Source organism: Ptychodera flava, chromosome 13 (assembly GCF_041260155.1).
Source record: "Ptychodera flava strain L36383 chromosome 13, AS_Pfla_20210202, whole genome shotgun sequence".
Classification (NCBI taxonomy): domain Eukaryota; kingdom Metazoa; phylum Hemichordata; class Enteropneusta; family Ptychoderidae; genus Ptychodera; species Ptychodera flava.
Genome location: NC_091940.1, coordinates 21619104 through 21907461, shown reverse-complemented (window position 1 = coordinate 21907461; position 288358 = coordinate 21619104). Strand labels below are relative to the sequence as shown.

At 38.0% G+C, this 288358-nt stretch overlaps 14 protein-coding genes across 19 annotated transcripts; 4 read left to right on the top strand and 10 right to left on the bottom strand.

Annotated features, from left to right (window-relative positions):
• Positions 1-68444: 68444 nt before the first annotated feature.
• On the bottom strand, positions 68445-68789 carry LOC139148503 (uncharacterized). Its single transcript, XM_070719993.1, has one exon. The coding sequence runs from the start codon at positions 68787-68789 to the stop codon at positions 68445-68447; it is 345 nt and encodes a 114-aa protein (XP_070576094.1).
• A 37204-nt stretch (positions 68790-105993) lies between these two features.
• On the bottom strand, positions 105994-139150 carry LOC139147824 (protein mono-ADP-ribosyltransferase PARP14-like). Of its 3 annotated transcripts, XM_070719033.1 has the most exons (21): positions 138687-139150; positions 137648-137751; positions 136302-136431; positions 135463-135714; positions 133539-135032; positions 133215-133306; positions 132749-132892; positions 132192-132293; positions 131872-131994; positions 131177-131353; positions 130602-130704; positions 130173-130283; positions 129966-130070; positions 129332-129475; positions 128919-129152; positions 127498-127704; positions 126868-127015; positions 124642-124850; positions 121370-121604; positions 116124-116218; positions 105994-107251 (listed from the first exon to the last, which is right to left on the bottom strand). In XM_070719033.1, exons 1-21 carry the CDS (start codon positions 138859-138861, stop codon positions 106965-106967), a joined length of 4671 nt encoding a protein of 1556 aa, XP_070575134.1. In that variant the 5' UTR covers positions 138862-139150; the 3' UTR covers positions 105994-106964. The 3 variants fall into 3 exon arrangements, with proteins under 3 accessions (XP_070575134.1, XP_070575135.1, XP_070575136.1); XM_070719034.1 differs by lacking the exon at positions 116124-116218; XM_070719035.1 differs by lacking the exons at positions 105994-107251; positions 116124-116218; positions 121370-121604; positions 124642-124850 and adding an exon at positions 125752-125962.
• Positions 139151-139431: 281 nt separating this feature from the next.
• Positions 139432-147918, top strand: LOC139147822 (uncharacterized). Of its 2 annotated transcripts, XM_070719031.1 has the most exons (7): positions 139432-139613; positions 141339-141537; positions 141780-141841; positions 142794-143376; positions 144264-144847; positions 145474-145691; positions 146383-147918. In XM_070719031.1, exons 2-7 carry the CDS (start codon positions 141369-141371, stop codon positions 146450-146452), a joined length of 1686 nt encoding a protein of 561 aa, XP_070575132.1. In that variant the 5' UTR covers positions 139432-139613; positions 141339-141368; the 3' UTR covers positions 146453-147918. The 2 variants fall into 2 exon arrangements, with proteins under 2 accessions (XP_070575132.1, XP_070575133.1); XM_070719032.1 differs by lacking the exons at positions 139432-139613; positions 141780-141841 and having other exon boundaries at positions 141401-141537.
• Positions 147919-154890: 6972 nt separating this feature from the next.
• LOC139148714 (histone H3) lies at positions 154891-155428 on the bottom strand. Its single transcript, XM_070720190.1, has one exon. It carries the CDS (start codon positions 155398-155400, stop codon positions 154990-154992), a length of 411 nt encoding a protein of 136 aa, XP_070576291.1. The 5' UTR covers positions 155401-155428; the 3' UTR covers positions 154891-154989.
• A 9101-nt stretch (positions 155429-164529) lies between these two features.
• On the bottom strand, positions 164530-168067 carry LOC139147821 (exosome complex component RRP41-like). The gene is made up of 3 exons (XM_070719030.1): positions 167835-168067; positions 165989-166195; positions 164530-164987 (listed from the first exon to the last, which is right to left on the bottom strand). Exons 1-3 carry the CDS (start codon positions 168003-168005, stop codon positions 164625-164627), a joined length of 741 nt encoding a protein of 246 aa, XP_070575131.1. The 5' UTR covers positions 168006-168067; the 3' UTR covers positions 164530-164624.
• Positions 168068-168263: 196 nt separating this feature from the next.
• Positions 168264-206468, top strand: LOC139147815 (5-oxoprolinase-like). Of its 2 annotated transcripts, none has more exons than XM_070719025.1 (30): positions 168264-168589; positions 171592-171783; positions 172887-173015; positions 173401-173507; positions 173655-173770; positions 174515-174647; positions 175705-175817; positions 176367-176455; positions 177345-177462; positions 180513-180655; positions 181097-181225; positions 184040-184152; positions 185288-185458; positions 185999-186142; positions 189239-189377; positions 190238-190417; positions 191351-191488; positions 192157-192267; positions 192803-192904; positions 193691-193865; positions 195856-195965; positions 196624-196698; positions 197743-197889; positions 199463-199597; positions 200331-200480; positions 201516-201590; positions 203188-203270; positions 203959-204119; positions 205410-205507; positions 205698-206468. In XM_070719025.1, the coding sequence occupies exons 1-30, from the start codon at positions 168401-168403 to the stop codon at positions 205866-205868; spliced, it is 3936 nt and encodes a 1311-aa protein (XP_070575126.1). In that variant the 5' UTR covers positions 168264-168400; the 3' UTR covers positions 205869-206468. The 2 variants fall into 2 exon arrangements, with proteins under 2 accessions (XP_070575126.1, XP_070575124.1); XM_070719023.1 differs by lacking the exon at positions 201516-201590 and adding an exon at positions 201381-201455.
• A 560-nt stretch (positions 206469-207028) lies between these two features.
• On the bottom strand, positions 207029-210936 carry LOC139147818 (cytosolic beta-glucosidase-like). Its single transcript, XM_070719027.1, has 2 exons — positions 209540-210936; positions 207029-207254 (listed from the first exon to the last, which is right to left on the bottom strand). The coding sequence occupies exons 1-2, from the start codon at positions 210867-210869 to the stop codon at positions 207034-207036; spliced, it is 1551 nt and encodes a 516-aa protein (XP_070575128.1). The 5' UTR covers positions 210870-210936; the 3' UTR covers positions 207029-207033.
• A 2651-nt stretch (positions 210937-213587) lies between these two features.
• Positions 213588-218603, bottom strand: LOC139147819 (cytosolic beta-glucosidase-like). The gene is made up of 3 exons (XM_070719028.1): positions 218488-218603; positions 216686-218038; positions 213588-213978 (listed from the first exon to the last, which is right to left on the bottom strand). The coding sequence occupies exons 2-3, from the start codon at positions 218019-218021 to the stop codon at positions 213764-213766; spliced, it is 1551 nt and encodes a 516-aa protein (XP_070575129.1). The 5' UTR covers positions 218022-218038; positions 218488-218603; the 3' UTR covers positions 213588-213763.
• Positions 218604-219049: 446 nt separating this feature from the next.
• LOC139147817 (uncharacterized) lies at positions 219050-237231 on the bottom strand. The gene is made up of 13 exons (XM_070719026.1): positions 237164-237231; positions 235451-235571; positions 234610-234725; positions 233111-233204; positions 231796-231929; positions 226303-226522; positions 225559-225631; positions 224830-224960; positions 224428-224500; positions 223631-223822; positions 222996-223423; positions 220395-222165; positions 219050-220317 (listed from the first exon to the last, which is right to left on the bottom strand). Exons 1-12 carry the CDS (start codon positions 237229-237231, stop codon positions 222046-222048), a joined length of 1770 nt encoding a protein of 589 aa, XP_070575127.1. The 3' UTR covers positions 219050-220317; positions 220395-222045.
• A 208-nt stretch (positions 237232-237439) lies between these two features.
• LOC139147820 (partitioning defective 6 homolog beta-like) lies at positions 237440-251935 on the top strand. Its single transcript, XM_070719029.1, has 3 exons — positions 237440-237636; positions 241290-241512; positions 247511-251935. The coding sequence occupies exons 1-3, from the start codon at positions 237568-237570 to the stop codon at positions 248173-248175; spliced, it is 957 nt and encodes a 318-aa protein (XP_070575130.1). The 5' UTR covers positions 237440-237567; the 3' UTR covers positions 248176-251935.
• Positions 251936-259337: 7402 nt separating this feature from the next.
• On the bottom strand, positions 259338-265258 carry LOC139147811 (ankyrin repeat domain-containing protein 35-like). Its single transcript, XM_070719019.1, has 5 exons — positions 264711-265258; positions 263847-263971; positions 261635-261800; positions 260737-261352; positions 259338-259823 (listed from the first exon to the last, which is right to left on the bottom strand). Exons 1-5 carry the CDS (start codon positions 264913-264915, stop codon positions 259475-259477), a joined length of 1461 nt encoding a protein of 486 aa, XP_070575120.1. The 5' UTR covers positions 264916-265258; the 3' UTR covers positions 259338-259474.
• A 213-nt stretch (positions 265259-265471) lies between these two features.
• LOC139147814 (NADH dehydrogenase [ubiquinone] flavoprotein 2, mitochondrial-like) lies at positions 265472-272234 on the top strand. Its single transcript, XM_070719022.1, has 7 exons — positions 265472-265613; positions 265880-265939; positions 267439-267501; positions 268327-268514; positions 270287-270384; positions 270690-270879; positions 271682-272234. Exons 1-7 carry the CDS (start codon positions 265575-265577, stop codon positions 271773-271775), a joined length of 732 nt encoding a protein of 243 aa, XP_070575123.1. The 5' UTR covers positions 265472-265574; the 3' UTR covers positions 271776-272234.
• Positions 272235-272570: 336 nt separating this feature from the next.
• LOC139147813 (beta-alanyl-dopamine/carcinine hydrolase-like) lies at positions 272571-278899 on the bottom strand. 2 transcript variants are annotated; one of them, XR_011555803.1, is made up of 10 exons: positions 278775-278899; positions 277858-277993; positions 276993-277190; positions 276530-276670; positions 276052-276271; positions 275506-275605; positions 274680-274835; positions 273626-273813; positions 273073-273247; positions 272571-273017 (listed from the first exon to the last, which is right to left on the bottom strand). XR_011555803.1 is itself a non-coding variant. In XM_070719021.1 (9 exons), exons 1-9 carry the CDS (start codon positions 278792-278794, stop codon positions 273150-273152), a joined length of 1257 nt encoding a protein of 418 aa, XP_070575122.1. In that variant the 5' UTR covers positions 278795-278899; the 3' UTR covers positions 273029-273149. The 2 variants fall into 2 exon arrangements, 1 of the variants encoding a protein (XP_070575122.1); XM_070719021.1 differs by lacking the exon at positions 272571-273017 and having other exon boundaries at positions 273029-273247.
• A 286-nt stretch (positions 278900-279185) lies between these two features.
• LOC139147812 (beta-alanyl-dopamine/carcinine hydrolase-like) lies at positions 279186-286091 on the bottom strand. Its single transcript, XM_070719020.1, has 9 exons — positions 285938-286091; positions 285112-285250; positions 284018-284215; positions 283461-283601; positions 282853-283072; positions 282298-282397; positions 281854-282009; positions 280667-280854; positions 279186-279972 (listed from the first exon to the last, which is right to left on the bottom strand). The coding sequence occupies exons 1-9, from the start codon at positions 285955-285957 to the stop codon at positions 279875-279877; spliced, it is 1260 nt and encodes a 419-aa protein (XP_070575121.1). The 5' UTR covers positions 285958-286091; the 3' UTR covers positions 279186-279874.
• Positions 286092-288358: the final 2267 nt, after the last annotated feature.

The window sequence follows — 288358 nt, the reverse complement described above, 5'->3', positions numbered from 1 at the left end:
TAGTTACGTGGAGAGCCTCTTTCACATTTATTACATCTCGCTATACTGTCTATGATTCTATAAATAAATTCATCTGCCACTTTTTCTGTATACGCGGTTTGGCAAAACTCATCTCTTCGATCGAAAGTCTGGTGATTCCATGGTTCTTTGGGGCACTTAAGTGTACGTCAAGCTTAGGGAATGTGGTTACTTTCGCGATGTTTTATTCGAAATTATTTATTTCTTCTAGGGCAAATGCACGTAATTCATGCTGTTGTAAATACTGGCCGCTCATAAACAAGACAATAAACTCAATATCTGTGCATCTTTACTTTTATTGTCAAAGTACCACCGACACCCACAAAAAACCAAATGGTTCAGTTCAGGTATTTGCAACTCTGCCATTCGACTGGTCAACAGGAAATCAACCATAGGTGTCTTTTGGCATGCGTATACGCCAGTCACCTAGGCGACAGTAATCTGCACCACTTATCACCATCGGGAAGGTACTCCTCCCCCTATACCACTGGCGATCCCACCCTCAAGGCACTGCGTCATTCGACCAAGCATTGTTATTGTAATTTCCTGCATAAAATTAACAGCGAGGTCAACCGGTCAAACTCTCTTGGCATTTTCTCTCATGGAAAATGACGTCATTTGAGATTAACGCTTTTTATTGTCAATTAATTCCTTCAATTGTTTGTTTTGATATTTATGTGCCCACAGACTTGAAGCAAGTCCATGTCTTCTGCTCAATTGAAAACTTCACAAAATTGAATCGCACAAAATTAAAGCTAATCAATCTGTCGCATTGAATGCATGCATGGATGCACATAGTTCTCCCCATCCTGCGATAGGCCTATCAATGTTGTGACGTGATGAAAAATTCTGGTTTAGATATTAACCAGTGACTGATGATGACAATGGCTTGAAAACAGGCCGATTAATTTCAAGTGCTTGAATGGTTTAAACTTAAACCATGCCCACAAAGTTGCCACTTGTGGCTGGCTTAAAGATGAGCCAATGAATTTGTAGGTATTTAAACAAACCAACGATGCCAGTGGCTCAAATTTAGACCAATAAATTATATTAATTAATAAATTATATTAAAAAGAAGTCATTCGGCTTAAATTTATACCATGACGGGCTTGATAATAAGCCACCAATATATTGGTATGAATACACGCCATTCATACTCTGTGCGGTGGCGTGCCTTCAAACCATAAAAATCTTAGTGGATTTCGGGCAAACCGAAATATTTCAAACATATACACACTGGTTCACCCACAAGCCACCTACAAACCAAGTGGTTATATTTCAAGCCAGAAGAATTTGCAGTGTACCAGATGAGTCAGCTAAAAATGGAGTTTCACTGGTTGTCTCTCGTACATAAAATTGACATAGCAGAGGCATGTATATTGTAAACTGCCATTTATCTCTGTTTATATACACAGAACACTACAAGATATTCATTGGTACAAATTTGAATAAGTGACATACGTAGAATACGAACTGCACTTTCAAAAGTTAGTTACAAAAAAAAATGCATTGCTTCTGCAAATGGAAATATAATTTGATGTAGGATTGGCATGAGAAAAATCGCCGACATAGTGGTAGAATAACTTGCTAACATACCCCATTCCTCCATTTCCGCCATAATAACATGAATATCCCCAACGAAACATTCATTCTAAGACCCCTCATTTGATTACTACAATTGTTTATCAAGTACAATTTCAAGAAGAAAGATATGACATAAATGCTCCAAGTATCGCGTGTATGCTATTAATAGGTTATTTTATCTCTCGCGGGTGTTAATTCACCTGCTGATCATCGATAGCATTGATTAAAACATTATTACCTTCATTGTGAGTTGATTTGCATACATCCGTTTAGCATGCTGTACATGCTTATATCATGAATGAACATGAAAATTTGAAGGGACTGTTTTGTAAAGTGTTACATTGCAGATGAAGAGCTACAGTATTTTTTATTATTGGATGATTTTTTAGCCTTAATAATATCTATTGTATGGTTGAGGCACTTCCTTAAGACATTGTTTAAAACCCTATGTGCGACACTATTAATCATGATGGAAAAGACGGGGCAGAAAGACTGACGGTTTTGCAAATACACACTCAGACATGAGTCACATAGGTGGAGCTGTGTCTTGGGCTACGGGGTCAACAAGCTTTTCTACTTAAAAGTAATGCAGTTGTAACGAACTTTTATGTCTTCTTGAAGCAAACATTTTTTCCTGACGAATCAGCATTCTGCCTCCCTCTCCGCAAGCAAAGACGACAAATCCCCGTGGAAACAACAACGATTGTTATAATGTAAATAAAGAGAATTGATGTATGATTTTTTTAATCATTAAAACTAAATTTTTGGCATCTTTCTTTTATCCAAGATACTTGTAGCTTCAGAAAAGCTTGACTGCGCCAACTATGCTAAAACAGACTACGTTACTAGTTCCTTTGACAATTTGAGTTTCTAAGCAGACTCAACTAAAAGGGACGGGTCATTTGACAAACCAAACTTGCACAGATGCGTTAGTGCTTAAGGCATGCTTTAGAAATCGTTCGAATGCTACAATGCTCATGCAAGTGACCCCACATTGATTTAACTTGGTGAATATTTTATTTACTGGCCATGCTTGTTCTATGTAACGCAGGATTTTACATTTGCGTCGATTGCAAAATAAAGCACAGCGGTTGCATCACTGGACAAAATTAAAGAAAATTGACCATTCCAAAGAATGGTGATTACGTGTGTTGATAAGCAGTCTCAGTATGGCTCTACACTTTAGATATTATAGTCAGTTTATGGTATAACTGTCAATTAAAGAAGGATTTCAAAGAATGTATTCGACGAAAGGAAGAGAGTAATACTTAGTTTTTGACAAATGAACTCACAGTTCACACCATCACGTCATTGTACACACATGAGCCTCTATTTCACTTTTTTGTCTTTGTATTCCTGTTGATCCTTAATTTGCATAGTAATGTTTGCTGTATTTATCGTATAAACTTTACAAGTTGGTCAATAAAACTGCAAAATGATATTGCGAATATTGAGCATTACCTTGATATTTTTCACAAACATATGCGTTTCTTGTTGCATAGGTATTGGCTCTTCCTCTATAATTGTCATAATGCACTAGCACAGCATAGTTGTAATAGTTGGAGAAGCCATGACCCCATACAATAGCACCCATCCGCCAAGGTTCGCCATTTGTCCATTTCCAGTTGTCGGTTCCGTAGTTCTTGTACCCACCTATCCAATAACTCTCTCCACTATCCAAGCTCTTCAGTAAGTCAGATATGTAATTGAATTCCTCTCGTGAAGACAACGCAACCAACCAATAACCTGATACCTTGCAACAGTCACTTGCATTAGAGAATGGCAGTCTCTCTGATCTAATACTGTAACGTGATCCTTCGAATGTATAGTTGCCTTCAGTGCATACTGTAAAGACATGCAATTCAGATATAGGGAAATGAAGGGCTTGTATTTCAGGAGTAGTTTTTGTTTGTTAAGGTGTCAAATACAATAAATGTTCGATCGGGTTCGAACTCACAACGTATCGAACTCAGTCACCTAGCAAAGGCGCCACAGTCATGTTTTAAGCGAATAGATTCTTTTGACAGGGTGATAATTCATGCCGACAGTGTAAAATAATTGGGTCCTTTCTAGCATGGGAGGTTGATGATGTAACAGAGGGCATAAACCGACGAAATGGGGACCTTCAAAAAGTCAAATTTTACAAAACGTGGATATTACTACACATAAGCGCAAACTTTGAAAGTATTGAATTGCTTTGCTATGAGATGTGGTATCCACTGCGTCAAACAAATCATGGTAATGGCCGATATTTACAATGTTCGATCCCAACTATGAGTTTTCGTCACTGACATTGAGTTTCCATATTCCTTTTCTCCTTTCAGATGTTCTATCTACGTCGGGAATCCATTTAAAAAGCACTGAATAAACACATATACTGATATTATGTATCGGGCAGGTTTACACCCAATTTTGGTGCCCTTCAATAAATGTAACTCTGGTAACAGCCGATGCTATATGACGCACAGTTTGCTCAGATCTCGTGTATAGTGTACCCGCCAGCAGGAGAGACTCTTGCCAAAATCCAGTTTTCGCTTGAGTAATTATGATGTCTACATTTTCTTAAATTAAAAAAGGCAAAGTTGGCCAAGTAGGCTTATAATTTAAGGCAATATCAAAATTACTTTGTTGCCCCGACAAATAATAGCTTAAAGCAATGATTAATTTCAACTCGTTTACTTTAAAGATGAAGGAATTTCGACAAAGTCATCAGTGAGTGAAATAACAAAAGCCTCGAAGTCATGAGTTGTATACGTTATATAAATGTGCGCTCTGTCTGCTCACGACAATGCATTTGGAACACAGATACAAAGTAGTGAAATAGATTTGTTAGTTTTACTTAGGTAATCTGATATAATTTAATGTAGCTTTAGAGTCTTTTGTAGAAACACTGTGACAATAATTATGGACTTACACTGTACAGATACATGTAACTGTAGTGTCGAATATAAGAACGTCACCTGAAAGAAAATAAATACACACAAAGTTATCGAATATTTGCGACATTTACCCATTGTAACTCTGAACAGGTCATCGAAATGGAGTAAAACATAACTACCAATATATTGTTAATATACACGTAATTGTCGTAAGGGTTGATTTGGTGATGTCGTCCTGGTTAGCCGGAAGTAATCTGGTACATACTGAAGCGCCAGTATTCACTTCACATAGAGTCTTTTAATATTGGAAATAATATTTTTAAGAAAAACTGATAAGGTGCAATTTATCTGCATTATCAGTCAGCGGAAGCTAAGTTTGCATAACGGCAGACATCCAAAATATTCCAAATATAGCCAAAATAATAAATGACCAGACAACTGATCGGACAAGTACTTCTTCCCAATTTGATTACAAAAGATACTATATTATTGCCTGATCAGCTGAATACATGGGTTTATGCGCCCGAGAGCAGGTGACAATTTGCCCGACGTCAGGAGGACAAATTGTCTCCTGCTGCGACGGCCATAATATTTTTATGACATGCCTCTTCAGAGTTAATGCTATATATTACATTTCTAAAGTTACATACAGGGCATTTTCAAACAATTTTACAATTATCGACCGACATCAAATAGATTTTAACGAAAATCAAAATAGAAGTGCGCGCATGGATATTTTACATCTAGCATTAAGTGTCTACTTTGACGTCGAAAATGTCGAAGGGCTTCACTGAACCAGGCAACCATGGAAACCGGTCAGTACATCGTTCGCCGGCCCGCTTACTCGCCAGATGTTCCTATTCAAATCAAACCATTTATTTGCACTCACAACGAGGCATGTAATTACTGAGCTATAATTTGGCATTTCTGAAGAGGAATTGAAAAAGAATAGTTAATACGAGCGATAGTGTTAACTCGTCAATGTAGAGTTTCATGTCAAAATATCGTAGACCCTGATATATTTGTGGCTTTTGTCAAAACTGGTATGTTTGCATTTACATTTTTTTACGCGGGAAGAGTAGTAGGTTACTTACGCTCGAAAGGGGATTTTGTGTATAGGTTTTCTGAACGGCGTTACTTGGTTGAAGACTTAGATCATCATTTCTGTGCACATGCACACTTTGGTAATATCATTTTCCCCTCAGTAATTTCTACCCTTTTCAACATATGAAGGAAATCAAAAGTACTACTATACAGGTGTTTAGCTTTCTTGGATCACCTACAGACTTCTTTGCCTTTGTTACTTATAAGACTGTCCTAGCATAAGCAAGTAAACTTAAATAAAACGTTAAAGAACAGAACACCCATTGCTTGCAATTTCAGTAACATTTCCTTAACGGGTTACAGCATTCCATGTTAACATACATATGACGGCATCCCCAAATGTTATATTTTTTAACAGAGCTGTGTAGATTTTCAGAAACACTATGTATTAATTTGCAAACCCATTGAATGTCACTGTATTAAGTAATTGAACAGACGTTGAACGCTTTCGCTTTCGAAAGGCTGTAACACCTCTACATACAAGACGCGTGCTCAACAAAATGTGTGTCAAAGACTAGAAAATATGTATAATTAATCGCACGAGTAGGTGTGCTGTCAGAGTTGTAATCACCACACTTATGGTCAGGAACTTGTAAACATCACGAGGCCGAAGGCCGTGTGATGTTTACAAAACACGATTGGAAATATTTTGGGTTTATAGGATTTTGAAAAGTTTGTCAAAAATTATTGAAAAACAAGGTACCAGACCATAATTTGTTGCTACAGACTAAGGTAAATTTCTTAATTTTGTTCAATCTACTTGGCAACAAAGTTAAGTTAACTGCTTTTTACTAAATCTAGTCAAATTTGCTTTTTTTGCAAATGTAAATACAGTGAAATAAACAAAAATTTTGCAAACTGTACTTATCATATAATTCTGCAGAATGTTTTGAATCTTACAAATTTTGATCCTTTACCTGTTTTTGATATATCACGGTTGTCAAATTGCGATTTTTCGAACAGTTTTAACCACTACTTTGTTTGACTGCTGATAGTACATTGTAAACTCTCCTATTTTGCTAAACTGTCATTTTCATTGTGTGGTAGATGTTCAGGAAACTAAGGTATTTCATGCTTTTGAAGTTAGTACCTCAATAAGGCAAAGTAAAATAGTTAAAATTGTATTTTTTTATTCTATCTACTTAAAAAATACAAGGAGTTCAAGTAGCTGGTGAAATATTTGTATTAAAAAGATATTTTGAAATTGAAAAGTTGAAAATGTCTAAAAATTGTTCATGACAACACTACCTTATATTTTCAAGGCCACCTTGAACATGACCCTCTATTTTTCAAGGCCACCTTGGACATGACCCTCTATTTTTCAGGGCCACCTTGGACATGACCCTCTATTTTTCAAGGCCACCTTGAACATGACCCTCTATTTTTCAAGGCCATCTTGGACATGACCCTCTATTTTTCAGGGCCACCTTTGACATGACCCTCTATTTTTCAAAACCACCTTGGACATGACCCTCTATTTTCTCAAATTACCAAAACTTGGGGAATGGACAAAACAATAATGACAATTTCAAAGAAAACAATAGGATCTGTCATTTTGAAATGGTAGAAATCTATTTATTGTGCAAATTTATCAAAAGTGTCGGGTACCCTATAGCTGAAAGTTACAATATTAGACATTACCCTTAAAAATATGTGAAAAACAGAAGAGTAGATGAGCTTAAATTTACTGAATAAACCAATATTACTACAATATCCTATTCTCCCAAAATATTTCCAATCGTGTTGTTCCTGACCATAAGAGTGGTGATAACAACTGTAACAGCTCACCTACAAGGTGCGATTAACGACTTATACCACGAAAAACAAGCCAATCTTCTCTAAAATTTGAAAATTACTACCAATAAATTGTCGACTTTTCATTTGAACACCCACAATTGAATGGAGCGACCCATTGTACGTGGAAAGATTCACAGAGGTCATTATGCACCTGGCATGCGAGTTTGGGAGAATGACCCATCCCACACAAGTAGGACAAGGGCTCTGGTCAACTGCAAATCTGCATTTGAATAAGGGCTACAGAGTGGTATAATGCACCTGTGTAGAAGGAAACTGTTTTAGTCTGATTGGTTAAATAAAATGGCTTGCCTTACTCTGTCGTATTGGCTATTGGCTAGGGAGAAGGCATTCAAACTGTAGATCCATGTGATTGCCTCGTGGATGCATCAGGCTTTCAATGCCATTTTGGTGTTTTTGACTGGTCAAGATGGATCTTGTCAACTTGTCTAATCTGATGACCCTAGAGACTTCCTAGAGGTCCATGGACGACCATGTAAAAACAACCAAAGTGAATTTTACACGGGCAAACTGCCCTATAAGAGCAGCCGCTACTACAGAGTTCATCCAATCCACGATGTGTAGTTCAACTTATAAAAAGAACTTGGCGATTATACCGCCGACAGGACCGTACTATCGACGACCCTTGCCAAGGCAAGGGGTAATCAAGTTCTCCTACCAGAAAGTAGGCGTCTTTACGTGAAGCAAATGTGCGAGATGGCCTGGATAGAAGGCCATCACACTGGGCATTCTTGCAAGGTAATTTATTCTTTTACTAATATATTTATACAAACATAAAACGAATTCTGTAAAGTTATAAAATTAAATTCATTGATCAAAATATTTTGTTGTGTGTGTGGCAATATCACAGAATTTCTTTCCTCTATTCCACAAACGTATTAAATAAAAAGGGTGTACTTATTTCCATGCTATTTGTGACATATGTTTTGTGTTTGATAATTTCAGGTGAATGTGGCAACATCTTTGTACCATCAGGGATTCGATGAGCAGCCTATCAAAGAACAAACAGGTCACAGATCAGATGACGGTTTACGCCTCTCAAATGTTTGTCGATCTCACTACAAAAGCATGTGTCAAATACATCTACCATTTTCATCTAGTCTTAAGTTGCTTCCAAACTACATAACAAAACAGACAGGATTGGTCCAACCCAAGAAGACGCCGAATCAAAAAATAGACAGATCTTCATCAACAAATCATGTTGCTTATATTGAGCATGATTCAAAGAAAGTTAAAATTGAATTATAGAATGTGATGTTATAACGTATCAGTTGAAAAATTGTCTTTATTGTGTTATTGAATGTGTGTGAATGCTTTAGGCATCTCGACTGGACCTATTGTTCTCATGCAAATTAGTAATCGTTCATACTTTTTTCATATTTAAATGAGTAATCACTACACTTTTATTGATATGATAATGATTTTCTTTCATTAAAGTGTGGTGATTACGTATTTACATATGAATAAAAGTGTGACTAATTACTAATTTGCATGAGAATAATAGGTGGCAGTCGTGATTTCAGGGATAAATGGATGGCAAGAACAATAGGTCACATGACCTGGAGTGGTATAAGCACACATATTGTATGTATACCATCACTTCACTTATCGATTTGGAGAAAAAAGGGGTGCTTACGCCGAGGAAAAACAAAAAAACCCACCGGTGTTCAATGGATGAGTTTGGTTTCGTAAAGAAAATATAATGCCTTGACTCAGGGCAAAATGGGCTTTGAAACGTTCAGTACAGCGCCCCCAGCCTGGTAGCGCTTTCGGCCGGTTGCTAGTGACGACAGCGAACATTATATTAATTTCCTTTCAATAAAATATCCATTGAAATCGGCTTGCGTGCCGCTCGTGTGTTCAGCCTGAACACACGAGCCGCACGCAAGCAGATGTATGATATCTGAAGTGCGTTGCTATATGTTACCATGCATTGCATTATACATGTAGGATGTTTAACTTCGTTTTGGTTCTCGGGCAGCATGGCCTAAAAATAATAAAGCACATGTATGGAGATTCAATTCTGAGCGTCCGCTAATTTATGGAGTAACAGTCCAGTCAAAATATGGTTCGACCCACCACAACTTGCAACATAATTTTTTTCTTCGAAATGCATTTTGGAGAGGTACCCAGAGCAACATATTAAAAGTTTACACGAATCTACCTTGGGGAAATATGTCCAATTTGCATAACTCAATTGGCCATATATCACATGTTAAACAAGCTATTTCACTGATTTTAAAATCGGACATTACTTATTTGGTACGGAAAATCATTTTTGGGAGATGACGTTTTACATAGGAACTTCGTTAATTTGAATAATTCCAATATGGCGGCCAACATTCCCTCAAAAGTAATTTTCTGTCATATACCACGTATTTTACAAGTTAATTCAGTGATTGTAAGTTTAAAGTATATTTCTTTGGCATGAACAAACAATTTTGCAGGTAAAATGTTGTACATAGGCACATTGTTAATTTGCAAGAATCCAATATGGCGGTCAACATACTTACAAAGGACTTACAACATACTTACAAAGGAAAATTTCGGTCATATAACATTTTTTAAACCAGCTATATCAGTGACTTTAAAGTTTTAAATATATTTCTTGGTCATCAAGAAACCCTTTTGACAGTTCATTGTTTTAAAAAGGCGCTTTGACAATTTGCATAAATTTAATATGGCTGCCAAATTAATATACCATCTTTTAATAGCTTTTAATATAAAAAGGTTCTGATATAGTTTTTAGCACTTGGAATCCATTAGGAAGAAAATGTTAAGTCCCTTCACATTTATTTTCTTTTAAATGTGAAAAATATGTTTAAAATTCATTTATAATAATGATCCATTAAAGGATAAAAGTTTACTTTAATAGCTGTCTGTGGTAGCCGAATGTGTTAAAATACTCCATAAATACACTGTTTTTGAAAAGAACCTTAAAGCGTATTTGTCAGACTTACATATATGACTTACAAACGGATTAGAATAAGTATATGTTGATGCGCTTGTACTATTGAGATGTAAGAAAGTCATGCGATTTTAATTATTTTGTGATTTTTATGTATATATATATCAAACCGTTGATGATTGTTTGTCGTCTGAATAATATATTTTCTTTCAGAACGTAACATTGGATTCATCGTTGTACGGCATAATTTGTAATTTGTATGGGTGTTCAATACTGTACAGTGTCTAAACATGTAAACTCTAGTGCTTACTGCTCAAATATAGACGTGAACAAAATCTTTAGTTTTTAATTTAGACTGAACCCTCTTCTTATAGACGAGTGCATCTTTATTAGATCCGCTAGATGATAGGCATGGAGTCATCAAATATAAAAGCAAAAAAAACAATAAACACAACAAAGCTAATAAAAATGCAGTTCTAAACAAAAAATAATAATATAAAACCAACAATACCAAAGGCCACAATACACACAATTTAAAACTTAGCGTTGTTGCATGTAATGTAAGACTCCTTAAAACCTTATCAACACACAAACTCACAATAAATGAAAACTGCATGCTTAGCAAAAGCTTAAAATTAATTCAAGAACCTAATCAGCCCAACAGAATCCAACTGTTACACGATACGAACTTGTACATTTTGAAAAAAGACACTTCGATATATTATTAGTTTTAAACAAACCATGAAACTCCCATTCATACTGACATCAAATTGGACCTAGCAGAACGATAGAAAACACATTTGGAAGCTAAGTAACTGGCCCTCATGGACATCCCTTTAAAAACTGGAAGAATCACATGATGCTTACAGAACGCAAGGCATTCAAAATCCTATCTAAATTAAGAAGATAGCCATTAAATGTTTGAAAGATATAGGGGAACAGCAGCTCTAGACACTGATGATAACATAAGGTAATGTCAGCAACAGCTGGGAGAGCAGGTCAACATGGAATTAAATCAGGAAACATTACCATATGATCATTCGATGGGAAAACTACAAATAAAATATATGCCAGCCGAATGCTAGAAATCAATTAGTATTCCAATCCACGGTCTTGGAGAGACAGAGACTATGAAATAAACTTTTTCTTGCTACCCGAGCAATCACAAAACGTGTCTTGATTTTCCACATTTTCGACACCATCGCTCGATCGTGTTTTTACTGTCGTGTATGCAGCTATTAAAGGAATCTGTTTTGGCGTACGCGGTTGTTGCTACATGTAACTGGTTTGCCAACGTGGGTTTCGCGTTAATTACACACTCTGTACAGGACAAACTGCCAAAGTAATTGCTTCAATTTCACGAGCACTTCACCAATGCGACCATCTAACGTTTTATTCATTCGAATCACTGTTTTATAAGTGCGCGGAGATTTAGCGACTCAAATTATGCGAGTCATATAAAACATGGCAGGAACAAAACATCGAATTACAAACACGATACCAGTCGAACATCCAGCGCGAGCTGGTGAACGCGAACCGAGCACACATCTCCTTGTAAAATAACATAAAATGATAACATTTAAAGTGGTAAGCTAGAAACGAGAGAGAGAGAGAGAGAGAGAGAGAGAGAGAGAGAGAGAGAGAGAGAGATGAACTGGTAACTCTATCGTATCTTTCTCACGTTGATTTACATACCACAAAGATACCACAAAAAAGCCGATGGACTTTTTCCGCTGGACACTGAAACGTTAACATTTAAACGAAATTACACAAACTCACTTTTATTTTTTGGAGCCTGCGGCAATCTATAAACCGGCATAAAGCAAAATCTGTATTGAGAAAAGCGGTATAGAGATATTTTCGTTCTAGCGAAAACATAAACTAGGAAACGGCAACGGCATAAATATCGCATGTGGCAGAAGTTATCGGAGTTATCTATTACTTTATTTGTAGTCCTGTAATCAGACGTGACACCTCACACTCTGAAAAAGCCATAAAATAACTTACCTGTTATATGTTCACAACATGTACTGCCCTCAAAGAAAGCTACGTAATACACTGTCATAGTCATATCGATCACGGCTAGCGCGTGACCATGTCAGCGTTGGATCAACTCTCTCCACCTGTTCTGTTCACCACAAGGCTGACTGTATGCCCTTGCGCACTTCATGTTGCACTGGATCTAGGGCTGGATCGTTTTGTACTATAAGGTGGGGTTTTGAATACTGTATAACTTTTTTTCTCTGTAGGACATTGCCACCGACGTAGTAGACAACCCTGGGACTATTCAAAAGTAGCCATGGCATAGGATTACATGTAGAAATGTCAGAAAACATACTTGGAATCTAGTCAGTTTCCTGAAACTTCCACAAATGTGTCATTGGAAGATGCTTTATTGAAAAAAATACCATCCCATAATGCTTTATTTTTAGAGAACGTGATGATAGTAGGTTTTCCTTTGAAAAGCCGCTGATGCAAAAATGCCGACTTAGTACTTTTTTCCACAAGTTTAGTTATATCAAATAGGTGGCATCTTTATTATTGAATCAGTAACTTCATATCTGTTGTTTATATCTGAAATACTACATGTAGTGATTAAATAACAATACTTTTATCCACCATGGTTATTTTTTTCTTAAGATTCAAATTTGCAAGAAAGTCGTGTTTGGTGTTTGGTACTCAAAATCATGGGGTAATTTGTGATTTAATGTAATTTATCTCAAAAAGCAGAATGACAACACCGATTATTCTGGTCATATATATAATTCTCACCCTTCCAGCTAAAACATATGTGATTTCTAGAAAAAATGACAATATTCTTGGAATTTGGCAGTCCTCAACCTAAAATCAATAATAAATAAAAGCGTTTTATGCCATTATTAGTTGTTTACTTGGGGCTATGGATAATTAAAACAAGCGTACGGCAAACGCAACTTCCACATTTAGGGGGAGAGGGTTTGGCTGGAGGACCGTTTCAGGGTAAAAGAGGATAGGACAAGCAACAAACTAATTTTGATATTGCCTTAAATTATGAGCCTACTCGGCCAACTTTGCCTTTTTTACATAGACTATGTTATTTCATTGAATAACTCTGAATTCAGTAAATATCTCGCTATGATTTATCCTCCAGAATTGGAGATTAAAGAAACTACAGAAACGGCCTCTTCTGCTTCATATCTGGACATTTAACTTGAATTTGACTCTAATGGTCACCTTTCTTCTAGGCTATATGACAAGAGAGATGATTTCAACTTTAATATAATAAATATTCCACACCTCATCAGTAATATTCCACTCTCACCTGCTTATGGGGTATACATTTCCCAGCTTATTCGATATGCAAGAGCATGCAGTTCATATGGTGATTTTGTAGAGAGACATGGCCATCTCTCTTAAAAACTGTTAAATCAAGGTTACCAGAGCAAGACTTGTCTCTACATTCAAACGCTTTTTTGGAAGGTATCGCAAGCTGGTAGATAAATACAATATCTCTCTTCGACAAATGATCACTGATGGCATCGGTGACATGAGGCCTTAGTTAGTGACCACTACCTATCTGACTTATAGATTGATATATGGCGGGTGCCACATGCGGGGCAGGATGCGCTTACTATTTTCAAAACACCTGTCATCACTTCTTGGTCTTTTGGAGAGAGGTCCATATATCTTTCTTTCATGAATTTGACTTTGTTTGTGTACCGTCTATTTACTGTCTGTTCTGTGCTGTTTTGTGTCTATGTTTACAACTTTTGTCTTACAAATTCTGACCTAGTGTTATTGAATTATGGATTGGTATGATTGCGATTATTATTCTAAGAGCGATTAAAAATGGATTTTCTATTTTATATCGGATTTTTGAAATTAGGTAACCGTGTGAATTATGCAAATAAGGGGTAAGGCCGTATTTGGCAATACCACATAGTCAATTTTTTTAAGTAGAGATAATAAGCTTTCAAATTAATGTATGATGTGGCTGTATGATGTGGTTGCTGTATGTGTTTACTTTTAAAATACCGTTAATTAAAATATGAAAATATTCTCTTTTGATATCAATTTTGTGTTTCACATGCAAATACCTTTAATTTGATGTATCACTTGAAAGTTTAAAAGTACGTTTTAGAGTTGTTAACAATAAATTGTCTAATTGTATATCGTATATCTGCAAATTAGGTACCGTGTGAATTATGCTAATTAGGAGGTTACTGCCCTGTTTGGCAGCTCCACATCGTCAAATTTCACACGTGTCACTGCGTCATTAGGTCAGAGATATGAATATGCCATTCGCGCTCCGAAATTACATGTAACTGAACCTTTCTATTACAAACTTGAATGGAAAGAGAACGGATATGTCATAATTTTCTGTGCACTTTTATAATAATTTATGTCATGCGTTTTTTAGCTCATGTATTCATACACTTGAGCTTATGTTGTACCGATACCTCTATCTATCTGTCTGTCTGTCTGTCTGTCTGTCTGTCTATTTGTATAATAATTCAAGAACGCCTGTCAGATTTGATAAACAGGTACCATATGCCAATTGCAAGTACTAATTAGATTTTGGTGGGTTGGGCTATATCAAGAAATACTGCTCAAATTTCACGAAACTTTTCGCTGATGACAATTTCAGAAAATTGTGATGATACTCTGAGTGTCACGTCAATTATCGGCTCATATGCATAGTAATGAACTTTTGTAATTAGTAAAATAACTCCAAAATTCCTACACCAAATATAATGATACCTGCTACAAATATTGATCTCATATATATGTCAAATTGTACTGAGAACATTGAGCAGTGTCAAGTTTTTAAACTGCTCTGTTGCATATTTGATGAAGTTTTGTAATTAGGCATATGACTCCAAAATAACTGGCTCAAATTCGATGAAATCTGCTCTAAAGACACACGTGACAATAAATCCGTTCCCTTTTGGAAGGTAGCACATATCGTGGGGCAAATTATTTCAATGAGGTCGGGAATAGGTAATATTACAATGCTTATGACTAGGCATCTGTACTTTGTGATCTGTCGCAAGGGATCATGGAATATTAAGGTCACAGTAACACAGGCTGCCAGGGACGAGTTAATGTTGTGCTGGTCTAACATAGGTAAGTTAAACGGCGTGCCACTGTGGAACTGTTCCAAGGCAGAATCTGTGATATACTCTGATGCCTTCCAGAACGCATATGGGGGTTACATTGTTGAAAATGACATCATAGCACATGGCAACTGGGATAGACATGAATCAGAACGGAGCTCGACTTGGCGAGAGTTAGAAGCAATGTATAAAGTGTTGCATTCTACAGCTAAATTTGTGTATGGTAAATCTGTCAAGTGGTTCACAGACAACCAGAATGTCGTCAGCATTGTGACTAAGGGGAGCATGAAACCTGAGTTACAGAAGATACCACAAGCAATATTTACAATTTGCATTGAATTTGCAATTTCAATAGAACCAGAGTGGTTTCCTCGATCGGTCAATGAGCGAGCAGACTATATAAGTAAGCTTGTGGACACATATGGTTGGTCCATAAATATGGGTTACTTAAAAAAGTTGAGTGAGCAATGGGGTCCATTCAGCATGGATAGATTTGCATCGTCTTATAATGCCAAGTGCATAACATTTAATTCACTTTTTTGGGCCCTAATTCAAGGGCTATGGATGCTTTTACCCAAGATTTGGGTTCAGTACGTGGCTAACTGGTTGTAACCACCTACGTATCTGATAGGGAGAACCATGAGACACATGCAATTTTGTGCGGCAAATGGAGCACTGGTACTTCCTTTGTGGAGATTTGCCTATTTCTGGCCCTTGATTTCTCCAGATTGGGTTCATCTAGCTACGTTTATACATCATTGGTTAAATTTGCCTAACTACGATGCACTGCTTTTCTTGCCGGGTAAGGGCAGACATTCAGTTTTTGGTGGGAGACCACTAAATTTTAGAGTCTTGGCATTATGGATAGACTTTAGTATTCCACATCGTAGGTCCAATGAGGACTTATGCACAGCGTACATATACATACGCTTGAATTATACCCTATAGTGGCAGGCTCTGGTGACCAAGTCTAAGAAGTGATGATCCAAAGACGCCTAGAATACGATTTTCTGTCTTGCCACATGCTTTGGCAAACATTTTAAGAAAAAATTATCATTGGCTTTCACAGCAGATGCTGAAATGTTTGAGGTCGGAATCTGGAAAGAGTTTGATGATTTCAAAAGTCCAGAGCTTCAACAACTGGTGAAACATCTTCCAAGCATCGCAATGATCAATATAAGAGGTAATTGTTTACATATTGCCAGGACAGGTAAAAGCACCTGCCAAGTTTCATATTTAGAGCGTTATTTAACAATTTCTGGCATTCCAATAGACTCTCAAGACTACATTTTCCGGCCTATGTTTTCTTCTAAAGGCATCATTTCACTTGTGCATACAGATAAACATCTTAGTTTTACCGGAGTAAGAGAGTTGGTTAATGAGAAACTGAAAGTAGCAGTTTCAAACGTTCACAGTCTTGGTACACACTCATTTCGTATCGGAGGGGCTACCACAGCAGCAAAAACTGGGGTGCCTTCACATCATTTCATGAGGCACGGTAGATGGCGTTCAGTTACAGCCAAAGATGGTTACATACAAGAGAGTATCTCTGACTTTCTATCATTGTCCACAAACTTAGGAGTTTAGAGTTGACTTGTTTTATCAACTGCTGTTAGATTTTACCAAGTCTTTTCCCCTTCTGTTTTTTAGTCTACTGTTGTATTAAAGCAGACGGTGGTAGCATAGCCACAGAGTAAATAAGTAGAATGGCTTAGTATTATTATAGTTAGATACTGATAGCAATTCGGAGAAGAACTAAAACATACTATTTCTCAAATTACAGCGTTTAAGGAGAAATAAATGTTTTGTTGTTTCGGGAGAGCGCTGTTTAGACATTTGTGAGTGATGTACAGGAAGTGAAAGGGTCTGTCTACGCGCTTGCACCAGACACGCAGGACACATTTCACTTTCCTCAAAATTTTCAGGATTTTGTTCGATTCAATGCATAGTTATCAATTAAAGTTGACTTCTAGCTTTTTCAGAGAAATTTTCCCTGTAAGAGGGTTTTTTAACTTATGTTTTTAGGGCGAAGTCTCAAACTGATCAGCGTTTAGCAGTCATGGAGAATCAGGCTCTCAATTTAAGTTGTGTACTTCTTTTTCCATTGTTGCATTAAAGCAAATGATGGTTAATCAGATGCTTTTGAAGGTAACATGAAAAGTCAGGTTTCAGATCTTACAAGCGTGCAATAGACCTATGTACTCCTACTGTTGTAATAAAGCAGATTGTGGTAGCGTAGCCATACAATGTTGTAATAAAGCAGACGGTGGTAGCGTAGCCTCACACAGTATATCTATAGTATGGCTTAGTATTGTTGTAGTTAGATACTGGTAGCAATTCGGAGAAGAAACAAAACATACTTGTTCAAAACATACTTGTTTAAAACTATCTGCTACAGACACAGAAAACGGGTCAAGAGTTCAAATCAAAAGAAAAAGTAATATTTTTTTGTAAATTTACATAAGAACAATAGTACTGGCTTTTTTGGTATACTTAAGATAGATTTGTGTCATTTTGTACCATATACGTTATTAGAGGTGTTAACAGTGAGGTTACAGGCGCTAATTTTGATGAATAATTTGGACGTTAATTGTGCCAGAAAATAAGCAGGTTTGAAAAAATCCAGATGTGGGATGACTGCGACTGTGATGAACAGTGCAGTGCAGAATGGGTTGCCCGATGCAGCTGGACGCTGGCATAGCTGTGGGTCCATAGCTGTGATGTTTTCGGACGGGATTTCTGCCTTTTACGGGTTGGTTTTGACTTTTACGTTTTTACCCCGTCACCACTGCTGTGGCGGCGGGGTCAAATACTAGCTTCATTTAAAGAGCGGTAGGATATATCGCGCCTGGTCACAGTATCGTTATTTTGCGGGTCGACGGGTCAAATTGCGGGTCAAAGCGCGGGTCGATTTGCGGGTCGATTTGCTGGTCGCCCGAAAACGATAGAAATGAGCCTTATCTTCGTGTACAATTGTTCTTCAAATAAAATGAACCATAAAAAACACCTAGTTCCTTTAAGGTCGTATTTCCTTTCGTGGATACCACGAAATGTACAATATCTTTGCCAATAATTATAATTCCGGGTTTCACCTATTGATCGAGGATGCAAGTCTGAGTGCGCCACCAACGACCTCATGCTTTCCCGCCATCCGCCATATCCAGTCAAGATGTCCGACATGAGGTAGGTACACAGGCGCACGACGTCTTTTAAAATCACTTGTCTGTAATTTAATGTTGAAACATGCATTTTATTAACATCTGTACACACGGAAATCGTGCGGGCAGCTATTGAGACATACAGTGAACTGAGTGCCCCGTGCACGGCTATTGCCCCCAGCTCTTTACTAACTTTATACAAATGGTGAATTTTAAAATCACTTGTCTACAATTTTAATGTTGCAACATGCATTTTATTGATAATTGTGCGAACGGAAATCATGCAGGCAGACATAATGGTACAGTGAGCAGCGCCCAGAACATGGCTGTGGCCGCTCGGCTGTTTTGTACTCATTACTTTAAAGGTACGAAAGTATTTGGAAAATAATTTTTAAATTAGACAAAATTAACGGTTATTGGCCATCCTTGAGGTTCAAACTTCAACTTAATCAAGGGTATACTTACAAAAATCGATCGATCGGCTTCCTAACTTGTAAAGTCAACATCGTCCTTATCTACTGCTGATGATTAGCGCAATGTTTTTTTACAGACAAGTCCCGTGCCAGCGCCATTTTCAAAGTGTGCAGCTTGGAGTTGACGCATGCGCATACTTTCCTTTTAAAGCAATACTTCATTGTTATTCGTACTGAGGAATAGCCTTCAAAATGGCGGTGTCACGGGAGTTGTCCGGAGGTAACATTTAGCGACTTACCAGCAATTACATGGCCCGTGCAGTTTTTGTGTTTCAAGAACCCAGTCGATCGATTTAGTAGCACGCATGCGACAACACTGAGAAGTTTGAATCCCCAGGGTTGCCAACAACGCTTTATTTTACGGATTCTATTTAAGTTATTTTCCCAATACTTTCGTACCTTTAGAGTAATGTGTACAAGACAGCCGAGCTGCCACAGCCGTGTTCTGGGCGCTGCTCACAGTATGTCTCAAAAGCTGTCCGCATGATTTTTGTTTGCACAGTTATTAATAAAAAGCATGTTTCACCATTCAATTACAGACAAGTGGTTTAAAAATTCGCCGAGTGTATAAGTAACAGCAGAGCTAAACGGCCACAGCCGAGCACTGCACTGTAGTGTATGTGTAGTGATGGGCACTGTTCACTGTATGCCTCAAAATCTGGCCGCACGATTTCCGTTTGCACATTTGTTAATATAATGCATGTTTCAACATTAAAAATTCAGATAATTGATTTTAAAATTCGTCGTGCGCCTGTGGTAGGTATGCTATCGAGCGATGCCATTCTTTACTAGTGTAGTTCATATGCAAAGTAGAACAATTGTTATTTAAAAAAGAATTGTTGTGATTGCATTTTTGACCCGAGCTGCGTGTCATGCACTCATCTAAACCTCAGACGCTCATGTAATATGTTCTAAGTGTAAGTACTGACTGTACTTGTACTGGTTTTTACATCATGTTTAAATTGTAGTGGTACATACCACATACGGTAGTACATGTAACCGACAGTACTCTCCAGGCTGTCGGCTGTCATAGTAGTGTTTAATACGTAGCACTAGCGCACGCAATGATAACAATGGAAATCGATATTGATTTTGTTATTATAGTAAATCTATCACGTGTAGATTTTTTTCGCTAAGCTGCCATCCATTGTTAAAATACCGGTACGCCGTTTCCCCATAGGTTAGTTGATTTTTCCTTAATTTGTTGACATATGAACTTTTATAATGGAGGTTTTGATTTTCATGTCTCCCACCAGCGTTTTGTAATTTTTTATTATCGGGTAATTCACAAAATACGGCCCTGTATGGATGAGGGCTTCGGCTCGTCCAATACGTCACTCACTGAGCCCGAGTCCATACAGGGCCGTATTTTGTGTATAACCCTATTATTAAACACCTCCCTCCATTAATCGTCCGTATAAACTAATTCTATGGTAAATTTTGAGGGATGCGGCACGCGCGATATGAGTGGAACGCGCGCGATTGTTGCATTGTTGGCACGAAGCCAATTAATTTCCAGTGCAGTAAAAGCAAACTTCGCTCAATGTTTTCAATTTAATTAGTTTTTTAAAATAAAAATCAATTGCATTTAGACTCAGTTTTGTGTTTAGCGTGTTTTAAACCTTATACTACGAATACATTTTGGTGGAAGTTGTTATTATGTCTATAACTCACCGTAATATAGTTTGTTTACATCCGATAATCGCTAGGTCAAAGGTCAAACAAGCGCGTCGCGCGTCTCCCGTATTCGGGACTACGCGTACTGTACAAAATACGGAAAGTTATTGGACGGTCAAAATCCCATAGGTTACGGCAGTAGGTGTATAATAAGTTATTTTATATTGTCAAGCAAAAAACAGAATTAAAAAAGGAGCAGTATATGAAAGCAGTAATAAAATGATGCAACTTATTGAAGTGGAAACACTGGTGAAATTTCAAATAAAAAGAGTGCTGTCTGTTACAATATCATATAATCATTTAATTGTCACAAGGGAGGCAGGATTACATTAATATGGCTTCTTGGAATTTTTTGTCAGCAGATTGTGCATGAGTGAAGGAACGATGCCATTACCACGAAAAATGGTCCCTGCCATATCACGTGATGAAAGCTCCGAGCTTGGCTCTTTTTTCCTATGAAGCAAGATCAATGAAGTTGATGAAGCCCTGGAATGTAACCTCTGGCATTATTTTCTGTCGTTTTTGTTAAACGTCGGGCGTGTTATAAATGCTGAAAGTGGCATATGTGTCTTGAATAAACGAGTCCAAAGCTAGCACATATGTAAAAATCAGCTTCGGGCAAACTTCTCCTTCAAAGATATTTATTATTTCTTGTTAGTGATAGTTATTGTTATCTTTGTTAATGATATTTATTGTTATTTTCCTGTTACTGTTAGTTGCTCAAATCAACTCAACCAGGACAGTGGAAAACAGTTATTTTTGAAATAAATATTTATATTCATTGTTTTTAAAAACTTGTTTTTATTTGTGTATAATACAGCGTGTGTTGTATACAGGATTTTTTTTTCAAAACATTGCTACGACATGTCATATTGACAGCAGGTCAGCAGCAGGTTGTGACAAAATTTGGGTGAAGAATTTGTTCCCATCGCAGCTATCCGCATTGCATCAAATATCACATCTATACTTTACAGGCTGAGATATTGAAAATATAAGTCGAAGATCATCCCAAAGGGAAACAGTATTCCCTATAGCTACTATATTCCTCCAATATCAGGTATTCATGATGTGCAAGCAATCCAACAATTACAAAAAGCAGCACCTGCAGTACATACTGACATTTTAAAGAAGAGGTTAAAGGCCATCCAACATTTTGAAAAAGAAAACTGGTCCTGTTGCATGTTGTAGTCCATATCTTTAAAACCAGTTCTGCTAGCCTTGCTGGTTAGCCCACAATTTATATTACATAACAGGAGCAAGCCTTTTGTTTTATAACTCACAGTACAGTATATTACCCACAATTTATCTTGATTTGCATGCTTGAATGTTTCCTGTGCCAAGCCTGTTTTCTCTTTAACACATTTGTAATATTTTAAACTAAATTATCAGTTTATTATTATTTGATAAAAGTGTACAGATGACATGCAACATTTCTGTTTGATTTCTGTTTGAATTACATCAGAACTCAAATTACAGAGGTGCTGAAAATACTCTGATTTTCGATGCAAAATAATCACTAACTGAAGTGGCCTACACCTGGTAACAGTCTAAAGTGAAAATATTTTTAAAAAACAAGAATAATATAACTTTTGATTGAGATATTAGATAAGGCATTTGAAAATATGTCAGAAATTATAAAAAAACTTAATGCAGTGGCAGCAACCAGCACTTTGCAACCTCCAGTACCCCAAAGCAACCTGAAAACCCGTAAGAAAATAATGGCCGACAGTGACCCACAACTTGTAAACTACCCACAACTTGTAAACTACTCAGAAAGTTGTGGCCCGCAGCGACCCGCAACCTAATTATAAAAATTGGCCAGAAAGGAGTGACCCGCACTTGTCCGCAGTGACCCGCAACCTAATTATAAAAATTGGCCAGAAAGGAGTGACCCGCACTTGCCCGCAGCAGCCACACTGGCCAGCAGCAACCTACACTGGCCAGCAGCAACCCGCACTGGCCCGCAGCAACCCGCAACCCGCAGTGACCCGCTGCCTGCATGACCCGCACAATAGTTACAATCGCCTGGTCTCGACTCACGCATGTAGAGAACGCAGAATCAAGCAAGTGCACGGTGTGCTGTCATGCAATAATTGTGTTTATTACATGCCTCGTATATCGAACGTCGCGCGCTCCATAGGATTCAATGGTAACTTGTCGATGACGCCGCTGGCCGCATAGTCATCATTGGACTGAAAGTGAACTGGAACTATTTTTAGCTTGACAACTTTTTATGTAAAAATGTCGAATTTCATGTTTTGCACATGAAATCCGGTTTTGGAAAATTTTGCAGAAAAAAATTGATAAACCGCATAACAGTAGTTTAAATATATCATTGCGCCATTCTATGATGAAAATCGTTCCATTTTCTAACGTATTTTCATCTAAGATGGAAATAAAGCTTTGGATTATCATTTGCCAATAAATCTAAATATTTTGAGTTACAGATGTGTAAGAGAGGCATGTAATAAAAACATTATAGCCCAAACATGGGACATGTACCCTCGGGGCAGGAGACCATTGACCTCCTTACGTCGGACAAATGGTCACCTGCCCTCGGGCACATAGTCCCATGTTTGGGCTATAATATATAACATCACACCCAAATATGCTGCTTCAGAGATGTCTTTTATCATCGATCCCAACTAATTTTCACCAAGAGGTGAGTTACAGACCCATATTACTTTATCTGTGTATCAAAATCCGGACTTCAGTCTTTGAAACAAAGTGGACTGTTTCGGGGTTTTTTTCATGTTTTTCTGAGCTTTGAATTTTTTCGACGGACTGATACCTAAGGTTTATCAAGGCTTTTAACTTTGATGTTTTTCATGTTCATCACGGTATTAACTATACGAATACTATGCTTTCAAATTCGAACATGGGTGACTACATTTCAAACACGTCTTTACGCATCCACCCTCCCCTGTCTTTACAGTTAAAGGTATGCAGTCACCTGTAATCTACATATACCCATATATGGTCAAAGAGACGTTCCTTTGTATTCAAAATGCCCATGTGAGGGCGCTGTTTTTAAAAAGCGGCCACCCGCTTAAAATCTGTGATTGGTTAGATTTTCTCTTTCAATAATAACTGTAGCAACATTGGAACAGGTGACAGTATACCTTTAAGCAGTATAGCATATTTTGTTTCTGACTTTTCCATTTAACACTTACATTTCCAACATACTAATTTTGTAAGCCTACAATACGGTATTTTGCTTTGCATTGTTGGCAATACGAGAACCTGACACACCGTCAGAATGCATGAGTTACTTGAAACATTGCCTGGAAAGAGTTCAGACGTAACATAACAGGTTTGGCTACACGTTTGACGTGAACGTGAACGTGTAACGTCACGAATTTCTGCGATGATGTCATCGACTTGTGCGTACGTTCTCCATGGAGTCGGCGTCGCGTATTTACGTGGAGACAGCTGTTTTCACGTAATTTGTAAACGTGTAAATTTATTCTCATCTTTATGTATCAAAACATAATATAAACTGTGAATCATTCATGCACGGCGTTAGTTGGATATATGATAGTGACATCCTCAAAGATATTAATGTACTTTCGTTATTTTTAATGTGAAATTTCTTCGTCGATTCGCGGCATACCGGATAACCATTTAGTTATTCCTGTGATGCGGAAACGGGGACCTAAGTCGAGCTGAATCATTTCTTGCGCGTGCCACACGAACGGGTCACGTAACGCGTAGCCAAACGGATTTTTGCACGTGAACGTGTACGCCAACGTCGATTCACGTAAAACGTGTAGCCAAACCTGTCTAATATCACCAGAGCTGTACAAATAATACTTGCACACAATGCATTCTGAGCGCGATACGAATTGATGTGTGGACTTCTTGTTTTACCTCCTATCAGACTATGGTCATGTTTTCAATTTCACAGAATTGAATTCTTTTTCATCGACCAATATTAATGTATGGACAATACTTACACCTGGCAGTGTCGGCAACTCTTCAAGTTAGACTGTACGTCTAGTTTCAGTATTGCCAACGGTTCAATGAAAACCACTGTATTTGACAGAAGTAAGCTTAATATCTTTGCACTTTATGTTCTTGGAAGGGCTAATTGACAATTTTTAAAACTTTTGCTAGTGTTATCCCTAGGTATTCGACATCCACAATGTTACAAATAGTGTATGACGCAATGAGTCATATGCGCACTTTAATAAAGATAAAACATCGAGATCATTTATAATTAATGCTTTTGCCACAAATAGTTCTCCCTGGGAACAAATGTAATAAATAGTTAAACAGCTATTTTTTACGTCTGGCAACACATTGTCATGGACTAAAGGCAAATGTTGACATATCAAGTAAACCAAAATTGAAATCTAAAAACAGTTGCTGTTATTATCATGCTTTTCCTGGGAGACAAAAATTCCTGTTATATAAGTGTGTTTTGTTTACTTTTGTTTATAATAGTCGCAAATGACATTTTCTAAGCTTTGATCTCTTTCAGCTTGGTTTCATTTTATTTTCAATGGGGTACTTCAAGCAACATTCGCCTAGACGTTATGGTCAATATTTGTCATGTACTAAACATTTTTTTTATTTTTTTTTAAATACTAGCCATAGAAAACCGTCCATATCCGGTTATTTCCCGATTTAATCCCTTTCATTTAATTTGTTCTACCGATCATCGGCGCCGAGGATCATCGCCCGGACTTACAAATACCTTATGAGCTACTTACACATTATTTGGTCGGGGGGGGGGGGTATGCCTCCGCTTTGGAGGTCGTAAGAACATGACAAATCAATCCAGGGTATTACTTTAAAATACTACACTTTCTATTAGAATAAGTGTGTTCATTAACACAAAGTGTCCCAGATAACCACTTAATCAAGATAAAACGTCGACATCAATTATGATTGATGCATTATAGACACAGGGTACACGGGCTTGTTGTTTATTTGTGTTTGTTTGTTTGTTTGTGTGTATGTTTGTGTTTGTTTATTTGTTATTTTAATAAAATAACAGCGAAAAGCTGTTTTGTTAATATTTGTCAATAAAGAGCAGTTTATTTGTTTATTTGTTTGTTTATTTATTTATTTATTTGTTTGCTTGTTTGTTGATACGTATTTCCGATGGTTAGGGTTAGGGTTAGGCTTAAGTTAGGGTTAGGGTTAGGGTTAGGGTTAGGCTTAAGTTAGGGTTAGGGTTAGGCTTAAGTTAGGGTTAGAGTTAGGGTTAGGCTTATTCACTCCCACTATATATGGAGACAAGGGGAGCAAGTGGGATTCCAACATCTGTATTTTCAAGTCAAGAAGAACACACCAAATAAATGCCGGACAATTGAAATATTGGGTTTGTGGCAGCATCATGTCCTGTACTTACCACACCTATCCTTTAATTCGATGGAAAGGGCAAAAATCGGCGATATTAGCATCTTTCTCCTTTGATTCGTACAGTTTGTACGACAAAACGTAAGTGTCACACTTTGGCGGGTTAGTACGTCAGAGAAATTCAAATCGGACCAATCAGGCAGCTTGTTAGACTCACAGCAGTATACGCGAACGCCAGTTCTCAAGCGACTATACCACAGCAAGATGCAGTCGTGCCTGTGACTAATACGTGTTCGCAGATATCGAGAATGCAACAAAAAAGTCGTTGATTCACTGTTCATGACAACGGATCATACTTTAACCATTAAAAGGTGAAAAACAATGGGAAACTCGAGTTCCCTTGACAGCAACGTAAGGAAAATGACACGTTTTCCAGTACTTTCTTGATTCTTTGACCCTGCTCACCCCGTCGTCTAAATAGAATAGTCTCACACACGTCTGCCATGGTTTATTTTCATTGACGACCACGATGTCTGTTTTTATGTGAACATGCAGTTGCTTTTGTTTGAAGCAATTAATTATCCTTTCATTTGTGAAGCTTTTTTTCCTGGTCACTATTACAATCACTGCTATGTTGTTGTTTTCACAAGATGTATACGGTTTGATACAGGAATATTGAGTTGCCTTTCCGTGTGGGCAGTATGCCATGCCAGTTCACTCAGATCAGCAGATCAGCAGCATACATGTACATGACGTCTTTGTTTCAAGTTTGGGGTTTTTTCGACGCTGAAATTTTACCAAATTTCACTTCTGTATTCAGAGATTGTGTAATCAATACCTTTGGATAAAGTTGATTTGGAAAGCGATAGACACATCCAGAGGAGTTGAAAAAATCGTGCATAAAATTAGCATAAGTTAAGCGACCGTGGTGGCGTGGCAGAAAAAAATGGGATACTCGAGCCCCTCCACAGGTTCAGTAGGCGTAATTTGTGATGATTTTTCCTATTATTATCATAAAAATAATTATGAATATTAATAAATTATTAATATGAATGTTACAGAATATTAAAACTTTTTTACACACAATGCCGTCTACTTTGTGTAAATGCTGTCTGGAAACTCCATTGTTGTGATAATTATGATTATGAATAAATTATGATTATGATTAATAAAGTCATATTTTACACATTGTAATGTGCTTATGTGAACAACCCTCTGGAAACCCTCATACAGTTTCACAATCTACGCCAAAATATACAAGTGACACCACTGCCCAGGTTCAGTCCACGGCGAGAGTTACCATTGCCCAGGTTCAGTCTACGGCGAGAGTTACTACACAGTGTATATAATGAGAAGGTAGCCAGCTCCACTCGACAGTAAACTGACATACCCATGAATTACCTCCGTTTTCTTCACTTCTGCATGTTGATTCTCAAAATTTCTCCCGGTGTTGGCAAGTCCATAAATCAGCCATCAAATCTACCCAGTTTTGGCCACTTGGACGGAAAATTTGTGAAGTTTGGGGCTGCGAGAAGGTATATATCGCCAATGAAATGATGCTGCCTTAGCGGAATCGACAGCATCCGGGATCTTTTATGGCCGTTTGCGAAATTTGAATGTAGCCGCCAAGCGGGGCCGAGGGCGGAGCCATGATTTAACGTTATTAGATATGCTGACATAATTGATCGTACGGCCAATGAACGCTCGTGACCTTTTTTACACATGAAAGTTACACTTACACTGTACGATTACTTCATGGTCTGTCCAAGGATGGAGGTGCCTCAAGTCAACGGTCCAAGCTATGTATGTGTGATTACAAATGGATGACGGGTTGCAGATGCGTTTGTTTATGATAGATACCCGGTTGACATTGTGAAAATATGTCAAGTTCAGCGACTTGGCGAGGAGACCTCAAAACAGCGTACGTACGTACAAACACGCAGTCACCTTCCAATTGAACTTGTGATTTTCAGAGATTTACAATGGAAATACAGGCAGCGTTGACTGTCGTCTATTTTGCTGCCCAACAAAATATTAAAAACGCAGTCACGGACGTGTTTTACAGACAAGCACAGACAATGTACCTTGAAATCGATATCTTTTTTATTGAAAAGGCGTACGCGTGCTGGCGTTACGAGGACCTGTTACTTTTTTATGAATATGTTAGACAAATATATCCATGTCTTGCAAAAAATACTGAGAAAAAGTGAAATTTTAATAATATTATCAATAGTTTTATTACAGAGCTTCCGTTAACGCAAAATCCTGCGTATTTCAAGCATGTTATTACTTTGAAGTACGCAAAGTAAAATGACGTCTGCGTAAAATGACGTCTGCGTAATCCGATACGCGCAGTCTCTGTAACAAAGACATGACACACGTAGTTTCCCTTCAATGTGAAGTTTATTCAGGACTAAAAATAAATTGTTTGCTGATAAAAATGTTCATAATTTAGCAATATTTTGTCCTACATCCTGTCAATCACGTTTTCCTTCAAGTCTGTACCAATAAAAAAGGAACAAGTTCAATAGAGTTCGTCGTTATTGCAAAAACATGTTTTTTTTCCGCTGCGCCCAATGCATACTTGTAAACCCTGAAGATCTCCTAGTCCAATATCAAGTTTAAGTTAATGCTACCTAGACTTAAAAATAATAGTTTTATGCCGGTCTGCAAACTTATTCCAGAATATTGCAAAATTGGCCATAATTGCAGCCGTGATTCCAGTCTCATCTGTCCCGTGTGTGCGCGTGGGTTCAGTACCCAAAACAGGATTACAAAATCGAAACGTAGCTGTCTAAGTGACTATGCCTGATCTAAATGATCTGATGGTGATAACCACGGAAGGCCCGAGACTAAGTGAATTTGACTTCAGAGCAGCGATGGATGATAGGTCAGGCAGCGAATAATTAGTAAGAAATGAAAATCGTCGACAGAAAATAGAACAGAACAAATTGTGAAACTAATATCAAAGAAAAAACATTGTCACTGATGTTGTTTATTGAACACTTTATTCATTGACTTTTGAACCGGTTTTCGATATCGCGTAGACAGCTGTTATATATAGGTACTTACATGTAGTCATGTTGTACGCATTTTTGGTACATTTTACGCAAATAGAAAAACAATTTGCGAACAGCCTTACGCAGATTTGGAAATCCTAACCGAAGCTCTGCTGTTTTATCACACTCAGAAACTGAAGCAAAGACTTTCTGTCTTCGGGAAAAACAATTGACGCTACACACGGATGCAGTAGGGTCTATGGAAAAAACACTAAAATTTTGAAACGAGAACGGGCAAGAAAATGTCAGCACGTTTGTAAGCCTGGAAGTGTTAGTCGTGTTCCTTGCTATTCAAGGTATTTGTGGGTACGATGTGCACATGGCGGAGGTTCTTCGGGAATAGGTGGATACCGTGGAAACCTAGCTGTGATATCGCAGCGGCGAACGCGTTCAAATCAAAGGTCACCGCCACGGTCAAATATCACAGCTAGTGGAAACATTTTAATTGCTACGGATTTGTCGCTGATGTGTTTGGCGGAGGAGGGGCAGAGGAGTCGGTCACAGTTGATGACGGTGTGCTCACTGTCGTCGGAATTTCATCTGGACGTTTGTAATGGACGTACGTGATGACGGTGTGATCAAATAATATGGATAAGGTGTATATAATGCTGGCAAACACGATCGCAGCAATCTATATTGAGCTGCCTACTGCGGTGTTTGTTCAGTTGATGCTGTCCCCGTTTCGCTGAAGCTACCACCTCCATTGATCGCATACCCAGTAAGCTGCTTTGGAGCAACCTTACAACTGCTATAAAGTTCGAAAAATACATCGTCCAACTAGAGAAATGAAACTCATTCCACGTTTTGATGTTGATCAGACACATGTACATTCGGGTCAACTGATGAGAGGTCTTATCAAAGGTCACGAGCGTTCATTGGCCGTACGATCAATTATGTCAGCATATCTAATAACGTTAAATCATGGCTCCGCCCTCGGCCCCGCTTGGCGGCTACATTCAAATTTCGCAAACGGCCATAAAAGATCCCGGATGCTGTCGATTCCGCTAAGGCAGCATCATTTCATTGGCGATATATACCTTCTCGCAGCCCCAAACTTCACAAATTTTCCGTCCAAGTGGCCAAAACTGGGTAGATTTGATGGCTGATTTATGGACTTGCCAACACCGGGAGAAATTTTGAGAATCAACATGCAGAAGTGAAGAAAACGGAGGTAATTCATGGGTATGTCAGTTTACTGTCGAGTGGAGCTGGCTACCTTCTCATTATATACACTGTGTAGTAACTCTCGCCGTAGACTGAACCTGGGCAATGGTAACTCTCGCCGTGGACTGAACCTGGTCAGTGGTGTCACTTGTATATTTTGGCGTAGATTGTGAAACTGTATGAGGGTTTCCAGAGGTTTGTTCACATAAGCACATCACAATGTGTAAAATATGACTTTATTAATCATAATCATAATTTATTCATAATCATAATTATCACAACAATGGAGTTTCCAGACAGCATTTACACAAAGTAGACGGCATTGTGTGTAAAAAAGTTTTAATATTCTGTAACATTCATATTAATAATTTATTAATATTCATAATTATTTTTATGATAATAATAGGAAAAAATCATCACAAATTACGCCTACTGAACCTGTGGCCCCTCCAGTTTTTACCACCGTTCACTGTTCAGTGTTGCCGAACCAGGGGCTTATAGTATACTCGGACGAGTACAGTATTGTTCGTAGTTGGAAGGTTACTGCCCGTAGTTTACTGTCGATAGCTAGAAAACTATTAGAATTGAACCAATACCAAGAACAACTTTTCCAGCCGCGGAAATTCAACCGTGGCGTGGCGACGGTCTCTCTGTATTTGTTTACTTCCGGGTTTACGCTCATGTTTTTGTCCATCTAGGCTCGCATATCTCACGAACTGATTGGAAATGAGTGCGTTTCGCACAGATGTATAGTTGAAGTACTCTAGTGGAACCTTCTTCTCATAAGACCAAAGTGAATGTTGCGGCATACAAAGTTGTCGACGATTCGTAAAGGGAAAATGAACATGGCAAAAAGCGCCAAAGTAAAATCATCCTGGTTCGAGCCCCACAACGGTAACGTCTCCAGTTCGGGCCAAGGCAGGGCTAACAAGCTATCTGATTGGTCCGATTGAATTTCACTGACGTACTAACCTGCCAAAGTGTGACACTTACGTTTTGCCGTACAAACTGTACGAATCAAAGGAGAAAGATGCTAAATATCGCCGATTTTTGCCCTTTCCATCGAATTAAAGGATAGGTGTGGTAAGTACAGGACATGATGCTGCCACAAACCCAATATTTCAATTGTCCGGCATTTATTTGGTGTGTTTTTCTTGACTTGAAAATACAGATGTTGGAATCCCACTTGCTCCCCTTGTCTCCATATATAGTGGGAGTGAATAAGCCTAACCCTAACCCTAACCCTAACCCTAACTTAACCCTAACCCTAACCCTAACCCTAACTTAAGCCTAACCCTAACCCTAACCATCGGAAATACGTATCAACAAACAAGCAAACAAATAAATAAATAAATAAATAAACAAATAAACAAATAAACTGCTCTTTATTGACAAATATTAACAAAACAGCTTTTCGCTGTTATTTATTAAAATAAATAAACAAACACAAACATACACACAAACAAACAAACACAAACAAACAACAAGCCCGTGTACCCTGTGTTATAGACTGATATTTTTGGCTACTAGTTTACATTGAAAGCGTTGCTTTTTAATATGATTAAAACTCAAGCGATATATCATAAAGATCTACGCTGAAAACAGACTAGTTTTCATGTTATTACCGAATTTTCGTGGATACCAACATTTCCGCTATCGTGTTTCGTCTATTTTCTATTTTCTCGAACCCTTTCACCATGTTTTCATCTTCTGAAACTGAACTGACTTCTAATTTATGCCGAAATCAAAACGTGAAGAAATTAGAAGAGCTCGACATGTTCGCTGATTGCGCTTTCATTTACTTGCAAAAGGTCTGAAAGTTTATTGAAATTCCTAAATTGATGGGACCTTCAAGTGCCAAATACCTTTGACAGCAGAGTTCACTTATATTGTAAAGTTAGTCTCTGCCAGCTGTCAACCCTGGCGCGCATAGGTCTAGACTAGCCTAACAAGCCAAAGCAAGTTTATAAGGTTTCCGTTCGGGCCCGCATTAACCTAAATCTCCGTTGATATTATGCTATAGTTTCGAAAAAGTCCCATAAATATAATATTTTCCCATCTTTCCTCATTCGATTACTGATAAATAACTTTACAAAATACACCGTTAAACCCCGTAAGTTATGTAACTAGTTCAAACGCTTATAGGATAATCTCAGGCACTGAGTAAGTAGTAAGCGTTATGTATATTTCTTCGTTTGTTGTGACAGCTCATTTTTCACTGCAATTGACTGAAAGTCATTCTTTCCACGACATTGTACATTTTGGGGTTTTTTTCACGAACCTACAATTCAAAGTCTACGCAGAAACAGTTATCTTGTTATTACCGGTATTTCTATAAATATCTGTATTTTTGTTATCGTCTTTTGTCTATTTTGTGTACAATAGTTGTAAACAGCATTTTCTTAAACTAATTTCACCATTTTTTGATGATCTTAGTTTTCTAATCCGGTTTCTAATTGATGTTAAAAATTGAAATAAGTGTAGAAATTACTGAAGTTCGACATGTACACTGCTGGAACTTTCAGTTTACTTGGAAAAGCTGAAAGTTTATTGAAATTCCTATGATTATCTGTAACGTCAAGTTCGGTTGGGACCTTCAAATCCCAAATACCTATCACATCAGAGTTTACTTATATTCTGAAGTTAGGAAGCCGTCTTTATTTACGGCCTGGGGTCGGAGGAAACCTTTCAAGTTGCACAATTTCACACATTAATTTCTCAAAATTTTCGATGCAAGAGACGCATTTGACGTAGTTGACGCATCTAACGAAGTAACTCAATGTAGGATTTGTGTTTATTTTTCCACTAGAACGGGCAGTTTTCTTTGCAGGTCGGATAATTCTGTTTCTTACCGTGGTGATAAGGCTACCGTAACGGAAGAGAACGTCGGAACGTAGCATAAACTACATTTTACAAACTACCCAGTAAACAGCACGCCTTTGGTTTGGCTACACGTTTTACGTAAAAATGAACGCGTAGAATTCACATTAGCGTTGGCGTGCACGTTCACGTTCAAAAATCCGTTTGCCTGCGCGTTACGTCACCCGTTCGCGTGGCACGCGCAAGAAATGATTCGGTTCGGCTTGGGTCCACGTAGTTTGTTTCCGCATCACAGGGATAGCTCAATGGTTATCCGGTATGCCGCGAATCGAAGAAGATATTTCACATAAAAATGACGAAAATACATAAATATCTTTGAGGATATAACTATCATATATCGGACTTACAATGTGCACGAATGATTCACAGTTTTTATTATGTTTTGTTACCTAAAGATGAGAATAAATTTACACGTTTACAAATTTACGTGGAAACAGCTGTCTCCACGTAAATACGCGACACCGGCTCCGTGAATATGAATGAAGAATGTACGCACAAGTCGATGACATCGATCATTGCAGAAATTCATGCGTTACGCGTTCACGTTCACGTAAAACGTGTAGCCAAACCTGTCTAATATTATCAACTTGTATCACTATATAGGGAAAGATCGAACATACTCTGTGTATAGACATAATCGAATCGTACCTCTATAGACATTCCAAACTGTTTCTTTTCCGTATTTCATTGTGGTAAAATCTAACAATTACTTGTTGTTATCATACTTAAATGAAATGTTCTGAGTGCGACTTTAACATTTAAGTCTGTAGGTGTGAAATCTCAGACATTGCTCTGATAATAGTGACAAAATCTCGTGTGGAAAAGATCACCGACACGCGGTTTTTAAGGTTCGTTTTATGAGGGTGATATTCAACTCATGAAATGATGGACTCGTCAAAATGATGTAATTTCCATGCACGTGTTTTTTATAAGATGATTGAATCGTAGTTGAACGAGAGATTGTGAAACCCGTTTTTTTAGTTGTAATAATGAAAATAATAATAATAATAAAAATGGTTATACCTTACAGATTTTTTTCCCACGGAATAAAAATAAATGTACTTGGGCTCAAGCCCAAGTACAATAATAATAATAATAATAATAATAATAATAATATGAAAATATAACTCTTATTCCATGTTTGTGTTTTATTCTAACTTGATGTTAGTCATATTCAACTGATTGGACGATCGAACCGCACATTTACTTTAATGCGGAGTTTTTGAAACCCGGCTTTTTCAGTTTTGACCTTATAAATTTGAATTTGTGTTCGACACAATACGATTGAATAAGCACTTGAATAAAACTTTCAGTAGCCCGCGATGGTTTTAAATTTATTTTACAGTCTTAAAATCCAAGATGTGAAAGGGAAGGGCATCAAATTGTGGCACTGCTTGAATGAGAAATGCGACTGTGACTGTCTTGACGTGACAGGGTATAGTTGTGTTTGATATCGTATCAGTGAGAACGATTGAAGATATCTTGCACATATACCATAACTGCTAGCAGTCAATAAACGATGACCAATGTAATGAAAAATTCGATGTGTCCATTTTCTTTCAGACAGCAAAATTTACCCAATTTTACTATCTGTAGACATCAGAAGTATTGATAAAAAAATGACGAAGTATCTGCAAATTTGTCCCGAGTAGTAAAGTAAAGGTGTATAACTGGGATAAATTTGTTTTTTATTCAACTACAGAAGGGGAAATTCCCTGCCCTTACGCGTTTTGCGCATGCGCGTAAGAGGGAATTCCCCCTGAGTCACTACTATTTACAGATGACCCATAACATGTCGCTACATGTCAGTACAGTAACCATAGCAACCCCTGTCGGTCACTGATGCTGGTAGTGATCCATGACATGTAGAAACTCGTTCTGTCTGACCTATTTATAAACACACAACATGTATAAACATGTACGGGAAATTCCATGGGAAATTCACCATCAAACTAGCCTATATAAAGGGACTTTTACCCGTGTTGTCAGTCAGTCGCGGAGTCTAGCTGATGTGAATTTTTTCCTACTGCATGACTGAGGTCTGAATTTCTGGTAGGTTTTTTGAACTCGGAGTTCCTATCGGTGCGAACTTGTTCATCCGATAGATAAAATTTTAGTAATTTCCTCTGAACTTAAAATATGTCGGAAGACCATTACTTCAAACAAAATGAGACGTTTCAGATGAATGGTACTGATATCTAAAGTGTTCACTCTTTTATCTCTACGTACAAATGTAGTTCCTAAGTCGTTCTCTACTCTATTCCCACCAACAAAACATTCAATACTCATTTCATTGCGATCTTTATCAATACTTATGATAATATCACAAGATGTTCTGTTATCTGTTTTCATAGCATAATATCCAACCAAATCGTCAAATTCATCTCCCGTAGCTAACTTTACACATCTAATGAGAACTGTACCATGTTGAAGTATTTTCATATTATCAGTCATCTGTTGATTTACTGTCTGTAAAGTGAGAACAGCTGCCTCATCACCGACACTTTTAAGACCCAGTTTCTTTAAAGTTGTGTCCCAAAATAATCTAACTGGAACTCCGCTAGCTGTATACGAGCAATAATTCTCCCCTCGTTTATCCACCTTCTTAGTGTATTATCTGCCTTCATTATTGTATTAAGAGGACTAATTTTAAGGTGAATCGGTTATACCAGAAGTGCAATGTATGGATTCGTAGGAGTAAGCCAACTACGAAAATCTAGCAACTTATATTTGTTAACATTGCTATCGAAATAAATAACATTTGGAGTCCCCGGCAGTTCATCAACTCCACCCGCAATTTCACTACCCAATATATCTAAGATGTTACGTGGTACGTTATAAGGTCTGAATTTCTGACTAACCGAATCCCACGTCAGAGCAAAAGGAGTTGGATCGTTTGAAGCCTTTGTAGCGTCAATTACGGTTTCATCAATGTCTGTAAGTTCGGAAAATTCTACAGCATGTTCGTGACTTTGTACCGCGGCAGAGGCTAAAACGAAATATTTTTCGCGGTCCTTGTAACGAAGGACGTAATCCTTATTATGATTAGCAGCCATCTTAGTATTATTGTTAACTTTAACATCACTCAGATCTTCAAGCTCAAGATTTTGCATACGAATTGTACCTAGACCGAAGCCACTTGGATCAGACATGATTATACTATATACAGTGAAAATTAAAATAATACCTTGTAATATACACAACCATGGCTTCAGCAATAGGAATGACAGTTCTCGGTGCTGTATTAAATGCAACGGCATTCACAGGAGGAAATATTATCGGACAAAAGCTTTCTGGGAATGGTGAGGCTCTTATTGAAGAGAAAGTCCGACATGATAAAGCATTAGAAAAATTTGAACATGATCGCAACGTCTGGTCAGAAAAAAGATTACTACAGGCTGACTGGGAAAGAGAAAATCAAGCAAAGGATGCGCACTGCTGCGGCAGAATTAAGAGAGATGCAGAAATCCTGGAAGAAGCAGAAGCGGTGCAAAGCAACTCTACGTCAAGTCCAGTTCAATTCTCAGATTATTATCAACCCAGTCCTGAGCAAAAGAAATATGAGATGATCTATATTGCTGGAGGATTGGTCGTGGGATGGTTTATGTTACACCGGTAGGGGCTCCTTCGGAACGACTACAGCAATTCAATACAAAAGCTAATTGGCCAGTTATTGAAATCGATCATGTTCCCATCCTGATCTGTTATCCAGATACGCATTGAATTCATGTAATCTCCCCCTTTTCTCAATGGCATAGAAATTGCTCCGTTTTTAAAATCGTAAGTAACCTTTTCACTTATTTCTCTCGTATCCCGGATGGGAAGTATTTGTAAACAGTTCGATACTTTCCCCTGTATGTATTCACCCGAACCAAATGAAACATAATTTCCAGTAACATCGACTACATCTGAATGAACTATATATTTAGTGACTGTTAAGAAATCCACTTTCTTCGGACTAATAGTACTTTTTATAACTGGGTTGTCCTCAGGTTTATCTGAAAAACCAACTACGTTGGCAAAGCTACCTGTAGCATTGAAATAAACTTTAACATCTTTAGCCAAAGTTAGAAGAACGTGGTTTGTCGGCAGATGTTTTTCAAAATTAATTTTTTGCTTCAACCCGATTGCTTTGTTTAACGTATCGATATTGTAGTTACCTGGACGTATTGATTTAGTCTTCTTTGGTTGGTCACCTTCTTGATATTTTAGTACATTATTTGTCGATGTTATGTTATGCCATGAATTATATAGTCCGCACTCTAGCAGTCTTATCTTCGTAAACTGTGTCGTGTCAATACAAGGGTAAAAATTAACAGTAACAGGTTCACCTGTTTTGCTTTCAATCCAAATGATCATTGTTGTGCGCTGTATATATTACTAAGTATAATTTTTTTTGATGAATAATATTCCGAAGGTGCCCATTACAAAGTATAAGGTTCTGCAGGAATAATATTTTTCTGTTCAAGGAGATCTTTGGTCGCAACCGCGGCAGCAGTCGCACCGCCTAATTTTGCCAATCGAGTCAAATTTGGTCGACTTGGATCGCCCATATCCATCTTCAAAAATTTGCTGGAGATCATAAGATATCCCATCGCAAGTCCTGCGATTACAATACCATCGTACATTGTGTTTACAACTGTTTTAGTATCCATGATTGCTGACTAGTATATAAAATAAAAAATAAAATAATTACGGAGTTAATCCATCTCATACAATGTAGAGGAGCTGGGTTCCCTACCCCCCGGAGCCGCTTTCTGAGGAGGATCTTTCCGGGGAGGACAAATATGCCGAGCACGCCCCCAATATAGCCCTAATGCAGTCAATGAAACTCCCACAATTCCTAAAACAAGATAACATTTATTATACCATTTATTATCGCGTGAGCTATCACACTGTTCTTTCATTGTAGGCGGTAGGTCTGCTTCAGTCGCTACCGCATCACTATCATTCCCCTCCATTGCTTTTAGTTTCTTCTCCCTGTTTTGCCTGTTCCATTCCGCTAATTTCTTGCCCGCAGCAACTCTCCCTGGATGCTTCGGCGGTAACGTCATTTTCTCTATGTTGCACTGTGTCGGAGGTGTCGGTGTTGGTGGTAGGATCGTCCCTGACGGAGTCGTTTCCGTTTGCTGAGTCGAAACCGTTTGTGAAGTTGAATCCATTTATTTCAGGTACTATATTAAACCCGATTTTTTTAAAATTTAAATGTTTACCCGTAATTAAACCGGTGGAAATTAGAGCAATCACAGGCCCCCACGTGTACGCTATCCGCCCTGATAATCGTTTTATTTCACTGTTTAGAATAAAATCCTTTTTAAGATCAGTGGCATAGTTATCTCGATCATCGATTGGAACTACCTGACTTATTGCACGGGCTCCTAGATCTATGAAACTTTGAGTGATGGTATCACTTATAAGAGAACTGTATTTCGCTTCATAGACTTTAAAGGCTCGTGTTATGAATTCATCGTTCCACCTTTCCACTTCTCTAACTGTAATCTCCTTACCAAAAAATAACTTACTTTGACCACTTGCGATGACACAGAGTATTTTTTCACGTTTTGTCTCTATTATGGATCGATTATTGTCCGACGCTGCGGTTGGCCCTTCGGAATGCGCTGTCGTATTTGCCGCTGCCGATGTCTTTATTAAATTCTCCATTGTTTGCAGTATGTTATCTATTCTTAGTAAAAAATAAAAAATTCGTTTAAACCTGAATCCGAAATAAAGTATTAACATAGTCTGGAATGTTAGTACCCTAACGAGATCGTTCCGACAGGGATTCCGGGAAAATTCTCCTCCATTTAAATCTATATGTATATAGAAACACGAATAATGAGTACAGACTTATTCCCAGTTGCTTTTCAATTGAATAAGACGAGCGTACCGACAGTACAGCATTCTGATATTCCTTCCAAACCGAATGGAGGAATAAAACCTATTCTCATGGACTTAGAAATATATGTAACGCCGACAGATAAATTTACTTTTCATCCACGGGATGTGTTCAAAGATAATGTAATCACTCATAGAACAGCAAAAGAAAGTAATGTCTGGCTGGGCAGCCCGCATATGAAATATTGGGACCAGCAACTGAATTTCGCTGTATGGTGTATCACTACTGGTTGTGGTATATCATTCGCCCATCTCTTTGATAAGAAATTTCCTCCGCAAATACGATCATTCTGCCGTTTCCATGTATATTTTACAATACGTCGTATTCTTCATGAAATGGGCGTTGCACTTCCAGACGATACCCCCACCTTCAAAGCGGGCGACAATCCGTACAATCTCGTCCAATATGAACTTCTATGTACAGAATTTGGAAATATAAGTCCAACGAAGTCCGACTTTCGATATCGAAAAGGTCAAAATAAAGGTCTTGGTTATGGATATGAATATTACACTAATCGTGGCCCTGTTCGACAGCCAAAAGCGATATACAACGGTCATGACTTTTTCCTCTCCGCCGACGGAGGCGTTTTCTATACACATACCATTTTTGGAAAGAAAAAACATGTACTGCCCGACAAAGACCGACCGCACTACTATTTCTTCCGAAATGATGGATCGGAGGGACAATACAATAGTTTCATTCCTCTGACAGGAGACTCGGGACTAACAAAGGCCGGTCTCGCTCGCCTCAATGAAAGCCTTGAAGCCTACGTATATTGCATACTCGGCGCACAAGCAAATATTCGCAGTACCATTGTGGGCGATACTGGCAGTGCACAGCAAGTCCGAAAAGAATTCGGCGTTCTCCTCGAAGATGAAATTCGCAATACCGACAAAGTAATTAGTTATAGGCGATACCAAGACACAATAATGAATACTGGTGTCAAACTTGATATGGCAGTTTCGCCCAATTTACTTCTCTTGCCGTCTGAGATGGTCATCCTTTCGGGCCCGGCAATCTCAGGTTATAATAATGAATTGCAATATGCAACTGAATCTATGTCCTTCGGGGTGAATAGTGATATAAACACGGAAGTTCGAGAAAGTGCTATACATGAGATGGAAGGAGGAGGGGAGGCGGATCCTGTGAAGTGGCAGGACGAGCCCGGAGAGTCACCTCACAATGACACGACTCTGGGATCCCCCTCCCCAGAACGGGCAGCATCTACGACCGGCGCAGACCCTATTCACGAATATGGTAAAATTGGTTTGTTATCTTTAGCAATATTCATTACTATTGTAGGTACTGGAATAAAGTCACTAAATATATAGATCCAGAGGAAATGTCAATATACGTAACCCCACCATTCAACATGATTATAACTGGACCGACATATTCTGGCAAAACAGAATTTATGTTGGACCTCCTCACCGGTCCGTACTTAAGGAAATTCGAATATGTGATATTCATTTGCCCAACATTCATGAATAATAAAGCGTATAATAGAAGATTCATTTTCACCGATGATAATGTGTTTATATTTCCAGTCGGACTCGATGCAGTGGATGATACATTAACCTACGTGCATAAAGAATGGGCTGGAACGAACACTTAATAATACTCGATGACTGCGCCTCGTCCAAAGATATGAAGAAGCGCAGTAACGTTTTAGTCCAACTTGGTTTCAGCGCAAGACATGACGGATTATCTGTCTGGGTTCTGACTCAACAATATACTAGTATTAGTAAACCATTTAGGGAAAACATACAGATGTTAGTACTATTTTACACACCGAACAAGATAGACAACAAAACTATTATAAAAGAATATGGAATGGAGGTGTCAGAACGGGAAGCCGTGGGCCTAATCAAGCAATTGAAAAGTAGGCCATTCAGTAAACTAGTATTTCGTTTACGGAATCCGTACGACATAAAATTATTCGTATAATATAGCAATTATGGAAGCTGAAGGCACTCTTAGAGAATTATATTACAACCCGAAAACTGGTTTTGGAGGTGTACAAAAATTGTATGACGCAGCACGCTCCAGCGGACTCCTGACAGTTACTAAGAAAGAGGTGCAGGAGTGGTTAAAAACTCAGCTTACTTATAACCTACATAAACCGGTACCTCGTACTCGCGGTGCCTTCCGGAGGGGGAGGCGCGTTTTTGTAACATCGATAGACTCACAGTGGCAAGCAGACCTTGTGGAATTCCCTGCAGCATTCGCAAAAGAGAATCATAACATTCGATACATGCTAACAGTAATCGATGTACTCAGTAAATATGCCTGGGCTAGGCCAATACAGTCAAAAACGGCCGATGACACTCTGAAGGCACTACAAGATGTGATTAAGAAATCTGGGAGGAAACCCGACAAACTTCAGACAGATGAGGGACGGGAATTTACTAATCAGAAAATGCAGGGGTGGCTCCAGGAGGCGGGAATTCATTGGTTTCACACCTACAGTGACAAAAAAGCTAGCGTCGTTGAACGTTTTAATCGAACCCTCAAGACGATGATGTGGAAATACTTTACATATAAACAGACACGTTCCTGGCTCCCCATTCTACCCCACCTTCTTGAGAATTACAATAACACCGTTCACGGAAGTATCAAAATGAAACCCAGGGACGTAACAGAGGAGAACGATTGGCAGGCATTTTATACACTATTCGGTCCTGAGTTGGCAGCCGGGGGAGTTAACCCTGAATTCAAGCCGGGAGAACGAGTCCGAATTACAAAATACAAGACCACTTTCAGGAAAGGATATTTACCAAAATAATCGCAATCATACCAATCCATAATCCAAATTGGACAGAGGAGATTTTCGTGGTTTCAAAAGTTGTGTACGCAGCTGGCTTGGGAACGCTACCAGTTTACAAAATAAAAGATCTGAATGGAGAGGAAATACTCGGCACTTTCTACTCCGATGAACTTCAGAGTGCCCTTTCGGAACGGGGAGCCGACGAGCTGTACAGAGTAGAACGAATTTTGAAGACGAAAAAAATTAGAGGAAAGAAATATTATCTGATAAAATGGAAAGGTTATCCAGAAAGTTTCAATAGTTGGGAGCCAGAGGAAAATGTTATTAGAACTACGTAACGTTCCTGTGCTGGTACTTGTCAAGTACTACGTAAGTACTACGTAAGTACTACGTAAGTACTAACGTAAGTATTTACGAAAGTTATTCAGTAAGTACCATGGACGAAGTCTTAATTTCTTGAAAGCTGAAAGTGTCAGTTTACCGTTATTCTTCCAACCACCTGGCCAATTATTTATCATGTACTGTCGTAAGTAATGTTCACTTACTGCATCTTTTTCGGCAGTATGTGGATGAGGTGGTACTCCGGAGGTTCCTGAACATATTAAGTTTGCAAGATCTTCAAAACGACTGTGCATGTTACCACAGTCCGTTCTTTCGAGTCCCCCTTTTTCAGCTTTATCTATAAGTTCTGGTTGAAGTATAATGTACACAACTGACATGAGCCATAGACAAGTAACTTCAAAGTCCCCCCTTTTCATCATATCAAGTGCCTGCAAGTCAAACGGAGCATTATAAGCGTGCACAGATTCACAAGCGTTAAGAAGTTTGTGTAGGTTCTTTAGTGACACTCGAGGTTGTTCTAGTTGTTCTTGACCAGGTGGGAAGTACGCTTTTTCAAGTTCCTCCTCCTTGAAACCGTCTATTAAAAATCCCTGGCTGCCGCCGCTCCATGCAATTCCAAAGTCAAAAGCTTGTGGATATTCTACTGGCCCGACTGTCTCAGTATCAATTGTTGGATTAAGTATATTCTTGAGAACGAGGGGGTAAGAGATTGATGAATTACCAAACATGGAAGCCTATAGTCGTGGCAAATTTCTAAGAAAGTCTGTTTGAACTTGTTGTGAATCTCTTCTAGTCTTCTAAGGCGCCTATTTCGTACGACCTGGCTCGAGTCAACACATTCCGCCTGCAATAATCCCAAGGCATATCTTTGAATATGATAATGAAACTGGGTAAATGGTCAAATGCTCTAGAAACAATCTTTTTTCTTCCGCTCTCACGCCCGGATTCGAGAAAAAGTCAGATGTTGAATTATGGAAGAGTCACAAATAATGTAGTGTTCTGAAGGGGTACACCCCTCCCACTCCTCCCTCACCCAAGCCTGATATTGTAAACTAAGAGTATGTTCTATAAACTGTTTCTGAAAATCGGCAATCGAAACGTGGCGCCCATTATAAAAGTCGGCAATGTTGCTAGAAAAACTAGTGTCAAATTCTGGCACGTGAGTCGCCGCCAAATTTATTGCATCGTAACTCTTACCACTTCCAGTTGGTCCATTTATGAATATGTATGACATTTTGGGGATACTATATCATAGAATTTTTTTTTTTAAATTTTTTATTAAGATATATACGATAAGACAATGACAATCCTTTCTATTTCAACTGCAATAAAAATACTTGAAACCGGAGAAGAGAATATTCAAATCAGTGACGGCAAACTCATATTTGGTGAATCTTTGGTAGATCCTATTATATATGTAGACAGTGAGCTAGAAGTGGTTTTCCCCATCGGACCTAAGTACGGTTCTAGAGATCCTGCTACATGCGATGGGGTGTGTGTCCGTTGGCAACCGAGTCTTCAAAAGTTTACTGATTTAATAATATTCCGTACCCTAGGTGAAAGTTTCGATGCAAGCACTGCTAAAAGTTATGCTGCAAGCCTGGCCGCTCACTCCAAGAATAATTCCTGTGGATTTTACAATCCATCTAAAGTGTATCAGAAGCGAGGGAGCGGGGCGCAGCCAGTTGCGTATTTTAAATTTCAGTTTAAAAGAGGAGCTCACGATTTCGCTACATGTATTGATATGGTTCAAGAAATTGACTGCTGTTTTAAAACAGTGAGCCCATTGCCAGTCCGAGAAAATCCTGCTATTGTACCTCGTAATATCAGGAAAGGTAGTAAGATAGAATTCTTAGCATTTAAACCGCGCTTAAATAAACGTGCTCTTTCTTTCACTGTTGAGAGGTTATTTTGTGCTGCGCCTAATAAACCAGAAATTCAAGATGCGGAAGAACTAGTCGACTTAGAAAGATTAGGTGAGATATATAAACAAATAAATGCTGACAAAAATATTATAGTGGATTTTGATGACCTATCATAGAATAATTATTTTTTCATTTTAAAAAAATTTAGGATAGTATATATCATAAAGATGGCCAGTTTACATACAGCATTCAAGGGAGCAGTTTTACAAAAAAAATTTCCTGAAGTCAAGCGAGTCAAGGATATCGGGGAGCTGGTGGATATTGAAGGTATGGTCAAAGAAAGCCATTCGGAACGAAAGATGTACTCTGTTTATACTGAAATGGAAGTCAAATTATCGGATCCGAAAACTGGTAATACACAAAATCGTACATTGCCTGTTAAATTAAAAGATACATACACAAAAGATGTAAGAGGGGCGGATGTGGGGCAACAATTAATAGATCGCTACGATCGTATGCTTGATACAATTGAAAATGTTGAGGGTTCTGGTCTCGTTCTCGAGGAGATACTTAATTTTGAAGTAATTCTAGTAGAAGTTTTACTCGGGGCTGGCCCGGAACGGATTCAACTTCCCGGATGGTTAAAAAATAAGCATTGTGTTAGCGATCTGGTGCTACCTTCGGGCAGCGAGAACTGTTTTCAATACGCCATCGTAGCAAGTTTAAAGTTGACCGACCCCGAGTTTCGTGAAAAGAGGGGTGGTCAGGTAAGGAGAAAATGGAATACGTTTTACAAATTTATTGCTGACTACTGTTGGGAAGGTATTCCCTTTCCTACGCCCGCCGATCTGACTGTATTCAGGCGCTTCGAGCAGCAAAATCCGAGCACGAAACTTCAAGTGTTTCAGATCCACGAGTCCGATCCCGCCCCGTCAGACATAACTGTGTTATATAGTGGTTCCGAAGGTGGAACGGATCAAATAGCCAATATATTACTGATAGTTGGTGAAGAGGGTGGGGGTCACTTCGTGCCAATTACTTCGTTAAATCGTCTTCTTAATTCTCATACTAATCGAAAGAATGAGCGCAGAAGGAAGTGTATTTGCCTGGTTTGTAAAAGAGGTTTTAAGTCAACAGAAGAATTAGAAATACATCAGGTGTACTGTGGAACAGACGACGCCCAGCCAGTTTTTCCTAAGGAAGTGTGTCAATTCGAAGGACATCGGAAGAAGGTCCCCGCCCCCTACGTCGTCTATGCAGATACTGAGGCAATTATTGAGAAGGGGACCGGTCGACATATTCCAATTTGTCTTTCGTATGTTATGGTGGAACGGTGGGTGGGTCCCTTCGGAACGAGGCCAAAAGTTTATGGTAAAAGAACATTCACAGGTCTCTCCTGTGTTACAGACTTTCTAAAGGATATGAAAGAACGGGCCGAGTATTATTCGAAAACGTATTATTGGAAAATAATACCGATGAAAGATAGATCTAATTACAATGATCCAGTCTGTATTGCATGTGGAGAGCCGGCAGGATACCAAGTAGTGAAGGAGGAGGCGACTTTTTATTGCGAGGGATGTCGCCCGTCGAGAACCATTCCTATCTACTTTCACAACCTCAAGGGATACGATGGTTCTTTTATTTTGAAAGAATTACATGAAATAGATGGAGGGTTCCGGACAAGAGCCAAATATAATAGCTAAGACGAGCAATGGTGGAATTATGGGCCTCTCGAAAACATTTATTTTTCACGCCTCAATTGTTGTTGATGGGAAGAGGGAGATAAAGAGACGTTTATTTTCTATAAAGTTTATGGACAGTGCTCAGTTGATGATGGGGTCATTGGCGAAGTTGGCAAAAACTGTGCCGGAGGATGGGTGGACGGCGGCCCCACTTTCGTACCCGGACATTCAAAGGGCGAAAGGTTTCTTCCCCTACGAATATTTAGACTCGGTTGACAGACTGGGAGAGGAGGAGCTCCCGGAGAGGGGGGAATATTATATAGCGAATTGACGGAAGAGGGGATTTCAGAGTCCGATTACGAACATGCATTAAGAGTATGGGACGAAGTTGGATGTAAGACGATTCGTGATTATATGGAATTCTATTGCGAGACTGACGTTCTCCTTCTTGCGAATATATTCGAAAATTTCCGTGACACATGTTTAGAAGCATATAAGTTAGATCCAGCCCACTATATGTCAGCGCCCGGCTTGACATGGGATGCTATGTTACTTTACACAGGTAATAAATTTGGGCTCATCCAAGATGCTGAGCAGATGAATTTCGTACAGAGGGGAATTCGAGGCGGTATCAGCCAGTGTAATATTCATTATTTACAGACAAATCATCCTGCTTACGTCGCCGAAGGGGAAGCTGGTGGGAATTACGATCCGGAGAAACCGGTGACCGAAATAAAATATCTCGATGCAAACAATCTCTACGGCTGGGCAATGAGTCAACCAATGCCTACGGGCGGACTTCATTGGATGACGATGGAAGAGTGGGAGGAATGGGGAGCGGGTTCCGGAGGGTGGGGACCTGGTTCCACCTTTCCACCAAGTTTTCTAGAAGTAGACTTAGAATATCCCCCCGAATTACATGAAGAACACAGCGATTTGCCATTAGCGCCGCATCACTATGAATTTCCGAGGCAGGGCGGTCGACTGATTACAAGTGTGATGGATAGAGAGAGATACGTCTTACACTACAAGTTGCTGGAATTCTATCTTCGGATGGGAATGAGATTGAAAAAGATTTATCGGGTGCTTGCTTTCGATGAGGCTCCATGTCTCGCGAAATATATTGACTTTAACACTAAAATGAGGACAAAGGGGAGGACAGATTTCGAAAAGAATTTCTATAAGCTGATGAATAATGCAATGTTCGGTAAGACAATAGAAGATGTTCGAAAGTACAGAGACTTTAAATTTGTTTCGGACTGGAACGGCACGGATAGTGGACGTAAAAAGATTCAGAAGTATAATCCAAAGATGAAACATATAACTTTCATAACTTCCGAAGAGGATGGCGATTCCTGCGACAGTGCCCTACTGGAACTGAAAACGGATGAGCATAGATATGTAAAACCAGTTTTCATCGGCGCCGCAGTACTGGAACTTTCTAAGCTGCTTATGTATGAGACGCATTACAATTACTTTCGGGTCAAGTTCCCTGGAATACGATTAGCCTACATGGATACTGACAGTTTTGTTTACAGTGTACCGATCCCGGACCCGGACGTAACTTTCAATGATATAGTCCGAGAAGATGTTGAAAAGAATGGTGAGAAGTCTATATATGATACTAGTGGGATGAGTGGGCCCAACTTTCCGAAGATTAATAAAAAAGTGATAGGTAAATTTAAAGATGAGTTGAATGGTGAACCTATTCTTGATTTTGTCGGCATACGCTCGAAAGTGTATGCTTTTCGAACTCCCGTTTCCGAGACGAAAAAAAATAAAGGGGTGAAAGATGTTTGTGTTAGAAAACATTTGAACTTTGAAGATTATAAAGATCTATTTGAAACTGGGAAGAAGCCCGAGCCGGCACAGTTTGTACAGTTTGTACGGAAAAAGGCTGGAGAAATCCGTAGTGAAAAGCGTAGTAAAATTATGATGGCGCCAAATGATATCAAACGTGTGCAGTTATACGATCTGGACACGGGCGAATGGTTGGCAGAAACATGGCCGATAGGAATGACGGGTCATGGTTAATATTGTAAAGACTTTAATCTACTATTTTCAACAGTGACCTGGGCATCGCTAATAACATAAACGTGGGCAAATATATTATCATCGCGAGCGTCGTCGGCACCCTTAACTGAGGTGTCTTTCTTCAGAATTTCAAGTTGAATTCCGTCCTTTGTGTTCATTACTCTAAGACCATTTCCATGAAATTCAATATCTTTAAAACTACGCAGATCGATAAACAGACAAAATTTATTCTTCAAATAATCGACCTCATCTATATCAATTTCACACCAATCTTTATCTTCAGCAAAATACCGTCGTGTTTCTTTCCAAAATTGTCTTGGTATCATCTTCTGAGCGTACACTTTATTTGCAATACCTTCGATTGATACAGACACAGATTCAATGGAGGGGTTAAAGAAAAGTTCACTGTTCAGTTCTGTCTGATTCTGATTTTTAGTGAAGAGTATAGCGATACCTCTAATGCTACGTCGTGGTACATTCACATTTTCATTGATAACCGTGTCCGATTCTTTGAATTGGATTATTCTAAAATAATGTATATGCTCGTAAAGGTAACTTTTTCCACCGTTGTAATAACCAGCAGTTGACCCCGCGAGTTTGGGGTCCGAAATTGTTTCGTATTCCATTTGAATGTTTTTTAATTTATAATTGGCTGTAACAACATTATTACTGACAAGTAATTGGGAGGTGGGTGCAAGCGTAATTTCCCATTCGATATGACTCCCTAACGCAAATGGATATGCAACCCCATGACCTGTTATGAGGGGGTGAGTGAGACGAATAGCATATTTTGTTTTATATGTGTCGAAAAGTAAAAGATCGTCCCATTTTGAAAGCCTGTCGGCATTTGCATCGGCCGCGCCACTTCTCAATTTTCTTAGATTTTCGTTCTGAATTCCGTACAGTGTCATGTTCGTTCTCTCCTTTTTATGTTTGAAGAGATCGCGATAACATTCAATAAGGTTATATTTATTCAAATCGAAAAGTGTCTGACCCTCAAATGTGAGTTTCATACGCTCCACCAAATTTTTTGCAACATTTTGTACTACTCGGTTATCTTCATGTCCCATTACTTCGAGATCAAAAACCAGGTTGAAAGTATCTGGAACTAGTACTACTCCGCTTTCTAACTTCGGACATCGTATGATAAGTGTCTGGCCTGGATCTGCCTCACTTGGATTATGAGCAACCACATGATGAGTTCTTTCTGACTTCGTTCCCTGCGGTATTCGGTTGGTGAAAGTCGGTAATAATGATCTATCGTACCCCATTTTTGTGTAATGTATATAGTAGAAGAAAAAAAGAAATTACAGTTGAAAAGAAAATTAATCACATCTTAAGTTTCACTTCGTGTATATAATGACTTAGAAGAAAAAATCACATCTTTACGTAAATATTTCCGTCTGCCTGAAAGATAAATCGATTGCCTGTGTCGCGAATCAATCGAAGGACCCAATATTCTTGTAAATGTTGGACTTCCATTTCATCATTGTCAATCTCCTGAAAGACGTTTATGAATTCTAGTCGCTTAAAGAAGTTAGTCTTTTGACATTCCTTCACGAAAGCTAATATGTTATGATACAGATTATCATCTTTGAGTCGGACACCTGGATTTGCTCGAAGGATATGTCGATTTACTCGTCGGAGTTTGCACCATTCCAATTCGACAGAGAAACCAAACAGGTCTTTATTTTTAGAAAGAAACTTTGCAATATTCTTTTCACCAAACATGTTGATGCCGTAGGGAGTGTGATATATTAATACATAATTTTATTTATAATGACTAATGTTAATCCAGTTAAAAATATCCATAGCTGTTCTCCAACAAATCCAACCACCGATCCTGCTGTTTTTAATAGAAAACTGACAAGGGAGCCGATTAAACCTGGTATTGCAGCAGCACTTTTTGCGGCCAATGTTTTTAACCATTCGCCAAATTGCTTTACAATTTCTTTCGCTTTTGTATATACTTTGGGCGGACCTGAACCTCCTGCGTTTGCTCCAGTTCCTGCTCCCGCTCCTCCTCCTCCTCCTCTAGTCACAGCCAGGGCAATCGTTGATATTGTCATTCCAAGGGCAGTCAGTATTGCAGCGATTGTTATACCATTTCGTTTAAATAATTCTGTCAGCTTCAGCTTGAGTGACAATTCTGGATCGGAAATTACATCACGAAGAGACCTAGTCGTAGCCAGACTTTCACGTGCCTCACTGATCTTACCATGTTCGTATTCAATTCGATCAACAATTTTAGCTTCTCTTGTTATAAGTTCAGCTAGTAGTTTCTTGGCTTTTTCTTTTCCTTGGGTGTGATCTTCAGGAATTTCCTTTAACTGTTTTTCAACTTCTCTTTTCTCTAGCCTTATTTTAACTTTTTCATTGTTAAGATCGCTAATACGCATATTTGCAATCCTTAATTCATCATTAATAGCTCTATATTCAGGGTTTAGATTGTTCCATTGTTCGATTTTATTTTCAAAAGCTTGTATTTTATCTGCATTACCAGAAGCATCTTGCCGTAACTCTGTCAGTTCATCTTTGTATACACCCATGTCTTCTGGCGTCATCTTCTCAGCTGGTATTTTATCATTTTCCACATCTTTAGAATGCAATGCACGTCCCACAAATTCGGGCTCTGCGCTGTCCTCCATCTTACTGTATACTTTACTTACAAATTCATTTCCTCCCGCTACTTTTTTTACTGTCTTGAGCGATCTAAATCCACGTCCTATATCTTTTGATAGCCTGAGTTCTTTATAATACAGATTTCCATCCCTAATCTTAGCATACAAAATTAATTCATTTCGTGCTGCTTCATCAGTAATATTATTCTCATCTAAGAATTCTTCAGCCAATGATTTTGTAATTCTTAATCTCTGGTTAATTAACGAATCACCTGGGGGTCTATCCCGGAAAGGATCGACTTCTGCAAGGGCATTATCATCGTCTATGAAGTATGTTTCAGCAGTAGCGTCATCATCATTTAAATTTGCATCATCGAAATCCTGGAGTGGTATATCTTCTCCTCCTTCTGCCATATTGTCTTTCTATATTACTACAATTATTTTTTATCATTCCTTACATATACAGTAAAAAATGCACATCTCAGTTGTTGAAAGCGTTGAACAGTTGGCTGATTACATAGAAAGAACAAGTGCTGCATATCGACGAAGTTATAAATTAATGGGTCGAATTGATATGGCTCTTAATATTACTAAGGGAATTCTTGTAAGCTCTGCTGTAATAGCAGCAATTCCAACAGTTCCGGTACTGTTAGCCTTAACTCCTATACCTGGCGTCGTTATTGATGTAATACAAGGAAAAACGGGAGTATCAAAAAGAAGAGAGAAGTATAAACATTATTACGTTCAATATAAACAGCTGCTTACACAAATACAAGAAAAAGGTGCAACAACAGAAAACGGGTCAGAACTTATTCAGAACATATTTCATCAGGCGCTAGAAATTCAAAAACAAGAAGGATTTAGTCCACCTCTGGAAAGATACCTAAGACATTATGGATTAAATGGATATGAAATTTAGTTAACTTCGTGTTCAACATCAGCTAGACTCCGCGACTGACTGACAACACGGATAAAAGTCCCTTTATATAGGCTAGTTTGATGGTGAATTTCCCATGGAATTTCCCGTACATGTTTATACATGTTGTGTGTTTATAAATAGGTCAGACAGAACGAGTTTCTACATGTCACGGATCACTACCAGCATCAGTGACCGACAGGGGTTGCTATGGTTACTGTACTGACATGTAGCGACATGTTATGGGTCATCTGTAAATAGTAGTGACTCAGGGGGAATTCCCTCTTACGCGCATGCGCAAAACGCGTAAGGGCAGGGAATTTCCCCTTCTGTAGTTGAATAAAAAACAAATTTATCCCAGTTATACACCTTTACTTTACTACTGTCCCGTATATCGTACATAAAAGTGATGGCTGTTTCATTAGTAAAGGCGCTTTAAATAAAATTATGTGTTTGCCGTCCGCGTGCTAGTAGCTTTTCAGAGGAAATTAGGAAAAAAAACACAATGTTAACACTATTACAAATAAAAAAGTTATCTCCAACCCCCCCCCCCCAAAAAAACAACAAATACAAATCGAGCTTATGTTAATAAACGTGGTGTTTTCTGTCTGTGTTGTTTTTACCCTGGTTGGCTGGTTGGTTTTTCGAAATTCCAAGGACTGCAAACAAAGAATTTTCTTTAAATTGCCTAAATTGACGCTTTATAAATGAGTTATTATTATTATCATATTGTTATTATTATTATTATTATTATTAGTAGTAGTAGTAGTAGTAGTAGTAGTAGTAGTAGTAGTAGTAGTAGTAGTAGTAGTAGTAGTAGTAGTAGTAGTAGTAGTAGTAGTAGTAGTAGTAGTAGTAGTAGTAGTAAGGTCACCTGCTTTACGAATTTACCGCTTCTGAATATAGGACAAATTGTCACGTCTCAGACATCTATAGTCAGACTGAAGCTGATAGGTAGTTTAGGCATCGAGGATCCGATTTAAGGCATTTGATAACGTGAAGAGTAATCATATAATGGTAAGCTTCAGACTTAATTCAATGACACTTTTCAGTCAAGGCTAGTTTCATTTAATTTAAATGTACGATCTTCTTTAGGAAATGTTATAATAGATTTACAATAGAACAACAAAAGCAATACATAGCGTCACAGTTTAAGCTTTAGACAGCTATTTGAAACTCTAAGGAGAGTTTTGTACCAAATACACATTTCAGTCCAGTTGTAGAAAGTCATTGATAGTTGTACAAATTCCAAAATGACATGAAAGCGATTTCAAATAACCATAAAACCACCCAAAGTCTCAACATCAAGCTTCATTAATAAAGCACAGTGAATTTGACGACGAAGTTTAAATATTTATAAGGTTGCAAGGAAGACAGGTTGTATGATGGAGATCACTAAGTGTGACGAAATAATCAGCCTGCTACCGATGTCAACCGAGTTCCATGCATATGATAAACACACAATGTCTTCATTTTGAACTTGAAATAGGAAGCTTGGTTGGCACCAAGCAATTATGTCAGATAATATATAAAATGTAAATACGCTTTTGGGACAGCATTTGGAACTCTTAAACATTTTATTATTTTGCTTTCTACTGCTTGCACGGGCTTATTTTGAAGCATAAACAGCAAAATACATTTTTACCGTATCTGTTTTTGTGAAAATATAACATTTAATTTTAAAGACAAAGTCAACACTTGATATAGCGGTCATCCTGAATTTTAATTACTGATAATTACCAGTATTTATTATAAAAAAACAACCACAAAATATGCATGGTGACACCTGATTATTATTCTTGATTATTGAATTACAATTGAGGATACACAACCTCACAAAAAATCACATAAGCCGGAAAACTTACATTACTAATTCAAACACCGATAAATTAAATGAAGAAACTCTCAAGGCATTGTTCATAAACGTCAAATATGTTTTATTTTGTTTGTTGTGATAGCTCATTCACTGAGGGAAAATTATCTCTCTATGAGACAGCATATTTTTAGTATCCTTATTTCTTGTTTTTATCCTACCAACAATAATTTTAAAGCCAACATGCTGGTCCAAGAACTTATCACAACAAGTTAAACACCTTCTAAACGTTTCTTGCAGTAGACAAGCTGATATTGATATTTGTATGTGTCCCATTTTGTACATGAACCACACGGAGCAGAACTTGTTTTCCTTTATCTATATAGTCTCAAAGCAATGCGGGATGACAGTATCATAAATTCTTTAAAACTTTACAATATTGCCTGTTTTTCAAATTATCTGAAGAGTCCTTTAATACCATTGACAACAGCAAAGTTTAGTTCTCAATGCCTGATAGTCGGCCTTGCCTTGGACTACTGTGATATGATTCCAGTAATTTCCTTAAGGAGAAGTGATTCATTGATTTGCACAACAACAAAAATTCCGTAAACACTCAAAACAAAAAAAAACATATTTGCGACTGTTCCACAAGCTTTATTAAATTTTACAACTGCCAATCAATGAATGTTCTGTACTTGAAATATATTTTGTAGGTGTAAAACTTGCATCTAAAAACCACGAATATCTGAAGAGTGTCTGGCACATTAATATCTTTCACACAAAGAATTAACAAATGCGCGCTCCAGGGACACTGCCGATCTCCGCTACCTTGCCTTCCGGCACAACGAAAAATACAAATTAAAATATCTGTAATCTATGAAATCGCAGTTATTTATACAGCTCTATTGTTAATACTGATTTAGATAACTGGACTGAGACTGGACTAGTATGTAAAAGGTAATTTTTTATATGATTTGTACTAGAATTCTATTTAACTGCTCGAAAATAAACGAAGATATTGATGTTATTTTCTATATCGAGTGTTTAATCAAGGTCTAAATTAAATTTGCGTATAATGTCTATGTATCGGTATGTATGCAGATTTCAGTCTACTATTATTGAATAACGTTAAACTTACTGCGATACAAACAAGGTTAATAAAACATTATATCTATTTTGTAGTTGGAAAGCATTCACGATACTTTAAGACAAAAATAAGCTTGTGTTCTTTCAGGTTCAGTGTCTGTCACAGTGACCCCGTGGCACTAGCTGTACCTGAAGGACAATAGAATGCCCTGTTCCAACTGCAAAGAAACATCAAGCAATAGATCACATAATCTAACAAATGAGATATTTTCAAAGTGATCAAAAATAAAATCAAATCAACTCGGAGTAATAATGAAAATTAAACCTTACCTGTCCTCCGTACTTGTTATCTCCATTTCTCATCCTGGTACAACTTTGAAATTATCATATTGCATTGAACAACGCATCCAGGAATTTTTTCGTCCAAACCATGCAATCTGCTTTAGTTTCCGGATAACATTGCACGGTACTTCTATTTTGTGACAAATTTTCCCTTTAAAAATATGCAAACCCTTTCCCTAAAGGGCTCCTATTTTTAGAATAAGAGCCAACAATGGCCCCTATTTTGCCATTTTAGATCAAATGCTGCAAATATTGAACATGCTCACTTACATTAACTAGTAAGTCTGCGAAAATTGGTTTGTTATTTCAATAGTTTATGCACCGAGTCTCTATGTATGTATGTACGAGTACTCCTACGACTGTATGTTGCAGACAAATGATAGAATGGTACCGATGTTTAAAGCCACACGCGAGGCAATTTAGTGCCCTTGTTTTATATCTGCATTACCCTCAGTTGAGTTATGCCCTGCCTGCCAAAACGCTCAATTTTGCTTCGTCAAATTATTTCTCAACCTTGCTTTTGTTAGGTTGGTCAGCTTATCTGTTCTTGGCGTATAACAATCGTTAGCACCTACCATGAAGTTCTTCATGCTTGATTCTTTCTTCGTTGAATTTCAAGCTTGAAAGCATTCGTAGTTGACGTGCCCTACTCGGTGTAGTCTGCGGATCTCCTCGAAATTACTCCTCTTTAACGGTATTCTTTCATTGGATAAAAATAAATTACACCCACCAGATCGACCGTCCATAACATGAAGTGCAATCAGGCAGTAAATTAAATGGTCACTCTACAACTCAGTCTGATTAATTGTGCGATTTCATGCACTCAAATTAAATTTGTTTGTACAAAGCGAACCTTTGGGACCGGTGAGTTTCTTCTGCCGGGGGTCGGGGCAGGTGAATCAATGGGGGAGGTCACCCTGGTTTTGACTTTGGTGACGGGGGGTTCATTTTGTTTTTGGAATGCTCAGAATGTTGGGTGAGTGTGTTTTTGAATTAAGACACGAAATGAACGGTACCAGCCACGAATTTGCATCACTCAGTTGCAATTTCCAGCGTGCCCTCAGGGCGCAAAACTTGAATACATCAGAGTTAAATGTCTGAGATATATAGATGTTTTCAAATTGTAAGTCTTTTGTTTTCTAAGCGCACCAATCACTATGAAACATGCTGCTCATATGCAAATCATGACGAAAACCATATCCTTGACCGTTTTCTATATGATAACTATGTAAGAGAAAGAAACATTCACTAATATTTCATATTCAAATGGTACAGTGACATATTTAAGGAAGAAAATGAACCGGATTTTCTCCTACCAGCATGCTACAGGGACATTCATGATCACCCCATTCAGTATACTTTGAACATAATCATGCAAGTTGTCACGAAACATTCAACGTGATAGCGGCCTCTACGGCCATATTTGTATTTTATATGTGCTGATCCATTTGCTTAAATCACAGACAAATAGAAAGGCAGACTAGCAACGCCACATGCCTTTTGTTTCATAGTCGTCTCGGTAGACTATGGCCTTTTCATATTAAAATGAGTTTCAAAGGTGTAAAATTTTTCGAAACTTTGTCTGTGGTTGATATTTGCCCGAGATTATGCGAAAAATACGACAAGATGCCATGCTGCCAGTCGCGCAGCAACCATAGGTACTTTGGGAGCTCTCGGGGCAAAAACACAGTTTCACGCCAATCAAAACATAACACGCCAGCAGTTTCATAAACACGTACAAAAACTTTCCCGTTTTGGCCAGCACGCCAATTCCGCTCAGCACCATACGACAACAACAACACAAACTTTACCGAACATACTTTCGCTTAAAAATTGGCGAAACCCCGAGGCGAGAGCTACCTGAGGCGAGGCGATTATGGAGGGCTTACGTAAGCACTTCACACCTTGAACAATGCCCGTTGCTAGTTAGTTCCAGAGACCAGCTCTGGAACTGTTAGTTTTTGCTCACTTTCCTTCTTTCTTTCTTTCTTTCTTTCTTACTTTCGAATTCTTTCTTTCTTTTTTTTTTTTTTTCTTTTTTCTTCTTTCTTTCTTTCTTTCTCTCGTATTACTACCATAGAACATGCTATATACAAATTTTACCTTCATTACCCAGAATGCATTGCGACAAGCTTATGACGTCACCGCTCAGCTCGGACGGGTTTTACGGGCATTTCTTGTTTGTTTATTTATTTATTTTTTATTTTGCATTGCACAAATATCAAACTGCGTTCAGCTATAAATAATTCTAGCTTTCTTTCGCTTTGTTCTTTGTTGCTTTTTGCTTTTAATTTTTCTCTAAATACTCGCCGTACGTGGCGCTATACTATTACGTTATACGCCTTCCTATGGTTTAGACTCGACCACGCGTGAGACTCGACGCTGGTTGTGGCCCGAGTGCTCATGGGTTGAATGAGATCAACAATGGTGGCGGATACGAACGCTTCCCTCGCATAGAGAGAGAAAAGTAGGCTTTGCGTAAGTTTACAAGTGCGGCTCGGCACATCGTGTACCTAGGCGAGGTGGGTGTGCTCGAAAACGAAGATCAATGCAAACTTTGGATTCAAAATCGGCTGTTTCGGCGGAGAAACTGCCCGCCGTATTTCTGAGGAGCCACCAGCGGTTTTTTCTATATCAGTCTGCAGGGCTGTGGTGGGAGGCCGTTCAACGCCGGTAACACACAGTCCTGCCATGCAGAGCTAGGCATTCATAGTGAACTATCTGTCACCGCACCGGCATGCGTTGGCTGCACGTAAAAGCAACTCAACTTTCCAAGATCAAACGGTCAGTATCTTGTGAAAACAGCGACATAGCAATGAAAATTGTTTTAGTCAGTGGTAAAAACTCTTAACAGATGAAGCGTTAATTGTTTTTAATCAAATGAAAATACATGTGGCCTCGGTTTTCAAGTTCAACGGCCTAGGTCAGATGTCTCCTCTCGTCTGATATACATTTCCGTGCGTTGTCGCCCCGTATGTATCTGTTGCGTTTTTACCGTACATGTAGGCATTTGTAATCTGTGTACTGTAATTCCCTGGACTGTCTTGCTTTTAGTTGTATTCTGTTGTTATATCAGCCCTCACTATAGGTACGTGATTGCATATTAAAATCCCAAGCACTCTTTCATTTAGCTGTGGGTCCATAGCTGTGGTGTTTTCAGACGGGATTCCTGCCTTTTACGGGCTGGTTTTGACTTTTGCGATTTTAACCCCGCCTGGTGAGTCCCTAATAACCAAGCTGTCGATGAGTGTTGGCAATTTGTAATTTGGATGGAAAAATTTTCGAAATATCGTCGAACAACCTTGCGCAAAGGGTGCTTGCGGCGGAACATGGACGCTAGTCTATTCAATATCCCATAGCTGTGGTGGCGGGGTTAAAATCGTAAAAGTCAAAACCAGCCCGTAAAAGGCAGGAATCCCGTCTGAAAACACCACAGCTATGGACCCACAGCTATCTTTCATTCTGCACCAATCTTCGTCACACATCTCTTTTCTTCCGCTGCTCTGGTCTCTGGAACTTCGCTTTTGCTTGCAAATGCTTTCTAGTTTGTCTTTATATTTGTTTGTCTGTGTTTAAATGAACGCAAAGCACCTTAAAGGCAGGGGGAGCCTATAAATACCCCCTATCTCCCTGGGGATTCATAATCCAACATGAGTGGCACATGGTAACAACGTCAACGAATGCTCCCGAAAATCTGGATCTTTCAACAACCATTGTGTAAATTAAAGCACTGTTCCAACATATTACGTTTTGTGAATACTTGTGGCATCACCCTGTTGGCGAAATTCTCTCACTTTTTCCATTTTAAGTTGATTTTCTATGCCAAAACTGCTTCGATGCTGTGTTCGAAGCGTCCAACAAACAATAGATGAAAGCATTCAAACAGCTGCCAATCACGAGGGGACGCGCAAAGGTGCAAACGATCAAACATTTGGTGTGTACATCGGATCGATTACGATGTCAACAATGAATAAACGATTCTTACTACTGAACGAAAAACTTGACCAACGGTTACTGAACACGCGCCTCAATGAATCAGACACAAACGGACTACTTCATGGTTTCAAGCAGATTGCCTCTCCCTTTTTGTTCGTTGATATGTGTACCTGTAGGCCTATGAATGGGTGATGTGTATATGTTGACCTGCAGTACGATATTTTACGATAGATCGCCTTTGGAAGTATGTTGTGGCATAGCCCTGCGTACGATGACGTGTATTCCCGGCGTTATACGGCCTCCCACCACAGCTCTGCTGATTACCATGGACAAAACCGGCAACATGCGGATCCAATTTGGACGGAGCACGAAAAACTACTTTCTAACTGTTTTCCGCCGAAATCAACTCGATTCCGATCTACATGTATGCAGCCTACCCAAACCACTCAACCGCTCACAGATTGCGAAAAAAAATGCTCTCGTGACGTCCAAAACCGTTGTTTGCTCGCGATGCACGGTTAGTCAATGGCTCATGCAGTGGACGGGCATTGGATACGTTTATGCCACGATTACATGTATACAGGTGCCCATGTATTTCCTGTCGGGTCGGGGCGATGAAACTAAATCGTGATTGATTCATCTCTGTCGGATTTGACCAAAAAGAGACACTTGACATAGATTATAGCATCAAATGTTGACCGTTCAGACTGAAACATGATAAAGATCTGAAGATCGCCGTGATCAGTGATGTCGTTCTTCTCTATACGTTTTTCTGAGCTAGTTTTTTACTAAATTGTTCGAGTATTAGCTGACGTTTTTTTGAAAACTAATCAACTTTTCTTTCCCAACCAGGGCACAACATTACCTTTTTACTTTCATGGTAACCTAGGATGAATTAAATCGCAGATTAATAGACTCTTATGTTCTTCCTCGATTGTCTGTGACTGATTTTGCTATCTCCATATCGATATTGCGTTCGCACTCGGGTGTCTTGAAACTTACGTCATTCACTGAATAGTTTTCGGACAAACTCAAGAAATTCGACAACTACTAACGAATAGTCGGCAAAATTTACAGAGACAAGCAATAATAATTATGGTCATTTTACCGTCTTTTTTACCATTTTTACTGTCTTTAGATAAGCGGACTCGTTTGACGGAAGCAGTATATAACGATCTGAGTTCCCATATTTTTACCCTACCGTGTGAGTGTAGTATTCGAATGAGTGAGATCATAATCTTACGCTGTTCCGAGTGGTCTGGAGATTTTTTACAATATACAATAAATTGACCTTATCAAAATTATTGTTTTACATTGCTTGGATATTGATATTTTTTCCGTACGTTTTGACTGTTGATTTGAAGTCTTTTGATTCTCCATTGGCAGCAGCACATGTACGGTTACAACCGTCATGTGATGACCAGAGTGTGATTGTAAAGTTGTCGGGAAGTTGTTCAGAAGAAAATCATTTTGTATTTAGAGGCTTCAGTTCGGGAATTTTCAAGATAAACAAATCATTATACATTTCCTACGTCTTTGAAACGGGGATTACGGTAATGTGATGAATGTGATGAAAATTTTGTGAACGTCTTTGCAATGTGTTCCCACGATGAGTGTCAACTGATTCTTTGTTAGTAAAATCGTCAGAAATGGTCCAGTGACCGTGATAAAATAAACACAGATGCAAAACCATTGCGAGGAAGATAGTAAGAAATTCACATTGCAATATTTGCTGTCGTATTTCTCAGCAGGAATAATCAATTTTTACACGTTGTGTATAAGATCAGCAAGCAGGTGTTCGGCGGTCAATTGCTTCTATCATAATGATCTTGATCGCAGCTATTTGGCGAGAAGACAGCGGGTACTTATAATCTCGCAAAATTATTGACATCATGTCTTTGTGTTGAAAATTTTCGATCGGAGGCAGCTTAAATCAACAGCCGTGATATATTCGGAATCGTGTTCTCACTGGACACCGAACTACCTGCTATCAACAGTAAGTTATGTACCATCGGCGGTAACACATTGGTCGTAATCTTGTCTAATTCTGCCCCGCCGTTTGTACCGTCCAGAAATTTCAAAGCTAGATTTTTTCACCCTGACATATAATACAGCGACCTTGCACACTAATGATCATTCAACTGTTTCTGTTGGGGTTTGTTGGTTTTTTAATTTGCTCCGTGGCCCCGGTAAGATTTTTTCAATACGATACAAAGTTTGAATTTTTTTCAAGGTAAATTTAGTATATTCCCAGTTTGTGGGGTAAAGTTTTCTGGAGTGAAAGTTTGAGTTGACGCTGATAGAGTAGACGTCGAGCCCGGCACAGTTGACTGGGACCCGGTCGGTTTGGGGTCGTTTAGTCCAGAAACCTGCAGCAGAGTTCTGTATGATCACCGTTCGGCATTTGGGTGATTTTTTGGTCAAAGTAATGCAGTAACAATGTACGCCAGATTTTTTGTGTTGTTTTTGTCACAACTGTCATGTGCGTATACGGACGGTTTTCGATTAAAAACGGTAGTAATATCCAGTGCTCGTAAATGCGTGCAAAATTTATTCAGTGACTGTTTACGCAGCAGTCGTAAATACGACTAGGATTTACCACTACGTAACAACTGTAAACACCGCATCAATAGTCCATACGAAAATTTTGTGCTGAATCGAGGGAGATAACAATTGCGGTAGAAAAGGTCAGTCCATCATCCGTCAAAGTTGTTGATCGAAAATATTCACTGAGCGCCAACTACATGAGTGGCTGTTATAGTTGTACACGTAGTTCTGTGGGCTTTCCGCTCTCACTTGTTACGAGCTATGTTCAAAGTGCGTCAAGCTACGAATATTTTCATGTACTGAGTTACAGACATCGGTGAAGTACCGGGTACATTGATTTTGTTCAAAACCACTGCCTGTTTGTTCCTCGTGTTGTTTTTTGTGTCCCTAACGTCGACTGGCTCTATGTGCGTACAAACATAGCAGTCGGGATTAAGATTTCCTGGATAAATAGATTTATTCCGCCTCTGACGCAAAGATACACACTGTTTTACATGTGCCACTCCTAGGCCCTGGGATCGATTTCCATACCTTTAAGGATGTGTCACTGCTATTATTTAAAGATAACAAGGACACATTATTTTGCCTATTTGACACATCTGAACTTTGGAACAGCATTTAAATCATATTTTAACACTGTATTGTTGCACATTGGCAAATTTATATTTATTTTGGAGTATGTCATTGACAATGAATTGTTTCATATGCTTCGAAAACCAAATTGTGAACACATGGTGTATCATAGCGGTGATATCTCGAGGTGACTATGAAAATTGGTAATTTGTATATCATTCAACTAACACTGGGTAATCTGAAATTTGTACAAGTGGTAAAGAGAAATCCTAAGAATCTGCATACATTTGCACTCATGTACATTTTCTTAACAGGATTGTCATCATCAAGGTGGGACTGAGATGAGATACAATACCTCCACATAGTAAAGTAAACGCCACATTCCACGTGCCCACCTAACTAAATGGACCAGCGTTTGACAGATATGAGTGTACTGTGTGTTTCCGGTAGCATAAATATGTTAGCTTTACTGTTTACCGATTTGAACACCATTCGTTTTTATTTCCACCGAGTTCCTTATCGTTCGATGAAAGAAGCTTAAGTTCAGACAATTTACTGTCATGAGTAGTGTTGTTGTTTTCGCTATTCCCCCGATTTCATAGGCCATAATCCCATTTTTGTACCTAACAGAAATAATTTGGCATCGCCTAAAAGGAAAGTTGAAGATTAACAACAAATGTAATGAACACTTTACTATCTAACCCTAGGAGGAAAACCGAAACGACTCATATCGCTAGGTCAACCTGATCACTGATGCCCAACTCGAATATATACGAAACAAAACATTCCATATGGACCCCAGCTCCTATCCTCTTAGTTTTCCGTAACACAGATTTGTGAGACAATAGGGTCATAAGACGCTATCAGTCATAGCAAGAGTGTAAGCAATTAATAAATATATGATTATGAATACTGTAAATAAAAATTAAATGTCATTATTCTATACAATAATGACAGAAGTATTTGATTTTTAAATCATGGTATTTGGAATGAGAAAATGTATTCAGACATATTTGTTCTAAACATTTACTTTCACGTATAGCCTAAATTCTTTTCCTCCTTTTGGGATTAGAGCGGTATTGTTTCCTCCTGATAAGATCTTCAGCAAGACAGAAACTCGGACGAACCATTCGACGATGCATTAAATTTAAATCAACGCTATTTTAGTCGACATGTTATCTCCCTTTTAGTAATGGAAGGGACTAGGACCTTAGGCTTTATAACAGGTAGGGATTTGACCTGATATTCTTTTAACACCTTGCTGCACTCTCATTGTCATCGGTAGGATGTGTTGACTTTTATAAAAAACTTAACGTTGATAGCTGAAGAGAATGTGAGCTTGAACTCACTAGTATGTCTTCTTAACCTGAAAGTGATTGAGAGATTAAGGGGAAGGGATTTGGACTAACAGTCGGAATAAAGAGAGCAGTTTAAAACAGTTCGACTGGGCCAAATCTACAATTCCCACTATCATTAGAACCTACTAACTTTTGTACACATCTTTGTATTAACATGTCAGAAATAAAAAGCCTGCAGATTTTGTTACAGCTTGAAAGCGTTATCATGTTGAAGAAATTCCCTTTATATAATCTTAGGTTTTTGAGCGAATTTAGGGTCCTAGAGCACGTCGAATACATGACGCAATAATTCGAGAGTCCTGACCTAGTTCCGTTAGCTTTCAAATTCATATCTTCAATCAGTTAGAAGGCTTTGGCGCGGCTGAGATAGTCAAATCACGTGGTTTTCGAATGCAAAACGGAGCCAAAACGAAGACAGTAATTCTTTTCATTTTGCACTGTTACACTATCAGACTATGGGAAACTTCAGTGTCGCTAGCACGTTACCGTACCAATATGTCAGAGAGTTCAATGTGGTGTTTGGTGCAAGTCCATCAGCTAAATAAGATTGTATATGCGATTTCAAAAATCATTTCATATATGATGTGGCATGTACGACCGCTTAAAACAGTTTCTGTTGGGTAAACGTGTTCTGAAATGCGCCATACAGCAAATTTATCAGAATTTCGAATACACGCGCGTGCTAAATGGCTGAGGAAAAGGCAACAAATGGAATTTTCCTCAGTTGATTTCTCACAGTGTACGGCAGGCTTTATTGTATGGTAGAATGCACCCCGCGGACAGGTATACAATCTTTGTAATACTGTTTTGGCCAACCACTTATGCAGATCCATTTTGTTGCCCATGGTGTAACTACCTTATAGTGAAAGCGAGAAAAATGTATGTTCTTACTAAAGAGTTTTGATACTTTTTTCCGACAATAGAAATTACGAAACGAGAACGGTTTAAAGTCACCTTACACAAAATTTGGCCAATTAGAAAGCTTTGTCTTTAAATTTTAAGGCGCGTACAAACTTGAGCCTGTCCCTTTTCTAACTAGCGTTTTCTAAACCCTTCGACAAGTGTCATCGTTTTGCAATTGAACGATAGACTAAAGAATACGTGCTGAGTTGAAAATGTTAAGATTTTCTTTTCAGTGCAAATAAGCAAGTTCGCCTATACGAAAGACAATATTTGCTTTACCTAGTAGTACGTCTATTATCTCATGCGTGTGTAAAGATTGATGGTCTTTGGTGGTCGTTGATTCAATACTGACGAAATACATAGGTGACTTCGACAAATTAAGTCCAGACGGTCAAATTATGAGTTGAAATTGACATATCTGCTTTTTCACTTATTTCAATAGGAATGAAGGAAGTCTCTTCCATTGATATAGTTTCCTGTTTGAAGTTTCCCAGTGATCAGAGCATGGACATACTATTGGGAGATGACTGAATAATAAACTGCGTTTGTACGGCCATGAATAATTGGTTTGATTTTTATGATGGGATAAATGCGTATTTCACGGTTAAAGCCACGTTCAACTTCGACGATAAGTTGACACGCGACACACAGACAGAAACAACAACAGCCGAAAATCTCACCAGAACACAGCAAGAAACAGGGAGGAACTGTATCTTGCGCGATGGCATTTGCAGGCTTCGTCCTTCTCCAGTAAAGACTATGTAGTTGTTATGGACGTTATTTCATCATGAAATCAATCGTAATACGGGAGATTCCCGGTTTCTCTCTGCAAAGCCGAGCAGAGTATCAGGTAAGTTGCATAACAATCCCCCCAAAACAATATCTAGATTAATTTGTGGTATAAGCAATGAAGTAGAGGTGAATATTTGAATGGACAACAGCTCTTTGGTCATCTAGAAAGCCAAAAAGTTCTTTATTTCCTCGCCAAGATGCCCATTGGAACGAATGTAGCTGTTGCCCCAAGGAAAACTACAGAGAGCCACCTATTCTTGCAAATAGCGCCCTCGCGGGACAGCAGTCAATGACTTTTTGTCATGTTCACGACTCGTCGGATAAACTTGATGCCAGTCCTCTTGCATGTATCACACGTTAAAAGACTTGAATAGTGTTTGCTAAGAAAGTGCAAAAGAACTCATTTTCCAAGCAGAAGAAAAATAACATAAATTGCATCAAAAATTACAGCTAATACGACACAATGACTGCGCATGCGCTGAGAAAGGAGCTACGATGCCATACATGGAATGACAGCGTTGCTTGTAGCTATGATTAGAGATTACGTGATGTATCACAGATATCAAAACGATTAACTAAAAGACTGACTGAATACCAATCGAAGCAGTGAGACTGGAAAAGATTCCCTCTCTGAAGCAAGCTTGTTAGTCCCCGCGGATGAAGTCTGAGACGGGGTTTTCCGGATTTGGTTTTGTACGTGCACGAGTCCGTTTCTCGATCATCATGACTGAACCTGTTTGTGTCAAACTTGCTATAAAGACAACACAACATGGTGTACTTATGCACGTCGATTTATTTTGTTACCGATCCAATATGGCTACCAGGCGGCCATTTTCACACATCTCGACAGATTTCATTAAAAGTTTGCACACAGAAAGTATAATATAACTTATACATGCATTTTAATTTCTTTTGCGATACGGTCAAGTATAGGCTTTTTATGGTAATTTTGTTTTACTATTTGTCGGTTTGGAGCCAGTACTATTCTGGCATGACTAAGCCGATTTCAATCTCGGAAGAAGGCATAATATCGTGACATTCGAAAGTACGTCAATTAATCTCGCAATACAATTTAATATGGCAGCCTTGCGGCCATTTGATTATTTTTTTTACACTTATCCTTCCAGGGCCACTATTCGTACATGACTGTTCGAATTTCATTGAAACTTGGTACAAGTGTACAGTACTATGGCATACAGCTGTACATCAACATCTTGCCTAATACAATCAGATATGTGTACATGGTGGCAATTTTGTTTTAATTTTTTCGGCCTAAAACCAGTTGCCAAGGCATGCCTAGGCAGATTTCATCTTTTGGTGCACTTGTACCTTGCGACTGTGAATCCAATTATCAGTCTGGATGGTATGCTTTCAGTAACTCAAGTTGACTCACACGTTGTCAGTTGTAGCTACTACTTTAGATATTTATCACGAAATGGCAGTGGCATGATGTTCTAGGTCTCGTACCTTTTGTACGCCCCCATACTTATATATATATATATATATATATATATATATATATATATATATATATATATATATATATATATATATATATATATATATATATATATATCAAAGCATACAGCTGTCCTCGTGGGTAATTACAGTGCTCGATGCTAAAGCAGAACGTTATAAATAATAACACAAAATTACTTCAAGTACAAAGTAATGATATCTGTTACTGAAGTTTCAGACATTCTGCAATCAGGTTGGAGACATCACTCTGACATACCGAGACCAATTTCAATAATAGCTGCAAGCAGCGTTGGTGGGGCCCAAGCGGTTGCCATGGTTTCAAGCTCTTGCACTGGTGATATTATGTGCAAAATTTGAGCTTGAAAAAGTGTTTTGGTTATTTTAGAGAAGAATTTAGACTATCATTTCATGGTAACTGTATGTTTCAGTGGTAATCGTATCTTTTACGCGAAATCCAATACAGCAGCCAATTCATGACCGATACAAATGTCTTCCGCAAACTAAAGAGTGCTCAAAATAAAGAGTAAAATTTCAGTTCAATCAGTGTGTTCGTTCTGGAGAAGAAGATTCTAAAAATCAAATTGCGATTTTCACAATATCCAATATGGCGGCCAAACCACGCACCTGATCCAAATGCCTCTCGCAAGCTTTAAAGTGCTCACGCTAAGGATAATACAAGTAAAATTTTAGCTCAATCGGTGTGTTGGTTCTGGAGAAGAAGATCTTTTACATCGCGATTTTCGCAAAATCCAATATGGCGGCTAAACCACTTGACAGATCCAAACACCTTTTGCAATCTCAAAAGAACTTGCATAAAGATGACACATGTAAAATTTCAGTTCAATCGGTATGCTGGTTCTGGAGAAGGAGATGTTTAACTATTAAATTGCGATTTTCGCAAAATCCAATATGGCTGCCACACCACGTGACTGATACGGAAGAAGAAGAAGAGAAGGAAGAAGAATATTGAACCCTAGTAAAAGCAATAGGGACTCCTAATTAAATTTGGCACAAAACAACATACCTTAACGTATACCTACGCTTACAAGTCACACATCATAATGCGTGAATCATTTTAATGTCAATTCAGCGATACCGAGTCATATAACCCGTGTCATTTACAATGACATACTTTTCAACTGGGTAAGGATTCCAAAACACAGAACAATGTGTGCTGAACCTTTTATGTAAAACATAGACATTCAAATTTATCTCCTACACTGGCTGTTACGGCATGAAAAAGAGACAAATATTTGGTGCAAGTGAATGAATTTTATTACTTTGTTGATAAAACAAAAAAATTGATGGAGTCGTTTACGGCAAGTAAACTCATTTCAAAATAACATATTGAAAATACTGTAATAGAGATTATAATAAAGTCGTTTTGAACAATATAACAGCCAAAAACAAAGTTAAATATATGTATGTATGTATGTATGTATGTATGTATGTATGTATGTATACATTCATACACACATAGGTATGTATGAATGTGTGGAGGAGTGTTTCATAGCACACACGTAAGAAACATACAAACAGAATTTTCCACCACTTTCAAGAAATCTATTTTTGTAAAATGAAAGTGGCTTCGTCCAACGAATATAATGATTTAAAAGAAGTGGAAAATAAACCCGAATATGAAATGTGTAATTCGGCATTTTGAAATCTATAACACGAAATTTTTATATGGAGTTGGTTTGTCTCTCTTTCTGCCTGTCTGTCTGTCTGTCTTTATGCATGTAGCTATGTATGCATCAATGTTTGTATGTCTCTGTGTATGCACCTATGTAACCAACTATGTGTATTTGCATACATTTCTGTATTCTTTTATGTATTTGCCTATCGACATATACTGTGAGGAGTGTTTAATAACACTAAAATAAGAAAAATACATACGGAATTTTGCACAATTTTCTTGAAATTTACTGTTTTGTAAAATGAAATTTGCATCTTACACACGAAAGTGCAATTTACAATAACAATTTAAGTAAACCGGAAAGTAATCCCGAATGAGAAATATACTGCTTATTAAAATCTATAGTACGAATTTGTAACATAGTGTCTGTATGTCAGTCAGTATGTCAGTCAGTATGTCAGTATGTATGTATGTATGTATGTATGTATGCATACACACACACATACGTATATATGAATGTGTGCGTGAATAGATGTCTGTGAACATATGTATTTGTGTATGTAGCAGTCTCTCGGGATACTAAATAATGACCGTTTAGTGAATCACATTGGCGTCTAGTTAACGCAGAACTTTACGTGCCTTTCTTGAATTATATTTTGATAAAATGTCTTTGTCTCGTAACACACAATTATAAATCTTATAACAATTGAAGAGAACGGTAGATAAAACCTGAGTTAGTGTCCGCGCGATGTGTCATCATTGATGACTTCACTGATAAATGCACGTGACACCTGGTCGATGATGATGTCGTTGTATTTTGCTCGTAGCGCTGGGCTCAGTCTTCGAATCATTGAGCGCGTTCTGACGTTGCAGATACCGTAGTTGGTAGGTAGCGGTGGGTGGTTATCGAGCCAAGGTAAACTTGCGGTGTACTTTCCTTTTTCCTTACTCAGATGAGAGTCTCGATATTTCTCAAATTCATCAGTCGTAGATGTGTCTGAGCTGACATCCCTGACGCCAATTGTTTCTAAGTCCCAATAACGTGACGTCAATTTGTCCTCCATGCGACTGTCAGTCATGACGTGTAGGATAGTGGCTTGAGTGGCATGAGCAGAAGATTCGTGTGCACGTGGGTGCCTAGGCCCGGACAACAAGTATCCAAACTTGGATGAAACGGCGGTGGGTCCAGGTCCCCTTATGATGTCATCACCAATTATTGACCAATAGTAATCAGAACCAATCAATCAACAACTTCCGTGTCAGCGTGGTTTGCTAATATTAGACTTTGTAGGTGGGGGAGATCGAGCACTGATTTATTGATGTGAGATTTCAGCGGTGTTGATATTTTCGGTACCATCAAAACTTGAATGGTTATGTTTGAGCCAGTGTTAGTTTCAAGTGTCACTTTGGCGTTTTCTATCGAGCGTATGCCATTTGATTTAGCTCCGAATGGTGCTAGGTTGATGAGCTCTTTGTGCTGAGCTTTCAGTTTCAACTGTTCGGTACAAGTCGTAGTGATGAATGATCTTTGAGCTCCTTCGTCGATGAGAACGTTAGCTTTCACCTTTGTTTTTCCGTTGATAGCTGTTACAACCGCTGTTTTCAGTAAAACTGGTCCAGGGTGTGCGAGTTTGGTGTGTACTGTTTCTATCTCAGTGTTCTTTTTTGGGTTTGCGGATTGACTTGTCTTCATCGACGGATCACAGAGCGCGGTATGATGTCTCCTATCGCACTTCTTGCAGCGATATTTTGACTTACAAGCTGATACCTTATGTCTACCGAGACAATTGAAGCAAAGATTGTTACGCTTTACCACTTTATTGAAATCTTTTGGCAGGATCAGCTACAATCTGGCACTCTGTCGGTGTGTGAGACACTGTTTTACAGAAAACACGGTTGCGCGGTCTCGGCTTTGGCTTCCCATCCTGTACAAAAAAAGGTTGCTGTGCTTTCTTTAGGCTCCGATGAAATTCCGTCAAACTGCTCGAAACTGTTTTCTGAGTTGTTGCCTGACTGCAGGACTTCTATTTCCTTTCGAAGTGCTTCGCGGAGTTCGCTGAGGTTCCACTCGTTGCTACCATACACTCTTGTTATTTGTTGTCGGGTGCTGGTGGGAATTTTGTCGAGAATTAGGGGTACCAGCAGTTCTCCGTAGCTGTCTTCCGCTTTCCCCAGTGCTTTCAGTCCCCGGATGTAGGACTCAAGTTTATCATAGAATGACCTGAGACTCTGCACATTCATGGTTGGTCGTTCTAGATCCCACAATGCCCTCATGTAAGCACTGATTACTTTTTTGGGCTTTCCGTAACGATTTGTCAAAAGTTCCAAAGTTCCATGGCTGGTGTGTAGTTTGAGTTCGACAATGAAAGGCCATCGATTGATTTGGCCGCTTCTCAGCTTGGGTAAATTCACATTTTTCTGAGTTGTAGGTATAGTTGGCGTTGCAACGGCGATCTGCTCTGTTCGTTTACCAAGTTTTTCAGAGAAGCGGTGTCAAATGACACTAACCTGTCTGTGATTCTGGTGTCGTAGTCGTCTGTTTCCCCAATATCGTTTTCAAGTTCGGCGACATCCATTGCGGCCATTATGTCGGCATCAAGTTTGTTGAGGTAGGCCTGTTTCTTGGTGGTATTTTCGATCGTCGAAATCAGGGTGTTTACCCCCTCTTCGGTAATCTCATTATGGCCTTGTCCTATAATTTCTGATGCTTTGTTGATGAGTTTCGTCATCTGACCGCGATGAGCTCTTCTGGACAACTTCAACCGTTGAATGTGATGAGTGGTGGTTTGTTCACCGCCTGCGCCGCTGGCTCCTCCTGTTTCGGGCATTTTTCGAAATTGTTTGTGATTCTTGCACCGTATGCGGGTAACTGAGCTTTAGTCACACAATCCTGGTCTTGGCACCAAAAATATGGCTGGGCACATTTAGAAGCAGGTTCTATATTGAGTGATGAGAAAGTTACGGTGCAGAGAGTGAGAACGACACTGTCTCTCCTTTGATGTGTAACAACGAACTAACTTTATTGCGTGAAAAGAGGCGCGAAAGTCACCTCAACCTGTCAATCAACCTGAACAACTTGCAACATTGTCTCAACTTAGAATGAGGTATTTTTGCGTCCCGACAAGGAATGTGAGAATCTTTTTTCAGCACTTGTACCGTTCATACACACGCCGCGGTGCGCTCATTCACCTAGGCTGCACCTGAATAATGGTGTTCCAGCCTGTTTTCCGTTAAACAATTTTGAGAATTATCCATGACAACTTTTCCCCACACAGACTTAGACGTGGTGGCTGTGACCAATCTGGCTGAAATTGGTCATAGCCACCACGTCTATTAAAATTCATGAGTTTACTTTTCTTGTTTACGTACATACTTATATCAGATGGAAATCTGAGGATTTGCGATTACATCAGGTTGACAACCCCCCACACAAGAGCAATGAAATTTAATTGATTAAAATTACTTTTTACAAAGCATGCGGACAAATTTGTTGGTTCCACACATGTCACTTACTCTTTACAAAGCATGACAAATTAGTTGGTTCCACACATGTCACTACAAATACAACACTAACCAGTCCGGGTCAGCTCCAAAATTGGAGCGCTATACCATAATATTTTCCCCCTCTCATTAGCCAATCAGCGGCCAGCGCGCCATCAGTAAAAATTGTATTTCCTGGCAACCTCCACATGCGTCCTTCGTTACGTACGCCATACTGTTTCGAACTAACGCGCCGTATTCTGTCATAATGTCGAACAGTTGTGTGGCCGCTCTGTCAAAACACAATTTCAAAATCTCGTACCAGTTTTATTCTGGCTAAGACAACCAAACCCCATATATCGCTGTGATTCCTAGACTCTGGCTTGAAGTTCTGCGAAATATAAATCGTGTACCTACACAGATCGTTCAGAATACCCCATTTGTGTCGGAGATGGCAGCGATACAAATTCTACCGTATGGGGAACAGTTGTGTGGCCACTCTGTCAACACATTTTCAAAATCGCGTACCATTTTTAGTCTGCGTTTGACAACTACAAAACAGGTATCGTTCTAAAGCTCTGACATTGCTCTTCTTTCTTGCAAAATGCTATACGCGTACCTACACAAATAACCTTTATAACAGTATTTCTAATAGAGATGACGAACATCCACAAAATGATTCTCGGTACTTGAGCGAAATCGATAAACTTGGGGTAGAAATGAATCGTCAATATTTCGAATATTTGTTCACTAATCGGACTCCTTGTTGGACATGACCTTCTGCAGAACACGTGGATTATGTTGACTGTCGAAATTCGTCGAAATTCACAAGACAGGGGCTTAATAAGCGGCCCAAAACTGCCGATCACACTTGGTGGGTAATTTGTGACACAGCGTGACCCGTACTTTATTAATGATGTAATCTGGTCGATGATTGGCTGAATACCGGAATACATTATCATAATAAGTCTCCAATTTTGGAGCTGACCCGGGCCGGACTGCTAACGTTCATTGGAAAGGGACAATTTACTACCCTTTTCAGTAATAGAGCGCGAAGCCACTGCAGTGAACTGCAATAAAACTGCTCACACTAATTAGTTTCAGCTGTAGCCAACTGGCAAGTCGACAACATTGTATGTCCCATGCAGACAGTTTGTCTGGGGAAGTTGAAATAAAAAAAGATTTATACATGGACCAGTGCATGGTAATGTTACATTGTATCTTAATCTTGAACACAGGGTGCCAATCGTAAACTCTCATTTACAACTCGAGCCTCAGACAGAGAGCTAGTTTTGCCTTTGTACAAGGAGACTTTTTGGTCTTTATCAAGTAGCCTTGTTCAACACCAAAGTGGCCACGTAAAGCTCGTGCCCGTGTTCAGTGATATGTTCGTCGGTAAAGCTGTGAATGAAACATGCACACAGCGGCCCACACAACATCGTAAGCTTACTATCGTGGTATTTGTACGTGCGTGGTACGTCCGTGATCGTATTTGAGTGCATAAGTTACCGCAGTCTACCACTACCAGTAACTCGCGGTTACTGGAAAAGCCGAGGGTAGCCTAAACTGAAATGGAAAGCGGCTGCACACATCACCTACACTATTTTTTCGTTCTCTGTGTTTGTGTTTGATTTTGTGTGTTTGGCTATTGGTGTAGATATAAGCCATGGCGAGACGTAGCCGTAATCTGGCTGTCGAATGACAGGGTGATCCTTTGACGCTACGTTTCGAAACCAGTGTGTGGTTTCTTCCTCAGTCGCTTTTCTTTGGAGAGGACTAACTACTATTTAAATATCTACGAATGCGTATTTGGTGCCTGGTAACGGTTTGCGAAATCGCAACATATCGTGTCGACATGCGGGGGTATACAAAACGAAGACCGAAGATCGAAGACCGAACACCGAAGATCGAAGACCGAACACCGAAGACCCCTGAATTTGGATTAAAGGCACGATGCACTCTAACCGGCAAGGACGGATCGAACGTTATAATATTTAGTACGCAGTAATTACGCTGTTTCAGACATAATACACGCCAAATTACCATCACATCGGAGTCAAACTGAAACACTCGCCTGCGCGACTTGATAACGATGGCGGCTAACATTTCAAACACAATACACGAAGTTCAACCGAAATTAAGCCAATACGGCAAAATATGGCCCTTAAATACCGGAGATATCACAGTTCTTTGATTAATGTACTTTTGACTTTGACAGATACGGCACTTGCCGCTAGTATTGGTTTCGGATTGTAATTCTCAAATAGGCGCAACTATTTTAAGTTTTAATGTTTCATATAGCCATTTTTGATATAATTGTGGATGAATAACTCTCACCTTGACCAATTGAAACAATCCCGACGAAATATGGACGATTATTACGAAAGATATGCCAGGGTCTTCGTTTTGTACATTTGGACTTGAAAAACGCCCAAAATTAGTAGGTTTTCTTAAATTACTCCAAAAATATACGTCCAAATTTTGTTTTTGGCACGGAATTGACTTCCTCCCACTATTCGTCACAAAATAAACCAATGCCGACAATGAATGATCCTTAAATACCGGAGATATCAAGGGTCTTCGTTTTGTACTTTTGACCTTACAGATACGGTAAGCCGATGGCATTCGTTTCTGATTCCGATTCTCAAATAAACGTAACTATTTTAGGTTTTAATGTTTCATATGGCCATTTCTGATATAGTTGTGGATGAATAACTCTCTCCTTGACCAATTGAAATAATCCCGACGAAAAATGGACGATTTTTAGGAGAGATATGCCAGGGTCTTCGTTTTGTACATTTGGACTTGAAAAACGCCCAAAATTAGTAGGTTTTTCTTAAATTACTCCAAAAATATACGTCCAAATTTTGTTTTTGGCACGGAATTGACTTCCTCCCACTATTCGTCACAAAATAAACCAATGCCGACAATGAATGATCCTTAAATACCGGAGATATCAAGGGTCTTCGTTTTGTACTTTTGACCTTACAGATACGGTAAGCCGATGGCATTCGTTTCTGATTCCGATTCTCAAATAAATACAACTATTTTAGGTTTTAATGTTTCATATGGCCACTTCTGATATAGTTGTGGATGAATAACTCCTCTTTAACCAATTGAAATAATCCCGACGAAAAATGGACGATTTTTAGGAGAGATATGCCAGGGTCTTCGTTTTGTACATTTGGACTTGAAAAACGCCCAAAATTAGTAGGTTTTTCTTAAATTACTCCAAAAATATACGTCCAAATTTTGTTTTTGGCACGGAATTGACTTCCTCCCACTATTCGTCACAAAATAAACCAATGCCGACAATGAATGATCCTTAAATACCGGAGATATCAAGGGTCTTCGTTTTGTACTTTTGACCTTACAGATACGGTAAGCCGATGGCATTCGTTTCTGATTCCGATTCTCAAATAAATACAGCTATTTTAGGTTTTAATGTTTCATATGGCCATTTCTGATATAGTTGTGGATGAATAACTCTCTCCTTGACCAACTGAAATAATCCCGACGAAAAATGGACGATTTTTAGGAGAGATATGCCAGGGTCTTCGTTTTGTACATTTGGACTTGAAAAACGCCCAAAATTAGTAGGTTTTTCTTAAATTACTCCAAAAATATACGTCCAAATTTTGTTTTTGGCACGGAATTGACTTCCTCGCACTATTCCTCACAAAATAAACCAATGCCGACAATGAATGGCCCTGAAATACCGGAGATATCAAGGGTCTTCGTTTTGTACTTTTGACTTTGACAGACTCGGATAAGCTTCTTGCCGCTGGCATTAGTTTCGGATTCCGATTTTCAAATAAATACAACTATTTTAGGTTTTAATGTTTCATATTGCAATTTTTGCTATAGTTGTGGATGAATAACTCTCTCCTTGACCAACTGAAATAATCCCGACGAAAAATGGACGATTTTTAGGAGAGATATGCCAGGGTCTTCGTTTTGTACATTTGGACTTGAAAAACGCCCAAAATTAGTAGGTTTTTCTTAAATTACTCCAAAAATATACGTCCAAATTTTGTTTTTGGCACGGAATTGACTTCCTCCCACTATTCGTTACAAAATAAACCAATACCGACAATGAATGGCCCTTAAATACCGGAGATATTAAGGGTCTTCGTTTTGTACTTTTGATGTTGACAGGTACGAAATCATGATCTAGCGTTGATTACAGATTACGAATCTAAAATTCACTGAATTATATTTGTTTTATTTGTTGTGAGGCATTTTTTACTACATTTATAATGATAAATGCATAAATGAATATCGAAGAGTTAAATAAATTATTTATTTATATTAATTAACATACATACATACATACATACATACATACATACATACATACATACATACATACATACATACATAAAGACATAAAGACAGATAGAGATAGATAGAGAGGTAAATAGATAGATAGATAGATTACGTATATATATATATATATATATATATATATATATATATATATATATATATATATATATATATATAACAAGCTTAATGCACTTTGAAAGTTTTTTTTATTAAAACAAAATGAACTGTCAACTTTACGCTGACCTTACATAGTCCTTTGTAATGGTAAAACATCAAATTTGTAGCAATTCGAACTTCAGATAACTACTGTATTGTGATCGGTATTATCGTACGAAGGAAAACAATTGCTTAGAACAATTAAAGTGAGGGTCATCGGTTTATGATACTGTTGAAACATTTTTACACAAGGTACATGTGTACATGTTGCTTAATAAGTAATAGCATGGGTAGTACGACAGACCCTAACTTGGTGATGTACATTTTAATAGCCATCCTGACATCGCCGTATAAGTAACTGTGATTCTCCTTATCGCTTATAACAAATGCCAATTTGATGCGTATTGAGACTGAGTAAAATAGTACGTTTTACATTGTAGTGCGAAACAATATACCTTTATCTGTGAGATGATTATCTACGTTCAATATTGAAGCTTACAAACACTTGCTTAGTCACTGAACTTCTCATTTGTAGCACTACAACCGTTATGAACGATTGTCCGGGTCTTGCACAGCGCCTGAAACATTTAGCACCAAAACAAGTGTCTGGATATCAAATTTTGGGTAACCCAACTGTCCCCAAAAAAATCGTCAGCCCAAAAATTTTGTCACTTTAAAATTCAGAGCAAATTTTACTAAATTTTATGTAATTTCAGCGTTGTATATCTTGTATAGGGTTTTACACACAAAATAAAATCAAACACGATTGGAACTAATTTGGTATAATTGGATGGTGAAGTAATGTCTATTTGATCTGTAAATGTAAGCTCATCTACTTTTTAGCTACGCTGTCAGCGACGCGGAGTTTATCAAATAGGTTTATTTTCCGTCGTCGTCCGTCATCCGTCAACAATTGCCTTCTCCTCGGAAACCGCAAGTCCGATTGCTTTGAAATTTTATATGCAGTTCACTTGGGGTTACTTCACTTAAGTTTGTTCAAATCGTAGTGAAATTTGCGTATTTGTATTTTAGGGGCATTTTTTCCTGTTTTTGGTAAAACAATCTTCTTCTCTGAAACCGCTTGTCCGATTGCTTTGCAATTTGATATGCAGTTTACTTAGGGTGACTCCAGTCAGATTTGTTCAAATCGTGGTGAAATTTGCATATTTGTATTTTAAGGCAATTTTTGTCGTTTTTGGTAAAAAAATATTTAAAAATCTTCTTCTTCAAAACTACCTGTCAGTTAGCTTTGCTATTTCCCTACGGATGATCTACTTCAGATTTGTTCAAATTGTGCAGAAATATTCAAATTTGCATTTTAAGGCAATTTTGCCATTTTAGGTAAAAAATTTTGTTTCTCAAAAAGTACTGGTTTGAAAATGAGAAATTTTCAAAAACGTCAATAACATTTCTCTAAACGCTGTAAGAATCCTCTGACGAATTAGATTTCTCAACTAGTTAATAATATAAACATAAACAAGTAGCATTGACAATTAATACACCGTGACGTAACTTTTACGTCTTTGGATTAATTTATGCTTTACTTTATACTTTATACTTTATTAGTCCAATATAAAAATCGAAATGCGTAATGGCGTATATAAAATAGATAACAAAAGTTGAAATGGATAAAACACTGACCAATCATATGTACATAGTTTAAAAAGCACAATCGCTGAAAACACCAAGCACAAAAAACTTCAAGTAGAACTGTACAATAAAAAACAATGTCACAATACGGTAACTATGTCCACAGTTAAGTATTTACCTGATGGACGATTGGTTAAGTATTCTCACTACTGAGGGTACAAAAGTATTTCTAAATCTATTTGTGCGACACCTTATTGATTGGTATCTATTTCCAGACCTCATGTTAGTGAAATTAGTGGATGAGTCTTGTCGGACAATATAGTTGCAGATTTGCTTTTACAGGTTTCACATACAGTCGTCAAAACTAGGCAATGTGCCTATAGTATATTCCTGGCAGCTTTAGTGACACGGTTTATTTGATTGCAATTTAACGAGGTGATACCACCACCACAACAGAAAATGCAAGAGCACATAACAAACTCGATCATTGCTCTGTAAAACATATTCAAACGTTTTCCTGATACATCAAATCTATGCATTTACGCAGAAAATACATTCTTTGTTGGCATTTATGGATTAACATTTTAATGTGTTCATCCCAGGAGACCGTATTTGTAAGAATCAATCCAACATATTTGTAGGTGTTCACTCTTTCAACCTTTTTACCCTTGATTTTTAACGCGGATGGAATTACTTTGTTTTTCCTGAAATCGATTAACATTTCTTTTGTTTCCTTTACATTCAAAATCAAGTTATGATTTTAAAAGAAAACAAAAGAAATGTTAATTGATTTTAGGAAAAACAAAGCAATTTGAATGACGAAATGAAATCACGTGTGATTTAAAACTTTTGTCCCAATCTCGCGGGGTTGAGGTCCTTAAATGTTCTGGGTCGGGGGAGTTATCAGAAACACAGAATTTTTTTCATTTGCCTTAATTATTTTCGAAGTTGTTGATTCATTTGGACAACAAGTGAGTTATCAATCCACAAAAAAAAACAAATCCCACACATAAAACAGTACGACATAAATGATTACGTCAATTTGAGAATCGCAATCAAAACCAATATTGGTTGCTTACTCTCGTACATTGTACTCCTAAAAGTACAAAACGAAGACCCTGCGATATCTCTGGTATTTAAGGACAATATATTTCGCTAGTAATCACTAAGTTTATGAAGAATAATGAGAGGAAGTCAATTCCGTGCCAAAAACAAAGTTTGGACGTATATTTTTGGAGTAATTAAAAAAAACCTACAAATTTTGGGCGTTTTTCAAGTCCAAATGTACAAAACGAAGACCCTGTCATATCTCTCATAATAATCGCCCATTTTTCGTCGGGATTATTTCAATTGGTCAAGGTGAGAGTTATTCATCCACAACTATAGCAAAAATGGCCATATGAAACATTAAAACCTAAAATAGTTGCGTTTATTCAAGAATCGGAGTCCGAAATGAACGCCAGCGGCTAACCGTATCTGTCAAAGTCAAAAGTACAAAACGAAGACCCTTGATATCTCCGGTATTTAAGGGCACTTCATTGTCGGTATTGGTTTATTTTGTGACGAATAGTGGGAGGAAGTCAATTCCGTGCCAAAAACAAAATTTGGACGTATATTTTTGGAGTAATTTAAGAAAAACCTACTAATTTTGGGCGTTTTTCAAGTCCAAATGTACAAAACGAAGACCCTGGCATATCTTTCGTAATAATCGTCCATATTTCGTCGGGATTGTTTCAATTGGTCAAGGTAAGAGTTATTCATCCACAATTATATCAAAAATGGCTATATGAAACATTAAAACTTAAAATAGTTGCGCCTATTTAAGAAATACAATCCGAAACCAATACTAGCGGCAAGTGCCGTATCTGTCAAAGTCAAAAGTACATTAATCAAAGAACTGTGATATCTCCGGTATTTAAGGGCCATATTTTGCCGTATTGGCTTAATTTCGGTTGAACTTCGTGTATTGTGTTTGAAATGTTAGCCGCCATCGTTATCAAGTCGCGCAGGCGAGTGTTTCAGTTTGACTCCGATGTGATGGTAATTTGGCGTGTATTATGTCTGAAACAGCGTAATTACTGCGTACTAAATATTATAACGTTCGATCCGTCCTTGCCGGTTAGAGTGCATCGTGCCTTTAATCTAAATTCAGGGGTCTTCGGTCTTCGGTCTTCGATCTTCGGTGTTCGGTCTTCGATCTTCGGTGTTCGGTCTTCGATCTTCGGTCTTCGTTTTGTATACCCCCGTCGACAATCCTAGCCTTCCCACCGGCAAGCGGTCATGAAAGTCTCTGCCCGCGCCCCGGGTCTCTGCTGACCGATTAAGCCTAGTTAAAAGGGAAGAAATCAGCCAAAAATGTCGGCCAAAAAAAACCCATTGTTTTGTCAGATCGAAAGCTGGAAGCAGAAAAAGAATGACAAGCGACTATTGCACTACGTCGAGGAAGCAGACTGTATCTACAGTTTCTCGCGAAAACACACGTCGCCACTGAGTATTATGCTTCCCCCGACCGAGCCACTGGCCGACTGCTCGAGGGTGAGTGCGAAAGCACGGGGATATTTTTAGATGCACTGACAGCAGCTGAAGCGGCTGCCGGCAGTCTGCGTTAATATAGGGCTCATCGAGGTTTTTAATCGAGTGGTACTTGCCAGAAGTGGAATCATAGACCCTCGAGAAAATGAATGTCTATTGAATCTGCCAGTGCAGTGTCACTAATGTCAGCATGGCTTGTTTGCTACCCCAGCGATTTCACCTCGTCTCAGTGTAGTCCCATTGATAACCTGAACCAGCATCTCGGGCATTAAATACGATATTGATGACAACTCAATCAAACGTTTTAAGTCCATTTCTGATCGGAGTTAGGAGACAAACTCAAACTTGATATGTGGCGAGTGCAGACGTAATTCAAAGTGGCGTATAGTGTGATGCTCTACTTCGCTAGCCAGCGGTGTTTCCTCGGGCAAGGACCCTAGGGGAGCGTCTAATTATTACTGGCTGGGGGTGGGCCAGCAAAATCCAGGGGGTCACCTTAAATTTGAAAATTGCAAAAGGGGGGGAGGGTTCATGTATTTTTTAAACAGCTCACGGGGGGTTCACTTAATTTTCATAAGTATCCGTCCCGTCAAAAGCAGTGTCAGTGTTCAGGAATATTCAAGTAATATTCCTATTACTTACATATTAGAGATATAGCAAGTTTTGTCAGGGAAATTATTTAACAGTTACCTGTAGACTACAAGTACCATGAAAAGTGAAATAATACTTTTAGGTGAAATTCCAAGACCAAAATTGTTGTCAACATCTGAACTTTCAAATACCCTATTTGAATGAAGTACATTTGTATCATTTGTCAAACACGTATAAAAGCACAAATTAATTTAGTTTAGCATGGTAAACAAAGTTTTCATAGTTTTCGCATTGACTCCAATGTATAGTGAATCAACATTTCGGTGAAATTCTAAAATCCAATTTCTTGCACACATAAGTTTATCCATTTGTAACCACAATAGTCTAATCAAGTACATTAATATTAATAATCGAGAGTACATAAATACACAGATTTACCTATATTTGTATTTGAAAACAAAAATTCATAGTTTCCTCATATACTATCATGTACAGTGAATCTAAATTTCGGTGAAATTCCAAAATCCAATATCTGGCGAACACATCCATTTGTTACCACCCTAGTCTAAACAAGTACATTAATATTAATAATCGAGAGTACATAAAATAAACAGATTTACCTATTTTTGTATTGGAAAAAATATTCAGTTTCGTCATAGAATCCCATGTACAGTGCATCTACATTTCAGTGAAATTCCAAAAATCCAATATTTGGCGAACACATCCATTTGTTAGCACCCTAGTCTAACCTAGTACATTAATATCAATAATCGAGAGGACACAAATACGTAGATTTACCTATTTTTGTATTGGAAAAAAATTATTCACAGTTTCCCTATAGACTCCAATGTATAGTAGATGAACATTTCCAATGAAGTTATAAAATCAAATTTCTTGTAAACATAATATTCACATAATAAATGTTGGATATTGGGCTGCCAATAGACTGCTGATCTCGGCGTATAAAGAAGTCCCCTGTTGCGTCGATTACCTTTCCAAGTAGCTTGGTAAAGGTTTTGGTGCATTCTGAGAGAAACGCCGATTCAATTTCAAGTACCTCTTTCTAACTCGGTATTTTTTCGATACCTTTTTTCGATATCTCTGGCACTCCCTAAAAGTATTTTCAAATCTTCTCCGGTCGATTCTCGCGCTCTCCAGATATATTTGTTAAAAGACTGTTATCAGCCTTCAAATGCACTGGTGTTAGTCGATAAGTTTTACCCGAGTGTAGTACACTGCAGACTGGTGGCATTACCATGAGTATTTTGAATCGATGTATAAATGTATGCAAATCATATAAGTGTCCTGTCCTTCAATATACTCTGTCAATACCTATTGGGCCGGTAATAATTGAAATAATTACTCACTTAGCTTACGTTGTGTCGACAGATGGACACATGTACAGCTGGCCATAAGCATCGTCTTGTGAGAGTGTTATGAAGGTTGTCACCATGAAAACACTACAGAAAAACCTATTAATATGACGTCAAAACAAATTTAATAATCCAAATCAAACAAGGTATTAAAATTACAAGGTCGTATGCACACAATATTTTTAATATGTTGAACCACGCATATAAGTAAGTAGTATGGTAATAATATTGATATTATTAATTGGTATCGCTCCTCTCATCTTCACTACACAATTTATATCCCAAAGTCACAATTTATTGCGAGGATCCCTCGTTTCCGTGAAAAAAATTAACGTTGTTTGTTTCTGTTTTTTCAATTTCGATTTCTTAATTTTGAAAAACGAATTTGGAAATTCGAAATTATAACCACAAAACCAAAGTCGAAATCAATTTCAAAACCAAATTCGAAATTCTGAATATTGAGTAAAAAAAATGCAGTATTTGAATTAAAACTAACGTCAAGAATTGACATTACGCCAAAAAGCTAATTCGTCCATTTTAGGAACTAGTAGATTGTACTCAGCCGTCAGCAGCTACGGACCCTTATCGTTCTGACGAAATAACACGTTAGTAGCTCATAATTAGGGCATGCTAAACGTTTCAATATTCTTGAAAAACCTATTTTCGATAAAAAAATTATATTTGTAAAAACGTATTCTCTATTCGTAACAACTTATTTTCTCGTTGTAAAACCATGTTTTCTCTTTGTAATAATTATTGGTTTATTTACCCGATTTGAAAAGGCAGTTACATAACACATGAAATCCAGAGAGTTACATAACACATGAAATCCAGAGAGAGAAAATAACAAAGTAGAGGGTAAATGGGGAGTCCGAAAATAGCTTACAGCTAGTTTGGCCCAAATCCCGTCATGATAACTTTGTCAGAAACTCGAAGTTATTCATGTTCTGTAAACCTATATTTGAATGCAATTATTTCTTTAAATATTACTGAATTAAATGGCAAAAAGACATAAATGGGAAAATATTTTGAAAAAGTGAAGGTCTGTCAATGCAATTTTGGATGTTCCATTTTTTCAGCTGTAAATTCTTGATCATTTATCGCATTCTGAGAAATTCCTTAGAATTATAACCTGGATTAGAGGGACAGAAAAATAATCTGAATTTCAAAGTAAAATGTACTGCTGTGTAAATGAGTAAGATAAAACCTCGATTATTTCCATGGCACAAGTTTACTTCATTTTGCAACCAGAAAATGATGTAAATCATTTTTCTTGTGGTACAAATAGAAGGAAGTGATTTGCAAATGCCTCATGCAGTTATTTTCTCAGAAATTTATGAAAATAAAGAGAATTTAAGTACCTTTTTACAATTTTTCTATGAAAATATCATGAAATTTAACTTTTTCGGAAATTTGGAAATGTTTTTCGTCGTGTTTTTACTAAAACCTATGTTTGCATTTGTTAAATTTACGTTCTTCTCCTCAAAACACATGTTAAACTTTTCAGATTAACGTTCTTTTTTCGTAAGGCCATGTTCGTTTTACTCAATTTTACGGTCTTCTCCCAAAACCTCATGTTTGTCTTACTCAATTTTTCCCCCGCGGGCCAATTTTTCTCCTACTCAACGTTACGTTCCTTTTCCATGTTTGTCTTACTCAATTGACTTTCTTGTCCTCACATGCATGTATGTTCCATATTTACGATTTCATTTGTAACCTCTAGATTCATGTGTATTACAGTAAAGTTTGTGCTTCTCCAACTCACGTTTCTCTTGAAAAATGTATAAATTATATTCGAAATATCTTCTTTTATGTTAATAAGATAATATAAGAAAGGTTTATGTTTATAAAACTTTCATGTTCGTAAATCTTATGCCTGTATTCAATTTCAAAGTTCAATTTTAAAGTTTATACACAGTATTTTGAATGAGCTGTAAATGTGGTTCACACTTTCTATGCAAAACTAGATGTCAAGAAGTAGTATAAAAGAGAGAAGAGCAGTAATAAATTAAAAAACTTCTGTAGGTAACTTGACTATTCCCAGCCATCATATTAGGTGTTTATGAACCCATGCTTGGCTCACTGAAAAATCTGTCTTTCCTCATTCATGGGCATAGCTTAACATATTGAAGGGACAGTTAGCTGTATCTTTTGATAATTTTTTATCATTTTAATTCTGTATATTAACGACAGAAATGCTTAGACTGTAATTTGTCGACATAACATACATTATATGTATAAAATAGACATATAGGTCAATGGTCAGTATTATTTGAGATAAATAAATTGCCAATAAATGGATTTTGGTCTGCACTGAACAAATTTCTCCTCTACCTTCAATATCATTTTGTTATTATTAATTCTGCCTAACCGTCAATGATCAGATTAGAAATTGTGAATGGTTTCAATAGCGATACGGATCATGAGAAATTATAAGTTCATAATTGTTCGAATGGTAATGGCGTTGGCCATTGTTAGGCGCTGTTAGGACGAACTTAAAATATAATGTATTCTTTTGCTTGTTTTGAGAACTCATTGTTCACCCCAATTAAGTATGGAAAATCATTCTTTCAATGACATGACATGCATATTTTCAGTACCTTAATTTCTTATTTCGATTCTTGCTACAATAATTTAATGCTCAATAACTGGTTCAAGACTTTATTCGTAATATTTCACACAAATAATATTTCTAGCAACTATGCAGTTCGATAATTGTTTTAAATGTCGCATTGTTTACAGGAATCACACAGAGGAGAACTTCCTTTCTTCTACTGATGTGATTTCAAAGCTATGGGAAATCTTAGCATCATAAGTTTAAAAACTTTACCATAATGCCAACACAGTTTGTTGAAATTTTACGGCTGTCAATCAAGGCATATTCTGTACACGTGATACTTTTTTGTTTGTGTGGTACTGGTATCTCAGTACCTTGAATATCTTAACAGTGTCTGACTACAGCTTATATATTTCCATACAAAAAATTAACAAATTGCGCTCTAGGGACATCATTGCCGGCCTCACTGCACCCCTCCCCCACACAAAGTAAAACAACATTAAGTAAGTAACCATGGTTATTTAAACAGCTCTTTTTAAACATTGATGTTGACAACTGAACTTAGGCTGGACTAGTATTTATCTTTCTAAGGTAATATTACATATACTTTAGAGTTTTTATGATCGTTCAGTGCTGAAACATATTTTAAACATGCGAGTGACACCTATAACTACGCTGCATGATGATTGTCCATACTCTGTGCTACATTTTTACCACATAAGGAGAGGCAGGCCAATGAAATATAAATATTTTATGATCCCATGGTCATAATTGTGGAATTGAACTTTTGCACTGCACACGGAGAATTTGCAGATATTGTATGTAAACACAGTGGCATACGTTATATATGAATGCTCATACCAAAGTCGCGTGTAAATACGTATTTATTGACTACATGTAAAATCCGTAAGATAGCTTGTTTACAGTCGTTTGTATTGAGCCGCTGGCAGTACGGGAACTAGACATACTGAAAACTGAGGAGTTGTCAACACTGTCAGGTGTAAGGATCGTCTGGACAGTAACATCGCCGGATGAATAACGAAGAAATCAATTCCGCGAAAGTTGAAACATTGTCTGGAAGGTGGTAACATGGTAGTCAAAACAACACCACACATCCGCATACATCCTAGAACGCATCATTTACAGGCGTTATTTGTGCGGATCTGGTAATTTTGTTTTTGGCTACGTCAGACCTCACCAGACAATGTTCAAAATCGCAGAGTTCATATCGTTTGATCGACTGATATTACAGCTAGACGATAGGTACACCTGACAGTGTTGGTAATTCCATAGACAGTATGTCGTGTTTCCGTATTGTAAACGGCTCAGCGCAAACCATTGTATTTAATTTGCACCCGTTTTGTATTTTACTGTGTGCAAGGAAATGAAGCTTTTTTCAGTATCGAGTGTTTTATTAACGTCCAAATTAAATTCGATCGTTAATAATATCTATGTATCAATTTGCATGCAGTATTCAGTCAATTTGATTGAATAACGTGGAAAAAACTGCGACGCAAACAAGGATAATAGAAATTATATTTATTGATTAATCTAAGCGGGAAGGTATTCACAATACTTTAGGACAAAAATAATCTTGTCTTCTTTAGGTTAAGATGCTTTCACGGTGGCACTAGCTTACCATTACGACAATGGAATGCTCTGTTATATCTGCAAAAGAACATCAAATAAAAGAAATAAAAAGCATGAAATCTCACAAAATAGGATTATCTGAACGCGAACGAACAGTAAATTTCGTATGGGGTAATAATTAAAATTAATTTAAGCATACCAGTCCTATCTCCAATCTACGACTTTGAAGTTCCCGTAGTGAAACAGTGCGTTCAGGAAATTAGTCATTACCGCATAACATTGCTCGATACGTCTACTGTCGACTAACTTGCCCTTTAAAAAAATGGAGCCCCTTTTCCATATTTTTAGATGAGGGGAGCCCACGATAGTCTCTGTATTTGCCATCTTTGTTCGAACACTGAAAATATTGAACATGTTCACTCACTTACATTAAAAAGTAACGTAGATAGAATATGATCAATTGACGACAACAGGAGTAGACATGTGTACACGAACCTAGAAACAGAGGCGCATAAACTTTTCAAATGACAAACATTTTTTCGCAAACTTTCTAATGATGTGAGGCAATTTAAAACCCTTGTTTAAGATCTGAATGTCCCTCATTTTAATACTATTTGTCTGCCATAAAGTTGTAGTCTGCTTCGCCAAATGATATCTCAGTCTTTCTTTTGTAAGGCTAGTGAGTTTTCTATAAGGCTATGTTTTATAATTTCAAGCACCTACCATGAAGTTCTTCATGCTCTTTTCTTTGTTGGTTGACTTTAAGTATTCGTAGTAGAAGTGTCCTTAACGGAAGAGTCTGTAGATCTCCGTGATATTACTGTACAATAACGTTGTCATTCCGTTTGATACAAACAAATTATACTCGTACGTCATGATATCAATTAAGTCGTGACTCAAGATATTGAATTAATTGCTAATGCGACAATACAGTCTGATTAATCGTGCATTTTCACGTATTTGCATTTGCATTATTAATCATTCGGTCGGTACATAACGACCCTTAAAATATTCATATGAATACGTACGGTAAATTCTATGCTGATAAAATTAAAAGCCATATAATTTTGTGTCGTGAAAAACATAACTATAAATCTATTTTTAAATGATGACGTGCACCTGTTCTGTTTGTAGAGATTTAGGCTTGGTCTTCGTAATGTGTATCCGAACACATATTATCCCTTCTCATATGGAGCAAATATATTCAGAACTTTGTTGGTCTGTCAACAGCAAACAATCAACCGGGAGCTATCAAAAACACAATTTTGAATTGAGCATTCAGATAAATTGATGTTGTCTCTTCTTGAAACGTATTAACATTCATGGGGATGTCGTCTAAGGATTTATCAGCCTGAACCAGGGATAATGGCAACTGCGGAAAGGGCTTTACCTTCGTCGCATTAGAATAATATACACGTAGTTCCTCAATCTGGTAAAATGGTCACTTTTCTTCAAGACTGTTTGACAAAATTTGCCATTTTTCTTCCAAGATTTTGAGAAATTTGATGATTTTGATTTCAAGATCAATAAATAATATAATATGATATAATATAATAAAGATAATACAATACAATACAATACAATACAATACAATACAATACAATACAATACAATACAATACAATATAACATATAATATAATATAATATAATATAATATAATATAATATAATATAATATAATATAATATAATATAATATAATATAATATATATAATTTAATATAATGTCATACCATACCATGCCATGCCATGCCATGCCATACCATATTATATTATATTATATTATATTATATTATATTATATTATATTATATTATATTATATTATATTATATTATTTTATATTATATTATATTATATTATATTATATTATATTATATTATATTGTATTGTATTATATTGTATTGTATTATTTTATGTTATTTTATATTATATTATATTATATTATATTATATTATATTATATTACATTATATTATATTATATGCTTATTATATTATATTATATTATATTATATTTTATTATACTATATTACATTATATAATATTATATTATATCATATTATTATATATTATATTATATTATATTATATTATATTATATTATATTATATATTATATTATATTACATTATATTTCATTATATTATATTATATGCTTATTATATTATATTATATCATATTTTATTATACTATATTACATTATATAATATTATATTATATCATATTATTACTACTAAATAGTAAATGTTCGGGGGCTGCCTACTGTCACCATAGATTTACTTGCTCGCCTTTCCAGACTACCAGAGCGCAGAAAGAAGCGGGTTTTTGCCCCACGTTCTTCGTACAGTCTAGAACACAACATTCCACCTTTTGGCCATACAAGTTTTGACGTGGGCACTATACGGTCAAGGCCCCGAGAACCGTATAGTGCCCACGTCTATGAATATTCAGCGTGAACGAGGGCGATAAAACTACAAAGTCTGCTTCGGATAAGGCTGGCAGGAACGCAAACAAATTATCTCCACTGAGTCCCGAATTCTACACTTGGCTCTTCTCAGTATTTCTCTGCATTCCCACCTGGCCAGTCCACAACGACTGGATTTTCGGTAGTTGAGAACGGCGACACCAAACGATGTGAGTTGAAACGGATACTAGCAAACTATTAAAAGTGCATTTTATGTTGTAAAATACCAAAGTCACCATTTTTGGTCGAAAATGAAAAGAAATGCGCTGCGACACACGATAATTTCGACAGTCCCTCAAACCACGGCCATACGTGAACGCGCTCGCTTATGTCCGTAAGCTCCGAGTGCTACGCTTGCGATCGTGTCGATCGGTACGACGGTATGACATGTATCAATGGTCCAGTTCAAGTGACTTGAATGACTACAAAACTGATGTTTTCTCCGTTGTTATGGACAAGGGTCCGGCATTCACAGACACAGAACATTTCGGCTAATGGGACATAACAATAAAACAAACTGACCAACTTCGCCTGTTTGTAAGCACTTGCATTCCCGGGGACAAGGATTCGCTCAGCCCTTATCCGGGCCAGTACCTCGATCCCTGCATGCTTTGTACTTAGCCTGCTTAGCTGGCGCATGGAGGTAGCCTACTACCTCCATGGCTGGCGGTTAACTGTTTTTATCTTTTATCTAATGTAAGCCTGGTATATCCATGTGAGATATATATATGGTCAAATTTTGATATACTGTAGTCTAATTTTGATATGCTGACTTATTCACAGACAAACTGAAAAAATGCTCACATGCCGGCTAGCCCTTGTAACGCCGGGAACACACGGAGGCTGCACGCAACTTACGGCTAACATTGCCGGCCGGCTAACTTCAAGAATCATGGCTCAATTTTTTTCCTTTCTCCTCCAATAAACCCGAGACAATTTTACTGACAGTATTACGCTATTAATAACCAGTCTTGTTATGAGAAACTGTGTATACACTAAAGTTTTCGATTTCATAAACCAGAATTCAGATCTCTCTGTTAAAGTGACGAAGTTTCTCTTAAAACTCAACCAACAAGACTCAAATTATGATGATCGTTCTTTCTCATATGTCGCCGTAGCAGCAGCCATAGCTAGCTCTTGTACGTTGCGACGGAAAAACTCTTTTTTTCCGTTGCACGACTCGGAGTTACCCTTTGCAATCCATATTCGTCCGAGAAAAACAAGAGCTACGACTACACAGATGAAAGCCGCTGCTTCCTTATGGAATAGACTTTCTAGTGATATTCCTTCAGCATCAAAGACCGGCTTCTTTGAGAAAGCATAGTCATGCAATACTGTGTAAAGCGCCAGTGAAAATTTTCTTTATGCTTTGTCTAGAAAACTTAGAAAATAGCGTTTAGGACCCGATAAACAAAATGTTACACTTGATGGGGGTGTTCGTGATAAGTGGAACGGCGTTTCTGTCCTGTCACTGGCCATGCTTGGTTTAGGTGTCAAATTTAAAATTCATTGTTATCAGTCAATACATATTGACACACACACCACTAACTCATTAAGCTGGCAAACGCTCTTGCAGAAATTTGTATGGCAAAAAGCTGTCATGAATGGTGCACAAATAAGATGCTAAAATTCACATTTTTACAAAAACGCGATTTTTTTCCGTTCACTAGCGAGATCTTGCAATTTCTCGCATTGTTAATCGCCTGTCCCCCAGGCAAATTCTAACGATGGGACCAGTTATCCAACAAAATAATATTTTCTGGGACAGAACTTGACATGCTTTCTTTGGAGAGTCGTAGAAGTAACATTGCTTATCTTCATTGGCTTATAACATTTCTATCTGGTAGCATTAATTCCGATTTCTATGTCCCCTCTGGACGATCTTGTCCGGCGCTGATGCTATTCCACCAAATACCTGATGTACGTGTCCCCGGCGCTAGATTCACCCCTATAAGGCGCTAATAAGGAAATTCGGCGACATGAAAATTACAAACGGCCGTATCTTTCGAGGGTCCAATGCACCTAGCCAATTTCATTTATCCATAATGCTAAGGCTGCGCTCACAAAAATCAGTTATGGGGCTGGAGGAATTCAGGGGGAATTCGAAAATTTTGGGGGTAGTAGAGGGGGACATAAAAATTTTGCTCTAACTATACCGGGACGTGACGATTTTTCGGTTCCCTTTTTAAAGAGGCACTCCCACTTGGTAACATTTTTAAAACACATTTTTTAATGCCAACGGTCGATATTTGACGTTGCGACTGCACGCGGATCGCGAGATATCGATAAAACATGTCATTTCCCAAGCGTATTTTTCACATCCCGAAGGTTTACGATCGTTTCTGATTTTGACCCGAAATCCCCCGAAGGTTTGTTGTTGTGCTGATTGACGATATTATAGGGAGTCTACAATAAGTTCGAACGACGCGATTAATTTACTTCCCACTGCAAAGACTTTGTATACAACATTATGCCTTTACCTCAGGTAAGTTTTTTAAAACTTCTCCTTAGTTTTTGTCGTTTTCATTGTTCTAAATCAGTTGTACTATATTTTTAACCAATACCACATAAACATCAGTTTTTACGTGTCAAATATTAGCCGCCTCTGATGACTACATTTTGTCGTCTGCCACACAGTACGCCGCGCGCTTGGTATGCGTCTATGCGAACCACTCGGCCGCCGCTATGTATCAACCGCACGTAACTGTGCTAGTCACCTATGCAAATTCTGGTGGAATCAAACTTTGTTTTCCGTTTTTTCTCAGAGTCAATAAGACTCGGCTTCCCCCGGGGAGCATGGCCGATCACCGACGCGAGTAGTACTGTGGCGTACAGGAGCGTTGGCGTAGACTCGTACTCCATAGCTTAGTTGACAATGGCCCCAGTGCCGAACGTTCGATGTTCGGAAGCTGAATTTAGGTGGGCCACCGGAATTCAAACTTTTACTTTTTTGAGGACATGTTTTTATCGATATCTCGTGATCCGCGCGCAGTCGCCACGTCAAATATCGACCGTTGGCATTAAAAAAATGTGGTCTAAAAATGTTACCAAGTGGGAGTGCCACTTTAAGGTCTGCTGGGTAATTCAATGAAATTTAATAACATTTTAATGTCATCCAATTTATTTAATGTTAGTAAAAATAATACAAGATCTAGACCCATTTTGTATCACTTCGTTGCTTTTTTTTGAATATAGGACTATTGGGTGTTAAGTGAATTAGAGACCAGACTGAAAGTCACTTGTCTTGATACAAATAAGGCTGAATACTGGACAGTTCAACACGCTTTAGGGAGTAGAACAAGAATGCAGTTGTATAAACTGAACAAAAATTATTGTCAAAAATATCAAAGTTAATATAGCTACTGCCCTGCTACTACCTACAGGCGGTGTCATTGTTACTGTATAGCAGTAGTGACAGAGATAGCCCTATGAAGTAGCTGAAGAAGAGTTCGGGTCATGTGGCGCTCATGAGAGTGAAACATACTTGTACACAAGATCAGGCCAGAAAGCAATACATGGAAGACCATGAGACTTGAAAGCTATCAGGGATTTTGAATTCTGGCATATGAGAATAATCAAATAGTGAAGAAAAAAAATTGGGGTCACATGCTTGACATTTTAAATTTTCATATTCTCATCGTAAAATAACACTAAAAGTAAAACTCTGTAAGGTAAAGACTATAATTTAAATGAAAAATGTGTGACTAGATGAAGTTATTTTCATTTTACCAAATGAAACATTATTACACCAAAACTTTCAGAGATTGAAAGTTTATTTGATGGAATATTTTAACTTCTAGTATTGTCAATTGTGTATAACTTATAAGTAGCATCTAATGTAGCAAGGAATTTACAATTTGCGTTGCGCTCTTCAGCAGGTGCCATTTGTTTGGCAAGATCGAGTTGGATTAACTCAAGTCAGCTTTGACTGATAAATCGAAAAAGTCCACTGATGTGATTAAAAATAAATCCATTTAAGAACTTGCCTTATGAATACAGCTCTGCAAACTGCTAATAACAGGAAGTGTTGAACATCTGAGAGCAGAACTGCCCAATACATGTTTACTTTATTTTTTTGCTTGCATCCCTAATACATATGCGGCTACATGATCAGTGTTATCCCCAGAGCAATATTGGCTGCCACTCTTGAAAAATAGAAACATTGCCATAACAATTACATTTATTGTTATGCAAATTGGCCGCCACTCTACCACAAAATCCTGGCAAGAACACTGATGATAATTGGGCGGGGGACTTAAATTTTGATCATATAGATGGGGGGACTTGAAACTTTTTGAGGGTATTGAGGGGTGTCTGAAAAAAATACGATTTTAAATCATGATTTCTCCAGCCCCCCCCCCCCCCAACCGTTATTTGTGAACGCAGCCCAATTGGTATATTAACTATGACATATGAAAAATCCTAAATATACATGAATCAGTGTAAACGCAGTCAACAGGGACCACGCTATCGTGACCCCCTAATGGCGTTCAATCCTTGCCAAATTTTTGGCTTTGCTTGATAAAAGACGACGTTTGTATGACAATCGGGTAAAAATTATTAAATCAATGATCCTTACGGCTTAAAAAATCGATTATACTGGTCAAAAATTATTATACTACAGTAATGCGAACGTGAAGTAGAGAAGAAATACCCTCGCTGCGACTTCCGTGTAGTAGTAGTAGTTTCCCTCCGATTTTTAAGTTCAAAGAACTTTCGCAATAGCGTGCGTATAACTCGCGCGTTGCTCGCCCCGCTGCGTCTGTACAGGGACCTTGATCTATCAAAGTAGTAACTAGTACGACTACAACATGTACGAAAGAGAGGAAAAAATGGTTTCCAAGAATTTTTTTTATTACATTTCTACAAATTCCTTTCAAGTATGCAAGCTAGCCCCCTGTACAAGACCCTTGGTCCGTGTTAATGTATGAACAGAAAGTTGTATCGGCGCTCTGACATATGTGACCACGGTCGCTTACCCTGTGCTGGACTAGTAGGTTTTGTCAGGGGTAATATTACACATAAGGCCAAGAAAAATAAAAGTTTGTTTCTCATCCTCTTGCGCGTCAATTCAGAGACGCCGCGTCAAACCTTTTATTCTTCTCATGACGAAATAAAATTAAAACCCGCAAAATACCCGACGATAGTGCGTAACACAGTGCTGTATAAAACAGAAACACTAACATTCATTCCATTCAGAACTGTACATATCACTGTTATGTTAAGCTGTCAAAACTGTGCATTACTGCACTAACAGTCAAACCACAGAACTGTTGGTATACATAAATACCAAATCAACACTGCTGTACATTTATCTCTGCGTGCATTTCTATGTCGTTTTCATGTTTTTGCGCGTTTGTGTTGGTTACAGAAAAAAAAAATCTTTGCAATATGTCTAAGATGAGAAATAAACTTTTAATTTTTCCTTGCATAATTTGAGTTTTTCTGATCGTTCAGTGCAGAAATGCATTTTTAACACACCCGTGACAATGCTGGATGATGATTGGCCATATAACGTGCTATCTTTTTTATGGCTAAAGTAGCGGGAGGTCATCGAAATATAAATTTCCACGCGGTTATGATCACGGTTGTGCAATTGAACATATTTTGAACAGCACACGGAGAACATTCAGATATTATATGTAAACACTGGCATACATGTACTTATATATATCAAACCAAAGTCGTGTGATCTTAATTTCTAATACGTTTTTAAGTGCCTCTATAAGTTCCGAAAGATATCGTTTGTTACTTGTTTTTCACCCGTTTTCTCTTTTACTGTGTGAAAAAAGATGAAGCTATTAATTTGTTTCAGTATCTAGTGTTTCATTTACGTCAAAATTAAATTCGATCATTAATATGTATCAGTTTGCATGCAATATTCTGTCATTTTGATTAAATGAAAAACTTCTGCCCAAACAACGATAATGAAGAACCACATTTATTGATTGGTCTAAGCAGAAAAGTATAGGACAAACATTCTCTTGTCTTCTTTAGATTAAGAGGTTGTCGAGGTGGCACTAGCTTACCATCACGACAATCGAATGCTCTGTTACATCTGCAAAGAGACAAGCAAAAGAAACAAAAAGCATGAAATCTCACAAAAAAAGATTATCTGAAAGCGGACGAAGAGTAAATTTCAAACGGACTAGGCTTAATAATTAAAACTGACGCTTACCTGTCCTACGTGGTTGTTTCTCCACTCACATCGTGGCACGACTTTGAAGTTCCCATATTGTTACAGCCCATACTGGAATTTCGTCATCAATCCATGCGATCTGCTTCAGTCTCCGGATATCATCGCTCGTACTTTTATTACAGACTAACTTGCCTTTTATAAAATATGGAGCCCCCTTTCTCTTGAGGACCCCTCTTTTTCAGATAGGGGGCACCCATGATAGTCTCAATATTTGCCACCTTTGATCGAACACTGAAAATATTGTACATGTTCACTCATTTACATTTAAAAGTAACATCGATGGAATATGATCAATTGTCGACAACAAGGAGCCGGAGTAGACACGTACATACGAACCGAGAAACACAAGCGCATAAACTCTTCAAATAACATGCAATTTTTGGCTAACTTTCTAATAATGATAGCAGCAATAGAAAAACCTGTTTTATGTTTGGATTGCCCTCAATTGTGTCCTGCTTTCTCTTCCAAAACGTTATAGTCTGCTTCGCCAAATGATATCCTAGTCTTTCTTTTGTAAGGCTGGTAAGCTTTTCTGTACACTGTGTTTAAAAGTTAAAGCACCTACCATGAATTTCTTCATGCTGTATTCTTTGTTGGTTGACTTCAAGCTTGAAATCATTCGTTGTCGAAGTGCCCTGGACGGAGGAGTCTGCGCAACTCCGTAAGACTACCGTATGTGTATGTTATCCTTTCATTTGATACAAACAAATTATACTCGTCATGGATTCACGTAGAGATGTTAAGCCACTGAATGCGTTGCTAACGCAACATACAGTCTGATTAATTTTGCATTTCGTATTTGCATTTGCATTATAATCATTCTGTCAGTATATAACGACCCTTAAAATATTCATATGAATACGTATGGTAAATTGTATGCAATTAAAACGAGAAGCCATATTAATTTGTGTAGTAAAGAACATAATTATGCATTTTTAGCTCTCGTGTTTACACGTGGGCTAATGTCAAAGCGATGTCTGTCTGTCTGTCCGTGTATGTGTGTGTGCTAGTGTGTGTGTGTGTCTGTCTGTCTGTCTGTCTGTCTGTCTGTCTGTTTACACGTAAAGATTCTGAAAAGATTCAAGTCAGATTTTGTATACATAGTCTAACAAGTACCATATGCTACTTGCAAGAACTGATTAGATTTTGGATAGTGTTGCTTGCATATTAATGAAGTTGTGCAATATCTTTTTTTCCGGACAATGGTTTCCCTATGGAGACGGTAATGACAGTGTAGGCATATATCAAGAAATACTGCACAAAATTTCATGAAACTTTTCACAGATGACAATCTCAGAACATAATGATGATACTGTGAGTGTCATGTCAATTATCTGCTCATTTGCATATTTAACGAACTTTTGTTATTAGTGACATTACTCTGTAATTCCTGCACCAAACTTGATAATATGTGTAACAAATATTGATCTAATATATATCTAATTATACTTACAAGCATTGGGCTGTGTCAAGTTAATATATACCTTATTTGCGTATTTTATGAAGTTTTATAATTAGTCATATAACTCTGATATAACTACGCCAAATTTGATGATTCTGCTGCAGATACTAATCCGATAGATATCTAATTGTGGTGTAAAGCATTTAGTTGTGTGGAGTTAATTAAGGGTTCATTTGCATATTTAACGAACTTTGCTATTAGAGATATTACTCCAAAATTAGTACAGCATTACATTTGATGATCTGATGAATATTCAATTTTTCTGAGAAGCATTCGGCGTGTCAAGTTAATAATTAGCTCATTTACATATTAAATAAAGTTTTGTAATTAGTGATTACTCTGACAGTACTGTGCGAAAGTTGATCAAACCTGCGACATATAATATATAATATAACAGACATCTGATGGTTCTTATTTCACCCCTCAAACGGGTGTTCATAATATTGGTATGAATTGGGTTTATTGACATATTGAAAACGTCCATAATACAATAAATCCTCGTCAGAGATAGTTACTCGGGCAGTAGACCGTATACACGTCTAGTCTTATCAGTAGTCTGTCTTCCACTCCGCGTCGTGTGCTCAATTGAACTGCTGTCAGAATATACACTGTCTGTCTTTGTTCTTTGTTTTGGTTAGTGATTAATCTGAGGTCTGCAAATGTTGCGTAAAAACTAACATCTCCTTGCTCGTCGTCGTTTGAGACAGGTCGAAGGTACAATTGTTTTACACAATTTCATAACAGTCAAAAAGTATGCAGTAATTCATGTCATACTGTATCATTTCATGCGTCCAGTAGTGTCTGATAAATGTCAATACATGTCAAGTCATCAGCAGTCAATTTCAATGCTCGATAACTAAATTTGTAATTTTGTCAACTCAAAATCTGTACAAGTAGTTCATATAACACGTCATTCCTTCAATTCAGGGGTCACGTTAGCACTCGTTGTTCTGTTGAGTAAATGCTAAAATTTTCTAGTCTGTTCACTGGATATCAACACGTGAGCACATTCAGTTCATATATTCTTCATTATCTGTACCACCAGCTTCTGTAACAGCTCTTTGATTTTCAGTTAAATTCAACTTTTTACATCCTGAAAATAATGCAACAATAGGTAATATGGCGAGATGAGACTTTAAATGAATGACAAGGGGCTGATTAGGTTAAGGAAAAGGGGAGACTTTCATATACAGTGCCTCTTTTCAATACTGTTACAAAATATTGACTTCTTCTTGTCATCAAGTTATTACAATAAAAAAGCCAAACTCTCATACGCTGAAACAATACATTGTATACTCTACGATAATTAATTGATGTTTACATGCGATTGTCTCTACTTAAAGACATATGTGTTAGCTGTGATTACGCAGCGGTACTATCCAAGGCGTATCGATCGCGCTCAGGTCAAGGGTTATCGCCACAGTTGTGTCGCGATGACCCTTGACCCGAGTGAGATCGATCGATAGGCCATGGCCAAAAGTACCACTGCATATTCACAGCTAGTTGTTGGTATACCAGCCACTGAAAAAAAGGGTTCTTCACATAGTTAAGCTATTTCAAAGTACAATACAGTTAATTTCGAAGGATAATGAGACAGATGCCTAAAAATCTAATACCTTTTACTATTTTGGAGAGAAAACTTACCCTTTCTGGTCTTGAATCCGCACGATCACGACTTCAGGGTGTGCTTACAAGAAAAATGTCGCAACTTCCGTTTTGATGCATCATGGGATAGGAAAAGACACCAAACTTGAACACCAAGTGTTTAGAAGTAGAACGCCTCTTGCACGCCAATGTTAAAATTAATACAATCATGGTGGTTTTCTGATTTTCTTTTCAAATTTTCAAAATTTCAACCCGTAATAAACGTGTAAAATTATTTGGTATACTTCCTTTTTCAGAAAAAACACGCTTTCAGCAATTGTAGACTGGAAATATTTTTCACTTAGTGTGAAATTCGTTACATCAAAATCCGTGTACGTTTGCCGGACAGCGAGGCAGTAGTAAATTTAAGATAGCCATTGTAAAGTTAAAAACACAAAAGACTGTTAATTGTTTCACAGTATTGTAAAAGTTCTGTGATGCTGAGTTTTTGAACACTTGAAGGAGATGGTTCTTAACACTACGTGTTAAGGTTTAGAACACCATTGTTAATAATATGAACACTAGTGTTAACAATATGAACACTAGCCGTTCAAATTTGAAAACCGACATGTACATTTTGAACGCGTAAAGACGCGTCTAGCGTCCACTATTTTTACAGTGTGGAACATGAATCTATTGCCATTGTTATCGGGCGGAGAGTAGTAATCCTTCATGGAATATCCGGATCGCACAGCAAAGTAGACACCATTTCCCTCCCGAGCACCGACTGACAATACAAATCAAAATAAGACTTAAAGTTGTAAAAGGTTATGGGCTAATAGAGTAAAGTTTAGTCTGATGCAATAATAATACAAATAAAATTAGGACTAAAATTTCTAAAAAGTTCATATAGTAAAGTGTATTCTGATGCAATAATGGCCAGAGTAAGTTAGTATGCGATTAAATAAATTTGTAAATTTGTATATCGTTTTAAGTATACGGAAGTCAATAGTTTCTAGGGGAACGAGCACAATTAGCGGCAGGGGCGGAAGAGAAAATGGGAGGGGGCATGGAAAAACTGGTTGTTATAGGGGAGGTTTTAAAAATTCCGGAGTACCATGGGATGGCTCCAGCTTTTCACTCAATGCAAAAATTACCGATAAATGACTCTGAATGAGGCAGAAAACAATTCTTTCATAAATCAGTTTTCTGAAGTTCATCAATTAAAACAAGCTGTCTTTCAATTACTAATAATCATTAATATTTTGTATGTGTGAACACTATCATGCTGACTGTCACAATGTGGGAATGAAAGATGACAGCAACACTTAAATATCGTGACGGTATTAAAAGGGCAGACACAGGGCAAATTAATTAATCCATCAATCAACTTAAATTATATACTGTAGCTAGTTTATAGTTAATTTTTGGTCATAGTTTGCCCAATAATCTAATGTGTATAACATATTGATATCTTTTGGCGAAATTCCAAATTTCTTGTACGCCTAGGCACTTCTTATTATCTTATTCTAGTCGATGAAGTCTACGGCAATTATCAAACATATACTAATTCTCTTATATAGGGATAGAGATTGTTCATATTTTGTGCAATCGTATTGTAAAGTGACACTTTCGGTCAAATTACAAAATGAAATTTCTCAGATATAAATGCCCTTCTCATCACTATATTTTAGTGAAGTATATTTACATCAATTCTTAAATCTATATGACAGCACAAATGTAGCTAGTTTTGTATAAAACTAAGGCTGCGCGTTCACTGTAGAACGGTTACAAGGGACCCCTTGGACGAGTGCCAGAACAAGTCTCGCGCGTGCTCTGTACGTACGTATGTGTGTAGTGCACACACTCCAAAACTTGCTTAAGCGCGTCTGAGGTAGCGTTCCACACTGGCGCGATAAAATCGGAAGAGAAATTGTTGACATTGCATGAAAACAGTCACTACTCCGACATTTTGATGCCCCGATCAGGAATGTAAGATGTATAATAATAAGGTTATTACGAAAATACCGCAAAGGATGCACTCGGACATTGGCGCCGCGCATCGCCCTCCGCTTCGCGTCGGGCGATACGCTGTGCCACAGTCCCTCAGTGGGCTATTCAGCTCGAGCTGAATAGCCCACCGAGGGACTGTGGGCTAACTTAGCTTTAAGTCCTCTAACGTTCCAAGTAATAAATGACAAATCGGCACGTTTTTTTGGCTTTGGCCGGTCTCCTGGCTGTGGCTATCGTAATGGCGGACCATGCATTCTTCTACTTGCCTGGTAGCTTCGTTCACTGTATAAATCTTCTTCCGACCTTTTTCATCTGTACAGACTAATTTGTCATATCGAACGCGAGCTTTCAGCTTACTGTTCTCTGCAATGAGGCATTTCCGATAGTCCAACAGTATAGAACGGATGATACGTACTCTTTTGGAGAAGTCCTCGCCGATGCTAATTGATACCTTTGAGTTTGGAAGCTTGGTCCAGAACATGGCTGCGATCTTTATGCTTTGAAAACATTGCTATGATTGGTTTGGATCCACGTACAGAGGGAGCATTTGTGATTCTATGGACTCGTTCGAACTCAATTTCTTCAGGAATTTCTAAATTTGTTTTAATCACCTCTCTCACATATCGTCTTGTGCAACCCCGTAGAAATTGAGATTGTTTCTTCTCGATCTATTCTCTAAATCGTCTTTCTCTTGTTTCAGTTTCCCATTTTCTTGTTAAAGTTGCATTACTGTTTTCTTCAGCTCTGTTTGTGTTTCTTCTATGTCATTTATTTTACTGTTATTTTCGTTGCTGTTCTCTTTTAGTTCATGCAGCTCATCCTCCATATTGTCCATTCTCGTCTGTAGTTGGTCCAGCTTGTTATTCATTTGTTTTGTGTCATTTATCAGAGTTTCTAGTTTCTGTAAGATATTTGTGACATCCTGTTTTGTTGCCAGTTGTTCCTCGGAACTTAGTAATCTTGGCGGCCCTGGAGTCTGTTCCACATCTCCACTCATGACGAGTAACAGAGCGAGAAAAAGTTTAACGGCAAGTGACACCTGGCCGGACAGCCACGCTGGCACAACAATGGACGCCATATTTCGCAGTTTCTTCTGACGATTCGGCAAAACCCCCAATTCTTGCTCTATGTTGGTCAATATCAATTCCCATGGTCACTAGAGGACGGTAGGGTAAATTTACCGAGCTGCTCAGTGCAATTAAAATGACTGGTCAAAAATACTCGACGAAAACATTGCTACTTTTTGGAGAGCGAAGTACTCTCCACTCTGCCAGTATGACTTCGCATCATGTGACAATCAACAGTAAGCTATGAAAAACAAAATTTTGCAATTTATTATTCTGGTACATTGATGTTGTAACATATTATGGGGATATCGTATGAGGATTAATCAACCTAAACCAGGAAAGGAAACTACAGAAACGGGTTGACTTTCGTCGTTTTCAGAATAATGTATATGTGTTTTCTGAATTTGACAAAATGATCACTTTTCTTCAAGACTGTTTGAAAAAATTTGTCAGCTTTCTCCCAAGATGTTCGAGAAAATTGATGATTTTGATTTCAAGATTAATAAATCCAATACACAAATAACAGCTACACCTTTCGCTGACATATGTTGTATACATTACCCAACTTTATTTCTGAGCAAGTGCATGCACTGTACTTTTTTAAAGAGCTCAAACGTTTTCTCTGCGCACTCTGTGATCAAGGTTACTGTAGGAGACAGCTCGTTCCTAAGTTCAACTGCGGTAATGCCAAGTGTCGTCGGCTGGTGAGTAAATATGGTTTTCATATACCTATGCCCTTATCGCTCCATGCTCGACGATCGTTACACTTGACAATTGGTAATTCCTCAATATAGACTATATGTCAAGTTTCCGGATCATGAACTGTTCAGCGCAAACCACTGTGCTTGATTTGCACCCGTTTTCGCTGTTACTGTGAGAAAAAAGATGAGGTTTTTAGTTTTTTTTAATATCGAGCAGTTTTTTTTCTCGAACGCGCTATTGCACAGATTGCGCATTTCAAACCAATGTCTGCTCCGGAACAGTTCCTGATAGGGCGGAAATCGCGCACAAAACAAAGCAAGCAAAGACGTCATCATATACGAGGGTGACGTAAGCGCAATATTATTGTAGCGACCTGTGAATTTGCTGTGTTGCTTTTTGTCACACTTCCTCGAAAAATTCAAAATATCGCCTGTCGTTCAGCTTTGGTGACATGCATGACGTGGAGTGCACGCATAAAAAAAAGAACAACCAATGATGTAGTTGCGGTTCAGTCTCTTGTATCAATGAGGGAATTATGGGAAAATTCCAGCTTTAGCGTTGTGTAGGTACGCTGCATTGACGATTGATCTCGATTGCAATTATGAAACTCAATCGTTTTATCGGTGCATGTTTTCATTAACTTAAACCCCCACATTTGGACCAAATCGTGCAAAAGGGAACAAATAAGTCAAACTGTAAGTCGGGAAAACCTATTGGTGACAAATTGACAGAAGATGGAGAGCAGCCGAGCACAAGCTGACAAACATCATGATGTCGATGTTAGTATGGTTGCTGCATGCGACATAGACGAAGAAACTGAACTGGGTGACGGTCGATATCGTAATGAGAATGAGAAGCATTTCCTAAGAAGGCAAAATCAACATCAACAGCAGTGACTGCCCCCAAAATGTCAAGTCTGCCCCCTAATTTTGATGAATGGGGCAGAAATTTCCCCTTTGGATGAAAATGAAGAGAAAACACTGATCGAGTGTTTTATTAACGTCCAAGTTTACTTCGAACATCAATAATAACATTCTATGTATCAGTTTGCATGTAATATTCAAACAGTTTGATTGAATAACGTCCGACAAACTGAGACGCAAAATAGGTTAATGAAAAATTATATTTATTCATTAGTCTAGTAAACAGGAAAGTATTCACAATACTTAAAGACAAAATAAACTTGTCTTCTTTAGGTTGAGGGGCAGTCGCCGCGGCACTAGATTACTATTACGACAATGGACTGCTTTGTTACATCTGCAACGGAAAATCAAGCAAAAGAAACAAAAAACACAAAATAAGATTATCTTACAAAATAAGATCATCTGAAAATTAACAAAGAGTAAATTTCATATGGGGTAATAATTGAAACTAAAGCTTACCTGTCTTACGTGGTTGTTATCTTCAATCCCGTCGCGGTACGACTTGGAAGTTCCCATATTGTAACAGCGCATTCAGGAAATTCTTCATCGATCTAAGTAATCTGCTTCAGTCGCAGCATAACATTGTTCGGTACTTCTATTGTCTACTAACTTGCTCTTTGATAATGAGCAGCCCCTTTCCCTCAAGGACCCCTAATTTTTAGTTGAGGGGAGCCAACGATAGTCTATATATAATCAACTTTAGATCGAAAACTGAAAATATTGAACATGTTCGCTCACTGACATTAAAAGTAATATCAATAGAATATGATCCATTGTCGACAGCAAGGACCCGGAGTAGACACGTGCGTATGAAAAAAGAAACAGAGGCGCATAAACTTTTCAAATGACAAACGTTTTTTTCGCTAATTTTCTAATGATGTATGGCAATTTAAACCTCTGTTTTATATCTGGATTACCCTTAATTGAATCATGCTTTGTCGCCAAAACGTTATAGTCTGCTTCGCCAAACCATGTCTCAGTCTTTCTTTTGTAAGGCTAGTAATGCTGTAAGCCTTTCTCTATACTACGTCTTAAAACATCGAAGCACCTACCATGAAGTTCTTCATGCTTTTTTCTTTTTTGGGTTGACTTCAAGCTCGAAAGTATTCGTTCTCGATGTGTCCCGAACGGAGGAGTCTGCTGATCTCCTTGAGTTTACCGTACGTTAATGTTTTCCCTCCACTTGATACAAACAAATTGCAGTCGTCGTGGATACCAGTCACGTCGTGATGTTAAGTTATTGAATTAATTAGTAACGCGATAACTTCGTGTAATAACCCCTTTATCATACATGCATGCTTTGGTTATGACTATTTTCCTACAGACACTCCGAAATTAGCGACGAAATCAACTTGAAATTGACCTTGCTTCCTCCAGGCTGTACTTATAACAAGTTGGTTGCTAAGGAGTGATGACAACCGTATCACTTCTTGATAGTATTCCGCTATTGGGCCATTCCACTTCCAAACAGGGTCTATGATGAAGCATGTTTAAAGCGAATGATTTAAATATTGCGAAGTCGACACAGGTTTCACAATTTGAAGAGGATTAATTTTAGTTTAAAATGACGGTGGATGTAAAACATAGGCGGGAGTTTGTAAAATGGGTGTGTTTTCGTGTTTTGATACATAACCTCATCCCTGCGTGAAAGTTATGAGGCCGCCAAAATCGGGTCAAAATACTCGCGCCACGCCAGCGTTCGATTTCAAACTCGATCGAGTATGAACAGCTGAGAGCATGGAGCAAGCAGCTCTGCGACATCTATGAATGCACAGTGGATATAATACCCGTACCAGTCAGTTTGTCTCGAAGAATTATACATGTCCCAAGACGTCAAATATGCCGAATTTACCATCTTAGTAAGCGGATTAGGGAAAACATGAAGTGAATACACTGTAAGCTGTACAGTGTCGTAACTCGTTCGTGATTGTGTTGCTCAGCTGTACGAATAAAACATTTCAAAGGTATTTCCGTCGTCTAATCACGTTATGTTTCGTTGTGTTCAATTACGTTATATAATATATTTAATATATACATGTTGTTTTGCCATGCCATGTTGTTCATAGTTCGTCATATATAATAATAATAATAATAATAATATATTATATTTTACCTTTTTAGCTTGGAGAACATGTTTATAGTGTGTACTTTGGCATATCATAATTAGCTGTGAATTCGGAGGCTTTGAAAAATCACGCTTTAGTTGGGTTTTGGATTAAAGATGTCCAATTAAATGAAAGAAGAGTTGTATCTTAAAATTGAATTATATAAAGTTTGGTGTAAAGTTAATGCGGACCAGATGTTTTCTGAAAAGCACGTTCGTGATCGACTGAAGTTACTCAGCGACCTCTATGAAATCAGGAGTTGATGCATCATATTTTTCACATTCTACTGCGGTTAATATGACTTAAGTCACTGTAGACATATTAGTATTTATTTTGGGGGGTCATAGAGGTGAAATACCCTAAGCGCTATTTCACAGGTTGTATTCTAAGATAAGAGGGTTGATAAGGCAAGACAAATCCATACTGACGAAAGTAGCTCATTTTGAATCAGCAGTCCGAAAGGTACATATTTCACGGAAACCCGTTCTTCTGAATTTTGAAACAGTAATGGAGTTTTTATGCAGTGCGTTAATCTCCTATTCCAACTCGTAAGTCAAATCAACTAAACATTCATTGCAGAAGCTGTGCACAAGAAGAATGTCATCTTAACGCCATGTATTAACATTACAAAAGAAATATAGCAAATCTACGTTAGAAGACTAATATATCGCAGCAATTATCTGTTTTTCAAGTTTCAGCGAAACCTGCAGGCGTTTTAATACTCGTCGTAAATATTCTCAAGCCGCAAGAAAATGTTTTTAAACAGACGTTCAGAGGTGATTGTGTTTAACATATGTACGCATTGCAAGTTTCAATCTACATCAACAGCATTTTAATGAGGCATACATTGTCTACATTTTAGAATCGTAAATATCCTTAAAGCGTCATCATTGTAGGTGGAAGAATTGTCTAACTTTTAATATTTAGGATGCTACATATTCGATACATTCACGAGAATCTCTCTTTGCGAACACACTGTAATTATTCATAAGAATCGTAAAGATAATATCGGCTACAGTGGGCTAGCGTCAGACTATAACTGGGTTGCAGGCACATGTTGAAATGTGATAATGTGCTTTCCACTCTTCAAGTAAAAGAAGTTTATGTGTATAAAACTACATGTTTTTAAAGTTGTCTGGCTATCAGATTTTCACAACAAAGAGTATTGTTTTCTTACCTTTGGAAAACATTTAGCACATTTTAGCACTTCAGTTTGTCAAAATTATAGAAATTTTTTCTCGCCGTGGATTTGAGGTCACGTCCTGTTATCTACGACTGGAGCAAAATCATTTTTGATAGAAGAATGCAGAGTGAATAAGTTAAGTTGTTAAGATCTGAATGAATTATTGGTATTGTTTTTCTGTGTTTGTTTCTGTGTTTGGACAGAAAAATCGCCTCTTTAAGTTATCAGCTACTATAGATTCCGTAGATCGTTACGTTTGTTGAGTTTAGACGCATGATCGTAGTTAAAGTTGAACATAAATCAATGTTAAGCTCTGTCCTTCAACTGCACTTTCACTTTGCTTCCAGGTATATAATGAAATACACACAGTTCACACGCCACACAAGGTTAAAAGACGGCTTCAAACAAGAAATGGCTAGTTTATTTCTACCATCAGCATCAACATGTGTAAATAATACAACGCCCATCATATTTCACTCAATCAGCCCCATTTTCTTCCGTACAGGTCCAAATGTCTTTCAGAAAACGTTGGATCGAAATAAACTATAGTGGTGAAAGGGTTTAACCACTATGCAACAAACAATGAGGATGCACAAAGTCACGTTCCTCACTAAGATACATGGGGAAATTGCTGTTTACTGATGTATTGCATTCTTAACATCGCACAATAAGCTCACGTTAGATTGGCGTAGAGTATTGATGTAATTTGTATAACGTCCCCTTAGCCTTAGAATGACTGTGTGGACTGAACTAATCGAGCAACCAATCCGATTTTTGTTGCCATTACTATGCCAGTAATGGTACGAAAAGTGAACTAATGGTTAATTTCACACGTCACAGGTTTGTTAACTTAGCAAAACACTTGCATTGTGCACGTACACTTATCTTCAAAACTATTAGCAGCCTAAATGTGGTATTGACCATTACACAAGATGTAACCTTCGGCTGTACAAAAGGAACTAGTACAGTTACCTGAGTACATAAAGATAACTCATCATTGTACAATGTTAATATTTTAAAGTACATAGGCCCGTATTAAAAATGCAATGCGGTGAACTCATTGGTCCATATGAGTAATTTACTACTTCATTCAGCAGATTTCTCCAATCGTTAGCTACCCTCCAAGATCGAATGACCTTTCCTGTTTACATTTTCCTAATCACAGGCATACTACGATAACATATAAAGTGCATGTTGTTTTTCCCATTAACGTAAGTACAACGCATCCTAATTGTTGAATCTGACAAAAGAGCTTAACTTGTATTGTAAATGAATTTCTGTGAGATATACTGAGTATAGTTTGTCGAGTTTCTATATTCCACCTCCTCTGAGCACTTAATATTGCGCTTCTTCACGTTCTATCTGAAGGTTATTAAGTATTCAGGATAAGCTTGCTCGTCATGAAATGTCACATACATATTCGGATTCTGAACATCGTCGGTGCTGGTGTCGTATCGATCTCCACTATTACCGGAGATGAAATCAGGTTCAATCATGTCAGCTCTCCCACGGCAGCTCTTACCGACCAACACCTTCACCTGGAATATAAATCTATTGCCACTGTTATCGGGCGGAGAGTAGTACGGTTTCATTGAATATCCGGATCGCACAGCGAAGTATACACCTTTTCCCTCCCGAGCACCGACTGCAAATACAAATACAAAAAAATGCCGTCAAGGACAGTGTGCTCACATTCAGTTTGAATTGGTCCATTCAAAATTTTTAAACTAGATAGAAAAACAAGAAAAACAAGAATGACAAAAGCAATTAAGGTCTGCAAGTAAGGTACTGGAATTAAAATTTAGGAGCATGAATGTCAACTTCTATAGCAATGGGACAAGCAGATTCTACATACATTTATAAGCAAATGTCCTAAAATAATCAGCCAGAGAAGGCTTGACATATAGAAAAGATGGGAGAGTGGGGAAAATATAATGAACAAAGGGTCAGGTAAAAATAATTCTACCTCATCAATCTTCAAGATCCCCCCATCAAAATATCAAATGTTCCACCCCTTGGTATTGACCATGTTTACCTAAGGGCTACGATGGCCAGATGGCAGGAAATGTTAAAATATGTGAACTACTTACAACCTTGGGGATTTTTTTAATTAATGCCATCAGTGCTATCATTTTAATGTAAATAGCACTTCAATTAGTTACAGATAGTGCAATGTCTTCCACTGTAGGGGTGATTATGACATCTGGAATTATCCTGGATCCAAATTTCTTATCAGTTCTTTTGTGTCTTACACGGAAAAGTTGCAAAAATTGGTCCAAAATGAAAAATTTACCCTCGGCTTTGTTTCTAGATCAAATTTTACCACAAATTGATATCAAATATGACAATATTGTGTTCACAGCTTTCAACATTGTCTCTTCATCTATACAAACCAACACGAAATATCCGCTCAAAAATCAAATTACTTCTTAAAGTTAGAGCCTGTAAGTTGTCCTATGGTAAACGTGCCGTTGCAAATACTGCACCCTCGTTATGGAATCAGCTTCCCCTAGATATTAGACAATATGATAAATAAACTGGTGACTTTTAAGACAAAACTGAAGACCCATCTTTTTAAAGTGGCTTACAATATGTGAGTTTAGCGTTTAAAATTTTGTATACGTATTTTTGACTACATTTTTGCGGGTATTTTATTTCTATTGTCATGTAAAGCGCCTATGAACTTTTAAGGAAATATGGCGCTCTATACATCTTTTATTTATTATTATTGTACTTGGGCCTCAGCCCAAGTACATTTGTTTTCATTCCGTGGGAAAAAACTCTGTAAGGTATAACCATTTCTGGCTGAGACCAGGGAGGGCAAAATGTCTTGGCTTCATCTTTCTTGGCATAATAAATGGCGTAATGATGCTAACTTAATGGAAGTGCTGCTCTCAGCCAGTCATGAATAAGTGAGATGTGAATATAAATGCTTCTCTATCTGAGTTTTTGCCACAAAATCTTCTGAATATAATCAAAATGTGCATCGAAATGCAACAATTAATGCACCCTCCGTTTCCTAAGCGATGGCACGACCCTTGCTACACCCACTGGACGAGCCAAAGTGGGAGGGGTAATTTCAGTTTGGTCGAACAGGAGGGCTCGAGACCAGAATTTAACATTTAAACTTGAAACATGTTTAATCACTGACAAGATGTGGACTAGTGTTAATCAAACTGAAAGTTTGAAAAGGAAAGGTTTTATATCCCGGACACAATGAAAAACATTACGACTGGAAACTGTACCCCCAGTTGAGAATAGTAATGCCCACAGCGATGGAGAACACTTATCCTTGAGCTGAGAAAACCAGACCATCATTTCGAAATAGAGCTGCAGATTCGAGAAGCTCGTTCAAAATAGCTAGGTACACCCCATAAAGGGGTGGTTTCGAGTTTTGAGGGCAAATTTCGCCTCCTTCATATAGAAATCGTACGTTTGTTTTTCCAGGAGAACACACCATTTGACACAAAATTTGCATGTAAAGGGGTCGCCAGTAAGTACGTGGTCAAATCTGGCATAAGAAACAATATGAAATGTTGGGTAAAGCCAGTCCAAAATAAACTGATTTGAACTTTTGTGTTTTGTAATTTATACCACTGCAGTAACATTACCTTTTTTTGACAACATCACACAATGTAATACGTTTTGAAACTGAATACTCCGACGTATTCTGTGTCTCCTTTGCTAAAAAATACGGTATGCCGATTACCATGTAAGGAGATGATGACGTCAAGACAGATTTGTAGTGCGTTTGGTCCTGGATGGTGCACGAAGTTTTGTCGAGGTAGCTTGTGTATTTGTTTCCTAAATGGGAGAGATTAGGGTCGATCTAAACGAAGGCGAAGAATGTTATGATACTCTAAGCGAGCTGAACTCTAACGCGAATGGTTGGATAATTTGGAGGATGTCTAGAACCGGGGTCTAGAATGATCTCGTCTCATTAAGATTATTTGGCGGTCAGTATTGAATTTCAACTGCGTCACAAGTTTGCGAAATGAGTATTCCGTCGAACGGTCAACGAACGATGTTTTAGAAATCTGGAGACATGGCACATCGCATTTTTATTTTAGTATTTTATATTTTACAAAAGATTTAAGAAGCAATGATTTTGTCGAAAATTCTGAAAAAATATAGGAAGATTTGATCGCGAACACATTTTCACTTGGGGTCAACTAGCCCTGCGTACGATGCTGTGTGTTCCGCTACAGCTAATCGCCCCGCTCACCACAGCCCTGCAAAGACCCGTACGTAGGGTCGGTGACTTCAAATCCATTTTGGGACTTCACGTAAAAAGCCAAATTACTGCCGAAATTCAGCGTTCTTGGGCCCAAGTCGTATCCCAGCCTACCTCAGCTACTCGATCGCTTCCAAAAATGACAGTCTTTTATTCACTTCTCGTAAATAACCGTCGATGTCGGCAACTCTCGCTAGCCCTGCGTACGATGCTGTGTGTTAGCTGTAGCACATAGCATCGTACGCAGGGCTAGGGGTCAACCGGATACGCTATTTTGCGGGTTGCGGGCATGAAAAAATGTGGGTTTTTTTTATATCATTTTCGCCCTTCTCACACTTCAGATTAGTTCAACCGCCGATAAAAGCACAATTTTCGAAATCGTTTTCAACGCCGTTTCAAATAATTTTATTGTGGTGAACACGATTATAGTCCTAGGAAACTTTTCAAAGTCACGCTGGATCAAATGCTTGAAGGGGGCATACCGGCATGGAGCGACTATCATACTGCAGGTGCAAGTCATACGTTCATGATATTAGGAGATAAATTATTGAGAGCTGCAGAACACAAACTCATCCAAAAATATTCCTATTAGATCGATTCCTGAAAATAAGGCAACACACCGGCGTGTTTTTCCCACTGAAATTCTCGCGTAAAATGTTAGCAGAATGTCGTTCTCTGAGGTCGCGACCTCGCTTGAACCGAAACGGCAAAGTAAACTAAGTCCTTTGTTGTACGTCTTTTTCTTTTTAAAGATTTCATGAAAAATACACGGCATTTACAATACACATCACTTCTACGCTTTTTTAAGTCAAATCTTTCCTTATGCATTGCATTTAACTAGGCATTGTTTAATTTTCTGTATGAGTTGCCCTGGAACCGAATTGTGAATGGATGCATTACAAAGAATTTACAGCGCTTGTCTTTTTAGTGTGGAGTTTCAGGGTTTGGCACACACGGATTTTTTGTTTGTCACAGCCTAGGTTTACAGTTCGACACAAAGAAATATCAGACGAAAATGCAACATTTTATCCAAGACAGACGACACGTTTTCATTTCTGTCTTCGTCTGAGAATGCCGCACAGTGCAGTGTTGTTGCATGCAAATTTAAGCGAGTTGTTTTAACGGTCACAACTGTCGGTCTGAACAGAAAAGGACCCACGTTTGATCGTCGTATCTTCGTATAGCTATCGCCTTGGAGTAATCTATCGAAATAATGCAAAATACACGGGGAAGAACCTACACCCGTGGAAAGGCAACCAGCAGTGATCTCCGGCAATAAGTAGTTCACGAAATAGAGGAGATAGGTGGTGATCAGGCGACTGGTTTTGTACCTCGTGGGTCGTGGATCATATGTACAAACAGCGAAGAAATTGCCATTGGCAGCAACGACCGTATTATTATTATTAAAAGAAGATTTGGCTACATTTTTGGAAGACCGGTTCAGTAAATCCCCTAGAAACTATCGCCGTGGTCGACAAAGTGTGTTACTGGACGTTGAAGTTGAGTTCATAGAAGCCATCAAATCTGAGAAGCCCTCCGTTAGCGACCGTTCAGTTTTTACGGCCTTGGGGGCCGGCAAAATCTTGTCGCCGGTGTTCAAAAAAATATGGACCCCCTGCATTTTTCGTGAAAAAAGATGACCCCCCTTTGTCAGACGAAAAAATTTGATGACCCCCCCCCCCCCCCCCCATGAAAAATAACCAAAACACATATGTCAAATTTACCCGCACGGTTTGGATTTGAACTCCGGTACGCGGCGCACTTTATTCGTGTAGCAGAGGTGCCAGTGCACAAACTTCTTAGCCACATCCATGCAAACGTCTGTTAATTAGGAATCGTGGTACGAGTCCAAAGGGTTGTGTAAAATTGTCTGCTTTTTCCCCTGACTTGGACTTGGTACTGGACTCATGCTTGTTTATTGCAATGAGTTCAATCTGTGCCTGCCTATCTGCGCCGCTGCTCTCAGAGAGCAAAGTTGGCGGAAACAAGTTTTCATGTGGAAGTTTTGATGAACACTGAATACACAGGTGGTTTCCGTTATGGAAGTCAAACCTGGCTACACTGAGTGAGTGTTACCCTTCAGGGTACAATACAAATAAATGTTTAGTCAATTTCATAACAAATAGTTTCAATTTTTGCATTTAGGCTATTTTAATATTCCCGGTAAAAATCACGCCCTTCAGTGCAAATCACATCCCTTGATGTTAAATGGAATAGCCTTCCGGTGTGTTTGACCGAGACTGCGAAGGTTTGAACCAATCATACGCCTGTATCGGGAAAGATTACTGTCACTCTTAGGTAAAAGTTCTGCTACAGTGTTATAGCTCCGTAACATTCTGCATGATAAGAGAACGTGCGGCAATCGACGCATCCTTTGATGTTATGTGTCGGAGTACAACAACTTGTACGTTACAGTCAAGAAACCCGTGTGTGCCAAACCCTGAAACTCCACACTAAAAAGACAAGCGCTGTACTTCCTATGGCCTGATACTAGAAATGTAACAATTTTCATTCCGCGGTATTAGTGGCGACATTTCCGAGGCGCGATTTTTTTTTGTCAGTCTGGTATTACGTATATTTCTCACTCACATCCATGGCAAGAAAGAAAAGTGATTCAGATCCCTAATTATTTGTAATGGCCAGGCAGCTCGGAATAAATAAATTGGTCCTCGGAATCGCCGCTTTTAGTTTAGCAGATTTTGATTTTTTTCAGAAACATATTTTCACCCATTTGGTTTGGTCTGTTATAGCATCTTTAGTCCAAAAAATCAAGTTTACAGCATTGATGTTTTCAACAGCCTTCAAATATACAGTATTACGTTAAAATACACCATATAGTAGTGTTTCATTAATTTTAACCATCTTGACCTGATGGTGAAATATGGACTTCGCAGGAAAAGGGATACTGTACGATAGACCTGATCATCATTATTTATAATAGACACATTCTAAAGGTTTTATTTCTTATATACTAAATGCCATATTACATATATTAGAAATCTAGCCATAATTCTAAAAACCCGCAGCCCGTAGCCCGCAACCCGCACTTTAGCAGACACCGGGGTCAACATGGGGTCGCAGCCATGTTGCCTCAAAACTTATTTCTGTCTGCACTCAAAACTCAAAAATGTCGGATATGAACCTGAAAAATCGATGCAATTTCGTCAAATTCGGCGAAATTTCAGCCTATAGACAAAATTTCATCTAGGTAAGGTAAATTTACTGAAATTTGATAGACAAATAATCCTGAGCTTGAACGTGACAGCTCGCCTTCTCCGGGAAGTCAAGTATCCAGCTGCCCATACACAGTTGCCCATATGGCCAGGTTTATGAGATTGTTTTCAAGCGAGCGAGCCAATAGAGCTAGAGGTCTGATTTTTGGTATATAGGAATAACTTAGCAATACAATTATTTTGACAAAATGTCACGTGACCTCAATAACCTTTGACCTCAAATAGATATATTTGTCCACAACTCAGTAACCACAAGTGCTACACCCTTCATATTTGGTATGATGGGACACCTTATGACACCACATATTGTACCTCATTAATTATGCGCATATCTAATTCTGAGCAAGCCAATAGAGCTGGATATCCGATTTTTGGTATGTAGGGATAACTATAGGGTAGAAATCTAAATATGCCCATCTAAATATTAGACATCTACCATCGAGAACAAAAGAAATTTGCTGTAATTTGAATATTTAAGGAGTTTAAGCAATTTTCACTATAAATAAAGAACCCCTGCCTCAAACTCCACAAAAGTTGCTAGACATATTTTGCCGTTGTCATGCCATTGCTTCGTTTAATAACCAGTTAATCAAATGCCTAATTGACAGGAGGAAATTCAAGACCATATTTGAATAGTAGTATATATTGTCCTCAAAATTACTCTATCACGGCCCAAGTACTCATTGCCTTCAGCAATACTGCCTTGTTATTTTTATCATTATTATGTTGGAATTTCACCTAAAAGTATAATTTCACTTTTCATGGTGCAAGTTGTCTACAGGTAACTGCTAAATAATTTCCCTGACAGACCTTGCTACATCTCTAATATGTAAGTAATAGGAACTGTTCATTGCCCTCAGTGAGCTTGATTTACAATAAGACAAGCCTCAGAGTTGCCAAGTCAAGATGTTTATGTGACAGATAATTATACTTTTGTTCACATTTACAGTTAAATGACTTTAGAGAATGAAATCATGCAGCGAATCATTTTTATCTTCCAGAATATTTCTGAACACCTTAACTGCTTTTTGACGTGAGGGATATGTTTGAAAATTAAGTGACCCCCTCCCCACCCTCTGAGCTGTTTGAAAAATATATGACCCCCCCCCTTTGCAGCTTTCAAATTTAAGGTGACCCCCTGGATTTTGCCCGCCCACCCCTGGCTGTAATAACTGAACGCTCCCTTATTTAGGTATTCCCATCTGAAAGATCGAACGTCGGATATGTATCGCATGAGACTGAGCATTTTTAGCTCACGTGTTCACACACATGAGCTAATGTCGCAGCGATGTCTGTCTCTCTATGTGTCTGAGTGTCTGTCTGTCTGTCTGTGGGCCGGATATCTCAAAAGTGGCTATTCAGATCAGAGTCAAATCTGGTACATAGATTTAGTTTGCTAATGGCAAGAACTGATTAGGTTTTGGTGGCTGTGACCTTCTTACTTTTGCTCATTTGTGTAATTGATGATTTTAGAAAAAGCAGATATACATTGAGAACGACAGCACACAATTTGATGAGATTTGCTACAAATACTGATTACACCTAGAAATATCAGCCATGAAAGGTATTAAGGGGTGACATGAAAGATAATTGCTTATTTGCATATTTCATGAACTTTCAAAATTTGGGATATATATCTGAATTGACTTGATCAAAATTGACGAAACTTGATATGCATATCGAGGACACTAAAACTTAACATTATTGAAAGTCATTAAACATGGTTTTACTTCAGCCAATTCCTAATTTGCATATTTAATGAACTTTCCTAATAAGGGATATATAGCTAAATTGACCAGACCAAAGTTAATGAAACTTGCTATGTACATTAAAGATACTATGATATAATATTATTGAAAGTCATTCAACTTTTTTCACTTCAGTTAAGTCCTAATTTGGATATTTAATGAACTTTCCTAATACAAGATATTTATCTGAATTGCTGGACGAAAGTTGATGAAACTTGCTATGTACATTGATGATACTTTGATACAATATTATTGAAATTTACCAAGCATTTTTACTTCAGCACATTCCCGCTTTGCATATTTAATGAACTTTCTCATTAAGGATATATATTTCATTGACTTCACCTAAGTTGACGAAATTTGCTATGTATAGTAAAGTTACTATGCTACAACATTAATTAGAGTCATTAACTTTTTTTCTTCAGCAAATTCCTAATTTGCATATATAATGAACTTTCCTAATTGAGGATATATATCTTGATCAACTTGACCAAAGTTGAGGAAACTTGCTATGTGCATTGAAGATACTTTGATGCAACACAATTCAAAGTCATCAAGCATTTTTTATTTCCACCAATTCCTAATTTGCATATTCAATGAACTTTCCTAATTAGGGATATATATCTGGATTCACAATACAATGACAGCAGTCAAAGAAATTTAGTATTTTTAGTTCAGCTAATTACATATCTGTATAATTAGTGACCTTTGTAATAATTCTGTGGTGAATATTGTTCATGATGTTGATCTGTAACACTTTCATAGAAGTTGAAAACATGTGGCAAAAGTTAACATTTACACATAACTGCAATATAGAAATATACATACCAAATATGAGCTAATGAAACACGGTTATAACTAGGGATTACGTTGAAAGATGCTTACAATATCCAACAACAACACATGCAGATAACAAAAGTGACAGTGCAAGTATGGCAAAGTGTCAAAAGTACTGAGGAATTTCTAAAACGAATATTAAAAGGTCTTAACCTGTGTTTTCAAAATACTAATTATTAAATTTATTGCCCCTAAATTTCCCTGCCAGATAACTTTATTGATTTCCGCATTAACCCTCTATGCTGCTTTTATGGCCCGTTTTAAGCATAAACAGAATGATCTCTAGTCCAATCAGAATAACGCATACTGGCTTGATGTAATATAATAAAGGCCAATGTGTGGGTCAAACCGTGCATAATACGTTGGTCTCATTTTACGCCAGTGCAGATGAAAGTCATGTTTATTGATATTTTATCCATGACGAATCACACGGTGTGTGTAGATGTTTGTATTCGGCCAACTCACCTGCTGTTCCTGCATACGATCTATTGAAACCACTCTTGGTAATGTGTCCGACGCTATCTGGTTTTGTTCCATGGTACAACCTGCGTTGGTTTCGGCTGCAAGTCGTAGAAAACAATATGATACACTTTCAGGTGGTAACTCTGCGATCGGGTAGTTTTTGATAATGGTGACAATTTTTGCTTTTGAATGTTGTAGGTAACTACACTCAGTGTGAAAGTTTTCGGACATTTAATGATATGCTGTACTCATTTCGCTCCGTATTGATAGTGTTTTACAAGTCATGTGACCGCATATTAAGTCAGGTGACACTGCTGTCCCGTTTTGGATAGTTTGTTTTGGTAGAAGCTATTTCGGGCACTAAAACCTTGGCGAAGTTAGCCAGACCGTACGATTCAAGGTGCCGAAAGCAACACGTACACAGCCCATGTACTGTAGGTAAACGCAACACAGGTCGAAATATTGTTGACTCGTCGTCCATGGATTAAACGTAACTAATTATCACGAAATATTACATACAGTTTTCTAAAAAAAACGAAATTGAAAATCGAGGGTTTGAAGTTTCAAATTATCAAAGCCCCTAATAACATTCCAAATACGACGTCCAATTACTGCAGTCCGATTACTACACACTCGACATGGGGTCAAAAATTTGGGAACTTTGACCAACTAAATACCGCTTCCATCGTGTTAACATTTTGAGGATAAACACAATAAAGTTTCAAAATGTATGGTAACAAGCCATCGTTGATGAAACAGTCCCCACTTGTTAATGGGTACTTTAATTACAAGTCCTCGGAGAGGATAGAGTCCTCTTCATTAATTAGGTCTGTGATAAAAATACTGCGATAAAGATGGGGCTTTATAGCCAAGAATGAGTTCCATGGTGGTGAAAACATAAAACCAATGCAGGGCGCCATCCTAATTAAAAAAGGTCATTAAATGAGTCAATAAGTAATCTTAACACTGAGAGATTTTCACTGGTACCATATTTCATAAAGTTTGATGCAGTGCTTCTGGACATTAACCCTAAAAACAAAAATTCATTACGTAAATGCAAACTAGCAATTAATTTCAATGATACCACTAAGTGTCATTGAATTGTATTTACAACATTAGGAGATCAACATCTGTACCAAGTTTCATCAAATTTGACGCAGTATTTGCGGATATATCTCTCTAATTAGGAAAGTTCATTACACATGCAATTTCAAATTTATTAACGTGACACTGATAATTGTCTTTTTCACTGCTAAAGCAATGTCAGCCTAACATCTGTTCCAAGTTTCATGAAATTTGATGCAATATTTCTTGACATATCAGCCTTATACCGAAAATTCAGTAATTGACATGATATTGTTACATGCCGTGAAACAAATTGATGTGCATATGTATGACACAGGTCATTGTCCTTGTACCAACTTTGAATGATACTGGTGGAAATATGTTTGATTTATGGCTCTGTACATGAGAAAATCGTAACAAAATGACCACCACGCAGCCATATTTGATCTTACCGTCTAAAAAACCAACATGCATATGTATGGCATAAGTCAATGTCCTTGTACCAACTTTGCATAAAATCGGTTGACACTTGCCAGAGTTATGGCTCTCGACATGAAAAAATCCATAACGAAATGGCCACCTGGCATGTGGCCATATTGGATCATGTCGTGAAACAAATCATCGTACATATGTATAATATTAGTCAATGTCCTTTTACCAACTTTGAATAAAATCGCTTGATACATGTCTGCATTATGGTTCCGGACATGAAAAAATCGTAAGAAAATGGTCGCCACACAGCCATATTCCCATCGTAAAACAAATCAATGTGCATATGCATGACATAGGTCAATGTCCTTGTACCAACTTTGAATAAAATCGGTTGAGACGTGCCTGTGTTAAGGCGAAGGGTATGAAAAAATTGTAACAAAATGACCGCCATGCGGCCATATAGGATCATATCATGAAACAAACTGACGTGCATATGTATGACATAGGTCAACGTCCTTGTACCAACTTTGAATAAAATCGGTTGAGACATGCTTGAGTTATGGCTCAGGACATGAAAAAATTATAACAAAATGCTGCCATGTGGCCATATTGGATCATGTCATGAAACAAATTGACACGCATATGTATGGCATAGGTCAATGTCCTTGTACCAACTTTGAATAAAATCGGTTGAGACGTGACTGAGTTATGGCTCAGGACATGAAAAAATTTTTAACAAAATGGCTGCCATGTGGCCATGTTGGATTATATAATGAAACAAATCGACGTGCATATGTATGACATAGGTCAATGTCCTTGTACCAACTTTGAATAAAATCGGTTGAGGTGTGCCTGAGTCATGGCTCCGTACATGAAAAATCGTAACAAAATGGCCGCACGGCGGCCATATTGGATCGCATCACAATACAAATCAACTTGCATATGTATGACATATGAAGTAATCCTTGTACCAAGTTTGAATGAAATCAATCCAGGCATTCCTGAGTTATCTGCGTGAACAGACGGACAGACGGACGGACAGACACACGGACACACGGACATGACCGAACCTATAGGTCCCCCCGGATGGTGTCCGTGGGGACTAAAAAAAATTTGCAGTGCTCGTCATCTATATAATGGCTTTAGGCGAAATTCACTACCCTGTCCAAAAACTGTCACACTGAGTGTAGCCTGATGGCAGGACAGGAGCTTGACATTACTGTAAGACTGCCGGTTTTGGAACACTCCCCCCCCATGCACCCATACTCTCTAAGCCTCCATTTCACCCAGGAGGCTCACAAACGCAACTCTCACCAAAACCGAAACTCTCGCTGAAAATGGGGATAAAGAAAAAGTTGAATTTACTAAATTCGGGCACAATTGTGAGAACACCCCCTCTTTATGCCTCCATTTCACCTAGGATGACTCACCAACTGCTGGGTGAGACCCAACACGCAACTCTTACCGAAAATTTGGGACAAAGAAAAAGTTTAAACTCAGGGTTGAATTTTGAGAACACCCTCCATATACTCCCTAAGCCCATTTCACACAGGAGGGCTCCTAACACCATCTGGGTACTGGATCAAACTTTTTTCCAAAAAAATTATATAGAGACCCCCTCAATGTACGATTGAAGATACAAAGAAGGCGTGGGAGACTAACACAGAAAAGGTAGAAGTGGCGCTGCGCAGCCCTGTCGAAATGTTTGGACACATTGCTGGCAAGCAGGTCAAGGTGTGGGGCTTTGACAGGATGGGAGCCGTGAGGCCTTCGGAATGTGCTCTCACCACAGAGCCTGGGCTCTGCAAACGTGTGCCACTATTTTGCAACAAAAGGCCTGGCCACGATCCCAGAGGACACATGCTGGGCCTTCCTGCAAGAAGGCCCACAGAAAAATGATTGTTACCTCCACTGGCTGCTAGCGAGTGATGAAACCCAGCTAGATGCGCCTCAGGATCGGAGAGAGCATGGCCATCCACAACAGAGGAGGCAAAGATATTCACTGGAACCCCTCCGTGTCCTACAAATCCTTCCCCCTCCGTATCCTGGCAACACCTAGCATTATAAGGCCCTGCATATAGGTGAAGAGTGTATTGAGCCGCCGGCGTCTATGTATGGAGGCAGAAAAGTTTCAATTTGGTAGGTCAGCCGCGACAACCACTGGTGCAAATTGAGGGGTGATATTCCTTTTTTTCAGAGACTTCAAAGAAATGAGCGACTTACTTGCCTCTATTATCTTGCCTCTAGGGACAACAATATCAAGATATGTTGTACCTGGAAGGCTTGTTAGGCACCACTGGCCTCAAGGCCATACCTCCAATATCGTGTTGATAAGCAAGGTTCAAGGCTTTCCCCATGGTCCTTTTTTTCTTTGCTCTTTCCACACCCTTGATGTCTTTGATGTCTGAAAGAGCGAAATTCTGTGGATCCACAGGTGGTGTCTCTACGCCGGCGCCTATCTATATGGGGGCTGAACATCTTTATTACTTCATCCTTCAGAAGTTGTGGGAACTATTTGACATCCACCTTGATGCAATTGATGGGAACTGTCCAGCCAGTGATGAACGACAGTTTGTCGGTCATTTCTTGATTAGCCGTCTGCAGATGGAGGGCAGTTTCACCTGTTGATATCAACCTAAACACAGATTCTGTTGCAATATTGAACAGAAGGCTGTGCCACTACTGCTGTGACTGCAATACCAGTCACCGCTGTTGATAATGCACCTAAGTTCATTGTTCAAATTCATTATTGTTTTGCCTGGAGCCAGTTTTGGGTGTAGAAGTATCTGGGTGAGAAGGCGGCAAACATCGTGGATAGGTCTTGGCAGGTATGGTCGAAGATCCTGTAGTTTTGACAGCTTATCGTTTCTCCTTACCTATCTGGGAGAGGGGGTGGGAGCATCGACCCTTCTGAAGGCTGGATCCAGGCCATCTTTGGTTTGGTATTTGGTCCGCCTTTGAGGATTCTTCTCTATAGGAAACAAACCTGAGTGGAGCATCCAGTGGGTTAGTTGTCATCTTTGTTCTTCACATTAATGATTGCCTTCTTGTTTCTGAGAGCTGCTGGTAGTGGGATGTAAGAGCTGCCTCTCAGGGGCTGGTATTGAGTGATGTCAACCAGAGGATGGTAACTCTATCAACCACCTCGCCTGAGCCCCTATATGTCCACTTTTTTAACTTCTTCAGGAGAGTGGGGAAGACCCTGTCAAGCGTCTTGTCAAATTCTCTGGTCTTTAGGATTACCTCTTAACTGTTGCTGAACACGGGCTATGAGTAATCTGAGTTACCATGTGGTTTGTCTAGTCTCAGGTGGACCCTCACTGACAACTGGAACTTCAGGCCCCAGGTCCCGAACCTCTTTGGAAATGTTTGATAGGGGGATTTTCGAACAGCTTTCACTCTCGTCCAAATTTTTATTTCTGTTAATACACCTTACTACGCCCTGTATCTAAAATGCCTCTGGTCACCATTCCTCGGAGTAGGCTTTTTTCCTGCTCCTGAAAGCCTCCACTGAAGACACATTAACTTATAAGCTCATTACATCGTACGAAAATGAGCCAGACTTCATAAAACTGTATCCACAGCAGTTTTTATGTTTTCGACACGTATGTCAAGAATTATCAACCATACTGCATTATAACAATAAATGATGCAGTGTGCATGTGTCATCCATCAATGTTTAACATTGTAAATATTCTGCGACTGAGAATTATGGATTTCTAATAAATGAAAAGTAAACAAAACAAACATACCCATTGGGATATTTCTGGTCCATGGCTCTCTTCCTCAGTGAGTAAATCTGATATTGAAGTTTGTGTTGTATACGCTCAATTTGCATCACTGTTGGGTTGATTCCGTCCGACTTCGTCAAGAACCCGTTTTCGACAAGTTTATACTCTTGAGATCCTTTGTTCAGAGCTACCAGATGGGGCTCCTGGGGGTCGTGTTTGGTGGGGAACTTGTCCCACTTCTCGGGAAATCTTATGCCTGCAGAAGGTTACAGCAAGTGTTTTACTGTCGGTGTTTGCTTTTTTCAGTGTCATGACATTTGGATAGCTAAATGTTTTTAAAGTACAATGTTTTAGCAGAAGAATATTGTGAAGTTAACACAAAGAAACGAAAAGGAGACAAAGGTTCGGCCAAAATCCAGGGGTGATGGCACAACCCATCATCGTCACCACCTTACCCCTGAGGCCACTCGCAGATTTGCTTGGCCCCAGGGGTGGGCACCATGTTATCAGGGGATGCATGTACTGCCAAAGCCAGGGTGATAGGGCATGGTAGAAGCCTGGAAGGCAGTCTAGGGTCTCTCACGGGATCCAACTGCACATCGGGCAGCATGCTACCAGGCGCACTGCAGACCCATGACAGTAATCTCATGGAACTTTATTGTTTAGTTGTCCAAATATGAAATAAGTTGTAGTTCTCTTTATTTGTTAGCTACTACCCAGCATGCAGCAAGGTTACACTTTTTTTTGGTTGTTTGTTTGTTTGTTTTTGTTTTGTTGTTATGGTGGAGGGTAAGTGGGAGTTTTACTATGTGAACTTGGGCGTGGTAAAAGCTAAAGTGACAGGATGTGGTGGTACAGATATGCGAATGGATGATGAGTCATAGGAGATGACACAAGTAGATTAGATAGCAACGAATGGGGAAAGGAAGCAGGTAGAGATTGGGTTATGTCTACGGTACATGTAGCAAGTGATAAGGTGAAGCAATGTGTGTGGCCTGCATGGGTCAGTTGTCCTGGCCTTGGTCTCCGCGTCTCTTTCCAACGTTAACCATGATTACAGCAAAGCCATAATCACCCACTAATAAATAAATAAGGTTAGTGATCGTTAGAATCTATCAATTTAGTAGGCCTATGTATTGAAGTTCTGACAATTGAGTTAAAAATCAAAACACTATTTTTGAGCTATTTCAGTGCTGTCCCTTTAAATATAAAAGGCAGAATGTGGTTATTTTAAACACAATATCTACTAATACAATGATTTATGAGATTTATATATCATTTGTTAAAATTCAGTATATTGAGCTCACGACACCAAACTTGGTCGACTTACAGAACATGGAGGAAAGTGCTAAATGCTTTAGCAGCTTCTGACCAGAAAGCCAGTCTGGTGATCTTTTTTCCGTTTTGCTTATTTTTCTCTGCACTAATTTATTTTTCAAAGACAAAAATATCAGAAAAATTGTCGAATGAAATGTTAAGTGGCTTACTCACCCTTAGGCCGCGTTCAAAAAAAGTGGTGAGGGCGGGGGCTGGAGGAATTCAGGGGGGGATTTGAAAATGTTTGGGGTAGTTGGAGGGGGGGGACTTGAAAGTTTTGCTCTGCCTATAGGGGGGGGGGACCTGAAAATATTTTTGACTCCCAACATTTTGATGTCGTCCAATTGTTCTAATGTTAATAATAATTAAACAAAATCAAAACCGTTTTGTCAAATTTTATGTCTTTAATCTCGAAAAAGTCTACAAATGTATTAATGCCATTAAATTTTCGTAGAACAAGTTGGCCTTGTAACGGGGCAGGAGCTGCAACTGTTGATAATTTTTCAATATTTCTATGCAATGTATCAAACACAGTTTCTTGATGTCTCTCTACAGCATGCTGAAAAACACAATATTCAGTTTGTCAACAAAGCCGTTTGTTTAAATATTGGTGATAATTAAATGATGCAAATGCACGGTACACGTAGGCTGTGTTGGCAAGCTGAGTACTGGATAGCTCAACATTCTGTAGGGAGTAGAACAAGAACACAATTGTATAAACTGAACAAAAATATTGTCAAAATAAAAAGTTAATACAACTACTGCTCTGCTACTACATACTGGCAGTGACAGTGATACATGTAGCTCTGACTCTGATGTAGTTTAAGAAGAGTTTTGGTCATAGGACACTCAATTGACAGTGACACACACATCTACTTATACACATAGAAGACTAGGGGACTAACAGTTACCATGGATGTTTGAATTCTGGCATATGAGAACAATCAAATATTAGAGAAAAAAAGATGGGGTCACCATATTTGATCTTATACAAATGTACAATGAAAAGTCAGTTTTTCTAAAATCACTTAAAATCAATATATAATACAATTCATTTCAAGTTCATGCAGTGAATGAAATTTTCACATCTCATTGTACCAATAACACAAAAGTAAAACTTTGAACAGTAAAGACTCTAATTTAAATGGAAAAATGTGTGACTAAATGGAATCTTTTATTTTTTATCAAATTTGCCATTATTACACCCAAACTTTCTGAGATTAAAACATTAATTTCATGGAATATTTTAACCTTCCCGTATTGTCAATTTTGTAAAACTTTTTATAAGTGGCATCTAAGTTGTATATGTCTTGTACTTTTGAAAAAAAAATGTTGGTAGGCCACTGTGCTCATTTTTTCACAATTTGGTTAAACGTAGCTAGGAATACACAATTTTCATACTCTCTCATGATTGTCATTTTGTGTGCTTTTCAGCTGGTGCCATTGAACTGGCCAGAGTTGGATAAACTCAAGTCGGCTTAGACTGAGAAATCCAAAAAGTTCACTGATGCATTTAAAAATAAATCAATTTAAGAACTTGCCCTAGGTATATGGCTCTACAACCTGCTGATGAGAGATAGTGTTGAACATTTGCGTGCAGAACGACACATTACATGTTTTTTTTTTACTCTGTGTGCATTCCTAATAAATATGTGGCTATATGGTAATTTGGGGGGGACTTGAAAATTTTTGAGGGTATCGAGGGGGGGACTTGAAAATTTTTGAGGGTATTGAGGGGGGGGATCTGAAAAAAAAAAGATTTCAATCGCGATTCCTCCAGCCCCCCTAACCATTTTTTTTGAACGCGGCCTTACCCAACATTGGTGCACGTAACACTTGGACACTGGTACAGTATTTTCTTTCAGGAACCTTTTTTCGTTTCATCGCCATTGTATGCCCACACTAATTTCTGTTTATAGCTGAAAGCTTTCTACCCTAATAACGACTGAAGTAACGCTGCCGAATTGCATTTTTACCTGAATCATCTGGAGCTTTACGTTCAAGTTTGAACGTTCTGTGCCGTCTCAGGTCTGTTTCTTTCATAGTTTCGAAGTCGACCCGATAAGCTGGCGATAAATCCTCTGCCATTAGGTAAATAGCTTTTTCTCCTGCCATCCTGGCGGTCTCCAAGTCATAATTCCACATTGTGTCAAACTCTCTTTTCTGCTGACCATCGTGATAAAACCTATGTCGGGAAAGCAGTCATGTGGCAAGCGCGATTAGCTACATGCCAGTCACTCGTTACACATTTCGTGTACACGCTTGAGTAGAGAATCCTGCAGCTGTAACTTGTGAAGTAAGTTGTAGTTTTTATAAAATAGGATTTCTTTTTTATAATTCTTAACAAACTGTTTAGTTTTCAACTTATCAATATTATCGTTGCGAACTGACTTCTGGTATGAACTAGACGGCCATGTTCAAGTTTGCATGACTAATATTTTACACTTCAGTCTTCTTTAAGCCCCTGTCACACCTTGACGATTTAGCCAGCGTAGGCCAACGTATCAAAACTTCTCTAAAACGCTGGCATATGCTGAATTTAACGATGTACTTTTCAACTTTGGGCCTATACATAGCGAATTCAGAGATATCTGGACGTCTACATAACGTATTAGCAACTTATATAGAAGGTTTCAAAAGCTTATACAGAACTTATACCAATGAATGCTTAGTGTATTGCCGGTGGTCACAACTTATGCCTAACGACAGCCTAACTTATACCCTACGATGGTCTTGCTTATGCCCAACGATATTTTAACTTATGCATAGCGTGCGGCAAGGTGATGCAAAGTCAGGGCCAGCTTCATGCCAGGTTCAAGCGGATCCATGTAGAATGTGTGCTGCTTGGTTATCCTTTGACCCACTCTAGCTAGCAGCTCGTCGAACATCGCTGGGGCATGCGCAGGAACTTTGTTAGCTCTATAACGAGGACCATGCATCATTCATGAAGGATGCATGGTCTTCGTTACGGAGTTCCACATAAGCTGGTCAAACATGCCAAACTGCCGTCGCTACTCGATCCATGGTCTAACCAAGTTCCTTCTCCTCCGTTCGCCTTTTCTTCTCCTGGCTCCATTGGCACGCAACTGGTACAGTGTCAAATCGGTGAGGTCATGCTGATATTGGAGGAGAGCTAGTTAGTATTCTCGTCTCAGCCTTGCTGGATCCAGCATCTCTCGGAAGACATAGACATCTGGTCACCATGGAGTCTTGAGGAGTACTGATGGGTTCCTCCTGTGAAACCCTTTTTCATATACCCATTCGCCCAAACACTGCCGACACGTCATTGTACGACAGCTGCAAGTTAGAAACACGTCAGTAAGTTCTGTGGTCGTCCGGAACACGTCAAATACGTCTACATACGTCAATAAGCGTTGGAAGTAAGTTCGATGTAGGTTCCAAGCACGTTACTCAAAGGTTGAAAATATGTTTTGGGTATGCTAGACAATTATCTCGACGCATTTCGACTTATAAGTAACTTACAAGTAACGTGTGTGAATGTGTGTCAACGAGCGCACAACTTATGGCCCGCGCGTGCGGGACTATGAGCCATTCGCTGGTATACGTCGAAAAGTTTTGCGCATGCACAAAATTTTTCGACAACCTCGCCGTACTACGACGTATACCAGCGTGTTTCAGCGTGCTTTAGCGTGCTCTTAACTTATACAAAACTTATCCATAACGTATCCGACGTACGCCAGCATATTCGCCAAATTGTTCGTACTTCGGCATACGGTGGCTAAATCGTCAAGGTGTGACAGAGCTTTTAGGGAGAAAGGACAATGTACATAATTTGGGGAAATTAAAATAATGAAAAGATGGTTGAAAGTTACAGCTACACTCCCTCTATGATGGTCGTCCGTATCCATCCAATGACGCCAGAATGCGCCTCGGGGATAGGCAATTTTTAGGTTGCGTTCTTTTGTACTGGCCTGCAGTGTTTAAAACTCATTTGTTATATAATTTTCAGAGAGAAATGTTTTGTGAAAATCCATTGCGGCCATTAAAAATGTTTCATTACATTGGATTAACTTGTCCTCGCATAGAAAAAAACCGCACGATTCCTTCAGGAAAAGCGTGAGCAAAGGAATACAATTTTTTATCTATGGGGCGCGCAGTATTTAAATAGTGTTGTAAGGGTGCGAATGACTTATTAGAGTGTTGAGATCTGCTCATGAATATTTGTGCCATAATATACTCACCACTTAACTGTCTTCTTCATCTCTGCGGCCCATGAATACTTTTCAAGCCAGGTGTTGATTTGTGTCTTGTACTTTTCAACATCAATCTTCAGACCTCGAAGATGGAGGGCTTTCCTGGCTGATCCAAATCCAAAGAAACCAAGAATTCCTGGCGAGTGGGCGTGAAAATTATTGTTATGTACATTTCGATATGTGAGAGCACAGGACGCTGAGCTGAGAGCAAACATGATGTTGTGTTATTCAAATATGAAGTAGCGCTGGCTGCCAGTCATTCTAATCATCGAGTTATGATAAGCCATCGTAGAGTCCCTTGAAAGTTAGAAAGAGTAAAAGCACTGTATCGTTTGTGACAGTGCTATGTGATGCTAAGAATGTGCAAACATGTATAACATCTACACTGGATCAGTTCAAAATATTTTTACTGTAAAATTGCTCATACCAAATTCAAGGTAAGATCTGGCATTTTTTCAAAATTTGGTTTATTTTACTCTACACGTTGTGGAACTTGAAAATCGAATGATTATTGAGTACCAGGCCGTTTGAATTTGAGTCTGTATATTAGAAACATGTCCATAACCTCAACAGATATTTGAAACTAAGAAATAATGACGTTAGTACTATCACCATTACCTTTTTTGTCTAACGTCACAGTGACGTTGTTATGGGAACCAATGGCTTGTACGCGCTTCAAATCACAATCATCGAGTTGTGATACGAGATCGTTATCAATCTTATCTTCAATCACTTCTTCCTCGAGGAGCTTCTTCACTTCCTCTTCGGCCTGACTCAAGTCTCTGTCATTATCGGCAAAGATGGAGATCGTGACTTCCGGTTTACCTTTATTTATTTACAGAAATTAAGAAATGGATTTGTGTGAGCCGAACTGGATATACTTGCGCGCTGGTAGTTATGATGTGCAGTGCTGTGTTTTGACATTGCACATGGTGACTATCAACATTCTGAGTTAGTAATAGGATTTAATGGAATATAATACAATGTTGATCTGCAAATTAAACATATTTCATGATCACATTTTACACAGGGCGTTAAAGGCATATGAGCTGTAACTTTTGGCATTATTTTCATGATTTTATATTTAGATTTAAATTAATTCATAGAAATGTTCTTACTCAGAGATGTTTACTCAAGTATAATTATCCACTGAGTGGGACTGCATGGGGAGGTTTCAGCAAGACAAATAATAAACGGGTGCCACACCCAAATATGGCCGCCTCCATACAACTACATGAAAAACAGCCTAAATGGTGTATGTACACATTTGAATCTTTACAAATGCAACATGGTGCAACCTACCTACACTTTGACAAAAAATTCTCCATTTTTCACATAACATGGCAAGAATTTGAAAATGGCGGGAAATTTAAAATGAACAAAAATCTGTTCAATTTCTTGCCTATTCTGCCACAAGCAAACATTATTGAGGCATAATTAATGATTATATCGTTAAATTTATAGATTACAATGATTATCTGAGGATATTGGAGATACCTTGAGGTTGGACAAATTTTGCAGAGTTGCAGCTCATGGGCCTTTAAATTCTTCATGTCAGCCTTTGTTCTAACAATGATAACAACTTCTGAAAATGGGCGTGGCTCAATCTGAACATCGGGCTAGAACATTGACTATAAATCCAGCACAGGCAAAGCTGCCAATACTTCCGCGAGTAATATACATCACTGGGGCCACTTTTATCTAAGGCGTACAAATTGTTAATTGTAGGAATGCACAGCGCTGGGTATAAGGCGATTGTTCTTTCCTTTTCTGTTCATAGATCATGTGATGCATACTTAAAGTAGAAGGCACAGTCTACTTCAAATAGTTTTACAATGTTGAATTACACAGGCTTCCGGTTTCGCCGATTATTCATAACATAAAATGAAGTTAGGTGATGTAACATGCATTGATCAAGCTAACTACATTATTGTGAATAATTATGCGTTTGATCATCAATTCCTCTAAGATTAATTACTTATCTCATTCATATATTTTCTGATAATATTGTACTAAAATCAGAGAAAAGAATTGTATACCGTGATATTGAGGAGATTGGAATCCTCCACCATGACCTCTGTTCCTTTGGCTATTTCCTTGCACTGGCCTGTTGCCCAGTACTTGTCCGAGTTTTCTGGCATAATCTGTAACCATGCTGTCCTGGAAAATTACAATCTTCACTGATGTCAATGACCTCGGGCTGCACCTAGAAAAGCGTTTGACGCCCTCTATAATACCACCAGCAGACTCATCCACAGACAATCCATAGTAACCTGAGACAATAACGTGTCGAGTGATAAATGGCATATCATATGGCCAAATAGGTGGTTTGCACGTTCTGTGTTTTGTCAATCATGAAGGGGGTTGTGAAAATTCCAAATGACATTTTCAAAGTAAATTTATGAATTTCTCATTGATAGAAAAGGGGAATTTCATTTATTTTTTTACTTACCTGTTCCTATTGCTGGCAATGCGATGGAATTGAAGTTATAATTTTCACCCAGAGTTAAACAGCTTTCAACAGCATCCGCCAAATCCACGGCACTTGGGCATATCATATGTACGACAGTATTTGCGTGACGCAAGTTTCCGCCACCTAATCGAAAATGGAATCAGAGTGTTTCTGTCAATATTCCACAGAACTGTTTTCTGGGAAGTCTTTTCGAGTAGCCTCTGAAATGCGACAGAATAGTGAGGGCAGTGATTTTCTTGACTGTCACCTGTTCTGATGACGTGTTTTCTCCGAAACTGTACTCCTAAAATGGCAATTGTATGTTTTCTAAAATTTAGCTGGTCTTCTTTGTATAGATGACCCATCTCTGTAAACATGTTTTGCATTGTTTCTGCAGTGACTTGGGCGCCACCGTGACAGGTAAACGGGTTCAAATCAATAAATCTTTTGACATAACCTAACCAACTATGCTCCCCCTGGAGCAGCCAACTCGCTGAAATGCTCAGGTCAAACAAAATGACCCACCCTACACATGCATGATATCAAACTGAAAGATTCGAGAAGTGGCAACTTGAATATTTTATCAGCCACGGCAAACAGAGAGATCAACAAGGAGTTGAGTGAATATACTCACCAGTTACAATTGGACCATATTGTAGGTTATTTTTTTGGTCGTCGTACTCATCTTCAATTCTGCTTCCAGCAGCTTTGATAATGGCACGCCCAACTTGTCCTTGTTCTGCAGAATAAAATACAATAGTTATAAGTAGTGCTTCAGGAGGATTGGGGTTCGTTCTTTAAATGATATTTTAATCAGGATTTCAGAACTGGTTGTACTTGCCTAGATTTGGGGCCACGGGATTAACAATGGCATCAACTCCCTCTTTGGTCAGATCACCTCCTCTTATATCGAGGGAAACGTTGCCAAATTTGGCATGTTTTTCTTCTTTATCTGCGTTTGCATAATAATAAAATGAGACTATATAGTTAAATGCACAAACTAATAGAAAGGCGATTAATAATAACAGATAGGGCGATGAGCCTTGTGAACTTGTAAATGTCTTTTAAAACTTAGTGTCCCAACTAAGTAAGTACTAAATATATTTATCATGACCATTATTGAGATACGCTCTCGATATTTTCAAATGACAACTTGAATTTGTTTCATATTGACAGCTCGCCTGTCGGTATGGGCTAATCATTGCAGTTTATATATTATGCAGTGGGTAGAATTTAATGAAATTGCTTTATTTAGTATGACATCACTTACATGATATATGACTTTGGACGTGAGATCCGCTGTCCATATGACTAGCTAACTCACGATTGAATGCATCCACACTTTCTGAATCAAAGACTATGAAACGAATATCCTGCAACAGAAGCGATTCAAAGAACAGCAAATATAACCAACGTCACCCTCTGAGAACTAAAATGCAAAATCGATATGTGTTACATGTCATGGCCGTTATTTCATTCCCGAGTTCTTTGCATCGCTCTCTGTTTATATAGACCTGTATGTTTGCAAGTTCATGTGAGAAATATAGTCGGTTTGGGTAACATTATCAAGTCATTGTCGCCATGGTTTGCCCTGGTGTGCGTTTCAATTTCTAGTTTTAAATGACCATGGCAAAAAGGTACACACAAATCTTAAAATGTTATCACTATATGAACATCGTTGTTATGTATTTGTGAGGAAGCTAAGTTCAATCTTGTCATTTCAGAGGCCAAATGACACTAATGTCCTCTTCCAGATTCCAAAGACATCTTTTAAATTTGGAATGAGAAAACGTCTGGAAACCTGTACGATCCCATCGGCAATCTGGTTTTAAAGCAGTTTCTCACCTTAAGGCTGGCGTTAGGATTTTTCCGTGCGAAAGTCAAGGCTTCCCGGAACATGATTTCGGCTGCCTGGTTGTGTGGGAATCGCAGAAAACCTGTTCCAAGACTCGGAAATGCTATGGAAGTGAAGTTTCCCTTGTTCGCTTTGTAAAGTGCTGACATGAAAACACTACTGAGTATCTGAAAGTTAATGGAAATTTCGAAATTTTTATTATAAAGTATTCGTAATATACGATATCATATTTGTTCAGTTTTTAAATATTACTTTTATTTTTGTTTGCATATTTTGTCTTTTAGTGTCTTCATTCATTCATTTATATTGGGTCAGAAAGCCGTATTGTTGTTGTTGTTGTTGTTGTTGTTGTTGTTGTTGTAAGTGGTGTTTGTTTGTTTGTTTCTCACCACAACATTATCATCACTACCATCATAACCGAGGTATACTTAGGATAGAACGGAGGAAAAATTGCAACAGACATCGAGTCCCAAGACAAATACAAACATATTTATTTAGTAAATATAAAATTTTACATCTTTAGCCTCCCGGCCAACAAGCTGAAAACAAATGCGTTTCGGAACCTGAAAATAGAGTTGAGTTTTTTAAGCATAAAGCTTATGGATTGTTCAATTCAATTCAAATATATTTCCTGATACCGTAATCTTGAAGATACTGCGATGTTTTAGAACAATCGTTATCAAACCTTTTTTCCCTGTCCACCATTCCATTTGTCCAGTACACAGTGATACACTCTCTTACACTTCAGTTTTCCAGAGCCTGTCGATTTGACTTCGCCGACATTTAATGCTCCCAGGCCTTGTGTTTCCTACGAAAGACATCATATTGGCCAAATGGCCAATAGATTATTCATGAAATCGAAGAAGTTAACACGTTTCTTGGGCAATAATAATAACATCCTTTGTGAACATGGGTATGCTTAAAGTAATCTAATTTGAGAATTACACACACTTAAATAAGCGAACCTTTGTTTTCCCGCCTTTGAAATGTTGAAGCGACGCTTACCTGAAGCAGTCTATCGCCAGCCTTAGCAAGAATCGCCTTGGATATGCCTCCTCTGAAGGGACTCTCAATATCGCTACTGACCGAGTTCACGATTACATCCACCTTTGAATGCAGAAAATGTGCAACATGAGGTCAGGGTTCAACACGTGCATGGGAATTGACTGCTACAACACTCGATGTAGACAATTCATCTTCAAAAAGAGCAAGGTGCATGGACGAGGAATCTTTAACTGAAAGTCTCTGTCACTATAGATTACAACACATTGAAATGTGAACAATGCATAATACATGCAATATTATATAGTATCGGTATATTGATGGCGCAAATACTGCGATGTAATTGGTCGAGACTTGAAAACAACCTTGCTATATTCGCAAATACAGCACGATTAGAAAAGGCACGAGTTTTTGACACGAGTTTTTGAAATGAACATGACGATTGTCACACACTTGTATATACCCCGAATGAGATGTTCAGAAATGCTGATTCGATGTCCTACTATCTAACAAGTATTTCAGAAGAGAAGAAAAGACCGTAAAAAAGCACAATTTTATACCTGTTCCGATGCAATGTCACCTTGCTTGACGACAAATCTTGTCCCATGCTTGTTCAGCGTGTTGTTTTTAGATGAAAGGGACGGAATTTTAATAGCTTTGGATGAAAACAATCCGTGGTCTTCTTTCCGTTCGTCAAAACGACCCTGCAGTCAAAAAGTAACAAAATTCACATATAACACAACCGCGTCCATACCGAAAAAATATTATGTTTAGCATCATGCAAAATTTGGAGACAGCCAAAGTGAATACAAGGTGGTAAAACAGGAGGCAATAAAATGCGACATATAACTATATAACTTATTAAATTTGCTATGAAAAGAACGCTCGAGATCATCAATTTATGTGTAGTCTCAGAACCTTACAGAAGACAACAATTTGTGGCCTTGGATGTCAACAAGACACAATTGCTTTGTCAGCATTTAATGTCACCTCACGTGTCATCATGACACAACCGAGTAAAATTACCTTGGTGTTGACTTTGATTGCGCAAGGTACTGTAGATTCAATACTCTTCGCCAAGTGTTTACCTTTCCCCTCTATGAAGAACTTACAGTGACCTGAATAAAGGAAGAGAAATGCATGCTATTGGTTTTCGCCGCACGGTGATTGAACTTTGTAATCTCAGCTTACTTTCTCACTCAAAATATTACTCTTCGGCACAAGCTATTCAGCTGCAAATACAGCCAAACGCGTTGTAAATCGGTCCTGTCATCGATTGCATACGAGGACGTGTCCATAAGAATATCGATGGTAATGAACTGTGATAACTCCATAGTTTTGTTCACTTACCAGTATCATTGTATCTCAAATCTCGTTTCTTTACTCGGCTCACTATTTGCTCCAGCTGCCTCTTAGCGTCACCGATGGCCTCTGGATTTCCCTCAAGGCTTATTCCTGAAGGCTGAAGCTTTATTGTGCCCTTCGACTGGTACAGCTTTCGTTTGATGTTGTCAATTTCACTTTCACTCTTGTGGGATTTTAGGTACCGCATGATGTTCTCGTCGACTTTCAGAAATGCCGATGTTTTCATGTTGGCTTGTATATACTCGTGGAGTTTCTTTTTGGCGGATTCCACATCAGGCTTGAAACCAGCAATGACCACGGCGTTGTCGTCTAGGTCGATTTTAACCAGGGAATTTCTTTGTAGATTCGCAACCAGACTCTTGAATTCGTCTTTCTCGAATACGGCACTGACATCACTTTTATTGCGAATTTCATCCGCTTTGAAGTCGTTCTCTATAATACCGATGATCACCTTGATCGTATTCGGTGACTTGGCATTGATGATGATTTCAGAGTCGACAACTTCTACCCCGGCTTCTACATTCTTATCTTTGATGCTCCGATATAGGCGACTTTTTCCCGCTTTGCCCTTCAGGAAAGCCCCGATACTTTTTGAAGGACTGTAACGCTTTTCTTGAAACCCGTTGAAAGTTTCATAGACATCGCACATTGGCAGGCTTAGGTCTTCTTGACAACCGGTGAAAACGACGCTGTTCGATTCCCAGTCTATCGAAATCTCGACTTCTCTATGCTTCGCACGTATGTTATCCAGCTGCGATCGAAGCATGTAAAGGCGGCTTTTATTCTGGTGCGAGATCTTAGAGGTCTGTTTACGAGATTCTCGTTCCATTTTCTCCAAGTGTGCCGTCGTGATCTGCTGCACCTTTGCCGTCGCCTTTTCCACGTCAGACGTTTTCCCTAAGAGTTGTATTTCATGTTTTGCGTCATCCTTCCTCATCTTCAGTATTTGTTGTGGGGTTTCTTCAAGATCATTGAGGACCGTCTGCCACAACTGCGGAACAACAGAAACGGTCTTCCGGCTGTACTTGCTGAGGTAACCCGCTAGAGTCGCCTGACTGTTTTCCTCCCACTCTTGATGCTTTCCTTTTCCGCCGATACTTTGACTGGCCGAAACGCGGATATTGTCTCCTCCGAAATGACGCACAACCGTAGCGTTAGCATCGGCCATGACGCCACTGAACTCATTCCTACGCTCGCTGTCTGCTTCGATGAACTGAATTAGCTCGGAGTCTACTGGCAGCGAGTATTCGGGCTTGTATCCTTCCTTTGCTGATGGCTGCTTTTTCTGGCGGGCTTTAGGCGCGGCCCCATTCCTAAAGGACTTTGGTTTAACCTGCGGCTTTTCTTCTGCCTCCATATCGTCGTTATCCTCGTCCACGGACGACTCTTCGGAGTCATCATCCACGCTGCCGTAGTAGGCTGAAGCAGAAAATTCTACCCCACTGAACTCGTGAGTCCGGTTCAGAACGCTGGCAACATCTGTGTTGGAAAGTATAAACCTGCTTAATTTAAGTGCCAGATACTCGGAAAAGAATTAGTTACAGTACAATCGCGAAAATAAGAATATAAGCTGGAGCAGTGTTAAGAGTACTGGGCAACTAATTTTGTTTAATTTAATTTATTGCAGCATTACTTTTCTGTGGAAGCTCATAATTATATGGAATATTTTGAACAGCGAAAAATATAAATTCTATGTCGTGTGAACGGGAAACTTCCTTTTTAGTGATCACGTGAAAAAAATTCTACTTAAATGAACGAAATGGTTTCTCGAGCTCACAGATTAATTTAGATTCACAAATTGTGCAATTCGGGCTGATGTAGTTTTTATCGACGTATCTTCCCACTGTCTTCATTGTTTACATGTAAGTAGGTCAAATATACAACATGCGTAATGAATGTCCATAGTTACCCGAAGAATTGCTAAATGTCACTTTAGCTGAACCCTTGTCGGGATTAATGGTTACACTCTCAACATCGCCGCCACCGCTTCGTTTCTTGTTCTCAAAGTACAGTTCCAACCAGTCCGGAGTAACGTTGTCTGGCAGGTCTGTGATCTCAACGGTACTTGTCTCGTTTAAAGAAAAGAGTTGTAATTTGGAACCGTCCAGCTTCTTCTTTTTGTCAGGTTGTCGGTTAAACTTTTCGACCACTCTCTTGACGTCTACATAAAACGGAGGACGAAACACTCACTATAAAACCACTTGTATTCATACCATGCTAATAATTCAGGTATCGTAGGAACCTATGTTTGTATCGTAGCTGGAATGCGCCTCGGGGACAGATATTCGGAGTCTCAAACTTTTACAATATTCTTATGACCTATCACTTTAAGGACTCAAATTAAAGCTTGTGAAGTAAATAATTTTTCATCGAATTGGTTCCGTGAAAATCGGGAATTTTATTTCCCCTTATAGAGATATTATCACAGGGATGGCAGCCATTTTGAATTTCAAATATTAGCAAATATCGAGAAATTTGTTTGTATTATAAAAAATCTACACGTTGGCCCCTGATTTTACCCTTGATTTTGAAAGAGAATGATTCAAAGTTTGCTTGAGGAAAGTTTCGGCAAAAGTTTAAGTCTTTCATTTTCAAGGCGCCAACTACCTGAATTCAAGTAGTTCTCACCGCTTGCATGGGGCTAATAACTGCAGAGAAGAGAGCAGTAACAAACATGGCGTAACTTGCCAAAATGTTTTAAAAATCAATAGCTCATGGTTTTCTCATCAATTGACGGAGTTGGCGTACCGATCTCGTCTTCAAACGTTACAATAGCCTTTCTCTTGTTTTCGTCTTTGTCGATGTAGAGGACGTCACATCCGGCCTTGTCTTTCAGGAAGAGTTCAAGACAGTCTTCGGTCGTGTTTACTGATATATTCTATGAGTAGTAAAGATGAGGTGTACATAAGTACTTTAAAATATTCGGGCATTTTACATGTAATGCTATTTTCTCAGTATCCACACACACTGATCAGCATTGCGAATTCTGATATATTAATCTTGTATTTCCGTTTTCAAATACTTCGTTTTCAGTATGGCAGCTGGAAACTATGAAATCTCATAGTGGACATTTTCCAGAGAAAAAAAGATTATCTTGTGCGCACCATATACATACCACAAAATCATTATAATCTACCAAATAAGCAGTCACAAGCTACACACGTTCACCGGCGCACCAAGCTTTAAGACAGCCGTCGACAGAACCAGAGTAAACGTCACGTGATTGACATGCGTGTTTTTTGCAGTGGGGAAGGGCAAGCATGTCTCGTCGACAGTCAATCACTGGATTGCTGGCTTGAAATGATAACAAAACTATGGCTGAATGATCCATGTGTTTCTTCACGTAATTTCACCCGTTAACGGGCGTCACTAATAATTTATTTCGGCTGAGGATAACAATTACTGTACAGCGGTATCCCAGACTGAGATTGTGTACGATTGATTGTCAAGGCTCTTTGTGAAAACATGTCACTAACGGACAATTTTAACATTTTCACCATCATGGTTAAACCTACATTGTTATCAATGGTAAATGTGGACCTGTTCTTTACCTGAACAGGTAAAGAACATTATAACTATGCGAGGCAAATCCATCGCGTAGCCTTGTCGCTAGACTTGGTTCAAGTCGGTGAATTTAAAAAAAAAAAAATCATTTATAATAGTTTCTCTTGTGTCTCTCCTATTTCGTACAAACCTATCCGGAATTTGGCAGCTCACGCCAGGTTTTCCCAGCGATTGAATGCGTCACATTTGAGAGTCTGCGCAATAGTGACTTAGTTTCTGCCGGACCGGGTGAAACTCCGCTGTGTTCACTCCACTCATCGCGTCCACTCACGCGCGCGTTTCACATGAAAGCAGAATACAAATCATTGCGTTCACTCCACTCAAACATTCACAAATCACAGACTTGAACCAAGTCTACCTTGTCGCCAATACACTTGTTCTTTGATGCAAACCCAACAGATTATTTCTATTCAGAACTCGTGCCATTTTTCCGTGTGTTCAAAATCATCGATCACGGCTCAACTGAAACTCATTTCCATATGGGCTCTGGACTGAATATTCGTCATTGAAATGTAACGATTCAGACTCACCTTGACCAGTAACCGTGTGTTGTCGATTTCCCTTCTTTCACATAACTTAACTTTGAGTTTATGACCTTCAAGGACATGTGACCTTCCAACAACTCTGTTAGCAACTGAAACAATAAATCATAATTTATCGGACACAATGCCCCACAAAAAACGGGTATATTGATCATAATCATTATTGTGACAATTATCTAAAAATATGTTCTGCTCTAGTGGAATGGTATTTTGCTGAATTTTTATATGCATATGTTTGAGAAATAATTGGAAAAAATCAAATCGAAACCAATGTCAGTGGAAATGTCCGGACATCGGGAGTGTGACACCCACGAATTGCAGACTTCCATCTAAACAAGTGGTGTTATCGTTGCGCCTTGCTAGGACACGCAAGTTGCAAACTTGGTTGGGTTGGGGTGGATGGGGTTCCCACTGCATTCTTTGAGACCCCCTTCCCAATCCTCAGTCCGTACAGCCGATATTTTTCACCCTCTTCTGCTCTGCCATTGCATTGTGCTTCAAGTTACTTCTCATTTCAGCATCGAACAAATTTGGTCCGTCACTGCAAAACAATCAACTTTACGTCGTCCCCTAACGTTTGAATGTGTTTATTTCTCTCCGTTCTGTGTTCATCTGCAGCTCTGCGTGACAGGGGTGTGTATTACCGGCTATATATCTCCCTGTGGTGGGAGGCCTATGGCCAGTGACAAACAGCCCTGCCATGCAGAGCTAGCTATGTTCATGTGTAGATTAAGTTATTTGTCTAACGCTAGAGTCTCCACTTGAGTCATCAGCACATACTTCTTTCATTTTTCCTTATACGGCTTTGTTATGGGGAAACACCGACGTTTCGAAGAATTGAATAAACTTTCGTTTTGTCAAGGTGTATGTACCGTCTTTCCGCGAAGTATGTTACCTGATTTTAAAGCAATGTCGGTACAAACTGAATGGTGAACTTTGAGCTACTTCTATGCAAGAGCGTCGATTCCGTGCAATGTATTGCACCGATATCTTGGGATGGGCTCCACACCTGAATTCAGTGCCTTACCTGTTTGATCTTCAAATGTGATGAAGAATCGGTTTCCTTTTTCGGTGATATTCGTAACGTCACCTCCACCTGATCGTTTCTTATTTTCGAAGTACAGGTTTAATGTTTCAATGCTTGAGCTACAGTTTGTAACTTCTATAGTTGCGTCTTCCTCTCCGTGTGCGGCAGTGGCCATGTTGTGTACAGGGGGCTTCACAAACTCTGCGTCTCGTCTCAGAAATGCGGCGTGTACTGTAATCGTCGAATGTGTGTGTCGTTAGCTGTATCTGTCTTACGACCGACGGAACCGAGTGGCAGATAGGCCTAATTGTCAAGCCAACCGTACACTGCAAAAATCAACGAACATATTTTACGCCTGCAGTCTCGGCCCGGAAGTTCCACAGTCAATTGCTTCTCGTTCGGGACAAACTGCCTCTAAGGCTGTGTGCCCGTACTGTACTATGCGCATTGCACTGAGTCACTGTGATACCGTCAAAGCCCGATATAGCGCAAGGGGGAAAACCGTTGCGTATATTCATCGCATGCACAGCGCCCTCAATGAAGTGGATTATTTGTAATAAAAAGCCTAAATAATCATTTTGTTTAAAAAAGCTTATAATTTTTTTACTTTATTTTCTTTTACTGTTGAATTGATCCGAGATGAACGTAAACTCTCATCTTGTTTGAGCAAATAATAATAATGATGAGAGTGTAACAAGTTGACCTAATTTCGTCACTTGTTTGTCTCATGCATAGTCATGATTTCGTGGAAAATCCCACATTATGAGCGATCATTAGGGCAGGCGGCAATGCTGTATAGTTGCGCTGAACGCCCGTTCGAAAGTGCATGTACTGCCCGAGTTCTAACACCTGCTTAGTATGCGCTATATGCCTCCACGCCTTTGAAACAAAAGAGACGGTATAATCAACAAAATATCAATTTAGCAGGTAAGCAAATCGATTTGTAGTTTCGATTTTACGTGCCGCTTGCTCAGCCACAGAAACATACGTAGGGGCCTACCAAAGGCATAGCCACAGCCCGTCTATTCATTGTGACATAGCGCACGTTGCGTTCGAACACAGGCTGTAGGCCCTGTGTCTGCGATTGGTTCTGCTCAGTCTGAAGAATGAAATAGGCTTGATGACTTAGCTCTGTCCGACTCGTAGTTTTGCTTGACATATCACGTCCTTGCTCCGTGCCATGCCGGTCCTCTGCGAGGACTAATCACTGTGGACATACAGAACTCACCCAAGGATACCGACAATACAACATGTCTTGAGTTTCACAAGCGAAGTCACGTCAGTTCTTCCGACGTTCTGATACGTAGACTATCCCCAGAACGTCGGAACGTAAGTTAACAAAAACTCTGCACCATTAAAACTACCCAGTTCACAAAGCGCCCGTGGTTTGCGACGATTTAAACAGCTCCCTAGTTTTATAATCGCATAATTTTATCGTGAATTTCTGTTGTCAATACATTAGAATATAGATTGTAAACTAAATGTCACTTCATACGCGCCACACACAATGACCTATAACCCCAAACGTCAGTCAACTTCCCCAGGCGTTCATGATGATGTTTGTTGAGCTGTTTCGATTGTCAAACTCTAGACTGCATTCAAATCGGATTCGGTTTGAGGTAGAATACTAGAATGCACCTCGGGGACAGATATTTGGACTCTCAAATTTTTACAGTTCTTTTTCTGATCTACCGCTTGTGGGGACTTAATGTTAAAATTCTCGGCATAAGAAAAATTCCCCGTCTTAGGTCTTCGAACGAGTCGAAAATTTCATTTTCCCCATAGTTAACACAGGATGGCGGCCATTTTGAAATTTCAAATATTTTGTTTCTCTAGAACCAAACTTTGCACGGTGACGCCTGATTTTAATATTGACTGGTAAGATAATGGTTGAAAGTTATGTGTCGAGTAAAGTTGGAGTAAAAGTTTAAGCGATTTACTTTTTAGGCACGCACTACCATAACACAGGAAAAAGTGGCCATTTTGAAATTTAAACATAGGTAAAGTAGGGATAATTGAAGAAGATAAAAACTTGAAGGTGATTTGTTTCTCTAATTACTTTTGCACTGTGACTCTTGATTTCATTCCTGATTATGTAAGAAAATGGTTAAAGTTTGCCTGACGAAATATGGAACAAAAAGCTTCAAATTTCCCATTTGGCAGCGTGTGCTTGCAATAGTGTATCAATGATAGAACCGAAGCGACGTACTTATGCAAACTAATCGTAAGATCTTTGGGAGATGTGAAAGAGAAAGTATAGATGGCATGACGGCGACAGTGACAACAATAATCACGGATTTTAAGCGGGTGGCCACTTTTTAAAAACAGCGCCCTCGCATGGGCATTTTTAATACCAAGGAACGCCTCTTTGACCATATATGGGTATATTTAGATTACAGGTGACTGTATCCCTTTAACCTGCACTTATCAATGTATCGAAACTTAAAGACTATGAATCGCAAGTGAGTTACACATTCCAGTATAGTTTTGATATGAACGCCAACTTGATGAAGGATGACGGGAGTTTTCCCGTGCGTGAGGTTTTCACTGTAAACAATACGTAGGGAAATTGTTATTTCACGTTCGTTATTGTGCTGAGCCTCACAACCACTGGATCGAATCTGTGTCTTTCATGTCAACATTTACTTCCAGAGATCTCCACTGACCAACGGGCTGAATAAGATGGACCTTGACGTGGGGACGACAGGTCAGTTGGTGCTACTTTATGACTTCGGCGGTTGGAAAGCGTCGATTATAGAAGGGTACCTGAGAAAACGATCAATAGGAGGGTGCGACATCGCTAAAGCAAATGATGAAAAAACTATCCTTCTAAAATTCAAGAAGGTCTCTGGTAAGTTATCATTCGTAACTTTTATAAAATGAAGTTACTTTATTTGTCACATTTATGGAGAACAATGATCGCAAATTTCAAGGTATTGTTGATCGATATTTACTAAATTTATGATGACCAGTACTTACACAAACATCACCAGTTTCAGAAATGAGAAATAACCCTTTGACCCGATCGGATTGCAAACACTATCACGCATTTTCAACCAAAACTTCTGTGCATAATTCATTCTTTCGTTCCAGATGCCGAAACTTTCGTAAAAGAAATTCACGGTATATCGTTCAAGAGCGACTTATGCGATAAGGTATTTGAACACTGCTCAGATAGAATAAGAACACCTATAGTTAGTCATTGGGAGCATTGCATCGGCAAAGATTTTTTTACATGTGATTTTCATGTGGAACACGTACGGCGTTAGAGGACTGGGGGATTTCCATTTCCATAAAAATAACATGGATGTGAAAGTTTAATGAAGTGGGAAGTGTAGAGATGAAAAGTAATTATATAATTCGGAGTGATTCATGCGTTTTGGGGAAACTCACATGCGAAGATTGATTAAAGGTAGGGGGTCGGAACTGCGCCGAAAGGTCGGGAAACATACGACCCAGTAAAAACTATCATGCAAGGTACTTTGGCAATTGTTAAAAGTTGAAACATGTTTGTCGTAATGTACATCGAAATATTTCGCTATGCTATGTTGACGCGTTGCACTCAGATATCGTGCATGATATACATAGTTTGTGATTCATCGTCATTTTGTTAGTTCTTAATTTTAAGGCAGAATGTGTCTCGGGGCAGATATTTGGACTTTTGAAGTTTAACAACTCTTTTCTAATCCACCACTCTACTACGTATTTTTATCCATAAATCATATTTTGACGATTTTAATATTTTGTTACTTAGAAATGAAATACAAAATCCCGACTTTGGCTTCGGACGTATGAAATTTTGATTTGCCTGGCCATATTACTCTGAAGTATAAGATGCTGAAACACACACATAGTGAAGTAGACTAAAAAAGGCGGCCATATGGTCTAAGAATGTTACAGGGAACCTGGGTGTGATTATATGGGAAGGGGGTGTCTTAATATGCTGATAATAGAGCTACAATCATGGGGGACTAAAAGATGTGTATAGATGCAAAACCAGTTTCCTTCCCAGTTTGTTTGAACCTACAGTAACCCCCCTTATGTGTGTTATTATGTTATATCTGTTCTACGATAAAAATGCTGTTAAATTTATTTTCCCTCTTCTAGCTTAAATTGGAGAGAGAAGGTATTTTACAACAATACCGAAACAGATTCAGCCCACTTTCGGGATCTACAAAGGAGGTAACTGAAACGTCAACATCCCATGCTATGAACTTTGATAAGTCATTCACAGCTGGCATTCCTGACTGTCGGGGTAATCCCAGCGATTTAAGATTATCCTACAAAACAAGTGGTGGCATAACCGTAACAATATCAGAAGGCGACATAACCAAAGAAAAGGTGGATGTTATAGTGAGCTCGACAGACAGAGACTTGCAGAACAAGGGAGGTGCCGCAAAAGCTATCGCCAACGCTGGAGGGCCTGAACTGAAGAGAGAATGTCAAAAACCGTCAAAATCTCGCGAACTCACAAACAGCGGGATCTGCCATACGAGTTCTGGCAACCTACCCTGTAAAGACGTGGTTCATGTCGTTGCACCGATGACCCAAAGAGGTACATCCACGCGGAGTCGAAGGCCTGACAAAGAGGACACACGGAGAGAACTGTACAAATTACTGAAGAAGACTCTCGAGTATACCGCTGATAGAGTCAAAGCTTCGTCAGTTGCACTACCGGCTATAGGAACAGGTGAGTGAGCAGTGCACGTGAGCACGTGTTGGGCAGGGGCTATGTAGTCAGCGTTGATGAAACAAAGGAATATGCACATATAGTTGCGTTTGTAGTATTTTTGGGTGCCTTTCACTGATAAAGAATCATAGATGATCTGCCCTAAAGTGCTGAGTACGTCACTCTGAAAAAGAAATGTCAAATTTAAGCACTTGGTCCCTTCAAATTTCGCCCTCCTTCCTTTAAAGCTCCATTGCCAGTAACCTTGATGTAGTATACGGTAGGTATTATGACTGTTTTGCAAAATGTGTATTCTTATTTCGCTTGAAAAGACATATCGAAATGCCTTGAATTTGTCAGCGCGAGCTATAAAATGTACGTGGAAAGGTCCTATGCTACCGTTTTGTAGTCCGGACACTGCAGAAATTTGGCTGATGTGAAGCGTCTCGGAAACTTGAAGCTTATTGATTGACGGACAATCATTAATAGAGATAGAGCTTTCAAAACAACCGATCAGCTCCAAGCCTCCAAGATAATGTACAGTCTATTATATTTTAAAAGACCCAGTCAGCTATAATCTTGCGAGCCGTTGCGCAGAGGCCCAAATAATTCATCATTATCCTGATCACAGTGCGCTGATAGGCAATACTGCCAGTGGTATTTTGAGTCGAGAAACGTTACCTTATTTTACGAAAATATTAAGTTGCAGGTAATGTTCCTTTAATTCGAATCGAATATTGTTTACGTTCATATTTCATAGTGATTTCGATATGGTACCGACATTGAGCTTCGAACGATCGGCTCATTGTAAAAATCTTACGTGTAGAAGTTAATGTTAAGGTAAAGAAACTGCCACTAGCATTGTATTAACTTGATTCAATATTGTTGTTTCATCACATTCCCTTCAGGCACTCACGGAATACCAGTGCCAACTTGCGCAGAGGCTTTCCGCAAAGCCATCCGTGAGTTTTCCGAAGAAAGCACAACGAGGTCGAGGTCTCTGCGCCAGATCAAACTGGTGAATATCGAACCGAGCACCGTCAAGTCGTTCATCGAGGTGTTTGTGGAGGATGCCAGTAGGGAGAGTCATCCGCAAACGTACGACACTAGGCCAAAGGTCAACAGGCAGTCTTCGGGATCCTACTCGTACGAATACGATGATGATGATAATGAAAACTTCAGCCTGCTTTCACTGTCAAACGATGGCATCGCCGTTCCCAGCGGCAAAGGGGATTGCGATATATGCATCGACAGCGACGTACGTCTTCGGAAGATGCAATGCTGCCAGAAAACCATGTGCGACGACTGTTTCGAGCGCCACTTCAAGACTGACCCAAAGTGTCCCTATTGTGCCAAAGCCGTGGCGAAAGTGAAAGGCAACCAACCGCGAGGTAAGATGGATCATTGGACAGACAAGTTCCATGACCTGCCAGGTTACAAAGGAGACGGAACCATAATTGTAAATTATGACTTCCCTGACGGCAAACAAAAGGTGAGAGAAGGAGAATTCGTCCATTCATGTTACGTATTGTAAAAAAACCACTCTAAATTGACACGGAGAAAAGGGCAATATCATTTCTCAATATTGATCATAAGGTAGTACGTGCCTTGAGCTCATAAATGTTTTCAGGTTGTTCGTCGTTCTTGCTGAAGGAAACCCTAATCAACACACTGTCAAAATCAAGAGTAAGGGTGCATAGTAGATAATCTCGTCATATTTTTACCTCTCGTTGAAAGGCATATTCTACGATGACCGAAAGAGAAAGCGCACTGACCGATTGTCCTTGAAGCAACAAAGAGCTCATTTTCAGCAAGAATAGTGATGGAAATCAAGCCTTTCACTGTAACAGTTTTAGTGCAGTTTAACCCGCACGCGCCAAATGTGGATTGTACCGCATTTTGATACGAATTTTCACTATTTAACACAAGAGCTTCTTTTTGTATAAGTGCTAATAAAAAAACAATACACTCATGACAGCTGCTGTTTAGATTTTACAACATCGTTGGGTATCACGACGAAAAAAGTCTACAGTCATTTCCCCTATAACCTAGCCAAAAATTCACCAAATAGAAATAAAGAAAGGAATAAAAATAAAACTTTACTTTATTTTATCATAGGATAATCATCCAAATCCTGGCCAGCCGTACACTGGTTGCAGGAGAAAGGCATATTTACCAGCAAACGAGGAGGGCCAAGAAGTTCTCGAACTTCTGAAGAGGGCTTTCAAGGAAAAGGTTCTGTTCACAATCGGCCGCTCTATGACGAGGGGGAAGGAGAACATGGTTGTCTGGAACGACATTCACCAGAAAACGAGCAAAACTGGCGGCACTGCGAAGTAAGTCAATAAATAGAGTTGCACACTTCCACATATTCCATTTAATGGTGTGAGTACATACAATTTCAAACTTGTGCCCAAACTTTCACGAAATACACTTTAAAAACTATTTTCTTTCATAATTAAGAATAAAATCAGGGAGTCACCGCACAAAGTTTTAGATTTAAGTGAAATATTACAACGACGACAAAATCACTAATATTTGAAATGTCAATGGCTATTATAAGGTGTGCTACTTCTATATCGGTAACATTTAAATTCTTGGTACATTGTATATCACAATAACAGGACTACAAAAACTTCCTTTACTACACGAGTTTCGAAAAGATACTACACCAGCAGCAGATCAGCAAAGCATTATGGTAAAAATTTGAGAGTACAAATGATCTATTCTCGATGTGCATTCTCCTTCAGCATATATTTTATCTCTTCTTTTTATCAAATGTAGAAGTACCGACGCAAATCCCCTTCTCCTTAACCGTGTCATGTCACATACCTATTTTGAACTTGTCTAAAGGAATTATCGTGTACTTGATCCGAAAACCGAACAAAATGTATTGCATATGCCAATGTTGTAATTCAGAATGACGTAAAATGCTATTAAGTTTGGATGCAAAACTAGTCGACTAGACTACTTGATTGCTGCAAACTGTAAACTAAAACCCTAAAGTGTTTTGTTTTTACATTACAGCTATGGGTATCCCGATCCCACATACCTCTCTCGAGTCAAAGAAGAGTTGGCAGCCAAGGGGATAAAATAATACCAAACACCGTCAAACTTATTCTGAAATACTACATGTACTTCACGCGATCAATATTTCTTCATGATAGAATTTAATGCTACAATTTTGATACGTGAGACAAGTACACTTTAGTTCATAGTGCCCCCCTAGAGACAAGTTTTTGTCAGTTAACATTACTGTAGGTGTTGCGTGCCAGTGTTACCATCAATAACCCCTTCTGTGCAGCAAATCTTGATCAAATATCTGACGTTCATTGTACGTATAGACTTTCAAATTTATCTTGATTGCAATTTTAAGGTAAATGTACATTTGTGATCTAAGAGTATTTTATTCTAATGCTTAATTTGGAAAATATGTGGCATTAGTAATTCTGTATAACCGACTCATTATGAATTTTACAAATGCCACCAGACGTGAGCAAGGCGATGGGATAGTTATTTTTTACTTATGTCTACTTAGAATCATTGAAAAATCGAATACTTAGGAGTGACAATAGCATGGCCATTAAGCGGCGTTTTCACTATTAAGAATTTTTTTTAAAAAAGACGTACATGTATTTTTCTTCTCCTTCCTTGAAGTACGTCGAAGCATGGTTTCCAACATGCCGTGTTGTTATTGCCTAATGAAATCTTGTCCTGATGACAATTCATTTTACACTGGACACATGCACACAGATCATGGAGACGACAAATACAAATGGTTGCTTTCTGCACACTGTTCATAACGACTTTCGAACAAATTATAGAGGAACGTCACGCAGGTTTTCCTAATTGTACAACCCATTCTGTTTGCGTTGACTTTGTTGGCGATGTTGCTGGGCGGTGCCGGACAGTCAACAGACTGATATCAGTGTTGCATGTTGGTGAGGCCATGGAGATATGCTACATAAAAGATTTTAGCTTAGTCATGAGAGATTTTGGAGTTTAAGAATGAACACGATTGGAACTAATTTGGGGTAATTGGATCTTTATATTTTTCAAATTTCTCAAATGTGTTAGGTGCCCTATAGCTGAATGTTGCAATATTACAAATTAATAATCAAAAGAAGTGTGTAACTTAAAAAGAAAAGCAGATGACGTTACATTTGCAGACTAAATCAACATTACTTCACCATCCCATTATCCCAAATTAGCTCAAATCAAGTTAATGGCAAAGTCTTGACGAAGTTGTGATAGAAACTACCGAGAAAACCATAGAAGCATATCATGTTCTTGAACGTTCTGATGTATTTTGCAATGGCTTGCTGTCATTTTGATTAATATCATTAGCCACACTATAAAATTAGGATTTTTGAAGTTTCTTCCAGAACGGGGAAGTTTTTTATTTATTTATTTTTATACGTTTCAGCACAAATGATCCAAAACATTTTAATCAGTACAATAAACAAATTTTCAAAGATCCTGCTCTAGTACCGTGACCGTTTACAGTCTATACAAACTTGTGACCATAGAGTACATGTTAGAAATAAAACTTGAAAAGAATAAGTACTCACTTCCCTGTTGCATTATTTTACCAACTTTTAATGGTTTTCTTGGTCTGAAATGTAATTTCATCAAGTACATGTACAAGTTGTACCCTTCTAAGCCGTGCGAATCCCCATTAGAAAACTTTCACAGACACCATTACTAATAGTGCATCTGTGACATCGCTTTTAAATACGGCTCGGTGCAGACATCTTTCAATTTATAGTCGCTCATATCCGATCGATCCAGCCATTTCATGTACCATCGTCGATTTACTAGCATGAATTATGAAGGATGCATTTATGTTCGAACGAATAGTGCAGTTGATGCGAAAAAATGCTGTGTTCATTCTCATTTACATGCGTGATCAAAAACCCTACAAAAACACAAACAAAAAATGACTGAATCACTAATTCATATACTGAAAACCCATCTGATAGACGTTCAGTGGCAGTATTCTGCGGAAGAAGTACGAAGGGCAAGTTATGTTGTGAGGGCATTCAAGCCAAAAAAAGACTATCTACTTGATAGTATAATAACTCTATGCAATGTCAATATATTAAGGCCGAGTTACACGAGGCAACTCGTTGAGCAACGCGACGAGCAACACGACAGGCAACGCGAGTTGCCTGCCGTGTTGCTTCGTTTGTATGGTATCGCCGCGTCGCCCGAGGTGGTCAGGCGACGTCGCCCGGAAAACCGACATTTCGGTTTTTCAGGCGACGCGTCGCCCGTCGCTTGGACGAGTTGCCCCCCGTGTACACACTGCTTCGCGTCGCCTGAAGAAACCTTTGACCTCTACTCCTGCGCAGAACAGTGATCCTGTTTGCGCTCATCGATTGTAACTTGTTAGTACATATAGATTTACAAAACTCGAACAAGAAATATACTGTAAACTGTAAAAAAAATCAACCAATCAATATGTTATGATTGAGCTATTCGTCGTTACACTGTTTTGAACAACTGCGAAAGATAGAAATCAAGAAATAAAAAGTGACAATATAAAAAATCTCGACTTGCCATATTTTTTGAAAAGCGTGTACAATTTCAAATTTCGCATCAGAAAAATGTTTGTCATGTCTGTGATATTTTCCACTGACTCCTGTGATTGCACACCCAATGATTGCATAATTCGTAAAGGGGGAGTTAAAGGTCAAAGAGCTTTTCGTTTCATAACAAACAATTCGTGAACTACGAATGAACAGTTTACTTTTTTAAACTCTCAGTCTCACTTACCCTTGCATTGCATTCCATTCGGACTACAATGTCATTTTTAACCCAGAGGTTTAAGAATAATTGATGACCTTTAAGGATGTTTGGAGTGATTGAGCGTATTGTATACGACCAAAATATAAAGTTAGCCCCTGGATAAACAGCATTCTCAGGAAAATTGAAGTACTTTTTCCTCCTTAGGGAAGGTTTTTTTTTCCATGGGAGCGAGTTAAAATCGTTTATTACATGCCTCGTATAGCGAACTTTTGGATGTAAAAGTCTTGAATTTTCATGTTTTATATAGGAAATCCGGGTTTTGGAAAATTTTGCATTAAAAAAGTGATAAACCGCGGTAGTTAAAGTATACCAATGCTCCATTCGATGATGAAATCGTTCCATTTTTAACGGTTTTTCGTCTAATATGGAAATAAAGCATTTGATTTTCATTTGCTAATAAACGTAAATATTTTGAGTGAAACTGTGTAACAGAGACATGTAATAAGGGACTAATAAGGGACTATGTACCCTCGGGGAGACCAAATCGCCGTCGTTAAGGTCACGTACCCTCGGGCGCAGTCCCATGTTAGGGCTATAATATATATTATATCATACCAGTATATTGATGGTGCAAATACAGCGATCTGATTGGTCGAGACGCGAAAAGAACCGTGGTATATTGGCGATATACCATAGCTGACATACGCGCTAGCTCTCAGCTTGAGGAAAAGTCCTTTTTTGACGTTCCACGCCAGAATTTCAATATACTGTTATGATATAATAGCAATAAATCACACCCAGCGACGGTATACCACTCGATTTTGACCATTTCACTTCATATATGCACTCGCTATCGCTCGTGCATATATGTCGTGAACTGGTCAAAATCTCGTGGTATACCATCGCTGAGTGTGCTTTATTGCATACCTCGTATGTGGAACGTCGCGTCGCGAGCTCCTCAGGATCATAGGCAGTGGAGGGGGGGGGATCTTCTGTCTATGATATCATAGTATACAACTTTCGACTGAAAGTGACCGGGGGGGGGGGAAGTATTAAACTTTCAACTGAGAGTCAACCTTTGGATGTAAAAATACTAAAGTTGCATGTTTTACGTAGAATATCAGGTTTTCAGAAAATTTAAAATTTATATATATCAAGTACATCAAATATATCAATGAGCCATTCCGTTCCATTTTTAACGGATTTTCGTCTAAGATGGAAAGGAAGCAGTTTGATTATAGTTTTCTCATCAACTAAATATTTGGAGTGACAACCGTTAGCGAGGCATGTTATGAAAACATAGGCCTACCCCAAACACGGAACTATGTAGCTGTGATATCGCAGCCGTACTTGCAGCGTGTATCGAACGGGTTTGGGTCATCGCCATAGGGACTGTGCTAGGAACTATGTACCCAAGAGGCAGGAGACAATATGCCCGACGTAAGGAGGGCAAATGATCACCTATAACCCGGCCCAGTAGCGCTACAATGCCGAAGTCCCTATTTCACGGCAACTAAGGGATGCACCATTAGATCTTTGGAGGGGGGTGGTCACAATGAAATTGTGAAAATTTTTTTTTACTATTGTAAATTTCAAAAAAAATTTTTTTTCAATTGAGATTAGCTGTGCAAATTTTTTTTTCAGAGTAAATTTTCAGATTTATAATTTTTTTTTTAGTTCGTCGCTGTCTGAGGATAAAGAGGGCAAAGATGTGGTGCAAAGCACCACAAGCGGCCGCGCAAGTGGTCATGGGGGAGGGCTGTTGGAGCTTTTGAAAAATAGAGATAAAAATGGTGTTATTTGGTGGCACTTGGGGAGTATTTTTGCAGGGGGAGGTCAGGAGGGGGGTGTCCCCCCTCCTGCTGTTGGAACTTTTGAAATATAGAGATTAAAATGGTGTTATATGGTGGCACTTGGGGAGCATTTTTTTCAGATTACACATCTTCCTCCGAAACATGGTCTTCTTGCTCCTCAGTAGCTTCCTATAGTTTTGAAAATTGACTATTTTGGTTTTCTGGCTTCCCTTTCTACTGCGTGGTGAAATGCCTACATTCAGCCCACCAAATATCATGCATATCTCATGATTTACAATTGATTTTGACAAGCTGAGAAGCTGTTTGCAAATTTGCAAAAATTCTTCAGATAATTGTCATTCAGCATTTGCTACACACAAACGATTATTCATGCAGATTTATCAGTATTTGCTATCGAGAAACTTTCAAAGTTCAACCCTTTTGTGTGTTTTTGTGTTGGGATTTGTTGGATAGATGGCATTCTACGTAGTGTAATCTTGAATGTTAAAAATGTGTTGCCGTTGTTTTTATGAGGCTGGTTTTTGAGAAAAAAGAATTGAAAATGCCTTTTTAAAAGCAAAATAATACATAATGACTTGATATGTTGTTTTATCAATATTGACGTGTTTCAACTTGTTCACCCATTCTTGCATTCACCATTGCAATAAAATGCTGTGAAAAGAAATGAACCTGATGTGGCCTGCATCTGTTCACCTTGATCTTAAAAGGCAAATATAACTTTCTGTCTTGACAACCATACCATAGTTTCAATGTTTTACCTAGTGTACCTGCTTGGTTTGTACGCAGGAAACAAGTAGAAAACAGGCTCTATAATTTTATAATTTTCAAGTGATCAGAATACAAAAGTCCTGAAAAGATAAGATAATCACAACTTCCAGTATAAGGGATACAGTCACTCTAAATGTATAAATTAAAATTAAAAATGTGCCTGGAGGATGTATTAAAAAAATACAGAAAGCTGCTTCCTGTCGGTAAAATCTAAAAAAAAATCAAGATTTAAAAGACTTTTGCAATTTTTTTTTTTTGCGCATTTGTCTTCTTATTTATTTTTTTTTTTTATTTTGCAAACTAGTTTGAAGATTTTTTTCCTTTCTGCTCTGAATTTTTTTTTTCTGTTTTTGACCACCCCCACCCACGATCTAATGTAATGGTCCATCCCTAAGCGCAACATCCAGTGTACTGTAGCGCACCCACTAGTACAATATGCAAGTGCTGGACGTGTTCAACCACAGGGGGCAGATGAAAGTCCCCTGGGGCGGGGAGGAGGTTTTCTTTGTGCAACGGTTTACCTTTAATATTTGATTTTATTAATTTTGACTGTGATATTTCAAATAAAGCTTTCGACTCCAAACTGTCTGACTGTGTTTCCACTTCCTTATCTCCTCTTCAACCAGTGCACATACCACTCTAATTGCTGCGCAAACATTGCCAACTTGTTAATGACTGAGCGTATCAGCGGATTAGCTTAGGGGAGAACCATTTGATTTCGGGGGGGGTATGGAGGAAGAGGGTATGGGAGCAATTTTTTTTTTCCTGTTAGAGTGACAGCAATTTTTTTTTTCTACTGTCAGACCTGCATCAATTTTTTTTTTCCAAATGGAGTAGCAGTGCAATTTTTTTTTTATTGGTCATCAAGTTTGTAATGTGTTGTATATAAGGGAGCCGTCATTATTGACGGCCTGAAACTCCGAAATTTCGAGTGACCCTCCCCCCTTCACCAACCATGATGAATTTAAGTAACCTCCCTCTCTAACTCTGAAATTTTGACCATTCCCCACTTAGAAAAGTTAAATACCAATACATGTAATTACAGCAACAGTAAAGACCTTTCAAATCTTGATGTTCCCTGCTAGACTATCATCAGTTATCTCATGATGGTTCAAAAAAGGTGAACACATCAAAATGAAATTCAAAGTCACAATAAAATAAAAAATATAAAAGATCACGCAGTATCTAACCATATAGTATATTGTTTAATTTGGATGGATATTATGACAGGGTTTTCACTAGGATATCTGACGGGGCAGAATTTGAAAGTACAGGGGAGAACATGAGAGAGGCTTAGGGGGAAGTGTCACAGGGGCTTTCCCCTATCTTACATGGAATTTTTAAGATATTAATGTGTGCAATGGTGCAGTCTGGTGCAATCTGAGAGTTTTTTAATTTGCTTACTAAGTGAAACTATTAGAATACCCCAAGGGGGAGAGCAACGAGAGGGGGTTCCCCCTCTCGTATTGGAAATTTTGAGAAACTGATGTGTTTAATGATGCAATCTGAGAGGAGTTTCAGTTTATTTTGCACTCGATAAAACTGTTTGAAAATGACATTGAACACTTATATTTTTTACATTTTTTGCATGATCAGTGTTTGAGTCACAACATTCAACAACCAAACAATGACAATACATTTGTGAAAAACAGTTCTGTTGGCTGGAGACTGAAGACAAATGAATATACAGGAACGTAAAATCGGTGACCTTCTTGTGTCATTTCTCCAGCTGCCAGCTTCTAATGAAAAGCCTGAATATGGTATGTTTGCGATCCGGTGTTTGTGGTCAGAAAAACAAGGCTCACACATTGTATTTCATCATAATTGTTGTTCCTCAATTTTTCATTGTCAAGGTACATCTTTCTAACAAATTCATATTGAGAAAATAATATTGGTTTTAACACTAGTTTATTGACTCCTGTCTTGTGTTTTAAATTTTCACAATTTACAGGTCTAGAAGTCAAATAGTCCCCTTTAGATAGTGCCTATGCTATTGAGATATGGCAACAGAAATCCTGAAATACGATTTCTTGGGTCAGAAAATGGAAGGAAAACATTGAGTGTACTGAGGTGTAAAGTAGACCCATGTAGTGCATGCTTATATCATAAGTGCTGGGAAAAGAAACATAAGAATTGCTTGTGGTAAAACATTTGCGCCGCCTATGGCGGCGCGCCGGTAAAGAATACATGAGAATAAGGTTTCCAAATTTTGCTTATTTCTGGTGCATTGTGACAATTTTTTTTCTCTTGTCTGTTATGACAGGATCAATTTTTTTTTCTTCTCTCTCACCTGGTGACAATTTTTTTTTTCTCAAAATCCTCCATACCCCCCCCCAGAAATCAAATGGTTCTCTCCTTATTAAGTCAACACCACAGCCGTCCCACACGTAGTGAAATGGGACGGCTGTGGTGTTGACTCAATCACTTAATCCGCTGATACCGACAGCGGATTAGCAAGTTTGCAATGTTTTCGGAGTAATTACAGTGGCGTATACACAAGTTGGAGAGAAGATAAGGACTTGTCGGTAATATATAAAGCAGTCAGACGGTGTGGAGTCGAAATCTGTATTTGAAATACCAGTCAAAATTAATGAAATTACTTGTAGTAACAAAGAAAGCAGTCAGACGGTTTGGACTTGAACTTTATTTGAAATATCACAGTCAAAATTAATAAAATAAAATATGGTAAACCGTTGCACACAACAAAACTCCCTCCCCACCCAAGGGGACTAATTTCTTTCCCCTATGGTTCAACCATAGACACTCGAAATGAAACAAAACGAAACATTACGCGCATCTCCCCTTTGCGTTGAACACGCCCAGCATTTGCATATTGCACAAATGTATGCTACACCAAATGACGTTGCGCATTTTTCTCCGAACACTAGGGACTTCGGCATTGCAGCAACTACTGGTGATAAAGAGATTGGGTGCTACAAAAAAAGAGCATGTGTGGATTGAGTGACCTCACAGGCCTGCAGGCATATCGACTACGGGATCGATAGAGCCGAAAATCTATCTATTTAGCAGACTACCCAGCTAAGGAACGCCTGTGAGTGACCTGTAGAAAAGAAAAGCTAAGCTTGGGCGCGCGCGCATGGTTGCTGCGAATCCGTAGCCTCTGCCACTCGGGTAGCCCCACTCCCAGCAGAACACGTCAAGGAGTGGCAGGGCTCGTTTTCGCAGCAAGGGCATACATAGACGATAGAGGGTCTATGGTTTGGGTCACGGCAGTTCTCTTTTTGGAAAATGTGGTGGCCCTGAAAAGGGCCGTTTGATTTGTGTATGCTTGGCATACTGTTTAGGCACGCTCGCCACGAATACGGCGGGCGAGCTGGATGTCCTTCGGCATGATGGTGACACGCTTGGCGTGGATGGCGCACAGGTTGGTATCTTCGAAGAGACCCACCAAGTAGGCTTCGCTGGCTTCTTGCAGGGCCATGACAGCAGAGCTCTGGAATCGAAGATCGGTCTTGAAATCCTGGGCGATTTCACGGACCAAACGTTGGAATGGAAGTTTACGGATCAGAAGCTCAGTGCTCTTTTGGTAACGACGGATTTCACGAAGAGCGACGGTTCCGGGCCTGTAACGATGAGGTTTCTTCACACCACCGGTGGCCGGTGCACTCTTGCGGGCTGCCTTGGTGGCCAACTGCTTACGAGGTGCCTTACCGCCGGTAGATTTACGTGCCGTCTGCTTGGTACGCGCCATGTTTCTCGATACCTTTCGCTCAACTGTACTGACTAAGGGATGGACCATTAGACCTTGGGAGGGGGGGGTGGTCACAATGAAATTGTGAAAATTTTTTTTTTACTATTGTAAATTTCTGAATTTTTTTTTTTCCAATTGAGATTAGCTGTGCAAATTTTTTTTTTCAGAGTAAATTTTCAGATTTATAATTATTTTTTTAGTTCGTCGCTGTCTGAAGATAAAGAGGGCAAAGATGTGGTGCCAAGCACCATAAGCGGCCACGCAAGCGGTCACGGGGGGGGGGGGGGGGAGGTCAGGAGAGGGGCGTCCCCCTGCTGCTATTGGAGCTTTTGAAAACTAGAGATTAAAATGGTGTTATTAGGTGGCACTTGGGGGTATTTTTGCGGGGGGGGGTCAGGGGGGGGGTGTCCCCCTCCTGCCGTTGGAGCTTTTGAAAAATAGAGATTAAAATGGTATTATTTGGTGGCACTTGGGGAGTATTTTTGCAGGGGGTGGTCAGGAGGGGGTGTCCCCCTGCTGCCGTTGGAGCTTTTGAAAAATAGAGATTAAAATGGTGTTATTTGGTGGTACTTGGGGAGTATTTTTGCGGGGGGTGGTCAGGAGGGGGTGTCCCCCTGCTGCCGTTGGAGCTTTTGAAAAATAGAGATTAAAATGGTGTTATTTGGTGGCACTTGGGGAGTATTTTTGCAGGGGGAGGTCAGGAGGGGGGTGTCCCCCTCCTGCCGTTGGAGCTTTTGAAAAATAGAGATTAAAATGGTATTATTTGGTGGCACTTGGGGAGTATTTTTGCAGGGGGTGGTCAGGAGGGGTGTCCCCCTGCTGCCGTTGGAGCTTTTGAAAAATAGAGATTAAAATGGTATTATTTGGTGGCACTTGGGGAGTATTTTTGCGGGGGGTGGTCAGGAGGGGATGTCCCCCTGCTGCCGTTGGAGCTTTTGAAAAATAGAGATTAAAATGGTGTTATTTGGTGGCACTTGGGGAGTATTTTTGCGGGGGAGGTCAGGAGGGGGTGTCCCCCTGCTGCTGTTGGAGCTTTTGAAAAATAGAGATAAAAATGGTGTTATTTGGTGGCACTTTGCGAGCATTTTTTTCGAATTACACATCTTCCTCTGAAACATGGTCTTCTTGCTCCTCAGTAGCTTCCTATAGTTTTGAAAATTGACTATTTTGGTTTCCTGGCTTCCCTTTCTACTGAGTGGTGAAATGCCTACATTCACCCCACCACTCATGCATATCTCATGATTTACAATTGATTTTGACAAGCTGAGAAGCTAAAATAAGCTAAATAATATAGTTAAATTTGCATATTTGTGTTTTTAGAGCAATTGTTGCCCTTTTTTGATCAAAACATCTATTTCTATGTAGCAGCATGTCCAAATTGATTGGATGTGTATAGATGTGTTGAAATTTCAATATTTGTCTTTTTAGGGCAATTTATGCCAAAAAATGGTCAAAAAATCTGTATTCTCTGAAAGGGCTTGTCCAATTTCTTTGAAATTTGCTACACAAAAACGATTATTCATGCAGATTTATTCAGTATGTGCTATCGAGAAATTTTCAAAGTTCAACCCTTTTGTGTGTTTTTGTGTTTGGATTTGTTGGATAGATGGCATTCTACGTAGTGTATTGTTGAATGTTAAAACATATGTTGCTGTTGTTTTTTGATGCTGTTTTTTGAGAAAAAAGAATTGAAAATGCCTTTTTAAAGCAAAATAATACATAATGACTTGATATGTTGTTTTATCATTATTGACGTGTTTCTACTTGTTCACCCATTCTTGCATTCATCATTGCAATAAAATGCTGTGAAAAAAATGAAACTGATGTGGCCTGCATCTGTTTACCTTGATCTTAAAAGGCAAATACAACTATCGTCTTGACAACCATACCATAGTTTCAATGTTTTACCTAGTGTACCTGCTTGGTTTGTACGCAGGAAACAAGTAGAAAACAGGCTCTATAATTTCATAATTTTCAAGTGATCAGAATACAAAACTCCTGAAAAGATAAGATAATCACAACTTCCAGTATAAGGGATACAGTCACTCTAAATGTATAAATTAAAATTAAAAATGTGCCTGGAGGATGTACTAAAAAATACAGAAAGTTGCTTCCTGTCGGTAAAATCTAAAAAAAATTCAAAATTTTAAAGACTTTTGCAGATTTTTTTTTACGCCTTTGTCTTCTTGTTTATTTTTTTTTTATTTTGCAAACTAGTTTGAAGATTTTTTTTTTCCTAACTTTTTGCTCTGAAAATTTTTTTTTTCTGTTTTTGACCACCCCCCTCCCAAGATCTAATGGTCCGTCCCTAACTTGAGGCTGCATGCTGTGCTGAAGAAGGGACTGTATTTATACAACTCAAAACTGGCGCGGAAAGAAATGATTGGCCCCGCCGTTAGAATACTTAACGCTTACAGAATGAGTACGCTGATTGGTCAATAATGCATAACAAATTGGATCAGCACGATCCTTCTGTTCCACCAAAGCTTATTGATACCGTATACCGTAGGCGAGTCGCAAAACCCGCGGACCGAGACCAGACGAGACGAGATCAAAAGACCTATCTTACTGATAGAAAAGTTACAGTTCTATTTGCACATAGGCAGTATCTATATCAATGCCACGGGAAAAAATAAACCTTCATTTTATTCAATAAATAAAGTTCTCCTTCATTTTCATTTTCAGAAATTCTAAATATTCTAAAGAGTTGAGGTCAAAGAAATATTTGTGAGTGTACAGTACGCATTGTATATTGTTTGTTAAGTTTTTTGTTCAAAATGATGGTATAAATGCACGCAGTGTAAAGCGGACACTTTGACCTTTCAGCGCTCATAATTTTTAGAGCTCAGGAGTCGGGTTCACTATCAAAGTTCTATGCTGACGTTCTTCATCATTTACGCCCAGTGCAAGGGAACAGCAAGAGAAATGGTAACTTACAGTGTTCTCCCTAGCTCCTTCAAGCATCACGTCTCCGTGACGCTTGCCTTGATCGCCGTGACGCTTCAGATTTTTCCCGACACCCTTGATTGACAGCCCCACTTGACAGCTCAGTGTATATTCATTGGTATGGGACATCAGCCCAAAATAGCCTTATCAACATAGTTTTTAGTCCTGAATAGACTTTCTCATGTTGATTGACGAGTTTACATTAATCAATTGGCATGTACAAAGGTGTTGAAAACACCAGCCGAGCGGCACATCTGTGGCCGCGACTTTGATCATGTTGATCGTGATCGAGCGCCGTGTCAATGACCGTTTAACAAGTTACCATGCACGCATGGGGGTTACGATGACGCCGTGAAAATGTTTTCAGTTGTTCCAATTGTTGATTGTGCTATCTCTTGCTTTGTGCATCGATCTTTGACACGTACTCTCAACAAACTGCAAGCTTTCTGTAGTGTTGTATAAAAATAAATAATTATGGTGAGGATAGCTACTTTTAATTGCCGTTCGATTAAAAGTTCTGTTGCTGAAGTGCGAAAATTGTGTGAAAACGTGGATATATGCTTACTTCAGGAACATTGGCTGTATAATGATGATCTTACATTACTCTCTACAATTCATAACGATTTCCACGCATTTGGGGTGTCAGCAATGGACTGCAATAATGATATCACTTCAGGTAGACCGTACGGTGGAACTGCGATATTGTGGCGTAAATCATACTCTCAATTGTATCAGTGAAAACGTACGGGGATCCCAGGATTATTGGTGTGGAATTGTCAACTGAAGTGGGACCATGTCTTATACTCTGTGTTTATTTGCCTACTGACTGCAGTGATCATTTTGAAGATTTTTGTGAATATCTGGGTAAAATTGATTCCATCATCCTAGATGCACAAACTCCGTATGTTCTTGTAGCAGGGGATCTGAATGCAGACCCTAGTAGAAGATTTGGACAAGAACTAGATGCTTTTTGTAATCAGAATAATTACGTCATTGCAGATTTTATTCATCTTGGCGCAAATTTGCATAATTTTACGTATATCAGTGACGTACACGGGTCTACCTCCTGGCTAGATCACTGCATTTGTACTGAAGCAGCTTTCAAGAAAATTAACAATATGTCCATCCTCAATGACTATTTTTCCTCAGATCACCTGCCTTTGACCTTTAATTGCTCTTTCAAAGTCACAAGCGTCAATGATACAATTGACAGATCTAAGGAGTCCTGGACTGGTATTAACTGGTCATCAGTAAATGGTGACTGCATTAACGAATACTTAGATCGTACTGAGTTTTACTTACTAAACTTAACAGTGCCTATTGATGCTATTAATTGCAAAAATTGTGACTGTAAAAGTGAAAATCATGAACATTTAATTAATTCTTATAATTATAATATCTGTGACGCCCTAGGCAGAGCAAGCAGTGATGTTTTCACAGGTAAGAAAAACACTCGTTGTCATCCTGTACCCGGATGGAATGATTCAGTCAAGGAGGCACACATTGAAGCTCGGCAAGCTTATGCTGCATGGAATAATAACTCTAGGCCACGCTTTGGACCTGTCTTTGATTATATGCGTAAATGTCGTGCGAAATTTAAGTATGCCCTTAGACAATGTCGGAAAGAAGAAGAACGAAATCGTACATGGAATGGCTCGCTCTCTCCTTGAAAATGATAACAGACAATTCTGGGCTGCCGTAGCTGATTTAAATAACAAACGAGTGCCGCTACCTACAAACGTCAACAATGTGACAGGTGATCAGAAAATTGCTGACATGTGGGGTACCCACTTCAAACAACTCTTGAACTCAGTTGACAATACCAAACACAAATGTGATGTTATGAATTCAATTAAGTCGGTGGCCTACTCTGATTCGTTAATCATAAATGTAGATGAAATGGAAAAGATTTTCTCCCGTCTTCCGGTTGGGAAGTCTCCAGGTGCTGATGGCCTTAGTGCCGAGCATTTCAAATTTGCCAGTAAAAGATTACAGGTGCATCTTGCACTATGTTTCTCTGCTTTACTTGTTCATGGCCATGTTCCAGCTAATCTTGCGAAAGTGATACTTGTTCCTGTAATTAAAGACAAGACCGCCGATCTTTCAAATAAGAACAATTACCGCCCTATAGCATTAACTTGTATGTCTTCTAAGATACTCGAGTACATTCTTCTTAACAGGTGTGAAACCAAGTTACACACAACTGGCAATCAATTTGGATTTAAAAAGGCGCATGGAACTGACATGTGTATCTTTCTATTGAAAGAAACTATCAGATATTACAGACAGAATGGTAGCTCTGTGTTTGTTTGCTTTCTCGATGCAGAAAAGGCGTTCGATCGAGTCAATCATTGGACCCTTCTCAAGAAATTGATTGACAGGTCTATCCACACGTATATCATCCGCCTTTTAACAAATTGGTTCTCTTGTCAAAAATTTTGTATTCGTTGGTCAAATTCACTGTCACAATCGTTTAATGTAGGTAATGGAGTTCGCCAAGGTGGAATACTTTCACCATTTCTTTTTAATGTTTATGTTGATGCTTTAAATGTAAAACTTTCTAATGCTGGAGTGGGTTGCGAAGTTGGAGGAGTTATGCTTAATAATCTTTCTTACGCTGATGACATGTGTGTTGCTGCCCCGTCATGCAGTTAAAGGACTTCGTAGACTTCTTCAAATTTGTGAAAATTACGCTTCTGACCATGATATGAGGTATAACTCTCGCAAATCAAAATGTATTCATTTTAAATCGTCAAACAATCTTTCTGTAATTCCATCAATTGAGTTGTGTAACGTTTCAATTGAATTTGTCTCTTGGTTTACTTATTTGGGCCATGTCTTCACACGTGACCTTCGTGATGACACTGATATCTTAAGGCAACGTAGAGCACTGTGTGGCAGAGCTAATATGATTCTTAGAAAATTTTACCATTGCTCTGTTGAGGTGAAATCTCGTCTTTTTAATGCATTCTGTAATAACATTTATGGTAATCATCTGTGGTGCGATTTTAATGTTGGTGTTATACGAAGTATTACTGTTTGTCATAATAATGCTCTACGGAGACTTTTTGGTTTTTCAAGATACGCTAGTGCTTCAAAAGTTTTTGCTGATAATTCAATGAATTGCTTGTCTGTTTTACGAAGACGGGCTGCTCATAATTTTAGAGTCCGTTTGCAAAATAGTACTAATGTTTTGATTAACAGCCTTGTTGCATGTGACAGGCGGTTTTATGGACTACAAGCTCATTGGATTAATATTTTATATTAAGTGGGTTTTTTTGTTGTTGTCTTGTCATTTTCTTTTATGTTTTTATATGGACGTTTTTTTTATGTCTGAATTAAAGATTAAATAAATATATGATGTATTTACAACGCCTGGCCTGAGGGGCCATTTTGGTCTCGTCTAGTCTCATCTCGGTCCGGGTTTTGTGACTCGCCTATACGGTATACCATAGCCTAGCCCTTTTCGTCGCTTTCGGCCTTCCAGAGTGTGAGTGGAGTGGCGATGAAGGCCGAAGGCGACGAATAGGGTGTATAAGGCTACGTACACTAATACTCATTGAACATATTTGAAACAAATTGTTTCATATTAATCTGAATATTAAAATCTGGTGCCTTGAAAATTCATTTTTAATATCAAAATAATTCAAACCATATTAAAGGTATCCACTTGTTGGGTTCATTTTAAAGCTTGGTGCAAGAAAACTTTTCACTGGCTTAGTTTTTTCGTCAATAGAAAATTTTATTTTTTCTCCATAGAGTTAACACAGCGATGCCGGCCATTTTGAATACCAAGGAACGCCCCTTTGACCATATACCTGTAATCTAAATATGCCCATATATGGTCAAAGGGGCGTTCCTTGGTATTCAAAATGGCCGGCATCGCTGTGTTAACTCTATGGAGAAAAAATAAAATTTTCTATTGACGAAAAAACTAAGCCAGTGAAAAGTTTTCTTGCACCAAGCTTTAAAATGAACCCAACAAGTGGTTTATCAGAAAAGAATTGTAAAAGTTTGAGAGTCCGAATATCTGTACCCGAGGCGTGTTCTACGTAATATAACAGTTATTCACAGAAAAATACTTGTCTAATACCACTTAAGCTAAACTATACTATTTTAAGTGTTGTGGTGTGATGTCACAAATATTATGATAGGTTGAATGTTTATGGCTAATTAGGGATTATCGATAACCATGTCACAAACTCCTTCTATTTTTCTGTCATGGCCATGGTGACCAACAATTCGAATCCCCAGTACATGTATGCAGGAATGCCACGAATGATTTTCTGAAATAAAATCCAGAGAAGCAAAAACTATGTGCCGCAGAGCAGCTGTGGTAATATAGACATTGACCGCAGTTTGATCAAAGTCTTTATTGCAAAATGCTCACATTTTATTAGGAGTGGCTGATGGTTATATGTTGTTGTAGAAGAGTAACCATGTGAGTCGTTACTGTTTTTTCTGTTGTTATTGTTTGTTCAGTGAATTGTAATTAGTTAAATAGGAATAAAGTTTACCTAGGCTGATTATTAAATATATGCTAGCTTTGGGGTTGCTTATTCCGGAAAAGGCATTTAAGCCATTTATAACTCACGCAATTTTTCACAAAAATGGATAAAAGTAGTGGCGGAAGTTGCAATTTAGACCAAGCTTGGCACTTTCATCACGTGATATGGCAGGGACCATCTTCAAATGGATATGGCATTGTCGTTCATGATCACACCAGGCTCGCCTCTGCGTATTTGCATAACTATTGTTTATATTATGCAAATACGCATAGCCTGGTGTGAACATGAGTGAGTTGACATGTACAGTGCCATACTCATCAGACGGTCGCTGCCATAATCATGTGATTAAAACGCCAAGCTTGGTGCTTTTTTTCCCTCATGATTCAAAACACATTAATGGGACAAAGTTGCCCATTTTTAATGAATTTTGTTTGATACGAGATACTACCTATGTTGTTCGGCATGTTGAAAGATAATGAATGGGTGACCATGTATATATTCGACCCCGGTTTTAGACAATTTAAATGAAACCAGCGCGAAAATGAATTATTGGTCATGACCATTAATTCATTTTCGCGATGGTTTCATGTATCGTGTCTAAAACCAGGGTCGAATATATGCATGGTCACCTATTCAATCAGTATCTTTCAACATGTCAAACAATAAAGTAGTATCTCGTATCAAGCAAAATTCTTGAAAAATGGGTGACTTTGTCCCTCCAAGTTGATGAAGCCTTGAGCTGCAATTTCCTGCAATATTTTTGTCCTTTTTATGAAAAATCGCACAAGTTATGAACAGCAAAAATAGCTTTACCGGAATAAGTGACCCCACAGCGAGCACACAGACAATATTAGCCTTGGTGAACTTCCCCTTTAAACAGGAATGGCTGACATAATTCGACCTACCCAGTATCTGCTTTATTTGCAAACCCTTTCACCATCATGGTTTGGCCTAGACTGAAAGATCCATCTTGAGGACGCTCCCTATACTCCCCTCCTCTTACGAGGGGGGAGCGCAGAGAGTGCGCTCGAGCGACGGATCTTCCAGTCTAGGTTTGGCCCGAACCTATCGTTATCTATCATGAATGGTGGGAACTGTCATGTCTAACAGGGAATTGAGGGTGAAATTCACACTATCAAAGAAGTTCATATTTCAGCATCTAAAGAAAGATGCATTCCTGGGGTGAAAATTGACACATCCAAAGAAGCTTAGCTATAGCATATCTAAAAGCACTACCTGCTAAAATCACTCACAATACCCTGTCACATACTGTACCCTTCTCAAAACTTGGTACAACGAACAAAAAAAGCCTCTGTCAGGGCACTGGTACTGCATTTTATATCAAGGTAAAAAAATCGCTATTGCAGTCATCGGCTGTAAATGGAGTCACTGGAAATTTTCTTAAACCTCTGAAAAAGTGTTACTGCATGGTGACTTGAGTGATCATGAGGCTTTTCAATTAGGCTTCGACATGGCCAATATGCATACTGTGCGGTATATGGTGGCATGCTGACTGTGGAAGAGCACTCATGTGTAGAAAATGCTACCGGTAATATCTAAATCCTGAATCAGGGATGCAAACTGGTAAACTCATTTAACCTATATAAATAATTACTTTTGTTTTCATAAGAGTACTCAGACTGAGATAAGTGTAAAAATTCACACGCACACCATATATGAAAATGTCATTTATTCCATAGAACATCAGAAATTCAAAGCTGTTAGCACTGTGGAAATACAGTGAACACTAAAAGCGGTGACTAAACTTTGCTAGGTCAACGTCATCATGTTTGTCACTTCTGTGACATGTTCTTTGGCAGCTTGGTCCAACACAGCGAAAATGTCTTTACAACCCTGAATTCCGATGTCAAGAACTTTTTCCAAATTATCAGCATGCAGCCGAGAGTTCTGCTGGAACAGGACAATCTGTTCTGATCGTGGTAGAATAGCCACGACCATTTCCGGTCCCCCTGCGGATTCTTCCAGATAACTAATGTCTACGACTGGTGTGTCCTCTATGAGGCTTGATGAACACGCACATACATAGTCCCGCATAGGTATTCCTGCATCTATGACAGCCAGAGTGGCAGCGTTAACACAGGCACAATAATTCCCACCATCCGATTGCAGTATCTGGAATTGTAACAAAAGTGAAAGCTGCTTGAGATGGACCTGAATGAAAATGATTTTAAAATCACGAGGCTAACCCGGATGATTATGCCTGGAACCATTTGCAGAGAATGTGGGACTGCCTGTTTTGACATTCACATGCTTTATGCCCCACATGGCCAAATCCCCAGAAATACCTTGTGAACACACCACTCTTTTGATTTGCGTGAGCTACAACTCTAATAATTGGCCAAAACTTGGTCATAAATGACAAGGAATCAAATGAAAGAGCCCTGAAATATTCTTTTTGTAGTATTCCAAAAAATACCCATGCAAGAGCTGTTTGTATTGAAAACAGACAGACCATTTTGTATTTTTCAGAGTGGCATGCTCACCGGGTTTTTCTATAGACCGGGCCAAAGTGGTGGTGGGGAGCCATGAGGACATGACGTGTCCGAATGTAAAACCTGCCCGCCCCATGTGCTGCCAATGGATCCAGAGTTACTATGATCATAGAGTGAATGAATAAGTGTATGATGTTCCATTAACACTGAGTTATTCCAATGATTGGCAAATGAAATAAAGCTAATAAATACACTTTGCACAAATAAATATCATTCTTTCAATCTGATTAAAATCCGATTTTGAGATGGCTACTGTCAGTCTATTCTGTGGCCTTTACTTTCAACTTTTTTCATGATACTATGATAGAGATGGGAAGACCATGAAGTACAGACTGCAGTACAGTTGTAAAACAGGACCCACATCTCTACATCAGATTTAAATCAGATTGGTCATGTTTCACAAATTTGATACTAACAATATACAAAATAATGGACTGACACATTTCCAATTCATGAACAAGTTCAGAAGAAAGGATATACAAGGAACTGACATAGGATACACAATGAATACTTCCAAGTTTATAGAAAACTTACGGAAAACACACCTTTTGCTACAGACACAGATACCTTATGTGAAATCTTTTTTATTTTATAAATCACATTTATTGCCTCTTAACACACCTGAACATAAATGTCAATCTGTGATCTTGGGTAAAGCTGTGTTAAAATTGCAGCCTCAAAGGTACGTCTAAGATTGACTGACATCTCCTGTGACCTTCTGTCTCCCTTGGGTCGCCTCTTCCTTTCACCAGTACTGAATGTTGCCATACTGTACTGGCAATTTATGAGTACTTTATCGTGTAGTATCCTGGCTCTGCTGCCGGTGGTCTAAAGTGAAAAGCAAGAGATGAATTCATTATGGTGGTGGCATAAACCTCAAAAGTGAAAGACATACTCTTTTGCTCAAACTTTCTTCAAGGAATCTTTCAACCATTCTCTTTCAGAATCAATAGTAAAATAGTCACCATGCAAACTTTGCTTCTGGGAAACAAATTACCCAACATTTCCCGATATTTGAAATTTAAAATGAAAATGGCCACTATCCCTGTGACAAAAACAAGATTTGCGAGTTTCATTTACTTTCAATTTTCAAAAAACTTAGACCATGAAGATTTTTCTTACACCATAAGAGCTCCTGCAAGTGGTAGATCAGTGGTAGATCTAGTTTAAATGAACAAACACACCATTTTTTTATGGAGCACATTGGAACATAAAAATACAAAACCTTGCAAATACAATATGCCATAGTCAAGAGATTGGACACTCAGTCAGAGTAAGAGATGTGCATTTTAAAATTCAAAATATACACAGAAGAGAGAAAGACAACTTTTTCACTTATTTATTTATTTGTTGCAACCCTTTTAAAGCAGAGACTCACTAAAAACAATAGCAGCAGCACATTAAATTGAGCAATCAAATTCTTTGCCTAGACCCTTAGCTGCAAAATTGTAGCGCTACGGTGAGGCGGTCGGTGATTTTTGGTTTTTGCGACCTTCGCTCACAAGTAGCGCTACAATGCCGATGGCCCTGTAGAGGTGAAAATGAGCGCACCTCACTGGACAAGGTGTGTTGATGTGAAATGCTACACATTTACTGCATTTGGTCGTACTCATTTAACACCACTGAAGACTCAATACTATACTTCACTAATCTTGTCGTTTATTGGGTTTGGAATTTGTTCAAACGCGTCAATCGCGTTCCATAAACATTGGGCGTGCGTAGGGCATCGGTGTTTCTGGGAGCCGCCATTACCAGAAGTTGGTAATCACATCAACACGCCTTGTCCAATGGGGTGCGCTTATTTTCACCTCTACAGGGCCATCGGCATTGCAGCGCTACTGGTGAGCGAAGTCGTAAAAACCAAAAATCACCGACCGCCTCACCGTAGCGCTACAATTTTGCAGCTACCTAGACCCTATGCGTCGCTTACGGCCTTTCTGCCTCCGAGTGGGGTCGGAAACACGGAGGCCGTAAGCGACGTACAGGGTCTAGGCAATCAAATTGTTGGATACTCAGATTTTGACGGCTATTTGTCATGGCTATATCAACCATATGCCAAGCCAGTCTAAACATGAAATACATCCATGAGAGAACTGAACACAACCGCGTATTCGACATCGACACATCCTGACTCAGACAATAGCAAACTGCATGCCGTGGAAGTTGCATCCCTGCTACCCCCATGCTAAGACCATGGAGGTAACAGAGACTCTGCTACCTCCATGCTATTGCTATGACCCAGCAAACAGATAGCACTCGAAAATGAGTATCGAGAATATTGAGTGAGAGATATTGAGGGATACGATGGTTGTAGTGAGTATTAAACCATGTGTAGTGGTAAAACACGGTCGTACAACACGGTGACCCGCTGTGGAGGTAGCACACACACGTCATTGTTGGTTCAATCACGGTTTGTGTACTGGCTCAACCATCGACGTACATGGTTCATTACATTACAGTTACAAACCTCGTGAGGTCCGTACACTGTCGCAAGAACTTTGGTGTTGCCTTGCTCAACATACGCAGATCCATCGGCTTGTTGAAAAACACCAAGACGACATCTGATCTTGCGTAGTTCATGTGGTCTTCGTCCATCGGCTCGAAAACCCTGGTCGGACAACAGTTCAATACCTGCCATTTTTTCGAGCACTTCGGCGAATTCCAGGCATGAAAAACAACACACGTCAGCTACTTCCGTTTTCCCACCTCGTTCAATATATATTGTTATCCTACCCGTGAACTCTTGTTTAGTTCATGAGTAGTAGACCTTTTATATAAAATTCACCCTACAAATTTAATATATGTAGTCCATGTTGTCTTTTTATAAACTATGAATTGAAGTACATCTAAATTAATATTGGTACGAAAGCTTAGCGAAGAACGAGGCAAAGATAACCTTTTGGGGTCATACAGCTTTGAGGTCAGTACATGCCCGTCTCCGTCGTCTGAAACTTGAACACATCACGCTACGCCTTGCCTGCACACGCCAGTCTGTCGGCTCGTTATCTCGCTTGTTTCGCAAAAACTCACAAAATGGCAGGGCGAAAGGCGTTGAACTCCGCGATCAACAAGTTTTGCTTCGCAATCGACCGCGGTGGAACCTTCACCGATATCTACGCCAGATGTCCAGGAGGGAAAGTTCGAGTGATGAAGTTGCTGTCCGAAGACCCAAGCAATTACCCTGACGCGCCGAGAGAAGGCATTCGACGAATACTGGAAGAGGTGAGGGTAGTGTCAGTTTTCAGCGGACAAATTTGTTAGTCAGCTCTGTATGCAGAATGCAGACGATATCGTCACTTCATTGCAAGTACGCAACGATCCGATCATTATATACGCAAGTCATGCACGATGACATGCAATTTTTCTTGTTTGCTCAGCTATTGTATCGTATGGTTATCACGTACAAACAGGTAGGTAATTGGTGACAGAATGTCAGAATTGATGTTTAAACTTAAACTAATTTCTGTCACATAATTACCTACCTGTTTGCTCCAACCCTTCCTCCCGGCCACAGTTTTGTGTGTATTTTTATTTGCCTGTGCGTGTCATGTAATCTCCATTGGTTGTTATTTTCTTATGGTAATTTTGATTTATTACCCCTATTTCCTGGGTGGCTTTCACCTTCGGGAAAGATTGATACATGCAGTGCGCTCGTGAGTTTACAATATGCTGCAGATTAAAACTGGTGTATCGTGGATAATCATTCATAGACCACAAGGGGGGTTTGAGGCGAGATCTTATCTGCGTTTAGAGAGCAGTCAGGGAAGAAGTTCTGTTATATGCTGCACGGAGCGAAACACTGACTGCAGCCACGCTCTAGCTAGGTAAACGCGCATGGTAACTAAATTTATACAAATTCCCAAAGTGCTGCAATGGAGCCTACCTCGTTTTAACACAGGGGACCCAGAAATCTGGTTGTTGTTATCATTGTTTGAATGTTGTTTATGTTAATTAGTCGTGTTATAGTTGTTGTTGTAGTTGTCGTTGACCAATAAAATTCAATGAACATAACTATTGTGTTGTGTTGTACCACCGTCCCTCCACCCACGTTGTACGTTGGGAGAGAGTTGCACCGGGTCAAATAATGATAGTGTCCTTGTATCGTTTCTTATGACACAACAATACAAACAATTATGTTTGTTGAATTTTATTGGTCAACAACAAGCAGATCTCTGGGTCCCCTGTGGTTTTTAATACAGTGTCCTGCACAATCATACACGACATGTCATGCAAATGATCAGTGAAACCATGGAGGTACCAAAAGACATACCTCAATGGTGAAGCACTGATAAACATGTAATAATTTGTTTGTGTGTGTCAGTGTCTCTGTTAGACACAGACAGACAGACACAAACAGTGAACATATATATATATATATATATATATATATATATATATATATATATTATATATATATATCTATCTATATATATATATATATATATATATACATATATATATATACACATACATATATACATATATATATATATATATATATATTATATATATATATATATATATATATATATATATATATATATATATATATATATATATATATATATATATATATATATATTTTTTTTTTTTTTTTTTTTTTTTTTTTTTTTTTTATTTCAAGTGGCAAAAGTTTGCCACCGGATATGAAATCAGGTGGCAATTATGAAAAATCTGGTGGCATTTTAACACATCATGTGATCGGTATAATAAAACATTTTGTCATTGCCACATATTGTTTCTACTTTATAAATTCTTGGAAATATGTTGAGTACATGTCACAGAAAGTCGACCAATACTGGAGGCCTCAAAGACAATTTTTTAAACTTTCAAGCCGTGGGACACGTGATTTTTCATTTTTTACTTGCCCGAGAGGAAAAATTGCTTGCTCTAAATTTCTAATAATTGTACCAGTAATTTGTAACAGAGAGCAAGAGTTTGGGCATAGTAAGTGAATCCAAAAAGAAAAAAGCATATTGAAACACGAACTACATTTTGTTAAAATGAAGGACCATTATCAAATCTGAAATGTAGCACAAGAAATGTGAGAATACTTTTGTCTTTTCTGTAGGTTTGGCCATCTAGAAATTAAACATCTTTGAATTTGGAATTTTGCCACAACCTAATCCAAATTAACATCTTTGCATAAGATTAATAAGATTGTGTGACTTTCAGATTTTCTCCATTCAATAATGTCTTTAATTTACAATGTGCATGGCTGGCTGCTGCTCTTTATTATCAAGCTGAAATCACAAACAACTACCGGTAGCACTGCTCTGCTAGTGTTTATCTGCCAATGCATACGCACATGTACATCTGCAACCCTTTTACCTGTTTACATGTTTACTCACTGAGCATAGCCGTCTTTCAAAGTTTTATTTTGATAAATGTATGTGTGAAGAAAGCAGATTCAAGTATCGTTTTCATTACTCAGTCAGTGCAGATTTGTTTTCTGTAAGTGAGAGCCAATCCCTAACAACCAAGGTCACGTAATTTGAAACTGTCTGCATCTCAGGCACTACTACGTAGCTGCAATATGTGGCCTCCTTGGTCGACTGAGCCCGTTTCGACTACGATGTAAACTTGTACTTTTTCAACCTTGGGTTGATTAATGGGTTTCACACTAAGCACTGCCGAGATCCATGGCTCCAAATACAGTTTACATCTATTTACCAAGCACAAGGTGCAATTACACTCTCGAGTGAAGTCGACCGTCATCCCCACTTGCAAAAAGAGAATGGCAACCACTGTCATGGGCATACCACTTTACGGCACTAATAGAAAACAGTCAGCCTGCGTCATTTAAATAACAATAAATACTTGCAATTCATTAGCCAGTACAGGGCTCAAAAATTCCTATCACCCGACGCCCGCGCCCGTGGCTGGTGAATTTTGCGTTCGGGCAAGTAAAATCAATATACTTCCCGTCCCACGGGCAAGTGCACCTGCAGTTGAATTAACTATGCTCTGGACAATTCAAGCTTGAAAACCTATTTCATTACGTCTGTAAACGCCTACAATTGTAAGTCCTTCAACTCTGAGAAGTTTTTTTTTTCTGAAAACCCTTGAAAATCCACCCGACATCGCAAAACAATCGTTCTTGCTGTTGTAAAACACAAAAAGTCGTAAAATTAGAGTTTGCGACATGTTCTCTCCAATGGACGTTCATTTATACATATACACAAAAGAAAAAAAACGCTTTCAACTGTGCAATGTGTGTTCAGGAAACAGGCAAATCAATGCCAGCCAAGGAACCATTAGATACGTCACTTATTGAGTGGATCAGAATGGGAACCACAGTTGCCACCAATGCTTTGCTGGAAAGGAAGGGAGAACCAACTGCTCTGGCAATCACCAAAGGTTTCAAAGACTTGTTGTACATTGGAAACCAATCAAGACCAAAGATATTTGATTTGGTAAGTAATTGATTTGTTCTCAAACTGAGGATACTGCTGTACCTTACAATACATTGTCACTTTCTTCTTACCTTCAATTTCTTATCATAACTCTTATTGACCAAAAGGTCTATTGTGAGATTTTATCAACAAAGAAAAAATTATGCAGAAGCAAGTACGTATTTCAATTACTGCTGTCAGTTATTTGAATTGCCATGTTACTCCTTCCAAAAATTCTAACAAATCCACTGAGCATTTTCCAGTGCCAAGGAGCTTTTACAAAGTCAATGCAGTTGTCCTTTGTCATACTGCTTGTGTCATTAGTAGGCAGACAGATAGAAAAGCAACGTTACAGGTTGCAGGAATGTTAGCTTTGCTTTGATAGTAGTCCTGTAGTCACTAACCATTGGTTTAGACTATGTTGGTTATGATAAATATATTTGAAAATTGGTAATGCAGAAGATGTGTTTGATAGTACACATGGTTTTGATAATGGCTCTGTCAATAGATCTCTACCCCCCCCCCCTCCAATTTAAGCACTAAATAATCATTTCCATCAATTCAAAAACTACAAATTCTCTGAAGTTCCTGGTTTCAGATATAAAAAAATATCAAGAATGACTTAATTCTATACATGTGGATACAGTTGCTAAGAAAAACATTATTCCGAGAAACACCTGTAATTTCGTGATGATATTTTTATCAGTTTTGTTCTATAAAACAATTACCATGGGTATATGGTTGTGAGTCTGATATATATATATATATATATATATATATATATATATATATATATATATATATATATATACATTTGTATATATATATATATATATATATATGTATATATATATATATATATATATATAATATATATATATATATATATATATATATATTTGGTATGACTCTATGTTAAGTTTTCAAGGGTTTATGATTCTAATCTAGTAATAGGACATTAATATACACACAGGCGCTGCTGTTATTTAACATTTGGAATATCAGCATGACTTTGGAGAAGAACAAGAAAGTGTATCAAACAAATTTAATACAAATACAGGAAAATACATGAAATATTTTACAGCTTACAGAGTTCTAAATTTAAGTTGGTGTCATATTTCTAGGAAATTGTAACCCCAGATGTGCTGTATGAAGAAATCATTGAAGTTCAAGAAAGGTTAATCCTGCAACAAGATAAATGCCAACTGGAAAAGAATAATTTGAGAGCAGTAACTGGAATAACAGGAGAGAAGGTATGTAGAAATATACAGGATGTGTAGATTCGCTTTCATATCTGGTGTTTTTTGTCACTTGAAAGATGACTTTTTCATTAGTTGTGTTACAGAAGATTTGTTCCATGTGTAACCAATCTAAGAAATTTTATCTGAAATAAACAGATTACCAATAGACAACAAGGCCTGGGGAAAAATTATTATTTGTTCATTTTCCCGTACTTTTAGTGATTTGGCTGAAACAATTGTTCATAGTGATTAACTGATTCTGTCCACAACAGTTTGATTGATACAATCAAGTTAGGATACAGTAACCTACTTGCAGTAACCATATTGACTTGACTGAAAATGCATGCTCGAAATGTACAGGTATGAATAACCATGTTTTATGTACCATTTTGCTCAGTTAGATGTATGGCAAGAAATTGACAAGGAACAGCTCAGGAAAGACTTTCAGAAAGTGCTGGACAAAGGCATCAAGAGTCTTGCTGTTGTATTGTTACATTCCTACACGTAAGTCTGTAATTTTTTTGGAGTGAGTTTATAAGTAACGGCCAACATTCAGTGTACTTCCAGCCAAATTTCACGTGAACTACAAATATAAGCCCACCAGTCAGTGATTGTGACATTGTAAAAACAGTCTTTTTATTTGTTTCATAGGTTTGATGGACATGAGAATGAAGTAGGTAATTTAGCCAAAGAGATGGGCTTCACTCATGTTTCCCTATCCAGTCATGTCATGCCAATGGTCAGAGCCGTCCCACGAGGTTACACAGGTAGGCTTGTATTTGAGCCATGGTTGTGTTCATGTCAGGGTGTAAGGCCTGTAACCATGTATACTGTATTGGTTCATTTGACTGTAGCATCTCAGTAAAGACAAACCAGTGATATTTTGGTCAAGTTTCAATAACATTTATTTAGTCATTTCTGCTGACAGAGGAGCACAGGATGTCAATGGCGCTCAATCTGATTAAAATCATTTGTAGAGAGACAGTCTGTATCTTTGCTTGCTCTCTGCTGTACCGGCTCTTGCTTTCATCGACTGGGGCAAAAAATCAGCAGAGACAACCCATCATGTAAACTTGAACAGGTTGAGTTACACTTTGATGTGGCTTGAAAATTTTTGATTAGAACAAATACTTTCACAGAATTGATCTCTTTCATATTGGATTATCTGGTATCGTATCTGAATCACCCCAATATGATGGGGTTCAGGCCCATATAGCCAACGATAATTCTAACATGTCAAGATTGTATTCAAGGAATAGCCATTCACTTTCACTTTTAAAACAGACAAAGTTTCCACAAAGTGTACATGAAACACAAGTTAACGCATTTCCTGAACCATGGAGTTCCATTTTTGAGATGGCTGTTGATTAACTTGAAATACATATTTAAATAATCATACAGTGTTTGTTACCATATTTGAAATGATTGTGAAAGAGTCGATGCTGTAGCGAGGCCCCACTCTTTGAAAATACCAGTTTTCTCTATTTTATTGATTTCTCTTTCACCAACAGCATGTGCTGATGCATATTTGACTCCCCACATCAAGAGATATGTGACAAGCTTTGCGTCAGGCTTTCAGAATGAACTTGAAGGATGTCGAGTTCTGTTCATGCAGTCAGATGGTGGTCTGACACCCATGCAGAAGTAGGTCACTTGGATTATGGCTCTTTTCTCACTGGTATTTCCTTTGCCTTGTTGAAGATTTGAATTTGTTTATGCCATACTTTCATTATCAAGTTCTGTGAATTTCGTTTGTCCAATCATGGTTTCATGAAAATACAATGTCAGTCACTCTTCAGAATATATTAGGTTAATGTTTGATGATCTTTTTCACTATCTCTGTGTTGTATGTCAATTGCAACTTCTTGTTCTACTCCTCAAAGCACGTTGAAACACCTACTTGTCAACACAGTGTCTGTACGTGTAGAATGCACTGTTATTGTTTACATGTGAATTCTAGCCTGGATCCAAATTCACAGGTCAACAACAACAATTACGGTATACAGGCTAAGTTGACAGGCTGAATACTGTGCATCTAAATATGCTTTGGGAAGTAGTCAGTAGAACAAGAAACTGTGATGAAAAAAATAAGTAAAAGCTACAGCTGTTTGGTATTTGCTTCAAACAAAGTGTTCAAATTCAAAACAACAATATTTGGAATTGTATCATACCAGTATATTGATGGTGCAAATACAGCATTCTGATTGGTCGAGAAGCAAAGAGAACCTTGGTATATTGGCGATATACCACAGCTGGCATGCACACTAGCTCTTGGCTTGAGGAAATGTCCTTTTATGACGTTCCATGCCAGAGTTTCAATATACTGTTATGATATTTTAGCAATAAATCACACCCAGCGACAGTATACCACTCGATTTTGACCATTTCACTTCATGTATGCACTCGCTATCGCTCGTGCATATATGTCGTGAACTGGTCAAAATCTTGTGGTATACCATCACTGGGTGTGATTTATTGCTTAAATATTGTTTGTTAGTGGTGAAGACTTTGACTGAATGATGTACTGAAATTTGAAATCCATGGAGTGCTAGAGGCTTTAAAATTTTTTCTCTCAGTCCAAAGACAAATTTATATTTGACCTATAGAGACTTCACAGTAAAGAAACTTAATCCAAAGACAAATGTCAACTCCTTTAGCCTTGCAACTCTGACAGTTGTACACTACGTGTTGCCTTTGACAGATTTAATGGATCAAGGGCTATACTATCTGGTCCAGCTGGAGGTGTGGTGGGCTATGCAGTCACAACCTACAAGAAAGAGTCCAATCTACCTGTAATTGGATTTGACATGGGAGGTATGAAACCAGACCTAGGTTCCTAACAAAAGAAACTATTTTTGTCTATGAAAAGTTAGGTAGAGTAGGCATCCTGCTGTTATTCACCAGTCACCAAATAATTTATTTGTGTATTACTGTAATTTGTTGGTTGATACTGTGTGACAATTAAAAGTATATTAGCTTTCATACAAGCATTGAGTTTGATTTATATCCCACTGGAGCACTAGAATCAGAAAGGTAACCTTTGACAGAGTGTTTTACAACATGTTTTCCATCATGGAAAGCAAGATTTCTGCAGGGGAAAAGGTTCTCCAAGTGCCTACTTCATGCAGTTTTGTGAGAAAAAAATTGTTGTGCCAGTAAGGGATCATTTCTTTGGGGTACACGTTATGAAACAGAAAACACTTCAAAGATTTTATTTGTTCAGAATATGAATCCTACAGCAGTGCTGACAGATCTCCTTGCATTATGCTCCTTGCAGTATACACTATATCAATTCCCATATCACAGATAGCTTATACTTTGAGATTGGAAGCTGTAGTCAGATTTTCTTTGCTTCTTTTGCAGGCACATCCACTGATGTCAGTAGATTTGATGGCCAGTATGAACATGTCTTTGAAACAACCACGGCAGGAGTTACCATACAGGCACCACAGGTTTGTTTATTGCAGAATCAACTCCTTACACCAGTGACTATATTAAGATCTTGTAAATTTCACCTTGCCAGTGGAAATGTATGCAAGTATCTAAATCAAAGACCACGGGCAAAGTCCCTGCAGGCTATTGTTGTTACATGTATTACCAGTAGACTTACTTTATGATGTATATTCCACTTTCACTTTCACTTCCTGTTTCAGTAAGAGTAACCTTTGACCTCTCATGACTGAAGTAGCTGTCTGCTTTCGTATAGCATGATGTTTGCCTCAGTGCCAATCAGATGATAATCTTCAAACTTCAAACATTCCTAACTTCATCTATAGTATCACTGTCAATAAAAATTTACCCTTTACAGTAGCATTGACCTTTAACCTCAGCCACTGTTACCGTGTCATAGATAAGTTCCTCTTTATTTCTCATCTCTGTTTTTGACATCAATTATTGTATATCACAAGGTTTCTTGCTGTGTCATTATTATAAAAAAAATATGAAATAGCAGGACAATTGTCCCAAATTTGATGAAGCTCACCAGTCAGGTATAGACAATAGGCCAAACTCGGAATTCGAATCGACCACGGTACAAACAAAGCCATGTGCGCAAACGCGCACAGACGTACGTGCATTTCCATACTCGTTCAGTACACACGTGGGTTTGTTTGTACCGGCATCACGTGATTATTTGGGCATACTGAGTATGTAGAACGGAGTACGCATCGCGTCCTTTTTATTCCGGAGTAGAACCATTGCAGTTGGACTTGTTACTGCTGCCATTTTGTCTTTGAAATTATACAGAAAAGAAGTTTTTGGATACTTAAGGTAGCAAACATCACTACATAAAGTACACTCTGTATCAAGAATTGAATTCTGTATTATCTGTCTTTAAAACAGCTTGATATTAACACAGTGGCAGCTGGTGGAGGATCCATGCTGATGTTTCGTTCAGGTTTGTTTGTCGTAGGACCAGAATCAGCTGGTGCACATCCTGGACCAACTTGCTATAGAAAAGGTAAAAATGACTTTGATACATGTAGCAAGAATGTGTGATTAATTTGTGCTTTCGAAGAATATGGACATTCATAATTAAAATGTCTTAAAATTGTGCAACAACATTCAAAAGATTTAAAGGAAGGTGAAAATTGTGGTGCAAATTTGGTACAACAATACTTATTATTTCTCAATCATGCTAATACCAACTACATGTATATATTTGGCTCATAACTTGTATATTTTTAGCTCCCATAGCCATATGTATATATGGCAATGGAAGCTATTCTTATAGGCTAGGGAAATGTCTGTATGTCTGTATGTCTGTATGTCTGTCCGTCAACATCAAAAACTCCAAAACCGCTGTACATTTCATCTTGATATTAGGTGTGTACATGGATGATGGGCTGTAGATGAGATTTTGTTCAAATGAAGTTGTCATTGCCAAAAATATGCAAATTAAGTGAAAAAATGTAAAAACAGTCAAAATTGAAAAAACTCAATAACCACTGAGCAGATTACATGAAAAATTAGCATGTAAGTACTTTGGGCTGACATGAAATGATTGTGCACATCTTGGGTCAGTATCTTGGACTTGCTATTTTTCATGAATTTTTTGTAATTTTCTCCCATTTTGGTCAAAAAATCTCCTGCTCTGAAACCACAAGTCCGATTGATTTGAAACTTGGTATGGAAGTGCATAGGAGTGACCTTTGCCAAATTGGGCAAATCGTGGTGAAATTTGCATATTTTTAGTTTACACGTCCATAGACTCCCATGTATAAGGCAGATCTCCATAGACTCCCATGTATAAGGCCACGAAAAATAAAAATTTAGTTTCTCATCGTATTCATATTGCAAAAAGGATGCAGTGACACAATTTTTAGTCCCCACGGATGAAGTCCAGTGAGCTTATAGATTGGGTCATGTCCGTCTGTTCGTCCATCCGTGAGTCCATCCGTTCACACAGATATCTCGGATATTTTGACAAAATGTCATGTGACCTTGATGACCTTTGATCTCAAATATACATATTTGTCCATAACTCAGTAACCACAAGTGCTACCACCCTTCACATATGGTATGATGGGACAGCTTATGACGCCACATATTGTACCTTATTAATTATGCACATATCTAATTTTGAGCGAGCCAATAGAGCTAGAGGTCTGATTTTTGGTATATAGGGATAACTTAGCAATACAATTTTTTTGACAAAATGTCACGTGACCTCGGTGACCTTTGACCTCAAATATACATATTTGTCCATAACTCAGTAACCACAAGTGCTACAGCCTTCATGTATGGTATGATGGGACACCATATGACGCCACATATTGTACCTCATTAATTATGTGCATATCTAATTTTGAGCGAGCCAATAGAGCTAGAGGTCTGATTTTTGGTATATAGGGATAACTTAGCAATACAATTTTTTTGACAAAATGTCATGTGACCTCGGTGACCTTTGACCTCAAATATACATATTTGTCCATAAGTCAGTAACTACAAGTGCTACACCCTTCATGTATGATATGATGGGACAGCTTATGACGCCACATATTGTACCTCATTAATTATGCACATATCTAATTTTGAGCGAGCCAATAGAGCTAGAGGTCTGATTTTTGGTATATAGGGATAACTTAGCAAAACAATTTTTTTGACAAAATGTCACGTGACCTCGGTGACCTTTGACCTCAAATATACATATTTTCCATAACTCGGTAACCACAAGTGCTACACCCTTCATGTTTGGTATGATTGGACACCTTATGACGCCACATACTGTACCTCAATAATTATGCGCATATCTCATTCTGAGCGAGCCAATAGAGCTGGATGTCTGATTTTTGGTATGTAGGGATAACTATAGGAGAGAAATTTTTTGACCAAATGTCATGTGACCTCGATGACCTTTTACCTAAAATATATATATATGTCAATAAATAAGTAACCACAAGTGCTATGTCCTTTGTACTTAGTAGGATGGGAGACCTTATGACAACACACGCTTTACCTCATTAATTATGTACACATCTAATTCTGGGCAAGCGAATAGAGCTAGAGATCTGATTTTTTGGCATATAGGGATTAATTAGCAATATAATTTTTTTTTTCAAAATGTCATGTGACCTCGATGACCTTTGACCTTGATTATACATATATATGCATATTTCAGTAACCACAAGTTCTATACCCTCCAATTTTGATAGGATATTAGACCTTAAGATGTCACATCTTGTACCTCATTTATAATGCGCATATGTATTTCTTGGCTGGCCAATACTGCTAGAGGTCTGATCTTTTTTCCCGATTTAGAACCATAACTTAGACATGCCTCATGTGTTTCAAATTGGGAACAACAACATAGACCTATGTGCCCATAGATCTTAACATATACACTCCAGTGATACGGTACTTCTTAATGACCACATTTTCCTGCCCCATCAAGACTAATACTCCTATTACAAGTGGGGACTATGTCATTGTAAATGACTTGTTGAGTTAATGGTTGTATCACAGTATTCGATATATCTAATTCTGTATTTTTTCCATTTTATATTCTGAATAATTACATTAAACATATTTCACTGTCTCCAGTACATTTCATTTAAGTATTTTCACTTCATGCACTTTATCCCTTTCGCACATGTTCAAATATCTGACCAGAGAACAAACACTAAATAGTCCAGGATGGGAGCTACAGTGTCATTGACGCTATTTTTGATAGTCTGGTGACGCTTGTTTCAAGTTTAAAATTTTATTTGATCAGAAGTGGGCCTTAATGTTCCCAACAGCTGTGAAAGCATTTTTAGTCTGATTTTTTAAATGGCTACATGGAAATCTGTTGCAGAGGTAGATGTTTTCTGTATAATGCTCCGCGAGGGACCTTAATCCTTACATAAAACAAATTCAGATCCAAAACTTCAATCTTTTCTTTTTCTAGTAAAGCTATAGACCTCTGTAGAAGTATAGGGTGATTGTGTTCATAGACGTTGTGAATTTGTACAGAGGGTTTTGCAAAGTCACTTTCCACACAGTTACTAGTCATTTTGTTTTCCACCTCAGGTGGTCCACTCTGTGTCACGGATGCCAATCTTGTACTCGGCAGAATTCTGCCAGACTATTTCCCAAAAATATTCGGACCAAACGAAGACCAAGCCCTTGACAAGGAAGCAACTCATGCTGCATTCGAGAAACTTGCAAGAGAAGTAAGATCATCATGTCTTTTGCCATAAAAGATTAGATAAATATGTAATGTACTAAAGACTTTATTTTGACCAATTATACACACACAAATTTAAGGTTCAAAGCTTGTGGTATGATGATACTCTCTTAAGCTGACACTTTTGGTACTTGATAATTACTGTATTCGTAAAAAACATTCAAAAGTAATTTGCCGAGCAGGTTGGCAGTAATTTTAAAAAAATACTGTGATCAATTTGTGCTGCTCTCCCCAAATAGCCTTTTCTAATTTTTACTTTGTTCCAAAAAGCCTCTAATTACCAATGCAGACCAAAATAAAGACATTTTAAAATTTCATTTTCTTGACATTTTCTACAAAAAAACTTTTTTAGACAAGGCAATTGGTATAAAACGTAGAATTATCAACTAATAGTAAAATGGTTATTCATTTCTTGATCACTGTCCAGGTCAATGAATTTCTCTCAAGTCAACCTGAAGGAGCTCACAAAGATGCCATGTCAGTAGAAGAGGTTGCTATGGGATTCATACGTGTTGCTAATGAAAGTATGTGCCGACCAATCAGAGCTCTGACACAGGTAATGGGCATATTTCACCGGCAAGAGGGACAATTTGATACCTGTTTTCCCCTGAACATAGATGTAAATACAGATATTGGCAGAGATCATGAGTTGTACATCCTAGCCAGTATGCACACAATTTAACGCTAGCTTCTGAGTGGGGATTGTTTCTGCTCTGTTGTTATTATTTTGTCATGTTCTATCATTTGTAGAACTTTAGCGCTCGCTGTCTAGAATTCCAATGTGATCATCTAGTCAGGGTCTGTGTGCCTGTGTCTGCTAAGTCTTGCATTGATGGTAAATGAATTGCTGAAGTAACTTGTGAAGTCTGTTATTATGTGTATAATACCTTGTTATTTGTTAGCTGCCAAATCCTTTCCAATGAAGTTGCTCTCATGTACTGCTGTCATGTTTTTTTACATTTTTTTTTTTATTTTCCCCCACTGTTCAGCGGAAGGAAGAAGGATGATATTATCCAATTCACGTCAGGGTTGTCTTTCCCTTCTGCTTTTTTTAATCTCATTCATAAAGATTGTTTCTAACAAGAAACTTGTGTCAATGACGTTCTATGGTTTCACCTCATTCAGTAAATGGTGAAGGAACTTTTAGGTAAGACAAAAAACACTTGAAACCAGAACACATATCGGCCAAATCAAGACTCACAAACTTTCATAATGGCATACACACATGTATCACTACTCAAAGAGAAACCTGCCCACTCTCATACAATCCACAACTCTTTTTATCACAACTGGAAGTTGTGATATAGAGGTGGTTTCAACCGGTGTTTGATGTCGTCCATTTCCGTAAACGACAAAAAGTCAAAAACTGCTGAACAGACTGCGTTGATATTTGATACCGATACATAGACTGGTTCCAAGGTTCTAATTCAGAAAAATGGAGCCAAATGGAGCACCGGTTAGATAGTTTGGGAAATTTCTAACCCCCCTTTTTATCTAATTGATTTTAGGGGTCTTTCATATATGTAGTTTTGGAATGTACACCAATCCTGCATTGTGGACTGTTTTATGAGTTGTTGAACAGAAATGAGGTTTTGATGAATGTTAGAAATATGCAGGATGGCTGATTCGAAGTATAAGAGATTTCTATGGTCTTTTGGGCATCAAAAGCATTAAAAAAAACATATTTCATAGTTTAGATTCTCACTTTTGAGATGACCCTAGGCATTTGTTAAGTAAACATCCTTGAGTCAATATACAGACTTTGACATTCCAGAGATTAAGTATCCACAACCTCACATGTTACAGTCTTTCACTACAATGGTATGGCCCAATGGAGAGTGTGGACCTGTCTACGGGAAATTGGGGTGAACAGGTTAGACAATGACGTTACAAGTTGTAGGTTAGTTATCAAGGTAGCACCAGCATAGAGTCCTGAGCATCTGTCCATGTGTTCTCACAGCAAATTACAGGGAAAAAAATTATTTGAGAAGTTTCTCTCCTTTAAATAGAAGTATATTACAATTTAAACCTGTCATGGATAGATTGCTCTCAAATGATCTGAAACACAGTAATTGCCCATTAGCAACAAATCTGTGCCAAGATTTATGTAAAGTTCGTAAACTTACACAAGGTATTAGACAAAAGATGACCATGACTTTGCTACTTTTCAACATTTATTTCAATCAGATTTCCCCAGCTTAGTGTATAATTTTGTAATCTTAATTACTGTCAACTTAGCTTTACTAACTTATTCATGCCTCATTATTTTTACACTACTGTTATACCTTATAACCACAAAATTTCAAGAGATGCATATATGATTGTCACTTAACAAACAATTTACAAATATGTCTTCTGCTTTTTCTCCATATACATATACATGTCTCTTTTCTCATAAAAATGAGCTTAAAATCGCAATGTGAAAAATAGTCTTTCAGCTATATGTTGCTCATTGACTTCGTGGTCTGTCTAATTCACAGTGAGTGTGGTTGTTGATAAATGCCGATAATACTAGGCGGTCATTATGTCCAAGCGCCATTGGCGGTATTTTTTAACATAATGACCATAGGTCATTATCACATCTGGAAGTTGTGATATAGGGTTAGCTTCAACCGGTGGTGGACAGTGTCCATTTTCCGTAAACGACAAAAAGTCAAAAACCGCTGAACAGACTGCATTGATATTTGGTAGAGATATTCAGACTAATTCCAAGGTTCCGATTCCGAAAAATGGAGCCAAACGGAGCAGCGGTTAGATAGTTTTGGGAATATTTCTAACCCCCTTTAACTAATTGATTTTAGGGGTCTTTCATATATGTAGTTTTGGAATGTACACCAATCCTGCATTGTGGACTATTTAATGAGTTGTGGAACAGAAATGAGGTTTTGATGAATGTTACAAATATGCAGGATGGCTGATTCAAAGTATCAGAGATTTTCATGCGCTTTTGGTGATAAAATTGATAAAAAACAACATATTTAATGTTTTAGATTTCTCACATTTGTTATGACCCTTAACATTACAGACTTGATGACATAACTAGCTGCTGGACCTGTTTACTGGCGCATTGATTTAAAGACAAAGATCGTTTTATTTTGTAATAAGGACGTGTGATTCGTTAAAACATAGTCTATTAGCCTGGAAATGTGATTTTTGCGAATATTGCTTACCCCACTGATAAACAGTGTGGTTTGAAAATGGCTGGAATTCGCTACTTTGGGACTTTGTTTTCTGTGTGCATTTACTGACAAACTCAAAACCCGCAGCACCTACCCATTCAGTATTTCATGTACAGGTGTAACCAGAGATAGAGTAGTTTCACAATGTGCCAGTTGTGATCAAGTGCCATTGGCGCTATTTTTTTTTATAGGCCAAAGGTCATGACACATCTAAACATGTGCTAGCTTGTTTTGGAGGTGCTGGTGGTCAGCATGCGTGTGCCATTGCAAGGTCCCTGGGTATGTCAATGGTCTTCATTCACAGGTAAATCTGTTCTGTCATCCCTCTTATTGATATGGGTCATCTTTTATGCTGGAAATCCAATGTCTGACTGCCTGAAATTTCCAGAAAGCAACATTTCTGCAGTGAACTTGACAATGTCTGTATTGAAGTTAAGTGGATCCATTTTAATCCATTTTGAAAGTTAAAAATTGTGAAGTTTACTAAAATGAAAGATATTTCTGCCAAGAGTTATAATGGAGAATCGCCACTTTAAATTGTCTCTCTGGTGCATTTGATATCCTATGATAGCCTTCATGTTTTCTTATGATCTTCCTTGGACAGAAATAGAATTTGGAACTATTACGCATAAAATAGAAGATTCCGTTGTTATTTTTAACCCATTCACCCCCAGTTCCCTGTATACAGGTCCAACTTTACCATAGAAAACAATGGATTTGGGACAAACCATGGTGGTGAAAGGGTTAAAGGGCCAGTAGCTGAAACTTTCACTGACTTTTTCCATTATTTTTCTTTTAATGTCAAACACAGTTTCTCGTTCCACTCCCTAGAGCATTCACAGCAGTGTTGAGCTTTCTCTCCTCAGACCTGTACATGTGTAGATTTCATTCTCGTGGTTGACAAGTGAATTCTGGTCTGGGCTGTAATTCAAATATAAACAATAACAGTGAATTATGCTGTGTTCACAAGAAAAAGAGTGGGTTCTTCAACATAATTTAGGGAGTAGACAAGAACTTGCAATGAACATAGAAAACAAAAATGGTGAAGAAATCATCGAAAGTAACAAAAATGGTGAAGAAATCATCGAAAGTAACAGCTGCTGACCTTTTAACCCTTTGAGCACCAAAGTCTATTTTTGTCTCCTTTATAAAATAAACCCAAGTCAATTTTTCTTCGAATTTTGCTAAAATTTTGAGTAAAAACTGCAGCCAATGAAATGTGATGTCCATTTGGTCCAAAATTATCAAGAAATTACGGAAAAATTCATAAAAATTGGTAAAATTTTGCACTAAAATTTCGGCAGGAGAAAATTACTGCGCTGACAGGGTTAAGCATTCAGAGACCACATGTTTTGAGACGCTCCATTTTTATCAAAGCTTGGCATCTGATTAAACCAAGAAAGTCATCTTTGCTTTCTCTTGGTCATCTCATCAACCAGATATGCGGGTATCCTGTCAGCGTTCGGAATGGCATTGGCTGATGTGGTGCATGAAGCTCAGGAACCGTGTGCCTTGGAATACAAGTCTGGATCATTCCAGTCCATTGACGAGAGAATAGAAGCAATGAGAAAACAGTGCATAGAAGAGTTAGAAAAAGAGGGTTTCCCAAGGTATGTGTACTATATATTGATCTTTTGTGTTTTGAGCATTTTGTTCTTGTTGTATACAGGGAAAGTTTACTAACGTGTCCCTGTCATTGTCATGCAACGCACATCACAAGCCAGAACTTAAAAAAGCTTCCACAGATACACCTTCAGAGATTTTGCATATGAAATAATTTTTATGATTATTACAGCATTTTCATCACCAGTTTTGTTACATTGTTATTTAATGCAAGCAATGATACATGTATAGATCAATGTCCTGAGAAAATAGTAGTCTCTTTCAGGAGCGGAATATTGTCAATTGACTTATAATTGTTATGTTTCTTTATAGATAGTCATCCTCAATGACTTTTTAAAACGTCAAAGTTTTTTCAAACTATTTTAAAATGCTTGCTTCTGTTTATCAGACTGTAATCTTATGTCTAGTTCAGCTGGTTGATAAGGGTATATTTGCATAACACCAAATATTGCATGCTCTGCACGTGACCATTGTGAAAATCTTGGATAGTTTCATTTGCGTTTACTTTCATTATCACATTATTTTAGGACTCATATTGAGGCGGAACCATTCCTGCATTTACGCTACCAAGGCACAGACTGTGCTCTGATGTGTTCGGCCTCTAGTGATGAATACAAGGCTGATGCTAACAGCTGTCAGCATGGAAATTTTGAAAAAGCATTCACAGACAAGTAGGTAGAACTCTGATTGAATTCAACAAACCCTTCCAGATGAATTATTTTTAATCTTTACCTAATGTCAGTGATAAATAGGGATAGGAATCTTAGCATCAGTTACTGCACAATTACAACTCTGATAATTGCAAGAAGAACTTGAGATTATACAACCTGCAAGAAATATCTAGTTCAATTGAAAAAATAGTGAGTTGTGCTAAAGACAGGATTTTTTTGACACATCATACAGCTTATTTTTTCTATGGCACATGATTTTATTTTGCATTTTCAATCTTTGGTCAATATGTACGCTTATAATCTTAAAATTACACCCTTATCTTCGTGTAGTCAAAAACGACACCAGATATGAACTGTAAATGCTCACGTGTGGCATTATATGTGTAAATTTGAACCTTTGCCACATGTTTGCAACTTCATTGAAAGTATTATGATCAAGATAATGAACAATATTCACCACAGATTAACTTTATAGGTCATTAAGTATTCAAATACACAATTAGCTGAAAGAGAAATAGTTAATTTCTTTGACTGCTGTCATTGTATCACCTCTTTATATAGCAAGTGTAATTGCCTCATGTCAAGTCCTTCAAACTATATATTCCAAACTTTGAAAGCTCATTAGATATGCAAACTATAAAGTCCCTGACATGAAAACTTAAGTGTGAAATGACTTCCAATATTGGTATAACCTGGTATAATCATCAATGTACATATAGCATGTTATGCCAACTTTGATCAAATAAATCCAAGTATATATCCCTAATAAGGAAAGTTCATTAAATACACAAATTAGGAATTGGCTGAAGGAAAAATGCCTTTCAATAACGTTAGCGTACATAATGGTATCTTTGATGTACATAGCAAGTTTCATCAATTTGGTCATGTAAATTCAAATATATATCCCTAATTTCAAAAATTCATTAAATATGCAAATTGGGAGCTGGATGAAGTAAAAATGCTTAATGACTTCCAATAACATTGTATCATAGTATCTTTAATGTACATAGCAAGTTTCATCAACTTTGGTCGACTCAATACAGATAAATATCCCTGATTATGAAAGTTCATTAAATATGCAAATAAGGAATTGGCTAAAGTCCAAATGCTTAATGACTTTCAATAATATTCTTTTATAGTATCTTTAATGTACATAGCCAGTTTTATCAACTTTGGTCTCGTCAATTCAGATAAAACACTTTATAATTAGGAAAGTTCATAAAATATGCAAATTAGGAATTGGCTGAAGTAAAAATGCGTAATGACATTTAATAATGATTTATCATAGTATCTTTAATGTACATAGCAAGTTTCATCAATTTTGGTCATGTAAATTCAAATATATATCCTTAATTTCAAAAGGTCATTAAATATGCAAATTAAGATTTGGATGAAGTAAAAATGCTTAATGACTTTCAATAATGTTAAATCATAGTATCTTCATGTGCATACCAAGTTTTGTCAATTTTGATCGAGTAAATTCAGATATATACCCCTAATTAGGAAATTTCATTAAATATGCAAATTAGTAATTATCTTTCACGTCACCCCTTAATAACTTTCACAGCTGATATATCTTGATGTGATCAACATTTGTAGCAAATCTCATCAAATTGTGTGCAGTCGTTCTCAATGTATATCCGTTTTTTCTAAAATCATTAATTATGCAAATGAGCAAAAAGTAAGCAAGCCATACCCATCAAAAACTAATCAGTTCTTGCCATTTGCAAACTGAATCTATGTACCAGATTTGATTCAGATCTGATGAGCCGTTTTTGAGATATTGAGCACACAGACAGACAGACAGACAGACAGACACACACACACACACACACACACACACACAGACAGACAGACATCGCTGCGACATATGCTCACTTGTGTCAACACATGAGCAAAAAATGCATCTTTAAAAGCTCATTTATGTATTGTATCTATTATACTGAAACTGTGACATTTTAATAGGTCAACAAGTTGTCCTTTCGAACTTTTAGTACAGAGTTATTTGCTTTGTCCAAAGGTCATATTTGACATTTACAACATGATGTATACTGATCTTAAAAATGATACAATTAATGAATCAGAAGAAATGACCTCATTTGGCTTAAATTCTGTCAGTCTGTATGCCAAGCTCAAAGACTCAGGAAGCTGTATTGTTGTAGGAAAAATATTTTTGATTCACTTATTTACCATTTTTTTTCGCTTGTACTCTAATTTGAAAAGAAAATCAGTGCAGGGAAAAACTGCCTGCCTGGGTTAGCGGTTACATTTTTGGTCAAACGGGTTTAATTTTATAATTACCTGACTAATAGACAGGTAGAAATAATTTTTGATTTTTGGTTTTCTGAATCAGAGGCGATGTAAGCTTGGTGTGCAATAAACAAAACAAATTTATCAGGGCTGGTACCATTTTGCTCAGACAGGCAAGTTTTCAAAGTTACCTGCCTGACATCTGGTTTTGTTTTTATGGTATTTGGTTATTTTCCATGGATTTTCTACATGGAGTAAATAATTTAAATTTAAATCTGAACATTATGAAACTTTGATCATGGCATTAATTTCCAAAATGGGTCAAAGCAGAGTTCAAAATGAAGATTCGTTTTTGAGCCCACAAAACACCAGTTTTTCACTTTGGACGTCCAAGTTAGTATAAAGAAAGTCCTTTTGTCACAGTGACTGAGCTAAAGAATTTTTTGCATTGGCTTTTCAGTCACAGTACAGTTCTGCCAGTCAATAGTCTTTTCAAACCATTTAATGAATGTCATCCAGCATGAAGAGTAGCCTTTGAACAAAAAAGCATCGAATATGTAGTAAACTAGTTCATTCAAAGTTCACAAGTTCATTCAAAGTTCACAAGTTTTTATGTGAATATTAATTCGGCAGATTATGATCTTCAATCTTATCTCTATTTCATTGTACATCAAAGTAACTATATTCTTAGTAGTCTACATGGACCACAATGCCAAAATTAAATTTTTAAACTTGTAAAGAATAGCTTCCATTGACATTGCTCCAAGGAACAGTGATGTGATGTGATGTGATGTGACTCATCTATATCTTGTATCATAAGAATATAAAAAATCTTATTTTTTGAAGGTACAAGAGAGAGTTTGGATTCACCATAAGTGGGAGACCCATCATAGTGGATGATATCCGAGTACGTGGCACTGGAAAAACCTACTTTGATGACAATGATGAGATTAAAGCATCCGGAAGACCACCAACCATAGAGAAAGTAAGCCACTGTTTTGGTTGAACCAAACAATGTCTTCATTCTATTTTTGAGTATCATCTGTTCAGATGTTTCATAAATGTCATGATGTAAACTTTTAAAGACAAATTTACCACAAAAGTGTCATGACAGATTTTACAAATTAGCATCTCTCGAGAATTTAGGGAATTTCAAAGTGAAGGTAGTGTGCACTTTAATACTGAAAAATTTAATCATTGGCTCAAACTTTCCTAAAGGAACTTTTGAACCATTCTCTTTCAATATCAAGAATGAAAATTTGGGGTTTTCGTACAAATTTTGGTACCAGAGGAACAAAGTACCTAATAGCAATATGTAAAATTCAAAAATGGCTTCCACACTCTATGGCAAAAGGAAAAATTTCAACTGTCACAAAAACAAATTTTTGAAAACTTCACTTACCCTACAAGCTACAAAATGAGCATACATGTACACAAACACCATACAAGCAAGATATGGTAAAAATTTGAGGGTCTGAATGTTGAACTTTGGTAACTAAAGAAACAAGATACCCAATTTTAAGGACACTTGAAATTCAAAATGGCCACCATCTCTGTGTTAACTGAAAGGGGAAAAAATTAATTTTTTATTTATAAACACAAAAATAAACTTGTGAAAATTTTATTTACTCTGAGAGAGAGGGCCCTGAGAGCTTCAAAATGAACCCTCACAATGGGTAGACCGAAATAGTAAATTGTAAAAGTTAGAGAGTCGAAATATCTGCTCCGAGGCACATTAGTTTATTTACCATCAAGCAATTGAAGAGGTACCAACATTTGTTTCTCTTCTTTGACATGTATAACCTCCTGAACAGGTCATTGTTATTTTCCCTCTTAATCATCAAGGTAATTAAATGTTACTTTGAAGATGGCGGAATGCTGGACACTAGCTTGTATCTCCTTGATGAGTTGTCCTGCGATCATGTGATACAGGGACCTGCAATATTGATTGAGAAGAACAGTACAATCTTGGTGGAGCCCAACTGCCGGGCTTCTATTACCAGTCATGGAGATGTGAAAATACAGGTAGGGAGTTGATACACCGTGCATAAGTGGATAGTCAGATGTATAAACTGGGACTCAAATGACTGATGAAGCAATGGGCGACAATCTCTCAATTAAGTCATTTGTTTTGAGGTTTAGAATCGCTTAATTCACAGTGAGGATTATGCAATCCATATCGTGGTCACATCTTTTTCTAGGATACATGGTTATATACGGGTGTACTCACTTGTTGTTTATTCCACTTCAAAAGCTTTATTCCCTTTTTACTGTATCATAAATACAAACAGTAGTTGGACGAATAATAGCCATGTACAGTATGCAGGTATCAAGATGTGCCACAGAGTATTATTGCCAAAAGTTTCCAAGAAAGTTGTAGAGAAATTGTTCTTTACTGTTAATAGAAAAGTAGACTTAACCAGATGAGCAGGCCCCCCCCCCCCCCCCCCCCCCCCCAAAAAAAAAGAATTGATACATACTGGTAGAAATTACCGGGAAAATTTGTTCTGTTTGGAAATCAGGTATATTCCAGTCTAAGAATTTGCTCAATAACACGCAAAAAACTATGAACACCACTATATTTTTATCAGTAGATTCTTAGTTGAACCCAACTCTGTGGTATGTCTTGATATCTGCATGCAGAACATGGCTGTTGTTTGTCAAACTATTTTTGTATGTATGATACACTGAAGTGTGGCAAGCATGGCTATGTCATTGATATGGGGCAAATCATCTTCTCTCATACTTTTCTCATGGTAAAGTGAAGGGAAAGTTATACAAAAATTATATCTTCCCTGTGGCGTGATTTACCATTTCAAGATCTCTTAATTTCTACATGAAAAAATCTTTACTGTTCTCATAAAAGAGCATCATATTTATGACATTAGCACTTGCAAAAAATGTTACATTTGTGACATGAATATTCATTTCATGTATTTTGTGTCCTGTTGGACTCAGATTGGAAGTGGTAAAATCAAGACCATAGACACAGAACTAGATACGATACAACTGTCGATATTTTCACATCGTTTCATGTCCATCGCTGAACAGATGGGCAGAATCCTTCAAAGAACAGCAATTTCTACAAACATCAAGGTAAGGATATCTACAGCCATGAGTGGAATATCGTGCATGAGACCATACCTGTGTCAAAATTAATGCAATAAGGGAAGAGGTGTGGTCAGAATGATGACACGCAAGTGTGTTTGCCTTTCAAGCTATAAAAATTTTAACTGTGGGTTCTTTATCCATCCTCAACTGTCAAATCCAAAAATTAGATGGTCCCCTGGCAATACCCGTCAATCCAGTGTTCTTATCACTACTGATACACTGTTTACTGTGTATTCAACAGCATGGTCACGTTAACTAATGTTATCACATAGGTCAATCCATCCTTCCAGTTTTCATATTATATCACTGTTTCTTCGCCTTGTCAAATTTGACCGGCTTGACCTGGCAACATGACTGGATATTGCTTATGCCAAAGTGGTGTATAAAATTTTATCTCAAATCTCTTTTATGTGATCATCAATACGTAAAGGAAATGGTACAACAGTCAGAGATAATTTCTACCTTTCTAAGAATCCTGATGAATATATTTGATTCTGATTACTTTCTCCCTGCCAATGGAGACCAGATGTTCCGTCACTTATGAGAAAGAGCGTCCTATTTCAGTTTGTCTTCAGTGAACATGAACAAAAAGACTTCCCCAATATCTCATACTTTGTACAGTTCACTGAACATATTATGATTTCTATCACCAGGAAAGGTTAGATTTTTCATGTGCAATGTTTGGACCAGACGGTGGACTGGTAGCCAACGCCCCTCACATACCAGTACATCTTGGTGCTATGCAGGAGACTGTGCAATATCAGGTATGAACGAAGTCAGAATAAACTTAGCTTTTTTTTCTAAATTTTGTGTGTTTGATAAGTCATCAGTGTGTGCAATGCATTTCAGTGTTGAACAAAACCTTATAAACTCAGGCCAGTGATTAGTTGCCTTCATACATTATATACTCATTATCATGTGCAAAGTGTTTAGATATGGAAAGAGACCCGTTTTTCCCTCTCTGTCACATCGAAAAGTTTTCATAATTCAATAAACCTATGTCAGGAAGTTGTGGTTGATGGCAGTATGCGATGCATGTACTCTGACTGTTACGAAGGTGTGTTTGCATATCCAGTGAATTTGCTCATAGTGACAACCATAGTTAAATTGCCGATTTTAAACTACCAAGTATCAGTTCCCAAAAATATTTACTCATCTGCTAAACCTATCTGAACCTGTTTTTACCCATCTATACCCAGCCTAACCCATCCACCACTCCTATCTGAACCTGTTTGCACCTATCTACACTGTATGACCACCCTTCCTAACCCATCCTTCTTGTTTAACTCTCTTGTCAAGATGACAGCATTAGGTGATGACCTGCATGAAGGTGACGTCATCCTTACAAACCATCCCAGTGCCGGGGGAAGTCATCTGCCGGATTTCACCGTCATCACCCCAGTGAGTAGAAATGAAGTACAAGATCATTGTGTTGTGCAGAAGTGTGATAATTGTGCATGTACAGGTGTAGACAGGCGTGTGTGTACGCAGTCTCAAGTACAGTGTGCCATGCCGATCGATACACAGGGTTATACATAAACAATATCCACATATTCAGCATTACACAAAACGCGTACCGGCACGAGTCATCTTACATAGGCGTTTATTGCCTTCACTTTGATTCTTTCATAGTCAAATATTCAATTGGTATAAAAGTGAGGATATATGCTTGTCCTCTGTGTTTTGGTACAGTTTTGAGATAAGATCAAATTGATCCAAGGTGCAAGATAATTAAAAATACATGAGGCAAAAGACTAAATCAAATAGTTGAGTGTAGAAAAGGGAATTATGGTGGAAGGGTCATCCCCCAGAAACAGTAGTAACAAATTTAAGAGTTAACTCAAAATTGCATAATTTTTTACTGTTTCAACACATTGAGAAAATGGGGATGATACATGAACAATTGCCTGTTTCAAGATATTCTCTGGTATTTATCAAAATGATGCTAACCAAATGAACAGATGACAGGGAAAGTGATTCAAAGACAATGCCCATATTTTGAGCAAGTGATAAAGCTGTCGGGCGAAGAAGCCAGTATGATCCTCTGCTTCTGCCGGTCTTCTGAATTTCTTTGACCAACAGTTTACAGTCATGCAGCAGTAATTTGTAAGGAAAACTTCCTATTGAATCTTTTACCAATTAAAGACACAACTTTATCTTATTGAATCTAATATTATGTCTTCCAAGGTCTTCTACAAGGGTGCAGATCGACCGGTGTTTTTTGTGGCAAGCCGTGGTCACCATGCCGACATTGGCGGAACAACTCCTGGATCCATGCCACCAAATTCCAAATCCTTACATGATGAGGGCGCTGTTTTTAAAACATTCAAAGTTGTAGAAAATGGAATCTATCAGGAGGAAGGTAAACGCTTTCCCACCAACATTTTTGAAAACTCCGAGTGCTTCGGAAAAGGATTGAACATTTTTGTCACCTATTTTTAGGTACAATATTACTGTTTTCTGAAACTGTTTACCCTTCAGGTTTATACTTCTCGTTGATAGCAATGAAATTTGGCCAGTATGTAGTCATTATAGTGAAAAGGTTCAATAGGAAATGGAGACTTCATTATAGGAAAGTGGGTTAAAAGGTTAACCTTTGGCACCCTAACTCCCTGGTGACCCATGGCATCATACAGACATTTTTTTTTAATAATGACATATCTTTAGCTCCGCTGTCAGCGACGCGGAGCTTATCAAATAGGTTGATTATCCGTTAGCGTCCGGCATCGTCCGTCAACAATTGCCTTCTCCTCTGAAACCACGAGTCCAATTGCTTTGAAATTTTATATGCAGTTCACTTGGGGTGACCTCACTTCAGTTTGTTCAAATCATGGTGAAATTTGCATATTTGTATTTTTGGGGCATTTTTTGGTGTTTTTGGTAAAAAAATCTTCTTCTCTGAAACCGCTCGTCCGATTGCTTTGAAATTTGATATGCAGTTTGCTTAGGGTGACTTAAATCAGATTTGTTCAAATGGTAGTGAAATTTGCATATTTGTATTTTTAAGGCAATTTTGGTCATTTTTGGTAAAAAAATCTTTAAAAATCTTCTCCTTCAAAACTACTGGTCAGATAGCTTTTATATTTGGTACATATGTCCCTAGGGATGATCTATTTCAGATTTGTTCAAATTGTGCAGAAATATGCAAATTTGCATTTTTAAGGCAATTTTTGCCATTTTTGGTCAAAAAATGTATTTCTCAAAAAGTACTGGTCTGATAGTTTTGAAATTTGGTATACAGGTTTCTATAGATGAACTAAGTAATATATATTGAATTTCTGATGAAATCTGTAATTTTGTATTTTTGGGGCAATTTTTGCCAATTTTGGTCAAAAAATGTGTATTTCCAAAACTACTCATCTGATAGCTTTGAAATTTGGTATAGAGGTTTCTACAGATGAACTAAATGATATTTATGGAAATAATGATGAAATCTGCAATTTTGTAATTTTGGGGCAATTTTTGCCATTTTTGGTCAAAAAATGTGTTTCTCATAAAGTACTGGTCTGATAGCTTTGAAATTTGGTTTACAGGTTTCTACAGATAAGCTTAGTAATATATATTGAATTCTGATGAAATCTGTAATTTTGTATTTTTTGGGCAATTTTTGCCATTTTTGGTCAAAAATGTGTATTTCCAAAACTACTTATCTGATAGCTTTGAAATTTGGTATACAGGTTTCCATAGATGAACTAAATGAGATTTATTGAAATAATGATGACATCTGCAATTTGAATTTGGGGGCAATTTTCCCATTTTTGGTCAAAAAATGCGTTTCTCAAAAAGTACTGGTCTAACAGCTTTGAAATTTGGTATACAGGTTTCTATATATGAACTAAGTGTGATATTTTGAAATTATGATAAAATCTGCAATTTTTATTTTGGGGGCAATTGTTGCCATTTTTGGTCAGAATATTTTATTCTCAAAAAACTACTCATCAGATAGCTTTGGTTGACATGTTCTTAAAGATGATCGGATGTGATATATTCAAAGTATGATGAAATCTTCAATTTTGTATTTTTGCAGCTTATTTTAGCCACTTTTTTCTGGCCACTGCATTGAGTTATCAAAGATTTCCACCTTCTTCATCAACATGTGTCAAAAATAGTTATTCTGTACATAAACACAGTGGAGCTATATCGGCCGCTAGGTCGCTTGTATATTTTATGTGTGCGTTCTGTAAACTTTAAAACCATATTTGAAAGTAAGTGTGAGTACGTTCTGAAAGTGAATAGGGTAATACACCAACAGGTTGATGTGCATTTCCATGTTTTTTTCTTGTTTTGAAAAGAAAGTTTGCCATAGTTTTACCAGAATTTTCACCAAGCTGTCACTGTTTTTTTCACTATAGCATTAATAGAGCAGTTGATGGCCCCAGGAAAGAGACCAGGCAACAGTGGAACACGGAATCTCCATGACAACCTGGCCGACGTCAGAGCTCAAGTTGCTGCCAATCAGAAGGTCAGTGTGTACTTTGAACATAGACAAGGAGGTGACATGTAAATTTTGGAAGAACAACTATCACTTTTATAGGCTAAAGAATCTTATGTAAACGTTGACTTCTGCCCACACCTTTGAGTTTACTGTGTGCAAAACTGATGCAACAAAATTCACAAAAATTCAAAATTATCTGAAATTATAAAGTTGCGTATGAATTTCTTCAAAATATAAAAGATGCACACATTTTTATTACCGTATATTCTTAATATGCATATGCAAAATACATTCCCATTAGATGTGTAATTCAATATTGTTGTAATTTTTAGCTCATATTTGATATGTATATAAATACCAAAAAGAGCTTATATGGTGAGTCGGTGGCGTCTGTATGTCTGTATGTATGTTTATGTATTATTATTATCTAAAAAGTCTTCAAAAGTGGGCTACATAATACATCTCAGAGTGCTGTACATGGCTGAAAAGAAAGTACAAATATTGAAACACATATGGTGAATGCAAAAAAAAAACCCCACATGAAATACATTAAATCTCAATGAAATAAATTACCAATGGAATGTTGATTGTAAATAGGTCTTGTCTTTTGTGTGAAGGCCGCCATTACGTTGCATTTAGTGAATTGATTAATTGGTTGAGTGATTTTATCATGTTTACATTCCAGGGCATCAATTTAATCACAGAATTGATAGATATTTACACTCTAGAAGTTGTCCAGGCTTACATGGCTCACATACAGGTAAGCATTGTCAGGTTTGTTTTCATGACTCAGCTGAAGATATCAGCATGAATTCTCTGAACATGATATCAAAATTGTTGAATGAGAAGTTAAGGTGTCATCAGCTTGCGTGATTTTCTAATTCTTGTTTTGGGCTTTCCTTGAATCAAGTAAAAACAGCAGTCCAGAATCCCCCAGTTAAAACTTTGCAGTATGTAAACATCTATCCTTACATGTACTGTCTCATTGTTGAACTGTTGTATATTGTTTTAGACACTGTCCCTCCACCCATGTGGATGGAGGGGCTGTGTTTTAGAGTTCCATAAGTTGTAATTTTGATGTCTTTTTCAGTATATTTGTAGCTTGTAAAATCAGTGTTTTCACTAAGGTTTGGGAACATTTGTTCACAATTTTGGAACCTTGGTAACATTTCTTCTGTCCCATTAATAGCATTGATATAACTGGGCAAACTCTGGTAAAATGACTGGAAAACCATGGCAACATGTACCTGCCTTTCCACCCGAAACAAAATCACCGAAAATCCTCATGCTTCCAAAATCATGTTAAACTGTCCAGTGTTCAACGTGTGGGCACAGGCTGTGTGAGTGTGATGTCTTGTGTTAGTGTTGACAACTGAATTCTAGTCTGCACCAGAATTCATTTATCAACATTAACATATTGTATAATGTACAAAATACCTTTTGTCTGCAAGGATTACACTTTCTATGTCAACATAGTTAAGGCAGAACAAGAAGAAAATCCTGCTGATGTGCAGCGTGCTCGGAAGATTATATCTGATTGGTCAATTGTCACTATTCACAGCAACTTAGGGAGTCTTTTTGTATTGATTATAACTGTAAGATCCAGCCACCCAATTGGATATCAGCTTCTGGGGTGCTGCACATCGCCCAGAAAATGTAATTGTTTTATGAAATAAAAATAATTGAAATATAAAAATTAATTTGCAATTGCCCCTTTCATAGACTTTTTATTTTTTTGTATTGTTTGATATACTATACTAGAGGACACAGAATCTGTAATCATCTTTTTTTTTTGTATGTTCAGCACCATGCAGATATTGCAGTCCGTGATATGCTCAAAGAGATTGGACGGAGGACTAAAGAGAGAACTGGCACTACAAAACTGTCGGCTGTTGATTACATCGATGATGGATCACCGTTGGTACTCAACATTGATATTGATGTGACGGAGGTAGGTCACGTTGCTCTCAAGTCCACAATATGCAGCGTCAGTGTTCCCCGCAAGGTTTTGAGTAGGTGCACTGACTCGGGCTTTGGTACCCGAAGGGTACGGTGACTATAGAGGCAGCCTTGTTGCGTCTTCTGTATAAATGCCTATTTATCAAATTATGTAAATCCGGTCACGTCCACGTAGTCACAACATACCCTGAAGGCGTATGCATACCATGTGTTGGTAGCAACAGTGCTTCCAACGACTGGTAAACCTGAAAATGTGGCAGTAAAATCAGAACCGAGGTTGCACATTTTGTTCCTGAGTTTTGATGTTTATCGTTACAAAAACAAATACCAATCAAAATGACTGAAACTAAAGTTGTGCAAAACATGAAATTCCATTTCAAGGGAAGTCAGAGACACTGCGCAAGTAAGCCTTAGCAGGGAACACTGTACAGCGTTTGTTCAAAAAGTTAAAAGCACCAGCAGCTGTAACTTGTGATGTACTTTCCATCAGATTTCATTCTGTTCATAAGGATATGGTCTCTGATTCTACTCCCCAATTCATGGCAAAGAGCCTTGTATTGAACTCTTTGATGCAGCCATTGTGTGAAACGCCCAAAGTTATCGTCCAAAAAACAATGGATTTTATTCCTAGACTAGAATTCACATGACACCGATAACATATTCATATTACACACGATGTGTTTGTGTCAACAAAGCTAATGCTTTCTGTTTCAACATCAGGCAGAGAAAGAAAGAAATGTTATAAGCGCCTGTTTTCTTGATAAGAAAATATTGACAATATTATCACAAGCTATTTTCCTTTTACACGTCCTCATCTCACAAGTACATCTTGAAAGTCAACTGGAGGCTTTGATGTTTGCAAAACTTTGGGGCAAGAGAGAAAAAAGTCTTTGGATTTTCTCTGAGTGACAATAGAAACAATGTGCTACAAACTGTCCCCAATTTTAATGATATGAAATGCATACGCACCGTAAGTACATAATTAGACAGCTTTGGGATCTCCATTTCCATGTAATGCATTCACCATAGAGTGAGAGCCAAGCACTTAGAAAAACTCAAAATTTGCAAATATCCTTGCCTTGTTTTAAATCATCATTTATATTGAACCAGTCAAAGATGAAAAGGCTGTTCCTAGGAACAACTTCAAACTTCAATTCTACCTGGCCTCAAAAATCAAGTACCGTGGTACACTCAATTGTTTCCTTAAAATACGGCCAAAACTGCAGTCCCCTTAGAGGGATGATGCCGAACCAATCGTTATTAATGGTGTGCGTGAACCTGTTTACAGGGCATTGGGGTGAAAATCTTAATATATGCTACTTTTGATGTCTACAGAGGCTGACCTATTTCTTGGACGTCAACACATGCAGTCTTGTCAACAGCTTAACCTTTCATTTCTCAGGAATTGTAGATTTTTAGAATGTGTGCTTTGAGTGAAATTATTATAAATCTCACAGACATACTGTGAGTTTCATGGCTTTAAGAATTTTGAACTGTCTCCCAGGATTGTGGAAATTCTGTTATTAATGAAAATTTGATACAACTTTTTGACTTTGTCTTTGCAGGGTACAGCTGTGTTTGATTTTACAGGCACTGGTCCTGAAGTGTATGGAAATCTGAATGCACCAAGGGCCGTCACAATGTCTGCTTTGATTTACTGTTTAAGATGTATGATTGGACATGATGTGCCTCTTAATCAGGTTTGAACATGTGACCAAGCTTATTCTCATTAAGTCTATCCAAAATCATATTCCCTCTGTCAGTGAGACAGTAATATAAAGATTACAAAAATCACAACAACTGAGATAGATATTCCTCTATAAGGCAGTATGATGATACGGTAGTTTTATATTTGTAGTCTATAAGTTACACAAGAATCTCAAAATGATCTGGTCTTGTTACAGTAATTATCAGTGTAACATTTATTACTATCTGTTCAGAGCTTGATTACAAATATTTCTAAAGTAGAATGTGCCTCAGGGATAGAAATCAGACTCTCAAATTTTTTCTATTCTTTCTGGTCAACTACTTCTGTGGGTTCATTTTTAAGCTGAGCCACATGGAAGTAAACAAAGCTTTTACCGTCTAATTTTTATGAAAATCAAAAATAGTTAACACATGAATGGCAGCCATTTTGAATTTTAAATATTGGTAAATGAAAGTGACCACTGATATTTATTCTTGCTTTTAGAAGAATTATTTATTTCCTTGAAATTTTAAGCAAAGTTTTAAGCTTTCCAATTTTGAGGTATGTACTCCTTTGATAACAGTAAATATTGAATATATTAAAGAAAACATTTGAAGCTATTTTACAGTTACAAAGAAGACTTTAGTTTCCTATTTTCATAAGAAATAGTTTGAGCAACATGTATGTATCTGTTAAATTCTATGCTGAGCAGGCCGATCAATGTCATAGTGTTCTGTCTCTTTCAGGGTTGTTTGAAGCCAGTCACAGCAATCGTTCCCAAGGGATGTTTTCTGAATCCAAGCGATGGTGCTGCAGTTGTTGGCGGTAATGTACTCACGTCACAGAGGATAGTAGACGTTGTGTTGAAGGCCTTCGCCGTGTGTGCAGCGTCTCAGGTGAGAGTCTGCCTGCGTAGTCGGCAAAACTTGAGGAACCCCAGCACCTTGCAGCTTAGCAGATTTTCTCATTTTAAATTCTACTTTTAAAAGTTTTACCCAAAAGAAATTTGTAAATCTCTACTAAATCCCTAAAGTAATTTGGGCTAAAAACGACATGACACACTTCATACACCTGTGGTACCTGGAATATATAGAAATGTTGACGACTAGATTGAGATGTGTGTCCTCAAGATTTGGCTGTCGAGCTGTTCAGGGAAAAGTAGAGGTCAGAAGGAATTACAATACCAAGACAGGTATAATTAAAAATTCAGAGAAAACTTTTCAAATTAAAACTTGAGAACTGCTCAGTTAGTAACTTTGGCTTGTGCATTACAGTACCAGGCCAGAGTTGTAATTTTTATCATGTTTCACTTCCATGGTTATGGGGCTTGTTTTGTTTTTTTGGTTTTTTACTTCCTTATTATAATAATTACCTGAATACATAATACAACAAGAAAAAACACAAAGTTGACGCACATTTGTCAGTCAATTTAAAAACCAGTAAACGACTCCAAGAAACTAGTGTGATGCACCCCCATTTTGTACTACCCCAATGCTCTTTATTCCTGCTCTTGAAATCTGCTTTCTCTATTTCAGATGCTCATACTATAGAGAAAATAACTCTAAAATGCCAGAAACGTACCTATTGAATGTAATGGCAATTACCCTCAGTGGGTGGGGATACACTTGGTTTTGGTAGAAATTGTGCCGTACAGCAATTGCCCAGCTACTTAGCTGCATATACAGTATAATTTGTGCATTGTACCCAATACCCAAAGCTCATGTACATCCACTAGCAGTGTGAGTAATACATTTATTTTGCAATCAACGCTGACACCTGTACAAATATCTTTCCAGGGTTGTATGAACAATGTCACATTCGGTGATAAAGATGTAGGGTACTATGAGACCGTCGCTGGTGGTTCTGGAGCTGTAAGTTACAATCGCTATTCGTCTCAACCTGTCGCTTTTTCTAATCGTTTACATTTGTAGGGCTGTATGAATGTTACCACTTTTGGTGCTCACGACTTGGGCTACTGTGAAACAGTTGCCGGAGGGGCAGGTGCCGTAAGTGTACTGATCATACTTTCAAATTGACGGGCATCAAGGCGATGCGCAGATACATTGTACTTTCACAACTGTGTTCACATAACTTGGGCAGTTACTGATGCCACACACATGGGAAAGGTTGAATGACGCTTTTAGCTTGCAATATTTGCAGTTACAAGTCTTTGCATAGAATTTTAGGCTGTTGCTGTCCGTGTTTAGTGTCCTAAGCATGCCTGCATGCTCATAGAACACTGTGTACATTTTTTTACCCAGTGGCAGGGGAACTTAAAGGGAAACAGTCATCGGAACTGTCCTCAAAGGTCGTATGGGACCCATACGACCAATGTAAACACTGTATCCAAGGTACAATGGTGATTGATGAACGTTAAAAATGTCTTTCATAATCTACATCGTATAATTTATATGTTACAGCTGTGATGATGATGTGCTCCGAGATACGGTGCACGAAATACATTGTTTGTAAACAAGAAACTTGCACAGGCACAGTTCCAACGACCGTTTCCCTTTCAATAACACGGTACATCATATTTACATGTATGGTATTAAAGGTATACTGTCACCTGTTCCAATTTTGCCGCAGTTACCATGGAAAGAGAAAATCTAACCAATCACAGATTTTAAGCGGGTGGCCGCTTTTCAAAAACAACGCCCTCACATGGGCATTTTGATTACCAAGGAATGCCGTTGTGACCATATATGGGCATATTTAGATGACAGGTGACTGTATACCTTTAATGCTGGTGCTTTGCATGTCAAGCTAATCAAGAGAAGTAGAATGCAAAACAAGAGTTTATAAAAAAAACAACAAAGAAAATCAAGGACATAATACCAATTGTCAGTTCTCTCTGTATTGAATTAAAGTTTTGCAGCTGCAAATATTACTTTCTAGTAGCTTGAGTGTGACAGGCATAACATAAGGTACTTCGCTAACTTTTGTTAAAGTTAAAAGTTAAAAGTGTGTATTCATAAAAAGTAGAGGGATAATTCAACAAGTTAATTTGTAGATTTAATAAAACTTCTCATGTCTTTGTCATCATAAAAGCTGTATTTAAAATATGCATAGGTCAACTTTATCATGTTAGGATGGCAATGCAACATCAGCTTTCAAAAAGGGTGAATTATATTCTACTAAGACTATTCCAATATCTGCCTTAAGGTAGAATGTGCCTCCACTTGGGCCAGATATTTAGACCCTCAAACTTACATAACACTATTTGTTCTACCATTTGTGTGGGGGCTCGTGCTAAAGCTCATGGAGTAACGTAAGTATTCACAGGCTCACTTTTGTGAAAACAGTAAATTAAGTTTGTCCCTCATAGGGTTAAGACAGGGATTGCAGCCATTTTGAATTTCAAGACAATGCATAATTTGTTTCTGTGGTACCAAATTTTGCACAGTGATCCCTGATTTTTATTTTTCATTTTGATTGATTTAAAGTTTCTTTAAGGCAAGTTTCAGCAAAACTTGAAGTCTTTCAATTTCGAGGCACGTATTACCTTAAATCAGACATGCTGGAATAGAATATATTATGGAAAGTATAAATGATTTCATCATTTTCTTTAAACTCTCATTTTCTCTATACTCCTCTGCACAGGGTCCAACATGGGATGGCCGTAGTGGCGTACATAGCAACATGACCAACACACGAATCACAGACCCAGAGATTTTAGAAAGAAGGTATAAGTACTCCGATTTATCACACCAGACTTAGTGACAGTGCCATTCGTGTAAAGCCTGCATTATCCAAAAGCAAAGTCGATGTCAGTAGCATGTCTTATGCTACAGTTACTTGGATAAATGATATGAAAATAACCAAATTACAAGAAATAGTCTTGACAGTCAGTGCTGACTTTGACAAGTGGTTTGCATTGAACCAATGGCAATACAATAACTAGACATACCGTCTAAATTGAGGAGTTGCCAACACTGTCAGGTGTAATTATTGTCTCGGTGGTAATATCAGTCAATCACAAAGAAATCAACTCTTCGAAACTTGAAACATTGTCAGGAAAGGGGTAATGAGTAGTCAAAACACATCCAAACACATCCCGCTCAGAACAAATCATTTGTATCCGTTATTTGTGCTGATCTGGTGATATTGTTTTGGCTCCGCCTGACCTCCTTCCGAACAGTGTTTAAACTTTCACAGCGTTCATTTCTTGTGATCAACTGATATTACTGTTGGACGTACTTACACCTGACAGTGTTGGCAACTCCTCAATTTGGACAGTATGTCAGGTTCCCATATTGCCACTGTAAGTTGTAATTTACGAGCACATGTTGACAAAATACAGTGAATGAAAATGCAAGGTAGTGAGAAAGAGCAATGCGGAGGAGCTATGTAAAATAAAAGTCTCTTTCACAGGTATCCTGTTGTCCTACGTCGTTTCGAGTTGAATGCAGGCACTGGTGGCAATGGCCTGTACAGGGGTGGTAATGGTGTTATCAGGGAAATGCTCTTTAGGCGACCCTTGACCCTGTCGATTCTCAGTGAAAGGAGAGCCTTCAGGCCTTACGGAATGAAAGGTTGGTGAAACAGGAAATTAAACCAGAGCTTCACAAGATAATTGTAGAGGATGTGAGAGAATTTGTGCAAAAATAAGCAATACTAGAGATGGTAAATTAAGGTCAATTCCTCATTTGCAACAATCTTACAGAGAACACCACATTAACCCATCAAGCCATTTAGCAAAATGCCTAGTGAGACAGGGAGTCATTTGGCCAGATAACAAATAAATTGGCAATCAACTTCACTGGTTGGGTACAGCAATTGCAAACACTAAAATCAGTGGGTAATCTCAATCGGTGTCAATTGTGAATTATTCTTCATTCGATTCAGCTTATTTTCTAAGATACACCATGAGAGAAATGGTTTGTACCACTGTGCGATGTTTACGCAGCCTGTAGTATCAGTGTCAATTTTATGGCCAGAGTTGGGCTTCCTGCTAACTTTTGTATTACAATCGCTGTACCAGACCACTGAAGTTGACCGCCAATTTACTTGTTATCTGTATACAATGCAAGATCCGAGGTACATGAATATTCCGCATTGATTAAGGGTCATTAGCATAGAATTTTAATACCGAAACAATGCTCATTAGTGTAATCTGCATATTTGAATATCATTATACCTCGCATCTTGCACTAATAGGTTATCTGGCCAAATGACTCTCTGTTTTACAAGGCATTTTGCTAAATGGCTTGACGCGTTAATATGGCGTTCTCTGTAATTACGGTAAATCCTGTCATACACTAAAGCACAACAAGTATCAAGCATCAGTAATTTTCAGCATTTGAAAAAAGTTCAAGAATCCATTCAGGTAGTATGCGCCTCAGAAGTGAAAGACTTGTGCAAACTTTCCTCAGTGAAACTTTCGACCATTCTCTTACTATATCAAGAATAAAAATCGGTTCACCGTTAAAGTTTAGTACTAGAGAGACAAAATTACTTGATATTTCCTGATATTTGACATTCAAAATGGTTGCCATTCCTGTGTTACTTCTATGGGGAAAAATAGAAGAAAGAGAAAGTAAGACAGTGAAAACTTTTCTTACACCAAGAACTTTAAAATGAGCACCCACAAGTAGTAGATTAGAAAAGAATTGAAAACTTTTGAAAGCCAGAATATCTGTCCCTATGGCACATGCTACAAAAACAGTTACCTTAATTTGCTTAAAGCAAGACCATAGAATTAAAGATTGTCGCTGTTATATGAAATTATCGTTTTAATGTTTAGAGAAAGACAAAGTAAACTTTCTATGTTCTGTACAACAACAAAATCGAAGGGCAACAACCAGACACATTTTTTCAATCAGGTGGTGAGCCAGGGAAGGCTGGCAAGAATTATCTCATCTACAATGATGGACGTGTTGTCAATCTAGGAGGCAAGACATCAGTGGATGTACAAGCTGGGGTAAGAGCATCATCATTTCAATTGTAAAAATTCATTTCAGAGTCTACAAAGATAAATATTATCTTGAAGCCTGATGTGCTGGAGGATTCATTCACAATGTATTAATTTACCTTCATTACACTCATGAAAAGCCGAAGTATAATGGGTGTCTGATTACATCATAGTTAATGTGTTTCTGTTGATATTTAAGGATGTATTCCAGCTGCAAACGCCAGGAGGTGGTGGATATGGTGTGGCCGAAGGTGAAATTGACCCTTCGCAACCAGCTTCCAAAAAGAGGAAGTACGATGCAGTGGCCAGCCATCACTATCAAGAAAAGGGTAGTGTCTATGCATACAGGCTGGCCCAGGAACAAGCATAGAAAGGAAGAGATATGCACAGTGGCCCTGGAAGGAGTGTTAGTTACAAGGGGGATATGGTGAAGTAATATTAATCAGGGTCAGAGAAAAGACGGCAAAGCTTGAGGTTTAAGATATAAAACATGTGTAGGACACACATATAGTACCAGCACCTCTTACTGGTGTATCAGCATTGTCTGAAAAATACTTTTGCTGTTGAATTTTCATAAAAGTGCTCATAAACATAATTTGCAATGGAAAATTTGCTAATGTTCGCAACTCAGTTTACACTAGAACACAATAAAAAATTTCAATGGAAGATACACATGCAAGCTAACTTGCATTGTATACACTCATTTCAGTGAAACTTGTCCATATCACAAATAAATTTGTTTGATTTACGGCTTCCATAGAGTAGCAATTATTCATTCTCTTATGGAATAGCGCACATTGTGTTGATGATCAATATCATGTGCAACACTTGCGGCTCATATTTCCATAATTGAAATTCGCTTGATATCAAAACAACTGTTTTAAAAATGTGTGAGAAAGAAGAATATTTTATGAACTGGAAAAATGGTCTTTGGGCATTGAATAATAAATGACTATGGTCGTATTTTTTACATCTCTGTGATACAGTACTTTATAAATAGATTTGGTAAGGTTCTTAATGGCAGGGACGTTCTAACTTTCAGCTGATAGATGGCTCAGGGATGTGTGCATGCTTAATTCAAGACTACATGGGATTCTGTCATCTGTGAAATAATGCTTGAAAAGCTTTTGACTATTTTTACATATCATGAATTTTCAACTTGCTTCAGTTAGCTTACAGAATCTGAATTCTATAGATCTCAATAAAAAACTATTGTGATCAGCCTATTGGTACAAACTTCATGAACTTTTTTATTTCATTTGTAAAGTTGAAACATGTTACTGTTACAGTACCTCTAACCATGTACTAAAATTCTCCATTCTACCGCGATTTTTTCATTTTTAGCATATTTTTCGAGAGATTATCTCATGAAGATTTCTACCAAATTGTATCGATAGTCACCATTAATTATTTTACTAGACGAGGCTTTTCAATTTTTTCAGGGAACAATTCACAAAACTACCGACAATCCACAAACATGTTCCGTTTCTCACAAAGAATTCTACCCAAAATGGATTTTTTTTGAAAAAGAAAATTCACAATTCTTCTTTCTTCTTCAGCTGTGAGGGAAACCCTCCATCTTGAATTATTTTAGAGTATGCTTTTGCAGATTCCCGCGGAAGTCTCAGTCTGGCAGGATCCGTAAAGTTGACGTAGTGCAGACCAAATTTGACGGAATAACCCTTTGTCCAGGCAAAGTTGTCCATGAGTGACCATACAAAATAACCTTTCACATTAACACTGTCATACGTCTGGGCTGTAAATAAGTAAATAAATAGGTAAATAAATACTGTATCATTTGAATTTTTCAGTATTTTTATTCTGTTTGTGAAATACAGTTTCTTGCTGCACTCCAAAAATCACATCAAATTCCTGGTGTTCAACATATCAACACGGAAAGTTTGTGTATATTATCCTGTGTTATTGTTGAAAAGTAAACTTTTGTCTGGCCTAGCATTTATTTCTCAGTGATAAAATAGCATATTGTACACATGCTGTTTGTTAGAAATAGTAATACTGTTTCTTTGTATTTAGGTACACTGTAGACAGAGAATGTGAAAATGCACTTGTTTTCTGTTTGCATTGAACCATTGTCAATATGGGAAAAAGACATGCCGTCTACCTTGAGGAGTTAGTTGCCAGCACAGAGGTTTGCATTGAACCATTGTCAATATGGGAAAAAGACATACCGTCTTAATTGAGGAGTTGCCAACACTGTCAGGTGTACGTATCGTCAAGGCAGTAATACCAGTCTCTAATAAAAGAAATCAACTCTGCAAAAGTGGGAACGTTGTCTGGAAGGCGGTCAAGCATAATCAAAACAACACCACACATCAACACACACATCCTGTTAACTGCCAAGAACGCATCATTTGCAGGTGTAGTTTGTGCAGATCCTGTGATATTGTTTTGACTACGTCTGACCTCTTTCCAGACAATGTTTCAACTTTTGGCAGACTCAGAGTTGATTTCATTTTGATCAACGGATATTACCGCTAGACGATAGTTATGCTCGTCAGTGTTGGAAACTCTTCAATTTAGACGGTATGTCTAGTTCCCGTATTGCCAACAGTTCAACACAAACAACTGTAATGAAAAACATCAATGTTACAGCAACTGTACCTCTCTACATGACAAACAAACGAAGATTGGAATGAATCGGTTTCATTGTCACAAACCCTCTAATTTTTAGGCAGTAGCATAAAGAGATCACTTCTAACTTGCTCAGAGGAAATAACATTATCGTGAGAACAAAATGTTTCCACTTTGTTGAAGCCACACTGTGTTGAAAAACGACACAGTAAGGGACCGTCTCAGATTGTCGCAGAAGTTCAAGAAACGAAATTTCTTCGTTTAGATCAAAACCCCCTCCCCCCTCCCCCTAAACGAAACTTCAAAAGTGTGAAATGTTTATGTCTGCCTGAGAGTACAATGTTGCATTTTGCTATAGCTACTAAAGACATATTCCCCTTGCCACATTACAACATTAAACAAACCGAAGCTTGGTCTACTATGTCCTAATGCCAGCACTTGCAAATGCAGTAACATCCGAGTAATCGTCATACGGTTCAGGCGATTTACCCATATAAGGATATCCCTCACTCGTTATATAGGAAACCCGGTCCAGTTCTGGCTGTTCCAGTATGCATTGACTGTTTGATTGCGTTGTCGCAGACAGTTGCTTTGATTCCTTACAGAGAATTTGGGCTCGGTTATATCAGTCTGTTTACATGGTGGTTTTTCCTCACCAGGTATAGACATATAGCTGGAGTCACTCCGGCAAGAAACTTCGACATGGGGGCCCAGGCAAGTTCAATCATATTAAAACGACTATGACCAGGTGCATAACCCTGGTGCATAACAATTGAGAATAAAGAAATCTAGTGGTTAGAGCAGACGCTTATAGATAGCCCATTTTAAAAAATGATACTTTTTGTCTTTGAATAATTTGATGAATGAAAGGTTTAGGATACAATGTTACTATCGGTAAATTGTGTTTGGGGAATGAACTAGATGGAAACAGTTACAAAGTTGTTGGCACGAGTGTGCATTTTTTTCTTTAATTTAAATAAAACACGAAAACTTGTGATCACAAAATAAAAGTGCGAAAGTGAAGTTCACTAATTGAATGGAGGTCAAACCCCCTCCCCCCTAAACGAATAAATTTCGCTTTTTGAACTTCTGCGACAATCTGAGACGGTCCCTAAATGAGAACATATTTTGAAGTATTTGCTCAGAATTTGCATCAAGGCTCACTCAGTGCAACCAACAAGATATGCACTTCTCAAATTTGTTTTGGAAATGAATATTTTTTCACATCCTGGATAGAGAGAGACAATGTTCCTCAGGCAATGTAATAGCTTTGAAATGCAGACACTTAGTGTACAAACTTATCCAATAACCTACATTAATTGGGATGTTAGAAGTAATTTCATTATATGACGTGGCTGTTTTTATATGTGCACAACAGACAGTTATGATTGATACAATGGTCAGGAAGAATGAGGGGAAAAGATTTGTAAAAACATGTATTATCCAAACCTTTTAGAATTTCATTCAGATACGCTGTGATGTAGACAATTCTCTCTCCATCATTGATATTAGGATCTTCTGCAGTATGCGGCATTCCGTTTTTGGTGACGAAAATGGTGGGTTTCCCATACTCTTCATGTATCCAGTTTAACACTTTTCTGATTCCCCATGGCACAACGGTGTATTGATCGTCAATAACTGTCCAATCCTCGGCAAAACTGAGGTGCACATTATGCAGACCCGTGAAAGCGTCATATTTTTCAGATTCTCTCCTTTTTGCCATGACTGTCTTGTAGTGGTTTATGCCCAAGAAATCACAACTGCCTCTCAAGAGATCACGTTCCTGCCGAGTGAACTCTGGCAGTTTGACGCTCGTCTGCGATGCCACGTACTGCCTCATCTCTGCAGGGTAGTCACCGTAATACAGTGGATGTAGAAACCAACCGATCGTCATCTGCATGTAAAGATTAGCCGCTTCTAGGTCAGCAGTTTTCTGAGTCGCAGGCTCTGCCCAGGGAGCAACGCTTGCTATACCGATAAACCCACGTTGACGTCGGCGGTACTTCTCATGATAGTGCTTCCAGGTGAGGGCGTGAGCCAAGAGTATGTTATGCGCGTTCTCGTAACAGTGCTGTAGGGTCAGTTCAAACCCCGGTGCCATGTTGCCATGGCGATGTCCTGACATGACATAAGTGTAGGGTTCATTGATTGTCATCCAGTATTTTACCTTATCACCAAATTCACCGAAACACAGGTCGGCATAGTGCACGAACAATTTGACAGTCTCAGAGTTTTGGAAACCTCCAAGATAATCCTGCAAGTCTTGTGGCATGTCATAATGAAATAGAGTAACGACTGGTTCAATATTAGCCCGTATAAGTTCATCAATTAGCCTGTGATAATATGCTAACCCTGCCTTATTGGGAGGTTTGTGTCGTGTGCCTTGTGGAAGTATACGAGTCCAGGAAATGGAAAAACTGTAATGTGTAACGCCGAGACGTTTCAACATCTCAACGTCTTTGGTAACTTTGTGGTAACTGTCGCATGCGATGTCACCAGTCTGGTTCATGAAGACATGCCCTCCCTGATGAGTGAATGTGTCCCATATGTGCACGCCTTTGCCGTCGTCGTTCCATCCGCCCTCGATTTGATACGCAGATGTCGCCGCTCCCCAGGCAAAACTCTGACTGAAGCGTCCATGCAGGAAGGAGTCTCGTTTCTCATCTTTGAAATTGGGGTAAATGAATTTGCCATCAATCAGGTCAAGTGCGGCGGTAACTCCGAGAGCGGCCAGCATATAGACAAGATGACCGATTGGAAAGGAAACTTCATGCATCATCTTGTAGTGATTGCAAATCTGACAAAATATAGATTTGAGAAATATCTGTTGTACATAGTACAGTGACAGATTAACAGTGAAAATAAGAATTTCATTCATCGATATTAAACACACCAAAAGGTAAACGTTTTAGTTCTGGTGGACTTGCTTGCTGCAAGTGCATATTTCATGTTCAATATGAAAAGTTGCTCGGTCTTAAAATGATGCAATTTTTCTTGTCGCTCAGTGTAACCATACCTAAAATGTTTTCAATATTAGGCTCTTCTCCATCGTAAACATACTATAATCTAATTAATTTGTACAGTTGCAAAACTATGCTTTATGGTGTATGCAATTGCCAGTGTTGAACCAGAAATCTTGAATGACATACACACTCTCCTGCTGCAATTTCTGTGTATAGGTGTATTTATCTGATACTGCGTACTCAAGACATTGACCAGGCAGTTGGTAGCAATGAGCTGTAGAGAATGTTAGAGTCACACTGTACTTCAGGATGATGTAAATATTATACACGTAAACTTCAACGTCAAAGAATTAAATGCTTGTAGACTTTGGCTGAAATATATTCCCTACCATTTTAATTTGCACTCTCAATCAGCATAGAGTTTGAAAAACACTGCTAATCTTCTGTATATGAAACCAAAGTCACTGTGGCCATGTGTGGCAGAGCAATGCAGTGAGTGTATGATAATATTATGAAGGACAATAATATGGGCATTATTGATAAAATCCAATTCTGGCCTGATAACATCATCAAATTTTTACTAAGGCCAGACAAAATAAAAATATCCTGTGTTTGCATTAGGTTTTACTTACCTTATAATCGAAAATATGAAACTATTACGAACAAAAACCAAGGTAGATTCACTGTGAGTAATAGTGTAGACCACTCTCACATGGCATAAGAGGGGGCGTCTCCCCTTGACCTCTGACCCTAACATATTCTGGGGCAAGTTATTTGATCTCACTTGTTAGCCCATTGCATGATGGTATAATTAATATGAGCTCAGGGTTCAAAGGCCATCCCCCCTGTAACCATGGTGCCTCAAACTGAACAATACCACCATTGCCCTCTTATCTTTTACACACAAGCAATTATCATCTTTGATTTTACTACTGCCTTATTAGGTTTGCAATCTTTCAACATTCAAGTCACACTTTTATTATGTATGCATGCAAACAGTGTGTTTATTGTTTGTTTGCTCTTCAAGTTGTAACTTGAAAATATCATACAGCCGTGGAAGAAATCATCTCATGAGGAATAAACTGAAAAGTACTGCGTCTTTGCACTTCATTCAACAGGGATCAAATTTATAAACTTGACTCTCATCTCCACATTTTAATTACATTTGTAATTTTTATGTATCTAAAAGTATACGTCATAAAGAAAATTCTAGGTGGTGGGACTGATATCCTTCAAGTTTTTATCTTATCAATTCAATCTGTGTTCTATGCAAAAAATGTCACATGTTGACAGCATAGATCAACAATGGGTGGCATTTCTCCCATGCTGACCTTCAATTTTCATGTGGTACTCATGATATCGGAAAGGTTGATTTTCAAGGACAGAGATAAGACAAATTTGTCCTTCAGTATCTTGTTGCACAAGTATTTTCATAATCAGGGGATTTAGATTGGTTTGACTTAAAAGGACCAGTTGCTGTAACTTTTGAAGATTTTTTCACAACTTTTGTTACATTTTTCAATTGCAAGTTCTTGTTCTACTTCCAAAAGCAGGTTGAAACACCAATTTAAATCTATTTAACTTTAATTGTCAACACTGTGTCTGTAGAATGTAGAATGCACTGTAATTGTTTACATTCTAATTCTAGTCCAGACTAGTTGAGCTGTCAACAATAACAATGCAGTTTTCGCATGTATAGGCCGAGTTGACAAGCCGAATACTGATATCTCAACATGCTTTAGGGGGTGGGGGTGGGTAGAACAAGAAACTGTAGCAAATAGTAAAAAAAATCACAAGTTTACAGGTAGTGGTTCTCTAAGGTAGTACACTCCTAAAAAGTGAAAGAGTTACACTTTTGCTCAAACTTTATATCATTCTCTTTCAAAATCAAGGACAAATGCCAGGGGTAACCTTGCAAATTTTAGTCTTAGAAAAACAAATTACCTATTATTTGCCAACTTTTGACATTCAAAATAGCCTCTATTCCTCTGTAACTGTCATTTTCGATTTTAACAATAGACAAGACAGTGATAATTTCATTTATTCCACAAGTTTGAAAATGTGTCGTCACGAGTAGCAGACCAGAAGATTTTTTGAAAGATTTGAGAGTCTGAATATCTGTCCTGGGGGAATATTGTACAAAAAGCACATAAATCACTAGGAAACTAAGATTATTAGGACAACAGTACTGAAGATATGTATTTAATAAAATACTGAGAGAATGAAGCATCCCAAATTTTGCTTATTATATGCTATTTATTGAGGCAATACAATTTGTGCAGTCATGTTGTTTCTACAATAAAAGTGACAATACAAGGAGCCCAGACAACTTTGTGAAAGGTGAAGCCAGCCTTGGCTGACATGCTGTAACATACATACGCACTAAATTTACTTACGCAGTTGACACAGAAATAGAGCAGACAATCTAGCTGTTGCAATTATTTCAGAAACTTTAGTCATCATAAAACATTCAAAGCTAGGCTCTTGTATCACAACAAAGTTTCATTCACATTGTAGTATGAATTATCTCATTATTTCGTACAAAATCTCATTCGCTAATTTTTTTCACACAGTTTGGCCACAGGAAATTCTACAGAATTAATGATACATTTCAAATGCATCAGTATCTTTTAGTGCCACGAGAAGTGGCCCGGCAGAAATCAAATATTCCAGAACCGTTTTCGCAATCTGAACCGTAATATTTCCATCTTCAAAGGTCTTCTCTGACTTTGGAAGGAAAGCCATTGTCTTGGATGATCTCGGTGTACGCCTTTGCCGACGCCCTCGCCATTCTTGGTCTGGCTGGATCAGTGAAATTAACATAATGTAGGCCAAATCTCATCATGTATCCGTGTGTCCACTCAAAATTGTCCATCAGTGACCAGGCAAAATAGCCTCGGACGTCCACGCCATCCAGAAGTTGTGCTGCAAAATGAAAAAGACAGTAGGGAAATCTTTGCACAGATGAATCTCATTAAATTTGCTGCAATTGTGTTGAAAATCTTTTTTACCAAAGATGTCAAGAGGTAGTTTGCTTTTAATCGGAAATATGCTGTAATAAGTTTAATTTTCAATTTCCATTTGAATTATTGCAATTAATTGTTTTTTAGAACTTGACTGTGATTATAAATTCAGGTCTCAAAATAATACCAGATGACAGAATGCATCAATGAGTAATAGTCTGAAAATTTCCTGCTCAGAATAAAAATGTGAATATTTCAACAAAGCTACTTGGTCAAAAAAGATTTTGCTCCAGGATTTGCTGTGGATGAAACCCTCTCACCACAAATGGTTTGGTCCAAAATAATTGTTATCAAAAGTGAATGTTATTGAAAACAACAATGAATTTGGACCCAATCATTTGTTCAAGGTAATGAACTGAAAGATTCAATCAACAGGTGGTTGTTCATTAATATTTTGATCTTTCAACCATCCCCTGCAGCTTGTTTCTCGACAAAACAGCCACCAGTCCTTCATTTTGTCATCTCATTAACATTTGTTCAAAAGTGCAATAAAATGGGCAATTGCATCACATACTATGTGGGATATAAGTAATTTAGGCCGAAATCATTCCCTTTAAAAAGCAGTAAAATAACTTTTGCAAGATACATACATATATGACATTGACAGGGTAGTTGTCTTTTCATTTGTGTCAGTTTTGTCGGCAGCTACCTTCGGTAGGCTGTTCATTTCTCCCATTCAGATACTTCTAAGTGATGCATCCCACTTCTTAAAGCCCGGGGCGAAATGGACCGGGATCCGGATTAATGCGAAGTTTGGGTGGCGTTTTGGGGCATGGCTCTGCATAATGAGTCTGTTGGTAACGGTTGCTATCGTTCGCATTATCTGGGTAATCTGTTTGCTCTCAACTCACGCTCTGACTATAAGCTTAGGTACAGCCTTCGCAATACGCGAAAGAAAAAAAGAAAGAAGGAAAAAATATCAATTTCATAAAAACAGGAGCGTGCTGAGTTGATCTACTGAAGTTTTTGCTGAGTTGATTTACTGAAGTTTCGGGGTCATGTCATCGTTCGAGAATGATTCGGCTGCTGACCGCCATATCTACATACGGAAATGGCGCCGTACGCTGTGGAAATAATCATCAAGAAAGTAATAAACATAAACATTAAAAATAATCCAAAGCTGGCAATTTCGTATGTTGAAATCACGAATTACCGATCTAAACATTGACTAAGAAACACGGTCAGGAAAATGGTAGGAAATAGGTGAACGACGCGACGTCATGGCCGATCGCTAAAAATAAAAAAAATAAGTTCACTACATCACGGAAGGATCGAGATTTCCATGAATCTCGCGTACCACGATATCTGTAAGCGATCGAGGTCGGCTGCTCGGTTGCTTTGAGGGTGACCCCGGACAACTAATCACGAGTTATGTTCATTTTCGGAGCAATGGGATGAACCACGGACTGGGTTCATAGATATCTTCGTTATTGAAGAAATTAAAGTCCAACCTTTGTCGAAATCTTACGATGTAGTGCCAACTCAATGAGCCGATCTCGGACACACGTATCAATAGGCCTAAGCCTTTCGAAGAAGATCGGGTGATGACATATCGACGCTCACTTGCTCACCTTGAACTGACATTGACAAATACTGTTTTGATGTCTTTACAAGCTTTGTTTCATTCTCATAACAGAAGTCCAAACGTTACTGGGGCAACCGGTATGTCAAAACCTTACCAACCGTCCGAACACGACATGTCATTGCCATGTGTGAGAACACGTGTACATACGGCCGTTTTCAGCCCGGGTTTTCAGGGCTAGCATTTATATCAAAAGCGACTGTAGCGTACCGGTACTTTCGGCCGTAGATTTGGGGGGCTGTTTAAAAAAAGTGTCTCTCTTTGACCATGGATGTAAAAAATAGACATCCATGCTTTGACTGACTGTAATTAAATTGATCATGGAGGCTACCGCCATGCTTTAATATTTAGTTGTTTTCGATGTCATTGTAAACTATGGACTCTGCCTGCAGTTCTGTAAAATACAGTGTACGCACTTTTCACAAGGATACATCGTACCGGTACTGACTCATCTCTTGCTAAATCACGACCGAAAATGGCCCACTTTCGAGATATCATTGCATCATGAACGCTTGTTAGTAAAATAGTTTATGACAACCACGAAGTTTTCATTCTGTGTGCACGCCAATATACATGTAACTCTAAGCGTACACATGGTTTGTTTACATCGTAATTATTCTCGTATGCACAGCAAATGTTTGACCAGTTTACACCTCTGCGCGTCACTGAATGATTGACAATTGTTTGAAACGCGGAACGACTGTTCCCTGGGGGCAATTTCCTTTGTTACGAAAGCGATTTTTCCCCTATATCGTCGTAATTTAAAAGGCTTTGTGAAACTTTGCGGATACCTGTATGGCCTACGTGTTTATGAAACAGTCTATGTTTATGGTATGCCAATAATGTTTGTTTGAGAATCGCTTCGGCTGATTTTTACGGAGCGGTCTACCTTGCTGTTGCCAGTTGTCACTCAAGCGCCATTATGAATTTTCGATGAGTTAGGGGTCTTTTATACCCCGCACCGGGGTTTAAGTAAGTTTACGAGACTTTGTTTGGCACAATTGGTGATTGGTGACTTATTTATTACCTTTCATCACTTCATTGATGTATGCTGTCATATACTCTACTCTGTCTTGGTCTTCTAGGTTTACATCGTATCCAACGTGTGGCATGCCATTTTCGGTTACAATAATTGCCGGACCATGGAAATGTTTGTGTATCCAGTTCAATGCTTTCCGTATACCCCATGGTACAATAGTATAGTACCCCTCTTTCACAATCCAGTTTCTGTCAATCTCTGATCGGACGGTCTCTGGGTCAAACATTTGGCCGGGCATTTCGTTCCCGCGCTCTTTGACCATGACCGTCATGTAGTGATTCAAGCCGTAGAAGTCACAGCTTCTCGTGAGAATCTGTTCCTTTTCTTGTGGGCTGAACTCAGGCAGCTTGATATCAGTGTGCTTTTCGATGTATTCTTTCATTTCGTCGGGGTAGTCACTGTGGTAATGAGGTCGGGCAAACCAACCGACCGTCATTTGCATAAAGAGGTTCGCAGCCTCCAGGTCAGCAGCCTTCTGTGTCATTGGCTCAGCCCAGATGGTTGAGAATGCCATGCCGACCAATCCCTGCTGCTCTTGACCGTATCTCTCGTGGTACCGCTTCCAAGCCCGGGCATGGGCCAGAATCAAGTTGTGAGCTATATTGAAGCTGCGCTGAGACGGGAGCTTGAGATTCGGTGCTATTAATCCGTACTCGTGACCGAAAAGGACATACACGTAGGGTTCATTTATGGTGACCCAGTATTTGACCTTTTGTCCGAACTCTCGGAAACAAAAATCAGCAAAGTACAGAAAGTGTTGCACGGTCTGTCTGTTTTCGAATCCTCCAATATCTTGCAAGGCTTGGGGCAAGTCAAAATGGAACAGGGTGACCACAGGTTCGATGTTGGCATTTATTAACGCATCAATCAGTTTATGATAGTACGCCAAACCATGTTTGTTCACTGGGTGATTGAGTGTCCCATCAGGCAACAGTCGCGACCACGATACTGAAAACCTGTAGTACGTGACACCAAGGTCTTTCAAGATGGCAACATCCTCGGCAATCTTGTGGTAGCTGTCACACGCCACATCACCAGTGTGGTTCATGAAAACGTGACCACCTTGGTGAGAACATGTGTCCCAGATACTCGGACCTTTCCCGTCCTCATTCCATCCTCCTTCGATCTGATACGCCGACGTGGCAACTCCCCAGGCAAATCCTTTCTTAAAACGGTTGTGTAGGAAAGTATCGCGCTTGTGGTCTTGAAAATTTCTGTAGACAAATTTGTCATCGATGAGCTCCAAACAACTGCTTGGTCGGTCGACCACAAGGAACATCAACGCTAGCACCAGAAAGGATAACTTTGCAAACGACACACTCATTCTGTGACAGTAGGTACCTGTTGGATTGAAATTCGACAATAACAAGTTATTCTACCAAGTGATGGCCGACTTCTCAACATTTTGGCCAAATATTTACAACAAAACCCTACTGTAAGTATATGTATTCAGCTTCTTCTGTCTATGGATTTCCCGATTTAGATCAAAAGGTGACACAGGGAATGTCAAAAAAAACCCAACAAAATTACACTTCATGTTTGATTTCCTCATCTTGTGATACAAGATCTCAGCAGTGCAATAAATATTACACAATCCCCAAAGAAATACATGCTTTGAAGAATATCATTATCTGCACAATTTGTCAGTCAGTTTTGGTATAGCATGTGGTAGGGAATCCAACAGACTAGTAGCTTGGAATGTCACAATTTTCAACTTCAAGATCCAACAAGCTAGAACCTAACAGACAACATGCTATGTAAGTATGCTACTGTTACATCGATATACTCACAGCTGCAAATACTTCAAGTTTTGGTTTTCACAGACAGATGAAGCACAAGCCACAACCCTCGCTTCAAGCTGACCAGAATGAATGGTAATACCTTCCAGATCTTTCCAGAATGCCGGCCAAAACAAAATAATCAATACTATTCCAAAGGGCCACCATACCCTTTATAATGTATGCAAATTTCATTGATCAAGTTCAATGTGGCTGGTTCCCAGCATCACACTGAGGGGACTCCAGACATAGCACAGTGGAGAGGATCTTAGGATGGGATTAGTTTGACTTTTATGTCGTCTTAATGCTGCTTTTATTATTTCCGACTTTTATGTGTCATTTCAATGTTGTTCCTATTCCCACAAGAGTTCACTGTTGAAAGTTTTGAGTTTTGCATGATCTTGATTTTTATCATGTGAGTGGTTTTGCCACAAGAACTTTACCAGTATAAAATACTGGACATGAAACAAGACTTCACCTATAACTGAATATAAGACCCCAGAGAAAATGTGACCCCCGAGAAACATTTTCTCTAGGGTCTGACACTCTGAACTAAACTTCTGAGTCACTGTTTATGTCTCATTTTCAGGTAACAAAGATTTATTACAAAAACAATAATAATACATAACTGTATTGCATATTGAATTGAATTCAGCGTTGTTGGAGTGCATCCGCGAGTACACAGGTCATAGACATGATATTGCAAACACTGACAGAAGCTTCTTACAGTGAACATAAGACATATAAAAGATACACACGTGAAACGATTCATTATTCCTAGCTTCTCAAGAAGTTGTCGACCATCAGATAAAACAGGAAAGAAATCATTAACATAATTCTCAGTCTCCATACTATAACAACACAGATGAGATTGCAACCTTATCAATGCTACCTTATAGTTGGTTGATTTCTGTTTTTGATCAGGAAGGCTTTGACAAAGCATTGCACAGTCTTGCTATACTAGCATACAGTATATTGTTGCATGTAATACATCGGTGAAGGCACTGAATTGTCAGGATATGTTATACTATCCCGACCTGTATGAACAAATCACATGATTTAATCATGAGGAATTAATACTGAGTCAATACACTCAAAGTCACTTAACATTCAAGGACTTCCAAAGACTCTTTTCAGCAACTGACTTATGAGATCCAAAATACAGTTTTCAAGATCATTTTTCTAATACATCATTACTATATCTCATTTTAAATATCATTTTTGTCTTAATACGAGTGATCATCGTGTCATTTTTGAAAATTGGATCAATTTTCCAGGACTTTCCGGGATTTGATTTGATTTTCAAGGACTTTCAAGTTGACTTTACAATTTAAGGACTAACGAATGAACACAAACTCTTTCCTTCTCTCAGTCCAGCTTTCAGTATCGAGTAACAATATTTTCCCCTGGTAACTTCATTGTCCCTTCGTGGTATCTGCACAACTCTGCCTGGCACATCTCGAAAGTGCTTGGCAAAAATTCATCAGTGGTTGTCCAGTTTGCCAATATACATTGCCTGCAAAAATATCATCAAAATACGCTGCCTCATGCAATGTCCCATTGCTCTTACAGGAGAGTAGCTAGACACTCAGTAACCAAGGAAGGACATCTTGACTTTGAAGAAATTGAATAAAAGATTAGATATACCACAATAAAATGTGAAAAAATAGAAATTTGATAGGATGTGTACAAAGTTTGGTCAAGGAAACTTTGACCAGACACTTAATTTTTGTACAAGATTTTGATAAAGAAATTCATATTTGGTACTGATTGTTTTCATGAGTCACAAAAATGTTTATCTGAGTTGGATACAAGATCCCAGTAAGGCATTCATCACTGGAAGTATGTTTTTCGTGTTGCATTCTTGATGCAGCATGACAACAAGAATGATCCTACAAAATCAGGAAAGAACAGAATATTGATGGTCATCCACAAGTTCACGGAAAAGCTACCATGAATACCAAAAGTAAGTGTTTACAATCTAGTTTCCAGTACAAAACTGTGTTTGACAAAATTTGTAAATTTCAAATACAATAACTTGTAACCCAATTAGCTGTATATTTTTGTATTGTCTTTACCACAAAAATACTATCCAATCTTGAAAAAGATGTTTTGGATTCGTGTCATTTAGCCACATTGTCGAAAATGTCGCCATTTCAATCCTTGGTGATGAATTTGATCGTTAAATTCAAGTGCTTACATGTATATTTGCGGCGGCCATATTTGAAGTGCAACTCAGAAATCGTTTATTTGTTGAAATCTACATTGTGCACTGGGTGCCAATGTTTGACAAACTCAGTGCGGTCGCACTTCAATAAGCATTTTTATACACGGCAAGTAGAATTTGATTTTAAACCATTTTATCAAAAAAATGCAAAAAATATACAGCTGATGGAGTGTGAACACAACATGGTGTAATTTAAAGTTCATAATGGAACATGAGTTCAGGTTTTCTGGAAAGATTGTCCATGGAAAATCTGTGAGCTTCCATAACAAATAAATTATGTTGAAATTGTACTGCTAAAGAATATTCTTGAGGAATGAAGAAGAGCAACTTGTAATTTCATCTCAAAAAGCTGCTCTGAACAGTTATTGCTTTGATCACTGTAACTTGACATTAATTAACCCTTCCACAACCATGGTTTAGCCCAAACACACTGTTCACAATGGTGATTGTGGACTAGTTTACTGGGAACCAGGGGTGAATAGGTCAAGATGCCAATGAAAACAAGAATTAATCATGTAAATTCAACTATGCTGAGAATACATCCCGTTCAAACGGCAGGATTGTTTGACAAACAAAAGCAGTTGTGCTCTAAGAGTGCAAGGAAGAATGAGGTGACACTTTCGGTCATTTATGGCAGAAAAACTTCAGAAATATTGAGGAGAGGTTGTTACCAACACTCAATGGAAAATTAGAGAATTTCAGAGATTATAGGAACCAAGCATCTAAGCTGATAGTACTGGCAGTACTGACAGCAAAAAGGGTTTATATTTTGAAAAGGCAGAAATTGGATTTTAGGAGCCTGTTGCCATGTCCATGTCGCTGTACTTGGTCAATCAGTGTTTTCCTTCAAGTGGCGGCTGGCAGACCATTTTCCATGTTGAAATCAGCCTCTGGGTCCAAGCCATTTAAAAACTTTTTTGTGTTAAAGGGACGGCGTTGTCTCATCTGCAGCTGCACAACTTTCTTGTTGATAAACATTGCCTCTTCCCAGAAATTGGTGATGAATGTCAAGCAATGTGATAAATTCAGGATTTGATGCATGTTCGTAGTTCACCAGTTTTGTAGCTTTCCAATCACTACAACACTTTACCAAATAGAGTTTGGTTGCGTCCTTTTGTTTCTATGAAGCTGCTTCAGCCACGGTCATCAATTTGGTTACAGCTGCCATTTTAAAATTTTGGTTTAAATGCACAAGGAATGTTGGGATATGTAGTGCATAGCAACAGACCTGTTGTGTGAGTCCCATACACCCTTATCAGTTTTTGAAAGTATATCAGGAGCACACATAATAGACCACTGTCTGATAGTCATTGACCGCGCTCACTCACAAGTTTTTCCAGTGCTCAGGTTTTGCCGTGCTTTGCACCTAGTTCAAGGTAATAACTCTTCATCCAGCTAAGGTCAAAGGTGACACTGAGCAACGACTTCTGAATTTCCAAAAAGTCATCATCGTATTGCGGAATCTGCATTAAAAAAGTGAAAAATCTCAAATAAACAAGACGTCTATCATAATTGCATTTAACATACTCAAGTCACATGGATGCACAGTAATGATTCAACCAACCCTGGTGTTGTCTTGCTTTTACATTAAGGTAGGTCGTGCCTCAAAAATGAAAGACATTAACTTTTATTCAAAACTTTCCTCCGGCTAACTTGAAACCATTGTCTTTTAAAATAAATAATAAAAATCAGGGAACTCCGTGCAAATTTTGGTACTAAAGGAACAAATCACCAAATATTTACTGATATTTGAAAATTCAAAATGGCTGCCATCCCTGTGTTATGTCCATTGGTGAAAATTTAATTTCCAATTTTCATAAAGCTATGCTGTCGAAAACTTTTTAACTTCATAAGCTTAAAAATGAGCCTCCCCCAAAAAATGGTGGGCCAAAAAAATATTGTAAAAGTTGGAAAGCTTGAATATCTGTCCCTGGAGCAATTCTTCCTTATACATTACAAAGGATACTAGTGTTCAAATACTTGCATAGTTAGATCACAGTACAAAAGTGAAAAGTTTAAATCGTTCAACCATACATGAGTTTGAGATTATTCCCTCAGTTCAGTAATCTGTGTCACTGATCTTTGAAACCACTATGTCTTCTCCAAGAAACTGAATATGGGACATCAGAATGTTTTTTTCCTCGATAAACTTGCCAATGACACTCTTAGACAAACTCTCTGGATATCAAACTCTACCATTTCCTCCCCATTTCTCCGTATAGAGGTCCAACTTTTGCCATAGGAAACACCAGGGTTGTACCAAAATTTGATGATCAGTGGGTTGAATACTTACACTGACTTGACCAGACCCCCTGGGTGGCTGATACGGTGGCAGTGAGTGGTCCAGAGACTCTGCTACATTAACGTCCGGTGACTTCAAAGTAATTTTCATTTGACTTGATTCCCTATGTGACTTTCGCATTCCCCGAGTGGAAACATCACTCTTAGATGTATCAGAACGTTCGGCTGTATCTGTACTCTGTAAATCTGACAACCGATCATCACAATGCCCATTCCCGGTGGCAGGTCTTTCTTCCCAGGCTGTGTGGGCTTTATTCCTTGATCTACTGTTGTCTTTGAGGTTTGTCACTTCTTCAAACTCTTTTTGAAGTTTCCTCTTGCGAAATTTGTTTCTAAAGTCAGTTTGGCTCCGATGTTGGCTTTCACTGAAACCTTTTGGACTGAGTATATGTACAGCTTCTGGACTCTGTTTCTGAAGTTCTGTAAGTGTAGGTGTGATTTTGTCATCAGTTTTTGCATCTGAATGTCTCTGTGGACCCAAAACTTGTGCCTTAGGGCGTGACCTCAGCCGACTCCTCATAAGATGAGATGTACTCTTATCCTCTGTCTTTGCATCGGATGAAATACTACTGATACTATTCAGTGAAGGCAGGATTGGTGATTTTACATTGTTTTTCCCTGAGTTACCTGTCTGTTTTCCTGTTGACTTTCCAGATTCCAGGCGCCGATTTATTTGTGTACTCTGTGCCAGTGGCGCTGGCATTTCAGTCTGTGATAGGATGATCACATCGTCATCAGAGGATCTGCACTCAGGTTGGACTGAGTCTTTCTCTTCAGACAGGACGTGAACCGAGGCAATTCCAGATGATTTTGAAATATCTGAGGGGTAAATCAGGAATTATGGCAATATCAAATTACAACACTACAACACGTGAACAAGCATACGTATACGATTGCCTCTGTTGCTGTTACATCAGGCAAAGGATATGCTACAAATGCTGTAAAACTATCTGAAGTTGAATTATCTGAAGAATTATCACATTGAACAAGTGCAAAAAATCTTCAATGATGAAAGAAAAGAACCATTCTACTTGAAGGATTTCAAAACACCATATCTTTCTGGATGGTTTGCAAACACCTATGCACCCATATTTGGGGGTACCTTTGCAAGCATCTCCTGTTAACTGTAAAATTCCCTCAATAGAAAAGTTTTTATCCTTTTCAGAAACCAATTTCATAATATCTCAATGTAAATGCTGCAATAGTTCAAAATCCAGGCTTTTTCATAAGAGCTTGAATGTTCCAATAAATGCGTAGAACCAGTTTATAAACATAACATCTTCTCAGAAAACTTTGGATTCTCAGCTAAAGCTGACAGCTTTTCTCACATGATACAGCATAGAAAAAAAATCACAAAAATTTTTGGAAGGAGAAGAAAATAATATTTTGACAAGTATCTCTAGAAAGGGAATGATGCTATATACCTGAACTTAGCTGGGTTTGCATGGCGAGATGACAGTCTTCCAAATAATCAGCTGGATTCATTGGACTGGAAGACTGGGGGAAAGAAAGGTAGTTATGGTCATCACAGCTTGGTTTTCACAGTGAATATTGATATGAAAACTAAGGTGTATTTCATCTTATTCTAATTCTCAGCAACTTCAAGGATGGCTGTCGTACAACATTTACTAAGCAAAGCATCTTGAGATATGCAAATTAATTCTGTGAGGAGGACTTCATACACCATTATGCAGTTGTGCCATTTTGAGCAGCTGTTTTGGAAATACAGGTCTAGATGGCATCAACACTGCCGACAGTCCATCAACTCAGTGCAGAGACTTTGATGGAAACACGGTACAACGTGAATCCTGTTTATCTATACTTACCCCCATCATTGACACTAAACCATCCACAGAATCTGGCAAATCCCCTAGACGCTGTCCTCTCTGTGTGTCAGAGTACGACATGGAACTGGGATCATGAGCTGTCACTGGAGGGCAGTAGTCATCCTTCCACTCTGGAGAGACGGAGAGACAGACAGACAGGTAGCCAGGCAGGCAAGAAAAAGAGATACAAAGACAAACAAATATAAATACTGTGGAGTGGTTCAAACCAAAAGTATCACAGTATCTCTATAAATATAATATAATCTTCAATCCACAAGCTCCATCCATTGATATCTATGCTCAATGTATGGATAAATGTTAGATCAATGTTTGTGAACAGATGATTACTTCTGGTGAACAGTTGTCATGAGACCTGTACACTGCGCGAATCTACAGTAAAAAGAGGAAGCTGAACAGTTAACTTTGATGAGTGAATGCTGATGAGTCAACCTATGAAATTTAATCAAAGGGTCTGAGGAGAAACAAAATTCTCATAAGTACCACCTCTTCTGGATAAAGCTCACTCACCAGCAGTGGCAGCACATAACTTGAAGATTACTTTCTAATTTACACTTTGGAAGATACAAGATACTGAGATTGTCACACAAAAAGCAGACGATGGAATGTTCACAAGCACTGGGAAAGTGTTGCTCACATTTCAGACTACAACAATTACATCTACACCATTAAAATTGCAATGTCCACACTATAGAATGGTTTACTAAATACCTTCAATATTCTTCAATCTCACTAGCATATTTCTTGGAATCTCACTGTCCTTATAATCCAAGCCGTCTGGACCCTGTAGAATAAATATCTTTAGAGTCAACACTGAATAAATGACTGGCATCAATACCATTAAGGTAGATTGCGCCTCATGGACAGATATTCAGACTCTCAAACTTTTACAATATTCTTTTGACCTCCTACTTGTGGAGGCTCATTTTGAAGCTTAGTACAGAGAACAAAACGATGGCACCCATTTTGATTTTCATATATTTGTCAATATCAGGTTATTTTTCACTCTAGTGCCCAAATTTGCACAGTGACCCCTGCTTTTTTATTCTTTATTTTGAAAGAGAATGGTTGAAAGTTTGCTTGAGGAAAGTTTGAGCAAAAGTTCAAGTCTCTCATTTTTGAAACAAGAACTACCTCAAGGTAGACGTCTCATGTAAGTAATTGAGTTCAAGGTAAACTTTTTGAACATTTTGGCATATACATGTTTGATTGGGAAAAACCATTGCGATCAGAAATGAAGTACATGTCAAACAACAAACCAATGGAAAAATTTCCTCTGATATGTTAGTTTTTTTATTCCCAGACAATCAATCACTTGAGATCATTCAAAATAAGTTTTCAAAGTCCTGCACTGAGAGAGGATCTCATCAAAAGAAAACTGGAATGGAGTAAGTGGTAAAGAAAAACCATTTCCCTGAAATTAATAACATTAGGATTTCCCAACATGTACCCTACCTGGGGCTGTTCATACTGTGATGAAAATGGACTTTGGACATCTTCATAATCATCTGCAATATTTTCAGCATTTCGCCTGGTGTTTCCAGCGTTATCTTTTCCAGTCTTAGACGCAGGCACTTCATCCGCTAACTCTTCAGCAAATTCAATGGCTCCGGACAAGGCTAGTTGACTGGCCTCACTGTCCGAGTTTTCATCTGAGGTAGTTTTGTAAGCGTCACTGAAAAGCCCATGGAAATTTGTGTTTTGTAATGAGTTGGTTTTACTGACTAACCCTTATCCTGCCAAATTCACATGTCATTACCAAGTCAAGTTATTTAGGACCAGTGAGGCACGACTTATGCTATACTTTTACAATTGAACACAAACTTTTGTTCCTGAATACCTAGATGCTGTAAATATGATTTTTGCTGACAAAACCTGCCACAACACACCAAACCAAGTTGATGAAAATACGAATGGAATTGGCTTAACATTTCCTTTTACTGACTTAGGAGATGGAGAAGTGATACTGTCTGGCAGTTTGAAGTAAATAATCCATTGTGAGTGCTTGAGAGATTGAGAGCACTACACGAGGTGCTCTGTAAAAACTCAAAAATTTGTGTATTTATAAGTAGCTCTGTTGTTGTTATATTGTATAGGTGATAGTCATGACCATTACAGCATATTTGGTTACTGTTCTGCACAGAATCTACTTGCATTCACAAACTCCTGAGGGTGAACGAATTAAAGTTACTCTCTTCAGTAAAAGTAACTAAATTTCTTTAATGTACTGACAGTATTATTCCTAACTGTATGTCAATGGGGCATATCACATTGATTTCTAACATTCTGTACCTTTACAGCCTCTAGAGGGCGCACTTCAAAACACTAGTAACCCTATGCATAATCAAAACTGCAGCGTATGTCTATCTACTGTGCATGGTACACAATATGTACATTGTCACAATTCACTGATGTACTTCATGGATGAGCTGCACATACATATTAGTGGAGACAAAACAAGTACAAGTTGCAAACTCAGCAGGATCACACAGTCAGTGTTTTGCTGGTGCCAGACATATAAGCACCCTAAGTTACATAACAAGGAATTCCAAACTTAATGCATCATAACAATGCTGAGCTATCTCTTTCATTATGTAGTTCTCACTGTTGGCCATGTTCTCATGGTGAACAGTGAGTCACTTTTACGAGGATACAAAAGAAATTTAAATCCAAGCAGGGCAGTGATCTTTTAAACATGGTTTTTGATGAGATTACTGCGCAGCATAGAGCATGAAATACTTTCATTCTCCCAGCTATGTGCATTTCACAAGTTTAACTTTTTGTATACCGTCAGCATAACAGCTTAATCTTTTGTTTTGACCTCTCATGATCAGCTTGTAGGTGTGTTAAAAATAAGTCATATCATTTGTTGGGAAGGTGGAGCCATGACAGGAATGCTCTGACAACAGAAATGTGTCTGACATGCTGATATAAACTTAATTTTGTGACATTCTGCTGTTGAAGAAAGTTTGGGTGTTCTGCAACTGAAGAGACTGCCACAGAAACATCATGGTATATTTACAAAGCATGCATTGATATGTGCAAGGTCTGGGACCTCTTTGCTACAAAAGGGTGATTTGAAAAAAAGGAGACGTCAAGTTGTACTGTTAAAGGGCCAGCAGCTGTAACTTTTGATTATTTTTCCACCATTTTTGTTTTTTAATGACAGCTACAGTTTCTTGTTCTACTGCCAATAGTTTATTGAGAATCATGGTAGTCAGCTTAGGGACCGTCTAAGATTGTCACACAAGTTCAAGAAATGAAATTCCTTTGTTTAGATCCAAACCCCCTCCCCCTAAACGAAAGTTCAAAAGTGCGAAATGTTGATGTGTGCCTGAGAGAACAATGTACTGAGAATTATGCATCTCGTGAAGACTGGGGTATTCAGTGCTGTTTTGTCAACACAGAGAGGGTGAAATGACCAGGTGTGGTTAGAGCAGGCAGACACTTCTAGCACATTTAAAAAAAAAGATACTTTTTATCTCTTTAATTTGATGAATGAAAGGTTTAGGATATAATGTTACTGTCAGTAAATTGTATTTGGAACACAAACTAGCTAGAAACAGTTACTATAATATTTGTTAGCACGAGTGAGCAGTTTTCTTGTTTCTTTTTATATACAAACATCTTGTGATCAAAAATCAAAAATATAGGTGTGACAGTCAAGTTCACTAATTGAATGGAGGTCAAACCCCCTCCCTCCATAAACATACGAATTTAACTTTTTGAACTTATGCGACAATCTGAGACGGTCCCTTATCAACCTGGTTCATAGTCGCGCCAGCGGCTTACTGACTACGCATGCGCTTATTCATAATATACTATGCGAGTAACCGGAAGTGTACCCTTCTTTCACGGGCGCCGCCATGTTTTTTTTTGAGTACTCGTAAATAAACAAATACGAAACAAATTACTATTATATAACATGCCATTTATAAAATATACCTCTTTTATTTGCCAGTAAATGTTATTATGCACCTTGTCGCCGATACAAAATATCGTTTATGTAGATAAAGGGAGAAAACTGTCGTGCATATGAACGGGGGCATACGCAAAGAATGCTGGGATTTAATTTCAGAAAAGCGCCCCCCTGTGTCAATATTAGATTCAAAATTGCCAGTTTTTAGACGGAACGCTGTAGTTTTCAGCACGAGGCACCGTGTTTTCAGCTTGCAAGTGGAAGGTGGGCAGTGCGGTTACCATTACAATGATAATTATTGCATAATACGTCCCTTGTTTAACGCAATAGGCTGTTATCATTGTAAAAATTGCCAATTTTTGTCCAAAATTTTTACACGTTACAGAAAATCTATACCTGCTCTGCTGCAGGGTTTGACGTCTTGTACTTACGTGAACTGCTTTCATCAGAGGGAAACTGGGCATAGTTGTCATATAAACGTTTATGAAGAACAATTAATTACATTTTATCATGAATCAATACAAATAACATTGCCAATCTTAACCCCTGGCGCGACACCAAGGGCTGAGCCCTATATAATATTATATGTGCAAAGTGCCTTGTTATCGTTGACCAGTGGATGTTGGTCCAGACTAGACTTTAAATGTAAACAATAACAGTGCATTTAAATATACAGATGCCGTGTTGACAGGCTAAATAGTAGGCGTTTCAAGTAGGCCTATGCAAAGCTGTACAATTCAACATTACCTTGGAGCATTTTTGCATTCAATCACTATTTTTTAAATTTGTAAATCGCACTGAGACGTATGTGTAGTGCGTGTAAGAAATAAATATTATTATTATTATTATTATTATTATTATTATTATTAAGGAACTGAACACTCACGAACTGAAAGTCTAAATGTTTCCTCAAACTTTCCACAAAGAAACTTTCAAATATTCACTTTTGTCATTGTGAATAAAAATCAGGTGCAAAACTGGGTAATAGAGAAACAAATAAACAGTGTTTCCGCTGCCCGCTCGCCAAATCGCAAATGCGAGAAAAAAGTAGTGTTTGGCAAGAAGATTTTGGCAAAAATTAGCCAAACTTGCGAATCGAAAATTGCACTATGACGTCATCACTTTGTCTGTCCACGCGCTGTCCTGCATTCAACTTGAGATGTAATGCTTTATCTCTGTGCATCCCTGACCTTATGCGTCAGGAGATCGTATTTGTAACACATACAGTAATGAATAAAATTGTAACGAAATAGCTCACAAACCAAAAGTACCCATATGTTTACCATGACTATTCGACTAAAATGTTGCTAAGTTTTGGGTTTGACTACGCACAATGAGTGCCTACAGAGTACTCCGTGCAGTGACAGCCATGTCATGGTCAACACTGAAGGATCGTAGTGACGGTGAAACCATGGAGGTAGCAGAGAGTCTCTGCTACCTCCATGGTGAAACTAAGCAAAGACAGCAAACTTCTCTTTTTGACTTTGGCTGCTCCACCAATATGGGGGGACCACCCCTACAACACAGCTTCTGAACGCAAGTAAAGCTATGAAATGGAAAGAAAAATTGTGATCAGTGTAGGAAAGTCGACCGTGAATTCAGAAAGGAACTAGGAATGTAGCGGCATGCATGGTCAAAAGCATGCGCATGCATTTTTTAGAACGTAGAGCGAGTAAGGCACTCCTGAATAGCGAAAATGTTCGTGGTGTATTGCTGCCAACAAGAAAATACCTTTACTGGCGTTAGAAACTTGTGTGAATTGGCTTCCTTAAAGACAAAATCGAGACAAATTTCAGTGTATCACGGACCGTGGTGTATTGTGACGTGACATCGTATACAGACTTTCAGAGATGGTGCTCACTCGTCCGCCAAGTCGGCCTTGTTCCGCATTCATATCGTGCAAATAAATACGCAAAGTCTTGTCGCGATATTTGAGCATTTAACTTGATCGTCAGTGAAACAAAAAGATGTTTCTCCATATCAAAAGGGTATATATTTGATATTTTACGGTTCTGTTTACATAATAGACGTAAACATTTGGATTTATGATCCGTGATTTCCGCGATCCATGGCATATGATTCAAGCTGGCTGTGGTTACACACTGACGTCTTTGAGATGACCCCTGACCCAAGCGCCATTGATACGCTGTGCGCTGTCCGAGCTTTGCTTGCTAAACTTCAAGCATAAAGCATATGTATTGGAAGTCTAAAATGCACATGTTTCTCAAGTCTGAGAGTATTTTACTTTTGAACTGCTACGAGAATTGATATCTGATTCGTTTGAAAAAACTAGTATGCTGAACCAGTTTCGTGCCGTTGTCTGTAGTTATATGTACAGTATCGCACGATAGCGATTTCAGGTTTGTTACTAAAATATAGTTGCATACGCCTAACTTTGAACAAGTGTCGCTTGAAATTCGGACAAATTTATGTTGTATAATGTGTGGCTGAAATTGGCACCTTGTAATCTGAACCATAAATTGGTGTTACTTTTAGTATCCATAGTAGCACTAACAGGGTTTATTTCCGTCATTCTTACGGATGTGCAGACAAATATTTATTTTTGCATATTTATGAGAAAGAAATGATGTCATTTGTGATCAGTGGTATCAGCTTGGCTAATTGAATATCTGGTTTGGCAAATAATTTTTTAGGGCTTCTAGCCAAATTTGCTACAAGATTTTGGAACCCAGGGGAAACACTGAATATACAATATTTATCAACACTTGAAATTCAAAATGGCTGCCATCCCTGAGTTAATCCACGGTGCAAAATACAATTCTTAATTTTTTCAATTTTCACTAAAATGAGAAAGTGAAAATTTAATTTACTCCATGAGCTTCAAAATGAGCCCTGACATGTGATAGACTAGAAAAGTATTGTAAAATTCTGAGTGTCCAAACATCTGTCTCCAAGGCACGTTCTAACTTACAGACACCATCAGACAAGCAATGATTTTTACAACTAGTGCTTTTCAGGGTGTGCTGAATTTTTAGCGGAGTCTGTGTACATGCAAGACTACAAATTACCTCCACACTACTGTCATCATATTTCGAAACGCCGGGATGTCCATAATCTGGGGAAGTTTGGGTCTGCATAGCTTCTTTTCCTTCAGAGACCATGTTGTAATTTTGTTGATGTACAGGACAAAGGAACTCTTCAACTGTAGAGAAATGTGATCAGAATATAATCACTATGATTATTTCATAGCAAATATGTCTTCTTTATCTACAAGCTGTTTCCTTCCTTAACAGAATGACATAGTTTTTCTGTGAAGACAACTGGCTGGAATCTTGTTGGAATCATTTCAACAATTTATACAAGTTCATAATAAGCTTGGCATATACTGCCATACTGCCAGTGACATGAGAAAGTTGAAGGTCGCTAACAATAACGCAGCTTGGATATTTCTAGGATTTGACAAACGGAGTAGTGCCAGTGCAATATTTGTTACCAATAATTTGTACAACTTTGATGTACTTCTTGGAAAACAAATGTATGGTTTTATGACACGCTTATTGAGAAGTGAAAATATAATCGTGAGGCTGGTATATGATCGTCTTTATTTCATCTCCAATATTTGTTAATTGTGGATCGATTCCCTGTACCTTTGATTTTGTCTTTCTCTATCAACACAATATTATACAAAAGAAACATTATATTTTGTAATGTTCTAAGAAACCTTTCATACCTATGAAATCAGAATTCTATGGACTGATTTAGTCCGAAATAAAGTGAAATAAATAAATATATATTGACTTGTTATGATGCGATGAGTACTCATAGCCCGTCTTTCGCAATACAGCTCTGATCTTCTACCATAAAGTGATGCGCACTCAGTGGTCAACCCAAACGAGACCAGACCTACAGTGTTAGCCAGGTTACATAGTGAAATTTGGATGGCTAGCCCGGCTTGCTGGGCCAAACAGTACATGGCTTGACTGTTCAGGGCATGCATATCATATGAGAGTAGTTTCCAATCTAGTCATTGAGAAGCTGTGAGAGAGTTAACTCTTTGAGTGCCAAAGTCGATTTTTGTTGCCTTTAGACGATATAACGTTAACGCCAACAATTTGTTTCAGATGTAGACAAATTTTTTCTGATTTTTCCCCAAATTTTGGTCAAAAAGTGTAGCCAATGAAAATTTATGTCCCTTTAGTCCAAAATCATTGAAAAACTTACAGAAAAATTCATAAAAATTGCTAAAATGTTGCCCTGATTTTTTGGGGGGGAAAATTACATTGCTTTAAGGGTTAACATTATACCAAGGAATATACATGGCATATGATGAGGAGTCAAAGAAACACTGTTCTCATGTCTGAATGGCTGAAGTATTTCACTCACCATGTTAGAATCTAAACTTGCAAGCACTTTGTACTGTTTTATGATGATGACAGAATCTTCCAGATCAAGGAAGAAATCTTTGTCTTCTTCTTCCCTGAAAAGTGAAAGACGATCCCGATGAACAAATACATCTGTGGGCAAGATTGAACACGTTTTTACAAATTTTAAATAATGATAAATAATAAAGCACACCCAGCAACGGTATACCACGAGATTTTGACCAGTTCACGACATATATGCACGAGCGATAGCGAGTGCATATATGAAGTGAACTGGTCAAAATCGAGTGGTATACCGTCGCTGGGTGTGATTTATTGCTATTATATCATAACAGTATATTGAAATTCTGGCATGGAACGTCAAAAACAGATTTTTGCTCAAGCTGAGAGCTCGCGCCTATGCCAGCCGTGGTATATCGCCAATATACCACGGTTCTTTTCGTGTCTCGACCAATCAGATCACAGTATTTGCACCATCAATATACTGGTATGATATGATGATAAATATACAGTTAAGCAAAATATATTCAGTTGTTTATGATGTTCATCCTCACCCCATCCCCACCTGGAAATATCAGTGATCCTTTAAAACTTCATTTGCTGTAATTTTGTTGGTTTCTATATTTTTGTTCCCATTTGGAAAACGCACTTTTTCGTTCTTCTACTAAAATCAAGTGTGTTTAGCCTATCAACACAGCCTGAATATGTGAGTAATATCCTCTATCATTGTTGATAACTGAATTCTAGTCCAGACTGGGATTTTACGTTGTCAACAATAACATTGCATATGTACTCCTGTGTGTTGTCCTGGCAAGGCTAAGACTGTATTTCAACAAATACATTTGGGATAAAAATAAGTGAACTTGTTGGATAGAATCTACAACTAAATATGCATATACACATACATTAAATATTGAGTATTCGCTGTCAACTGTTTTGCTGCAATTGTCTTCAAGAAACACAGCCTGATAGGTGAAATCACTGAAAATATCTCTCCATACACGTACGCGTACTTCATTACTACAAATTTTCATTTAACCCTTAACCCTTTGAGTGCTGTAATTTTTTTCACACCAAAATTATAGTTCAACATTTAACAAATTTTAATTAATTTTTCCATACTTTTTTTGATAATTTTGCAGCAAAAGGAAATCACGTTTCATTCGCTAAAGTTTTTATCAAAATGTTGTCAAAACACTGAAAAAAATTGATGTGGATATATTTTATAAAGGCAACAAAAATTTGCTTTGGCGCTCAAGAGTTTAAATCCTGTTCAAGAGCAAATCCCAACACAACATCATGAATATCACAGTTGTTATATGACTGTACCATCAGTGCGCCGTCTATCATACAAGAATTTCTACGCGCTCTTTACCAATTGGAATTATGGCAGTCTCTTTGAGTCAACCTTATATCAAAAAGTGAGATATATCAAATTTTTCTGCAGTCAAAGAGGAGTGCATGGGAATAAGTTACAAATAACAGTGTGTCAAATCTTACTTTTCAAAAGTGTCAACACAAACATCTGAAAACAGAGCAGTTATGATCACATCATCGTCTGTCAACTGGCCAAAAGCTACTGCATTCTCTGGTCCCCCTTTTACAGAAATGAATAACTGAAATGAACAGATAACAAATTGTAAACACATTACTCAATAAACCATCACAAGTTGACTGAAGCTCAGCCACAAGGCAACCATAATAAGCAGTAGTGTGTAAAGGAAAAACGCATCCATGCTCATCCTGACGCAGTTCAAATAAAATGATTACACTTAGACATAATGGAAAGTTGTAACATAAATTACCATGGACACTAACTGGGCAAAAATCTTTAGTATGTGCAATGCATGTATAAATGATAAAGAAATTTATTTGGCAGTTTTCTTGACCACTATATGGTTTCACATACAAGTGTTTCATATGGTATGAATTTACTACTTTAGTTTTATTGAATACTGTGAAAGCAAAATCTCTTCACTGAGTGTCTTAGGAAAAATGTAAAGTTTTCTGCCCAACACTGGTAACTTTCTTTCACAAGAATGTTTTGCTTTCAGTACAGCATTTCACCAACAAAATGAAGTATTATAGTGGTCACAAAAATTTCATTCACTAACAGTGTGCGTCTGAGTCTGTTGCTGGGTCTGTATAAAGAGTGTGTTCATATACAATGTATGTACTATGTATACTCTTGTACAAGTTTTGTATGGGAAGTTATCTCTAAATACAGCACAGCTACTATGATACTTAGTACCTCAGCACTTCCTTTTCTGGTCATTAAAATAAGAGCAATGGAATAAATGTAACTCTCAATAAGAGTCCTCATGTTTAGGTTTACATGTACCTTCAGAACAAAGGCTACTGTGGCTTTATTTATTTCTTCCTCATAACTGTTAGACAGGACTGTTTTTCCGACAACATTTTGAATCCAAGGCTCTCGAAGATACCTATCCATTATGTGGTACCTGTTAAATGAAAGAAAAGACTGTTTTGTTGTACCTGACATTTGCTATCACCATCTGAAGTTACAATTTAACCAAGCTACTACAGCTTTTTTTTAGAGTCAGACAGCAAAATATCACAGCGAAAACTTTCTAGAGCAGCATTTTACAGTGCGGATCTGGCTTTCATCTGAAAGCTTAATGCAAAAACCTTAACACTTCTAGCATACCATGGATTGCAGATCAACGAACTGATTAACTGCATGTTTTTTTAATGCTTTAACTGCATTTTTTACATCCATGTTAACTGTCAGTTCAATGCAAAAATATTTCACCATGGAATATGAAATGCAATGCAGGTCTGCAATTTGCGCATGTCGGGGAGGGGAGCGCAACACAGAAGCAGAGCTCTCTCTCTCATATACACATATACCAATAATTCAAAAAGGCCGGTATTCGGGACGCAGAGCCTCCATAAACTTTAAAGCAGAAAGCCTAGCGACCTGGTCGTCACACCCAGACAACAGTACACGTGGGTTCCACTCCCCGGCACTTTTCAGAGCGCAAAATATTTGCAATACGAATGAACCTTGTAAATTGTATTTTGTTGTAGTGCTGTAGCTCGAGGGTTTGCCTCGGGTTGTAATTTGCAACAGGGTGGCAAAACTTGCTGCGGATCCGTAGCCCTACCACTCCCTTTGTTTGTTGTGTTGGGGAGTGGTATAAGCAAAGGGAGTGGTAGGGCTACGGATCCGCAGCAAGGCAAAACCAGCATGAGACAAAAGTTTTGGTTGTGTGGACGGTTCCCAGACACTTCGCACCAAAACCACTTCGCACCATACCATCTCGTCCCATACCATTTCGCACCAAAACCACTTCGCACCAAACAACCTCGTACCAAAACCTCTTCGCCCCAAAAATCACGTCGCCCAAACCATTGCGACCAAAAAAAAAACCACGATTTATCGGTGACCATTAAAAGCTGAAAATAACCAACCACTGCCAGTGAAGTTTAATCACCTTCTACCATCCCAGGACTGAAATCTTGAAATTGTACACATTTCGAGAAAATGACATCGCATCGTGCAATACCGCGCACGGCACCTGATATGTACCATTTAGTAGTTTGTGTGTTTCTTTTTTCTAATATATGGTATGGTTTCATGGAAGAATAAATGGTTCGTGGTAGCCAAGTTGCAGGTAAAAACAACGTAATGATACATCGTGACATCGATGTTTTAGGACAAGTTGACGGAACTATACGGTAAGCGAAGTGGTTTTAGTACGAGGTGGTACTTGGGGCGAAGTGGCGTTGGACGAGGTAGTACTTGGGACGAGGTGGTTTTGGTGCGAAATGGTTTTGGGACGAAGTTGTGTGGGGCGAACTGGTTTTGGTGCGAAGTGTCTGGACCCCGGTGTGGACTGTAGCCTACAGTCCACACAACCCCCCTGGCAAAACTTCGAGCTGCTAATACTATACTGCAGCAAAGTTGTGCCCCGTTGAGGTTCCGAGATTGTACAAACCAAAGAACGCTAGCTTTCTGGACCAGTTCTTTATATCAATCTTGCCAACATCATCTGCTGACTTCGGCAGGCGTCATGCTGGCAGAACTCACGTTTGTTTTGGACACTTAGCTTTACACCCATTACTTGTGTTGACCGCCATTATTTTCCCAGCATGCATTGCGCAAAAAGTGGGTCGGGTGTGTCTCTGCAATTTTGTTTTACCAGACTTTAAAAAGGCTTGATGAAAACTTGAAAAATTGTTTTTATGTTACCATATCTACCATAATAAAACTAGGGTTTATATAAAGCCACACCTGGTCAGAAATCTGATCTCAGAAATCACCCACTTGCTTCGTTTCCAATACGAGGCTTACCGGAAGTGGGGGATCCTGTGACGTCATACTGTCGGTTTAGTGGTGTTCATTTCTTGCGACTGGGTTCGCGGCAGAAGCATTCAAATTTATGACGAATTTCCTGAAGTAACTCATGATCACGGAACTTACTACGTTCTACCATGTCTGTAGAAGTAAACACGTTTAAGTATGAAGCTCCGAAAAATGGATTTGTGGAAACGAAAAGTAAAGTAAGTAACCTTTGACAGTTTGTGTTTCAGTGGTTCGACACAAGTTGGTGCTTCGCTGGGTGTGTGAGATCCACCGTACCGATGCTTAATACATGCATGTATCGTCTTGAAGAAGCTGCGAGCAGTAGCCAACTCTGAAATTCGATCATTGCGAAAGTTATTTAAAGACTCTACCACACACACTTTCTAGCCACTGACACACGTAAATTTATACTCGGTCATCGCTAGCTGTACACTGAAACGAAACGCCAGATTGACACTGATTTGTTCGCGAACGTCGGCTACCCCGCGGGCCAGTTGAGTCGTGTAGGATCACCGGAGCGGCCCAATGGGGTATGATATATCCGATGCTTCGGCGGTGAAATGGACCATCGAAGCATCAAGTGTAACTGAATGCGTTTGACTTTTCGACGATGGATGTTTGCTGTTCACTCGCCCATTTCTATAACAGGCGGATTCTGAGTGTTATCGCATCGCCCACACCCCGATGATTTCGTATGTCAACCCCCGGCGAAGTTGGAATTCCAAAACTCTGACTCGATCACTTTTTAGGAACTATGCAAGTGTGTGGTTTACAAGGTATAATTGTTTACACACCTGACCAAGTGTTTGAATTAACATTCTATTGTGATTCATTGTAAACTTCAAGGGGCCAAGGTCTGCACCATGCCTGAATACTAGATCACTAAAAGAAATATTGATATTGGAATTCCAAAATTGCTGGCTTTTTGAAGGATGAAACTGCAATATCCTCTGTGTCATTACATATCATTGGTGGATGAAAAACTAAATTGATGCGATCAGACTCAGTGTGGCAATTTGAAAATGGACCTCATGTGTTGGTTAAACTGAAGCAATAATATTATTATTGCAGTAGCGCCATTACTGAAAGACATTTCTTTCGAATAAATTAAAAAATAACACTCGGTCTTGACATTATGCCCTTAATTTGATTTTTTCATTTTTCACCGAGCTCACATCCCTTTCTACATGGCACAAGAGCTTCATCATCCAGTGTTCAAAATAAAAAGGTGTCAAACAAACTATGATAACTTAACCCACTTCACCCCATACATTCTAGTTAGACATTAGACAAGTGGAAATCTGGTCATGTCAAATAATTCACACACCAATATAAGAATATATGACATCAATCGATTCCAGCAATCATTATCATTCAAGGCAAATAAATTACCAGGTCCAATAAACAGTAAAAACAAACACACAAAGAAACATAAGATCACTGACAAAATCTGTAGTACAATCTTGAACCACTATATAAGTGGTGGTACCAGGTGTCCGGAATGGGTAAGCGTACTCTGCTAGCATGCTACACCCGTCAAGATTGAACTAGTGTGACAAAGTTATTGTACGGTAATTCAGCTATCTGCTAAATTACGTTCTGAGTCAAAGTCGGGAATACTGTCTTTCATCATCTGAGTGACAGATTTGCCATATTTAGATATAAGATCTCCTATATCTACCATAGAACTTCTTAAAAGATCTAACCAACCTACTTTGTGAAAATCCTTGTCTCACCAGCTTTAAGACTAATAAGCTGTGTCTCTCTTGAAAATCTCCATATGAATCACAAGCTCTACAGTATCTCAGTAGTTGTGAAATGTACACACCATAAGCTGGACTCGACGGAATATTACTGGTCAAGTAGGGAAAGAAAAACAAGGAAGCCATACTTCTTCGATCTGTGAAGTTCCTTTACCTTAGTCTCATAATATTGTGGACTGCATCCATAATTGTGAAGTGGTTATGGAATACAGATACCCAATACTTTTAAAGTACCTCAGAAAGAGCCGAGTAAAATTCTTTATTAATGTTGATATTCAACTAAAAATAACACAAAATAAAAAAAAAAACAAATAGTGCACTCTAATCAGCAAAAATATCATGTGTAAAAACAAATTTATATGACACATTGTATATGAATTATTCTAACCATGTTTACAGTGTCTTTTATAAAAGATGGAGAAACTGGCCATTGAATGCATTACCCAACTGCTAGTTTATTTCCATGGTTACAACGCTAATTTCGTAGAGTTCAGTTTGTAGAGTTCAGTTGGTAGAGTTCAGTTCTCATTCCAGTTTCAACTTCCATCTAAAGGCCGGCCAGGCTCTATTTGACTATAATGTGTTTTATGATCAGCAGTAATATATTATTATGACCCTTGCTGGATATGTACAAATATTTACCAATGTTATGTTGTCAATGTAAATGAAATGTGAGCGAATTTCTCCATTCAGTCAAAATTATGTTGGGAATTGCATGGTCAGAGCCATGACTATCGTATGCTGCAGTCTACAGAATATACTTTTGTCCCAATTCATGTAAAGCAGTATTATTGCAGTTTCACGACCATATATTTCAGGGCTGATAAAGTTCCAACCTTTTCATTTTCAGGATCATGATTTTACATTTCTAATCAGACGTTGATGTCAGTAGTGGGGGGAAAGGGGAACATTAAAACAGGCCATTAGAAAGATAGAGATTAAAACAGTAAAATAGTGAAGGATTTACAACGATGTAAATATTGCTTTGATTGATTTTCCATAAAACCATGCCATAAATTATCCTGAAATTGCCTTTAAAATGTCCCTGTATTACCATGTCTCTTGGACTTAACTGCCAGAAATTAGGTCAAGGGTCATTAGGTCAAGGGTCAAACAGATTCACACATCAAAAACTATGCAATTGAGAAAACGATTTCCTGAATAATGGTATTCATTTCAAACACTGTTCCAAACAATCCCGTTTCTGCAAGTCAGTCACCCTTTTGTTTTGATGAATACCGGGATACCCGTCTGAGATAAATCTTCGTTAAATTCGGATTCTCAGGGTGATCAGTTGTATGGCTTCCAAGGATTGTCTTTTGCAACACCCCCGCCCCTTTATTATCTTCTTTAAGGAAAGCTTGCCTACAAAACATGGGCCATCTTTGGTAAAAAAAAGCAGGTTCACACAATGTCACAGAAAATGAACAAAGGGTTGAATTTTGAGGAGTGGGTGTTCTCATAGCTTGCTAACAAGGAAATAGGTAGTAGGGTAGTTACAGCAGATTCCACGTATGAGTTGATTTTATAAAAGCAGTTTAAAATGTGTTCTGGGAATCCCTGAATCTGATTGCTAAATGAAATAAGGGAAGTTTCAAATATGCAAGCAGATTCAGGGATTAACTGAGAAACTTTTTTTCCCTCAGAGGCAGAGAGAAACTAGCTTTCCCATTTTACCTAGGAATGAGTTGTTTTGCTTTTACCCTTGAAACACACTTCAACTTGTTATAATAATAGCTACATACATGTATAATTTGGCAATGTTGATATCTTTATATGGCTTGTGTATAATTATCATATCCATTCTTGACACATTTCCCTTTTTGTAATTTTTAGACATTTGTTAAAGCCTTCTGGTGCTTTTGCCCAATGTCAATTGTTGTCTTACATCGTGTGCACCCTTGAAAGATTTCCAATCACTGGCTTCGTATAACCTGATTGATCGATATATTATCTTTGTCAAAAAAGTGAACCATACTCCTGGGACACATTTCCATACTGAGTTATCACACCAAAGATACAAAATAATTGAAATAATTGAAATCTTCTCACGAAAGAACTCATATGATTCTTGTGATTTGTTTCAGTTCGAAGCAGAATTCAGGCGGTTTGGTCTCAACCCAAATTCGCTCGACAAATTTGAAGACTTTCATGAATTTCTAGAAAAACTGCACAATTTGCAAGACATTCCATTTAGCATTGCTTACACGGATCCTCAGAATGATCTGCTACCAATCAACAATGATGATAACTACCACAAAGCAATAACGACAGCCAAACCGTTGCTACGGATACATATTATGCGCAGAGGTAAGTTTCTAAATAATATTCATGTTTTTTTCTTCCTGTGTAGGAATCTGATTACTTATGAACACCAGTAGTGGCTGATTTGTAATTGACTGCTGTTTCACGCATGTCAACGAATCACTTTCCTGTTCAGACATGACCTGAAACGCCATTGTCAATCAGCTTTGAATCGCATGCTAAGATTTAAATGCAATATGTCCTTCACATGTCTGCCCTTTTCAGTATTCTATGCCTCACTGGATGCCTAATCAGAATAAGCTAGAATTTTTCAATATTACATTTCATGATGATTGTGTCTCACTGCAACAACGATTCTTGTGTTAATGTACAGATGTTTGTGTAAACCAAACTTAAAAATATTTTACTCTGTAATGCAACAGAACATAACGTATTATGATTTCTTGTTGTGCATATTTGCAGTTTGATATCTTTGTGTTGATCACATCTTGTTAAAAGGAGTCATATACTGTTCTATCACTTTTGTCAAATTTGGATGGTAGTACTGTTGAGTGATTTCTCACGTCCATAGTAATAAAACCAGTTTCATCAAATGTCAGACACAGAAGCTCCCCTCATCAAAATAGGTTTTGCTTTTTCAGCAATTGGTCCTTCAAAAGAGAAGTGGCAATTTTTAACCCTGAGACTATCATATCAAATATTGCATTGACTGGTACACCAACTTATTACTACATGCAATATAGTTGGAAAGAGATCCTTTATCATGACCCTGCCTGCACCAAAGTAAGATGTTGATGAAATAAAACAGTATTGTCACAGTATACCCGCGCATGTTTTGTTAAGAAAACAAGTCAGCTATAGTGTTTCACATATTTTTGTCTGCAGTGGTGAATAATTTGCTTACAACAGTTTGCATACATTATCGTCCAAAATGTTTAACTTTTCATAAGGATAGAGTTGATGTCTGCTGATTTCTCTATCAATCAAAAAAATTTTGTTTCAAAGTAGTCTTTTGTTTCCAGAAGGTGGAACAGTTTATTTGAGACGCAAGTGAAAGACCGATTTTTTTCTGTAAAATTTTATTTCTCGTGTGTGTTTTGTAGAGAGGTATTATACATGTGTATGACACCCATTGTGCTGTCCTTTTTTTAGCGTTTTGAAATTACTACAAAAGAATGAATTGGTCTTTTATTGTTTTCAATGGTGCATGTACAACAGAATTGTTAGCACTAGGGTGCTAAAAGTATTGAAGGAGCAGGGTACAACAACTCAATATCTTTATGCGCCTTGGCAAGGATTGCAAGGAAAGCAACTGCTGTTTGTACTTCGTGTAGAAATTCACCATATTAAACACAGGGTGTCTTGGTAAAATACCACTCAGCCACACTCCAACATTGTCACTGATTTCAACTTTTTGTGTACAAAATAACCACTTGACCTCAAAATGCATGCTAACCAGGCACGTAGATAGAATTATTTTTTTGATCCGCTTCATGGGGTATTTTTCCACCTCACTCACTTTTCTCCTCATTAATGTGATGTCAAAGTACAAGGTGCAATTTATTGTGAATTAAGGACCAGCAGGTGGCCCCTTATTGTGGAAAATAACTCTCCCTGATGACATAAATACCAGTCTCTTTGTCTGTAGCTACAGTATGCATGCTGGGGTTTTTTTCTATACCAGAACAATGGCTGCCCCAAGCAACATATGATTTTATATTTGAAAAATGAACCTCAGAGCTTTCCTTTACTGAAGGGTTTTTCATTTGCTTTTCTTCTGTTTTCAAAAAGAATCACGTCTCCACATTCTCTTTATTTAGGTCACTGACTGCGTGTCGTACAACTCTAAGCTTGGCTGAGGATTTCCATGAGCATGTGTACTTGTAATGGATATGTAGTTGGAACCCGGCAAATAGTTTTCCTGTCATTTATACTCAGAAAATTCCTTGGTATATTTTTAATCTAGTTCATGGCCTTCCGGGAATTAACTCACAGATATTGCAATATTTGTAAAGGGAAACCTTAAGCAATTAGACATATGAGTCAGTGCTCCCAAAGGGGTTGGGTTCATTGCCCACTATCGTCCTGCTCCCAACTCAGCATTCATTATGTACACCTGCTCTATGTATGTTTGGTTATGACCACTGGTCAATCTGTGTATACAGTAGAAAAAAGGGACTAAAATTCAGGTTGTACTGCATTTTAATAGAACCTTGAATCATAAAGCAGTGCATTCCAAACAACCTCTCAATGTTTCAAGTGCCATTATGGCCTATATATACACACACAAGTAACCCACATTCTTTCGTTAATCATTGCGACTGATTAAAGTCTTTTCACACAAGCACTGTATGTAATATTGGAGCGATGGTTAGTCAGGCTAGCCAGACTTTTCTGCACTCTCTTGCTGATTTTTCATGGTAGGATCATCAACAGGAGCAGTTGCAGAAAAAACTTTCCATCCAAATTGAGCAGGGTTTTCTGGACTGTGTCTGCATATCAATGAGCATAGCATTCTCTGTGTGCATTCATCTGTCGCAGCCCTGCATATGTTATACCGACAAGTAGCCACAGTGTCCACCCGCCGCACACAATGTACATGTACCGACGGGTCAAGTACATTCACACACTGTTCAAATTCTTGGCCTTTGACTCATGGCTGTGCCCTGCCCACACTTCCTTATCAATTATCATCCCTATTATGTAAAAAACAATCAGTGCCTTTGTTTCTTAAGATTGTTTATTTTGCCAGGGTGATGACCTGTGTGTGTTGCAAACTTTAAATAAATAATCAATGATTGGCAGCAAGAAATGACGGCCAGGCATTTCAGTTCATCAATGTCGCTTTTGAAATTCTCTCCCTTTTTGCAAAACTAGTTATTTTTATTCCTGTAATTTCAGTTAATTGAAACTGAAAATATTCTTTGTAATTCGAAGAGCCAGTTCATCTCCATGCATTTTGCAAATTCCACAATACTGATTGCTGCAGATCAGTTCCATCAAATTGAGATGTAGAATTTCGTAATTTGTCTGTGCAAATTCCGCTGATACTTTGAAAACCTCATGAAAAGACAATTATGATGTCTACATTGTCTTGGATATTTTTAGAAAGGGAACTCTTCCTGAAAAATCCAATGTGCATCCACAAACACTGATATCGTCATGAAAGGAAATTATATCTCTCGGGAGCACAACCGAGAGGATCCAACGCAAGTGCGGTTCTTTTCATATCATTTGTCTGAATAGTGAAACTTCATTCAGGAAGTTTGTGGTTCTGAGAATGGAATACATCCGTAAATTGTTGATAATAAATCCTTTTTTACATAAACATAGCGCATTTGTGTATTTAGGGTTTGCCTTTTAAAGTGGGCTCTAGCATTTCAACAAAGAGGTTTCGTTTCCAAGTTCCATCAGTACTAAACAGTAACCATGGTGACAGTGATTGGAAACATTTCTTCCGCTCCGCTGTCCATGGTTTAGCAGGTGATAGATAACACATTCCAGTGGACAGTAATTAAGGCTCCCTAGCCTGAAACATTTTTTCTATTTTGTTCAGTTGGTAAAATAGGGTTTCCTGTTGTATAATGTTAAATCATGTCTAAATAGTTGCCAACACAGCCTGGATATATGGAATGAAAAATATTATTGCAATGTATTAATTGTGGTGTCATATCCAAATAGGTGAACACTCCAGACATGGTGCTATCTTTGGCTGGTGACCGTGTTGATTATCATGATCACAGCCTTCGTAAAGGAGACTAGCTGGTAAGCACTGGCTTGAACACACCATAGACCCTCGAGAAAAACGGTTTTTCTCGAGGGTCTATGAACACACCAACGAAAGCTGCCATTTGAAGCACAGAAGTCACCTACAAGGGTCCTTTATTCTATTCCACAAGAACTTATATAATCAAATCGTGTACAGACAAGAGCCAGAAGAATACCGCTGGTATTTTGCGTACACTCAAACTTACATGTGTACATAAACAAACGCCAAATATTGGATCTTTGCTGTCAAGAGTGAGACCTGAATAGCCATTTACATCAGTCTTTGAACAAGTGGCTTCTTGACATCCTGTATATGAATGTTAAATAAAGAAGACAAACCGGTTTTCGTGTTACAGTTAAATGTTATCACCAATCTGACAAAAGTATCTCTGTCTTCAAGGGCTTGGTTTCTAATTTACACAGGGAAGCCAAAAGGGGTGAAGTGTTTGGTAATACAACACATTTCAAATCCAATCTGTACACCAGCAAGGGACAATTGAATCTTTTTTTACAGTGGGTGTTTTATTGATGATACCAAATCAGGATGCTTGATAGATAAACAAGAAATCCAGCATTGGTGCATAGTCCCGGACTGTGATTGGTGTTTTCAGTGCCCCTCTGGTAAACCACTCACCTCCCAGAAGCAGTGGCATGAGGCATTTAGAACCAGAGATGATTTTTGCAGGGCATAGTAGTGTGAAATTAAACCTCTGACATTTGTGTTTGGAATGGTACTGTGGCACTTGTTCTTGCCATTTGTTCTACTAAAGCCAGTCATTATATAATTACATCTCAGTACTTTGATTGGAAATCTTACTTATTTGATCAATGATAGAGCATAGAATTGATTAATAGACATGGAGACAGAGCATTCACCCTTTGACCAGCAAACTTCAATATACTCACTCATGAAAGAGCTGAAAAGAAAAAATATATTTCAACGTTATAGACCCTTGAGTCTATAATTACATGTGTATATCCTCAAGAGATAAAGTAACGTCATTCCCAACATTCAGTGAGGCCCCCCCCCCCCAGTAGATCCCTCTATGCTACCAAGTTTGATCCAGTCCTATTGTCTTCTCACCCAGTGGGCACAGGTATACCGGTATGCTCGTACAGCTATGCAGGAAACAGAGAATTTGAATGGTTACAGATCTGTCAGTCTCAGGTACAGCGTACCTGCCACAGATGAAAAGTTAACAATACTGATGGCAGTCGTAATTGTTTATGTGATACTAATAATAGGTCAGATGTAACAGATTTAATCATTGCTGCATCTGTCAAATTTGTCACTTTTCATGAAACTGGGAGTTTTTTGCAATCACAGCAAAACTAGCATGTAAGGATTTATCAATCTGAAGTTTCAAAAAGGTTATCAAAGATGTGAATGGCTTTCATCGGACTGTTTTTGTGCTAACAGTATCTGCCCTAGCCTAGAATCCTATTCGTCCGCTTGCCTCCGGGGGGAAGTGGGTCGGAGGTAGGGAGGCAAGCGGACGAATAGGATTCTAGGCTATATCTGCCCATACTACGTAGACAAGTACGGGCACATGTCCCTGTGCTTTATCAGCAAAGTGTACATTTTACGTGTTTACATGTACAACCCTTGATGAAAGAATGCGTAAGGTGATCCACTTATGATAACCCCCTATCACCTCCATTTACATCAACTCTATTTCCATCAACTCTGCTATATGAAACAAAACTTTAAGGTCAGAGGTTAATGCTTGACTTCGAGGGATGCATAGAATGGCTTTGTTTGTTCATAGTACCCAAGGAAAAACTGATGTGTGTTTACAGAATGGAGGAAAACCTATGAACAAAATTATAGAGTTTGTTAAATCTGTCCTCTCAAATTTCTATTCTGGAAATTGCAGTATACTTTTGCAGCTACAGGTCTGTCGACAGCATTGTGTAAATTCAGTCAATTGTCATTAGTTGGTGTCTTCATTCTTTCTTCTCTTCAGTCTGTTGTAAAATATTGTATTTTTTCTCAAATATCATCTCGTAGGTTGTACTGGATTTACAGCTCCCTCTGAAGTTTGTCAGTTACCCTTTGCATCCCCCTGTTTCCAGTATAGAGGTCCTTCTTTGCCCAGCAAATGATAGGGACGTACCAAAATATGATTAAGGAAAGGGGTATATCAACAAGGTTCTACTTGTATCTGTGATTGTGAAAGAGAGAGAATGTAACTATATTCTTAGATTAAAATGTTGATTATGCATAGCTATGTATAATAACTCTATCATTATTTACTGTCTGTTCTAATTGCAGGGGATTCTAAGGAACCGGAACAGCTGCATTATGGGTCTACAAAAAAGAAAAATCGTTTGAGTGCATACTTAGGAAATAACCCACCCAAGAAACCTTATGTTGCAATTAGTATGCCGGAAGATTTCCGTCGTGTGTCGGCTATCATTGACGTTGACATCGTACCAGAAACTCACCGTCGTGTGCGGTTACACAAGCACGGATCGGACAAACCTTTGGGATTTTACATCCGCGATGGCACGAGTGTACGGGTGACGCCACACGGGTTGGAAAAAGTGCCAGGTATATTTATTTCAAGACTTGTTCCCGGTGGGCTGGCGGAAGGCACAGGCCTTGTGGCAGTCAACGATGAAGTTTTGGAAGTGAACGGAATTGAGGTTGCAGGGAAAACACTTGACCAGGTGACGGACATGATGGTTGCGAACAGTTCTAATCTTATCATAACAGTCAAACCTGTCAATCAAAGGAATAATTTAACACCGAGGCACAATCGCAGGGGCTCTATGGACAGAAACTCTATGATCTCGGCGGGGTCGGGACTCTCAGCTCAGACAAACGAGGACGAGTCGGTAAACAGTGACGAGGAGGATATAGTTCAGGATGTTGCGGACAATGCACAAGAGCAGAACAGTAAAACGGATGAAGACAGTGCTGTATACACTTTGTAAATACACAAACAACAACCCTCAACAAGTTAGGCTTTGCTTCCTACTGTTCCACTCACAATGCAACTTGCTCATGAATTCGACAACTATGTGAGGGACTTATCCCTATCACAGTACATATGTACCACACGGGCTTGTCTTTTTTTGCAGGGACAAACCATGGAAACAGAGAGAGAAGCGTAAAACCAGGATTAAAAGTCATTGAGATTTCACAAAGGCAATGCAAAAGTTGCTCGCATCTTCGGCAAAAAAGTACAAGCTAACCCACCAGCTGTGTCAGTGAGCCACGTAACATTTGTATTTTGTATTTCAAGCGACACTTACGATAATGTGAACTTTTCCCCTTCTTGGAGTCTAAAACTTTCAGAGAACAGAACAAAATATATATTGCAATATCTATGACATGTTGTGTAGCAAACAAGAGTTTTTGGGTTCTCAGGTGTAATAATACCAATATGCATAGAGGTAGCAACGTCAACACCAACTATATCTTGTATATATGTTCATGTTGATTAGGCTGTAGGGCTTATATAGGATATGCTTACTGAATTGCAACGAAAATAACGTTCTGGTTTTTTAAATGAATCATGTTTTTTTGAAAAATGATCAATATGATTGGAAAGAAAATTTTTGTCAAATTTTATATTCTTATTCTTAGTATTTTTTATAAGCCGTAGTGCCTCAGAAAGAAATTGCTGTAAATAATAGTTTTTGATATGCTAATACTGGTCGATAAAATTCTTGGAAATGTTCATGTCAATTTGTATGACTAAAGAAAGTGAAAAATGTCAAAAATGAATGCAGGCTTCATCTGCAACTATTGGTTTCGATGATAAAACTGTGAAAATAAAAGAAAAGGGTTTGGCAATGATGGGATACTGGCATTTTCAAAATTTTACTTTTTATCTATCAAGCAAGAACTACATCTCAAAATGCCAGTTTATTGGCTTTCTTCATTTTTTTTTAGTGACTGCTATAGCTTTGAAGGTAAGGGGGATCAAATTAAGGGTTAGGGATTTCCAGTGAGTTTTTATGACTGTAATCAGCGTTCACAAGACAAAAGGGCTGATGCATGATCAGACAGTATTGATTTTGTCATGCAAACGGGAGACAATTCACCATTTACTGTCCTGCAGTGTCGGCCACTTTACACAACAGACAGCTGATTCAAAGGAAAATTCAATTTCGAGTTAGTTATTGATTGGCCAACATCCGTGGGCCGATCAGAAAATTAAAAATAAAACCAGACACCCTAAATTTGTTTTGAAGGCAGACAACACATCACAAGAAAGGCCAGGCCAATGAATCATGTCAACACATGACAAGAACACAGAACAAACGCAGATAATTTCAAACAAATAGACTCCTTTCGACATTTGCAAATTTTATAGCCTTCACAATTGCCAATAGGTCGTCCCACATTATCACCAGGTCTTGAAAGTGAGATTGATCCCGTTACTGACACCAATTTGACATGTCATATGTAGGATGAGAATTCTCACCAGGGCTTGCATGGCTTATATGATATAGGTTTCCATGTAATGTCCAATGGTGTGTTTTTTTTAATTCCCGAATCAGTCCTTTTTCAAGTCATGTAGAGTAAGCTAGTGTAACGGCGCATTCTTTTTATAGTGTATATCCTAGTTATGTACAATACTAGAAAAGAGAGTCTGTGTTATTTTTCAGAAAGAAGGGACTATTTTGAACTAGCAGAGATAAGTACACAGACTCCAAGAAATATTTTCTTAAGATGTTTTAGCATGGTTAAGTCTTTGAGGAGTTACCAGCGGGTCTTTACCTGTTACATATCATTAATGAAACTTTTCAACCATTTCTAAAAACAAAATACTGATCGTATCAAAAGGTCTCATGTAGAATTGTTGAAAGTTTGATACACGTAACACATAACCAATGCTTTCATATTCACAGCTATAACAGGGTAGGTGATTTGTCTAAAAATAGCACAAATACAGAAAAAATGTTCATCCTTGAAATTTTGTTTAAATATTAATTACAGGCCAGTGTACCATCTATTTATCTCTTGTCAAATGTCATTGCGTTTTGGATTAGATGGGGGCAGCTATATTTTGGTGGCAAAATTATAAAAACATCAGCCAACCAACTAATCCAAATATGTGTTAAAGAAGTTATTCTCTGTACAGTTTTGTCACATGTTTTTCTGGTACTTGGTTATTATTTATTTCATTGGAGACTATAAAGCCAATACTGAAAATTGATAGATTATTAGAAGCAACCAAACTATAAAAAAAAATTTGAAAAGTGGTAGGCGCATTTGCAAACTAATTTTCGTCAGCAATGATAAAACCTCCAACGTCCCTACAGTCAGTAGTGGAAGTATTTCAGTCAAATCATGGTATTAATTGTAATTTTTTTCTCTCTGAGTTGATTTTAATTGTTTTCATCTCTGATAATTCAATATTGGGATCTTTTTCACAGGCACTATGTGTCTTTTTTTCCCCTGTCACTGTATGATACACTTTATTCTGTACAGTTCCTTTTAAATGTAATCCATAACATGTGAGATGCGATATGTAAAAGTCATATTTATGTCAACCATCAAATTCTTTCAGAAGTTCTTATGCATCTTTTGCTGTGCTTCTACCATGCAACATCGCTAACACGCATGTATATATATAAAGCTCCATGCCGTAACAGCACAGATTTACACTCGCCTAACTTTCCTACGCTTGCTTATTCCATATTCACGCAGCAGTGTTGCCTAACACCTCACTACGCTTTCGAAAGACATTCTTTCACTACCAGTGGCTGACTTAACAAAAAATATGACAGTGAATATATAATCAAGGTTCTCTTCTTATGCAAAACATAGCTAGGCATTTTAGATATCTTTGGCATTTGTAATATTTAATTTGCCAGCAACATTTTACCCTGGATATTTACAGCATGCTGTATGTATAGAATGTTATTTTGTGAATTTCAACAACAGAAAACATCAAATTTTGTAATTGCATATTCTGTTGTGTGATTTTTTCAAACATCAAACTCCACTTCAACCAAAAATTAACGCCATTTATATTTATCCCTGTAATGTAATTCATGAAGGAAAAGCAATAGCGCTGGAGATAAACGCACCACCATGTACAAATAGGTTATTTTGCGATCATCTTTCCAGAGCCGTTTGTTTATCTTCATGACATTCTTCAGAAGTGATTGAAAATGTTATACATCAGCTGTTTACAGAGATGAAATACTGAATCAAGTAGGTGTATGGCCTTTGATGACATGGCTTTCTGTTGAAGTTACGTGATCAACGGCACCGCCGTAGAATAAAATACCATTAGCTTAAATGGAATTCTGTAAATTTGCTAACAAATTCCCATTTGAGATGTCACTGAGATATCATGGCTAACAATATCATTTGAAATCGTGTTGAAAAAAAAGTCATAAGTAAAATGCATGGTAGTACAGTTTGATTAGTTTGTTTAGTTTAATTTAAGTTTACTGTTCATTGAAATGTTTATCATGCCCGTTGTTTTCTGTTCATTGAAATTCTTATCATGCCCGTTGTTGTATATTCACTGAATATTGCGGATCAATTGCACATTTGCTCATCTCCAATGCCGTGTTGAAGAACTTCATTCTAAATCCATATGGACATTCATGAACAAAATCATCACTTATAAAACTTACTTGAAGAAGTCAGTTTGAAGATTTGAGATGTGACTGAGATATCATGGGTATACTCATTGATTTTTTGTCAATAAAAATCATGTTCATTTTAGTCTGTGGTATTAGTGTTACTGTTTGCAGCAGAGATCGGAAATTATGTTAGCTTCTGACCTCATGAAAATAATGTTTGTCAAACCTGTAAACGACCAGAAAACAGGCTCTTGAAGTCAACTCAATGCGTACGTGCAACCGCCATGCTTGAAAAAATTTTATAGAGCAACATATTCTCTATCCCAATATGTACACAAGGTATTCTGGGATGTTCTGCCTCATAAGAGCCAGCCAGAAGATAAAGCAATTTACAGAACACAAAAATATATATTTTCAACAATCAGTGCTTACTTGATGTTCATAGATAATCAAATATTGGAGCCATCTGTAAATAAGCACTGTTTTCATTCCATTGCCACGCAGTTTATCGTATAAAACCTCTGTACATAACAGTCTCAACTCCTTGTCTTAGCTTGCTTCATAGGCCATCTTAAAAGGGTGTAATTTGAATATGGACAGCAGCATGCACTGTTTTGGCTGTTACTTTAGAGTAAAAGATCTGTTGCTCAAGGCAGGGCAGTACCTTTCCTCTAAGGGGAAGGGGTACGTAGCCCTGCTGTACAACAGATCTTCCAGTCGAGCAGCTACTTTACCCAACTTTGCCGTGAAAATTCGAAGCAACACTTTCCTATGATTCTGTACATGCTTACCGCTAGCTTTTCTCAGTGCAATCAGCTATGATCTTTCATAATCAAGATATATCTGGGATCCCCATTGCAAATTTTGGTACCAAAATTTTGACACTTAAAATGGTCTTTATCGCTATGTAAACTCTGTAGGAGAAATTAATTTTTCTGTTTTCACACAAAAAATTCTGAAAAACTTCATTTACTCATCAAGCTTCAAAATGAGTCAGCACAGGAATCATTCAAGCAGAATATTGTAAAAATTTTGGAGTCATGCTGAATACCTTTCCCCAAAGTTGCACCAACAAAAGGGTACAATGGTCTAGTCTGTCTGGCCACTCGTTCGAGTGGCCAGACATCATAGTATTGTATAGTATCATAGTATACATACTGTATCATATTATTGGATACACTTTCTCTTTGCAGGGAAATTACCAAATAAGTTTCTTTCATGAGGCTTTCATTTGTTTGGAATCTGGTGTTTTATTTATCACAATTCTTTCCTGTTATGTATTTAGATTAAAATCTGTGATATGTAGACATCCTTTGCTTACATTCTGGTTTTCCTGTCTGTCTGAAAACAACAGCTGTTTTCAAAAGTCACCCCAAACTTCAATATTGCTGACATTGTGCTTCAGATATTAAAACTCTTCTCGTGGTGTTATGGGCTGACTTTTAATGAATATTTATTATATTCTTGATCTCAAAAATGTAGGATACGCTCATAAAATACAACATGATGTAATATGTGTTTGCAAGTTGTTACTTTTGAAACCTGAAGACCTAGACTCAACAGATAACTCTTTTATTTATTTCTTTTAATAATTAGAAAATTGTTCCTTTGATTTTGAGTAATATTTCTCTTTCACAAGTCCAAGAAAATGAGTAAATTACAACTGACAATGAGATTATTCTCTGCATTTTGTTGGATTATTCTTGAAGCTCACTACAGCAATGCTTTCGCTTCGCAGCCGTGCAGTCATGCTCAGCAAAATAATGACTACACGATTCAAGGTGTGTTTCATCTCGATGAAGCTCGAAAATATTTGAAAAAATACGAAATTGCTGTGTGTTATCATTCATTGTCTTTCCTGTCTGTTTTTTTAATGTGAAGTCTTTTCTATGTCAGATACTGGGATTCCAACGATTAAGATGGCCAAATGTAACTGAGTTTTCTCATGATAATAAAAAACTGTACAAATATGTGAGGCTTTCTCATTTCACTCTCTTTTCAAGAATTGGGAATCAAAAGAATTTCCACAAGACTTTTCCCCGTAACTTTTATATCATTCAACAAATCATTTGTAGTTTGTGTGACATGAGCCGCAATAAAGGAACCAGCTATAAAGCCCAACCTGCTGAAGAGGCAAATTGCTGTAGCATATCATAGAACAACACAGCCAATGCCCAAATTATGAAACATTCACTCTCTCAACACTCATTCGACATGCAGTAAGAAACTAGCACACGAACGAATAAGTAATTGACACCTGCAGACTCATTGTTAATGGCGTGGATTGAGTTGTCTCTGTGATGACGCACAGTCAATGCAATTTGATTCCAGCATCATTTACAAAGCTTGTTTTCCAAGCCGATGTGTATAGATAGACTCTATAAAACCTCTTTTGATCACTTTTGACTGTTGAAAAAAATTGCATGTTCATGGTATTACAGTTGGGCATAGTACGTACATTGATATCTCAATATTTTCATTGTTCGAGTTACTTTCTTCAGAAGATCAGGTCATGTATTTCATGCCTGTAAAAAGCAGCTGGTCTAGTTTTATGTCTTCTAGAAGTTTAAAATTTTCATACCAAAACAACAGATTCAGTATTCAGAGATTATATTCTATCTAAAATTGTCTCTGACACATCGATGTCACCTAGTCAAGAACCTCCCCAAAGATCTGGCGTACGCCGAAACGTTGGAAAGGTTCTGGACCATGTGCATGTAGTCTGTCATATATTTCATAGCAGTAGCAAGGTAAAACATTCTGCTGAAGTTTTGATGTGTTTCCTCTTTTCAACTCTGTTTGCATTAAGGTAGTATGTGCACAGGTCCAGTAGGCATAAATTGTGATTTTTCCCTATTATTATCATAAAAAATTATTATGAATATTAATAAATTATTAATATGAATGTTACATAATATTAAAACTTTTTACACACAATGTCATCTACTTTGTGTAAATGCTGTCTGGAAACTCCATTGTTGTGATAATTATGATCATTAATAAATTATGATTATGGTTAATAAAGTCATATTTTACACATTGTAATGTGCTTATGTGAACAACCCTCTGGAAACCCTTGTATATGTTTCACAATCTATGCCAAAGTATACAAGTGACACCATTGCCCAGGTTCAGTTTACGGCGAGAGTTACCATTGCCCAGGTTCAGTCTACCGCTAGAGTTACTACACAGTGTATATATATATACACTGTGTAGTAACTCTCGCCGTAGACTGAACCTGGGCAATGGTGTCACTTGTATACTTTGGCATAGATTGTGAAACTATATAAGGGTTTCCAGAGGGTTGTTCACATAAGCACATTACAATGTGTAAAATATGACTTTATTAACCATGATCATAATTTATTAATGATCATAATTATCACAACAATGGAGTTTCCAGACAGCATTTACACAAAGTAGACGACATTGTGTGTAAAAAAGTTTTAATATTCTGTAACATTCATATTAATAATTTATTAATATTCATAATAATTTTTATGATAATAATAGGAAAAAATCACAAATTATGCCTACTGGACCTGTGGTATGTGCCTCAAAAGTGAAAACAAAATTTTACTTAAATTTTCTACAATGAGACTTTCAACTATTCTCTTACCAAATCAAAAAGTCAGTGACCACAGTGCAAAATTTGGTACTGGAAGAAAAATTACAGAACAGTTACAGATATTCCAAATTCAATATGGCCAACATTCCTTTGTTTACTCTATGGAGGACAATAAAATTGTCCATTTTCGAAAAAATGATTAACTGTAAATTTTTCTAACACCAAGAGCTTTAAAATGAGCCCCACAAGTGGTATATCAGAACAGTGTTGAAAAAAATTGGGAGCCTGAGTACCCGAGGCGCAATCTATTTCTTGTTCTTTTCCCAATGTTATGTTATGTTTAGCTCTATTGTTGACGACTGAATTTCAGTCCAGAACAGAATTTATTTGTCAGCAACCAAATTACATGTTGCGCTACTCTATGCATTTTGTTGTCAAGGCTAACACTTTGTGTTTAAAGAAGAAGGAGAACAAAATTCAATTTTAGGAAAAAGACTGGAACGGTCAAAAGTGGGGTACTACTGTGTCAGTTATTGAAACCAGTTCTAATTCTTTGAACTGGCCATTCCGAGGCTTACAAATTTTAGCTTGAATATACACACACTTCGGTGGGTTGTGGGACATCTATCCTCCCTGTACGTGCAACCAGTTTCAAATGTCAAAGTCAGCACCATCTGCGTATAGGAAGATGTATCCACTGGGTCAGTTGTCCTAAAAGACAATATAATTTAAGCATTGTATAACACCTGTGTTTCTGCATCTGTGCAGGGCTCGTAATTCAAAGCTATAGTAAATATGGTTTGAATGAAATTTGATGACCTGAACTGAATAGATCACTGAATCGTGCGCAAACACTGTAATTCTACAATTGATTGCTCTGTACATGCAGGTAGTGAAATTAAACTGCCTCAGAAACTAACGCCCAATTTACTAAATTACAATGTAAGCTATAGTGGTAATAATATCTGCATTATCAAGCAGGAATTATGTAAAACTATATGCTGTGACAGCGTTGTCAATGACAGGGGAGTGACTATATTTGCTTGAAATTTGAATTCAAACTGTTTCTCGTTTCATTCATTTTTTTTGGTTTTCATTTCAATTAAACTGGTAGGACACTGTTGTACATTAAGGCTACATACTGGTATACGTGCATTCTATAAATAATACCGGCCCCCTCAAATCCTTGAAGATTTTTGGCATTTGTGGAAACTGCATTCAGAATCGAATATTTGAGTTCATTCTCCAACATTTGATAATTTTTCAATTCAAGCTTTGTTAAATGATGAACAGCTGACATGATACTGTTTTACAGGAGTATACACACAGGTGAACAATGCTTCACTATGCACTGCCATTATTAATGAAGAGGATGAACTGTTTTGTCTGACTTTCACCTTGACCTGAAATATTCATCCCCTTGAACTTTACAATTTGACAGTTCACTTTCCTTCAACTCATCATTTGAAATTAGCTCTCAGTGAATCCAGCAATTTTGTCAGTTGTTCTGTCGTTCATATAATTTACCAAAAATTATTTTAAAGGGACTATACAGCTGTAACGTTTGATGATTTTTCTCACTATTTTTGTTTTCATTGTCAAACACAGTTTCTTCTTCTCCTTTCGAAAGCATGTCATAAATTGAAATATACAGTGTTCAGCTTGTCAACTAGGCCTGTATATGTGTAAAATGCATTGGTAAATTCTAGTCAGCACTGAAATACGAAATGTGATCGAATACAGTGCACTTGCATACACATTATGTTGACAAGAAGAATAGTTTGTGTTTCAGTGTGTCGTTAGGGGTAACACAAGAACTTGCAGTTGGCATACAGAACACATAAAGTGAAAAAAATCATCAATAGTTACAGCTACTGTCACTAGAAATTATATTATTGACCATAGTTGACAGCGAGACATTCATGACAGTTACATGCGACTCCAACTTCACTTTTGGCAGACCTAATGATGGCATACACTCAAAATCACAACAGAAAGAATGTGGCACAGTACTACTCTGTTGTGAATATGACATGGTAAAATTATTTGTGGTACGAGAAAAACAAATTACCTAAACATTGTCTTCAAAATGGCTGCCATCCCTGTGTTAATATCATAGTGAGGGGGAAAATAAAATTTTTAATTTTTGAAAAACTAAGACCGTGGAAAAACTTTCTTACACCAACAGCTTTAAAATAAGCTCCCTCAAGTGGTAAGAAAAAAGTTTTTAATATTTGAGAGTGCGAATACCTGACCCGAGGTGCATATTCTACCACAAGAACAAATATTAGAGCATAGCTCGGCTGATTTTCCAAAACATATACTTGATTTAATTGAGATCCTGATACTCCACAACTAAATGACATCAATAAATCAGTTAATGGCCTATTTCTTGGCGAAGTCGCATTGTTATTTCAAATTTTGGCATTTAACATACCTAAATCTGAAGTATAAAAAACCCCAGGAAAGTGGTAAATCGTTGTAAAATAAATTCGCCTGGTCACTTTCTTTGTCAATATTTTTCAGCATGAGTGTTACACAACTTATAACGTCAATAAAAAAATCATGATATTATACCAGTCCAGTCAATCTGCATCAATAGATTTTAATGATTGGTGTGTCGTTTAAAGTCTCGGAGTCAACATACCCAACCACAAATACAAACTTGCTAAAAATGAATTGCATTTTATTCCAGAAATCATTAGCAACACAAACTCAGTGACACATGTGATTTTGATCTTGATTGACTGAGCTATTCCATTCCGCACCAAAAAAACTTAAAGTGCAATAAAATTAAGAACAGACACAGGCACTGAATGGACGGATTTCAAACAGAAAGTGCGATGTCACAACAGAATGAAGTACATCAATAAGTAAAACTGCAATAATTGCAGTGAGTTTTGCATTGATTGATTTTTAAAATTAATAGCTGCAATACTTATTCAAAGGAAAAAGTTGAGCACTGCACTGAATCCGCAAAATCATTCTATGAGGGCGCTCTCACTCCTCACAGCTCCAGACTTACAAAACAAAGGTGTTGAAAAATACCTATGTAATATTACATACATCACTAAGGTAGCAAGAGAAAATGGTACAGAGGCAACATCTCTGGATATTTGATTTTTGATATTTCATCTTGTTTCAGAGTAAAAAACCCCAAAATTGTGTCAGGTTCGTGGAAGCATCTGAATGTTTTATATATATATATATATATATATATATATATATATATATATATGTGTGTGTGTGAAACCTACACACTTCCGTTAGTGACTCAGGTTCATGGAAGCATTTGAATGTTTTATATATATATATATATATATATATATATATATATATATATATATATATATATATATATATATATATATATATATAAACTTTCACAAGCCAAATTCATATGTGAAACCTACACACTTCCGTGAGTGACCTTAATCTTAGATGTGAATGTTAATCAACCATACGTTCCTAATTCTGCCCGAATATCAGTCATGTGTAAACTATACATGGGTTACTTGCGTGCACAAAGCAGCAACAACATTTGAACACAACTGGGAAATCTGTGATGTAAACTGCAAATACTGCACAATATTGCTTGAAACAGAGACTGTTTCTGTTGGTACAGATATTCAGATATAGGTAAAGTAATATGCCTGGATGACAATGTTACCTGTAATTTTTTGCCTCTGGTTATATACGGTACTGTCATAGAATAATCCAAATTGAATATAGTTGTTTGGATATTCTGGAATCTGAGACCACAGTTAACTACTGTTTAAAAAGAAACAACTTCGATCTCCAACGGCATGGTTTTTCCTGCACTAGCTGCATTAGAAATGTAGTTAACAAACATGCACACATTTGCAACATTTCAAGCAAAGAACTTTTCAGATCAAACATCCAATTGGATTTGAGGAAACACATTGTGCTACCTGCCCCTGCTTGTCTCACAATATACCTGGTAGACATGCACATATCAGGGATAACAGCGCCCTCATCCACATTCTTTGAAATTCAGTTGTTTTTACAACATTGTCAGTGTCCATCCTTGTATGAACTTTGCAAATGTCCACTCCTACAACCATTTTCGGACTGATTAAACAATAGAATTGTCTATGTTGTTGGTAAAGTATTGAAAATGTCCATTTCTTTCCGTAACCTAAGCAAATCAAATGTTTTATCGTCTGGGCTCATAGGGCCTGGAGAGCGCCCTCTTTGACCACCAAACTGTGGTCTAACTGCACGCCCTCCTTTTCCCTGCCTCTGTTCTTTCAGCCAGGTGTCATATGATTTCTCCCTTTCATTTAAAGCCCTCTTTTCTTCCTGTTCTTTGATCTTTTTGGCCTCAAGTTGTTGTTTCTTCTTCTCTCTGATCTTCTTCTCTGCAGCTTTCTTCTTAGCCAGCCACATTTCATATGATTTTTCCTTTTCTCGTTTCGCTTCTTCTTCCTTCAGTTTTTGACTGCCAGAGAGAAAAGGTACGGTGGTTAGCAGAACAAGTTACAGAGATTGCCTCTGAATGGTGCTTTGATGTTGATTCAAGTGTTAAAAGAACATTTCAAAGGTAGAGATGTTTCGTGCAGGGAATAAATAGAAATCTAGGGGATCGCTTTAAGTACCTGGCTCTTTCAGTGACAAAGTGTTAAGGTAGAATGTGCCACAGGGATAGATATTAGGACCCCAAAACTTTTAGAACACTTTTTGGTCTACCACTTTTGGACACTCTTTTGAAGTTTATTCGCAGAGTAAGTAAAATTTTCACTAGTTATTTTTGTGAAAATTGAACTTTTTTTTCATTTCCCCATATAGTTAACATGGGGATGGTGACCATTTTCAATTCAGAGTGTTGGTAAACATCTGGCCACTTGTTTCTCTGGTACCAAACTATGCAACTTGACCTCTGATTTTTTATTTGTGATATTGAAAGGGAATGGTTTATGGCTTTAATGCTTCCTTATTGAAATTCTGAGCAAAAGTTTTAAGTCTTTCAATTGCCGGGCATGTTATACCTTAGGATGAAACTTACAACTGCTTCCTACCATTTCTCTCCTTGCACTGAAATGCCATTTTGTACTGTATACCATCAGAAGCAACTTCTAAAAGATATTTCTATGCATAAACAATCAATGACGTTGATCCAATAAAGTTCAAAGAAAAGATTGATAACTAAATGATGACAAATAAAAAACAAGAAGTTAGTGTGTGACTCAAAATTGGTTGATTAAATTCTGTACAACTCTGTGTAAATATTTTTCAAAATACTACATAAATCCTACGTGCAGTACTGAAAGAGATTCTCTATCAGATTAATTTCAATCTTATGACTAGGATAACTATAATCAAGTCACAAGAAATAGGTCAAAGGAGAAACTTACAGTTCCTCTTTGCTTAGCTGTTTCCTTTCCCTGCTTGCACTCAGATCACTAGCCGCACTTCCCTCTCTGCTGTAATAACTGGGATCTTTCTCCGGTCTAACAATGCCCTCCTCAAGCTGAAATGTCAATTCCCGAGCGGGCCTTTCCATTTCATTTCCATTTTGCATGTCCCCCTCACCATTTTCTGTCAGAGTTTTCAACTGAAGGGCCTCTTCTGGTGCAGTCGGTGGCCGCGAATCCCTCTTGGGCGAACTGAGGTGGGTCCCCGAGAACTCATCTGGGGGTAAAATCTGTGCAGTGTACATTTGACCCTTGTCACCTTTGATCCAGGTGGGTGTCTTGGAGTCAAATATCTGGTGGGCCATCCGTTTCCCATCGTCCTTGATGGGTTTCTGTTTTGCAGCCCTCTGCTGCCATTGGTACAGGAATATCTGACGCTCACAGGATTTGTGGCCCCATGCCGCTGCGATGGTGAGAGGAGTCTGCCCGTTCTCATCGGGGTCATCAATTTTGGCTCCCCTGTTCAACAATATTTCAACACAGTTATTTTTCCCCTGTGCAGCTGCTATGTGTAATGCTGTTCTTCCATTGGGTGTCTTGGCTGTCACATCAGCACCTGCAATGATTGGAATCAATCGAACAAATTAGCGTCAATGTAGTGAAAACTATAATCAAAATCATAAATATTTGAAGGGACAGGGAAAACTGAACAAAATTTTTTAATTTGTGCATACTTTGAACATCCTACACTTACACCAAAAGATTTGGTTTGAGTAAAAGTTTGTGTTGTTCACAGCAATCTAAATCATCAATACCCAAATATATTGACTTTACTAGCATTCTGTGTCACAGTCTATCGATGTGCAAGAACTACTGTATGTATTTCGATTCCATTTACCTGCATCTATAAGTTTGGTGACCAAGTTTGTATTGCCTCGATGAGATGCTATACACAATGCAATGAATGCCCTTTCATCGATCCAGGCGGCACGCTGACGTGGGTTCATTCTCGCTGAGTTGGGTGTGCTGTACGTGGTGTTTTGTGTCACACCAAGTGCAAACACCTGTGAATGTGAATAAAAATGTGGTATCAGATATTTTGCCCAAGTTTGGCAGTATTTTGGGAGAAGTAGCAGGTTATATTCTGGCTTGACTAAGGTATATGGGCCTCGGGGACTGATATTCAGACTCTACAAGTTTTACAATTCTTTTCTGATCGACCACTTGTGGTGGCCCATTTTAAAGCCCTTGCGGTATGAAAATTTTCACAGTCTTAGTTTTTCTAAAATTAACAAATTTATTTTTTCCCCACAGAGTAAACAAAGGGACGGCAGCCATTTTGAATTTTAAATATAAGTATTTAAAATGTTAGATAATTTGTTTCTCTAGTGACAACAGTGACCCCTGATTGTTATTCTTGATTTGGTAAGAGACTTGGTAAGAGAATGACTGAAAGTTTCATTGAGGAAAGTTTGAGCAGAATTTTAAGTTTCACGTTTGAGGCACACACTACCACATGTTTCAGTATCACTAAGTGTAATCTGTATTTCCCTATAATCCTGCAAACCACAGGTGATTTAAGCGATATGGAAGCCTGGCGTAATTACATGTATATGTATTTACTTAACATCTCAGAAATGTTGTACTCTGCATTAAACAACATTGCTGGGTAAATTTAATTAAACGGGAACAGCAACATATCCCCAGTTGCTCAGCTAATACATTGGGACTGAAATATTAAATTCAATTGAATGTTATAAGAACTATGCAATATCAATCATCTTAAATTTGTCAAAATAAGTTAACATGATTGTCATTTTCAACGGACAGAAATTTAAACAGCCTGCTTCCATGTACGTGTATACTCTTCACACTTCATTGATTGCTTAAACTTGATTGAAACTTACATAGCTTTAAACATCTGATAAGACTAAGAATACAAGAATAAATATATCGTTCTTCTGTATCACTACCCCTACTGTTACCAATTTGGAATATTTTTTTTCAGAAATGGTGTTAATATATACTTCCATTTTGCAACTTTTAGGGCATTTTTGTTATGCATATTTTAAGAGTTTTTTTATGTCATTTGGAGGCATATGGAAATGCTTAGAATTTGTTCTGTCAATAGTGTCTGTATATCTAATGCCTCTATCATAGTTGACAATTTGTAAAATCTACACTCCAAGCCATCAGTAACAATGTAACTACTCGGAGATTTTGTCGGTTTGTAAAACAAATTTAAATATCGGCCTAATAGGAGTTTGTACCACTACTGGTTCTAAGTCTGTAGGCAACAAAGCCAGTCTCCCCAACTCAATTTGGAATTGGCCAACTTGGGCAGAGACCAACTTGGCCCATGATAAACTTGAACCAAATTCCACCGCAGCCTAAAATCAACTCAGTGCACACATGTGACTCAGCCAAAACCAAACTCCACTCTAACCACCCAATTTCTACTAAGGAGATTAGACATACGATTAAAACAAATTGTTGTTGCATGTGCACTGACTACATTATATATAACCAGCCAAACCCTGTTATGTTTGTGTAGCTGGCCTTGCCGTAACTACATAGAGGCCGGGGTTAACTGATTTACCAATACACATTCAACACTCTTCTCTTGTATGCTTGTTCCATCCTGACAAATTACATCAGCCAAAACCCAACCCTTCAACCCTCTACACACCATCTATGGCAAAAACTTAGCCTTCAATGATGATGGAAACCACAAAACTACAGATTTTATTTTATTTATGTTTACTTATTGAACACTGTGTTGGATATCCAGATTTAGACCCAGTTTGGGCTGAGTAAGTTTTCGGCCAAATTCTCAGTACCTCAGGGTCAAGTTGGTTTGGTCTAAATTGGCAATTTAGGCTGCACCATCACAACGCTCTCCCTTTTCTAACTTTAAGAGAAGGTCCTGATTGGAAGGGAAATGGATTACATTTGCTTGGTGTATGTTGATGCACAGAAAACTTTGATTAAATGGTACATAAAAAATCACTTTTTTCCTTGGTTTACTTTGGAAAACACAGCTTTACCATGTTGGACCATAATTTCAAGTTGTTATGTCATGCAAACAATACACATCAAGTTGAAATTACCTTTTCAGGATCTCCCTCTGCTACAGCCTCAACTAACGATTTCCACATGTTCCAGATATCAAGTAAGAGAGTAGCACCAGGCACGATGTCATGATATTTGATGTCTGTGTCATCAGTCATATCTCCTATCAAGAGAAGGTGAACAAAAGACATTGTGCGTGAATAGGAAACCTGGCTCTTCTTCTATATTTAAAGGCTCCAGTAATATAAGTTACACATTTACCTTATCACTGCACTGTATTGCTGGCTGGGATTGTTCAGACACACATTTCAGCTTGCTTTCTGGTAAACTAGACATCATTGTGAAATTCCAATCACAAAATTAAAGCAGAGAAAATACACAGGATTTTAATGAAATATTTCAGTCCTTGGTTACATAAGATTTTTACTTATTATGATATGATGCTTAAAGCACTATGTACAACTGCTGAGCAGGTTAATGATGAAATCAAGACTTTACATGGCAGTAGACAGTTCGGTCAAGGCAAGTATGACAGATGGCAAAAAAATAATTGTTTTGTTTCATTGTTTCCCTATATGCACCACAGCTTGTAAAAACATTTCCATTCACACCATGTATTTAATAAAATGCACGTTGTTATAATACAGTTTAAAATTGGGCTTGTCATTAGTACAGGCCCCGCTCTCTCTCTCTCTCTCTCTCATGACCATGGTGCCTCGACTGAACAACACTTCGCAAATGTACAGAATGTATACAGGTGAATAACACCTGCATAGGAAGTATTACTGCACCGCACCGGGACTGCAAACAATTTCTTTGAATAAATAATTGTTAATGGCGCAATATTAATGCCACGACTGAAAAGTCAATATGAATAAATAAAGCACCGACCACAAACTTACCGTCATCAAGGTAATTCAGTCTTTGCAAATGGCTCGGTATCCCGGCAACAAATTCAACTAGGGCTTTAAGTTCTCGTATTTTCATGTCATTGTGGATTTTCTTTAACGGAAAAGTTTCGTTCGTGAAGCATTTCAACGTCAAATTGAATAACTTCTCTTTTGGATGTTGTTTTTTCCCTTTCCCGCCTCGCCCGGTACTCGCCATTTCGGTGCAGTTAGTTCGGTAACGACAACTTACAAGGCACTGACGAATATTTGACCCGATTGGCAGAAGGGTAAAATTGCCACTATGAATCGGGATATTACGTGAGTGCTGCAGACGCCCAAATCAAAACTCGGTACACGCCTTGAGTACTGTACTGCCAAAATTTCCCGTCTACGACAAGCTGTAACTAGAGATGTCGATTGGTCTGTAGTACATGCGACGTTCTCCCACACGTTAAAACTTATACCCTTCTCAAATGCTCAACATCGTTCCTTTGGACCGACTTGTATGATCCTGTCCCAGTGTTGAGGTATGACGGACGTCGACGTCGGGGCTTCTGTTTACAGCTCCGCGGCAACAAAAATTGATTAGAGTCTGCGCAGTTGATTCTTCCGGTTGACCTTGGTTATCTCGGGTTTTAATTCCTTATGTCTTTTGAGACACAAAAATATCAAATTTATGAATACTTTGAATTAAAATCTCGAGTTCTAGTCATACTTTCTGTACATTTAAGAGTGAGATCTGATTATTATCTTCACAGCTCACCTCTTTACTTTGACCCAGAGGGGAAAGGTTAAATGTCCCGGATGTTATATAAATCGTAGTCTGTAGGTAACCTGTAAGGCAGACGGGCAGAGACACCTTACGTCAAAGAGAAAATGCTTTCGTGCGCGCTTCGATCAGCTGGAGGCCTTATTGTGAGTACTGTATAATAAATAGATTGTCCAGTTTATTATCACATCCATTTTGTACCAACTTCGACAGCTTTGCCACCACCATGATGACCGTGCGCCTCACAGTCCACACCATGTCATGACCTCTCTTCACTGCTGCAATTTCACTCCCAAACAGTCTCGTATTCTTGTTGTTTCAGAGCTATATGGACAATTGCAACTGTTTTTAGTTACATATAGTTTGTGATGTAAATGCATGTAGAATTTCACGATTTTGTTTCCCCCTCCAGAGGAACCAGGCTAGGGCCTTCCACAGAGCTGCACCAGTATGTTCTGATCAATTATTTGTGGTAAGTGTGTTAACATGTATCTTTGAACTCGTCTCTTGTTCTCAAGACTTACATGGGCTTTGATTTCCATTGGTCCATAGTATTAAATAATTTAAGCCACATGATGAATGAACATTGTGTATCATATTTACAGATGTAATTATAAAACACATATGGATGATATCATCACATAACGTGGATGATGTGAATGTTTTCCCGACCAAGATGAGAAAGTATTGTTGTAAGTTCGTGACATCTCCAAAAATATGGGAAAGTCACGTTCAAAACAAATACAAATAAATCGTCTTATTTTGCTTGATCAAAAATGAATATTCATACGCTAACTGAAAATGGCTATTCAACATACAATATAGCAAGTCTTACATTATTTTGGTACTTATGTTTCCTCTGCCAGTTCATCAAAAGTTACGGTTGCATTCAACGTATTTCATTTGAGCATTACAAAGTGTAGCTTTCAGGGAGAAAAAGGATGTACTATGCCTTCACTCATGTGATGATACCCATACAATAACATGATTGTAGTGGTATCCTGACCACAAACGAAGCTCCTCGCTTCTTGGAAAAATGCATTTGGTATTCTGTTATTGCAATACAATATTGACAATTAAAACTACACTAGTGACTGAGGAAATCACACTATCAAACTCCTTTATTTTTAGCTCACATTTGGTATACATTTATATTTTTCTAACATGGGAGCTCTATTAAAGGTATACCGTACAGTCACCTGTAATCTAAATATGCCCATATATGGTCAAAGGGGCGTTCCTTGGTATTCAAAATGCCCATGAAGGACACTGTTTTTAAAAAGCGGCCATCCGCTTAAAATCTGTGATTGATTAGATTTTCTCTTTCCATGGTAACTGTGGCAAAATTGGAACAGGTGACAGTATACCTTTAAGACAGAGGCATTTGGGGAAGCGATAATTCAGAGTCTCAAAATTTTATGGTTCTTTTTTGGTACATAGCTTGTTGGGTTCATTTTGAAGCTCTTTGAGTAAGTAAAGTTTCCACTGTTTAGTTGTGTAAATAAAAAATCTCACTTTTTGTCACAGTTAAAGGGATATAGTGGTCGGAATTGCGTTCAAAGGTCGTATGGGTCCCATACGACCAATGTTAACACTGTATCCAAGGTACGATGGTGATTGATGAAAGTTAAAATATGTCTGTCATAATCTACATCGTATAATTTAAATGTTGCAGCTATGATGATGAGGTGCATCTAGATATCATGGGATGATGCACAAAATACATTGTTTGTAAACAAGAAACTCACACAGGCGAAAGTCCGACGACTGTTTCCCTTTAACACAGGGATGGCTGCCATTTTGAATTTCAAATATCTGTAAATCTTGGGTAATTTGTTTCTCTAGTACAAGAGTGCATAATTACTCCCTCTTTTTATTCTTCCTTTGTTAACATAGTTTCAGTTAACAAAGTTTCAGTAAAGTTCAAACTTTACCTTTTTCTAACGTTTTCTTCATTTTGCCTTGCTTTAGCACCGCGATACTCCAGACAATAATCCAAACACTCCTTTTGAATTCACACAAGAAAATTTGAAGGTAAGTGTTTTGTAACATCCTAACTATGGATGAACACTGTCATACAAGGACTATGTGATGGATTCCAGTTGTGGAAATGACAGGCAATGATGATTTCTTTAAATTATGGTTTAGGTGATAAAAATAAAACTGGAAGTATTGAAGTTAGGTCTGTGATCAGTACTTGTAGTTTCTAAGGGCAAGGGTAATTATTTTCAAAGATTTAAAATTACTGACTTTGCAATGTTAATGTTTCAGCAGGTGATCATTACTTGATATAGTGATTTTCAGTCCACCAATCATCTAATGTTAACTTATGCACTATCCATTAAACACGATTGGAACTAATTTGGGATAATTGGATGGTAAAGTAATGTCGATTTAATCTACAAATGTAATCTCATCTGCCTTTCTTTTTACATGACACTCTTGTTTTTATGAGTAATTTGCGATATTGCAACATTCAGCTATACGGCACCTAACACTTTTGAGAAATTTGAAAAATATGAAAATCCAATTATCCCAAATTTGTTCCAATCTTGTTATTAGCAGTTTTATAGAATTGTTGTTTTCATAATTACAGCCATAATATGAAAAGAACTTATATTTTCGATTTCTTTGAATACAACTAAAACCTGCTCCTATGTATGATGCAACACTGCTATATTGTATTGCCAAGGACAAAAAGTTATAGTCAACAGCTGTAATAAAAATAAAATCAAAGAGAACATGAATTTTGAGCCGAATACAATGATCTTCAACCATAGACAGTAGAGGGGGACTATGCTTCAACTTTGAAAGTTAAACAATCTGTTTGCTGACTCATAGCTGTGTTTACATTTCCAGAGAGCCAAAGAAATCATTGCCAACTACCCCAAGGGTCACCAGGCAGCTGCTGTCATACCAGTGTTGGACCTTGCCCAGCGGCAGTATGGATGGCTACCGATAGCAGCCATGAACAAAGTAGCTGAAATGTTAGATATGTCCAAAATGAGAGTCTATGAAGTGGCAACATTTTACACCATGTTTAATAGGTAGGAATTGGTTAAACATTTCATAGACCCAATTATTTGCTAGGCATATTGTCATCATTTCACATCAATTATCATTTGAAGTTCATTACTGATGGAAAACTATTTCTGTCTTACCGAAATCATTATCATCAGTAACACACAGAGGTATCTTCTTCCAGTTTAGGAAGAAAATTGCAATGTATAGAATAATTTTCAGAGAAATGTACCGTCGTCCTTTTATAACGAAAGCAGTGGCCATAGGCTTTCCAAGCCAACTACTGTGTACAACTGTTGCAGTCTTCCATGCTTTGATAGTGTGCTATCTTTGTTAAGGATGTACGATCGGAAAAGTAAAAGTAATGTCAATTTTTTTCAAATGGGATTTTTGAATACCTACATATGTGAATAGTCCAAAACTGCGAAAAAAACATGGGGTCACCACGCTTGTTTTTTTACAAAATTACATTAAAATTCACGGTTTTTCACAAAATCACTAAAAATCAATAAAACAGGTCATCATTTTCATATTTATATCATGATTGCATTTTCCACGTTTACACTGTAAAAGAATAAAGAAATTATAAACCTAAGCTACTTTGAAGATTTTACTTACATTAAAATTGAGTTAAAAAGTCATCATATTTATTTTTTAACCAAAATTGCAACAAATATGCCCCAAATTTTAGGAATGGGAGAGGGTAATTTATTAATTATTGATAGTTTCTACTAATGTCAATTTTCTCAAACTTTGCCAAATAATAGCACTTTTTGTGAATTTTTCAAAACCACATTTTGTTTAGTAGGTCACCGAGCTCGATTTTTCACAATTTTGCAAAAACTAACTAGGATTTACAGGTTCTGGCGATAAACCATGCTCTCCCGGGTTCGTCGCACGAGGGCGCTCTTCAAATGCTGCTGACCTGCCGTGGCTACCTGCAGTGGCCCTGTCCAGGCATGGTCATGATTCAAGCCTACCATTAAACTTTAATGAGAGGGAAATGACAGAACAAAGCAAAGACTTTTAGGTTCTTCTACTTTTTAGAGTCTATACAGCATACAAAAAATCACGTAATATTTATTGCCGTGACGCTTATCGGTGGGGATTAGGTTGACTTCGCTGCAGGCTAAGTAAGTTGTCACACACTACGTGGAGCCAGAAGCCGAGGCCGTGAACTTGGCGTTTCTCCAATACACGATGACAATCGTAAAGGCAAGCCCGCAAATGACACAAGTGTCAAGATTTTCGGCTTGTTCACTCAAATCGACAATGCGACGGCCATTCTTCCATTCTCCGGTAGGTCTACTAGCGACACTATCATTGGAATTATAACCACGAATAGCGAATCAGACGTACTTCTGACTTACGCTGTACAGGCTACGGTCATGTTGCATTTTTTTATCTCTTTGCTGAATTCTCGTACCTTCCAGCGTGTTTTGAGGGCACGCTGAACATTTTCTCGGCGCGATTTTCCTTTACCTGCAGACGACATTTGTACAACGCAAAACGTTCGGAACGTCACTATGCGCGCGTGGTTACTATGGATACATTTCTGCACGGAAATCGGCGCAGTACGCTTATATTTTTCTGATCGTACATCCTTAACAAAGTCTGTCAACCAAGTGTATACCAGATGCATTTACAATACAAACACAGGGGACTAGACCTTCCAAAGTACCATAGGTTGTCCTTGCCTCTGCTTGCAATCTAATATTGAGTATTGAATGTTGGTTCCGAGACATCTGCAGCTGTAAAGTTTCTAAAATTTAGATTGTTGTCTCTCTTCAATTGACAGAAATCCAGTAGGTAAATACCATATTCAGATCTGCACGACAACACCCTGTATGCTTCGTGATTCAGACTCTATTCTAGATGCTATTAAGAGGAAAACAGGTAAGTATGTCTTCAACTTATGTGATTAAGTGGATCAGAGAATGTTGGAAGATGAAGAGAACACTTTTTTGATCCTATCTCAAATTTCAAACATTAAATTTTAGCATCAATCTGTGTGATTAACATCACATTCAAGGTCTTTTCCTTTAAATTGCATTTGCTTTTCACAATATCAAGTATGGACAGCATGTATCCCCTGTGTGCTGTTACATTCTGCCCATGATATATGAAGCCCAAAATATCCTACACGTAACCAATAGGTGACAAAGTTCTTTCATAGAAATTCTGATTCCTGTGTATTGTAGGTATCACTACAGTTGGCGGTACAAGTCAAGATGGCCTCTTTACACTAACTGAAGTAGAATGCCTAGGTGCCTGTGTGAATGCACCAATGGTACAAGTCAATGACAATTATTATGAAGATCTGTCTGTCAGTGATATGGAAGAAATAATTGATGATCTCAAAGCAAATAGGACACCCAAAGCTGGACCAAGGTAATGTGACAAAAATCTTGAAATGTGCTGTATTTAGTATGAAGTGGTATTCAAGTGTTTAATTTTCTACAATTGCCCTGCATGTGTTGCCATCCACAATGAAACCAAATGCTTTTTAACGTTTCTGTATGTTTTCATCCGTAATGAAAAGTGGAAAGGTACAGGTATACCATCACAACAATGGGACTGATTCAAGCTTTGATGTTCAAATGTTGACATGTACCTTACTCACTCTGTGATATTTTATGTCCATTTAGACAACAAAGTGTGTGTGGAAAAATGTTTTTGCCACTTAGAGAAGCAAAGCTTGAGTATCAAATAAAACCTTGGTTTTCCAGTGTAGATATTGGTTGCTGGAGAAGTGTGGTGCGATGGTTAGGTTTTTCAAAAGCTGTGAATGTGTAACCAGTTGCATTGACAAAGATGAGTATGTGAATATTAAGTTTGTTGCAACTCGAAAGTGAAAGACTCAAACCTTAGCTCAAAGTTCCTCAAAAGGAATCTTTCAACCACTCTCTTTCAAAATCAAGCATAAAAATCGAGGGTCACTTTGCTAATTTTGGTACCAGAGAAATAAATTACCCAAGATTTATCAATATTTGAAAATCAAAAATAGAGAAAAATAAAATTTCAGATTTTCAAAAAACTATGATAGTGAAAATTTTCCTTACACCAAGAGCTTTAAAATGAACCCCAACAAGTGGTAAATCAGAAAAGAATTGTAAAAGTTTGAGAGTCCGAATATCTGTCCCCGAGGTGCATTCTACCCTAACACAAGTTTCTATTTCTCTCCCTGTAACAGGAGTGGCAGGTTTGCTGCAGAGCCACATGGAGGTCTGACGTCACTCAGCACTCCACCAACAGGACCAGGTTTTGGTGTGAGGGATGATTTGTAAATTTGTATGCATTACTCTTTGGCGTGTGTGTTTTGCCAGCATCCATGGACTTAATTCCTTCAATCTTGCAGACATTGGGGTATCTTTCACACTCTGCTCGAAAACAAAAGAAGCAACTGGTGTTTTTCGTTGTGAGGAAATCCGAGTGCAGAGTGTATCAGTTTATCCTCAAGCTAGGGAGCTGTATTTAAATCAACAGGGTTGCAATATGCTAACCAAAACAAGTCCCCCATAGTTTTCTGCTCAGCTTGTAAATTATAGTACTTTCATTCTCTGTGTATGGATGGAATGATTACAACTGAAATTCACGGTTTGACTGTATTGACAATTTGCATTTGTTGACAGATCCACAGTTTTATGTAGACCAACCACTGTTTATCTGGTATCTGTAGATATCACTTGAAGTTTTTTTGACTAGATTTATTCAAAAAAGCAGAATAATAAAGTGAAAAAAATCAACATTGCAAGTGTGTGTCTTTCTGCTTTTGCACTAACTTTATTTACTGTTCACATTATCAAAATATCTAGAATATAGAACTTTTGCATATTCAACAAGTGCTTCATCTGCCAAATTTAAAGTAACTTTTATAATCTGGCAATCCAACAAAATAACGTTGTCGTTGCCTGTTTTTGTAGACTGGAAACAAAATTTCATATAATATTAGCTAAAGATTATTTATTTTCTTTATCAATAGAGAAGTGCTCTTTATTAAAGGGAGAGGGTTGTCCTGTCTTCAGCTTTGCAACTTTCTTCTCGATAAACATAACCTCTTCCCAGCTAAGCTAACTCTGGACATTTTGGTACCAGAGAAACATATATACCAATATTTGAAATTCAAAATGGCTGCCATCCCTGTGTTAATTCTATTGAGAAAATAAATTCCCGATTTTCACAAATCCAAGCCAGTGAAAACTTTATCTACATCATGATTGGAACTAATTTGGGAGAATTGGATCTCTATATTTTTCAAATTTCTCAAAAGTGTTAGGTGCCCTACAGCTGAAATTTTACAAATTACTCATAAAACAAGTCCATTGCTTAAAGAGAAAAGAAGATGAGCTTACGTTTGCAGAATAAACCGCCATGAGCTCACTATTCAATTATCCTAAATTAGCTCCAATCATGTTTTACTCCATTAGCTTCAAAACGAGCCCCTCCCCCAAACATTTTAAATGTTTGAGAGTCCAAATATCTGTCCCCAAGGTGCATCCTACCCCCGGATTCTACCCTGATAAATGGACCTCTGTTTATAAAAACGTCAGGTAAGATGCGCGGATTCTACCCTGATAAATGGACCTTCTGTTTATAAAAACGTTAGGTAAGATGCGGCATTCCTTGTGTGAAGAAGTGACCTAGGAAAACTGCCTATGTTGCTAATGGGTTGGTAGTTGAAATACCAATACAGGTCCATGGCTTGTCTTGGGATTGTCGTTGTATAGAGACCATGTACCATTCACCAAATCAAACACTCCTGTATGAGTGAAAACAATATTTAAAGCATGCATGAAACGTGCCTGACGAAAACCCCAGTGCCATTTGCTGTCTCACTGCACTGAACAAAAGTCTCAATACCTGTTGCTTGTATGTAATTTTTTCTCAAAGCTCAGTGACTGCGTTTCAAGAGTTCGCAATACAAGAAGTATTCACTCCAAATGATATGCATTCATGTGCTTCATCCACAAGCATTGTTAAAGTAACACAATTTTAACGAAAAAGATTTTAACATACCATCGGAAAACTAACTTGTACAATCAAAGAAGTTAGGTCATTTCAAAGTTCCCCTTTCACTGATAGTGAGTAATTTTAGAGTCCGTAAAATGCAACATAACATAACCATTTCCAAACTAACCTGTAGCGAGTGTTGCAACTGGGTCCTTTTCAGAACCAGTCCTATACAGTGGGTAATCCCTATCTTTTGTATCACCCAGTATGTTCAGGATTCGAGTCAGATTCTTAGGTATTGGCAGTTGATCAGCCCTGGCCTGTCGATGATCCGTGCTTGTATCGTCGTACTGTACTACTGAAGATTGTATGTACCTGTAACATAGATAACTCACTGATGTGAAGAGTTCTAAACTGTATCATCTGTACAACTTCTGGCAATAGCCTGTGTTTTATGATCAGTCAGCCCGCCAGCTGCAATTTTAACCAACTATCACCGGATCGCAAATCGTAATTTTGTCAACATAACCGATCACAGACATTGTAGAAATGATTATCCATCGTCATACATATATCCATCGTCATCATTTGTACGTGATATGATAGGTTCTTAATTTTTAAGGTAGAATGCGCGTCAGGGACAGATATTTGGACTCTAAACATTTCTTTCCTGATCTTCCACTTGGGAGGCTCATTTCAAAGTTCTCGGAGTACGAAAATTTTCACCGTCTTAGTTTTTCGAAAATCGAATTTTTCCTCCGTAGGATTAACACAGGGATGGCGGCCATTTTGAATTCGAAACTTGGTAAAATGTTAGGTAATTTTCTCTAGTACCAAACTGTTCAAGGTGATTCCTGGCTTTTATTGTTGATTTGATAAGAGTGTGATTGAAAGTTCCAATAAGGAAAGTTTGAGCAAAAGTGTAAGTCTTTCACTTCCGAGGCGCATACTACTTTAAGAACGTTTTCGATCTGTTTACCCAACGACTGTGTTTGCTTGAATTCAATCATGTTATCCTAAAATTTTATTCGCGCTTTGCATTTTGACGTCAGGTGGCTTTGAAACCTCTGATTGGTTATTAAATCCATCCTTAATATCATAGTCGATTGAAATTTTGTCAGATGATTTCAACAAATTAAACGACTGTGATATAACATGTTTTAAGCATGGCTTGTGAGTGAAAATGAACAAGCCCTGTCACTACGGCAAGTTTAGAATCCTCGGTCATTAAAATTTCTTACATGTTAAAATGGTAGTAATGGCCGTCCCTGTTGTTGTTCATAACAGGTATAGTTACGTTCGTCCATTTGGTTTTACCCTTTGTTGTATCCGGCGATACTTCGATGTTCATCAACTTGAGTTTCTCCTTTGCACTTGACGTCGTCCCGACATAGTAACTGAAAGAGAGACTCAGTGCAGCTTTATGACGAGGCAATCCCTGGAGGGGGACATTCATTCCCGACTTTGGTACAAGCTATACCCTGGAACACCTCAAGCTAGAATGGAGTCTACATTTTTCCGTTAAGGGGACTCAGAATTCTACAATTTTGGCCAAACATTTTGTCGAAACTACATTTTCTACGAAGTGATAGGTCAAATGTGATGAGTTATTTGGGGTCAAGAGTAGTGTTAGAGTCAAAACCAGGGGGTAAAATTTTACGTTTTCTCGACATTATAGTCAGGGTGAAAAAAATGCGAAATTGGAGGAGATGGTCAAAACCTTTGTGCATATGCCTGATATGCGCATACAATTTCTATAGTAAACGAAGTAGTGCGTCCGAAACAAAGTGCCTTTCCCTCCTTGTAATATGCTTGTGCGTATGTATGGAACTTTGTGAATGATAAAAGCCATAGCGACCGTGACGTGTTATAAGGATTTACATGGCGAAATACAAAGCGTGCGCACACTATTCTGAGTTCCGGGATCTCCAACCATCAGTATGAAAGTCATACAGATACTTAGAAACCCAGGCTTGGTTTTGCATGTATCGATGAACAGTTTCGAAAAGTAGTGATCAGTTGAGCTGGGCCTTACAATCTAGCTAAGAAATTCATTGAATACCCTACCTGACCCCACTTGCAGCTCCATATTTATCATTGACAACTACAGAAATTGCATCGTTGTAAGTTTTGGCGCCAAATGCCGCGCGTCCCAAAATTAATATGGCTGAAAAAAAAGAGAAAAGGTATTTAAGTTTTTCGCAGAGGGAGGTTATACATTATAGGCATTTAAAAAAAAATATTGTTGTATTTATTATTCTAAGTTGAATATGGCAACCTTGTGGAAAGTTACACCACTCAAATAGCAAATTTAACACATACCGGCATTAGTGAACGTAAATTGCACGAGCATCAATGGTTTGTTTCCCAATCGAGATTTTTCAGCTTTTTTTTTCAAAATTTCGTCCATAGGCCACCAAAAGGGTTATAATAAACACGAATAATTTGTAATATTGCAACATAGGGCATCTAAAAATTATTGAGAAATTTGAGCATATTGAGATCCAATTCTCCCAAACTACTTCCAATCGTGTTAATGCGTCATGACAATGCTTCATAAATTCACCAGCTATTGCAACACGGCAAGTTAAAGCGAAGCTGATGAAAACTCACGTGTTTTGTTCCTCTGGACGTTCTTAGGGAAGAGAGAGTTTGCTGAAAAGGTCAGACCATACATATTGAAGCCGACATACGTGCCCAGCACTTGCCCTGCATAGGACAGCATCGTGAAATTTTCCTTGACACTGCCATCATCATCAGTGATCACTGCTTGGAGGACGAAAGTGTGGCCATTCATCACGGTATCACCATCTTCATTATGGGCATGCAGGGTCTGAAAACAGTATTTTTCGGAAATCACATTTTGCGAGAAAGATGTCAGAATCATGAGTTTTTGTCTCGCTTTCGAATTTCACCCTTTTATGAGCAATAACTAGTTTTAGGGTATGGAATTATTTCACTTTGAAGAGAAGTTAGTTGAATGTGTATACTAAACATATTCAAAATCATTTTGTTCTTCTGCCGCCAACAGGTTTTCGCTCTGATTCTTGCGAACGACAAACACACGATAATGAGGCAAAACACTTCTTACGTATTGTTGTCCCGTAGAATTGTCTTTGTAGTTCAGCAAGATGTCACTGCACGATGACGTCAGTGTAGCATTTTCCGAGTGGTGGCGACTTTGTTGCTTGAGAATGAGTTCGACTTCTGGTCTGATGTGCATTAGAAACACCTGTGCGTAAAATATTGGACAAGCCTGGTTCATAAGTAACTTGCAGGGAAATGTCGTAGAAGGTTCATCCAAAGAATGTCTTTCTGTGAACAACCGAGTGATTTACGAGTCCAAAGAGTACAAGCCAATTAATAAAGTTTAAATCCACGGAACTTTAGCTGCATCACAGTCCTTTGGTGAAGGTACGACCTGTGGCTGTATGAATCAACAGTAATTTGTCGAATAGTATTTCTTTCAAAAACATGGCAAAAGTCAATTTTTATTTGTTTTCGACACTGCGATACACGACTCAGAGGACACTGTATGGTCGTTGGTCACTTACCCTCTCAAATGGTATAATAGCACCATCAGATACACCGTACAGCTCATCCAAGTACCCCGGATATGTTTCATTCACAATTTCCAAATACTCGGTAAAAATATCGTAGCCCTCGTCAGTTTGGTAAAACGGTATCAGTTCGTCAAAGAGCACTTCGAAGTTGAAATAAAAGTCCTGGAATTCTTTGCGAAATTGTTGACCCTAAAAGGAAAAGATTAGAGGTGAATAAAGCGTATCTTCAAGCTTAAGATATATGGAGGGATAATTGACCATATACATGACTCTGTTCATTTGCTTTTGAAAGAAAGTTGATTTCGATTTTAGGAAGAAACCAGAATCATTCATTATGTATGAGTCCTGTAATCAGCTGACGAACACACCAGATTTATCCACACTCGGAGTCGTAATTATTTCCGTAGCACCTGTACTAATGTTCTTTAGCTATAATGCTTCAGTATACCATCGCGGCTGATTTGATCGCGTCGTGTGATGTCTGTAGAGTTGTCGCAAGAGCATTCTCATATGATCATGAAGAGTGCAGACGACAAGGTATACAGACCTTCCTATATGCCATGGTAAACGCTATCTTTTGCTAGCGTCATACTGGTAGAAGCTATAGATCATTATTGTGGAAGACCAGCATTATAAGAGGGCAGTTTCCCTTCATTGTTTATTCAAAAATGGTACAAAATTTTCAAAAATGCAGTGTAACTTTTACAGTGAACGCAGTGTTATTTCCGTATTGTTTGTTCCCTGGAGCTATGTGATCATTTACAAAGCAAGTCGTGGAGTTGGGTGTTTTGCATGCGAATGCAGCGTTTAGTTGTGGTTTCGCGCTCGCCGTCAGTGAAATATGGTATTTACTCACGATTTTATATCCAACATCGTAGTGTTTTCCCTGAACTTGGAATACAGGTATTCCATCACAGTCGCACCTTGCACAAAACCAGGCTGCAGACAAGATTAGGAGAGTGAAACGTTTTCCAAAACTGGCAACTGGTGACCTGGAAGATGATCAAAATGTGGAGGAACTTGAAGAACAATGGTCACGACGAAAATCGATGACGCACGAACTATAGTCTGTATCATGTTCTTAAACCATCAAATCACAAATCACAGTTATCCAAATAATTCATTTTCTGTTTCGACCACCACTTTACTTGGCCATCAATGAAGCTTTTGCCGTTTTGTTTACCAAACTTTAAGTTTTCTCTGGAAACACATAAGTCTTCTCCAAATTCACAAAATATCTGTATTTCCTCTCACTGTCTTCAATATGACAGGTATGGAAGTAACAAACACATCGAAGTCAGGGTATACTATAGTTTGACTCTACGCCTAAATCTCAGATTTAGAATTAAATTGTAAACATTCCAAATATGTGATAAAAAATGACCTATATATTTGTAACATCATGGCGTGCTTAACTATTAATGTTTAACTTTGCAGCTTTTAACCTTTACTCGTAGGTCAAAGCAATGGCGTATACGCAAGGGAAATTGTCGCCTTTGCTTCTCATCTCTACTTCCGTGGACTCAGTGTCAGCCTGATTGAAATAGAATAAAAATTGGTCATGAAAAAAACGTAGTTGTGTAGACTGAAATATTTAGACGCCATGCAGTGATGTTGAAGGATTGATGCTTATTATTGTCACAGGTTATGTTGTGTACAGTTAGGCGTAGCTGCGTCGGAAAAGTACACCGCTTTACATACGCTCGGTGAATATTTCTCACACGTACAAACTGTGGTCTGTGATGGAATAACCCAATTCTACGTGATTCTTACGTGCTGTTCCCTGCTACCATCTTGGTCGGTCTGTCTTGACTGCGAAGAACGACAACGGGTTTTAACAAGACGGTCTAACAGACCGCCGACATTCAGGACAATTGATTTAAATGTCGACTCTGCGTCTAAGGTTCAGAGGTCATGAACCAATCGCAAAGAAATGGGATGAAAGTGTTCACTATGACATTTAAAAAATTGTACGCGGACGCAAAACTTGTCCCGTCAACGAAAGAGTTATTAGGATAAGAGCAAATTACATGACAGCTGTCCGTAACACCAAAACGTACAATTTTCATGCCGACGTTAACATGTCACAATTTCAAAAGTTTTAGAAGCTCACAACATTGTATAAAGTCATGTGTATGAGGCATAAAAGGTGCAATTTTATATAAATCCATAACTGCGCATACATTTTAAGTCCAAGGTATGAAGTAAGATTTATTATCAGAAAAGCCACACAGAAAATCGCTGGTACAGCGTCATCTAGTCTCAGACTGTAAAATCAATGCACAAGCATATTGGCAATGTTCCTCGAGTCAAATTGGAAGGGCTGAAGAAAAATAGACGCATACTTTGCATAATGTTGTGCTACATCCTTGGCATGATTCGATATTTTCTGAGTGGTATGTTGATATTAATTGCAACCTCGAATGAGAAGCAATTTCTAACACATGAAGAGTGTGACCCGAAGTTCTTCAGAGTTTTTAGAAAATTCGATATGAATCTGTTTTTGTTCGGTTTCTTATGTTCAAAGGGTCTATACCGGTAGTACTGTAACATCACAACTCTAAAGTAAAGTATGGCAAATAATGATGGCTGGATTTATGCAAGCTTGTATAAAGACAGACTCCTGGTTATTTTCAATTGAATTTACAACCTCGAATTAACCAAGTTTTATTCACTGTCTTTGAGGTTAGTAAAAATTGCTTTTTTGTCCCGAAAAATATAGTTTTTGCTCACACAGCAGACCTATAGGCTTGCTCCGATCTTGACATCTTATGCCAAAACGTCTCAGTAACTTAAAGCATGTCATCTGTGGTATTGCCACTGCTACAAACACTTCTTAAGTCCCTTTGTTCAAAAAGGCTGCTTGTCGATGTCTATTGGGTCGGTAGCTGAAACACTAATACTGGCCCTTGGCTCGTCTTTGGATTGTCATCGTACAGAGACCACGTACCTTTTATCAAATCAAATACACCTGTAAAATGAAAAGCATTAAGTTTTTTGTAAACAACATGAACTAAGATAAAAGGTGAGGTGCAATGACTAAACCATCGTCACTGCATGCGCTGGACGAAGAGAGTTTTATTAATTTAATTAATTAATTAATTTATTTATTTATTTGTCTTTCTTCAAATCCACAAGAAGTCGAGTTAATCGGTTTGTATTATTTTAACACTCTGGGTGTCAGCTTGCATCTTCATATTTTAATTTTGACCTTAGATTTGCTCCAAGTCTGTGGGAATATAAATATCAAAACAGAGTAAATCGAAGGAATAAACTACAGAATACTGTCGCGTTAGTGATAAGCTACTGCGTAGATCATGGGGTAAACGCGACGGGCATAGGCAAGCCAGTAGCTGCTGCCGGAAAAAGCCAAGCGACAGGGGCCAGTCTACTTTGCGTAGACAAGCTGGAGCGAGGAGATGACCGTTGATATTATCATCCACTGATCTGGTACACTAAATATCTAGTGATATTCTTATTCATTCATTTGTTTATGCATTTATTTATTTGCCTTTCTTAAAATCCACGAGAAGTCGAGTTAATTGAAGAAATGCATTTGAATTTTACTCGGTGTCATCTCTACAAATCCCTTCACCATCGATCGGATTGGAGAGAGACTTTACGATCATCAATATTTTGCACACATGAAAGATTTAAAACTTCACCTGTGGCAACTGTTGCGATAGGGTCCTTTTCAGAGCCAGTCCTGTACAATGGATAGTTCTTATCCTTGGTATCACCCAGTATGTCCAGGATTCCGGTCAGATCCTTCGGTACTGGCAGCTGATTGGCTCTTGCCTGTCGATGTTCTGAGCTTGGGTCGTCGTACTGCGCAACCGCGGAGTTTTTGTACCTTTCAACAAAACCATATGTGTGTCACATCGAGGAGTTTAAATGAAGCAAAGAGACACTATTCTTGCATTGATTTGATTTGAATAATTTTGTTTCATTACTTTTTACTTCCATAGATATTCTCAATATTTACAGCCAATTCGCTTTCATATATGTGTTTTTATTCACGATCTTATCAAAAGCAGGCTACCAAGGAATTTCAGTTATTACTTTTAATTTCCTGAACATCATTATGAAACAAGGTCCATAATTACCGAATCTATTTACAGAGGAAAAGACAAAGCTTTTGGCAGTTTTCTTTGGATCACCGAGGAATTAAACTGAGAGTTTTTATTATTAATAGTCAGTGTATTTATGTAGTTATTTTCACCATATGTGCTGTACTCCTAACACCCTGTTTCAATTTTATCAACTGCCCGAAAGATTTTTAGGTATTTGCAATTCAAATATATGCATCTGATATACTGTATATTTTCGTTTTTTCATGAACTGTTAGCCCCACTTAACTTTCCCAGGAGTAACATCACTAATTCACGGGAATAACCATAGCAGCTATATTTTGGCTTTCCCGTTCGCGACTTTGTTAATACCAAGTCTTGTATAGTTTACATATAATTCATAATCATTGTATCTATCTTATTGCAAGGCCAGTAAATGTGGTTTCAGTGGTAATGAACGATCTTTATGATCCTTTATTCCGTATGATTTACAAGGTCACCTGCGCAAGTAGTTTCATTGCAAGCTTAAACTTATATTTCAGCTTAAGGTTCGCATTTAAGGCTAACCGTCGTAAAATGCAAGTCGGATAAACTATCGATAAAGCCATGAACGATAAAGGATACAAACGATAAAGAAGTTTCATACCTTTTGAGGCCGTAAAATTTGTTCCGGTTGTCTCTGTTTGTTATTTTTCGTTTTCACAATTTTCTACTTCGACGTGTTAAGTCATGTGCTAACAACACGCATATATTTATTGATACACTCTAATAGGAATTCTTACATGTTAAAATGGTAGTAGCTGCCATCTTTGTTGTTGTTCATAACCGGTATTGTGACGTTAGTCCATCGAGTTTTACCCTTCGTTGCATCTGGTGACACTTCAATGTTCATCAACGTGAGATTGTCTTTACTTCGTGACATTGCTCCGACATTGACACTGAAAAACAGGCAGCTTGTGTAAATATAATTTACGTGTATAAAGGAAGTATAATTCACAAAAAGGCAAAGATTTGGAAATGTTCGTTTAACGACAATATGTGTGAAAAATCTTCAATTCGGCACACACTGACGTAATGGGAACTACAACCAAGCTTACTTTCAATCTCTTGACTATTCTAGTACATAGACTGCCATGCCGGTATGATACCATTAATTTATAAAATTAAAGTATGTTGTATTCAATCACTTTCTTGCCCACCCACCACCAGTACAAAACCACACTCACCTGAACCCTGTTGCAGCGCCATACTTATCATGCAAGACCACAGACATTGCTTCGTCCACTGTTTTTGCAGCAAATGCTGCACGTGACATAAATAAAATAGCTGAAAAGCAAGGACGGTATGTTGTCATTGGAAAATTGAAGCAATTGTGGTATAGTTTATTTTCGGTCATTTTGAAAGTGGGAAAATCGATTTGAACTTGCCTGAAACACATTAACTTGCTGACTATTTTGTCAACTTGGCAGTTAAACCACCTGACAGGATTTTGAATGACAAAATTTTCGAGACCAAATCTGAATGCAGGTATCATGTACCGTATATAAACGAATTCCGTTGCAAAATTATACTTTGCGCAAATTTGTGATAATAGGACCCCCACCAGCACCACCACAACCACCACCACCACAATGAGTGGGGTCTCTGATGACCGCTTTTAAGTTGTCCACGGCCCCTCAGACAGTAATGCAGATTACTGTCAACCTGTCAACCTTATGAACATCAACCTGGCTATGAAAAGGGTTTGAACTTTTATTGCAATTCGACTGGTGGAAACTCACGTGTTTTGTTCCGTTGTGTGCTCTTCGGAAAGAGTGAATTCGCTGAAAAAGTCAGGCCATGCATGTTGAACCCGAGAAACACTCCGAAGACTTGTCCGGCGTACGAGAGCACGGTGAAATTTTCTTTGACTGCGCCCTCATCGTCGGTAATCAAAACTTGGAGAATGAAAGCCTGGCCTTTGTTGATTGTGTCAGTGTCTTCGTTATGAGCATGAAGGGTCTGAAATTAGTGGTGAAATCAATGAATGATAATGGGGAGTAAAACAGCAAAAAAAATTATAAAGGCGATGGCAAAATAAAATATTTAACACTAATAATTTAAGCTGAACAAACATAAATTGAAACAATCCGATTGGTTATTCTGCAATGGATTAGGCATATATTTCATATCATAACTGAGTATTGTTTTGTCCTATAAAGACATCTAAATTGCACTGACGTAACATGGAAATATTAATTTCACAACTACAGCCGAAGACTCCACAATAACATTGCAAGACGTCAACTGTTATGAATATCAACACTAGAAATCTCGGACATTAATTACTGATTAATAATGATTTGTATAATATATCTCTGGTTGCAAACAGATTACAGGATGAACCTACGTATTGTTGACCAGTGGCAATGTCCTTGTAATTTAGCATGACGTCACTGCAGGATGACGTCATGGTAAGATTTCTGGGGTGTTGCGGGCGCTGTTGTTGGAGCAAAAGTTCGACTTCTGGTCGTATGTGCATGAGAAAGATCTGCAAATCAGTGTGAAGATAGAAAACAACTCATGAATAAGGAAGAGTTTTGCTTTCACTGATGTCTTCTTCTGATGTCATCGTTCACCAAGGTGTACAGAAAAAGAAACTTTAGCTTGTGCCAGACTTCGATTTAAGGTAGAATGCGCCTCGAGGACAGATATTCAGTAATTCATTTTAAAGCTCTTGAACCAGAAAAGCTTGCCTAGTTTTTGAAAATCCGAAATTATATTGTATCTGCGATATTGTCACGCTTTAACGTTACCTCAATGAGATCATCTTGTCTCTCTCTCTCTCTCTCTCTCTCTCTCTCTCTCTCTCTCTCTCTCTCTCTCTCTCTCTCTCTCTCTCTCTCTCTCTCTCTCTCTCTCTCTCAGCGACAACTATTGGTCGGTCCCAGTCACGTGGTATCTTACCCTGTCGAAAGGCACAAAGGCACCAGCTGATATTCCGTACAGTTCATCTAGATATCCAGGGTAGGTTTCGTTCACAATTTCCAAATATTCGGTGAAAATATCGTACCCTTCATCAGTTTGATAAAACGGTATCAGCTCGTCAAAGAGGATCTCAAAGTTGAAATAAAGGTTTTGTAATTCCTTGCGAAACTGTTGCCCCTGAAATAGAACACGGTGAATTGTACACACATTGCAGTATATGACGTTAGTGGTAATCTAAGGTAGGGTCAATCAACAGACCCAGGAATTAAATAATTACCATATTAGTAATTCAATATTACTAAGGAAGATACTGCAATGACTAAATGTTTTCCTCCGAATGCACAGTACATGGTATACGTTGTGAGATTGGGAAAAACTTGCAACCCATTCAACAAGGCAGATCTTACAAGAAAGATCTAGAACAACCTGAAGGAACACAATTGTCAGGCATCTTCTGCAGAAACGAGACTGGAATTTTTCCCAAGGCTCGATATATCTCTTGCATTATAAAACTGCAATCCCAAATGTTTCAAGGGGCACCGATACGAGTTCAAATTTAGACTGCAGGAAAACGAGCAGCAAGCCCACATGTCCTTTCAATGTATCGCTTTGATCTCTCGATAGATCGAAAGCACTTTGCGCTGTGCGCTGTAATACGATTCTCGAAAAGTGAAACCCAGCGTGGTGAACTTCGGAAAATCTTACATCAACCGAGATCCGAGAAATTGTAATTTGCCTGCCTTGATAGTCATATAAGAATCAGCCGCTTATACCCGTTTAAATCCGCACCTGTCTACTGTTTCTTCACCTATTAGTTTCAGTTTTCAGAGACCTATATCCCAACGCGTTTTGTATCGACTGGTCTTTTCGGGGTGATAACGGTCTTACCACGTGGCCAATTAGTCGACGTCTCAAACGGTTGGCTGAGTTGCGGTGCAGCAAACCCTGAAATAGTTGTACTAATAAAACTATAAATGTATTACATGCCTCTTGTTTCGTGACGATTAATCATTGTTTGTGATATCATTTGTTTTAACTTATTTGATTTCTAGAATATACCATGATCCACTCACAATCTTATAGCCCACATCGTAGTGTTTTCCCTGGACTTTGAATACCGGTATGCCATCACAGCAACATGACCTTGCACCGAACAAGGTCAAAGAAAGGATAAGAAATGTGAAACGTCTTCCAAAACTGGTACTTTCGGACCTGCAAATGAGAGAGAGAGAGAGAGAGAGAGAGAGAGAGAGAGAGAGAGAGAGAGAGCAACAAAGGATAGATGTAAAGATATGAACCAGACAAACAAAATAATTTCTGCCATAAGGCTTTTCACTTCATTTATATACTTTCTCAGGACCAATCCATGCAGCAAATAAAGTTCCGTCGTAAATATACACGTTGAACCTGTTTTCATGCATTAACAAAGAAAGACTTTGGTTGACAAGTACAAACACAGAGAACACTTACAGGATTTCATGTACTAAACTTATACATTGAATTTTGACAAACATTCAAATTATTTGATGCGCATTTCTCTGTAAATAGTCCGAGTCATCTGGCGAAAGACAGCGGGGCCAATATGTAATATTTAACAAAGTATTGTTTGCTTTGTTGACCTTTACACCGGTATTATAGCAATGCCGGACGATTGAGTCTAAATGAAAAATATAGGGTCATGTATGTGTTCATATCAAAATGGTCAACGATAAGCACAAAGTCGAGCTTTATAACGTGGTAACTTGTGGTCGTCATAAAGTATTTTCCTTTGAAATTCGAACATTCTCAATTGACCTGTGTGCTATGATCGTGATCTTGTGTAGGTGTGTGTAGTGGTGTCACACTCAGATGTACCATTGCAAACCATAAAATATTGTCCAAAAGTTCCACAACACTTACGTGCTATCTTGTGCTGTCATCGCGGTCGATCATGGGCAAGTTTGGCAAACTCACAAGGACGTAACAGCAAACACGAACAGCAAACTGCAACTTGTAGCGTTCTGCAGTGTAGAAAATTGGTTCGACATAGAAGAGAGACAAGGTTCAAAGGTCGTACGTACACCAGGGACGAAGTTCGTGATGGGTGTAACCTCAGCAGCAGCTGCAACAACCACTAGTTAATGAATGTTATGTCGCTGTAACCATAACTGCAGTAACGTCAAACAAAGTATCTAGATAGTGGCAGCAAAACCATCGTGGTGAAAAATGATAACAAATATGAAATTGAAACACGTGATTCAAGCACAACGTATCACAACTAAGTAACTTAAAAGGACATTTAGGTATATTTTGCCAGGCAGTATAAAGGTCGTAGATCAGATGCACTTGCTCATTCGATTGACTAAACGAGGAAAGACATTTTTTCAAATCATAGCAGACGAGGACAGTAGTTACGAGAAGCTAATATCTTCCCTCCAAAAGTTATCTTTGTTCAAAATACATTTATAAGTAGACTCGCTTCAAGTCGGTCGGCATATAAATGTCGGCATATAAATATCAAAACAGAATAGACTGAAGGAATGAACTTCCAGCAGAATGTCAGGCTGGGTCGTAGGATGGTGCTTAGAGAGTTGCGTGGACGCCTTGCTTGGCCGGACAGTAACTGCTCTGGCGAGACAAGCCAAACGATTGGAGGCAAGTCATATTATTAGACTTGTACACATAAATTAAATTTATGTGGGGTAGTTACAATTTCTTAAAACTGGCGGGTTGGCTGTCCCTGCTGGAAATGTTGACAGAGCGAGGTGTTTCCGATTGTCTACAGCTATTCCAAGTTATTTCGAAACAACAAAACTTTTGAGGGAGAAATGAAGGCTGTTCTCATTTGTCGTCCTGCAAGAAATCCCTCTCCTTTTCAGTCCAGGGGTTCTTAGGGAGCCTTCAGTAATTACAGGGGGGGTGGGCCGGGGAATTTCGCGAACACCTGTACCGTAAAATGTGACCCTACCTCCAATCCTCCTGTCTAAGATGTGACCCTCCCCCTTGTCTGACATTCTAAAACTTGACCCTCCCCACCCCCCCCCCCCCATCACTGCGGTATTCTCCCCGGGAATAAATAAAACAGTATCAGCTAATTTACATAACAATTGGTTCAATTGTTATGTTAGGACAAATTACAGAGGGGAGGGCTGGTGTTTTTGGAGGGACAGTCGCAATTTATCACGCAAGAATTTTTCAAGAGATATGGTATTTCATACAGTTTAGGGAGGGTCACCATATTTTGTGCAACTATAAGAAGGCAAGATGTAGCTGATTTAGTGCTTCATCCAAAAATATCAAATCATAATACATGGAGTCTATCAGGCAAATTATTGACAATTTGCCCCCACAAAACATGCTATATCTGTATTTTATACATGTTTGATAATGTATTTAAATGTACTTTGCTTGAATAGGGAAGTAAAATGAACATTTGTGTACAAGAAATTGATTTCTGAATTTCATCTAAAAAGTCGGTTCACTATCCATGGTGTTTATGATGAAATTATGAATAGTTTTTTCCAATACAAAAAAGGTAAATCTTTGCATTTCTGTACTCTTGATTATTGATATTAATTTTCTTGATTAGACTAGAGTGGTTACAATCTATGGTTGTGTAAGAAATTTGATTTTGGAATTTCACCAAATGTCATTCAATACACTATGCATTGGGGTCTATGATGAAACTATGAATAATTTTTTTTCAGTACAAAATTAGATAAATCTGTGCATTTATGCATGCTTGATTATTTAGATTATTGTTCTTGATTAGAATACATTGGTTACAAGTCCATGGTTGTGTAGAAATTTGATTTTGGAATTTCACTGAAATGTCGATTCACTATGCATTGGGGTCTATGACGAAACTATGAATAATTTTTTTTCAGTACAAAATTAGATAAATCTGTGCATTTATGCATGTTTGATTATTCACATTATTGTTCTTGATAAGACAAGAGTGGTAACAAGTCCATGGTTGTGCAAGAAATTTGATTTTGGAATTTCATCTAAAAAGTCGGTTCACTATCCATGGTGTTTATGATGAAATTATGAATAGTTTTTTTTCCAATACAAAAATAGGTAAATCTTTGCATTTCTGTACTCTTGATTATTGATATAATTTTCTTGATTAGACTAGAGTGGTTACAAATCTATGGTTGTGTAAGAAATTTGTTTTTGGAATTTCACCAAATGTCATTCAATACACTATGCATTGGGGTCTATGATGAAACTATGAATAATTTTTTTCAGTACAAAATTAGATAAATCTGTGCATTTATGCATGCTTGATTATTTAGATTATTGTTCTTGATTAGAATACAGTGGTTACAAGTCCATGGT

Coding starts and splice junctions, on each gene's coding strand:
- LOC139148503 (XM_070719993.1), bottom strand. CDS start 68,789: ATGACTGACAGTCGCATGGAGGACAAATTGACGTCACGTTATTGGGAC.
- LOC139147824 (XM_070719033.1), bottom strand. CDS start 138,861: ATGGCCACTGCCGCACACGGAGAGGAAGACGCAACTATAGAAGTTACA. Junction 137,752..138,686: donor CACATTTGAAGATCAAACAG/GTAAGGCACTGA, acceptor TTATTGTTTCAG/TTGCTAACAGAGTTGTTGGA. Junction 107,252..116,123: donor ATCGTATGCAGGAACAGCAG/GTGAGTTGGCCG, acceptor TTGTATTTGCAG/TCGGTGCTCGGGAGGGAAAA.
- LOC139147822 (XM_070719031.1), top strand. CDS start 141,369: ATGGACCTTGACGTGGGGACGACAGGTCAGTTGGTGCTACTTTATGAC. Junction 141,842..142,793: donor AGAGCGACTTATGCGATAAG/GTATTTGAACAC, acceptor TCCCTCTTCTAG/CTTAAATTGGAGAGAGAAGG. Junction 145,692..146,382: donor AAAACTGGCGGCACTGCGAA/GTAAGTCAATAA, acceptor TTTACATTACAG/CTATGGGTATCCCGATCCCA.
- LOC139148714 (XM_070720190.1), bottom strand. CDS start 155,400: ATGGCGCGTACCAAGCAGACGGCACGTAAATCTACCGGCGGTAAGGCA.
- LOC139147821 (XM_070719030.1), bottom strand. CDS start 168,005: ATGGCAGGTATTGAACTGTTGTCCGACCAGGGTTTTCGAGCCGATGGA. Junction 166,196..167,834: donor CAGTGTACGGACCTCACGAG/GTTTGTAACTGT, acceptor TTTTCACTTTAG/ACCACCGGCAGCAGAGCCAG. Junction 164,988..165,988: donor AGATTGACATTTATGTTCAG/GTGTGTTAAGAG, acceptor TTACAATTCCAG/ATACTGCAATCGGATGGTGG.
- LOC139147815 (XM_070719025.1), top strand. CDS start 168,401: ATGGCAGGGCGAAAGGCGTTGAACTCCGCGATCAACAAGTTTTGCTTC. Junction 192,268..192,802: donor AGGAGACTGTGCAATATCAG/GTATGAACGAAG, acceptor TCTCTTGTCAAG/ATGACAGCATTAGGTGATGA. Junction 192,905..193,690: donor ATTTCACCGTCATCACCCCA/GTGAGTAGAAAT, acceptor ATGTCTTCCAAG/GTCTTCTACAAGGGTGCAGA.
- LOC139147818 (XM_070719027.1), bottom strand. CDS start 210,869: ATGATGCATGAAGTTTCCTTTCCAATCGGTCATCTTGTCTATATGCTG. Junction 207,255..209,539: donor TCTGAATGAAATTCTAAAAG/GTTTGGATAATA, acceptor ACTTATTTACAG/CCCAGACGTATGACAGTGTT.
- LOC139147819 (XM_070719028.1), bottom strand. CDS start 218,021: ATGAGTGTGTCGTTTGCAAAGTTATCCTTTCTGGTGCTAGCGTTGATG. Junction 213,979..216,685: donor CATCAATGAAGTGATGAAAG/GTAATAAATAAG, acceptor TTCATTTTGCAG/CACAACTTCTGGATGGCGTG.
- LOC139147817 (XM_070719026.1), bottom strand. CDS start 237,231: ATGCATGCTGGGAAAATAATGGCGGTCAACACAAGTAATGGGTGTAAA. Junction 225,632..226,302: donor CACAGTATGAACAGCCCCAG/GTAGGGTACATG, acceptor TTTATTCTACAG/GGTCCAGACGGCTTGGATTA. Junction 224,501..224,829: donor GTTTAGTGTCAATGATGGGG/GTAAGTATAGAT, acceptor TCTTTCCCCCAG/TCTTCCAGTCCAATGAATCC.
- LOC139147820 (XM_070719029.1), top strand. CDS start 237,568: ATGTCTGTAGAAGTAAACACGTTTAAGTATGAAGCTCCGAAAAATGGA. Junction 237,637..241,289: donor TTGTGGAAACGAAAAGTAAA/GTAAGTAACCTT, acceptor GATTTGTTTCAG/TTCGAAGCAGAATTCAGGCG. Junction 241,513..247,510: donor GATACATATTATGCGCAGAG/GTAAGTTTCTAA, acceptor TTCTAATTGCAG/GGGATTCTAAGGAACCGGAA.
- LOC139147811 (XM_070719019.1), bottom strand. CDS start 264,915: ATGGCGAGTACCGGGCGAGGCGGGAAAGGGAAAAAACAACATCCAAAA. Junction 261,353..261,634: donor CACCAAACTTATAGATGCAG/GTAAATGGAATC, acceptor CAATCATTGCAG/GTGCTGATGTGACAGCCAAG. Junction 259,824..260,736: donor CAGCTAAGCAAAGAGGAACT/GTAAGTTTCTCC, acceptor TCTCTCTGGCAG/TCAAAAACTGAAGGAAGAAG.
- LOC139147814 (XM_070719022.1), top strand. CDS start 265,575: ATGCTTTCGTGCGCGCTTCGATCAGCTGGAGGCCTTATT. Junction 265,614..265,879: donor GATCAGCTGGAGGCCTTATT/GTGAGTACTGTA, acceptor TTCCCCCTCCAG/AGGAACCAGGCTAGGGCCTT. Junction 268,515..270,286: donor TTTTACACCATGTTTAATAG/GTAGGAATTGGT, acceptor TTCAATTGACAG/AAATCCAGTAGGTAAATACC.
- LOC139147813 (XM_070719021.1), bottom strand. CDS start 278,794: ATGGTAGCAGGGAACAGCAC. Junction 276,671..276,992: donor CTATTATACCATTTGAGAGG/GTAAGTGACCAA, acceptor TTTTACGCACAG/GTGTTTCTAATGCACATCAG. Junction 273,248..273,625: donor AGTTGCAACACTCGCTACAG/GTTAGTTTGGAA, acceptor TCACTCATACAG/GAGTGTTTGATTTGGTGAAT.
- LOC139147812 (XM_070719020.1), bottom strand. CDS start 285,957: ATGACAGCACAAGATAGCAC. Junction 282,398..282,852: donor CACACAACGGAACAAAACAC/GTGAGTTTCCAC, acceptor CTTGCTTTTCAG/CTATTTTATTTATGTCACGT. Junction 280,855..281,853: donor AGCTACTACCATTTTAACAT/GTAAGAATTCCT, acceptor TTTTGTTGAAAG/GTACAAAAACTCCGCGGTTG.